We start from the raw sequence: 250,677 nt of genomic DNA, 5'->3' as shown, positions 1-250,677 counted from the left end.
CCAACTTCTGGGCCTGCTAGCAACCTGTCATCCTATTTCCAACTACGTCACATACAGCAGGGATGGAGACAAATCACCCCCCATTGCTGAGAGATGCAGGGCATTCCCTTGAAAAGTCGGCCACTCCTCGGTTGTCAGTAGCTCCTGCTGCAGGCATCAGCCTCAGGGTGCACGCACCCTGCCTGCACTGCTGCCTGCAAATGCCAAAAGACAGAAAAACACCAGGGCAGGTGTTTTTCCATACCAAACTGTATATGTGTAATTGCAGGTGGAGTTCATGTCCTTTAGCACATAAAGACCATGACTGTTGTAGAAATGTTCATAAAAATGTAATTGCTACAATGCACATAATAGTTTTTACCTCCTACTTCTCCTGCTCAGTATCCTCTTGTAATAAATTTCTTAATGGTTTGTTGAGTTAGTGGAAAGAATCCAAAATAATGATATTAGCCATTTCCTCACAGTAAAGTTTTGCTGGAGTGGCCTCCAGCAAACTGATGTCCAGGAAACGTTTCCTCTCAGTATCTGAACAATATTTTTCAGAGGTCAGCTTTGCCAGCTTTTGCTAACCTTGCTGCTTACACTCCTCAAATGCCAAGAATGTCACAGCTACAAACATTTCAATCTTTTGTGGCTCTTCAGCTCTCAGGCTTTGGTAGGAGCTTGACTTTTTTTTTTTTTTAAATTGCTTACCTTTTGGGTTTTGCACCCAGCTTTCCAGCTTCTCCCTGGTAGCATAAAGCCAGGAAGAGAAAGGGGGACTCCAGAAGTGATACTGCTGGGCTCATGCAGCACTCCTACCAGAACTCCTCTTCCAAGTAATTCATGTGGCTCAGCCATACTCGTGCCACCCATTTGCCAAGGTAGAACTGGAAAGGGTTGATGTAAATCACTGAGACGATGCTGCTCTTTCCCTTGCTGAATAAGTTGACGTTTCAAGCATCCAGCCCAACTTTGGCTGTTGCTTTTTACTATGCAGCAGACCTGCTCCAGCAGCTGCCCCCCAGGTGGCCCTGCTGACATCCAGGTCCTGTATTCAGTCCGGCCACGTCTCACCTGGTGGTTTCCTCCTGTGGCATCGCCTCAGCTGGGCGCACGAACCTAAGAGTAGGTCAGGTGTCTTGTGCCCATCACAGTGCCTTTCCCAGTGCCTGGAAAACTTTATCCCTCTCCTGTGTATTCCTCTTCATTCTCCTTGGCCTTGGTTAGTCATGCTCCCCTTTTCACATCCACGCTCTTTCCATGCAGACATTACAATTACGCAGGCTGTAACGCACTGGAAGATTTCTTTTCCCTCCTCCACAAATATCTAAACTTATCCCTAACTACCTAGCTCATCTGTCTATCAGATCCAAATGTCCCCAACATTTGGGGGTGTTTGGGTTTGGGATTCTGATTCAGGCTTATCTAAAGAAAACATTGAAAGGTCACCATATTTTACTGCTTCCAGCAAGTGAAGCTGAAAGCCGTTCAGCGCTACTGTATGAATGTACTGCCTGAAACCAGTATCTACCTGCAAATACAGTGTGACTAATTTGGGTCTGAAAGAGCTTTTTGTAAGTATTGTTTTACTTTTAATGTTCTCTTTACTTTTCATCGCTGCTTTAAATCCCACCGAAGGCAAGCATTCTCACAAGATGATGTCTTGGCATTTTCACTCAATGATATTGACTTCCTAATGGCAGTGGGGGAATAAACCAGTGGATTAAACTGTCCAATCAATTGCCCTCCTACCTGTATTATGTGTATTATTTCCCACTGTACATATTCGACGTTACACTCTGTGATCATTAACACAGCAGGTGCTGTTAGACAATGAAAGCCAGCAGCATGCTAATAAAAGGTTTAATGAATCACATGATACCCTTACCAATAGCCACAGAAAAGGGGGTTTTTGGGAAACAGGAACTGTATGTTGGGGCACATTGTACATGAAATAGGGTTGTCTGCGCTAAAAAGCAAATACTTCTTTATTGCAGGGCTGGTGCTGAAATGCCGGCTCAGAGAGAAAACTGAGTTTGAGGGAAATAGCCCCTTGGATCAGAGGGGTGGACAGAGCAGACATTACCTTCCAGCAACTTGATTTCTGTGCTATACAGCTTAACTACTCAGCAGGATATTAATGCCAAGAAATTTAACAAGCATTTTTCCAGTTTCAGCACTGCCAGGTTGCTGAGCCATAGTGTCATTCTTTGCTCTCTAAATTTGCCATTTAAATCCTACCTGCTGCTCTCCTCTGCTTTGTGAAACCGGGCACCAAGCTGCATTTCTTGCCAAAGAGAGGGTCAGCCTTGAAGCTGCCCAGTTAGGGCTTCTCATTCCCACTGACACCCTTTCCCACTGATGTTGTTGTACTTGCCAAGCTGAGGAATCCTTTTCACATCTGCCGGAAGGTCTGGCTTTGGCACAGCTGGATTTGCAAAACAAACAGTGCCTTTCTTCCAGCACAGATTCATTGCATGACCAAGAAAAACTTGAACCAAAGAGGACGAAGACTGACTTCTTGTGGGATGGATGTTAATTCATGCCTGAAAGAGTCTCACAGAGAGCAAGAAGCAGTTAACCAGCCATGAGCAGGGCAGGGGCATAGGGGTGGCACCAACCAGGATCTCCACATCCAACTGACTTGGTACTGCTTTGTGACATCCCTCTGGCGAGAAACGAAGGGCCAAGGCAGGGCAGGGGAACATCAATCACTTCTAGCTGGGCAGCTGAATCTGCCCACTCTTGGCTGTCATATCTTGCACACTTTTTCTCAGGTTTTGAATGGGCCAAGTAAAGTTTCTTTCATTATGAGTCCTGCAAGATCACTGTGCAAGCTAACAAGGTGTGCTATTAGGAAAGGGACTGTTGACATCCAGTCTGAACTCCTCCTTTCTTAGTTTCACCTATTTATTTACGTTTGCTTTGAATTTGCTAGTTAAGTCCATTTATCTATATTATTTATAGGTTTTACATATTTCAAGATTGTTCCTTTGTTCCCAGGCTGTATTTATTTCTTAATCTAACTAATCTAATATATTTTGAAGTCTTTTTATTCTTCCTTATAAATCAAACTTTGGACCTTGATGAATCCGTTCACTGCGCTGATCTGAATTCTCCCCCATTTATCAGATCTTCTTCATCTGATAACGAAATGAACAGGGTACTCCAGGTGTGACTGTGAAAAGATTATATCTATATATTCTAGCCTCATTATATGTTGCTCTGGCTATTTTACCTTGCTATCCTGCATTGCAATTACAGTCCCCTAAGATCCTTTCCATGTCATTTCTTTGCAGGTTTATCTGATTGTGCATGCCTTAGATTGTTCTTTCCCCCTGTGAATTAGAATAGCTTTTCATTTTGATTGGGTTTTATTCCATAAATGTTATCTCATTTTCTCACTTTCTCCCTGTATTTTTTATCTGGGTGAGTTCTTTCCTATTTTTTTTCATGTCTTTTTTGTATTCGTAATTTCTCTCAACTTAGTGTATCTGGGACTTATATTAAAATGTTCTTTATCCTCTACTTTAGATAATTAGTAAAAGCATAAAAGACCATTTGCATGTTATTTAACAAATGTCTCTGCTAGTGTCCCTGCTGACCTATAAGTTGTTTCTTCAACCATTTGTTTATAATGTTTAATTTTATTTTTAAAAGACGTGACCATCTCTTAATCCTAGTAAAGGATGCTGAGATGAAGATTTAATGGACACTCCCATAAAATAGCCTACAAATAACTCCAAATATAAGAGTAGGAGGAGGTCATATGAGATGACCGTTGCAGTCTTTTTTGTCTGCAGAGTCTGTACTACGTTTTTTGTACTCCCAGAGCTGTTTGTTTTGTAATTTTGCTGTTATCTATTAACCTTGACAAAAAAGGGTGCTCAGAAAGACATGACATTTCTGTGCTTTGTATTCACGCTTTTCTTTTTTTTAAGTTCTGCGGCTCCAAAAGGACATTAGATTGTCTACCTTCTTCTACAAAATAGATTGTCTACCTTCTGTGACAAAACTACACCAGACTACCGGAAACTAGAAATTTCTTTTCCTAGCTTCAGAAGCTCAGCAAAGCCTTTTCATTATTATTTGTGCTTCCAGTGAAATTAGTCAAAAATCTGGCCCAATGCTGACTGCATATGGAAATTACCCTCATGAAAGGTAAAATCCTAGTTTTTACAGCATAAATCAGGGTCCTGTTTTTTGAAGCATAATTCAGTTTTTCCAGTAACTTCTTGGAAAAGGATTTGTTCCCTCTATATTTTTCCCTGTTTCAAATCTTATGTACAAGAATAAAAAAAAAAAAAATTGCAATGCACTGTGAGCATACAGTCTCACAACTGCAAAAAAGGGTCATTAAATCCAAGTGCTTCAAGAGGAATGAATTATCTCTGTTTCCCCATTTGCCTTTGTATTTTCCTAACTGATGAATAAGCAATTACTCTTACATCGCTCTAATTTCTCTCCTTGTGTTTTTTTGTGGCACTCCCTGTTTACAACATCCCAGCCTTCACATTATCAGAAATGCTCTCCAAGGGTTTCAAGACCTGCGTGCTTGCATGGAGAGTGGCTGTTCCTCTCTTGGTGTTCATACCATAACCTGTCCAGAGCAGGAAGTCAGACCTCATCTGAAAATCCTGTATGGCTTTTACTGATCTTTAACCTTCTAGAAAGCTTTGGGCTATGCCAAATTCGTAATGTTTACATCAGTGATATAGAGAGTTTATTGGCCAATACTACCAGAGCCCAGTTGGGTTTCATCGACTCTCACTGGTTAGTGGGAGAAGGAGGACACTCACATTACCATAGTTTGCTTATTTAGAGATCACACCTGCATTTTGTGTAAGCACTGTACATATACAACACCTTTCCTTTGTCTGCTTTTCTTTGTGATCGAAGATTTTTCTATGCAGCTATTCAGCATCTCAGCCATTCTCTATTCATTATTAATTTCAGGTCTTTCATCATTTGTAAATGGCATTGCAGATTTGCCCACAAAAACACTGTAAAAAAGATGATTTAAAGTACGTAAAGGTCTCAATTAAGTAATCCCTGCCTGTACAGACAGTTATACTGATGGTAGCTTTGTAGGCCCTAAACAGTATCAAATATTTCCAAAGCAGACCTAATTTGTTTCTGCAAAATCAAATTCACAGCAAAAATACGGTGCCCTGAATTAATCTAAAATAAACAATGACACTGAAAAAATGTTATAGTGGCGCATGACTGCGAGTATACAAGTAAAGTGATCCACAGGCAGCGAGTGGATTCATTTTAGCATGTAATTACATAGACTAAATGGATTGGTCTGACAAAAAAAAAAAAAAACAAAAACAAAAACAAAACTTTACCCTGTTCTCACCCAATTCAGTGAATATTTCCTGCTGAAAAGAGATTACTAAGTGATAGTGCATAATTTTGCTAGTGGAACTTGAACTTTTTGCTCATTTCCCCCTGGTAATAAGCAAAGCCAATTAATTCCAAATGTTGAGCCGATGATTAACGTTTCCTTTTAGGAAAAATGATGTCATATGCCAGTACATATGCCAGCACTTTCTTAGTCTTTATTTATCATGCAGAGACCAATGACAGTTTACTGAATTTTGTTGTTCAATAAGCTGCACATCCAGTAATTTCAGATAGTTTAAAGCAGACCTTATACAGGAAGGTATACAAACAAAACAAAACTGAAGACTACCTTATCAATTAAATCTAGAATTAAATATAATGATTTTACAGTACCTGTGCAAAAATGTAAAAGAAAGCTTCATCTTAGCCTTGAAATTTGGTTTTAAATTATGTAAGTTCTATTGTATAACACAGAACCCTTAGAATTATTTCCACATTGTAACTGGAAAAAATATGTACTATAAAATCACAAGCACCTATACCTATAACACATTTTCCTGAGAAGACTTTCTGAGGTTTATTGACACTTTCTTCTATTTCCCTTACCATAAAACTGAAACAAAATTTTAATTGCACTGAAGAAGGAACATCAGAGAAGAGTGTTGTTCCCACTAGACTGAAAAAGCAACTCCCTGTACGTCACTTTGACCAAAGCTCATCAGCATGCAGTACAGATGGGATTTCAAATAGTTTGGTCTGTGCTCTGCTTCTTCACAGCCTTGGAGGTCTGAGTCCATCCCAAGGGCTATGGTGATGCCCCTCAGGAGGCTAACACACCCTTTGGGGTACCCAAAGCTGACCACAACCTTGCCACACCTCTGCTCTGGCTGGACCAACTCTTGTTTAAGAGCTGCCTGGGCTTCTGGCTGCAAATCTAGCCTTGTCCTGATGCGTCAATGCTTTCCTCAGTCTGTTTCTACTCCAGTGCTACTGCTGCTCTGACTCCTGGCCGAGCCCTCCCCTGCTCTGGCTGACTGACGAGCATCGCCCTCAGCTCCCAGCTCCCGCTTGCCTTCCTGCAGGGCCACTGTGGGTCACCAGTCCTGTTTCCCTGCTCTGGTGGCAGCACCCTCTTGGAAGCCCGAGAGCAGCAGGCACAGGGCAGTCCTGCATGCCAAGACCTTTGCCTGGGCTGGGCCCTGCCTGTGGCTCAATGTACAGGCCAAGACTGCTCAGCCCAGAGCACACCATACCCCTAGATTGCTAAAACATTTCTCTGGGGGGAAAAAAAAAAAAAATGACACTCTAAGTTGAAGCACTAGCCGGAAAACCAGGCACACTGCACACAGACCTGCCTAAACTTGTGCTGAGATTCACTCCCAGCTCCACACAGCCTAGTGACTGATTTGATTGGAAATCTGTATCCACCTGCCTCTGAGGTGCCATCTCACTCATCTAGAGGCTACCTTGAGAACGCGAGTCCTCTACTTCACACACATTTTTTTTTATTGCTCACATGCTCTCCTTTTTGAAAATAATAAAGTATTTAAGGTAGAAGAAAGAAAAGAAATGGAAACACATTCACTAAAACTCCAAGGGCTGGCATGCTTCATCTTGTGCTTTGACGGATGACATTTGTCTGCTTACCTCTACTGCGGTAGCTCTCTGGTAGCATGCAGCAGCCTCGTCTTTTCTCTTTCATATGTGAAATCCTCTTCCAGATACAGGGTGCAACTACTGGCTAATATTCACTTGGATGGCATTTTCTGACAGAGCTGGCTGCCAGGGTCTACAAACACCAAGTCAGAAACACACATAGGACCTTGGCATTTGCTTTAAAATACAGTTCACATGCAAGTGCTCTGCTGATCTGGACACAGGGAAAGGAGAGTAGCCATCACAGAAATCGAGACTTTTTAAATGCAGTCGGTAACTTTGCATTGCACTGTGTCCCTCTGCAAACAGAAATTGCTGGTAGGTCTGTCATTCCCCCAAACGATGTTGTGAGCTGCTCAGAGGCATGCTGCCGGCAGCTACTGCCTCCCAGAGCTCCTCTGTTAACTCCTGAAGACCAGCAGCGAGCAGCTTTGGAAGTTAACAGTCAATTTGCTGTATCAGTTGCCCTGGCAGTCTCATAATTACGATGGTGAAAACTGAACCAGGGAATCCAGGAGGGTTTCTGAAACAGGCAGGCAAATTGCCTTTCAGCAGGTTTCTGACTCCTATTGTAGAACACCTTCACCATCCACAAAAGAGCTCTGCGACTAAGCAGTGACCTAATTATTAAATGCTGCTCTCGAAGGCCCTGTCGACTGTTTGCTGTTTAATGTCTCTTTGGTGAATTCTGCTTTAAAGGCATTTTCTTTTCATTTTCTTGAATCACTACTCTGGCTTTGTGCTTATGCCAACAGCCCAGGGCTCTGTCTATACTGAGTCTGGAAATCTTTCTTTCCCCTCTCCCCGAGCCAACCATGTTCAAACACAGTGCTTATGGAGAGGTCCTAATGTGTTTCCCCTAGCCTCTTCAGACACAATTTAAGAGCTGGTAGTTAAAAGCATAATGTAGAAAAATGCATTTGCAAAAGGATACTTTTTTCTCCCACTTACTTTTTCTTAAGCAGAACTATCTAATTTTCTCTGAGAAACTGAGTCAGAATTCATTTTACTTTGTGCATACTTAGTTATAGCTGAGTTACAATTTAATTGCAGATTTGTTTTATCTTTTTTTAATTTTTTTTTTTTTTTCAGTTCACCACTGTTTAAAGGTCTGTGATGGATCTTCTTCATACTTTACCTGGGTCACCTAATGTCCTCTCCACCATGGATCAGTAATGTAAGTAAGTAATGTGTGATGAATAATAAAATCACAAGTGGTTTAGGTTCCATTTGGAAGATGGTGCCTTCCATTTTAGAAATAAGATATTTTCCTGATTCTTCACTGGTAGTTGAAGATTTTCTGTAATATCCAGCTCTTCGGACATTTTGATCTTTCTTTTGATTAACTCTTTCAGACCATACATTTTTCTGTTTGTCACTACAGTTTCCTGTTTAACTAACATCTTGGTATTCAGTCTTCCGCAGAAGAATGCTATTTTATGGTCGAGTTTGCAATTTTCAGAGATGAAATAACCCATTCTCTCTTACTCCACTGAAAGCTTGGCACGCACTTGGCTCCTTTCTTTCGTTCTGCACCCCTGAATGTGCCAACAGTATTTTTCCTCAGAATGAAGATCCTCTTCTCTTGCACTCTTCCAGCAACTGTCACCCCTACCTCTCCAGCTTCCTGATGCATTGTGCTGAGGGGTCAAGCCAAATGGTCACTTAATGGCATTTATTTTGTGATTCTTATTATTTTCTTACCTGCCTTTAGCCTCTGGACATAGACAACCAATTCCTTTCATATCCAGCCATTGGAGTCAATGTGTTGGTGACTCACTACTGTCTTATTATGGTTAATCCAATGAACTGAATATGTCTTAGGCTACGCTGGAGCTTCACTCAGTGCCTATTAGAGCACAAGCACCTTGTGTTGCCACAAGCAAATCACTTACAATGAAGAAAAGACACTTATAAGTTAGGTGTCTAAATCCCAGCGTGAAATCCATCAGGTTTAATCCTTAACACTCACTGAAACTCTTCCTGCAAGGAGCAGGTTTGAAGATAAATTCCAGGGTCTGTGGTGAAAAGTTTAGCTGCAAATGTTGTTCTAACACTTTCCCTGAGACTAGTTTGATCCACGTTCTTGAATATGTTCAGCCTGGAATAGAATAGGTTGAACTTGCATATTAAACACTTTCTAACGTAAAGTGGAACAGTTTGGAGTAAGTGCCATCTGTACAGCCTAGCCTGAGAAGTGACGAAGTATCTTCTTGCAGTCCCTGTTTCTGTAAACTTGTTAATCAGACTTGCCTGACTCTATGTGAATTTCCCAGGGCGACCTCATTAGGCACGCACTCCCACTGTGCCCTTTAAGGTGGCTACATGCTACATATGTGAGTAGATATTTCTTATTTGGTAGATAATGTCCCATAATTCATATGCAAGAAAGAGCTACTACAAAGTATTTGCAGATAAAAATAATTTTCTTGTATGCTGTAATAAACTGCATGGGTTTGTATCATGAATAGTGCAGTGCCAGGAAGGGAGCCTTAAGTATAAGCTTTTCACATAGGTGTCTTTTGTTTGATAATGGTTGAAAGGATGTTATTCTGGGGAAAAAACATTTGGTTTGTTTCTTTTTGTCGATGCACATGAACGTGTTCATGCTCCTGGCCAATTGCTGTATTATTATAAACTGAATTAAGTAGTAGGATGAAAAAAGCATTTGGATGGACGTTACTTATAAGTGCAGAACATATAACAATCTTGACCTTTATTAGGGTGCATTTTTTTAACTGATATCCAAGATGAGTGGTTTCTTTTTCCCACTGACAAGCTAGTTGCTAGATGCTGTAGTAATGCAAGAGTTAAGCCTGTCCGGTGATGGGGCTCTGGTACATGATGTTCCTTCGATTCACCACGCTGGTTTCTCTCTAGAGCTTCGAGTCAGGGAGCAGTTTAACAGCTGGCAGACTGACAGTGGCACGAATTCCCAGTCAGACAACTGGGACCCTCAGCCCCAGCTGCGGGAGGTCTTCTTTTCCCCCACAATAGTGTCCCAGGCAGAATGACCTGTAAATTAACTGGGCAGGGGGGAGGGGGGACGGACAGATGAAGGCGGATGGGAATAGTACTGCTGTGAGAAAATAACAGAATTATTGTTCAGGTTTTTTTGAAATGTTAATGTCTTCCAGAAAGTATTAGATTAATACTTTTTGCAAAAATGCTAATGAGGAATGCACCCAGGGAGTGGCTACAGAAATTACAAATATTTGAAGGATGGGTGAAGAAAGAAAAACACTGTCCTTGCCCCACTGTAGTGACTTCCCTAGCAACACAGAAAAAGTTTTCAGTACTTTAGACGGCTTTCTATTTGGTCAAAATCAGCAGGGGCAGAACTCCTGCCCCAATGGAGCCTACAGCCCACCAGCTGGGCATTGATTCTCTCTAGGGCTTTGACCTGAGTGATCTAACCATCCAGTTTCATGTGTAGCGTGGGAGTGAAGCCTGCTTACACTTCCTAGTCAGCGTCTTTGTAAATAAGGACATCCTTCTCTGGACTCTCCTAGGGGTAGAGAACCTGTCGTTAGAAGAAAATGTTTTAGAATAACGTTTCCAGCTTCTGAAGCTACTCGTGCTCAATTTTCAGGTAGCTTTTAGCAATGTACTGGATGTTTAATCAATTTTAGTTTCTGCTTGCGCTTTGAAAGGGTGTTCTGCAATGTGTGCTGTAAGGAAGCAATTGCACCATTGAACTAAAACAGTGGGATAGGATTTAATAGCAAATTACTCATAATAAAGATGAGTCTTACGTGTCTGCTGATTCACTCAAAGAGACGTTAATTGAAAGAAAAAGTGCAAAGGTTGTTGGTGACATTTCGTCTGTCACCTTGGTTTTACTGAAGACAGCTAGGAGAAGAAGAGATGTCCTGCTATAGGATGACCTTCTTCAGCCAAGCAAACTGCCTGTTTTCACACTGTACCCAGACCTGTCTCAGCTGGAACTAATTTGAATGTTTCAGGCATGCTCTTGAGCTCTAAATGAGCTCCAACTTTCCCATTTAAAAAATATAAATAAAAATAACCTGGCAGGATCTTTGTGAACAGTTCAATGTGCACCATCAAACAAAAAGGCTTATGGGAGACATCTTTCTGAAAAAAAAAAAAAAGGCTCAAAAAACAATCTGAAAATCATTGTTGGGTTCTGTTTGAATTAATAAAACCTCATCTCCAAATTTCCTGAAAGAGGCCAATGGAAAATGAATGAAATCTTTTGCCTGCAGTGATTCAGCTCAAAAATGCCCCAGCACAAAGTCCGGTTTGATCCGGTTGCTGTGAATGCTGTCAGTCAGGTTAGAACTTGTGTAAGTGAGTCAATTTTGCACTCCCCAGCAGTTTCATCTCTGTCACGTCCATTATATGACAATAAGCGTTTCCCAAAGGAGCAGCCTCATCTTCTAGCTCAGGTTAATTAGCGGTTGAGGAGGGGCAGCCTGCCAGCTCCCAAGCAGCCTAGCACCTACTTTTTCCAAAACTACCTTCCTCTGAAACTGTCTGCACCTCAGCAAATGAGCCAAGGGCAGCCAAGATGGCTGCTGCTCCTTGACAAACTGCCTCCCTCCCTCCCTCTTCTTGCCTGTCTGTCCTGCTGCTCTGTGACTGCGGGAGTAGAGAAGTTTCCTTCATCACGAGGGAGAAGGACCTGAAGGCAAACAGCTCTTTTGTGATACCTCCCGCTGACACAGCCCCCACCAGTGCTTCTGAGTGATCACCTCCATCCTGCAGATTCTGAAAATCCTTTTTTTTTTTTTTCCAAAAATACCATCGGTGACTCTGGACATTCATTATGTGGTAATGCAATTACTCTACTTTCCTCACTATTGTTTGTTTGTTTTTAGCAGCTTCGTTGCTATTAAACACTAAACATGATAAGTGGGGTAGATAAGACATCAGTCCTCATCAAGACTAAACAGTGTCAGAAAAGCCCCAGCTATCACACAAATCTGCATAAATAATTCTGCAGGTACCATCGCTGAAATTACTCATGTTCTTCACTGCAGTGGCTTTGTTCTGCTTTGTGCTATAGCTCAGCCACTGGCATTTGCAAAAAGAAATAATTTAAACATCATTCAACTTAACAACTGATGTAACATACATCAGACTTTCCTTTACAAGTTTTAGCAGCATCCCATTTTGTTTTTAAAGATACACTGCTAGTGTGAGCCATGCCAGAATTAACGGGGTAACCACATTCTCTCCCTCTCCTCCAAACCACCCTCCTCTGGATGTTGGCATCCGCACCGTCATCTGCAAATTCTAACTCTCCTTTTTTAAAAAAAATCCATAACTAACAGTGTTCACAGCTGACACAACATGCATCTTGCTGTCCTAACCTTCCCTTTCCGGCAGTCATTCCCATCTCTGTCTCATGGGCTACTGTCATGTGTAGGAATAGGCTAGTATCCACATGAATAATTTGCAAACAGCCCACTGGTTATTCAAAAGCCACCTGAATCCCAAAAGGTGACTGTGCCTTAGGTGGATATTTGAGGTTTGTGCACAGCTACTTTGGACCCACCTGTGGCCATCTGTTTTCTTCTCAATCTTAATTGCTGTGTAAAGAGCAAAAGCACTCTTGCCAAACCTCACAGTTTTCTCTAATTTACATTGCAAGCTACTGGAACAGTAGGTATGCTGTTTTCCTATAAAAAAGATGCCACACATACCAGCAATATGACATTAATTGCAAATCATTTACCTGATTCTTTTCTGTTTGGTGGTAAGTGGATTCAAGGTCAGAAGATGATACTCACAGCAATGTACATAGCTAACAAATGCAACACTGAAATCAACAATAGCACATCCCTTCCTGAACACTGAAATTTGTTTCAAAAGCTCTGCAGTAACTTCAGCTTGCACAAAGAAGCTGAAAATGTTATTAGTAATACAAAGTCTTTAAAAAGACCCAGTCAAATTCATTAAGCCCACTGATCTCTTGCTTAGTGAATTCTGTGGGCTGCGTGCTCGTTACATACAGGAGTCCAGCGTTTCCGATGTTATTTAGTTTATTGTTTCTCATGGCAAACAGGCTGGGGGAAAAATAGCTTCAGGGCCAGTTCTCGATGCAGTCTTTATAATGTGGTTTTCATAACAGAGTGCATTGCAGTTCAGATTAGGACTGTACTGTTGAAAATAGTTTCTTGATTCTCCCCATTTACTGTGCTTGGGTACATACTGCCCAACTCAGGGTCCTTCTGCAGGAGCAAAACTGAAAGATGCGCTTCAGCTACTAATGGACATGGAGTCCCTGGGAGCACACTACAGCTACTCGGAAGGAAAATCTCCCGAAACACACAAAGCACAGATGTTGAGCCCTCAGCACCATTTTGCTCGTAATGTAGGCATAGCCATCATTCCCTGTTTGCACTCTGATCCATTTTGTAGCCGAAGTGCTGCAATGTGTGCAAAGCAAGCTGAATAATCCATAAATTCTACCTACCTGGGTGCATGTCGACAGAGGACGTTACTGTGAAGTTAGTGAGTGGGACTGTAAACTTACCGTACACTAACTTTTTCTGTAGACCACTCCTAGTGGTGGTTTACTCTTCCCTGAAAACGGCGTATTCTCCTTCAATGAAAATTTAAAAGGTACTTTACAGCGCATTAAGTTTCCCATGCTCATAAGCCTCCAGACAACAGGAATGCTGGATGATTAAATATTAATCTGAATCAACTTTCAGAGTGGTTTTGTTAAACTGTTTAAAATTTCTGTGTATTGACATTCCGAATTAAAGGGGATGTACTTCTTTTCCATTGTTTTTTTCCAACGAACAACAATTTACTGTGGAAACCTTAGCTCTGAATAAGACAGTCAACATAGGTGCTTGGCTTGGTTTAATGATCCATTTTAAAAATCTAAAACTGGTCAATTTGGATTAATTTTTTTTCTGAGAACCACAGTGTAGATAAGCCCCACAGAGATCATCCTGATATTATTCTTCTCTCATTGTCCTTGATTTTCAGCCAAATGACTTAGGAAAACCCTTCAGACCATGAATAAATACTTTTAGGTGCAATGTTGAATTTACACAATGAATTCTATTTAAGAAGCATTAACCCTCGAGGTTGAAATTTTGCCCGAAGCAGGATGGGATCAAGCTTAACACTGTTGGATTCTTTTTCAATTTGTTTGGCTGCTTGACCATGTCTTTGTTCAGTAAGCATGGTTTCATCTTGGAGCCTTGGGTGCTTATGTTTCGTTTGAGAGATCAAACCTAATTTCCAAATTGCTTGCAGTTTATGCTCTGTATGTCTTCCCTTTTATAGAATGTTTTCCGCCTTGGTAATTTGAGTGGGCAACTCCCAACACTAGCAAAATATCTTTTCAGCCTGAGCATGGCTGCTGGGACTTGTTATACCAACACGGAGGCGGACATATGTTGACTTTTACATGGAAACCCTCCGTAGACAAGCAACTTCTGAACATGTGGTGTGGTCTACAATCAGGACAGTATCGCTGCCTTGGGTGGGAGGTACGGCTGCCAGCCACCTGGGTTTGGCAGCTTGGTCAGATCTCTACACGGGGACAGTTTAAAGTGTAAGTTTGCATCTGGTCTGGAAAAAGTAGTTGAAATCTAACTACACACTTTGTTCTCATAAGGTTCCTGTTTTGATAAATGCTGTTAATATGTATACCTGGGTCTCATTTTCAAATCGAAGAGCCAAGTAGCTAATAGCTTCTTTCTTGGCAGAGTTGCTCTCCCCTCCACCACCCCCGTGACTCTGGAGACAAACACAACGAGAAGAAAATAAACACCTTTGTACACAACAAGCTTAATGAGGTTTCTGTTTCAGAGTGGATTTGCATATACTACCTTAAAACTGAGTTTAGCTATAATTAGAAGGTGGCTTGTATGCTGTTTGTTACAACTGTGCTCTTGCAACTGGATACAAGAGATTACAGAGACCCGAATTCATTGCTGTGACTCTCAGCAAAGCTGCAGTAACATAACCTGATGTCTAATAAAAGAGGAAATACCAGAGCTGTAACTCACAGCAATATTATTTCCACACAAAAAGGATATGGAGTGCTTATAAGCCATCACCGCAGTTGTTCTATGATGTCTTCTGTGCCTTTCTTAATTTCCTTTGTTTATTTAACTCTTGTGATTTTCCAACCTGGGTAATTTTCCCTGAAATAATTTGAAAAATTTGCTTTAATATAAAAAGTACATCCTGCTTGCAGGAGGTTATATAATTTCTATATATAGATTGCAGAAAACACTAAACTCTCCATCTTATAGAAAAGAATATAAACACACAGAAAATGTTAGACTGATGTAATATATACACATAGCCACTCTTATAATAAATCATTAATATTTTGCACATGCACATGACCACTTTTCTCACAAATAACTTGAGGGGAAAACTACTGAATTTTCTCCACTGCTGTCGCTGATACAATTATATTATCCTTCCCTACTGCATCGCTATCTGCAGTATAATTTCTTAGCTCTGAGAACTTTGTTCGCATCAGCTGCCCTGAATGGAATCGGTTGCAGTCACGTAAATAGGAGTTCAGCTTAATTATTTTCCTGTTTGAAAAATCACTGTGACCTGAAGCAAGCGATGCTTCATTTCCCTTTCTTGTTTTTCCCCCATCCTTTTCCCTCCCTACAGCTACAAAAATAATTATCTCCATGACAGGTACCAAAATTTTTCTATCTGCCTCTCTCTCCCCCTTCAAAAGCACACTCAGCAATACTCTGTGACAATCGATCAAAAATATAACAATTATAGTTTTCAACACAGTCTTCACAGACACATTCACTTACCCATCTCTGGGATTTCTGTATGCTACGAGAGCTGAGGAGTGGGAGTCAGGCTTCCAGGGGCTTCCTTTTATCCCTGCCACTGATTTCGAGGAGCGATTTTCTATAGTTGTCTCCACAGGCTAGACACACCCCAGGTGCCCAAAAATCATGGTCACCCTCACCTTCCCTCCCTTTTTGTGATTCCTCTTTTTACATGGGAATAATACATAAACCTCAGCTTCTGCCTGATGCCACTGTTTCTAGGCTCATCCTCTGCAAAGGCTTCCAATTCACCGCCACTCAGTCCCTTCCAGACAGATGGAGACAACTTTTTACACCAGCTTGCAGCTAAAAGAATTTGGCTGACTGGGACACCAGGGTGAAACTACAAAATTGCAGCTTTAGTACAGGTTCTTACTGCCTACAGCCATGTCCTTTTTCTTTGGTCACCGGTGACGTAATTTAACCATGGTGGCTCAGTTTCTCCATCTGTAAAACACATGTACTAAGACATACACAAACCCTGATCCCTAATACTACTTATCCCCAAAAAGTCCCAAGAAGCTGAATATGTTTGAAGAGTGCTTTTTGACACTCAGCTAAAACATCTTATTGACCCGTGAAATCCTTCCTGGATTAGATGATACAAATCCTAAACCAAATTCATCGTGGCAATAATAACAACTGAGATGATAAATTAATCCAAAGAAAAAGCAATGCTAAGAGTCATCCTATTATGAGTCTAGAAGAAAAGGTAACCTTTTCCTCTTCACAGATCTGGGATAACAGATCTGGGATAACAGTCCAGCTTTTCTCAGCTTTCAGTTAAAAAACCTTTAAAGCTTAAAGCTGCTTCTTTTTTTGCTTTACAAAAGCACCTCTCAGTGAGCACTGCAAACATATAAAGTGTAACTCCTTTTAAGTTTATCACTTCTGAAAGAAAACGTAAACATATTTAAGAAGTTTTAAACCAATTGAACAAGTTAAAGTGAGACATGCCCTGGCTTCTGTGTTTGCTCTGTCACTTCCATTGTAACTGCCATCTGTGGAACAGAAGCAATGGCAACACCAGTGGGATGGATCAGGAAGAAATGGGTAAACACACCTGCAAAGCATTTAATCATACTCCCTTTGACATAACTGGGACTTCAGGTGGTGATTTCCTTTGAAGCAGGACCAGGTCCAACTGGAAACTGGAATTTTTAATCTAGAAGACTGATGAGGCTGCACCCACACTCCTGTGTAAAGAGAGCTCCTCGCAGAAAACCATAGAAATGTCTTTTTAATTGCAGTAGGAAGGCTTGATTGTAAACCAAACTCAATAGCATTTACTCCAGGCAAGCCCAGGAACAAGAATAAGAAGGAATGATAGCTATCCCACTCTTCTACAGTCAAGGGCATGAAACAAAGCTGCCATTTTACCTTTCGTGGCCCAGTTTTGCTGCCATGGTCTTCAGAAGGATTGGAAAGGAGCCTATAGCCTCAGTGCTGCAGCTGTGAGTGCTGCATGAGGTGGGGAATGGCACACATGAGGTGGCCTACAAGGAACATGAGCACAAAGCAGCACAAAAGCAACATCCCGGTGTGAAGAAGGCTGGAGCCAGAGACCTGGCTTTCAACATCAGTTCTGCCAAGAACGTACAAATATGATCATGTCTAAACCAGTTAACTGCTCCATGCAACCTTTCCTCCATCTGTTCAAAAAAGTAGAATTGTATCATTTTTGACGGTAAGTGACATGGGCCCCTAAATGGCATTCTGCTATTGATCTTCACTATCACTCTTCACTATCAGAATTTTTGCAACCTGGTAAAGCATTTGCAACTCAGTGGAATTTTGGGAGAAAAAATATTGTTTAATACTTTGGACATATTCAGAAGTGGAATTACACCAGTTCTGGGGACATGCAACTAACCACACACAGCAGGGCTTGATCCAGCATAAGCCGAAAGGTAACCTCTGAAAATAACAGTACCGCATCAGTTTGTGGACAGAATTGGGGTCCTAATGTCTATAGCCTTGTGAAATTACTGGTTAGGACTTAGAGGGTAAAAAAAAGAAATAATAAAGGTATACCTTGGTGTATTTTAACACAGAGCATTTTGAGGAAATGCAAGCCGTACACAGGTGAAGCTAAATGGATAAATAAGCAGAACGGGCACAGAAAAGTAAACGCATGAAAAGCTCACGGCAGTGGAAATATGTCCCAGGCTATGTGTGCTGTCAAGCAGTAAACAAATTAAAATGAAAAGATCTTGCTCTATGAGAAAGCCAAGTGGTTTCAAATAGTTCTTTAGTATTGGTAAAAACAAGGTCAGATATTGCGATGCCTGTCTCACTTCCACAGACTTTAGCGGTGGAGCTGAGGGGAGTGATTCATGAAGAGCATGCAAGAAACAGTGCCAAACCGGAGCTGAGAAGGACATAAGCAAGGTTGAATGGGTGGTCCTGTTTGTTTGTCTTTTCATAATGCAAGAACAACAGAATATGAAATGAAATTAGAAGGCAATATATTTAAATTGACAATTACTTCTCCAATGTTACCTTGAAAATCAAATAGTTCAAGAGCAATGAAGTGCTCCCTTGAAACCTGATAGATTTTGTAGGGAATGTAAGCAATAATCAGTAAAAGCATGAAATGCGTATGTATGTACAAAGAGATCCTCCCTAATATCTACAGATAGTATCAACAAACCTACATGCTGCTCTCTCTGAGACATGCAGAGTTGGGTCCTTGCTGAGACAAGGGGATCGGCAGTTTTCATCAAGTTTGACCCGATATAATCTTGCAGCTGATCCACTAACTGAGAAGACACTAATGAATAGATACATCATCTTTGCTTCAGTCTTAAGAGGCAAAAATCATGACAGATGCCAGAACTAGCCAGAAGTTTCCCCAAGGAGGAGAAAGGAAATGTTAAAAAAAAAAAAAGGAATGAGGATTGAATACCAGAGTATACAGTTAATAAATTAAAAGATGCAAAGACTGACAAAAATCTGTAGCCAGATGCTAGCCACAGAGACATTTTGAAGAAACTGGCAAGAAATAAAGGAGGCACCTCAGGAAAGGTATTTCAATCCTTGCAATTAAATTGCAACTTGATGTAGTACCGGGGGACGGGCAGAAAAAAAAAAAAATACAGCAAGACATCCCCGTTATTAAAACCGTAAAAGTTACAAGTGTGATGTTTTCTGTTTGCATGGTGTAGCGGCATCCTGCGGTGGTGTACGTGCGGGCGGACCCTGACCGCATCAAAAGGCTTTACATCTTCCCAAGTGCCCGCTCGCAGATCGGAGACATCAGGCAGGAAAAAGGCTGCGCCTCATCGTCGGGGAAGGTCGCTCCTCACTTTGCCCACCGAGGCGTCCCGGCAGGTCCTGGGACAAGCAGACCCCACTAGCGCTTGGAACAGGCTCCCTGCAAAATCCCCATCTCCCGCAAAGGCAAAAGTCCCGGGGCGGCGGGGCACTGCTTCCCAATGCGCTTCCCGGTCGGGCTCCCGGGACGCGGTCAGGCAGCAGCTGCACCGGAGTTAGGCAGAAACTCGGCAAAGCAGCTCTCCCCAGCCGTGGGAAGCGTTTCCCACGCAGGGTGGGCTCGCTGACAGCGCCCACCTCCCGGGGTCGTGGAGGCTGTGTCGGCTGCACAGAGCCTGGCAGGGCATTTCCAACGGGTGAACTTACCCGAGACCAACAGCGCGACGAGGACAAGTGCATCGACCGGCAGAGCGCGTTCACTTTCTGGAAGTGCGTTAAATTAAGGCTCGGGCTCACTTTTTGTGCAACTCGCGCCAGCGGCGGGCGGGCGGGCGGGAGGTACGAGCCCCGGGACGCCGGGGTGGGCGCTGCCCCGCGGAGGGGGGAAAGGTGTGTTGAAACACTTTAACAACGACATTAACGCCGTCAACCTCCTCGCCGCTCCGCAGCCGGGGGCACCCCGACGAGGTCGACGCTCGCCCCGCGAGGCGGGTTGGGCCCAGCGCTGCCCCCCGCCGCGCTGCCAGCCCGGCGGCCGACGGCGGGGTCGCAGCCTGCCCCGGGGGAGGCGGCGGCCGCCTCCCGGCGCACCGGCACCGCCGCGGGCAGAGCCGCCCCCAGCCCGTGCCCCCGGCGGCAGGCGGCGCTCCACGGCCAGCGCTGGCTCTTGCGGCGGCGGGGCTGTGCCGAGCCGGAGCCGGCGCCGGCCGGGTCGAGTTGGGGAGCCGGCAGCGGGGCGCGGCGCCGCGATGGAGCGGGGAGCAGCCGGCGCCTTCCCCGGTCCCGGCGGGGAGGAGGCAGTGCCTGAGGTGAGAGGGGGCTGCGTGGCGGGCGGGCCGGGGCCACCCGGTGGGCGAGGAGCTGGGGGCGGGCGCTGTGCCCGAGCCGCCCGGCCGCCTCCGGCGGGCGGCAACTTCGCCGCTCGCAGGCGGCATCGGCCGCTAACTTGCCGGGTCCCCTCCTGGCCCCGGGCTGTGCGCGGAGCGAGGGGCGCAGCGAGAGACGGGGCGAAGCGCGGCCGCCCCGCCCCGTCCCTCCCGGTCCCCCCTCGCCGGGGCGCGGCGCGGTGGGACCCCACTGCCCGCCTTCCCCCCGGCGCCGGCGGCGCTGCCCCCGGGAGGGCGTCAGCCCCGGGTTGCGCGGTGGCCGCTGCCGAGCCGCCGGGTCGCCCGTCCCTGCGCCCCGCCCGGGCACCCGCCGGCGGCCCGTCCTGCCGCAGCCCGGGAGCGGCGGCCGAAGGTAACGGGTCTGGCGCTGGTGGCCGGGGGTCGGTGGCGCTCGGAGCTGCAGAGGGGGCGCAGCGTCTGCTCCTGCCCGGACTGCCCGGGAATACTTTTTTGTTTGCTTGCTTTCTCGGTTTTGGTTTTTTTTTTGGGTGGCGTTTCGTTTTGGTTACAGGGTGTATTGAGGTGTCACTGAAATGACGACGGTGTACCCTGGAGCGTAACTGCACGGGAGTCCCAAATCCTACAGTTTTTGCTTAGGCAGAGCTCCCGCTGGGTTCCCGGGTCTTTCTCAGGGTTTACATAAAATTAAGCCTTTAGTCAGGTTGCAACATCTGCTAACTAATATCTATAGCTAACGTGATTACGAATTTCAGTTTGAATCCTAAGCAAAATGTGCTCTGAATATGCATGTCAGTCATAGTTAATATTTACTAAACGTGTTACTAAAAATTTGAGTGCATATTCTCAGTAAGATCAGACCATAAATTGTGAAGGAATATCAAGGGTCTGTCTTGATTCAGAACCACACCATACGGTTTTAGTATATTGGCCTCAGCGCTGGCCCTGAAAACAGGGGTTAAGATTTGTCCCGAGAAAGATTCTTGTCTGTAACACCCTTGACGACCCTGATGACTTCTAGTGGAGTCTTTCTGAAGAGATGAGCTCTCCTTTCTGTGCAGTGCTTGTGCCGGAGTTACTTTTGCAAGAAGAACTTCTGATCGCGTCTTTCTTCCCGGGCAAAGATTGTCTGTGTCCATAAAAAGTGGCAAACCCCCACTTGAGGGCATGTTTTTAGTTCAGCCTGCAGCACCAGAGTTATTTCAGAAGGAAAGGTGTCTTTTGAGTCTGCTTCCCCCCCCCCCCCCCGGCTATTCCGTGATTCTGAAATAACTTGAGGATGACCTTCTGAGAAGTCAGCTTTACTCAGAGGATCTCAGACCTCTTTTATTTGCTCTTCCTAAGGTTTCCCTAAAACAAACAAGCAGAACATTGGGAAGGAAACCTATGATTGAATATTCAGCACTTCCCTTCCCTTGGGTAAAAGCTGATAGATGTTCCCACTTGTTTTGGAAAGGTTTCTAGCCAAGCACGAAAGATGAGATTTGACACTGCTAAAGTAAAACATCAGATAAAGCAAAGGAGGGTAGTCCTTTTTATATACATCACTCCTAGCGTGGGGAAAGGGGGTTAAAAACTAGGGAAATTGTCTCAGTTTTTTTTTTCCATGACACTTTTATTTTGGTCGATTAATCAGTGTATCAGTTTCTGTGAAAACTCAAGACTCCTGCCTTTTAAAAAATATTAGCAATATCACCAGATATTTTCAGGCAGTACGTATCTGAGACATTACTGCACTCTCTAGGAGATTAACAGCACTTGGCCTTGTGCCTCTGGTCTTGTGCCTAATAATACATTGTGGGAGCACTGCATTAACTGTCAATAAATGTCTGTCATCTCTTTGGGCTTAATTATGGAATGGTTTTAAAACAGCACACAAAGGAAAGTTTCAGCTCAGCTTTTAAATGTGTATGAATAACTCTTCATCGTGTCCCCATTAATAAAGCCCTGCTTTGTTTATGTGGCTTCAGTCTTGAAGTGCAAAAGTGTATGAGTTCATTTTTTTTTCCCTTTAGCAGCTCCATGTTGATAAAACAGACAAGAGAAGAGTTGCATTTCTTTGCTGAACAGGATGCTTAGGCAGGATTGTGAGGGTCTTCGGGTGCTTCTTGTCTTTCCCTTTTCTTTGTCATCTTTGTGTTTGATTCTGGGAGAAGTCCTCTTAAATGCCTGATTACGATTTCAGGACAGTCTAAGAAATTGCTCCCATGTAATAGGATTGTGCCTTGCACTGAACCCAATACTGTGTGCAATCAGACAGGATCAATAATCAAGCTGACGTTGGATGGATTTTTTGCACTGTGGAAACCCTCGTACTTCTGTAGCACAAGACCTGCCTAATTGGAGAAGCTAGAGCCCGAAAAGCTGTTGGGAACTGACAGTGCTGTAGCTAACCTGTGCTAACATCATGCATGGGTACTGTTGGTACAGGGTAAGAGTACCCAGATGGTGAATTATTCCAGGGTATCATCTTCTGAATGCTCAGCATAGCTTTTAGCTGTGAACTTGCATGTAGACAGCTATTTGATTGCTTGTTTTGAACAATCAAGGGAAAGACTGAACTGGATTTGATCACCGTGTCCTCAGATTGTTTGCAAGGCAGAAAGAGAGACAGCATTTTAAGACTGAACAGATGATAAAAATAAATGTTCAGTTTGAATTTTATTAAGGGAAGAAACAGAAAACGGGAGGTAGTGAAAACCTTAAATGTTTTCTAAAGGTCTAAGTGATAGAGAAGCATTTCTCCTGTTTTAAAAATTACAGAGGCAGTCAAGGACCAGAGTGCTGAATCTGTGATACAGGAGGGTCTCAGTAGGGGATTCAGAATCTTTGTCAGATGTACATAAGTGATAAGGATTAAGATTGTTTCTTTTCAAATTTTTTTGTAGCTCTACTAAAAAAATGAAGAAGCCCTGTCAGCTCTGGCCAGGTACCTCTTTAAATATTCAGTGTGCCTTGCATTGCATCAAGTAGCTTATTGCTTAATTAAGACATCAGTTTTGAGTTATGTGACTTGCATGTTTCCCTACTCAGATTAATGTCTCTGTCAGATTGATTATGACACCTTTTGTAATCAGTGGACCTTAATGCTTTGTTTGCATCAGTCAGGCATTTTTAAGTACCTATTAATTAAACCTGACAACTTCAAGTTACTTTGTACTTCTTTCCTGGTGTACTATGCTGCATCTCAGCTGAACCTACGTCCTATTTCAGGAGACAGTTTAGCCATACGGAAAGTCAGACTCTGTTGCTTCTTTTCCTCTTGTGTGGTGTCTTGCCTCCAGAAAATCTTTGCTTTGCTCCTCGCTTTTTTCTTTTTTCAATGGGACTAAGATACCAAGGCAAATTAAGATTCTGTGCAGTGAGGTTAAACGATGAGCAGAATAAAAAAAATAAAATTTTTGAAGACTCTAGTGCTAGTCATATTGGCTGATGCAAGTTGAGTGGCTTTCCCTTGACTCCCCAGCAGAATGGGCAGATGTTCCCCGTGTTACTAAAGATGAGAGAGGGCCAGAGTCCCTCTGCTTTCTTAATATTGTCCTTCTGCCCTTACCAACTCAAAAATCATCTGTGATGTCTTACTAAAAGCTGATGTGCTTTAGGATGAGTGCTTTACATTTTAAAACTTTCAGTGCTTCCACTAACCTTAGGTGCATGTATTCTACTGAAGAGCAATTTCTGGAGCATTATTCTTCTTATTAAATATTAAAAATCTCTTTATGTTTTTTTCACCCTGGAAAAAAATAAGAAGTATACAGTCTCCCAGCTTCTTAACATGAACTGACATCTCTGATAGTCGTTCAGGTTATACCAACAAATTTGCTGTTTCACAACCATGTGGTGATAAAATCTAAAACTTTAAAGCAAGTCAGAGGCTTTTGGTATTTTTTCCAAATGACAGAAAACTAAAGCCAAAGTTTAAATTACTGTAATTGAATCAAGACACTTTAACGTGTTCCTACTCCCAAGTAGAAAAGGTCCCAAATGATCTGTTTCTCGTTGTCTTCTCAGGATTCTAAATAACTACATTAAAAATAAGGATAATTAAGACTGTTAACTGTACTCCCAGCTATTGGTAAAAATAAATGTAAAGCCACTATGTTTACAGGGTATCTACACAAATAAAGGTTCTCCATGCTCTGTGCTACTTGGTTAACTAGTGTCTTTTGTTTCCTGAGCTCTCTTGGTAGCATTTGTGAAGTTTGTTGAAAACAAGGGCTCCAACTAAAGCATGTTAAATTAGAGTTCTGCACAACTGGCAGGAGGTAAATCAATATTAGACAAATAGGAAAGAACATGAGCATTTAAAAGAAAAAATGTTGTACCCAAGATTCTAGGAATAATAAAGCAACCAAGAGGAAACAAAAAAAAATAACCATTAAAAATGTATCCTTTCAGTGTTGTTTCAAAAGGTGAAGAACTACACGTGCTGGTGGTTATGGGGATTACTCTCGTCTTCTTTTTCAGAGTTTTGCATTTCTTGAAGAAACAAATAGTGTTTAGACTGAGATGGTACCCACAAGAAGCACTTTGTAAATATTAATGTTGTGTGTTTTTTTGACAATTGAGTTAGAACCATTTGTCTCAGCCTTCTATAAATAGCTGCATTAGCAGAATAAATAGGCTGGTATCAATTGGGCAGGGAATAATGGGTAAGATCCAGCACTGTCTATATGCGGGGTTGTCTTGTGCCAGGATGCCCACTGCTCACTCTTCAAGTGAATGGGAGCTTCATGGGAACAGCTTGGGCGTGCTGGTGATACCTTTCTCTGTCTGAACTCCATCATTCCCCAGGTGGAAAGGGGCACATAAAAGAATCATTGGATCATTTAGGTTGGAAAAGACCCCTAAGATCATTGAGTCCAACTGTTATCCTAACACTACCAAGTCCACCACTATGTTGGTTTCACTTGGTACACCTGAGATTTGAGCATGGTCCCCTGAGAACTTTGGAGAGGAATGCTAAACATGTGTATCTTCTGAGAAGAGCCATTCTGAATACGTACTTTCTTGCCATCCTGTGATATTATTTTTTTTAAATGTTTCTAGTCAGACACGTTATTGGAATGAGCTGAAAATTAGGTGTCTCAGGTGTACTGTAAAGCAGGCATTGTGTGTTGGCTGTGAAGCAAATTTCTCACACGTATTGTCACTTTATGCATATTTACCCCACTGTCTGAATTACAAGACATCTGTAATTTTAAAATGTTTAAGGAGGGACTGGACAGATGAAGGAAAAAGGGGGAGAAGTAAAGCAGTCAGATTTAGGATAAACCATCCTCCAGGGATTTGCCACAGCTGTGAGAATAAGTTTTTGTGCCAAGCCTTGTACCCCTGAAAAATATACGTAACTTCATCAATGAGCTAGACGCTCATTTCTGAGACTTTGGGATTTTATCTGTCCAGGGTGTTGAAGGGAACTGGATCCTGAGTGGAAGCTCATTTCCACCCGCTTTTTAATTTCTCCAGTTAGAACTGGATTTAAGCGGTTGCTTTTAAATCTTTGTCAAATCAAACGAGCTTTGAATCAAGGAAAGTACTGCCTGGCTACTCATTCGACTGAAAGCAGGTAACCCTTAGGGCAGATCTGCTTACTATGGTGACTTAGAAGGTGTGAAAATTTGCATCATCTCACAGTCTCTTCCTTTCGCTGCCTCCTCCACCTCAGTCCCTCCCTTGCCATGGGGCTCAGCAGCGTATGAATCATGAGCCCTGGTTTCTGTGCCTTATACCGCTGCTGGTTCAGGCGAGTTTGTGATTACTGAGCTGTAACTGGCCTGAGCTGGAATGATTGCATTCACAGCTAAACTCAAAATTTGCTTACAACTGAAGCAACGCTGAATTGGGTGAGCAATAATATAAGAACACTGTATTCAGCACCAACAACAGGAATGTGCTGGTTTAACCACACAAGTGATGTAGATTAGTGAAGGAAATGATATTTGATTCCCATTAATGAGTTGAGGTCATGTTGCTCGCATGGGGGGTGTGAAGCAATGTAAGCCAGGAGCCCTGCCCACTGCCTGACGTTGGTTATCACACTGATGGATGGATTTTTCAGTGTGTAGGAAAATGTTCTGATTTTTCTTTTTTTTTTTTTTTTATATTTTTAAAAAGAGGAACATCCTGCTTTGGAAATGAGGTAGAAACAATTGCTAGAGAAAGTCCATTGTCAATACTGTAAATCACTGAATGATCAAAGTAATAGGGTAAAGGATAGACTGAGCTTGAAGGAAGATGAGGGGTTTTTGAACTTCTCAGAGTGAAGTGCAAGAATCCTAGGTACTCCATGCTGAACAGATTGTGATGGACAGCAGGAGAAACAGTTGTTTTCCTTCAGATTATCAGTGTGTTTTTTTCAACTGGTAAAGCCAAGAAGTCGGAGCCTCCATGGAGACTCTGCAATCACAATATAAATTCATTCAACAAAACTCGGAGTGAAACCCAAGTGTCTTTAGTTTAGAGCTTTTCAAATATTATTCCAAGGCTAAAGTCTGTATGGGTTAGGATTCTACTTTATTCTGATCTGCCAGGATGAAATTTTTACTTGGCTCACAAAAACAAGTTCTCTTTTCTCACAAAATGCCTTTGATAATGTTACTTAGTTAAGGAGGAAATACTTTAAAAAGCAGATATTTCCCAAGAAATGGAGCACATCCTCAGAAATTTTAGTATCTAATTCTGACATCAGAAATTACTGCTTTTGGAGATCACTCTAACATGCTTCTAGTTAAAGAAGGTTACGGATAGACCATCAAGATTGATACCATCTTTCCTTATTTCGTGCTTCCTTTCTTTTTTCTTTTTATTTTTCTTCTTGTAGTGAATTTGCGCTTATATTTTGGTGGCAGAGACTCGCTATGTGCCTCTACGAACAGGCTAGTACCACTTTGTTACCATTACTGGACCTTTTGCCATCTTTCCAGGCTGCAAGACGTTGTTTGTCTGAGCTGTTAAATTTGTTTACAGTAAAGCATGTTGACCTAGTTCTGAGCTTACCCCCATGCTCAAAATAATGACCAGTCTTACCTGCCAGACCCAAGCAATCAGTGAAGCCGCAAGAGGCTTGTTTGTGGTTTCTATTGATGTCTATGGGTATGCTTACTTTGAATTATATCATTTATATGATGTCTTTCAATATCCAGAAGCATACAATAAAGTCTTGAGCCTGTTATGTTTAATGATGGAGATAGTTCCTGTGGCAATAATCACGTTAATATATTCAGTCTTAGGTCCCAGCTAAGTTTTATGTGTCTTTTCCAGCTTGTCATTCAGTTGAACTTGTGTTCATTGATTAAGGGAAAGTCATGGTACCATATCAGTGCATTAGGGACATCTCCACTCTTCAGCCTACAAGAAGGCAGGAACAACTCCAGTCACACCAGTTCTAGTTCAGATACAGTGGATTTGCTGTAAATTCTGTACCTAGAATAATTTTCTTGCTGTGTTCTTGTCTGTCATGTTTTTCAAGGCCATTTATTTAGGTTTGCCTTTGAGCTGTAGTTCTTAATTTCATTAGATGTCTGTAAAGTCAGCAAAGGTGTTTCAGGAAGGACTTTTCTGAGTATGACTCTAAAACCTGTGAAAACCTTTGAAAATACATATGGACAAGGGAAGATGATCAGGGTTACATATGAAAGAGAGAAATAAGAGAAATTTAAAAAGTCTTTTCATGACAAGTTGAAGTAGTCTTGCATCAGGTATAAGGCTCCATTTTATACCTACTGATTTAGAAACAAAAGGTTGGGTCCTTTGGGGCTTGGAAATGCACAGTATGCACAACCTTTTCTTTATCCGCCAGGAGTAGAAGCAGCATATCCTCCACGCTTTTGAGAGTCCCAGCATTTGATAATTGCAGACTGCAAATCTCCCCTTTTGTGTGTATATTCTTCAATGTAAATGTCACTAAAATATTTCTCAGTTTAGTATTAAATTTAGTGTTTCCTTAAAACCCTTATTCTGAGTTCAGCCTCTCCTTGGTGGTTTTATGAGGCTTCATGCTGGGAAGGTTTCCTCTGGCTGCAGAAGGACTTGGAATTTGTTCTGTGGACTGCTGTTAGGGGCTCTGCAACGGGAGCAATTCCTGGCTAGATGGTAGGGAAATGTTCTTCTTGGTTATGCTGAGGTAAATGAAAGGACCTGCCCAGATCTACCCTCATGTAAATGAGAGCACATCTCAGTCCTAGATGTTTGTTGTTGTATTTCTTTGTACTTGTTCTGTGGTCTGGAGTTAAAACCCTCAGAGTTATGGATTAATAATATATTGCCCTTGGGCTAAGCATGAGTGAAACTTCTCATTTTATTTCTTTTCTAGCTTTAAAATACAAATTTGTGAAAAGAGCTTACATTCAGCGCCTAATCCTGCCAGACTTTACCCTTTATGAGTAATTCTTATTCACACAAACAATCCTACTGAATACGTCAGTGTCCTGAAGCTAATGGACTCATGTAAGTAAGGGGTTTCAAGAGTGGGCCCTTACAGAACATTTAAAAACCTTTTATTTATCAAATCTTATACATTGTAATTGCTAGTTCACAGTTCATATGCTTTGTCATGTTAATAAGTGTGGTGAATCATTTTTAATAGCCATTGTGTTTCTCTGTAAGCTCTGATATCGTCTGCAGTAGACTGTGACAAATAACACCTGTTCAAATGCTGTACATGTGTATGTGCATGCTTCTCAGAAATACACTTTTTTGTTTCATATCAAACATGGACCCTTATGCAACAACCTACTATTCTAAATGCTGGAATTTTTTCCCTATTTTTCTTTTTTTTTTTTTTTAAGATCGCCTAGAATTGATTTATTCCCCAAATGAAGGGATCCACCTTTAGCTTAAGTGAGAGAAGACCAGTGTATGATCCAAGGCTCATACTTCAATATGTTTTAATGAACTGGGCTAGTTGAGCTGCTTATAAAAAAAGTGTTATAAGGGGGGCACGTTGCTATATACATGTATCAGTGTGAAAAAACAGAGTCAGTTGAGGATTCATCATGTATAATGGCAGCAGCCTGATTCTTTTCTGAAGCCTCTGGAGTCAGCATTTCCCTGGGCTTTTCTTGCCTCCTTCTTGGTTGAGAAGATTTTTCAAGCATGATCTAAAGATCAGAGACAGTTAGTGACATGATTTTCTTCCCCCCACTGTTTGCTTCCTTGGCATCCTTTGTTCTGATTATTCATGCTTGAGTATCCCTGCAAAAGGGACAGTGTCTATTTGTTCTTCTTTTATCCCTGGATAAATAATGGGTAAAATAACCAATTATAACTATAAACTAAGGGTTCTGTTTATCATAGAAGGCTAACAAGCACAAGGAGTGAGATAAAACAATAGGCTCAATGGGGGCGTGTGCAGTTGGTGAGCTGTTTAAATTCAGATGCATCTCCCTTGAAGAAAGAAAGAAACCAGTTACCCCTGTCCTGGCCTTCATGGTGTTAGCAGTAGCATAGATGGGATACATTTCATCTTTCTTTCCAGTACTCTTTGCCACCATCACTTCAGAGATCTCTGCAGGATCCTGGCATCGTACGCTGCAGTCCTTGCCTTGAACTTTGTCACAAGAGCTATATGAGGCCCTTAATGACCTACTTAACAGAATTTTCATAGCGCTTTCCTTCTCAATAGCCTAGTTATTGCCTGCGTACCTTCCTTAGCTCAACCAACCTCAACTGCAGGGAGAACTGTTGAGGAGACAGAGTACAGATCTCAGAGGAATTCACAGAAATAATTTGCAATCCTGACAGAGAGCAATATTTTCTTAATTATCTTTTTCCACGAATCTCAAGAATCCACTGGAGTATGTCAGTTTATACCACTCTTGGCATCCTCAAAAGTGGACCATTATTAAGAAGAAAAAAGAAAAAGTAATTGTACCACAGAAAGATCCTACTCTACAATTTTTAAGTTATTCTATGCATCACTGGAGATTTCAGTGCAAAATAATGAAGGAAGAGACACAGCTGCAGTTATATTAAATAGCATAGAAAGGTATAAAAGAAATGAGACCCTCTATTTTCAGGATGTAAATGAAAATGCAGTGTTTGGGTTTAGGAGCAAACTGTTTCTAAGAGCAGGATATGGCATGATTGTGCATTATGAGGTTCCTTGAGCCTTCCAGTGAATTGTGTTGTATTAGCCACTGATTTTTCCATCCTGTTTCCATTTATGAAGGCTAGTAGAGGTGGTCTGATTTTGAGCCATTCATTTTTGGAATTTCAGCTGGCCATTAAATGTATTCAAATAGTCATAATATGAGCATAATGATCCACTTTCACTTAAAATAACTTAGTGTAAAATTGCACAGACTAGTATTTTGTCTTAAAATGGTACCAGGTCAAAGTAGAACAGCAATGTTCAGGCTGTTTATCTATATATCTGGCATTATTTTCTGTCCTCTGTTTTCACGAGCACATTTTGTCTCCATTCATTTTGTGCATTCAATTGCCCGTTCACTTACCCATTCACAGAGAGAGCAGATGTCTCAAAGAGCCGCCTAAGGTGGCTTCGCAGTCATCAGCTGCATATTCATAGGGCTATCTCTGAAAAAAGGGGTAGGTCCTTACAAGCTAGGCTCAGCAATGCCTGACTTCAGGTTTCTGAATGAACTTCTAAGCCCCAGGTTTGGTTTCTGTGCTGTGCGTGCGCTACAGGTGACTCCCTGAATGGATCCGTTCTGTAACACCCTCCCAATCCTGCTCCCTGGTTATTCAACTTAAGAGTTGTGTAGTGGGACCCAAAGCTTTTCTGCAGCCTGCACAGCTGAGTTTCCGTTCTCTGGAAACTGGAGTACTAGAAGGTGTAGGAACAGGCAGGCAAATAGGCATCTGGATATCTTTAGCATAGATTCAGGATATGGCCAGGTTTTATATCCGTTTGCAGAAGGCAGAAAGCGTTCCAGTCTAGACATCATCATTATTATTTGGGTTATTTTTTTCTCCGCAGGACTATTTCTGAACCCCTGCCACATAGCCAAGGCTGAGTCAAAGCTGTGAGCAAGTACCTCCCCGAGTCCTATTAATATGGGGTAGTTGCTTTCAATCCTTTGAAAGGACAGAGCTGAGCCTGCCATTCTTTGGAAGGGCAGTGAGGTGGGACAACAGTGCCCTTGAGCTGGACACTTGAGACTGGGAATTAATTTGCCCCCTGGAGTGAAAACCTCCGATTCTGAACATCTGGGGCAGTGCTCCGACTTCTTGGCTGGACGTTCCCTTTAACTCCCATGCTGAAGCTGTGCCACCCATGCCAGAAAATCGTGGGGCTGGATTGAGAAGGCAAAGGCCAGAGGGAGCATGATACTGCGCCCTGTACTGGTGGTGGTATATAGCTTGCTTCTCATACAGTGAAAGTGAGGATGAAAGATAGTGAATGAATGTGATAATGGAATGGGTATCCCTCTGCCACTTCCATAATTTTATCCAAGCCAACTAGTAAGTGTTGGAATGCCAAGAAACAACATGTGGGTTTCCAGGGATCCAAGGATGGACTTTAAAACATTTTTATGTTGCTTACTCACCCATATTACATTTCTGCTACACCAGTGGGTTCTCAACAGCACAGCAATAAGTATGATATTAGTACAGTTATGGTTAGGTTTTTGTAATTATGTTAAAGCAGTTTCATTTATCAGTTTTTATTTCCCACCCGCATTTTTTACTGTGTGTTCTGAGATGCCTTAAAGTGTCTCTGAAGCAAACAACATGGTAGCAGTAGACTTTGTGAAATCCATAGCCCTAAAGGAAACTAGTGAGCTTTGTCTCATTTTCTGTTAAAAATGTTTAATGAAATGTGTGGTTTTGTGTCAGACTGTCTTCCTTGCAGTTGCACTTACTGACTCTGATACAGTTCTGGCTGCTGCCAGTGCCTGCCTGTTTCTGGAGGGACAGCCTCTCTGCTTCTTGGGAGAAAAATATGAGACCCTGAGACCTGACTCCTGACTTCCATCTTTTTTTTTAATTTTCTTGAGTGGAGTGGCAGGCATGGGTGTGTGAGAGAGAGAGGCAAGTCCCTTGGAGCTTTGGGGAGGCAAGATGTGCAGAAAGTGACGTCAAAGTCCCTTTGGAGGGGACAAGGCAGGCAGCCAAGACGGTGGTGTTAGGAGTGCCTTCTGGGACCTGGCATGCCGGACTTGGCAGGAGAGAAGACTTAGGTGAGGTTGCAAGAGAGAGGTCTTGGCTGGAGCTTCCATTTCAAAGCTTTTTGAGGGCAATAGGTTTATTGCACGCAGGAAGGTCTGGGAAGCCAGTGGTTGGGTGCATGCGTGGCTGTAGAGAAGATAGGGACCAAGCTATAAGAGCTTTGAGTATTATTGCACTAGAGTCCTGACTCCTTATGGACCTACGTTGTAGAGCACTTTGAAGAGTCTGTCTTTACACAGAAGGTGCTGCTCAGCCTTCGTGACACATAGTGAAGCTGTTGTTTTATTACAACACGTGTTACAGGGATAGATTTGGGCTTGGCCTAGCAGCGCTTTAGCTTTTTTCCCACTGCCTCTCTCTCCTACTCCCTTCATGCACTGCAAGGGAATCGGAGCAACACTGTGGCTTCCCTCCACCTCCTCAGCCCCACATGCTACTCGCAAGGAATGAGAGACAAAAAGACAGTGTCACATTCAGAGCAAGAGACTGTCACTTCTCCCTTCTCTCCACAACCACTTTGTGTCTGTGACTCAGCCTGCCACGGACCTTCGGAGGAGCCTGTGTCCCTGTTGCATCGCCGGGTGCAACATGTGTGGAAAAGATGCATCTGCTCCTTTCAAGGGTTCCTAAAGCCCTGAAAACATATTTCAGCACCTGGGGTGGGGTGAGAAGACATTAGCCTGGAACTAGATACCCGTCATAAAGTACACACAATTTTGGGGAAGACTGAGCTAGTGAACTGAAGTACACAGAGCAGATTTCTTCCAGAGAGGATGCGAGTGAAAGAGGGGTAGACAGCAGCGTATGGCAGTTCGGCTCTGAAAAGGCTCTGTGCAAAATGGCACCTCCTTATTTAGCAGATCAGCTTCCTCTGTGGGTTCCCTAACTTGATTTTGTAGGAGACCTAATTCTTTCCTTGATAACTGAATGGATTTGTTCTGGAAATAGAGAATCTCATGGTTCCTCTGACTGAAGTTTTTTCCAAAGTGGAAAGACACTATCAACTTCAAGGCAAATAACATATGTTGGAGGAGAATTTTAGGAGGCAGCAGACCAAGATTTTAGGCCAAACCCTGAGAAAACATTTGGAAAGCATTTCAGAAGTAACTAAATGCAGAAGAAAGAGTCATGGGAAAAAAAATTCCATTTACTTTCATCTGCTCCTGAGCTGGACAAAATCAAAGGAAAATCTTCCCTTAACCATAGACACATCTTGGAAACATCTGCAGGCTGATGCTTCAAATAACCTCTTTCCTCCTGCTGTGAAAGATCTGCAGGTTGGAAGGGGAAGCAGAGGTAGTAGGAGACTGGATCTGGCAAGTTGCAAATTTTATTGTCATTTGAAGCTACCTTAAGCTCGGTCTCGTGCTCTGTGAATCACCTTGAAGAAGTGATGGAGCACTGCCATGAGTTGGTGAGCAAATGGTGGCAAGTTGCTGATGTAACTGGAGTGATGCAGTTGGAGTAAAGCCACAAGGACAGATATGACAGAAATAGCTCAGCGTAACTGACAGTTTTTGTTTTCCAATATATATGGCCCTTTTATGGCCGCCAATGATTATTTCTCATGTTGCAAATCAACATAAGAAATAACTTGCTTCCAGAGCAAAAATTAGAGCACGAGGCAGAGTATTTGTTTAAATATTCTGTTTAATTAAACTTTCCAGCATGTTGATAGTCTGGTATAAAATTTGCTGGCCTCACCCTCCCGAAGAAAAAAAGAAAATAAAGAGGTGTTAAAATAATCTTTATCCATCTACCTTAGGGAAAGCAGTCAGATGGTGTGATTTCACTCAAAGTAGTTGGAGTATTGAAAAAGTGATGAGGAGAAGGAAAACTTTTTGTTTGTTTATTCATTGACTAGGAAAGGAAATATATATTTTTCTATGAAAAGAATGCGCTTTTGGTTTTATGGTTTGTATAGTATGCCCCAGTTATACTTCTAGACATTGAATGGCAGATGAAATAAAACTAGTCAGAGCTAACTAGAGATGTGTGCTCAAAATTTGTCATTATCTCTTGCCAAGGTTATAGACTCTCCTTATATCCTCTTGCACCAGTACTGAATTTCAGCAGACCAAATTTTGAAAGTTCTTAGAACTGCCAAGGGTAATCAATTGAGATAAATCTGTGGAGGGAAGAGAAGCTGAGGAAAGATAAAAAGTGCTGACAGTTAACTTAGCAAACTGTAAGCCTAAGGGTTACACATGCCATCTAGCAGTACGAAAGAAACCTAATAAAAAGAAAGGAAATTCGATACCAGTCTTTGTCCTAGAAGGTAAACGATTATAAGACACAGAGCGTTAAATGTAACTGTTGCAGATACTTACTGGAAGTTTCAAGCAATAAAATTTTCAGAATTAAACAAAAAGAAATGAGAGGATTTAAAGTGACATTTATTAGAGCATAAAATAACTCATAGGAAAAGGTTTTAAGAACAATAGGAATATAAGTCAATAAACCAGAATGACTCTGGAATAAATTGTGAATGCACCAAATATACAGATTTGCTTGTTCTGTTTGTGGGAGCTTTTGCACGTTCTGAATTTTGTAATAGTCTCTGACCAGATTTATCTTCAGTGAATCAGCTGTGATTCTTTCCATGCCGAAACTGCAAATGCATAAAGGTATATCATAACAATAACTTACAATATTAAAACTTAGAATGTGTTACTTAAAATGCAATATCCTCTGGAAGGCAAATCTTTATCAGGCTTCTGGTTTGTGTGTTTACAGTCATTGAGATGAAAAATCTACATTTGAGGATATACAGCTGCACTTGAAAAGGCATTTGAATAGCTGCATTGCTAATTCGCTGATACAATTATGTGGGCGTATTTTGTACATACAAATAAGTAGGCGGGGACAATGTAACCTTAAATATCATTTATTTTTGTCACTGTTTTGATAATTAAAAAAGCTATTAGTCATTGCTTATTGAAAGTGTCAGGAAAATTTCATTTGTTGCCCACGTATTCCCTGTGTGGTAATAGTAGCTTAGCAGCCCTGTTGCGTTAGAGCATACAGCAGTAAGCAGGGATGGAGAGCAGATGACATCAATACACAAAGCAGTACGTGAAAAGGCAGGGTGAACCTCAACTTCTGAACCACGTACCAAAGAAAAGTTTGCCAGATGAAAACGTGATCTAAACATTCCTTCAAAAATCAATTTCAAGGCCTGTGAGGATGAGATCACAATAGCTTTGAAAGTAGGACGTAGGTAAATAAATGACAAATTACTATTTCCAAAACCTGGCTTCAGTAATCCATATTCAGTCAACTTTTGACTTTGCGGCTTAGATTTCATTACTGGAAATAATTGGGATGAAGTTCTGTGGTGGATAACAATTGCAGGTCAATTTTTTAGAATGTATGACCACATGATATGTGATTTATATATGCTGTACCCTATAAATGTAATTATGCGTATCTCTGTGGAAGAGAAAATGGACCTGGTAATGAGGAGTTGGAGCTGATGCATGGTGACTTGAGACAGTGAGACATTTATTTGGGGTGAAAGGGTCCATAAAAAGAGGAAAAGTATGTTGCTGTAGTGGAGAACAACTTGGAGAGAGAGTAAAGAAATTACTTATAAGGAGAAGACATTTGCCAGACTATGAGAAGTAAGAAAAGATACCACAAGCGACTCCTTTGCCTTTTCATTATTAGCAAAATAGTAGAAAGGAGGTTAATAAATGAAGGTGTTTTATTCATGCTTTAATAAAAGTAGAGCTCAAGATTTGGTTGAGGGGAGCGAGCATTAAACACTGGCAGGGGTATAAGAGCCAAAGTCCATAAGCAGGGGGGAGAGGGTGGGCAGCAACAACTATGACACATCCAGAAGAATTTGGAATGAAAATGTCTGTAACATCTGTAGAATGTTGTCTGTCTGGGATGGTTTGGCTGGGGGTAGTGGAGCTTTCACTGCTCCTGTCTTTATGGGTGGAAATGAAGGTGTTTAAGAGTGTGAGATGGGGTGGAAATGGGGATACACATTGTCTGTTCTCTCACCTTGTCCCCATCTTGTCCCTACAATTTTGGACTTGGTGTTCAGGAAGGCTCTCTTGTACTGGTTTCTGATTCTTTGCTTTCTCTTCTTCCTCTCGTTCAGCGGAACCACACAGTATCCAGTAGGTCTGCTGGAAGCACTGGTTCTCTGTGTGTAAAATAACCATCAGTCTGAAAATCTTAACAGGTTTACATGCAAAAAGAGTGAGGACGTTCTACACCGTTCTGCATCCAGAATTAAAACGAGCCTTCTTAATTTAGATGGAAGTAGGCTGTCCATATTGCAAGACTGCAGCTACAGTTTGGGCATCTTCATTAGCTGTGTATTTATAGCATTTTATGACAGTGTCACAAACACACAATATCCAGGCATTCTGAAATAGCTACCAATTAATGCTTATATGATGCCTGTATATACATTATGAAAAGTAGCTTGCTTTACTATCATGGACTGGTGAATTCAATGACCCTGATTTTTCCTTTCACTGTAACAAATTCCCAGTTGTCTTAAGTCAGTGGGAATGCAGAGTATACAGAGGCAAGAAGCCAAAAGCATGAGATCCTAGCATATGTATTACAAAAAGGGATATCTAGGTGATTGGCTTTACTTATTTTTTATAGCTGGGCTTTGGTTTTGTATAAATATAATGAATAGTTGGATTTCTATGGTTTTGGAGGAAACTGGGACTTTTGTGTTGTGATTCCTGGAGAATGCAGTTTTGTTTAAAATCCTTCTGTCTCACTTTACCAGTCCAGGATTAGGAAGGCTATTTACTATTTTTAGACAATAACGTTTATCCAACAGCAGAAGAGGTAACACCGACTGACATTGTTTGACTCTTTCACTGGCTTCTCTTTTGCCATTTGGTATTTGCCTTAGGAGGGACACACGAGTACTCTGAAAGGAAAATCACAGCCCTTTTGGTATGGACATCAGAAATTTGCATGCGCAGGCTGGGTACATGCAAAACCAGTATCTGCAGTGATCACATTTAACTTGAGAATTAAGGAGTTATGCTCCATAATACAAATTATTGAACATGTTCAGCTTGGATGAAACAGGAAGCATTTAGTAATAAATATAGCTGCCTAATGTGAATCTTATGGAAACCTTCTTTCAGAATAGCGCTTAACTTTAATTACAGAACGTTACTGGTTTACATGCACCACAACATGGTAGAAATCCATTGATTTGTTTTTTTAACAGCACTTTTGCTGTTTCAGTGAGTATTTTATCTCCATGGAGAGATCAGTTGATATGCAGTACTGACTTTTGATGTAAGAGTGCCATACTTTAAAAAGTTATGAATATGGAGGATCTTTTGTTGCTGCCAAGAAATTAAAAATAAATCCCCAACGGCTCTGTGTGCAGAGATTTTCAAGGGACCTAAAGGACCCTGCTTAATTAGGACAGTTTTCATTGCCCAAAGATGGACATCCAGCACTCTTTTAGATGTACATCTTGCTTGGCATCCAGCTGTTGTCAATGTGTCACATATGCCATCCTCAGATATCCCAGGGTGTCTCAGATTGCGCTAGGTGCCTCTGTGCAGACACCAGATTTGAGCTCCTTGTTTCCACTGGAAGCCAGTGAGAGCTGATGGCTAATTTGACCCTTGGTGCTTTCCTGGCCCTGCACTCTTGATGGCTGTGCTTGGACACCCACAAGCATTTCATGTCTCAACTCTCATGTCTGTCATTTCCCTGCCTCTTCAGGGGAATATATATATGTATCTATATACATACATATATGTGTATATACGTGTATATATATATATGTGGGATATTTATAGGGGAAAAGACAAAATTTTATAGGAGAGTGTTTACGTATATTTACATATATTTAAGCATGGGCTTAGTACCACTTATGTATTTACTTGGTAATGGTTTTCTCAGGTGATATAGCAGACTAGGGTCCTGATTCTGAGATGCAGGAAGCTTCTTACAAGCTGCTTGGCACTTGCTAACTTACATGAAAAGTGCAGGGATTCAGCATATGCTTGGATTAGACTATAAAATAGTGCAGTATCTGCTTTATACCATATTTGTCTCTATTCAAAGCTCTTTATCCTTCGCTCCTCTTCCTTCACAGTCTTTCAGGAAATATTTTTCTTTATTTATTAGTTGTTGTAAGCATAAAACCACCAAGTGATCTTAGTTCATTATCATATTGTATCTGAAAACAGTACAATTTACATTTCTTAGTTGACCACAAGAGGTTTAGCTAAGTGCTTTTTTTCTCCCACTCTATTTCTATAAACCCATCTGTGTTTGCTCATCTCCTTTTTTTCACACTTCGTTTCCCTTCTAGATCATGAAGCTATCCTTTACAGCCACAAAAACATCCCTATAATGGCTACAGAGGCACAGAAATTTATATGGTCAACTGGACTCACTGTATAGCATTGGTAGGATCTTTCCCGCTCACCAGTTTTGTCCAGCAAGCCTTCCCAGGGGGTCTCTTCTGCATCAGCCCCTCAAAAGCCTAAGGATTGACCTCTCTAGGAGCCAGCTTCCATAGCACCTTCAGTTCCTGTTGACCCAGTTGAAGCTTCTGTCAGGCTATAGAAGTATTCAGCAGCCAAATACTTATTTCATGTAGTCGTATGGGATTGAGTTTGGAGAGCAAATTTTCTTTTTGGGAAGGGGACTGAACGAACTGGAGAGCAGCTGCTTGATCAGAGCTTAAGCTAAATGGTTCTGTGTCAGTGAGCTACTGAGACTGCTGAATGCACTAAATAAAATGAGGTCATTTAAAGTGTAAAATGAATAATACAAAAAGAATTACGCAGTACAAATCAGACTACATGCTTTCATTTCAAGCATCCTCATTATGTAGCTGTTAGCTACTTATTTACTGATCTTTATTCAGATTTTAGATGCTGATATCCATGTTTACTTTTTACTTGATGAGCAAGCAAATGGGATATGAATTCATATTTTATGAGATGCTATTTACTGAAAATTTTCACGAGGAAAGAGAATGAAAGTTATTTTGGGGCACGTTTCTTCAATGGCTTTTTTGTGTTAACAGTAGAGGTTGGTTGTTAGCAAGAAAACAAAAATAAGATAATGATGTTTTGTTTGGAAGTAATGCCCTAGGATAAGTAAAATGGAGGTGTCTGAATCTGGGGTGCTCTGTTGTATTGCATGATACAACTATCACAGAGCTGTTGAGCACATAAGCTTTGTGCTTTAGAAACACTTCTACTCAGTGCTGTCGCTATAGAGGGAGATGAAAAGGTCTTTCTAGAGACTAGGCTATAGAATCTTTAGTGGACAAAACATACCAAATATTTACCAAAGTACAGACTTGAAACTGAGAGGGAGCATAGGTTTTTGTCCGTACCTCCACTGTCTTTCTCATTTAGCCAAACATGAAGCTTTTCTTCCCTCACTATGCCAGTAATGCAGTGCTCCAGCAACCATGACCTGATGAGTTAGACTAGATTATTCAGCTGCAGAGCACCTTTTAGGGAGCTTCCTTTGGCAGTCAGGAAGCGTAGTCTGAAAGAAAGAGAGGTGCAAAATCGTTCCTATACTTGGCAGGCTCCAGCTTCTTTGAGAGCCTGTTGGAGCTTCTGGCAACGCAAGAAAATTAGAGCAACTTTCCATTGCTGAAAGTTAAGTCGTCATGCATATCCTTTTAGCTGCATCATGAACTGGCTAAAGGTGGAATGAAGAAGAAGCAGGCGTCCTGGAGTTGCAGAGTGGGAGGGGGGCGACTTGGAGAAGCAACTTTCTCAAATCTGCTGGCTCAGATCGCCATCTTGGTCACCTTCCTCTTTTCCGTTGGCACGGGCCTGTTGCCCTTTGTACATCTAGTTGTGAGCACAGTCATCAGGGCAGGCACTGTCACTCGGAGTGACAGTTCCGCACAGATATCTAGCGCAATCCAGGTGCAGGGTAAATTGGTTTGTGTGGTTATACTGCTTTTGCTGATGTAAAGCCTGTTTGTGCGTCTACGTAGCACCACATAATTAGCCTGTCTCTACAGACCTATGTGGTATGAACGTTGCAGTGTTAGAATCAAGAACGTTGAATCAAGAACGTTGCAGAAGTTAGAATCAAGTGAAAAAGCTGCTCCACTGGCAACCTTGAACGAGCCCTGGATGCTGTAGTGAAGTCTTACACACCTCCCGAACAAAGCCCTTTGGTTAATTACCTCCTAATTTTCCATTTTTAACTTGTGAGTACCACAGACAGTGCAGCTCATGGAACCTTCCTCATGGAAGGGGAAGGCTGGGTGGCAGTGAACTGAAGTGGATTGAAATTCCTGAGCATCTATCTGGTGGTAATAAGATTTAAAGCATGACAACATAGGGGAAGAAACCAGCAGGCTCGGAGCGTGCCAGAGATACCGGAATCTGGCAGAGCGATTTATTGTTTGTAGCACTTGCAGAATAATGTATGCTTTATGAGTAACAACATGTCTTTTTGCAGCATGAAAATAACTGCTCAGAAACAAAACCCTGTCAGTAGTAGTGAGGCAGTAAAATGAACTCCATAGCTGTATTTTTATCCTGATGGTTCTGTGTATCTGCTGGTATTGCAAGTAGAACGATGGTGAGCAATCTGGCAAAAGCTCAAGGAGCTCTGAACGGAGGAGAGCTTTCTTATGGAGAGCATGAACTGTTCATTTGCTAGGCCAATTGCAAAAACAATTAGTAAATAAATAACTGCCCTGAGCATCAGTCAAAAGCCTGGATTGTTTTCTTAATGTTGATGTCATTTTCTTACATGCTTTCATTGCCTCAAGAGCTCACCTCATTCAGTGGTTCATATGAACTTACTGGGTCAAAAACCTCTGGATAGGAAGGACTGTTGTTAGAACTGAGCTTCTCACGTTTCTGTCACTTTAATTTCATGTCACATTCCAGCAGTTTTTCCAGTCATTTTCCACCAGTCCTCTGGAAATATTCTATCGGGGTGTGTGTTCATGACCTCTGGTCTACCAATGTTCTCCAGCAAGATGTCAGTGAAATTTTGTCATCTATTGCCCACATGATTAATAGGCTTGTCAGCCCACCTCTTGTATCTGTTCCAGTGTTTTTGAAAGGGGAAGTTATTTTTGAAGGATTCAGCATGATTGCACATAACTGGATCAGTCATATTTTACTTGATTTTAAAGCCATCATCTTCACAGTGGAATCCATTCATTCCCACTGCATTACATAGATAAGTCCATTGAAAGTACAAATTTATAGAGAATGAGGTCTTAAAAATGCTAACATCCTTGCTCTGTGAGATGACTGAAATAATTGCATTAGAGAAAGTGCAAAGTTTTCTAATCCTTTCAATTCATTATTAAACATTAAAACTGAATCCTGATAACATTATCAGATGATCCTTTCAGTGAGCAAGCGTGCTTAGTGAATTTAAGTGTTTCTCTACTGAACACAGCAATGGCAGTTCAGTGTAGGAGGAAGTGGGTTGCTGGTGAGAGAAATTACAGAGATTTCTTAGACTATTTTAGGTCATTTTCATCTTCTTTGATAGCAGGGCAAGAATGGGGAAACACATCTGTAACACCAAACTGCAAAAAGCCTCTGCTGTCACCTGTTTGAGTGAAAAAATCCGAACCATATCCTGCCATTCCAGGAGCCAAAAGGATCAGTGCTCCCAACCAGAAGCTCTGGCTTTTGCCTATCAGCTTTTGTTGGGAAGGCTGATGTTGCCACCACAGGCATCTGTATAGGAGGAATTCAGAGTAGAAGATGTCATGAGATTGACATTTCAAAACAGAACTTTGTGTTAAAATTAATATGAATACATGATGGGTACCTTGCTAGTTATACTATTAATTTTCATATTTAATTCAGAAAAAAAAATGGTTTTTAATTTACTTCAAGCTGTTGCGGTATTTCCAGTTCACCACACCTGAAAGCTGCAAAATGCAGAGATGTTCCTGGGTAAAGACTGCGCAGAATAGAAGTGAAAGGCTCTGGGCTCTTCCCGCTCCCGGCAGGGAAGCTTGTTCATTGTGGAAATGCAACTTGTGTACAGGGTGCGATCCGGAGCACCTCCTAATTTAAAAACATGTGTGGAGGACCTGATTTTTAAATTCTGACCACAGAGGGTAGGACAGGCAATGCTGACTGCATCGAGCAGCAATTTGTCATTATTCCCAGTGCTCTGTGTGTGGCATCATGCCATAGAGTTAAGAACCCCCCTCTATTAAAAGGTCACTTCATGCAAGGCCTCTGAAACTGCAGCCTTATTTAGCTCATGCTAAAATATGTTTGTGTCCCTGCAAGTATGGGTAGGATTATTGGGACAAACAAGTCGGAACTAGTAATGAGCTCATGAGACAGAGGAGTCTAATCCCAGATTTTTTTGACATTGACAAGATTCAGCTAGCGCACGTGTGCAGCGTATAAGCATGCAGTTTCAAGGTTACAGTAATGATTTGGTCATAGTTTCGACTGCTTGAAATTTTACTTGCCTGGTACATGGGGTCCATTACCTCAAAGGGCGGTGCTGACCTTTAAAAACAAGTTTGCTCCCGTTACAGGTATGCATCTAACGTAGGTGGTTTAACTGGTGTATGTACAGTCTGCCAAGCTGCAAGGGCTTCCAGCTAGCCTTTTTCTTCTGAGCTGGCTTCCTTAAAGGGGTGTTTAGTAGAACTTGGACCTGTTCCATGGATGCTGGTTTTGACTTTGTCAGATTTTGAGTGGTTGGACAGCAACTAACTCCAGTCTTCATTTGTTGATGCTTTTTCGTGGAGGGGGAAGAGGTATAATCTACACACAGCAGAAAATGTAGAAAATACTCATATTTTCCCAAGTTACTTGAGAATGATTGATGGGAAAGAAGTGTGAGAAGGAGGGAAAGGGGAAAGGGATTGGTACAGTGAAAAGGATAAACAGAGATGGGATGAAGGGGAAGACAGAGTAGGAAAGCTGGGAAAGTTTCATTCAGGTCAAGGCTATGGCTCTAACACAGGGTCAACATGTGGATGAGTTAGAGCAAGTGGCAGAGCTCACTTGTCAGCTCCAGCTTCTCCTTTTCCTTGCGGACTGGGATCCGGCAGGTCCTGTCCACCTGAAGCTGTTTGAATTCCCTTCCAGCTCCCCAAACAGCATAGGATTTCAAGCTTATGTACTTTCTGGAGAGTTTATCTGCTCCTTTTTTCCTTCTTCCCTTTTTTACAAATGCATTCTAGGGTTTCCTGCTCTTTCAGCCAGAATTTGGAGGAGGGAAGCGCTTACCATTTCACAACATTTCATCATACCTAAGCACATTTGGGTCTGGGAACCTTCTTCCAGTCCTGAATTCTTCCCAATGAATCAATGCAAACCTAGCACTTCTGGATAGGGAATCAAGACCCAGCATTTTGGAAGCATGAATCCAAACATGCAATGCAGAGACTGGAGCAAGTGCTGAGACCAAGCATGGTTGATGTCTATGTCGGAGGTGCTGGAGTGCTGGCACAGAAGAGTGGGTGGAAAGTCCCTGGGGTCTGTGTCTGTCAGACAGATGTGATCATTTCCATAGTGAGCTGTCATTCAGCAAAACAGAGCACTGAGATGAATGGGCTGCTTCAGTAGGACCCCAGTGACAGATATGTCGAATGTCAGGTGTCTTCCCAAGGCTTAGGGTTATCTTTTTTCCTACCACGTTTCTGCTTTTTCTTCCTTTCTGACAGAGCCTACCCCTTCTCTTGAACCTACCAACTATAGCTTGAAGAATGGAAACTATTTTGGTGGTAGCTTTTGTCCCCCTGAGGCTGAATGATTTCTGCTGCAGGACTAGATCTCTTGATTTACCATGATCCTTTTTGTGGTGTCTTTAATATAAGTTGTCTGTACCCGGGCTTGAATGAAAAGCTGAGGCTAATAGGACAAGTTCTCAGTGGGATCCTTATGCTGTAGGCATTTAATTTAGGAGTCAGAATTAAGAATGCAGGCCAAGCCATAGAGGCAATGGTCAGACAGTGACTTCCCCAAAATCAAGTTTCTGAACAGGTAAGATGAAAGTTTGCTTCTCACTAACTACATACAAACTGATCACTCTAATATTAGGCTACTGAAGTAACGTGTCTGAAATCAGAAGGTGTATATACCTCCCTATGACAATAGAAGCCGTTTGTCTATTGAAATGTTTTGACATCAAAATCAAGACTTAAAATAATCAGCTTGGGTTTTGTTTTACTTTCTCTGTTTCTTTTTCATCTCACCTATGTTTGAATCATACGTGGCATTTCTCTTCCATTCCACCCTTTTCACTGTCTTTTCTCTAGCCTCTGTTCTGTTTTGTCTGTGCTCCTCTGCAGTTGTAGTGGTCAGAGAAATGAGAGCAGTAGGACTGCAGTCCCTTTGCCTCATGAATCTCCACTTCTCTTCTCTCTTCTCTTAATTGGAGGGGGGCTTGATAACATGAAAAAGTAGACTGTGAGGTGGATTATCATGTGGTGGGTTCAGTTTGAAACAGCTGCCCATTTTGTCCCTGCACTGATTTGACATGCTGCTCAAAAGGCTGAATTTGAAGAGTTCACAATGTCTTCAAATTTTGAGTGCTTTTACAGTGTAGAGAACTTGACTGTATCCTAAGCAATAAAAAACTAGCAGAGCCTGCAAAGATCAGGCAGAAAAGTTTTTCCCCACAGAATTATTATTACTTACAATAAGAAACAGAACACCATGTTCTAAACCATGTTTGGTTTAGCTGTATTAACCTTCATATGTGTGTAAAATATGCTTTCATATTTGCTGCATATCTGAACGGGGACACCAGATGTTCACAAAGTGAGTGATGGGCTAAAGTGAACAGACTTTAGACCAGCAGCTATATTTTAACTAGAGTCTGAGGAGATTTGATTGCACGCAGAGATTTGTTTGATCAAGTTGCTGTTAACTGCAACCATGGATTAAGTATACAGTCTTAAGAGTATAAAATTAAAAGGTATTCTGTGCAGTGATGTTAATAATTAACAAAAATAATGTTGAATTCAAAGGTAGACTTGTGTTTAAACAGAGATGGGAATATTTTTTAGGTCAATGCCCAATTGACTTACGAAACACACACGAGAGCAAGAACGTCATCTGAAAAAAAAATGCATAAAATCCAGTATTACCTAATTAAAGCTAAAATAAGGAGCGAGATGTGTCTGTATACAATTTATCTTCTCTGCAAAGGATTTCATGTAGAAGTTAGAAAGCCTAGATCTACATCTAAAAACTATCAGCGCTTGATAAAAGCATTTATTCACAGAATCGTAGAATCACTTAGGTTGGAAAAGACCTTTAACATCATTGAGTCCAATCATAAACCTAACACTGCCAAGTCCACCACTAAACCATGTCCCTAAGAGCCACATCTACAAGACCTCCATGGATGGTGACTCCACCACTTCCCTGGGCAGCCTGTTCTAATGCTTGATGACCTTTTCAGTGAAGAAAGTTTTCCTAATACCCAATCTAAACCTCCCCTGGTGCAACTTGAGACCATTTCCTCTTGTCCTATCATATTTGAACATGTATATCTAAAAACCATTCATACAAATCTGTGAATGGCCCTGGAAGAGACATAAGGACAGGTACACCCATCCATTTATTAGGAAAAGTGCCCCAGCAAATCATCATGAACATCTGAATGCGAAACTGCGCCGAGTGGCATCACACAGTCAAACCTTCTTATTTCCAGTCAGAAGTCTAGTTGCTACATTTTGTACTAAATCAAGCATATTAATCATCTGGGTGGGATGCTGCTAAGAATAGAATTGTAAAAATCAGTAGGATACATCAGAAATAAAAGATACTGGTATCAGTGTAACAGAGGGAGCAGCTCTCATGCTAAAAACTGCTTTCCCCCCCTGCAGTGATCTGCAGATCCACTGGAACACCTGAATGATAATTCTGTGGTTTGCAAAGACACCATAACTTGTTTGGTTTTTCATGCTTCCAGAATTTTGGCAACAGAAACGAGACAATCTGTTTAATTTCCTGGGTGAGAGGAATAAACAATGCTGTTTTAACATACTACACAGTCTGTCACTTCTGCATTTGATAGTGCCATTCGCATTGTGCCTTAGGCCAGCTATGGGTGTATGATCATGACTGGAGCAGATATTCTAAAAACTGGATTCTGATGATTGGTTGTTCTGAAATACAGCAATCTAAGGGCAGGGAAAGAAATATTTCAAATTGGCAGCTAACACCATCATGAGTAGCGAAGTTTAGTACCTTATCTGAGTCTCTTAGACTGGTTGACTAAACAGGATACTAAAAGGATTAATTAAGGCTCCTAAAATAAACTTGTGTATGATTCATGGGAGAATAGAAAATTCACCAATTAGTGACTGCCAGTTGGGGTCAAAGGTACCCTGTTAGCAGGGTTCAATCACTGACCAAGCAAGTGCAGAACAGAACACGTTTTAATTTTAGGCTTTTGAGACTGTGTATTTAATCTGTGGTTGCAGTTAACAGGAACTGGATCAAGCAAATCTCTGTGTGCGATCTAATCTCCTCAGACTCTGGGAAGTATAGCTCCTGATCTGAAGTCTGTTTGCTATAGCCCATCACTCACTTTGTGAGTCATCTGGTGTCCCTGTTCAGATATTCAGGAAATATGAACTGAGGATGAAAGCACATTTTAGAAACGTATGTTTTTCTTGTAACCAAATGAGGGTTAATACACCTAAACAAATAAAGCGCGGTTTGAACATGGTGCTCTGGTTTTATTGTACGTAATAATAATTCTGCAGGGAAAAAACTTTTCTGCCTAATTGTTGTAGGATCAGCCTAAACCTTGCAGGCTCTGCTAGTTTTTTATTGCTCAGGATACAGATAGTTCTGTTTAGTGAAATACAAAGTGAAAGCACTCTGTATTTTAGGACATTTGTGGAATCTTGAAGCTCACTAGCCTGAACAGAATTCTCTAATTCTGGGGAGAATGCAAAAGCAGGCTGGGCTTCCTCTGTCTGTCCTTTATCTAGCACCGCTGCATTCATCTGCTGTGCAACTCGGGTGTGCAAATAGCTTCCTAGACACAATAGTTACATTCTGTTTAGGGTACAAAGATAAACGGGAACTGGAAGCTTGTGGAAGTGCGGAAATAAGGTTGTTTTGTGCTATGAAGATACAAGTAAGGATCTCATACCTTCAGGTAGCTAGTTGGACCAAATCACTGATTTCTTATAGGTGTCACAGTGTTAATACTTTCACTGTACAGCTCTGGCAAGTGCAGTAGCACTAGATAACTCATAATCTGTCTAACGGAGACAAATAGCTATGGGCGCATGTCAGAATAATTAGTGTTGAGTCAAGTTAATTTGATTTGTTCATTTAACAAATTGAATTGTTTCAGCTAATTACATAACGTGGCATAAAGCAATGAGGGATGTTCAGAAAAGAAAACTATTCCTTTTTTCCTCCACTAAATTAATGCAACTATTAAGGAAAACGTACACTCAGAGTATACAAACAATGTCCAGCTTCACATGGTGAATTTTGCAGCCTCCATTATGGTGTGACTCTTCCTGGGCTTCTTGTTGGACTCACTGATGCAGCATCCTCCTTGTAGCACTGAACTACTCTCTGGAGAAGCCTATCTTAGTTATTCTGCTCCACTATTACACGAGAAGCCTGCCTTTCTGTGTTAGATAGGGACAACTCAGCTAGGTGTGTAAGATCGCGTCCCCACCTCCTGTAACTCTGATGAAGAAATAGACAAAATGAAGGACTGTTCAGAATTCTAGTACCTTTTCAACATCTTGGAATATTGCCTTTTCTAAGCAGGAATGATGGTGGCTTAAGAGGTTAGGGATATCAAAGTTTAGTGACAATAAATACAGAAATATGTAAAATTCAATTTTGGGGGGTTACATAGAAAATACTCTGTGTGAAATCAACCTGATGCCCATTTGTCCGTTGCAGATTAGATTGTAGTAGTTTTACCCTTATCTAATGTTCTTTTTTTTTTTTTGAACATTTTGGGCGTGGAGCTGGCAACACATATAGCAAACAAGTTGTATTTACATGTCATCATGATTTTTAAAAACTAGACTCTTTTCGAAATTTCTTTCAGCGCTGATTCCTTCAGAAATTTGCAGAAGAATGCTTTGGTGCTTCTGGTTTAACTGATGTTACTTAGTCTCACTTTCATACCCTATGAAACAACACTTTCATGACATAAAAGTGGCGAAACAATAGGCAGAGTTCAGACTCCTCTTGTGCTTGGTGAGGTACAAATATGCTTAGAAAACTTGGAACAAAAATTTGAAGCAAAGTGTGAGAGAAACGCTGTCCATATCTTTGTATAATGACATTTTAACATAGATTGGAGCACTGAGGTAGAAAATCTTGGATCTGTATAGCTGTGGTTAATGTCTTCCCAATTTTGTGTCCCAGTTGTAGTCCCCTGTCAACCTCACTGCGTACATCTTGGTGTGTCCTTTATTTCTACTTCGACGCATGTTGAATGGTTCCCGTAGAAAGAGAGTTTGAATATAGACATGACATGGTTGCCAGAGGTAGCATAATGCAGCCTTTAAAGTTATGAGTGCTCTGGCTGCATGGAAAAGCATCAGGCTGTGCAAAGGTGCCCATGTCAGGTCTAAATGTGTTAACTTGAGGGCTAGAAGCAGTTGATGCTCTAACTGGACTAGCACAGCCTGCTTTTTTATGTGGCCAGCAGGAGTAGGGAAGTGATTGTCCCCCCGTACTTGGCACTGGTGAAGCCACACCTTGAATACTGTCTTCAGTTTTGGGCCCCTCACTACAAGAAAGACACAGAGGTGCTGGAGCATGTCCAAAGAAGGGCAACGAAGCTGGTGAAGGGTTGAAAGCACAAGTCTTATGAGGAGCAGCTGAGGGAACTGAGGTTCTGGAGAAAAGGAGGCTCAGGGGAAACCTTATCGCTCTCTACAACTACCTGAAAGGAGGTTGTAGAGAGGTGGGGGTCCATCTCTTCTCCCAAGTAACAAGCGATAGGACAAGAGGAAACAGCCTCAAGTTGTGCCAGGGGAGGTTTAGATTGGATATTAGGAAAAATTTATTCACTGCAAGGGTTGTCAAGCATTGGAACAGGCTGCCCAGGGAAGTGGTTGAGTCACCATCCCTGGAGGGATTTCAAAAACCTGTAGTTGTGGTGCTTAGGGCCATGGTTTTGTGGTGGACTTGGCAGTGCTAGGGTAACGGTTGGACTTGATGGTGTTAAAGGTCTTTTCCAATCTAAATGATTCTATGATTCTATGATAATGAGTATGTAGGGAGCTGTATTCATGTTCAGTGTGGACAAACTCAGAAGCTAATTCCTCTGAGTCAGGTAAAGACTCTGCCTTCTTGCTAAGCTGTGTCTGTTTTATTGTCTCCATATCCTCCCAGTCTCGTTTTCCTTTTATCTTTTGGTTTTGTTTTGTTTTTTAAAAATCTGTGTATTGGTTGTATCCCATCTGTTCTGTATTTTGTACACCTCATGGGCAGATGCTGTCCTCTCTTCATGTTTCCAGAGTGGCTGGCAGGGACTCATAACTGGGAACCCAGGTTCTACCGAATGTAGTAAGTACAAGAGTAACCCGGATGTCCTGAACCTCTTCATCCAAAGCATTAGCTGTAATACCACCAAATGTGTGGTCAATTGCATGTGTAAGCTTTACTATTAAAATAAATGTGTGCATTGTAAATTATAGATCATGTCACAGTAAGAAGTGGGAATTGCTTGGTCCGAGGCAGCAATGTCAAGTTCCAGCACGTCTCTGACTGGAAAAGGCTGAGCACTGCAGAATGGATTCACTGACTCAACTCTTGTTGGACTTGAGAGAAAACATCTTGTGGTCACCCTAATCTATGTTTCATGTCTGTGGCTTTAAATTATGACACAATAACCTGTTCTCTGTCAAAATGTGTTTCATTTCACAGGGAAAATCTTAAAACATTAATTACTAAAAAGCCTCATGGCTTCCTTTTGCTACCATAGTACAAATGTAAACCTTCAGTACTTTGTAACTTACAGCAGCAGTTAAAAAGAGACTGCTCACAAAATCATGGAGTAGTTGAGGTAGGAAAGGACGTTGGAAGTTCGTCTGGTTTAACCCTCACTGCTCAAAGCGGCATCAGCTAGGGCAAGTTACTCAGGGCTGTGTCCAAATGGGTTTTGAATGTCCCCGAGAATGGAGATTCCACGACCTCTCTTGGCATCCTGTTCCAGTGTTTGACCACCCCCATAGTACCGGTTTCTTCTATGGAACTGCACACAGACCTCTGAATTCTTCCTGTTTGCTTCCCTGGCTGCATGCATGAGTGTGCAGGCACTTCAGAGGCACCTAGTCATGATTTCCCAGAAAATGTATGAGCGCTCTGCCCATGACACTTTCTGTAGGCATACCCTCGTTTATGTGCATACGCTTGATGTGGTCACCTTTCAGCCCTCTACTGATCACGAGGTCTCTCCTGGCCATGTCACCTAGCACCCTTTGCTCCACCGCTTCCTCCCTGTTGTCACTATTTTAAAGTTCTCCTCACCAGGCTGGCCAGCCTGTTGGCAGGGATGCTTTTGCCCAATTTTTCATTTTTCATTTTTCATTCAAGGCAACTTGAGACCAGTGGAGCCACATGCAAAACATGAATTAGATGCAACAGTACTGATAAAACAGGATGATGAAGAATGCTGTGAGATGGGAGCAGGTGACGGGAACAGGCAAGGTGAAAAGGCAGTAAGTAGGGAAATAGCTCCCTCGCCATTGAGAAAATAATTCAACAAAAAGGATAATATGAAGCAATTGTATGTTTCTGATATTTATTTAAAGTCTTTGATGAGGAATCACAGAATGGTAGGGGTTGGAAGGGACCTTTGGAGATCATCTAGTCCAACCCCCCTGCCAGAGCAGGGTCACCTAGAGCAAGTTGGACAGGACGGCATCCAGGTGGGTTTTGAATGTCTCCAGAGTGGGAGACTCCACAACATCTCTGGGCAGCCTGTTCCAGTGCTCTGTCACCCTCAAAATAAAGAAGTTTTTCCTCATGTTCAGTGTAGCTGTATTTTAAAGGTCTCAACTGTCTGCTGTTGATGGAATTTGGCTGAACGTGTGCCTGTGTGTGTAGACGCACACACATGCATACATAGATGGCCAAAGAAATTACTTCTTAGTGAATAAAAATTGTTTGACTCTACTTAAAAAAGAAAAGAATCCACAATATGTATGACCCACCCTGTGTATGATCATCAAACTGAAACATTTATGCAGCATTTCTCCCACAGCGTTTTCAAATGATGAACAACAAATATAGAGTCAAATTCTGTCCTGTGTCCCTGCAATGGGCAGCTTATTACAGACTGTGTTTTAATAGTCTTTCTTGCACCCATGTGTCAGATTAAATGGTAGAAATGCCAACTGGATGATAAAGTAGTATCGTTTCTGGAAATATTGGCTTTTAAAGTTAATCTTCAATGGGATGCTTTACTGTAGGCATGTGCATACATTAGATAACCTTGGCACGCAGCGAGTATTTTAAGACCCACATAATTTTGAAACATCCTTTAATATTCAGTGAAGGTCATGATACATTCCATACACATAAGATCAGAAACAGACCTTACAGGCTTATTTTACTTCTCAGGATAGATGCCAAATTGGGAGCCTGCAGTGATGTATTCTGTTTTTCTGTAGGACAGTGGCCCAACAAGCTTTTCCATGCAGTTCCATTGACATCTGAGCCCTGGTCTAGGGCAACCTGACAGGGGTGCCAAAGAGAATAATTCTCTTGTGTAATTCTCTTCACAGGCTTATCTTTTTAGCTGAGATTTCTAAAACAAATGCTACCAACTAATAATATGTACTATTGTGAATTCTGGGATCCTGAAGTGTGAGGTCAGAAATTTCACTTTGGTGACTAAACTCCAGCACCTGATGCTACACTACTGTCCAGAATCAACCTGTTAAAACACAGGCAATACTATCTGTAACTACTTCTGTTATCACTTTCTATTTATCCACTGATGATACAAAAAAAAAAAGAATAGTTGTTTCCTTAAGCTTTACATTTAATCAACATAATTTTATATCCACAAAGTAAAAGACTAACCCTCTGTAATTCAGAGATTTTGTAATAAACGACATGCTTACCGATTTTCACATTGAGTTAGTTGCTTCTTGGAAGAAGTGCATGTAAGATTAGATTCAAAATAATTCTGTGAAACGTATCTGACCCTTTTATGCAGCAACCTGCCACACAGGGGAGAGGAGAAAAGCAAATCCTGGCCTTGATGTCAAAACAACGTAGACTACTTTTTGTATGTTGACTTGTGTAACAAGTGAGGCATGAAAACAAAAGCACAGTGCCCTGAGTAGTGGCAGTGAATATTTTATCTTACCAACAAAATGCAACAAGAAACTAAATCCTTAAAGCATATGCCGTGCTGACAGTGCGCTCTTGTTGTGACAGTAATGGTATTTGCAATCCCAGCTGCACTCAGGCCTGTGCTGTAAAAGCACCCATTTCTCAGAACGCATGTTGCTGCCTCTTACCCTTCACTGGGCCTTAGCCAGATGAAGGAGCTTTTCTCCGTTGTTCGTGTGTCCCCATATACACGTATGCTTAAACAATTTTTTTGCCCAAAGTGAAATTAGAAAGATTTAGGCATCGTTAGTTCTTCTGAAATGTTCACAGTGGTGAAAAATATCTTTAGGTAACTTTAGGTTTTTTTGAATGTAAACCAGCCTTTCTCTGACTTTTTACAAATATCCAATATTAATGCCTTTCTAAAATTCAGTGGCTGGATCCTCACAGAAATGTTGAAGCAGGAGTACCACTGCTATTGCTGTGATTCTGTTGTTTGAGTGTGGTTGGTAAGAATACCTAGAGGGTGATTCAGGTCTGTGAGTAGCAAGCGCTTGCCACTGGCTGTTGGAGATTGCTTGGACTAAGTCTAATGAGTTAAGAGTTAGTGAGTTGATTATGGATAAAGGAAGATGTTGATCTGGGAATTTGTTTGAATGTGCGTGCTATCCAGTTTTTCCTGGCGCAGACTTGTTCAGTGTTCTCTCCAGGCTGAGGCCTGAGATTCAAAGGGAATTGGAGAATGTTGATTATAAATTATGGAGTTACTGCCTCGTGGTTTCCGACCTGTCATCAATAATGTCAGACTATCCTTCACGACTCAGCTTTTTCTCCTTTTGTCAACTTGTAAGGTTTCTACATCCCCTACTTCCCCATCACTGCATCCGTTCTCAGTCCAGGTCTTCTGTGTGGAGTCCCAGCAGTCCTACGCTGATTTCCTGTTTCCTACTTCATATTTGAGTGATTCAGGAAGTTTTGGGTGGTACACTAGTGCAATTATACAGTAGTATTTCAAGACATCCTAGTACTGCTTTCAAGAGACGGTTTTGGAGAACCTGGGCGGAGAGCTCTAGAGAAAGTGAGAAAGTGATGCGGCAGGTAAAAAACGTGTTCAGGAGATCTGTGGATTGTGGTGTGGTAAAGGAGGGGTAAGCAGCAGGCACAAATTAAATCCTGGAATTATGCACAATGTGAATTATGTGACTGGTTGGGTTCTGCATTGCCCAGAAGAGCAGCAAGTGGGTCACTTCCAGCTCTGCTTTGTTCTTAGGTTCAGTCTCCCATTTCAGAGCTGCTGCCAGGCTGCTGGGCACCCTGTCTGCTTCCCGCAGCCAAAACCACAGCAGAGCCTCCAGCAGCTCCGGGGTCCTGGACAAGCTCTGGGCTCTGCTCAGACCCGAGATGCGCACCTCCCTGCAGGAGATGTCACTAGCCTGGACAGCAGGCACCCCAGCATGAGAACAAAAGCTTTTCTACCATTTAGCAGTGGGGCTGTTCAGGTAGATATGCCCAATATAGCCTTAATCCAGTTAGCTGGGGTATCAGTGGCAAGTGAATCTTGGTAGCACACACTTTGTGCTCAGGCGCCTAAACCTGCTGGGATGCTGGCTGCAGGCTGGATTGTCTGTTCATTGCTATTGGTACCTAAGCGTGGTGAATTTAAATTGGGAATTACCAGCATTTCTGAAATCACATTTCTGACTGTACTGTCTTTATCCATTTTATCCTCACACTATAGGCATTTGGTAATAGAAACATTATGTAGATGGGCCAAAATAATCAAAACCCCACTTACAACTAAGTATCTATATTAAGTTGATAAAATGTAAATTGCCATTTATCCAAAAGCCCCATTTTCCCTTCCAGTATCCATTGATTTCCAGTATCCATTGATTTCCAGTATCCATTGATTTCCAGTATCCATTGATGTTTCTAGCTCGAACCTCTAGAAGAGAAATTTCTGAAAATGATAATACACTGGTTTTGTTTCCATTCATGCACAGACTAAACCCTCTAGAAGTATCAACATGGCTTCTGACTATACTAGTTTAATTTCTTTCCCCAAGTGGCTATTGAGCAAAGATAGTCCTAAAATAATAGGGGAAAAAATAATGACATGGAGAAAGTTTCTTGGTATTGAGAGGGTAGGATTGTTTTTCATCTAGCAATGCCCTCATGTTATTATAATTTAAAAATTCTCCTTTACAGATTGACTCTCCAGTCAAGCTCCAGATGCGTTTGTCTGAATAGCCTCAACTTCCCTATGGACTCAACAAATGTATCACGAAATGGCATTGCTCACTGGGAATGCAGATCCTGAGTTCAGCTCCTACTCCTTCAATAACTTGGAAAACCTGTGTGAGGTGCAAACCAAGAAAGGATTCTACTACAAAAAGGCCAAACTTCTGCACCCTGGGGAAGACTTGTGCTGCTTAGCCCGCCTGGATGACCGGACCAGGTTTGTGATCATCAACGTGGGTGGTATTAAATACAAAGTTCCATGGACCACCTTGGAGAACTGCCCCTTGACCAGGCTTGGGAAGCTAAAATCTTGCAACAATTACGATGAGATCATGAACATCTGCGATGATTATGATGTTAGCTGCAATGAATTTTTTTTTGACCGTAATCCTAGTGCCTTCAGGACGATCATGACTTTTCTGACAGCTGGGAAGCTGAGGCTTCTCAGGGAGATGTGCGCTCTTTCTTTTCAGGAGGAGCTTGTGTACTGGGGGATAGAAGAGGACCACCTGGAGTGGTGCTGTAAAAAGAGATTGCGACAGAAAGAGGAGGAGGCAGCTGAGGCCAGGCTGTATGAAGGGGAGATGGTATTTAGTGAAACTACGCAATGTGCCTTCCAGGACGATAGCCGATTGGGTTTGTGCATGCGAAAGCTCAGGGATATGGTGGAGAACCCCCACTCAGGGATCCCAGGAAAGATCTTTGCTTGTATTTCAATCTCTTTTGTTGCCATCACTGCAGTCAGCCTCTGCATCAGCACCATGCCAGATGTCAGAGAAGAAGAAGATCGGGTGAGTGCAGCTTTTCTCAGAGTAAAGCATGTTTTGCATTGTTGTCTCCTTAGGGAAGGTGACGGGCAAAGTCACTCCAGCAATCATGCAGGTATTGCGTTCAGTATTTATGATGTGGAGCACTGGCCGGGGTAGAGCACAGAAAGCATTATGTCGCTCAATATTGAGGGAAGATTGAGCCAAACTCTGCCTTGCCAGCGCAGCTTTGCCAGTTCACACCAGCAGACAGCTTTACCCAACAGATTTGTTTTCTGACATCTCTAACCAGATGACAAACTAGCTATTGTGGGTATAAAAATCAGCCTTGCTTGGGGCTTAGTGTTTTGAAGTTAGGTTAAGAGCTAGCAGATCTTTTTTCCTTGAAGGTACTTTAACATACCACTTTCGGTGAACTCCCAGTACCCCACTGCAAAAAACATATCTGAAATATTTTGATGCTATAGGTGAGGTCAAGGGCAGGGAAGCTGAGGCAGCAATTTAACAGCAGAAACAAAGCAAATGTCCCAATTTTTTGAGACGTGCTTAGTATTCTCAAGTGTAAGCTGTGGATGCCTCATGCCCTTGAAAATCGAGTCTTGTGGATATTTTGTTTATTCTTTAGTTCAACAAATTTCCTAAGGGTTTAGTCCCTTATTTGTGCAAGCAGTTCAGTTTCCTAGGATTAGCTGTATGTAGGCCAATGAGAACTCATCTAAAGATCCATAGCGGAGGACGTTCACGTTTTCATCAAATACGTGCTGAAATGCAATTGAAGGGATTTGGGGGGGGGGTGGGGACTTTTCGAGGAGTTCATGGCCTCTTTAGTTTTACTCAAATCCAAGCTTGACACTAAATGTTTGGGCTTATTTTCCAGCCCCATGGTCATTAAATGTGATAGTGAACTTCAGCTACTAAGAGAGTACTTCACCCTGTCAAGTTCTGCCTCTCAGCTGAAGTCTAAGCTCTCCTGGAAGCAGAACCCTTCTTGTGTGCCGTCACCTGTGTTCGGAATGGCTCATCGCTCACTGCCAGTAGCAGAAAAGAGAGTGGTCATTACCTGACAGGAGGCATTTACTGTTTTGTAGCATTGAAAGTAAAAACCGTACTGATGGAAAATGGGTCCAGCAACTCCAGAGAGACCCCTGCATTTGACTGAGTGCCTCATGTGCAGTTAAACCCACCCTTTGCTTGCGAGGTATGCTCAGGTTAGATGTCAACTGAGTTGTTTGATTTGGAATCAGACTCATTCGGTAGCAGCCAGGAAAAAAGACAAATCATTTGGTGCGTTGTTTGATACTTGATTGTTTAGAAGATCTTTGTTTTAAAGGCTTTTTATGATATAAAATTTGAGGATAGTAGTACTGGCTACTAGTTAAAACTATATTGTCCTAATAATTTTTTAAAAAGATCATTTCCAAAACACATGCCTTTTACTGTAATTAACCAACAGTGCTCCAGTATGCTGGAATTTTAAGTACAAGGGATATTTTACTCTTGAAAACTGAGATTTATTTAGTGTTTATACGTTCCTGACTTTAAGTGAGAGCTGAACAATTGCTTTCAGAATTACCAGAGTTTAGGCACCTTATATTTTTACTAATGATCTGAAGATAAATAGGGACTCATAACAATAGGCTAATAATATTTGTTGGGTGGAGCAGGGTAATAATGAGGATAGAGCACGCATATGAGAGAAGCCTGGTTTTCTTGGTAAGCTGGGGCCATTAAAAGGAGCGCATTTTCACAGTCAAATGCAAAATTATACAAAAAGAAGATGAATGCAGACTTGCTCTTGCAAAAGCAGAGAGTCTGATTCCCAAAATGAGACTCTAAATAGGACTTAGGGTACAAGCAACTGAATGTAAGTTCCTATCGCAGCATCAAGTCAGAAGGGTTAATGTGATCCTTGAATATCTAAGCTGGGGAGTAGTGATTAGAAGCTGGAACATGATTTTTTGCCTGTATGCGGCATTGCTGAGACTGGCACCAGAATACTGCAGTCAGTTCTCACGTTCATATTTTTAAATGGTGTTTTGAAAAATTGAAGAGGGTGAAAAAACCTATAAATATTAGACGCCTGGAGAAAATGCCATACAATAAGAAACTTGAACATTTCTGTTTATTTAGATTACCAAAAAGAAGGTGAGTGGATTAAGCAAATAAGTGGGTTTTATGGGGGGAGGAGAACTGTATCATCTAAAAGACCTTTAAATTAAGCAGGGAGAGGATGCATGGTTAAAAGCGGAATCCTGATAAATTCATATGGGAAACTAGGTGCCAATATTTAATACCACGGCGATTAATTACTAGGGCAGACTAGGAAAAGAATTAGTGGATTTTGTATTTTTTTGATGTTTTGAGTTCAAAGCTCAGTGCTCTCCTGGAAGGTAGCCTTCAGCTAAACACACTCAACTTCAATCAAAACTAAATTACAGATTTCAGTTCAAGTTACAAAGGTGAAACGCTTGCAATACAGAGAAGATCAGAATAAACGATCTAATGTTTTTCTGTGCCCTTAAATTTAAAAGCACAGGGCTCCTACAAATAGGCTTTGTTCTGCCCTTTGCACAGAAAAGGTCTGTGGGCAGAGTGGAAGTGGTTATTTTGTTTGAGATGAAGGTGGTTCTTTAGCACAGGGGACAGGTGAGGAATTACTTCTTACATAGCTTAGTTCATCCCCGACGTTCCTCACCTGCTACTGAACCAATGCAGGTCATCGCTCTATTTGAGTTGTAATTAGTCGTGCCAGGAGCCATACACAGTGACCGATTTTGGTCCTGCACAAATGGATGCAAATACCCATGTAGATCTTTTCAGCCTCAGTAAGGCTGGGCACGGAGTCAGGCATCTGCCCACATGGAATTTCTTGTAGGATCAGAGACCAAGGCTGCAAACGCCTTGCGTGTCATCTTGTACATGGCTTAGTAAGCTGATGCAGCTCATCAAGTAACAGGTGTGGAGAGAAGAGAGCTTATGTGAATTCAAAGTCATGTTAACCATCCTGAGCTGTATCCCTAGTACCTAGTTTAAAATTCATGCCCAGGGATAGTTTTTTGGTCTGGTTCTGCAGTCTGCTAACAAGCAGAAAATGTATGTTCATCCCTCCTGGCTAAGGAACAAATAAACAGTAAATACTATTTCAAGGACACACAGTACTCGGTGTGTACGTTTTCCAGGCTGTCTGCCTGGCGTTACTGTTGTTAGGGTTCCGTGTCAGACCTGTCATACATACTCTGGCTAACAAGCAGTGGTCTTTTCCTTGAGCTGGAGTTTTCCAGAAAACAAAAGCTTTATGTGCCACCTATCTGTCCTGTTATTACTTCAGGGAAAGAGAGAGGAACCAGTCATGAAAAAAAACACGCCGGAGAGCAATTTTTCAGACCACGATCCTTTAGTGTCACCTGAATAGACCAGCTGTTACACCCAGTGAGGTCCTGCAGAGGTGTGAGTGACCTCACACAGATGTAAGCGTGGAACCTTAACAGTTAGAAGTAATTACCAAGCGGGTGAGGAAATTATTTTAGGTGCGTGCCTATCTCTTTGAAAATACAGAAGAAGAATCAATCATACATTTTGTTAACTTTATTAACTGCTCCAGATGTTCTAGATGAAAGTGACAATCCCTAGTGGTTTAGCAAGAGTGGGAAGGATCGTGTTCCCATGTACTGTAGCTGACTTGTTCACACTAATGGTCAACAATTAATCTCAGCATTACTCTTTTTTGGAAGTAGTATCACGTATTTCAGATGCTGTAGAGTTATCAATAAAGGTAACAGAATCATATCCTAAACTACTTTTTACTTACCAAACTAGGACATATATTTTATCTTGGGTTTGTTTTTTTTTTCCTCATTTAGCTTTTATTTACTGATTAAATTAAATAAAACCCACCAATCCAGTAATGTGCATAATAGCTGCTTCTGGAAATTTCAGGAAAGGGAGACTTCAAATGTATAAAGAAAATAAACCTGTGAAGAGAGTCGGGTTCTTCCATGTAAAGTAACAAAGCAATAATTAATTTTCAATTTCAAAATCTTCAGAATTGGAGATTTCTATGCAAGATCTAGATTTAATGGTGAAAAGTCCCCTCTTTAGGCAGAATACTGCTGAGACAAAATCATAGCAGAAGCCCTCAGGCACTGAGTTCTTTCAAGACCACCACAAAATTGATCTCCAAGACATAAAAATAGCCAGAGGCATAGAGTATCCTTAAGGCATTTTAGGCATATGATACCTTTAAGTGGGCTTCTTAACTCTTGAAACAAATGGCAGGCATTGAGTGACTCACATAAAGCAGCTAATACATCACAGGAGTCTTAAACTAGTTGGGAATACATTACAGCAAAAGCTTTAACAACACAGTAAGAGCTGAACAACCAAAAGACATTGAGAGATTCAACTGAAAGCCAGATGGTCATCATACTAGACTCTTCATTTTTTTCTTGGTGAAAACACAAATGTCGACCATTTCTATCTGATGAAGAAAGATTCTTTCTTTTGTTAGATACTCTTCCTCATGACAGAAAAAAGGTGGTGAACTCAGAGATGAACAGCAATCATTTTGTCCTGATTCACAAAAGCCTGAGTCCCACTGAGCTCAATCATTTGTAGTACCCGTAGTGTAAAACAGGAGATCAGAGAGTACTTCCTTCTTCACCGTGCTTTCTAATGTATTGGGAAAAGCTAGTCTAATTAAAGATGCTGTGATAGGAAGTTACAGTTCAATAACCTTCAGCTGAAGAACGTTACAACAAAGAGAGAGACTCATAAATAATGAAGTTAATAATAGCTCATAAAGAAGCCTGAAACTATTTACCCTTCTAAGCTTAATTTACACACTGTCCTTCATCTTTCATATTGGTGAGGATGGGGAATAGATAAATTGTGAATGTGCGTTTTAAACAATCTTGTGACTAAAGATGTCATTTTGCAAAGGTACACACAAAAGTAATTTCAGAAAAGGTTAAGAGAGTCTTGTATAATGACTCTCAACAGCTTTTCATAGACAAGCTGTTGATGTGAGGGCTGGATGAGCAGTAAGGTAGGTTGAAAATTGGCAGAATGGCCAGGCCCAGAGGGCAATGATCAGTGACACAAAGTCTGGTTGGAGGCCTGTATCTTGTGGTGTACCCCAGGGGTTCCTACTGGGTCCAGTCCTGTTCAACATCATCATTAGTGATCTGGAGGATGGAGTAGAGTGTACCCTCAGCAAGTCTGCAGTTGACACAAACTTTGGACAAGTGGCTGCCATCCTGAACGCTCTTGATAGGCTGGAGAAATGGGCTGACAGGAACCTTGGGAAGATTGGGAAGGGGAAATGCAGAGCACTGCAGCTGGCAGGGAACAACCTCAGGCACCAGTATATGCTGGGGTCCATCCAGCTGGAAAGCAGCTTGTCAGAAAAGGACCTGGGGGGTCCTGGTAGATACCAAGTTGAACATGAGCCAGCAATGTGCACTTGCAGCAAGGAAGGCTACTGCTGTCCTGGGCTGTGTTAGGCAATGTATTGCCAGCAGATTGAGGGAGGTGCTCCTTCCCCTCTGCTCAGCACTGGTGACACCACACCTGGAGTCCTGTGTCCAGTTCTGGGCTCCCCAGTACAAGGGAGGTATGGGCATACTGGAGAAAGTCCAGCAGAGGGCCACAAAGATGACAAAGGGACTGGACCATCTCACATATGAGGAAAGTGTGAGAGAGCTGGGACTGGTTAGCCTGGAGAAGAGAAGGCTCTGAGGGGATCTCGCCAGTGTGTATAAATACCCGAAGGGAGGGTGCAAAGAGGACAGAACCAGGCTCTTTTCATTGGTGGCCAGTGACAGGGCAAGAGGCAGTGGGCACAAACACAGGATGTTCCCTCTGAATATCAGGAAACACTTTTTCACTGTAAGGGTGACTGAGCACTGGCACAGGTTTCCAAGGGTGGTCGTGGCATCTCCATCATTGAGGATATTCAAAAGCTGTCTGGACACAGTCCTGGGAAACTAGGTGGCCCTGTTTGAGCAGGTGGAGGGGGCTAGACCAGATGACCTCCAGAGGTCCCATCCAACCTCAATCATTCTTGATTCTGTGGTTATAACTATCGATTTGTTTAGGTTTGTAAACTAAATAGGTGGCTAGATGGGAAGGAATATAAGTATTCAGGGCCTCAGTGTGTCAGAAATGTTAAACATTTTGTTGAATGATGTCTCAAAACTGTTGCAGTTTCAGCTCCTTCTGGGTGGGGAAAACTAATTTTTACATTAAACCATTTTCTTATTTCAGTGAAAAGTAATGTAAAGGAGTAAAACACTTGTTATTGTCGGTGCTTTCTATCCTAAGATGGCACTCTGCTTGAGACTCTGCAATGAAGCTTTACGTTACTGGAGAGCTCTTTTTTAGTAATTTCTCTCCATTTGTGACTGTTCAGCAGGTTTTTTTGCATGTGATACTGAGACCTTCTTGATTTTAACTTAGAGCCACATGTTTACGTGATGCATAGATGGTTTGTTTTCATGAATGAAAGTCTTAATAAAATTGCAGCTTGTGTTTTTCCTTTCTTTGTAGAATAAACTGTTCTAGAAATTACAACACAGTCAACATAAAACGTGTTTAAAAAAATCTCCCTGCTGGTATTACAGATAACTATTTATAGTATATAGGCACCGAAGGTAACTTTTTATAAAAAGAATCTTGAGGAATTGGACTAACTAATTTCCCTAGGGATCATCTGAGAATTCATTATACCATTCTCTGAGCTCTGCTGTTTAAATGCAAAACCCATGAGCTGTAACAGTATCACCAGTTATGGCATCTGAACTGATCTACCGATGTACTCATCCCATACATTGCTAGTTTGCATTTTGTGTTTGCTCTGGGTGGTTCAGGCCACAGCTGGCTGGAGGCCAGGGAAAGACCAAATGACTCAGTAACAATTGTTACCTGCCTTTTCTACAACATCGTCCACAATGAAGTTCCTGTAGACACATGAGATTCATGTTCACTTTCACATTCACGTGCCCTTGCTGAAGGTGTTGTCCCAAAGTGAGGTTATTTACCCGGTGTGCAAGATGTACACTGTGAGTGTGTAGGACCCGCAGCACTACAGAGCTGTGCTGTAAAACTAAAAGGTGTTTCTTATTTTTTTCTTTCATAAGCTTAAAATAAGTTTTTTGCTCGGATGGTACTTAAAATGGTAACACACGGTCCGAATTGCAAGCTTTGAGAGCATCCTTTACCCATAGCTTTAGTCATCAGCAATAAGCAAGTTTGCTTTGTTGTTTGTTCATGTGCTCAGTCTGCCTCATGTAGTTTCATCACCTGTTCTGTGTAGTCCTGCACTTACATTGTGAATGTTTTGGGACAGAACGTCTTAAACACAACAATTATGACCATCGCCATAACAGAAATAAAAATTACATCTATGCTGCTGTTCAGGTACATGGGCACATTCTTCATTCCTGAGCTGCAAGCTAGGTTCCTAAGCAAGGGAATTTTTTCCTTTTGATAAGTGAGACCAACTTAGTTCTTGCAAGATGGAATTACTGTGTGATATCCTTAGAGTCCAAAACTGAGGAGTAACTGCAGACTTCTGCAGTGCAAGTCTGAGTCATCGTACTGTGGTCTCCCAGCTCCTGTCTGATGGTCAGAGAAATTTGCTGTGCAAAGCTCAGACTTGTCTGAAAGTAGTTGAAAGTGATGAGGTTTGAAAGATGTGATGTTGCTTCTGTGGGTCACACAGAGAGCTTTAAAATCAAGGAGTGGGGAACCTCAGCACTGCTCAACCTAAAACTTAGATGTTGAGTTGTGTGGTTTCTTTGAGTGGTGTGCATCTTTTATCTGACTCCCATGGAATTTGCAAATATACGACTAACAGCAAAATGTTCTTTGCAAATACCAAGAAGTGGTGATCATGTCCTTTGATCATTTTACTCAGAACTGTGCTTGTCTGTGAACCATCTGAATTATACAGTCCTTAATGTAAAAGAAATGCATATATTAATCTTTCCTTTGTGGATCTGAATCTGAATCTTTCCTTTACTGGTTGTCTAAATCCAGCTGTTAGCATATCTCGGTATCAGGGTTTTTTTTATTGAGTTCAGGATTGCGGTATTCACATGCTAGGGAAACACATTTGGTGCTGTGAGTCCTTGGCATCACTGCTGCACAACACATTGCCCACTGCACCATCTCTGACCCCAATGCCCAGGAAGCTGCCTGGAAACCCCCTGGCCAAATAGCAGACTACGCGCCAGCTTTGCCAACTCTTTTCAGAGATAGTCCTTCCCCTTTGCAAGGCTACCTTAAGCTGCTAATAAATAGAAACTGTTTGAAGGAATGATTGGTTATTCTTGATATTGGCTGTGTGGACAGAGTGCTGGATAACAACTAGTTGTATTTGGTCATGACTGCTTTTGGAGAGCTCTCACCATTTCTTCTCCTTTTCTTGTTTGCTGCTCTTGGGAAAAAAAAAAAATTACTTTCTGCAGACCTCCCTCCCCTGAAAAGAAAAAAAAATCCAGCCTTCCTGCTTGATTGAAGCTATTAAAAATTTAGCAGACATATCTAGTTGTTCTGTCATGGCAGCTCCTTCAAGAGAAGATAAAAGAAACATAGAATCATAGAATGGTTTAGGTTGGAAGGGACCTGAAAGATCATCTAGTTCCAACGCCCCTGCCATGGGAAGGGACACCTCCTACTAGACCAGGTTACTCAAAGCCACATCCAACCAGGTCTTGAACACTTCCAGGGATGGGGCATCCACAGTTTCTCTGGGCAACCTCTTCCAGTGTCTCACCACCCCCATAGTGAAAAATTTCTTCCTAATATCTAATCTAAATCTAGCCTCTTCCAGTTTGAAGCCATTCCCCCTTGTCGTATCACTACATGCCCTTGTAAAAAGTCCCTCTCCAGCTGTCTTGTAGGCCCCCTTCAGATACTGGAAAGCTTCTATAAGTTCCCCCCGGAGTCTTCTCTTCTCCAGGCTGAACAACCCCAACTCTCTCAGCCTGTCTTCATAGGAGAGGTGCTCCAGCCCTCTGATCATCTCCATGGCCCTCCTGTGGACCCACTCCAACAGGTCCGTGTCCTCCTTATGTTGGGGGCCCCAGAGCTGGACGCATTATTCCAGGTGGGGTCTCACAAGAGCAGAGTAGAGGGGGAGAATCACCTCCCTTGACCTGCTGGCCACGCTTCTTTTGATCCAGCCCAGGATGTGGTTGGCTTTCTGGGCTGCAAATGCACATTGCCGGCTCATGTTGAACTTGTCATCAACCAACACCCCCAAGTCATTCTCAGGGCTGCTCTCAATCCATTCTCTGCCCAGCCTGTATTTGTGCTTAGGACTGCCCCGGCCCACGTGCAGGACCTTGCACTTGGTGTTGTTCATGAGGTCTGCACAGGCCTTCCTCTCAAGCCTGTGCAGGTCCCTCTGGATGGCATCCCTTCCTGCCCTTCACATCCCTGGCCAGATTCAACTCTATCTGGGCTTTAGCTTTCCTAACTTGATTGCTGGCTGCTTGGACAAATTCTCTGTGTTCCTCTCAGGCTATCTGTCCTTGCTTCCACCCTCTGTAGGCTTCCTTTTTCTGTTTGAGATTGTCCAGGAGCTCCTTGTTCATCCATGCGGGCCTCCTGGTGTTTTTCCTGACTTCTTCTTTGTGGGGATGCATCACTCCTGAGCTTGGAGGAGGTGGTCCTTGAATGTTAGTCAGCTTTCTTGGGCCCCTCTTCCTTCCAGGGCTTTATCCCATGGTACTCCACCAAGCAGATCCCTGAAGAGGTCAAAGTCTGCTCTCCTGAAGTTCAGGGTAGCAAGCTTACTGGGCGCCCTCCTCACTGCGCTAAGGATCTCCAACTCTGCCATCTCATGGCCACTGGAGCCAAGGCTGCCCTTGAGCTTGACATTCCCCTCCTTGTTGATGGGAACAAGGTCCAGCATGGCACCTCTCCTTGTTGGCTCCTCCATCACTTGGAGAAAGAAGTTATCATCAATGCATTGCAGGAACTTCCTGGATTGCTTATGCCCTATTGTGTTGTCCCTCCAACAGATATCAGGGTGGCTGAAGTCCCCCATGAGGACCAGGGCCTGTGAATGTGAGGCTGCTCCTATCTGTCTATAGAGGGCCTCATCCACTTGGTCTTCCTGGTCAGGTGGCATGTAGCAGACCCTCTCTGTAACGTCACCTGTCCCTGCCCTTCCTGTAATCTTGACCCATAAGCTCTCAGTCGGCTCCTCATCCATCCCCAGGCAGAGCTTCATGCACTCTAGCTAACCATTGACATAGAGGACAACACCCCCTACTCGTCTCCCCTGCCTCTCCTTCCTGAAGAGTCTGTATCTTTCTATTGCAACACTCCAGTCACAGGAGCCATCCCACCATGTCTCCGTGATGCCAATTAGATCATAGCCTTGCAGGCATGTGCACATCTCTAACTCCTCTTGTTTGTTCCCCATGCTACACGCATTTGTATAGAGGCATTTAAGTTGGGCCCCCGATGAAGCTACCTTCCTGGCTGGAGTGGCTGGAAATCCTTTGTGCTCTCCTGCTGACATGCAACCCTTCTCCAGGTTTTGGGCCTCTATTACTGGTAGGAGCAGGATGGGTTGTGGTTCTTTCCCCGGCAACTCTAGTTTAAAGCCCTCTTCGCAAGGTCGGCAAGCCTCTGACCAAAGATGTTCTTCCCCTTTTCTGACAGGTGGACCCCATCCAGCCCCAGTAGACCCGCTTTCTCAAAGTGAGTCCCATGATCCAAGAAGCCAAACCCCTGGCTGTGGCACCAGCCCTGTAGCCAGTTATTGATTTGCCAGATTCTCCTGGCCCTGTCAACCTCCTTGCCTTTGGCCAAGAGGATTGATGAAAAAACTACCCGTGCTCCAGAGTCCCTGACCACTGCTCCCAGGGCTTTGTAATCTTAATTGATAGTCCTCAGGCTGTGCCCAGCTGCATCACTGGTGCCCACATGGAACAGCAGCAGTGGATAATAGTCTGAGGACTACACGAGGTTTGGTAGTCTCTCCGTGACATTCCTGACATGAGCGCCCAGCAAGCAGCTAACCTCCCTAGAGAGTGCATCCGTCTAGCAAATGGAAAACTCCATGCCTTTCAGAAGAGAGTTCCCTACGGCTGTCACCCATCATCTTTCCTTAGTTGCACTGGTTGTTTTATGTGGAGCAAATCGGGTAGTCCGACTCAGCTCTGGCACCTCTCTTGATACAGTAGGTTTTCCCTCTTCACTCTGCAGAGCAGTGAAGCGGTTCTGCAGGGGCATCTCAGGTTTTGAGGGAAGTCTCTTCCTCTTGCTGGTCTTTGCAGTTACCATTCTGTGTTACTGGCCTCCCTTCCTCCTGTGTGTGCAAGCATGGGAGTGCTCGACTGGCTGTGGGTTGTGGGTCCATTGCAGGCTGCAATGGGAACCAGCTGTCTATTTCCTTCTCAGCATCCCTGATGCTACCCAGCCTCCTCACCGCCTCCTACAGCTCAGCCACCTGCTGCAGGAGGTCCTCCACCTGGGCACACCTTTTGCAGGCAGGTGTGCCACCTATCCCTGTCCCAGGAGAAAGGTCCAGGCACCGCCTGCAGCCTCTGCCTTCAGCAGCTCTGTCTGGGTGGAGGCACTGGCTACTGCTGGGATGGGTGGTGGAGAGCCCCCAGCCCGAGCTGCAGCCTTTGCTCTCAGATGAGTGCCCACCATTCTGCCTTGAGGGTCAGGTAGGATGAGTGCCCTTGACCTGTGCAGATGGTCACAGGATGGTGCCCGGTGCTCGACCAGTGGAATGGACCCAGTAAGAAGATCTTTCTCTGTCATATCAGGAGGGTTAGGAGGAATGTATTTTCTTTTACTAAGAGTTGCCTTTAGATTGGGGAGCGGGGACACAGCACTGTGGGACAGGTTTGCACAGAGTCCCACAGTGAGCCTGCAGACGCTCTGCTTAAAATTCCCCATGGCAGCAAAGTTACTGCCTGAGCTGTTTATGCCGGGCTCTTACCAACTTTGGGCCTCACTGCAGGGTCTTTTCCTGAGCTGCTTCTCCCAAGTAAGGAGAGAAATCCTTATGCGACAAGGAGCTGCCCTGGAAGATTTTGAGAACAGTAGGTTACAATATAGACTTTGGGAACCACCTGAGACTCTGTGGTGTTTTAGGCTTAGAAGTCAGAAAATGGAGAGTATTTCTCTGCACTGTTAGCTTGGGGAAGAGGCAAGAGCTGAATAAGATACAATTCCTGCTGACTTGTTAGTAACTTTATGCTGTGCTAATGAACCCTTTTAGTCTACAGGATATCTTCTCATGAATAAATAGCAGGCTCAGGTCTTCTTTTAAATATTGTATAAATATGCTGCAATATAACATTAGTGATCAATAATTAAACAGCTAAGACTCTTCCATAAAAGCATTGGTAACTTTGTCAGCGTTGTTAACTGGTTTATCTTTGGTGCAACGTGGCTCACCCAGCAAAATACGCTCCTTATTTAATTTCTTTTAATATTTCTCTGTTTCCACCACCATAACTATCTATACCTACCAGTGGGTTTATTCTCCTGACTTCCAGGGAAATCATCCAGGGAGTCTATGAAGCAATCTCGCGATAAGAGTTGCTTGGCCCTCAGTCGTGTTTGTAAAATTACTACAGCTGCTCAGCATAGCCTACTCTGTAATATCCTGAGGGTACAGCGTAGCTTCTTTACTCCATAGATTGCTCCACTGGCTTTTGCAAGAGAGCTAGTGCTCTATGGGCTTACTGAGTGGTGTCCTAGTGTTCTGAAAGAGAGAAATCTTTCATTTATTTGTAATAAAAATATCATCTGGAAGTCTCATCTCAGAGCTCCAGGATATGTTGCTATCAATTCTGGAGGTTTGGTTTGCGTTTGGCTAGACCTCATACAGCTAGGCTGAGGTAATGAGCTGATTCATGTGTACAGCACTTAGAAAAATTGCATTATATCATCTAACATTATAAATGCTTACATTTTCATTGCTTAAAATGTGGCAATTGAGAGACAATATAGAAGTTTTTGAAATTGGGGACTTTTTGCAGCGTCCACGGAGACATTTAGATTCAAGACAACTTAAGTTAGAAGAGTGGTATACAAATGGGAAAAAAAAAAAAAAGGTTAAAACATTTTTTGCAATAGATTTTTAACAAAGGCTTGAGAAAGGACCAGGAGAAAACTATAAGGTTATTGGATTTTCTAAAGGTAAGCATGGTATTAGTTCCAAGTAAAACCACGAAAAAGATGGTACTGAGTACAATCGGCAACATTTTTGAGGACAAGAGCATAATTCACTCTAGTCTATGTAGAACATCATTCATTAGTCAAACTTAGTATAATTTTTATGAGGTTATAAAGTTTTCTGGAAAAAAAATCCCTCTGATGCAGGTACTTGTACTTTTGTAAGATATTTGTATTAGTGCCACACAACATCACTCCTTAATAAAAATGGCATTTTTCAAAAACTTACGTCCCTTATTAAATGTTTTAAAAATTTCTCTTGGGTTTCAAAGTAGCAGAAAACTAACATGAGAAATCATCATCCAGTAGCAGTGCACGCAGAAAGGCATGCAAGTGTCTCTGGTGTTGGTCCAGAGCTGCTTAGGTGTTTTTCTGGTGATTTGGGAGAATATATAAAACAATTGCAAATGAAATTTACAGGTAGCACAGAAATGACACACTAGTCAGGGACTGGAAGTATGTGACACAGTTAGCCGGACTGATTTGAACATCGGGAGGTAACTGTGTGTTCATCTGCAGAGAGTGCAAGCTGTAAGTTTAGAGAGCATAGGCAGCCCAGGACAAAAGACTCTTTTGGTAAACTGGGGACTCGGAAGGAATTTACAGACCCTGGTGAACTACTGGCTGGACACGATTTCCCATCTGACATGCTAGTTAAGAAGCAAAGCATGAGGCTTGAGGTACTGTCTCCAGATTGATATCCATTAAGCATGTAAGTTGGAAAAAATGTTAAAATAATTATTTAAAATATGAAAATTCTGCTTTATAGTGAGACACTAGAAGAGTTTTTAATGCAGTAGACAGCAGAATAAGAGAATGTCTGTGGACAACACTGAACAATAACTGGAACCTGCAGCTAGACAAACTCATGCTCTAAATAAAGTGCATTGCATTGTGGGTAATTAACAATGGAAACGGTTTATCTAGAGATGCTGGAGTACATCTCAGATAGTTTTTAAATACATTCTGTCAGTCCTTCTAACAATTACATCTCAGTGTAGCTGAGAGCTTGTCTGTGATTCAAGAGCCACTTGGTGAGATCCTCTGCTCTGCAAGGGATCAGCTCAAAAGCCCCTTCTGGCCTTACAGGTCAGTGAGCAATTGCCATCCTGTCCCTGACTTGCTTGTGTAGGAGCACTGTCCCCCTGTGCCGGGGGTGCCAACAAGGACGCTATATGTCTGGGCCTTCCTTGGGCTTCATGTATATTCAGACCTGTAGTCATCAGCAAGATGAAACAAGCAGTGGCAGTTCATAATTGTGATTAAAGGCGAGGACAGCCAGGGAACCTCAGAAGCCTGGAAGCTTTCTGAAGAGGAGTGACATGCCATGAGTCTGGCCCCATGAAGGTAGTAGCATCCTGACCAAGGTCTCTTGTCCAGCGCAGACTGCATTTGGCGGGGGTGCTACAGGGGCTGGGACATGTTACCGGCGGGGCTTCATCCCAGTATTAGCTGCTCTTCAGACTTGAGCTTGTGAGTCACTCAGGAGCAGGATGGCTCAGCCACGACGGGCTATTAATGAGGAAGGGTCCCAGACCAGCCCTCTGGCTGTTCACTGGCAGGGCCCTCGTACCCTCACCTTCCCATGCAGGCACACACAGACATTCCCTTTCTCTCTGCTTCAGCTCGTTTTTCTGAGCCTGGATACAAATAGAAAATACAGAGAATAGCGTGAAGGTCCCAGACATCCAATACATCCCGAGCTGTGTTGGAAACTTGGTACACACTGCACTGGATAGAGACGACAACAGAACAGAAATTGCAGCTCCCTCCTGAACGGTCCACGCACTGAGTGTCTGTGGGCAGAAGCTGTGGATATTTCCCCCCGGCCCACAGCTAAGTTGCCTTCGTATACAGTAGAAATGTTGGCTAATTTAAGGTAAGTCATGCAGTTCTTATATTCTGCACTGCTGTCATGGAAAACAGTTCCTGTTGCCTTAAGCTGAAAGAGAGAATATGAGAGAGTGCAGGATTTCACAGTGGTCAGAGCCACCCTGCAAAAACTCATCCACTTCGCCAGTGCAGGAGTACAGCTCGCAGCATTCCAGTGCAAGGGCAATGCGGCAGCAGACTGCCAGCTGTGACTGAGCCACCACCAGCAGGAGAGCAAATCTTCCCACAGGCAACACAGGCAAATCCTTCACTTGCTTTCAGATAATGGGATAAAGGGAAAGAGGGGGGGGGGGGGGGGGGGAAGACAGGTTTGGAAAAAAAAAAGTAAGAGGAAAAGAGTAAGCTTGACTCTGTTCTTTCCTCCAAGAGAAAAACAGACAACCCCAACTTTTATAGCAGGTTACAGGGTTGCAGGAACCGGTAAAACTAATGTGGGTCAGTAAAATAGAACCAGCAAGGAGTGGGAGGCAGCAGGAGGAGAAGAGCTTCCAAAACAGGGATTGAAAGAAGGGGAAAATGGGGAAAGAAGAGGGAAAATGTGTTTTTAAATGCTGTTAAAAATCAGTGGTTCTTTTTAATACAATTAGTAAGAGAGAGAAAGAGAGAGAACAAGTCTGAGAACAAGTGAGGAGAAGAAGAAAAGAGGATGCTGGGTTTAGGAAGACCACAGTTCTAGACACTGCATCTATCTGTGAGCACAGCCAGGTGCCACCACAGCATCATCTTTTCCCAGGTGTTGGGTAGATGTGAAAGTGCTGAGAATGCCACTGGTTTGTAACACAGCCCTGTCTCTCTTGGGCTGGTCCTTTCAGAGGGATGTGTTGAGCCTAAGTGTTGTCATTCCCTGGAGAAACTGTTCAAACTGCACCTAAGTGCCCTTGGTGAGGACTCAGCCCCACTCTGGTTCTGCAAGTGTTTTGATTTATGCTGCCACTTACGGGAGATAACCCTCATCTTTATTTTTGCAGTCCTGCCATGTTTATGAGAAGCAGGTGTGCTGTAAGTGCCAAGTACCATTGCTCAAGTTTTTCAAGCAAGAACTGAGTCTGTCTTGTTTTCAGAGCACTAGGATAGAAAACAAAGCTAGGATTATTCTCCAGAAATCAGGAGATTTGCTAATTTTCAAGCTAACTGGGCTGCTTCATGTAAAAGCTCAGAATCAGGCATTTGCTTAGGTTTACAGAGAACGGATTTTTTTTTAAAAAAGCATTGTCGTTTCTAAGCCTCGGGGGATATGATACCTCTATCAGAGCTAGAAGAGAGAGTGGGCTGAGGAGGAAGATTTCTAGTTCATGTGAAATCAGGGAGAGAGGGACACTTGTCAGCAAAGAGGCTTCTGGTGCTTAATTAATCTCTTGGGGTTTTTTTTACTTTCAATTTCAGTGAAAAAGTGGGCCAAAACCAAGATAAACATTCTGGAAATCTGGAAATAGAAAATTCCAAGGTAATTTTTACTAGAAACTCTAAGAACATCAGTGTTTCTAAAGTGAAGCTGTTCTTTAGAGAACACCATTGCTTGGTGAAATCTTCATTCTTCTTTCTGTGTTACTGCCTCTGTCTGTGGCAGTGACTCTGATAAACAAATCCTCTGTGCTGAGCAGCGCCCTGGGGTCAGGCTGTGCAGGTCGTGCCTGGTCCAAGCACAACAGGCTGTGTGGGAGCTGTGGACACATCTGGATGGCCATGTCACCCGTGGGTGTTTCCCGCAGAGGAGCTCTGCTGCAGGGCAAAGCTGCCAGAAGGCAAGCCATATGGGCAGTGGTCTGTGAAATCCAGCCTCAAATGCCATGGGAGATGATGAGTTTAAAATATAATACCTTGTGCTTATGAACCCATGTCTTCTTGTGTAGCTGTTTGTCTTCAGACAGTTTCCAAATGGCACTAAGAGGTTGTAAAATTGCCAAAGCAGACCCCAGGTGCAAACCCAATGTTTTGACTCAGAATATTTGTTTAGACAAATGGCAGTAACCCTGTTGTCCTACATATAGGTTGTAATTCTCTAAATATTATTAATAGCCTACTTATGTCTCACACACATGCGCATATGAAAGCTGTGGACAAGCCAGGTATGGATCTCAGATCCCCCGAGGCCCAGCTCCAGCAGCATCAAGCACATCATTTCCTTTGCTAGTTGAACATTATGGGTAGGTAGGACTTGGAGGGGTCCTCTGAGGTGAGCGCAGTCCTCTGTTGTCATGGGTACCACATCATACCACCGTTTCCAGAAACTGAGAAGCTTCCTCTTAAACTGTCTCTGGCCTTCCCTGTTCTTGCAGGAGGGCTTTTTTGGAACCTCATGTGTCTTCTGGAGTCCAGATTCTGAAAACTGGTGTAGCTATTTCTTCTACTGCCAACACTGTCCTTTTAAATAGTGATAGGTTCTCTTTGAAAATAGCTAGTGTAAACACTGAGCGTGTTAGGTCCCTCTTCTTCCCACTCCTACCTCCCCTGCTGATTGCCATTACTTAGCTGATGGTGTTGCCCTTCCCAACCTCTCCCCAACAAAGCCAGTGGTTGTAGCATAACCAACCAGTTTGTTATCCAATTTGACTTTGCACTGAAGAGAATTAAGGAATGATCATATGTCCCATTCTGTGGGCTAAGCTGTGGGTTGTAAACAGGCAGGTAGTAGATGGAGATAGCGGTACTTTCAGCAGGTCCAGATAGACCTGAATGAGAACATTTGACCATACCATTAAAAAGTGCTTCTTTTCATCCCTTTGGTATATTTATAGACAGCAAACATGTCTCTTCTCTGCCTTCATTTGATGATAGTAAATAAGTCAAATGCATTTAATTGTCTGTTTTTAAGATAGATAGGTTTTCCATTCCACTAGACATCCAAGTAGCCTTGGGTTACTCTCCCAACTCATTCTGGTTGGAATCATCCTTCTCGAACATGGGTGGTTCTTGAACAAATAGAATCCTTCACTTATATATTGGGACCTATCAGTAAGCTCGAAATACAAGTGTTGGGTTTTTTGCACGTGTATTTGGTAAGCAAGAAGGAATTGGTGTCAAGGCTTGTTTCAAGGGTGAAAACCACAGGTTGTGAGAAGCTGTGTGTCCTCATTTTGTAGTGAAGCAGAGTACAAACATGAGAAAACCAAAGAAAGACAAAGTGAAGGGAATACTAGCCCATGAGGAGGTCACAAGGCAGTAAGAATGGAGCAGAGACTTAAGAAGTATCCTCAGAGAAAATGTTACCCAGCGTACATCTCTCCTCCTTACGTTACACTATAGCCACTCTCTCCTGGTGTGTGGTATGATCAGACTGGGAGATAGTAGCCTCTGGAGCACATACTCTTCCCTCAAGCTGCTCCCAGCTGCAGTCTGAGGAGTTTTAAGATGTTAGCTGTCTTTACATCCCCCCAGTCCCCCCAGCCTCTCTGGGTGAGGTACTGTGCTATTCCTGACAGGCATCTGAAAAAAAGGCAAGTTGATGGTGTTCTGTTTCACTTTTTATATGTTTCTTGCTTCTTGCAGATTTTAGGTTTTGGTTGCTTTCCATAAAGTAGAGCCAGATAACGTTCGTTTCCCTCTAACAAATACTGTTGCTTTTGGAGAAGTGTGTTCTAAAAGTGGATGCAGGTGTGAGAAAAGCTGGTTGAGAGGACATTTTGTAATTTAAAGAGGACATTTTGTAATGTAAGAGGACATTTTGTAATGTAAAGAGGACATATTAATAAGAGGACATTTTGTGCAACTGTAGTGCTACTTACCTGCACTCTTCCCAGCAACTCTACTGGGGCAAAATGATGCAGGACAGTGGGCTGAAGAATATCTCTGCATGTGGCAGGGACAGTAAGTGAAGGAGGCAGGGAAACAGAGGACAGCCTTAGGATCACAACAACAGTCTTGCCTGGTAGGTGGGTGATCAAATGCCCCGTGTCTGTGTCTTTCTCCACAATTCAGATGTACATGCCAAATCCATGCAGTCAGACTACAGCTGCTGAGACATCTACAGCATTTGCAGGGAAAAAAGGTGACAGTTAAACAGATCTCAAGGCTTAATATTTATGGCTTAGAAACCCAAGTCCTACCTACAGTATCTAATTTTGGTCATGCAGTCTGGGGCTGAGATGGCCCAACGCCGCAGGCTGCTTCTGGATTGGGCAGAGTAATTCAAGGACACTTGAATTCAAGGCTGCTGGTTCCCTCTGCAGCCTCCAGGATCATGCGTGACATCTGTGTCTCCCACCTATTTGGCCTACAAGGGTGGTCATAGGCTACCGTGGTGCACGGGTAAACTCCTCACACACGTGGTCTTCTCTTCCCTCCCATTGACCCCAGACCCTTTACTGAGCTTTCCATGAACATAGCCATTTCATGTCAGAAATGTCATAGCTGCATGTCAGAAGAGCAATTCCAGACAGAAATGCAAGGCACACGCAGGTAGCTGTATCTCAGTAACCCCTTGGCTACGTGACTGCAACTGAATAGCACAGCATGTTATTTTACAAGCTAGTTAGACTCTGGCTGTGGATTTTAGCACACCCTGAAGTTTCCTTCTAGCAGTTGCCACAGTCTTTTGGCATCTCCCTCGTTCCTGTTGGTGTTCCATGTTTATTTGCAGCTTCACTGGCAGAATAAAAATGACAGGTTTTGAAAAGCGGTGATCTGGGGCTGTGCTGTCTCAGGATCAAAGGAAATCCAGAGAGATAAAGTAGGTATAGCTCCTGCCCACCTCCTTGCCCTTTCTCTTCAAGAAAGACAAGTTGTACAGGAACAAGCGTACAAGAGCTATCTTGTGTCCATAATATGACAGCAAACCATTAGCGACAACCCTCCCCACTGAAGGCAAGGCTCTGGTTACCTTTTCTAGCAGCTGGGCTGAAGACGAAGCACGAACTAAGCTCTAGTTACAGATCAAAGTGCGTACAGCAGGAAGCAGAGGGCCCTTTCATGGCCCCTTGGCGACTTTAAAAACAGAAACCATTACTTTGAATTCACAGCCAGCCAGCTTTGAGAACAGACTGTGCAGTAGCTGAATCATTTTTGCTCAGGAGCACAAGAAATACTCAGCGCAGGCTGGCTGCAAGTTCATCCTGACCCCTAGCTTTAATGGCAGATGTACTGAATTACAATCACCGAGTCCGTAGGTGGTCAGTGGCGAAGGGAAGGGTGCCTGCGCCTGAGGGCAGAGTGTGATGCTGCCTTTCCTACAGTGGGTCACATTGCAAGAGTCGCGCACTCATCCTTACTGTGAAAATTAGCTGGATGCTTTCATCAGAAAATCACTTTTGATCAGAAAATTGCTTTTCGTCAGAAAGTGCCAGCGTGAGCAAAATTGCTGGGTTTTGTCGGGGACACACGTTTCTGGGAACGTTGCTGTTTTGCTGGAATTTTTCTCAGGGAAGGTTTCTTCATTTAAGAGCAATAGTTGGGATGAGAGAGGGCGGTGACCCAGCATCCGGTGCTCCAGGTATTCCTGCAGGCTGGGACAGAGCCAGGTGGAGGCTTCTACCCTGCCCGCTTAGGAGCGGGAGCTGGGTCTCTCCCGAGCCTGCCAAGTGCTCCAGGTGTTGGGCTGCTGAATAATTGCAAGTTGGGGGGGGTGTGGGGAGGTCTGTCTCCGAATCTCCCTGTGGATGCGCAGCTCAGCCTCGCGCCAGCTCCAAGGGGGACACCCTGAGCCGCTGGGCTCTCTGCAGCGCTGCGTCCAGGCTGCGGGCAGACCTCGTGTAGCAGCCGCAGGAACTTTGTCTGCAGGTCCCTTAACGCTGATCTCTGGTGCTGAGACCGTGGTTATGTCAGAATTTCAAGTCCCACATTGTTGTTAAAAAAGAGTTTGATCCGATGTGCACAGAGAAACGCTTGAAATACATGACCCTTTGGGGGTCATGTAACAAGGGGCAGAAGAGAACAAAAATATCATTTTAGAAATGTCATGATTTTAAAGCTTATGTAAGTATTTTTGTATGCAATGCCTCTCATGTTTGGGTGGGGTTTTTTTTCTTAACATATACATTTGAGAGGGAGGGAAATCTTCACTGTAGGGGGTAACTTCTTCCCTAAAAGTACCGTGGAGCTGCTGATCATACAAAAATGTGTGTTTTCAAAGCAACGCAAGAACTGAGGCGGTTAGAGGTGATCTGGCTTTTGACATCTTCTAATGCCAGAGGGGGGAGATGGCAACAAAGCCTGCAAGAATCTAGAGGAGAGTCAGAATTTCTTCTCAGGAGACCAGAGGACAAAGGCAAGGTCACGAAGTCACACAACACACAGTGGGGAATTTTTCTGAGGTGCAGTACAGGGAAGTGCCAGTGAAAGGGACCCTGCAAGCCAAAGTTTCTGAAAGATGTCTGCAATTTTTAGACAGACCATACTGAGCAATGAGTACAGCTGGATATGAACTCAGTGACACCAGCTTTTCTTTTCGTGATTTTCTTTTTGCAAAAGGAACCTTTGGCAAAGAAAATGTTTCTCTAGAAGAAAGATACTGTGGTTGGCTTTTTGACAGCAAATTTCTATAAATCTTAGTGAAGGAGACTCACTTTAATTTGACTGCATAGAATTACTCAGAGACCTTCCTTCTTTTCTTTTCTTGTGTCCTGAGCTGACATTAGTATACGGCCCCAAAATCCCGTGCAACTGCAGATACTTTCCCATACTCAATTTCTGCACAGGAAAAAAGAATCTGTTTGCTGTTTGAAAGAAATGCACGTACACACAAAGAGGGGTGTCCTTTGTGATTGTCATTCATGCTGGTTTTTGTTTAGACCTCTAAAAGACAAAAAGAAATAAGATTATTATGAAAACTGAAAAATGTTTTCCTGTGGCCCAGTTTCATAAAGCTAGATATGAAAAAGTAATTATAAATATCTATCCATTAGATTACAAGATGAAAAAATCTGGTTAGTTAGTATGACAGCTAGCTATTTTGCTTACAGAAAGTAAAAAGCAGTATTTTGTTGTTAATGTACATGTTTATGGCCATGAGTTGTTATAGCTTGATCTTTTTTGAGAACATACAGATTTGATACAGACCTATTTTGGGCAGGATGCTATCCTGTTCTTTTAGGACTTGTTTTTCTCTTATTCCAATGGCTGATTAATTCTTGATTGCTTTTTTCCATCTCTATGTCTGTCTTTCTGCGCATTTTTGTTTTGTTTTCTTGAATGGAAAAAACCTCAAAACCCTAAGCAGAGTTACAGCATCCATTTGGACTCAAATGCATAGTTAAATGTTTTAGAAAGAGAAAAATTGCTTTTTTTTTTTACAATGCTGTAATCAAGGGGAAAAAAAACTGCAGTGAAAAGCAGCTGCAGCACAAGGAAGCAAAGCACAAAGAGCATGAGACGTTTTTGCTGTTACTGTTTTTTATTTTATGTGAGGATAATAATAGGTCATACCTAGATGATATTGAAACACGGTCCAGGGAACAGGAAGACATTTAATTAGTGAAAAAAAGGCCTCTGGCAAGTTAATTGACACACAGGTCTGTTTTCTAAAAGCCTGTTCAGACCCTCTTATTCTCAGAAAAACCTTCGGACAGAGCCTGGTGTGTTCAGATTGCAATAGGTTAATAACGATCCTGAGAAGGAATAGCACTTTGCTGAAGATAATTATGCATTAGCTAAAAGAGGGGATTGTTTCATCCCATTAAAACGAACTCTGTGTAGCAGAGCATTATTGCTCCACTCTTCTGAAAGTAAACATTTTGGCATTCACAATGTTAACTGTCAGCTGTGGATAGTGGGAAGAGCAGAGAAAAGCCAGAGCCCAACATCAACTCTGGATGGACTACATCTCAGCTCTTCATTACAGTGGTGGGCAAAGATGACAGCTTGGTTCTTCTGTGTCGGATGACCTGAGCTTCAGATACCACCAAGCCTCTTGTGCCCAGCAAAGGTTGCTGGGCTGCTCCTGCACTTCTGTTCTTGATGTAATTCTGCAGGGCGACATAAATACCAAAGCCGTAGGTTTGTGAACCTACACAGGCTAAACATGTCAAAGTCTGGGAGGGCAGATAGTCTTCCGAAAGTCACCTTCACTGGTAGTCCATTAATGAGGAACAGCTTTCACTTCTGTTTGCTCCCACACCAAAACTCATACACAGAAGAACTTAGGAGAGTTTCCTTTCCTTATGCACCAAAATAGAGACCACTGGGGGAATTAGGTGCCAAATTAACTATTAAACGCCTTAATGTCTTTGTAGGTCTATTCCAAGGTTAAATTATCCATAGACTTCACAGACTTTCCTAAAACTTTTAGTGGCAATAAAATTACATACATGCACATCAGAATCCAGAACGCTGGCTGCCAGATAGGCTTCTAAGGCAAGCTACATCTTAGTTTCACTACCTGGTGGTCCAAGTAGCGATGAACCTTTCAGAGAAAGCAAGTGTGCACATTGGGGTTTTTTTCTTCTTGCCATTGCTGCTGCTTTGCTCAAGCCGTAGCTATTCTTCTATGGGTTGTCTTCCTGCTGTCTCAGCCTGATCCTTTTGTGCACGTGCAAGGATAGTATCAGGAGCTGCAAATCACCTGCAGCCATTGCCCTTAGGTGTGAGATCAAGCACATCCTGACGAGAGATTCCCAGGCAGCAGGCCTCGGGGACAACATTGGTCTGATGGCTGGTTTTTTGGTAATAAAGTGAGAAGTTCCAGTGGCACAGGCAGAGTCCTTCCATTGACTTTGTGAGCTTTGGCTCTGGCCCACAGAGCCAGATTTATGCGGTGGTGTGAAAGCATCTTGGTTCTGTATCTGATGGGAGAGCCTGACAGCTTAATTATGCTGTGATAGGAGTGAAACCCCTAAAAACAAAATGTTTTGTCCTGTGTGTTATGATTGTGACAAAAATACTTACTTATGACCAAATTAGTTTGGTGAGGCAGATATAAATTAAGCTCCATCTAGTCTTCACACCTATCAAAATTAGGACGTTAAAGACGGGTTGACCTACTATACTAGTAAAACAAGATTATCCTCTCTCCCTGCAATATACTTAAAATCTTGACAGCAATTTTAACAGGGCAAGTAATTTTTTCTCTCCATATCAGCATGACCCCCTGGGAAACAGTGGAAGGTACCTCATATGCCAATTGAAAGTGGAATAAAAAAAATAATCTATAAATACAAGGCACTACAACCTTTAATAGTGTTTAATATATGGACAGTTAAACACCGGCTCTGAGGATACCTTTTCACATTTTTTTTTCCTGTTGATCTCTCTTCAGTCATTGTCTCAATCTCTTTGTGAAATGGGGAGGGTGCCTTGGCATTTTGGTTATCAATTGAGGTAAGACAAGGATTTATACTCAATGTGATGACTCTGCTGTTACTGCCAGCAGTGCAGCAGCCCTTGAAACCTGTATTCAGTCGCTCCCCCACATTTTGGGGAACACTGTAGTTAGTGAAGAGGGCAAAAGTCTCATCGCTCTTTTGCTGGTTTGTTTTTTTTTTCACAACAGGGAAAAAACTGTGCATAAACACTTAGAGAAGGATGAAGTCAGGATGTGGTGCTGTGCAGTAAAAATTTCCTTGGCTCTGCCTAGCAAAAGACACCTGTGGTGACCATGTGGGCAGAAGTGTTTATAGATATACCGGGTTCTCAGCTTCTCCAGTGGTGAAATGGCCACCAGCTTGACACAGCCTCACCACTCTTGAGTGATACTTTATTGCTATAATTTAGCATAGGTGAGGAAAATGAGGTTTTACATTACCTGTTGCATCCAGTGGGAGTCATACGCCCCGCTACTGTGGATGGACTCCTACATGCTTACAAGAGTTTTCATGAGCTGTTCAGAGTCAAAGTGGCTCACCGAATAAATATACACTTTCCTTAAATAAATGTACCCTTGCCTTTCATTCAAAGCCCCCAGAGCATTTACACTTTTCTATGAGCATTTACAGAGGAAACAGCACTAGCCCTATAATTGTCCACATCGAGATCTGTTTATTTAGAGAAGCTGATTATTGTTCAGCTGGAGTTACTAACAGTGATGTAGCAGAGAATTGCCATAGTATTTGTGCTGTTGAATTAACAATCAAAGAACAGCCATCACCAGCATTATTGTTTATTGCTGTTCCAATGCACTGGGGCTGGCTTGTTTACAGGCACTGTAACTAAAGAACCAGAATTCTCTTTTATTTTCTACTAAGTGAGCCTGCGGGGAAAAGCACTCTTCCAGTGCCTCAGAAAGCTTGGGGAGGGCATCGTGGTCATTAGTTGTTACAGGTGAGGTAATTGAAAGCGCTTATTTCTCCAGACTCTCCCTCTGTTCTTGTACTTTTTCTTTTAGAAATACCTACATTTATCAGTACTTTATATAAGCTTTTGATTGTAGGACTAGTGTCCTATAGTTCACTGGAATATAAAAAATAGTCTATATTCTGTGAATAATAGATGACTCCAAGCACATAACGTAAAATGGTGTGGGTGTTTATGAGCCATTTATAAGCAATTTATTATTGATCAGGAAGGGAGGGTGTGATCACCCATTTATTAAAATCCGTGAATCCTGTTCTAATCTTTTCTAAAGGCTGTTAAAGGTTCGGTTAGAAATCAGGTGTGAGCCCCCGGCCTTTCAGCAGTGGGCTGCCTGGCCGACAGCTGATATCATCACACCAAATTCTTGGCAGCCTCGGGATACTCCTGAGCATTGTTGACCTGTCCTGCAGCCAAACATGTAGCTAGTAGCTCTGGTTTTAGTTATCGGTTCCAGCTGCTCTTAGCAGCAATGATTTTACTTTGGCACCTCACAATTCGTATCAATTTCACGTGGTGCTTTCCTTTGAGAACTGCCACTCTCTGTTTCTTTGGTTCACTCCCTGGCTAAATCTTTTTCTTCCTCCTTTTCTGTGTCTCCCGCTCCTCTTCCCCCCAGGGTGAATGCTCACAGAAGTGTTATGACATCTTTGTGCTGGAGACGGTGTGCGTGGCATGGTTTTCATTTGAGTTCCTGCTGCGATCCATCCAGGCAGAGAACAAGTGCGCTTTCCTGAAAACCCCGCTCAACATCATCGACATCCTGGCCATCTTGCCTTTCTATATCTCTCTCATAGTGGATATGGTCTCCACGAAAAACAGCAGCAAGCCCAGTGGGGGAGCTGGGAACAAGTACCTGGAACGAGTGGGCCTGGTGCTGCGCTTCCTGCGGGCTCTGCGCATCCTATACGTGATGAGGTTGGCACGGCACTCGCTGGGGCTGCAGACGCTCGGGCTCACTGTGCGCCGGTGCACCAGGGAGTTCGGGCTCCTCCTGCTCTTCCTTTGTGTTGCCATGGCCCTCTTCTCACCGCTGGTGTACTTGGCTGAGAGCGAACTGGGAGCCAAGCAAGAATTCACAAGTGTCCCCACCAGTTACTGGTGGGCTGTGATCTCCATGACAACTGTTGGCTATGGCGACATGGTGCCTCGTAGCATCCCCGGACAGGTGGTAGCCCTGAGCAGTATCTTGAGTGGGATTTTGCTGATGGCTTTCCCAGTCACGTCCATCTTTCATACCTTTTCCCGTTCCTACAGTGAGCTGAAGGAGCAGCAGCAACGAGCAGCAAGCAGGCAGATGCGCCAGCTAGAAGAGAGCACCAAACTCCCAAGTGATGACAGAACACAGGGGTTTGGTGTCACCTTCCCACCAGATGCTGCTGGGCAGGAAGGTCAGCCCGTGGTTGACCAGGAAGCCAAGAGAAGCTGTTGACTCTCAACAGCTGAAGACGTATGTTGGCAGCACAAGCAGCAGTGGACAAGGGGGCTCAGTTCTGCAAGAACTTCATGAACTGCATAAATGAGGGACAGACACACACAAGGTTGTCGCTAAAGACCAACTTTTGATCTTAAGGGCCCTCTGAAAAGTGCCCCTAGAAACTCTGCCAAATACAGCTCCGCTCCATCGCTTTTCATAGGGCTTTTCTTTTCTATTGAACAAGTATTTTTGGCAACCCCCAAGGAGCAGCCCTTGAACGTAGCCAGTCAGGAGAACATAACGTGAAGCACAGCCTGTGCTGGGGTGCCATTCGGCGGAGCAGCCAGCGTGCCACCTCCTCCCTGCTCAGTGATACTCCGGGTGAGAGGGGCTGCACGAGGGGGCTCCCTGTGCTGCAGCGCCCCACGCACGGGGAGTTTGTTTCAGCGGCTCTGCCAAGGAACACAAACCTCAGACAAGCCAAGGTGTGAAGGCAAGAGAAGGGCAGAAACGTCACTCCCGCTTTCCCAGGGGCTTGGTTTTGTCTGTTTTACAGATCAGGCAGCACAGCCTGGGCTGCCAGCTGCCAGCTTTGACTTGTGCGCTAGCGCAGTATGCATTATTTAGTAAATATGTGTATTTACCACCCTAAGCTTTGTATCTTAGCCCCATGACAGACATATACATAGACAATCTTCCTGACTATGGTACTGAATGTTAACTTGGTTTTTTTCCTTTGCTAACAGTTGAATATAACAAATATCTTTACAAATCACGCCATTTCTCCACTTTCTGTTAACTATTTCCATCTCTCATGTATCAAAAATATGTGTTTAACAGACAGCTAAACCTGAACGACATGCAGCCCAAGAAGGGGAGCATGATGTTTAACCAGCAGTGACTCCCAGCTCTGCATACTCTTCCTCAGCGGTGGTGGCTGCATTGACTGCAGTCACGTGCAAAGAGGAGTAGTCCGAACCTGGTGAAGTCAATGAGATGCCTTCAGTGGGCTCTGGCCTGAGCTGCAGCAGCATAGGCAGCTGTGCTCTACATTAAGAGCAGTCTCTTTTTTTTTTTTTTCTTTTCCTACTAAGAAAAAGGCAATCCTGTCATCTAAAAATTAGAATTATCGTTCTGGCTCTTCTTCCTAATTCTCAAGAGATTTAAGTCAATTTAAAGGGAAAACGAATCATATGGTGGTGTCAGCGTGTTTGTTTATGATGCCATCCCCGTGAGCTCTCCAGCCCCCTCCCTGCAGGACCTGTGTAGCTGGTCGAAGTCAGAGCGTTGTGTGGGTCTTTCAGTGCTCCTACAGGTAGGATACGCTCGGGGGATGGAGGGAAATGGAGTACAACTGCCACTTCTACCTATGACCCCATTTGTATTAAAGCCATGCAGTGTCACCCTCCATGTTCTCCTCCTGCCGGAAAGGGAACAAAAGATGATGCATCGAAGATGGGATTTGTCTGGTTTGGGGTTGTTGTTGTAACACCAATCCTATATTAGCAAACCCCCATATTAAGCCATTCCTTATGGAAATGGAGCAAGGGAAAAGAAAAAGTTACACTTTATTTTAATAAAAACTAGAAGCTTTGTTGCTGAATGCTTGCCTCTGATGATTTGGGTGCAGGGGGGAAGGCAGTGTTTCGCCATGCTGATGGTGAAGCTGTGCATGTGGGTGCTCCAGCCAGGGTCCCATGCCACTGGCCCTCTCTGGCCCACAGCAGCCCTGATCCTGCTCCTTTGCAGCCATAGCCAGGCCAGACAGTGCCAAGGAGTGCAGCGAGGGCACTGGGGCAGGATACACAGCTCGGAGCAGCAGGTGTGTTACACACACAGCTCGCTGGTGAGTGCTGCAAGAGATGGAGGCAGCAAAACCGAGCACCCCTACCCTGCAAGCTGCATCTGGGTCTCCAAAGCCCCAGCTGTATTGAACTACAAGCGAACCGAATGCAGCTGCGTGTGCCACCGCTCTGCCCGTCATTCACAGCCCACCACCACCGGGAGCGCATCCGCTCCTTGTGCCAGGCAAGGAGAGCCAGGGGCTGGTGGATAGTGCCTGGGCTGACTCAGACTCCTGGCAAAGGAATACCAGCACTAGGTTGCTGTGACTCATGAGAGATTTTAATTTTATTATTTTTTTAATCCTGATGCAGACATTTCTTGCATTAAGGCTTATTAAGGTTTGGCATCAGGGATACAGCTTTGCAGCCGGCTAAATGCAAAGCAAGCAGCGTGTGGCGGCAAAGTGTGGCATGGTGCTCAGGGGCAGCAGTGGCATTCAGGTGCTCAGTCTTCAGGTGGGACCCAACAGATTCACCAGGTGAACCCACAAGTTCACCTTTCAGGGTACTTTGGTTCGCGCACACCAGGTGCTGTTTAGCGCTACATCTCTGGTGTGAATGCAGTGACCGTGCATGGAAGGGTGCACAGTATGTGTCCTCAAGGTGGTGAGGCCCACAAATGATCAGCAGCATTGGCTTACTCATAAAAAAGCTGTGTTGGAGTAGACGTCCTTGCAGAATGAAGAGTTTCACGCTTGCAGTGCTAGCAAATAAGCATGAATGAATGCCGCTTTTGGTGCCGTAGCATGAAAAAAACAGCACCGGGACAGCTAGCTGCAGCCCAGCAGCTGTGTAGGAAAACAGACTGATGACACACACCATATTATTGCTGTGCTCCATCAAGTTCCTATTGTCCTATAATAGTGAGTTCTTTATATTTTTCAAAAAGGCACATAATTAATTCTAGCACGCACAGAGTTTTAATAAAGTGACAAAACCCACTCATTATGTCTGTTAGTCAAGGCCTGCCTTTTAATAAAGTTTCATTTTATCTATTGAGATGACAGATGAGGAAACAAATATAAACCAGGAACCTTTTAAACAAATTATTTTTGGAAGCTGTATAAAGTTGCAATGCACGCATTGCCAGACATAAAAGATACCCAGAGGAGAGTGAGTTTCACCCAGAGTAGCTGTTGTTACGGGTGATGCTTATTACTTTTGATCAGTCACTGGAGAAGTGTTGGTTTTGTTGTGTATGGTTGTTGTTTTTTCTTTGACACAGCACACACATGATTTAAGGCCATTTATCTCTAACTATAATAAATGCTACACTGCTGTCTGCATGCATGTTGGTGCCAGCAGGTAGTTGGTTTTGCCCCAAGGAAAAAAAAATTCTTCTCTCCTATGGGACAGAGACTCACAATGCCATGTGAGCAAAGACACCTCTTCTACACAGCCATCTCAGTGGCAGCACGCGTGGGCCTGGGCATACAAATTCTGGCAGTTGGCAGCAACGATCATCTGAAAACCATAACTATGTCTGAGAGCTAAGGATGCAGTAACCGGTAGTTAAGAGGGAATGGTGCAAAGTCAAACACAACTCCTTCCGCTCATACGGTACATGTGCACAGCCATCTCCTACCTCATAGCAACCTCAATTAAGAAAAAGCACTAATCATAAGAAAAACATGACAGTGGTTGCTGTCTCACACGGATGAGGCCAGAACAGGCACAGTCTATGGCAGCCTCACAGCAGATGCTTCATGGGGCCAAAGTATCCTTGGCTCTCACAGGGCTTGGCGCCTACAAGCTACAGCCTTAGAAGAGTATGGAGCCCTGGGGCCCCATTCCTTGGGGTGGAAGAGGAAAGAGGCAGATGGAGGGGCTGATGGGTAGAGCAATCCAGCATGGTTCTTCTGGCCCATTTGAGGCTGAGCAAAGCACCTTAGTCTCCCAGCACAGCTAAGCCAGCACCTGCAAGAGCGAAATCCCTGTAAACTGGGACGCATAAGGGGCAGGATCGGGGTCTGAAGTCCTGTGTCTGCCTGTGTGTGCTGTCCGGGCATTTCCAGATTCTGATGTCCGCTTGGGACCTGGCTGCTTTACAAGGCTGTTTACAGGGAGATCCGCCCCTGCTCCAGGGTGCACCTCACATTTTGTTCTAGTCCATGCCTCTCATTTACTGCTGTTGGCACAGGTATCCAGGCAGCATGTTTATTTATTGGCATATTGTTGACTTACACATTAATGTCTTCTTTCTGTTACAGAAAGCCACCAACAAAGCTACAGCTGTCAGTCAGGTCCTTGAAGCCTTCTTGGCACGCAAGCCTAAGCTAAGGATCACAAATAAATTTTACAAACAGCATCTGTGGGCCAACTTTTGCTTTACTACCCAGTGCCGAATTTGAGCTTTGCCTCTTGTCTTAAAATGTTTTAATTGCATCTAACTACTAACACATGTACCCAAACATCGAACCGTGACATTTGTCTCTATGGCACTGCCTGCCCTGCACAGCTGAGGGACAGCTTTGCCCTGAGGCCAGGACCAGCACTGCACCAGGACAAGGGCCCTGCTGCTGTCCTGGCTGCTGCAGCCTCCAGAGGTGGCTGTGAGACCTCCCGTTTACTGAAAGGGCTCCCTGTTGTTTCATTTAGGGCCAGTCCCACCACAGAATCACAGAATAGTCAGGGTTGGAAGGGACCTCTGGAGATCATCTAGACCAATGCTCCTGCCAGAGCAGGGTCACCTAGAACAGGTTGCACAGGACAGCGTCCAGGCATGTTTTGAATGTCTCCAGAGTGGGAGACTCCACAACCTCTCTGGGCAGCCCATTCCAGTGCTCTGCCAACCTCAAAGTAAAGAAGTTCCTCCTCATGCTCCGATGGAACTTCCTGTATTCAAGTTTGTTCCCGTTACCTCTTGTTCTATCACTGGGCACCACTGAAAAAAGACTGTTCCCATCCCCCAGCATCCTCCCTTTAAGTATTTATAAGTATTGATAAGATCCCCCCTCAGTCTTCTTTTCTCTAGACTAAAGAGACCCAAGTCCCTCAGCCTTTCCTCGTAAGAAAGATGCTCCGACCCCCTAATAATATTTGTAGCCCTTTGCTGGACCCTCTCCAGCAGTTTCCTGTCCTTGAACTGGGGAGCCCAGAACATAATACTCCAGATGTGGTCTCACCAGGGCAGAGTAGAGGGGAAGGATGACCTCCCTTGACCTGCTGGCCACACTCTACTTGATGCACCCCCGGATGCCATTGGCGTTCTTGGCCACAAGGGCACATTGCTGACTCACAATCATCATAGGGCAACTAAGATGATTAAGGGACTGGAGCATCTGCCTTATGAGGAAAGGCTGAGAGAGCTGGGACTCTTTAGCCTGGAGAAGAGAAGGCTGAGGGGAGACCTTATTATGGCGTACAAGTATCTAAAGGGTGGGTTGAAGGAGGATGGAGCCAGGCTCTTTTCAATGGTTCCAAGTAACAGGACAAGGGGCAATGGGCACAAGTTAGAACACAGGAAGTTCCGTTCAAATACACGGAAACAGTTCTTTACGGTGAGGGTGACAGAGCACTGGCACAGGCTGCCCAGGGATGTTGTGGAGTCCCCTTCTCTGGAGATTTTCAAGACCCGCCTGGATGCAGTCCTGAGTAATGTGCTCTAGACAATCCTGCTATAGCAGGGGAGTTGGACTAGATGATCTCTAGAGGTCCCTTCCAACTCTGATAATTCTGTGATTCTGTGATCCTGTTGTCCACCAGGACTCCCAGGTCCCTTTCCACAGAGCTGCTCTCCAGCAGGTCAGCCCCCAACCTGTACAGATGCATGGGGTTATTCCTCCCCAGGTGCAGTACCCTACACCTGCCCTTGTTGAATTTCATAAGGTTACTCTCCGCCCAACTCTCCAGCCTGTCCAGGTCACGCTGTATGGCAGCACAGCCTTCTGGCATGTCAGCCACTCCTCCCGGTTTTGTGTCATCAGCAAACTTGCTGATGGTACAGTCTATCCCTTCATCCAGGGGTAGCTTCCCCATTAGCTTCCCCTCAGTGTGTGCCAGAGCAGCAGCCAGTAACACTGGTCCTGTTTGGGACAGATGGTGCAACCATTATGGGTAACAAGCAGGCTCAGCTGTTGTGGGAACTGCTTAGGCCATTGCCCTCTACTGCCTGCAGACTGTAACAGAGCAGGCAGGTTTTACTCCCCACCCGTGTTTTCCTCTTCCTTTACCCCCATTTCACTCTTACCTGCCATTCCCCGTCCAGGTCTTGGTTTTCTTTCATTCTCTCCACTCCAGGAGAGAGAATGGTTTTCTTGGTTTTCTTCCATTTCTCCCCTCCCTTCAGCCCCTTATTTGAGTAAGCTCAGTCTCTCCCACCTCTCTCCTTCTGCCCTTCCCAACTCTCTCCTGTGCCCCTATCCCTCTCTCCTCACTGACTCCCCTTCTCCAGCTTCCACAGCCACTGCACGCAGCAACAGCAAACCATCTCCCCACGCTGGAGCAGCCGAATGGCCTGCAACAGCAGCCCAGCAGGGCCCAGGAACCACACATCGGCCACAAGGCTGGTCCTGACTGTCTTGGCTTGTTTTCAGGTCCTGAATCAACAGGGAGGGAGGTCAAAATTCCTCTTGGCACAGCAGTTGCCCATGAGATGACACACTCAGTTTCCTCATCTTCCATGCAGAGGCTGCGAAGACCATGGTCTCTCAGCTGTGTCCTGTCTTTGACCTCATTATGCAGGTTGCACAGTACAGGGTTTTTTTAAAGCTACATAATAATCTGCTAGTAATTTGGTTTTACTGCGAGCATCACAAGGATAAAAGAGTTGAGCAGTCATGAGTGTAAGTTTATCCCAGGACATACAGAAGAGCAGGGGACAGAAATCCAGAATTCCTGTCATGCATCGTGACCTCAGGACTATTTATGCCTTGTGCTTACCCACCCATCAGGAGGAAAAAGCATGCTAATTATTCCTGCAGACAACACTCTGAGTTATATAAGAGTCAAGAAGCACACATCTTACACCTGAACAAAACAAAGCAACACTACAATTTATATATAATAGGCAATTTTATTTAAAAAAAAAATTGCAACTGACAGAGTAAAACTCCATGAAATGTGCTATACATTCAAAGAGATGTATTTAAAGTAATTGATTTCTAATTCTCTGAGGTGATCACTGATACAGATAACTCCTGACAATTAAAGAACAAAAACAAAATTCTGTAACATTTTGTCCCTAAAGTATCTTGCAAGATGAAGTTCAAGAGTTCCTGGCCAAGAGTCCTACCTTGCTAAATGCCGCATACAGACTCAAGACATGGTTTCACTGGCTTCTCTCCCAGCATTTGAAGCTCTGGTGTGAATGAGACTGGTCTGCAGAGCTTGCTGCTTTGGGTACTGATGGCAGACTCAAGAATCTGACCAGGAAAGAGTCCCAAAAGGAAAAAACAACAGTTGTTTTATCATCAGTAATACCTGTAGTCCAAAGCCAAAGAGGTGGCCAAAAGTGTGCCCTCCCAGATGAAGCTATAACATACAGAAGTATATTTCTTAAGAGCCATTTATTTCTTATATCCCCGTTTCATAGAATATTAGAAAAAGACCCACCATATACAAAAATCTTATCATTACAAGTTATTTAAAAAAAAACAAACTTCAGACCATTAAAACACACAAGAAAGTGTTTGTTTGCATACAGTAGAAATACAATCCTCATTAAAGCAGCATACCGGAGAAGCCAATTGTTAAGTAAGTTTTCAATTAAAAAAGACAAAAGCCCAGATGTTCCTGTAAAACAACCAGAACATTGGTGAAAAGAGGGGAACAAAACATTCATAGTCTGCCGTGCCAGGTACATCATCTTTGTAAGGTCACTTCAGGCCTAAAAGAGTATGGTATCGAACAAAGAGCATGGAGTCAGTGCCCGGGCAGAGCATTCTGTGCCCAGCCCTCGGAAACAGCAGCTCTCCTCAGCTCTGCTTTACTCACATAGATCCAACTGGATCTACTGGGGCCAGAGAGACTTCCTGAGGATGCCCTTCCTACCACCTCCAGCAGTGCCGCACCAAAGGGCAGGACAGCTTGGACCCAAGGCAGGACTTCTACCCACAAGTTTGGGCCTCAGCCCTCTGCCACCAACATGTCAGCTTCAAAACCAAACGGCATGTGCAGTGGGAGCCCTGATGTCAGCCTGGGACTACCTGGGGAGTGAGAGGGGCACAAGTCTATAAAGCAGCACAGGGACCGCCCACTCTTCCCTGTCTTACGACAGACATTTCCAACTGAGCATCACGCAATCACTGCTGCAGCCTGCTGACGGTTCCCCTCCAGAAGACAGTTTGCCACCAGTGAAGACAGTCCAGACTTAAATCCCAAATAGAACAGGGTAGTGGAAGTATCTGATTTACACACTGAAGTTATTAAACCTCAGACTTGCTGCCACCAGTAAGAAAACATAAGCTCTTGGGCTGATCTTGGAGAAAAAATGATTCTCAAAAATCTGTCCCAGCTCTTAACACCTTGCCTGTGGTCAGATAGGATTCACCCAGCAGCAGGGAGGAAGCCTCATGAAGAAGAAATCAGCTGTTCCTGGGACTAAGTGTCTTGCTATGGTTGCCTCATACCAACCAGGGTGGTTTCATGACAGCAACTGGCAGAAGCCCAGGGGCTTGGTCACAGCCTGCTGTGGGTCCACACCACCTGCAGCTGCTAGACACGGTGCAGTTGTCAGAAAGGGCATGGTGACCTATGTTGGCAAACAGCCATTATAGACAACATCTACATTTATAAATAAACTCTCCACTCTTTCAGCCTTCTCAGTCCCTCTCTGTAAGTACAGGCTGCTGATTCTTCTAAGAGCCTACAAGATCTTAAGCAACAGAAAAAGGGAAACATAGACTCCTTCCTTGTTGGATCAATGCAAGAAACACCCCAAAACATAAACCGGTTCTTGTTTGGCATTAAACAACATGAACATGAATCTCAGCCTCAACAAATCAAGCTGTCAGATGCTAGTCCTACTCCATAGGATATGGCTTTTTCTCTGTCTCAAACTTTTTCACTTCCCCTTCTGAGGCAATGGAAGTGGAGTTGCTTCTACCTTTGTGGCTCTATTGCCATCTAGAAATACTTGCCTGGCAATACTGACAACACGTATCTGCTGGCCCTTTGGTCTGTAAAAGATGTCCTACAGCCCAGCCTTGTCCTGTGCACAGGTGCAGAAGAAGTGCTGCCCCCTCACTGTTTCAAAGCAGGACTACCTAAGTTAGGTGCAGTCTCCTGTTAGCTCCTCCTTTTGGCTGACCACCTGACTGGCTGTGCCTGCTCTAAACATGGCTCCAGCATTGTCCATACTCAGACCCCCTTCATCATCTTCTTGATGTGTCTGCCTGCCACATTAATCCCCCAGCAGGGGTGAACACCTGCCATTCACTCTTTAGCACATTGATGCTTTACACCATGTATGACTGGTTCATTTCTGGCTGCTCACCTCTTTGCAGGGCCTCCTGCCCTCACCTTCTCTGCTCACCAGACACCCTTCTTAAAGAAAAGAGAAAGCTCCTGCGTTTGCTCCTCAATACTTCTTCCTACACCGTGGAGATACTGAATGCTAGCATATGCCACCAACTTCCTGCCAATATACCGACTTTATATTATATAAATAGGTAAAAGCTTCAGACAAAATATCCTATAATTTCTGTGGTGTAACATTTTTAAATAGCATTAAAAACACAAACCATCCAGCCCTTGTGATTAAATATACAAACATTTGTGAATTTATAAGGCTCATAGGTACATATGCAAAAATAAAGTGCCCCTCCCCCCACCAAGAAACAGTTCTGTACAGCCAAGTCTGAAAACAGAGAGAGCAAGTTATTTAAAATAAAACCTCCCAAGCTGGAAGTGCAGCCAGATTTTCAATCCTTGTTCTCATTTCTCCTTTCAACTCAGCAACACAGGAGTATTTACAAGCGGAAGACGAGCTGCCATGGCTGACTCCGCAGCGCCATTGACCTGCAACCTGTCCAGCTCAGTGCCTCACAGGGCCTTGGTGCTGGCTGGGTGTGCAGTGTGGGACACGGGCTTCTGAGGGTAGTAGCTGTACAAGTAAACCTGCAACAGGATAGCGATGTCCACAAAAACTTGCAGGAGTCCACAGATGGAGAACTGGAAAGGGGCCTGATTCAAGATGAAGTAAACAGTCTTGAATGTGTCTCCGCTGGTCCACATCAGCACCATCTTGACACTAAAAGACAGAAAAGAAGGGAAGAGTATTTATTGAGAAGAACTTGGCTTGTGATTAGACCTGCCATGCCAGAGGATCCCACCTGCTTCAGTGAGGGTTTACACTCAACAGTGGGTTGGGACTCCCCTTAACGAGGGCAGACAGCGTGCCTAGCCAAGACATGCAGCACTGTACTTGGGAGGATCAAATTCTCTAACCCACACAAACTGCAGCACTCTTATCTCAGTAATGACAGCTCCAAATGCTTGTGGCTATGAAGGTATCCAAGATTTTAAAATACCCATCTAGGATATTTGACTCAGCAATGCTCTGTATACATGACTGCCACGTGCTGACAGCATAAACCAAAGTAACACAGTGCATAGAAAACAAAGGCAATTCATCCCAGCAATTACTTGTGTGAGCCATTTCGTGCTCATGCAAGGTGAAAGAACACATAGACTGCTCTCTCATGCATGCACACTTTTTTAGCATCTGCTGAAACAAACACTTCTGATAGATACAAGAAACCATTTCTTATTGCAGAAAATGCAAAACCAAAAAAAAAACCCAGAAAGATTGTCCAGTAATACAGAAAGATGGGAAATGACATGCCTGCAGCTGTTACTGGAAGGATGAACATCACTAGGGATTTTTATCAAGGACACAGATCAAGAGCAATGCTCAGACTTCCTTTTAATAGCCATCCTTGCTTTCATCTTGCTGTGCTGCTGAGCCATCCCCTGTCTTGCAGTCCAGCTCCTGCTCCCCCATATCAAGAGAAACTCTAGGGAATATAAGCAAGTTCTTCAAACAGACCAAATTTTTTTTTCAGTGCCCTCAACAAAACATGAACAACCAGATCCTGAAGGCTGCTTCTGAGCTTCATGCACTTTAACAGGAGAGCTTTTTAAGCAGATGGATAAGCGATAATGGACAAAAGCTTTGTAGTTCACAGTATGAGCATTGCGCATGATTTGTCATAATTATGAGCAATTACGTTTTTGCCAGCACTGACTCCAGCTCATCAAATGCAGTCAGGCCCATGCAGCAGGGTAGGACTTAATGTTCATTTCTCAAACATTCAGGCAGGGAGCTAGCACAATTTGTATTTTGGACACAAGCACACAATGATATTGCAAGCCAAATGCTGCAGCCCACTCTCTCCCCATATGGAAAGGGTGGCCAAGAGCATCAGTTGATACTGCCCTATCGCACTACAGAAACACAAGCCTTTTTGTAACTCATGTCACGTGGCTGAGAGCATAAAATAGGTCTACAATCCTATAGACCTTCCAAAGAGAGTCCCTATGTGTGAGTGCGAGCATGGAAATGGGGTTGAGTAAGCAGTCATTCCCCACCCAAGGTCATTCTAAAAATGTAAATAAATAATCGGAGAAAAAAAACCAACTGCTGAACAGACAATGCCATTTGTACTTGGTGCAAACAGCCTGCACCACCTGCCTTGTGCCTGTTCCCAGTCACACCAAGTCACTTTGCATCACACTTACAGGAGGTCTACAGATATAGGCAGTGGTAGGATTGTTTGGGATTTTAATTAGGAAGGGCAGTAAACTTAGGGTAATAAAACTGGCACCTTGCTTGCAGGCGGCCAACATTGTTCCTCCTCTGATTTTAAGCTTATCAGTGTTTGCTGGGCAACTGATCACAATCTAATTGTGAATCTGTCCCAGCATGGTTGGGGACCCTCACTAAAAGCACATGCTAAACCTGGCAGGTCAAACTAACTGCTCGCTGTTGACAGAAAGGCAATTCAGGGATGCCACAAAATATCTGAATAGGAATTTAACATGCAAAGGTTATTTGTCACGTATTCCCCATAGAAAAAGCTACCTTGGTCTTAAGAGTGACCCCATAGCGCAATGCAGACGTGGAAGAGAAAATACACAGTCAGAGGAGGTACAGCCTACAAGAGTTTACTCCCCCAAAGAATAATCACTGAGGGAAACCTTATGGACAAATACAGTTCAGCAGTGCTATAGGAGCCAAGCTCGAGAAGCACACCTTTCACCATGTCACATGCTGTGCTGAGTTTGCCAAAGTAATTCTGGGTTTTGCTAGGAAGCCACATGTGAACTCAATAGCCTGCAATACCAGCTGGGTAACTTGGTGCCTGCTCCAATAGCCTTTGCATGTTCCAGAGCCCTGCTCTTCAAAAAATCAGAAAATATACATCCTCCTCTGTCAAGTAGCTTGGACAAAACAGTAAAGAACACCTGCAAATCACCAAGGTAATAAAAATGCAAAGTAAAAATATATAAAACACTTGATGTTCCACAAAACCTTAGTACTGTGGCTGCACCAAGGTTCTCAGAGCCCAGGGTTAATGCAAAGCAGTAGCAGCCTTTGGGCTGCTCTTCAGAGGAGAGACTGGGACTGGAAAAAAGGAGCATGGCCAGCACAGACCTAAATGTGCATGGGGTAACCAAAAAAAGCTTGGCTTTGGAAATGGGGACAGTATAACGCAAGAAGTGAGAAGAGGCAAAGAGTCGTCCCACAAGAAAGCTGAGGAGACATCAGAGGAGCAATGATATTGGTCAGATGAGAAAGGGGTAGGAAGAAGAGGCTGGAGCAAGACACGGAATGACAGGAACAGAAGAGAACTGGAAACTTGGGACACAAGTCCTTGGAAAGGGCCTGAATTTGGGGTGGGCAGACAGAGGAGTACAGCCTGGGACAAGGGCATTCAGGGTTGTATTGGGTTTGCATGGCAAGTTTTTGGTAGCGGGGAGGGCTACAGGAGTGGCTACTGTAAGAAGTTACTAGAAGCTTCCCCTATGTCCAACAGAGCCAATGCCAGCCGGCTCCAAGACGGACATGGCACTGGCCAAGGCTGAGCTCATCAGCAATGGTGGCAGCACCTCTGTGAAAACATATTTAAGAAGGGGAAAAAAACTGCTGCGCAACAACAGCAGCCAGGAGAGGAGTGACAATATGTGAGAAACAACCATACAGACACCAAGGTCAGTGAAGAAGGAGGGGAAGGAGGTGCTCCAGGCGCTGGAGCAGAGATTCCCCTGAAGCCCGTGGTGAAGACCATGGTGAGGCAGGCTGTTCCCCTGCAGCCCATGGAGGTTAACAGTGGAGCAGATAACCACCTGCAGCCCATGGAGGACCACACACCAGAGCAGGTGGATGCCTGAAGGAGTCTGTGACCTCCTTCCCCTCCTCCATTGGGGAAGCCTGCGCTGGATCAGGCTCATGGCAGGACCTGTGGACCCGTGGAGAGAGGAGCCCACACTGGAGCAGGTTTGCTAACGGGACTTGTGACCCCACAGGGGACCCACACTGGAACAGTCGGTTCCTGAAGAACTGCACCTCGTGGAAAGGACACATGGAAAGGACGCACACTGGAGCAGTTCTTGAAGAACTGCAGCCCACGGAAGGAACCATGTTGGAGAACTACGTGGAAGACCATCTCTCATGGGAGGGACCCCACGCTGGAGCAGTGGAAGAACATGAGGAGGAAGGAATGGCCAAGACAACATGTGATGAACTGACTGCAACCCCCATTCCTCCTGCCCCTGTGACGCTCAGGGGAAGGAGGTTGAGAAATTTGGAGTAAAGTTGAGCCTGGGAAGAAGGGAGGGGTGGGGGGAAGGAATTTTAAGATTTGTTCTTATTTCTCATTATCCTACTCTCATTTTGATTGGCAATAAATTAAATTAATTTCCCCAAGTCAAGTCTGTTTTGCCTGTGATGTAATTGGTGAGTGATCTCCTGTTCTTATCTTGACCCATGAGCCTCTTGTTATATTTTTCTCTTCCCCATCCAGTTGAGGAGGGGGAGTGATAGAGTGGCTTAGTGGGTACCTGGCATCTAGCCAAGGTCAACCCACCACAAGGGTGAAGCTAGGGAATGAGCAGAAGAGGTGTGTGGTGGCTTAGGACACACACCTCATCATTGTAATGTCTGCAAGCACCCCTGAATGCCCCCAGTGCCCTCTCTAATTAAGTAGGTCTCACTCCTCCAGTGCCTGCCCTAGGGAGGGAAAAAAGCTACAACCGCTGTCAGCTCTCCTCCATCTCAACCAGCACCCGTTTCCACGCACAGCCTGAAAGTTTCAGCTTGCCAAGAAACCCCTTGAGTGTCTGTGTGGCATCTCAGGGGGAAACAGAGCTGCCCCTGCTTCCACATCACATGCCCATGCTTCAGGAGGCTGGGAAAGGGGGTGAATGAAGTTGACACCATCAACATGGCTTCTGTCACATCCTAATTTCCAGACACTCGGGTACAATAATAGTAATGGTCCTCCCCCTTTATTTGGGCTGTGCAATTGCCTTGTCCTTGCTGCATACACAGATGCCATTCACAATAATGCAACGGTGTGTGCATGACTATGCATGACTGATCACATGGGTACACCATCACTGCTCTCCTACTTCCAGCTATTGTGTCACTTCAGGATGCCACACAGGATAGAAAAGCCAGTTTTTGTCTGCAGCTTCTCAACTTCACCCACTCACTTGGGGAAGAGAGGTAGTTCTTGTATGTATTCTTACTTTTGGGGTAGAAAAGAAAGAAACCAACCTATCTTAGGCAAATAGCTGCCTCTTACCTGCCCCAGAAGAGAAAAGAGCACTGTCTGTGCAGAAAGGGAATGTTTTATTGCCCAAAAGAAATGGAATTTTCAGTTGGTTGTGGGGAAGGAAGAGGAAAAAGTGGAAGAGCCCTTCTTCCACTGCTCTGCTGTAATCTCCATTTGCTGAATGAAGCTTCAGTCCCTTACTGTAAGATGTGTGAGGCTCATTTTTAATAAGCTACCAATACACAAAAGGGTGCAACCCTCTAGTCTCAGCTTTCTTCCCCTTGCAGGAGTCCACATGCCACATGACGGAAAATCTGTGGGACCACAGCAACAGCGTAAGTCTCCCAAAGAGCCACATGATGCAGCACCGGCTCCAATGCAGGCTGCCAATGGTGGCGAACAAGCCCTCTGTGTGGCTCTGCTCCTTTGCAATGCCAGGTGCTGCCGGCTGGCAGATCGCAGCCTGCTGGTGTACATCTGGCCCTTGGCTTCACGGTGCAAGAGAAAATGCTGCTCTGTTAACCTAGATGAAGCTTTGCTGCAAGAGGCACAGGGTGCACCACCGACACTGCCTGAGACTGGACAGCACAGCACAAGGAGGCTGCATGCAGCAAAAATTTCCCAACCTACGTCACAAAGACCAACTTCACACTATATCTTCCTGACATCTGCAAAGCCACATGAGCAAAGCCATTCTGTGCAGCACTGGCTACACAGCAAAGCAGGAGTAAATAAACTGGTATCTTTCCTGCAATAGCCCAAAGCTAAGCTGGGGAGACATGGAAGGCAGGAAATGTTCACCTTGTTGATATGGAGGATACGGTCTAGTAGGACAGCACAACTGCTCTTAGCACAAGTCAGTGAGCGGGTTAGGGGTGAGCAGTGCCACAGAGCAATTTGGGGAGGCAGAAATAAACAAATGGCAGCATTTGGTTGTGCGACAACAGAGGTGCCAAGTGGAGGGGCAGGAGGCAGGAACTGCGCTGAAATAGCTGGTATTGCCAGAGGCTGAAGCAGACTTGCAGTAAAAATAGCACTTCCCAGTAATGTAAATCAGTACTGCAGTATCCAATGACAACACACCTCCTAAAAGCAAGTGCCTTCCTTACAGTTGAGCTCATTACAAGGAGTTGCTAATGTAGTAACAGTCAGTGTCAAGTCTGTGTAAATTGCAATTGACCACAAAGAGGAAAAACCGGTATTTTTCAACCGCTTTTAAAATCTGAAAGAGCACTTATTTATTCTGCTGTTGGAATTAATTCTCAGAAAGACACCATCACTTCTGATCAGACACTAGGCTAGGGGTGGGTTGTTAAATGCTATTTTTTAATATCGTAATATAAAAATGCCCTACAGTGCTGTTGTTCTCTACCAATTTAGATGACAATAGATTTCATAAAGACAGTATACCGATCTTAATTTTCTAAATAAATAAATGGCATACTGGAAAACAGCATTCACTTTTCTCAAGGAAAAACTTGCTTCATTCAGGTTCCTTGTATACCGTGCATTAATTCTGAAGTGACAGCAACTAGAGGCAAAAAACACCTATTAGTACACAGTATCTGAAGTCAGACAATGAACCATAATTTTTACAGAATACTCCTGAAATTATTCAGATGTAGAAAGAGCATTCAAAAGAAAAAAAAAAAAAACAACTTTCTGTTGCTTCTCTTTGAGGAACTACACTAGAGGCTGAGTTATTTACAGAACAATGAGATAAGCCAGATATTTAGGTTCAATCCCCTTTATTCAGGACTAATGCTACTCAAATAAAAGCTTTTCAACATCTTCATTCCTTGTGCTCAAAACCTGGCTGCGACAGTCTCAAGTTGCTGATTTTCCATTGGAGTCTTTGCACACTCTGCTCAACATTAGTCACTTCTTGGTCATTACACCTTTCTTCTTCCTTCAACTGAAAGAGCAAAAACTACCAAAAAAAGAATCTTATAAAAAAATTTGGGATGTGAAGCCCCCTCTTCCTCCTCCCTGGTAAACAAGTCTGTCCTAAGACTAGTTGTAACCATTCATCAAAACAACATACAAACAGTAGCACATTAGCAGCACTGCAGAGCAGCAGGCTGCAGAACATAGGCTGGTACTTAACACAAAACCTACACAAGAAGGCAATACTCGCTTCCTATTTGCACTGTAGATTTTCTCACATCAATGTTATGACTCTGCATGTTTGTAGCTTAACACACAAACCCAAAAATACCCTGCAAGCTGGAAGACACAAAGAGAATCAGACATTAGACAGTGACTTCCGTTGAGAAATTCTGTAGTGGTTTGACCAGACGTTTCAGCACAAATAGCAACAGGAGGTACGTGTTGCCCTGATGTAATTACATCCTGCTACAGTTGCAAACTTAGTGCTAATTGTGCTCAGACAGTCAATGAACTCAAAAATCCTAAGTTATTTTCAATAACAGAAAATGAGTATAATTTATTGACCTTTATCTACTTTGAAAGTTGCTCCCCCACCCACCCCCCATCCCAGGCAACTGGAACTAAAAAGAGAATTAGCCTTGATTGTTTTTGTTCAAGAATCAGTGGAAGTTGACCACAACTTCCCCACATCATGGCCAAGTGGTAGACCGAGACACAGGTAATGCCAGATTAAAAAAACTGACTTTTTAGGTTGCCACAGTTTCATACATTTCTTCATATATTAGCATTTGATGTTAATATATGTTAAGAAATTGTGACAGTTCTTTAAATGACTGTAGATATAAAAGCAGAATAAAATCATTTAAGAGCTGACAAGTTAGTATTTCCTTCAGGAATAAGGTCCACATCGAAACAGCCTGTCAATGAGTATTCTGAACACTGCATTTGGTTTTGGGAAGCGAGGAAGAGGGTACAGAAGGTATCTCTCCTGCAACCTTTTAAGCTGTTACCTCCCACAAGCCATTTGCATGGGAATGTCTGGAAGAGAAAGCAGATTCAGTTACAACATCCTGACTTTGGAAAACTTTCAGCTCCCATTTGCAGCTCCAAAATAGTCTACTTAGAGAAGACAGCAAGCATCCGTAACACTGCACTTCAATGAGAGGCTGGCCTGCCTTCAACAATGAAACACAGACCAGAAAACATGAAACCCGAATGCCATGGTATTTTTAACACAAAATAAACATTTTTAGCACAAAACAAACAAAAATGAATAAATAGGCATTTGTTCCTAACAAAAAGCCATATGGCTTAAGAAAAAAGGAATTCTCCTGATGGTAACCAACTTGTTTAGTCTGCCAAAAATTATTAAAAGGAAGATAAGAAGATAAGAAGAAAACACTGGGATCAGATATCCAAAGTGTCTGAAGTTTGAAAATCTGGTAACTAAACGCGCATACCCTAAGACAGGTCCTATTGTGTGAGCAAGCATAGCTCTTGTTTTTAAATACTGCACAGCCAGCTGGGAATCCAAGCATTAAACTGTTCACCAGCCCTACATGCTCTGCCTCAGTGAGAGTGCCTTACCTCACTTCTCAACAATTGCTCCAAGGCTGGAGCAGCACTGACCATCTCCAGAAGGAGCCATCTGTCCAGCCCCACAAGGCTAGCAGGACCTAAGAGGAACAAGCAGCAAGAGAGATCCAGCATTTATTTTGGATCTCTGGAACCACGCTAAAGCAATTGATTTAAAGCCACATCCATAAGCAATGGATACCACAGAGGGCTGCAGAAGAGCAAACTATTTGAAAGCTCCTGTGATTTTCAAGGACTGTACACATCACTGAGGAAAGAGGAAATGAAGGACTTCACTCTGGAACACAGTCAGGCAAACAAACCCAGAAAGATGTAGTCTAAAGTGACTGTTTGTTGGTGGCTTCTTTTTTAATGTATGCATTTTATGCAGACTCACAAATAAACAACACAGTTTTATGGAAAAATAGTGTAAACAAGTATTTGTCAATTATTTTTCCTCATGAACATCTGTTTTCTAAAACCCCAAAAGTGGCAGGGTGTTGGGCATTTTGACCCTGCTTAGCACACCCACCCAAAAGCCACTATTTGTTAGAACATGTCTGTCAAAGGTGAGTCATGGGAGAACTAGAAGACACGCAACATGGGGCTGGGGCTGGTGGACAGTCCAGGATCACTGGTATGGCCTCTGACTATTTCAAGCAGCTATGCCTCAAGTTTAGTCTGTACGGGTCCAAAAACGGGTAACCCTTAACAGCTACAAATTATTTTTAGTACTCTACAACTTGTGCTGCAGAAAGAAGGACAGCAAGTCTTCACAGCCTCAAACACCCTAAGTCTGTGCAGCAGGTGTGAAAATAAATCTCTTCTGTGGATCAGAGAAAAGATTTGAACCACAATTCACACACACCAGTGCCCTTCCAGCCAGGAGACACAAATGGATGCTGGCCAGACTGCAAAGCTCAGGTATCTGCTCAGACATGTGGTACAAATATGTATGAGACGGGCTCTGCTTCTGATGCTGGTGGATTTGGAAGCTTCAAGACCTGCTGCAGTAAGAGGGAGCAGCTTTCCTCAGGTGCCAGGGCACCAAATCATGCCCTGCGCTGCTCGCAGTAATACAGTCAGCTGCCAATGCACAGGGTAGTGTCAGCTTAATGTAAATGATGCAGAGCACACCTAAATTACACCACCCTTCAGCATCTCACTTGAGGAGTTGTTCTTGAGTATCTGCCTCCCTTTCCCTGTCTCTCACCTACCAGTTAAGGGATGACAATCAATGGAGCTGTACACATAGCTGCTGGCTAATGCTGCTCTAGATGCTCTCCTGTTGTTTGGCACAGCTAGCTGAACCAGTCATCTTGCCACCCCTGGGGCCCCACGCCACCCACTGACAGGTGGGTAGTGAAAGGGCTGTCCCCACACCCCTTCTGCCACCAGACAGCAGCAAATCCCGGGAACCAGCACTCCTTCCCATGGCTTGCCTCCCTGCAAGGCAAACTGGCCCCCCACATCCTGGCTGCTGCAGCCTCCCCGCTGCCAGGAGGGACACCTCTGCTACGCCCCACAGGGCCAGTGCCAAGAGATGGCAAAATAATGTCCCGTGTAACAACATTCAGTGCACTTCCTTCTCTAGTTCTAAATAACTTGGGACAAATTCAATTTGAAAGGTAATAAAAAAGATGGGAGGGAATAAAGCTTTGCTTCAGCACAGCTGTGTATCCCAAAGCTCAAATCATAACGCTTTTAAATCTTCCTTTCTTCCTGCCCTAGACAACAAAGAAATCACCAAACTCTTCATCCAATTTAACTTGAGGTAATTTGAGCACAATTTTCCCTTCATCTTCATATGGTAACCAGTAGATAGCCTGAGCATGCCTTTAGTATTCCAATTCAATAACTGTAATTATCACTTCAATCAACATATGCAAGATAACATACACAAGATAACAGTGCTAGCTCTAGTGCTTACCTTTTCTAGATGACTAGTGTTCAGTGGTTTTCTCCAAAGCCAGCGTACCAGGGACAAAATCTAATGGTATTAGTCATTACTTTTCATGACTTAATCACATCCTTCAGCTAGTAAAATGCTTCTCACATTCTAAGAAAACACTGGAGAAATGAGTGTGTAAAATACGAGTGATCACTCAGGGACAAAGTCCTGCCTTCCAGTCAGCTTATTGCCTGGAAATAAGGTAAGATTTTTCCAAGTAACGTAGCTCACATTCTTCTCAAAACCACTTTACTGTTATAAGGAAATAACCCCTTGCAAGCTCTATATGAGGGTATGTCAGCGCCTAAGTCTTCATATGAAATGCCAGGTTTTCTCCTTTCCTTCCACATGTATGTGCGCGCACAGAGGTAGAGAAGTGAAGTTAATGACGACAGTGATGTACCATACACCTGTTCTGTTTCTCAAAGCAAAGCCCAGCGGGAAGGCTGTGCTTTGTCAGAAGGTGCCACCACAAACCAATGCTTCTGAGCCACTTCCCATGTGCAACATTAGCACTGACCTACAGTGGTTGCAGAGCGGTGCTTTAAAGCCCTGGTGTGGACAAATGAATGCTGTGAGGAGGAAATAAGTGTCACAATCACATCCCACACACAGTAGCATGACACAAATCTTGAAACTTCAGTCCAAGTAGGGTCTATGCAGTTCAAAAAGGACAGACATTCCCTAGCCTGTCTTCATTCCCAAAGTCTTGACATCTGCCCCTTTGTACATTATGAATCCTGTTTTAGGAAATTCTCTAATACAAGATTTAGTATCTGAAGGGTCAGGGTTTCCACCACTACCCTGAAAGCTTACCTGACAATGCCAGGACATCTTGCTTGGCATATAATTCCATTCCATTATGTGGATTTATATCATTCCCAGCCATCCTCCCCGGAATAAATTAAAACCCTACCTTTGAGCCTTGTTAAAACAGCTTTTTTTGACATCAAGTTTTGTTTCTTTCTACATCCCACTCAAGAATGCTACAAGCACTTCCCCTGTCTCAGTTTCTGGGCAGACCACCCAACATCCCACTGCCCACTCTTCTTCTGTTTTCTTGCCCCTCTTTGTCTGAGGAGCAGAGGATCAAATGCACCACTCCAGGTCAACGTGTAACAGACAATCTCTCATCTTTCGAGACCACCCTGCAAAGTCACTTCCCAGCCTAAGTTCCACCAACCTCTTTTTCCTGCTGTTCTAGCTCATCTGTTAACCACTTCAATTACTCAACACTCTGCTCCCTTTACAGATCTTCATCACAGTCAATATTACCATTATGGATATTTGCCTCCTTGCATCTCAATCTACATTTCTCCAAACCAAAATCTCTTTTCACTTCCATTCCCTATTTCTAATCCCACTCAGTCCTACTGCACTGAGGGAGACAATTCTGCAGCCACACAAACAGATAACCTATCCCACTTACACAAGTGGCTGCAGTGAACTCTGGCAAAACAATACAAGTGCTGAACTTCAAGAATCGAGGCATTTCTACTCCTAAATTTGATAGGTAACAGAGAAAAAAACATTTTTAGAAAACTTTCATCTCTCAGGTGCTTCATGATAAGCTCAGCTCTGACTTTCTGTGACTTGGCAGGACCTGACCTTAACTATGCAAAATACCTTGCATGACATTTCCTTGCCAACAGAAAATGGAGTGCCTAAACTTAATAGAACATTTTTTCTAACAGAAGTACAATGAATTTTCCCTTGTATTTCAAATTTTCAGGGCACAGAGAAAAGCGCCAACTGAAGAGAGCACTGATTAGACATGCTAGCAATGCTTTGTTCCTATTACTGTAAAGAAGCCTTGAACTATTTATAAAAGATTAATGCTTTTGGTTTGAAGTTATTTGCTTTGAATTTACTTTTTAAACTGATGGGATGAGGTGCCAGGGGAAGAGAAATAAGAAAGAGGTTCAACATGTGCAAGAGCTTTAGCAGTCTGCACTGTGCTACAAACTGGACTACACTTAAGGGAAGTGGATAGTGCTGCTCACACCGTCAGAAGTGCTGGGAGGGCGAGGGAAGGAAGGTCTCCCATTCCCTCCTGGGTTTTTCCACCTGCCTCTTCCTTCAGTTCCTGAAATTCTCAAATGTGTTGAATGCACGGCGCACAAAGAACTGTCTTTGGAGCCTCGTATTGTGCTGCTGCAGGCCTTGAGAGAACAGCTCTGGGAAGACACAGCAGGCAAGCACAGAGTTGAATGCGGTGCTGACCCCAGCACAGCAACCCGCAGGCCGCATGTCTGCGGAGAGTCAAGCAGAAAGTGCAGGTCCTTGGACCTGGAGCACCGATCATAGGTCTGCTGTAACTGAAAAGAGGGTGTGGAGAAGAGGAGGCAATCTGTTTGCTTCCTGGTATCAGAACAAAATGGTTTCAATCTAGCTGCTCACAGGCTGACAGGACTCTGCCCTCATCCTGAGTGCACTAAAGTGAGACGATGCCTGTTTACTTTCCTGATGTAGTAACACTTCAAAAGGAGAAGCAGCTAGAAATCTGGTGAGGACTAGAGACCACATTCTTCAACCTCTGAACTTTAAAACAGCCAGAATCAGGAAGGGAATCTGATGTCCCTGGTATCTATTAGAACCACAAATGAAAAGGGGAAGAGAGAAGAGAAGCTTACAGTTGCATCAAAACTTGGTCCATCCAGTCATGAATGTTGTTTACTGACTACTCCTCAAACTCCTGCAAACCTGGATGTGTATGCAAAGTCCAAAAAAAGAGAAACCCCAGACTGTTTTATATAAAGGCCACCATAAAGAACAACAGTAACCAGCAGTAATCAGCGACCACAGTAGTGAAAGAAGAAATGTCACCAAAGCAAAACACTGAAACAAGTAAAACTTCCCCAGAAAATTGTATGAATGCTGGCTGGAGCCACAGAAGCAACGACCCACGGAGTCTGATTTTTGCAGACTCATGGAAAAAACTAAAGATCTGAGTGGAAAGAAAGATCATTTAGGAAAACAAGTGAATACAATCACAGAACTACAGAAAATTGTAAGATTAGTTTAAAATAGGCGATTTGTAAGCACACTGACAGTTTTGATTAACTTAGTCCAACAGGAAAGGCAGTGAAACTAAGAAATGGCCTGTATAACATTAAGTACAAACCACTTTTAAGTAGTGCTACTAATTTTGCATTTACCCAATGTATTTTTGGCTCACACTTTAAGACCTTGATTTCCTCATTTGCCATTTACCATTTCTCCCTTTACCTTTTAGTTCCTAATTATTCTCTTGAAAACCACTTTCTTTTATAACTTAGTCCCTTACGATTGTCTATACAATGCTTTCTGTAATGAAAAACTGCTCCTCGGTTGGGTCAGATGATTTGAACCCACAAAGCTATTCTCCCTTTTTTTTAAAAAAAAAGTAAATGCCCCCCACTCCCAATACCCCTCTTCCACCTTCTCTGTTTAGCCTGTTTAATATATAAAGCAGATACTATTTTAAGAATGAGTAGACATGGTTATATCAGCATCTGGAGGCTACAATTCCAAAGCCTGACAGAAACAGTTCTTTCTCTTCAGCAGCTTCCTTGGGGTTAGTCTCGGACTGGACACAATGCACTACTAACTCAGGTCACCACTGTACTGGCCAATGTCTGCTTTATGTATATGGCATACTCAGAAAAGGAAATCTCTCATGTAGGCATCCAGTATCCCTACTCCTATTTCTTTGATTTTGCTCCCATACATGCAATTTCTGTCAGTGAGAAACAGGAGCTGAGGAAAAACCCACAAAATCAATATTGCTATTGCCTGCATCATCCTGTTTTAACATTTCTTCTTTTTAGCACTTTTTAAGTCCTTTTCCAGTTATTTTCTCTTTCTCCTTTACTGAACCTTCCCAAAGAAGCACAGTCATGTAACAAAGTTACTGTAACAGATGTCAATTGATCTAACATCTCTTCTCAATGGAACTAAATTCATTCTTTTGTTAAGTACCTAATGCACAGTTAGTACAGAAACATCCACAACTCTCGCTACTTCTCTCTAGCTTAGGGTTTTGTTTTCTTTTAAATAGCAGAACTCCAATGGAAGTAACTCACCGGAGCTGTTTTACCTACTCACTACTCAAAAATTCCCTCAGGGTAAAAAATCCCAAGAAACAAGTGGCATTTTTAGAGCACTTCCCCAATCTCCTTAAATCTGAAATCTTGCTAGAGGAGGTGGCCAGACATTGGTTAGCTAGTCCTGAATAAAGCCTTCCACATCTGTTCATCACAGCACCTGGCTAATCCAATATAGGCAGAAAAATCTAGCAGCTCATATTAATCTTCACAGAGTGTGAATAAAGCCAGGATTTGTCTCTGGGACAAACACTATCCTCAGAAGTCAAAAGCTGCTCTTAAAAAAATGATATAAAGAGCTGCATGCGTCATAAAGGAAAAAGCTATAAAGCAGTACTAAATAAAAGCACCACACAACAAAATTTTGTCTCCTTAAGAAATACTGTTTTCTAGTATTTTTAGTATTATCTATAGGGGAAAAGAGGAAATAATATTTCAGGATATACATTTAATATAATTTCTTTCTTTCATACCTCTTTACACTGCACTTAGTTCACTGGATACATTTCACATAAATGCCTGCTCGTAACTAGCTCACAGCTGCAGCGCACCTCATAAAACACTTCTGAATGGAAAAGCACTCTTGGTTCCAGCCCTTCTGAGACAATAAATGCCAACTGATTCTCCTTCAGTGACTTGTGGTTTTTAAAACAGGATAATCACAGTGACCGACTCAGTGCTGCCACAGGAGGGACTAAATTAATATTTTCTTTATTTCGTCACAAAATAATCTGATTGAATGCAATATTGAGATCTTCCTCATTCAGCCTTTTCAGACCAGATTTCTCAAGACTGGCTCATATCAACACATAAGCTGAGTAAACTGATTGTGCTGGCTGTCTCTGGGTGGGGTAGTTTTGAGCCTTTGACCCAATGTCAGCCAAACGCAATAGTCAAAGATGTACAGAAAGGAGGTTCCCTTCTAGCAGACTGCAAACTGGCCGTGGGCTAGAAAAGAGACCTGGGAAACAGCTCGCAGAGGAACGACACAGCCCTTCCCTGGTTCTGTCCCTCTGATACTGCAGCTGCACATGCAGCCCTGAGTCAGGTACAGCATGTGCTGCCTTGCGCCCAGCATGTAGTCGGGGAAGAGAGAACAGTGTACACCAGGAGCTCAACAACCACTGCAAGAGGACCTTGCTTATTGGACCAACATGCTTCCAAGCTAACCATTGATGGGCACATTTGGGTATCACCTGGACTATGGCTTCTGAGACAACAAGATATGCAGCCCAGCTTTGTCCTACTGCCAGACCTCTTTCTTGGACCTGGGGAGATTCTGCCATCCGGAAGCTTTGAACTCCAAGCACTGACTGAAAAGAAACTGTTGCTCCATGGGGTTGGAGCAGCAGCTGACAGTCAAAAAGGGTCACTGCTACATGATTTTGGTGAGCTTTTGTGAAAATCTTAAAGGAAGGGCAGTTATTTTTGCCGGGCAAGGGCAGAGCAGCAGACAGGAGCCCTGGAGCAAATCCACCTTTGCGCAGTCCCAGCGTTAACACATCTTTATGTAGGACAGCACACCTACAGCTTTGTCACAGACATACAGAGGAACACCTTTCACCCTCCTGCTTTGGTGGAGGGACGTCTGATGGGATTATGAGTGTGAAATAAAACCTGTGCCTGCATGAGCCTGTGCCTCCACAGAGTTGAAGTTCTCCTCACCCCTGCACAAAAGCACACACTTACCCCCTGCAGGAGCTCCACAAAAGCTGTTGTCCCCACATGGATGCAGTTGTCACCACAAGTATGCTATTCTCCCAATGAACTGACCAGCAGGTCCCTGCCTCTGTGTGCAGCAGCACTGCTGCCAGATCCACAGCCAACCTTCCCTCCACCTCCACTGCCGTACATTGAACGCTACCTTTTCTCATGACTGCAGTTTATTAGATGGGGAAAGCAACTGGGAGGCAAGTATCTTAGAAGGAGTGGGGACACAAAGGTAAAAGACAGAGGAAGTTCTTGTCTGTATGGTTTCTGTCACAAAGCAAAATCAGTTAGTAATATGAGGAGCATCATTTCCAAACTGTAGCAAAATCAGCATCTCTGTGTCCTGGAAGATGGGGGATGTTTTTATTGTCAAAACCTTGAAATATTTTACCACATAACATAAAATAAATTTACAAGTGATAAGCAACCTTTTAACCTCATAATGCCTTTTTTTCCCCATATAACAGGATGCCTCCTATATCCCACAGCTCTTAAGTTTTGAGGTTGTTTTCCTCCTTTTTCTAACTGATGCAAACATAATCACACTCATGATTCTAATCCATCCCAATAACAATTAATGTCATTCAATTACTCTTTTACTAGGTGACTGTACAAAACTAGTTTAGTTCTTAAACTGAATGGACATTAAATTAAGTGATTACTTTCTTGATACACAATTCATTTTAAAAGCATTTCTGTCAAGATTAGTACAATAATTAATAGAACTGCTATTTAGGTTTGCAACTATTCAGAAGTACTTAAATGCTTGAACAGAGCTCTAAGTTTCTATAAGGTACTAATTCTAAAAGTAATCAGGTGAATTGTCAAAGAGAACATCATGAAAATTTCTGTTCCTTTGAGTGACTTAGTTCTGTTTGCTTAATCATGGGCAAATTTCCACCCTTCAATCATCAGCCCACCAGGACATACTACACTATCTTCCCTCCACAAAAGCTGTTACTCAGCATGCATCTCCTTTCTGCTTTTCTTGTTCCCAGCTCTTTTCAACGTCTCCTTTAGTCTGTGCTCTCTGAGAACAGAGGAGGAAACAACAGGACCTAGCAGTGATATTGCAACAAAACGAAGGAAAATGAGAAGTAGGGAGAAATGAAGACATAAATAAAAGTAAGAAATGTGGAGCTCTATCCAGCAGGATAGAGATATCAAAGAACTGGAAGAATCATTCTCAGGAGCACTACAATGCACATAACTGCCATACCTTCACTGCAGCCATGTCCTGTTACAATTAACATAACTGACTCTGCTGCAGATGTCCTCTGGACGTTTACCTCAGACACTGAGTGCATTTTCAGTAGGGGACTTTTCAGGCAGTAGCAGATTGAAATACAGAGGCAAGATGATGCAACCCTTTTCATAACAGACTCCCAAAGGGTACCCTGCCTGCCACCATAGCCACCTGTCCCATTTACCTCTCTCATGGCCTCTGGTCTCCAAGTTTGTTTATTGGGAAATGACTGCTCCCTCAAGCATGAGATGTCTTCAACTTCTCATTTAAGAAAAAAGGGGTGATGCCAGGGGGGGCGGGGAGGGAGGTAGCACAGAGGGAGCTATCAGGTTATTTGTTTCCTGCCTTTTTTCAGTGTTTGCGGAGTCTGGCAGGATACCCTGATCAGATGCGGCCACATACTGCAACCTTATTCTCAATGTCCAAGTGGAGAGCAGTGACAAGTGGCGTTCCTCAGGGGTCGGTTCTGGGGCCTGTACTGTTCAACGTCTTTGTCAGCAACATGGACAGTGGGGTCGAGTGCACCCTCAGCAAGTTTGCCAATGACAGTAAGCTCTTTGGCGAGGTAGACATGCTGGAGGGGAGGGATGCCATCCAGAGGGACCTGGACAGGCTGGAGAGCTGGGCCCAAGCCAACCTCATGCAGTTCAACAAGGCCAAGTGCAAGGTCTTACATCTGGGTCGGGACAATCCCAAGCACAAATACAGGCTCGGCGGGGAATGGCTGGAGAGCAGCCCTGAGGAGAAGGACCTGGGGGTGCTGATTGACGAGAAGCTCAACATGAGCCAGCAGTGTGCGATCACAGCCCAGAAGGCCAACCATATCCTGGGCTGCATCAGAAGAAGTGTGGCCAGCAGGTCAAAGGAGGTGATTCTGCCCGTCTACTCCACTCTCGTGAGACCCCACCTGGAATACTGCATCCAGCTCTGGAGTCCCCAACTTAAGGAGGACATGGACCTGCTGGAGTGTGTCCAGAGGAGAGCCACAAGGATGATCCGAGGGCTAGAGCACCTCTCCTATAAGGAGAGGCTGAAAGAGTTGGGACTGTTCAGCCTGGAGAAGAGAAGGCTCCAGGGAGATCTTATTGCGGCCTTCCAGTACCTAAAGGGGGCCTACAGGAGAGCTGGGGAAGGACTTTTCACTAGGGCATGTAGCGATAGGACAAGGGGGAATGGCTTTAAACTAGAAAAGGGCAGGTTCAAATTGAACATTAGGAAGAAGTTTTTCACTTTGAGGGTGGTAAGGCACTGGAAGAGGTTGCCCAGAGAGGTTGTTGAGGCCCCATGCCAGGAGGTGTTCAAGGCCAGGCTGGACATGGCCTTGGGCAACCTGGTCTAGTGGGAGGTGTCCCTGCCTATGGCAGGGGGGTTGGAACTCGATGATCTTCAAGGTCCTTTCCAACCTAAACCACTCTATGATTCTGTGATTTCTATTTTGTCAGTTTACATTTAAGAAAGGAATTCTTTGCTCAAGTAGAAATAGACTTAACATATCAGCTGCTGTGTCCCATTCTGCCCCAATTCAGAGACAGATGCGTATTGCTGCTTTTCTCAGCCAAGCCATGATGACCTCCAAACAACCCCTTCTCCGGGCTGTTTATCAGGGACATGGGCTTCACTCATGCACCACAGGTGCCAGAACTGCTGTGGTTTAAGAAGATACTGCCTCCAAGCAGGATGTGATAATTTTCTAAAAGGTCACAAGTAGAATAGCTTCATTTTCGTTGCTCTCTCCATTAAGCTTAAAGCCACAAAGACACTTGAAACTCATCTATTTAACTTTGCCACTGAGGCTTGCTAAGAGCACGTCTGACAGGCAGCCGTTATGGCCCAGCTGATGGGCAGAGAATCACTGGTTCAATTACTTCTGACAGTGTAACCATCCACACGCATGTTTTTTTCTGCACTGAGCAGTAAATAACTGCACAGGGCAGTTGGTATCAACTAGCCCCCATCTGATAAATACCTATACAAGTTCATAAACTTAGTCCTATGAGTAGCCTGGCTGGACTGTGATTTAAATTAAAATAAAATAAAAATAAAAATTAAATTTAAATTTAAAGTAAAATCTCTGATGTGATTTTAAATAGAGAAGCAGGCACAGGAAGGGAAGTTCAGTTGAAATATTTCCAACAGCTCCATCAACAGAAGGTAATACACCCATGGAAGTCACTCTCACAGCAGGAACACCCCAATAGAGACCATCAAGTCAACTCAGGATTGTGTGCTGCTAGAAACTACAGGTGGTACCTGCAATATATATAAAACTACAATATAACCTGAGAAAAGGAGTACTAACATGCATTTGCATGAACATACTACAACTGCAGTAAAGCAGCATAAGCTGTGTATTGTTTCATCAGTCCCCAGACCCATCAATGTGCAATGCCGTACAAAGTACTGCTTCAAGAGTAGAACCAGAGAAGGGAATCCATTCTGGAAAACCTGTGGGCACAGTCTATAAGCAAGGTGGCTATCGTTGGACCTGGTTGTGTTTGATGGCAAGGGAACAAGAGCTTTTATGGTATTTTCTCTTGACTAAACACAGCACTCTCTTGCCAAGCACTTTCAGATGAGAAGTCTGCAAGTCTATACTTAATACTTTACAAAGAAAGTGTTGTTGTGAAGCAGAAAGGGTTTTCTTTTTCCTTTTGCTAAATAGCATATACAGGAAATTGGAAAACTGAAACTCAGGTCCCCAGAGAGGAGCTAAGGAAAAGCAAAACTCTATTTGGCAGAGGCTATCATAATGTGGCATTATGGCATTATGATTCACAGATAAAAAACATAAAGGGAAAAGTCAAACGAGAGCATTAGGAAGGTCTAGTAGCTAAACTGCCTTCTGAATATCACAGGTACAGAATTTTCCAAGGCAGTGTGTGCATGAAAAATACCTCAATATTTTGGAAGTAAATCTGGACTCACTCTCTACCAAAGGGGCTCCCAAACAGGAAATGCCTTAAGCATCAAAGCAAATTTCTGAACATTCCCTCAACAACATTTCAAGCTAGAAAAGAACTTAAAGTAGCTAGTGTAAGTGTCTTCAAGCCAAACAAGTAGACAGATTAGTGTAAACAAACAAAGGACAGAATTGCTTTGGTTTGGGGGCAGTGGGGAGTGGTTATTTGTTAAAATTATGCCAGCAAGTTTAAAAGCAAAGAAGAGAAGTAATTTCAAAACAATGAAAGAGAAGACAGTTAGTCACAAATGATCACACCATTCTGTGAACTGAATTTGCTGCTGTACTGTTTCTATAGACCCATGCAATGATGCACAACAGTAAATGTTTTCTCTCTTAAAAAGCTTTACAAGTTGCCTTTGCAATTTGGAAATCTTAGTGTTATCATTGAGATATCCAGTAAACAGTATGAAAATATAATCTAGTTTAACACCCCAACAGTGGGGACAAGATTATTTCTGTCCATCCCTTGTTTAGAAAGGGTTTCCCAGTCTTCACGGTAAATGTCTCGTTTGAGCTTTTCTGAATTTGAGTCACAAACTTCCACACAAAAACAAATACTGATATCATTTGCTACATACATAACAATGTATTACAAAAAAGTGATGAGTGGTGACTAGATACATGAGAAAAAGTGATAAGCTAATACGTGAGTTACACTGACAGTTATTCACTGCAGGCTCAAAGTATTTTCTTCCTCTTTATTACTTTTGATACGTAAGATCTCTTTTGTCCATTTCTAATTACTGGTGTAGCACAGCTTGAATTGAACTACAGTATGTTGCTAATGGCAACAGCTGTAGTTTTTCGTGTTTATTTTACTAAAACATGTTTCACCTTGGAATTGTCCAGCTGGACTTGCACAATGGGTCAGACCTCAGAGGTGTAACAGAGCTCCCACTGCTTTCAGCAGTGCTGCTCCAGCTGACAGATAATCAACTCTGACAGCTGCTGTATTTTCAGGTAAAATTTAGAAAGATGACACTGCCCTGCCTAGAAAAGTATTCCCACACTACACAAAGATTTACCTACACACACACACACGCACTTACTTGTTTTATGTAAGATAAACACCATACCTCATTCCTTCTGTAGACCTATTCTGGTAGTTACGGTAGAGCTGGGGAACGCCTAACATAGCCTCCGTGAACACTGCAAGGAAGCCCAGCGTTTCCACAAAGAGAGATGACTCAAGCCAGAGGTAAGTGATGTAACCGGTCACACAAGTGAAGGTCAGGACACACTGCACGTAGTCTGTAAACTTGCTCCAATGCCAAAAATAGTTCAAGTCAAAATCTGCAACAGAATAGGAATGGAAGAAGAATGAAATATGTTTTCCCAACCGGACTCAAAGTAAATTAAGGTGGAATTGAGAACTGGGAGGCATGAGGGAACCACTGCAAAGTCTTTGGAGACAGGGGAAGGTAGAAAATGGGGGAAAGGATTAAAAAAAAAAACAAAACCAAAAACAAACAAAACACAAAACATAAAACCAACACGAAAAATTAAAAATAAAAAATAGGAGTCTTGATTTGGAAAATATTTTTTGGTGGGGGTGTTCCATAAAGAAACAATAAAACAAAGACTTGCAAACTATCAAAATATTTACAAAGATGACTTTTGAAGAGAAAGCATTGACCTTCAGGTATCAAACATGAAGAACTGTGGATATGACTCTAGCAGAGTTGGCATAGGAAGTGTTTCACAAAAAAACTTCACAATACTAAGTACAGCCCCCAAGCACATCAATGCAAGTGCTCTCTCTCTTAGGTCATTATTCTCTACTGCCTCAACTGCCTCAATCCAAGCTGCTTAGAAGGTCACCTAAAGCCCACAGCTCTGTTCCCTGATGCAGCACAGCTGCCTGCGGTGAAGGGCAAGGTGCCTTGTGCAGCTGGTACAGCTTTACTGAGATAGGTGCAAGACTGTGACAAGAACCCGCCCTGGAACACCACCTCCCACAGACTTTTCACTCCAAGGGCACAATGCGCTTTGCTCTTGCCTTTGCCAGTGCCAATGAATGCAGGGTGCATGCCCATTTCTACATCCATCAGAACAAAACACTATACCACAAAACACAATATCCTCTCTTGAGAGAATGAGAGAAAGAACAAACCAACCATGCCATTCGTTTGCCACATTAACAGCATACCACTGGAAAATATGCAGCTGACTGATGAATAATAAAATATTCAACCCCATTACGATTTACTGTATAGCAAAATAACAACCTAATTTTGAATAATAAGAACTCTGAAATAACTGTTCATTAGCAGGTGCTGCTCATGGCTTCCTTTCTTAAAAGCACTTAAAATTAAAAATACTTACATCAGACCAAGTGGATTCTGTTAATTACCAAGATGACAAACCATTGTTCTAACAGGGTTACTACAACCAGCCCAAATATTTGCAACACACCGGCACGTAACTACAAGATTTCTCTGTACAACTCCTCAGCAGTAGTACAGAATGCTACAAAAAAGTCCTACTGTTAACTCAGGCAAGGAAGACATTGACCTCCACTGACTAACACTAAGTTCAGTGAAATGGGAATAAATCTCTACAGGCACTTAGCTGCCTAAGGATACATATACATGCCAAATAATAGTTTTATTTTCTGCATCTTTTCACACTTTCATATCATTATCAGTCTGGCCCGCAAACACTATTAATTAGCCTCTCCTTTCTAATACTTGGCAAACCCATGCCTCAAGACAACTACTGACTGCATCCAGCTGAATCATTTTACTTTGTCACATGAAGAGGAAGGCAAAACTGGCCAGGAGCCATACCCAACCTGCAGCATTGTCAGCCATCACTCAGAACTGAATTAAATAATCTGTGGCAAAGCCACTGTCACTATAACATTGACGTTCAGTATTTTATGGCAGTGGTTCCTCAGCCTCAGAATTCAGGGACACAAAACTAAGTAAAAGGTAGACCCAGCGCTGGCACAGCCCACACAGCATGTGACCATCACACATTTCTCGAGCTTTGTGAAGGCTTTCCTTTGTGGAGATGAAGGAAGAACAAAACAGAATGAAGTAGGAAAAAAAAAAAAAAAGAAGGAACAAGACAACCACAAAAACATGAAAAATATAATCCATTTTAATTTATCTCTGTTGCATTATCTGGAGAGCAGCAGAGTCAACAAGAACCTCTAACAAGGTAGAAGGAATAAGAGACACCCAAAACTCCCATTCCTTTCAATTTGCCTGATCTACATCTGCATAAAATAAAATAGCAAGAGGCATAACAGAGTAAATTCACACTAATTTTGCCAGCTTCTTGAGAAATACCAAGCAAATGACCTGATCCAACACAATAAATCTGACACTATGCAACTGTTACATGAGCAAGAGATGCTCTCTGGGACAGAGGCATTTGGGCTTACAAAGGGGTCAGAATAATGAAGAACAGAAGAAAAGGGGATGAAGAGAAAGAAAAAGTCGTTGAGTTTACAGGCCATTTAAAAAAAGCAACCTCCATTCTAGAAAACGAGAGCTTTTGCTACATTTACCAGATTATTTCTTTAAACCTTGATTCTGAGATGTTCTCACACAGCCTTTAGTTTCTTCACAGACCCCTAAAGCACTGGCTTTCAACCCTTAAAAAAGCAAATTTTTCATTTATTTCAGAGCTCTTGCATTTAAACATGCTGGGTGAAAAACTTGCATTTACTTTCCAGCAAGGGTCATTCAACTTTGACGGAGCGTTCAACAGATACTGCCTCAGACCGATACCTGAAAACTAGCAACTGGTGGCAGCCAGAGTCAAGAACACATGAAGCACACTCTTCCTGGCAGTTCCAGCCCTAGAAGAGACCCTCTTGGCTCTCAAGATAGCTATATAGCCATTACATTTTGAATCCTGGACTCAACAGTGTTAGTTTGGATCTGGTTGCTGTGCTGCCTTGGACATGCAGGACCCTTGGTCCCTCACTCATTAAACCATCCCGCCAGCTGTCAGAGCTGCCCTCCATTCACTGTGTTTCTTCTCCTATTTTCTCCACATGATCAAGGATCCTTTTTAACATACCCATCCCTGTAAACCAAATCCTTATTTCCCCAAGTTAATTTTCATAATAGAAATGAAAGAACTGAATCTACATGAGTGTGCTCAAGTTTCAGAATTTCATGGAACAAATAAAGTCAACATTCACACAGCTACTGTGAGACCAGCTACAAAATTCATGGACCCATACAAACACTTAAACATGCAATTACCTCCTGCTATGCCAGCTGTTCATGTGCGTATTCAGTACTGCTGCACTGAAGTCCATTTCCATTCATATATGTACTAATGTCCCTGAACCTAGTATTAGGCAGCCAAGAAATCTGGTAATGATGATAATTTACTCATCATCTTTTGTGTGAAAATCTTAAGTATTATTTCTATTATAATAACATACACAGATGAGAAAACAATCGCGTGAAACAGGACATCAGCAGGAGAGTTAATTACTAGCACAGGAAAAAGACTGAGATTCATGATGCTATATAGTCTCCATTTCACTATACTAGGTTACAAGTGAGTTCTATTTTCTGCTATAAATTTTGCTTGGTAATGTTTTACTGAAAGAAGGGAACCAACCCAGATTGGATGGGGATTTGAGCAAACTGGTCTAGTGGGAGGTTTCCCTGCCCATAGCAGGGGGATTGGAACTACATGATCTTTAAGGTCCCTTCCAATTCTAACCAGTCGATGATCCTATAATTCTAAAATGAGGTAAGAACAATTATAACATCGGTAATAGCTTTATAGAAAAACACCTGAATTATCTTAAAAACAACCCAATACCTAATCACTAATTGCTTTACTTAATAGATGTATTTTCCAAATGCAGAAGTCTATTTTAGGACACTACACATCACCAAACTCTGTATTACCAACTACTTCCAGGAAGAAGTAAAAGTATGACTGAATTAAAAAAAAAAAAAATTATAGAGAATGGCATACGTGACCTTTCATATGGGTCATAGTTTCTCTGGCCCTTACTTGAACTCCTAAACTGTTTTGCCATGATTGCTGCTTTTTAACCAAGGCTGAGGCTTATCTTCTCTGACAAATGGTTTCAAAAATTCAGAGGGGAAAAAAAAAAAAAAAAAAAAATCACATACCCACCACTTCAAGGTTTGGAAATAAACTGTAACTCATTTTTCCAAGTGGCTTCCTTCTCAAGGGGATCCAAACACATTAGTTCTGTAATAGGAGCTATATACTTTTAAAGACAAAAATGTCGGTTGTGCTGAGTGCTGTGACAGGTATATGCAAAAAAAAAAGGTTTTTAAATGCTTAAAAACAAAAGGGAACTGTCCCTTAAAAAAAAAAAAAAAAAAAAAGATTTTTAGAAACAGAACAAAATCCACATGTGTGTGCAGACCAGTCCTGTCCCCCTCCATACAGAGCATTCTGCATCAGAGGGGAGCAACAGATGTAGATACAACTGTCCCAAGAAGATAGCCAGAGGACGCCAATCAGTGCCCTGGGCCATGCCACCTGAGCTGCAGAACTGAACAAAGTTATACATATTATTGCAAACATTATCCACATTTGAAGAAAATTATGAATAATAATGACAATATTGCTATTTTTGCCCCTCCTCCCCCAGCAAACATCATCCCTTTTCTTTAAAAGGACAAAACAAGGAATCCCACTGCACCACAATTTATTTCTATCAAACGTCTTAAAATCTGTCCAAGTTAAATCTGGATGCATATCTTTCTATTCCCTGAAATGGGAAGGCACTGCTTGCACAGCTCACTCCATGCACTAGCTCCCCATCCTGCCGAGAGAGAAATTCATGACAAGAGTTTGTAACCATACTCAGTTGATGCAGTTCAAATGGTAACTCCCAGTCACTGACATCCTGGATTGATCTGAACTGGCATTACTACAGTGAAAGGTGCTATATCTTATTACCGCTGCCTGAGCTCTTTAATCCACTCAGCTGCATTTTAAACATGTTAATCCATTGATAGATGAGTGATTTATGTTGGCAGATCCTATTGATGCTGGGGGAAGGTGCAGCTCAGTAGGTTCTCTGTAAACTAACTGGAGAAAAGTCTACACAGCTTAAGGGTGAGGAAAGATGAGATTAAAAGACCTCCTCTGGAGGGCACATTGCATGTCAGATATGAAAAATGTAAAGCAGGCAGAGACAGCATTGCATATAACCATGGTTAGCACTAGCCAAGCCAAAATACAAGTAGAAAATTCAATATTCTGGTGTGGGATAGATGCCAAGTGACACAAAGAAGAGTCCACAGTATCAACTTTCACTTAAGGATGACACAGTTACATTATTTTTAGTCAAGAAGCATTTTATACTAAGTCAGCTACCATGTTAGTTCCTTTTGGGAAAGTGAAGCAAAGACTTTGACATCCTAAAAATTATTTACTGTAGCTCTCAATTTCTCTTGCTAGTTGCATCTCATTTTGTGCCTTGACCTTTCTAATTCTGGACCTACATCCTTGCACTACATTCACTTATACTTGTCTTTAGTCATTTGACCCAGTTCCTACTTTTTGTTTGGCTCCTTCTTGCATTTGAGGTCAATGAAGAGCTTGCAATTTACATTCCCTGTCTTTGTGAGGTGGGAGAGTTTGCATTTGAGCCCTTCGTAGAGCTTCATCAAGGAAATGAACTCTTTCCTTTTTATGAAGGTTACTGGTTTTATTTTACTGTGCTCCCTCTTGCTCCTTATAAACACCATCAGTTCATAGCCATTCACCCAAACTGCCTCCCACAACCAAACCCTTCACCTCCTCTGTGAAAAACAGTGCTCACTAACTCATTCTAGGAGCATGCTGGACACTCTCTACTCCTGAGTGCCTTTCTAAGCAGATGCTTGGGTAGTTAATCCTCCACTCCCCCTGTTTTACAGCTAAGTCTTATGCTTTGGGAAACTGCTGTTCAAAGAACCTCCAACTTCCATTATCTAACTCTGGACCACAGTGCCTGCCCACCTGACCTGACTGTTCCTGTCACAGTCTACTTCTGCACACGATCAAAGGACTCCAGCCTGAGCAGTCAATGTCCAATGCCTCCCTTAACGACACTGGAATCCAAAACCTGAGGGCTTAGGTGCTGTGAAAGAGCCTGATAATAGTTATTCAGCTAACCTGGAACAGTTACAAAATGCAGTCATGGTTGGTTATTATCCATGGTCTGTCTACTGTAAAATGTTCAGACAGTTCGAGGATACAGGAGCTGGAACCTACAACTCTCTGCCCTGCCTGTAGACTACAGTGCAGCAGGCACCCCCTCACTTGCTCTTCTATTTGTCTCAAGAAGCTTGTGGTATCTGCTGTAAAAGGAGTTAATCTCTGAGCTGCAGGCAAATACGATGCCCCCTCCTCATGCCTGGCAACAAGGGCAACTCTTTGGACAGTTGGAAGATGCAGACTTGTATCCCCAGGCTGACAAGAGAAAGGAACTCAGACCTCTCACACCTTGAGCGCTCTAAGCTATACACAGGCACTGCACTCAGCAGTATCATCTTAAAATAAATAAATTTTGCCATGTCCTCTGAAGAGGACTTGGGAGGCACCTGCCAGGCAGTGGATTCTGAAAAGGAAACTTTTACACCTGCAGTCCTCACACACTTGCCTCAGGCGTTATCTGTCTCCCTGGCAATCCTGATTTCAGATCCCTCATCTCAAGACAGCAGCAGGATTACAGAGAAGCACGCTGGCTAGCACTCCCCACCTCGCTCATTCTGCATAGCTCCCAGCCACCAGGTTGGTTTCTCCAATCCTCTCTTCTGAAATTCCTGTGCACCCCACAGGTTGCCCAGAAAATAACTGGGGTGACAAGAGCAGGAAGGCTCCACATGACTGTTACTGTATGATCCATAACTACTTCTCTCACTCTCATTTACTACATACCCAGATAGGCACTTTCTTCTTTCCGTCCAGAAAGAAGGAAGGAAGCAGCACTAGAGACAGACAGTGAGAACTGATACATTTAAATTTTCTTTCTTCCTTTTTTAAGAAGTGAGAGAAACCTGCAAAATGCTGTTTGAAGCCAGCATTTCTTTTACACTCACGGGGACTGAAAAGGGACTTGTTATGTTTCACTCATGGTACAAAAGAGAAGAAATGAGAGTTTATCCCCAAAAAGTTCTGGTTCTGATCCAAATCACTCTACTTTTGAGGGAAAAAAAAAAAAAGGAATTGACTATCTTGCATAGTCTCTATAAAGATTCTAATGTCACCATTCTGTTTCCATTCCTTCAAGCCTGTGATCTAGAAATTTCTGCATCTGTGTACTTTGAAGTATCTGCACAGCCCTGTCACCACAGTACCTGAGTATCTCTTCATGTGCCTTTACCTTACAAAATTCCTGTCTCCAGGCTATTGTCATCTGACCTTCACACTGGGTAGTACCAAAACACTGTCACTTCTTCATCTCTAGCACTTCTAGGATGGGAGCAAAATATTCCAGAGGGTCTTGAACCTTCTGAAAATATCACCCCAGCCTATACTAAACAAATTACTGTCATGTAACGAAATCCTTTTTTGACATCCTTTGGCCCATACAGTGCCTTTCCTTGGCTGTATCTAGACTGAAATCAGTTTCAATAGAGCCAACAGAGTTCTTTAGTTAATGAAAGTAACCAGTAAATTTTCACACGCAAGGGGAAAAATATCAAATCCTTATGGAGAGAAAAAGGCTGAAAGCCTGATCCAAATAAACCTTGAAGATTCATCAAAGAACCTTTGTTTTTAAAAACTCACTGGAGGTTTTGGTACTTGGTGGAGGACTGTTGAACACCTGAGATTAGAAGCTGAAGTCTGATGAAATCTCCTCTACATCAACACTATCCCTGTCTCCTTCAGTCACCTCCTCTAGTTGGAAGGCAAGTACTTGCCTTGGTTTTCTTTGCCTCATTTTATGTGGTGTCACCAGTTTCTAAAATCTCTTATGCTAGGTCTCTGTTTTGTCACATCAAGTTCATGTTTTTTCCCCACCATCAGGGTTATTACCAACCCTTCTTCCTCCTTCTTAAAAAAAATTACATATAAGTGGGCTAAAATTTTTCCAGCAATGTCCCCCCCTCAGGGATTCTCACTCATCTTCCATACTGTCCCCCAGCACAACATACATCCCAAGCATCAGCAACTGCTCTGCCCTCCCCCTCCAGTTCCTATGAGGTCCACTCTACCTCCTCACCAAAGGTAATTAAAAATTGCAAGGTTGAGAGAGGCATGTTAGTTACAACTACTTTAAAAAAAAATCACACACAAATTCATTAGTATACATAAAAAGTCAAACAATCCACAATCGTAACACCCTGCCTTTCCCATTAATTTGTGACTTTCCTGATTTTACGGCCTTTAGTTTAAGGGAAACCTTTGAATACTGCTTAGCACAGTCATCTTAACCAGAGATAATTAGCAATAACAGCTACACTGACTATTTTGTGACCCTTAAAGAACAGCAATTAAAAAGTTACACTTAGTCTGAAAGATTTACTCCTGCTGCTACAACACACAGGACAAGTAAGAATGAAAACTGAAACCAAAGTATTTATACTCTGGGCACCTCCTGTGCAGCTGACAGCCTTTGCTGTGCTATCTGCAGTGTAGTTTGCTTTGCATACAGCTTCAGTTTATGGAAGTCTCACAGTAGAGAGAAAAAAACATTTTAGAGAAAAATGCAGTTATATAAACCCACAAAATTATGTTTAACTCATCTTTGACATTTTACATTGTCTTACAAGAGGATGCAGAATTGTTTATATCACTTGTGCTTCATTGTTACCAGACCCTGTCAAAATTATGTGTGTTTATATATACACGTAAATATGCTTGCATACACATATATACCTCTCTCTTCCTCACAGTACAACTGCTAATGTTGTATGCATCAAAAAGAAAGCAAAATTATACAAGCAAGCAGGGGAGACCAAAGATTTTTTTGTTCTAATACAGAGGAAGTTTTAGCAAGTATGGTATCTGTGAACATGGCTACAACTGTTGGGCCCTGAGACTGCTGGCGAATGCCAACTGAGCTGGGAAATCCACATGGAGCAGTACAGCCCAGCACAGCCATCTCACCACATTGCTGCAGAACAAGTGTAACCAATTTTGGATGAGCCAGAAGCAAACTCCTTCCCTGCTCTCCCCCTGCAGAAAAGCCTGCAGAAGCGTACTCTGGGCTAGTCTCTTCCAAAGCGAGGACATTTCTTGGAGTTCTCCAGACAGCAGATGCTTTTAAGGCAATCTTGCAGGTGGTACACTTGCAACCTGTACCAATTTACCTCGTGCAACATATGCCATACAAACTCTTGTTTTCTTCCCAAGTCCAGCTGAGAGAAAACACCAGGTCTGTACTCCTAGCGAAGGCCAGTAATCTTAGGAGAAGAAAAAAGACAGACAACCACCACCACAGATACACACCAATATTGCTACTAGGGCAAGGCACTTAAGTCTAGATATATCTAAATCAGTGTAGTTATAGGACTGTATTTCCTCTGTGAAGATTGGCTTCCCCAATAGCATCACTTCTGAAATTAATCTACCATGTTACTGCTACTTTTGCGTGTTCAGTACAGAAGTCCCCCCTCATTCTACTCCAATATATTTACCGTTCTTCTTAGTCACTGTCTCCATGAGATTGTCTCAAAAGCTGGCTGAGTTACAAGATGACTAATGAAGGATAACAGCCTAATAACTAGGCAGATGACGGGGCTAGGAAAGCCACTGGAATGAGGCAGCTGTGGCCCAAAGGAATTAGTGCTACAGAAAATAAGTGATGTATTTGAATGGTGGAGTGAAAGCAGCAGAAACAGCTTTAGAAACCACATGAGAGAGACAGCATGGACTTTAGGAAGAAGTTCTCCTCTCATGGAGCAGCACAGAAGTGAAATGGGAAGCCCAGGGAGCACCACAGCAGTGTTGATTACTCTGGGTGGCCAATGCTTACACTACAAACACTCCTGATTCTGCTCACCTCCTATGCCAAGAGCATCAAAAATCCCGAAGCAAGTCAAACTAAAGAAATAAATCCCCCAACCCTTCATCTGTAAGCACAGCTCTGAAGTAAGGCCTTTGGTCCCAACTGCGCTAATGATGGAGGTGGCAAATTAGAGCGAAGATGACTCTTCTTTTGGCTAGGTAACGCCTTCCTGTGCTAACTATAGAGACTTCTTTTTCTGACAGCAAGTTAAGCAGGGATGATGAGAATGTCACAGCAAGAAGAACGTGTAGTACCAAGTTACTATTTTTACAATCGTTTTAACAATATTTTACACTATCCTCAGCATGGTTTATCTAAGCTATCACCCACAGCCTGACAAGGCAGTACACAAAGGCCTCCAGACAAAAGACTAAAATGGAATAAGTTAAGCACTGTAGAGCAGGCAGCCTTGGCTCCAAATTCTCGCAGTTGGAATTATAAACTCACTATGAAAACAGTTTAGTTTATTTTGAATAGTACTGAAACTTATTCTTTGAAGTTTAAGTCTCAGAATATATCAAGACTACTGTAACATTAGAAACATTATGCACTTATAATACTCCTCATTCAAAGACTGCAATTAAAGAGTTCTCCTAAATATTACACAACCAAGTTGTGCATTAGCCCAGATGCAGGCTGCCTCAGATACCACCATGCCAGGGATTATAATGCCAGGTTGCATGTATAACATAGCAAGTTACTCCCAGAAACTCTGGAAGTAACTGTCAGGTAGTAAATACTTGACCCCCCTTTTGATCTGCAGATCTCTGGGGAAAATGCTGAATAGCCATCTTCCCTAAAGATAAATGATCTCTCCCTTTTTCAGCCTTCTCTGAGCTTGTTGTACCTGAGACCTTATTTCTTCTATTGTGAAAGCACCCCAATAAGAAAGCATTTATGTGACGTTTTTTGAGATACCGAAGTCAGGCACGCATACATGCGTGTGTAAGTATGTGTACAACACAAAGATAAACACTATTTCTAAAAATATAAACTAATCTGCTCATTTAGGATTTTGGGGGGGAAAGTTTAATCTTTGTTTCCTAGGTAACCCACCACCAGCCAAGACAATTTCTAGCCCCCAAACTGGCCCTACTACTTTAGCATCCTAACAGAATAACACCTTGTGCAGCTCCCTCCTTTTGCAAAAACGATGTCATACGGCCTGCTAAACAACTCCTGGCAATTGCCTCAATTAACCTCAGAAGGACCCATTTTAGCATTGATAGTTTTAATGCTTCAAAATCATCACAAACATGTAGGAAACTGTAGGAAGCTTTCTGCTTTTTTTTTTTTTTTTCACTTCCCTCTCTCCTCTGCCCAGTCCCTGCTACACAAGTGAAACCATCAGACATTTTCTTTAATTATCTGAACTGCACTACAAAGATGATATCTCAAAATGACTGCACAATCTACTCCATTTCATAGGGATTCCTTTCAAATACCTATTGTAATTAAGAATAATAGGGTAAGCTGATGAACAAGAATCCCGTTTTGAAAAAAAGAAATTGGTATTTCTGAATTTTTGCTCTATGCTGGAACAAAAGCAAGACTTTGGAAAATCTGAAGGAGGATGAAAAGAGAGGCAAACATACAGCTGGGATTTGGGAAGTAGGTTCAAATTTTTAACGCCTTGGATTTGAATTAAGGACCTTCCACCTAGGTACTAAGCCATGTACTAAGGGAGCACCCAGTCATGAGGCTATTGCCCAGTCAGGTCAGGAAGCATCTCCACCCAGCATAAATTCTGCCCTTTCCAGACAAACGATTTTGATCAAACAAATTCATTGAAATAATTTATGTGTGTTTGTGAAGATGTGACCATTCACCATTGACAACCCTTATCCCCAACAATCAATTCACAAATTTGTGGCCAGCAGTAGCAGAAAAATCTCAACCTACAATTTCTCATTTGCTACCATAAACATCATTTAAGCATACTGACAGTTGTAAAGTTGACCATGGAAATTCAACCCCTTTTTTAGAAAAATGTAGGTAGATGAAGCTGGGAATAATTTCAATTTCCAAATGACTTTCTAGAGAAAGGGGAAAAAAAAGACTTCTGTAGCAGAAGGTTTTCCAGAATCTACATGCCTGCAGTGTTCTCTCACAACCTTTAAATTAAAACACTCTATTTGCAACAACCAGTCTGCACAGATCTAAATTACTGTATACAGTGACCAAACACTAGGAATTTCCACACAAATGACTTCATTGCATTCACAGGAAGAATTTATACGGAGGGAGACCAGTACAGAGTTTCACTTGAGTGCTTGCAGACTGCTTTACTGATTACAGCACTTGTAACTGGAGGAGCCATGCGAGACAGAGCTACCCTGAAACAGAATTTCCCCTTCAACTACCCAGCTGTTTAGTTTGACCGCAGATAAATCCCTGCTTTGACATAAGCAGTGGTTGTTATGCAAGATGCACTTCTGAATATCACAGTTTCTGAACATCACAGTTTCTGAACACCTTGTGTCTGCAGTTTAGTGCTCCATAGTCAACATATCTTCAAGACCTGGAAAGAAAGGTAATGGTAGTAGAGTTAAGTAAGTTGCTCTGTCAGGAGGAGTTTGGTGGTGACATAGGTGTGTATTCATAAATTGTTCACATTTCCCAGCAGAAATTTAAGCCCCTCTCATTCCCCTCGAGCTACAGCAAGACATCTGTTTATCTCCCTGAAGTGTTTCTCATTGAAGCCATAAAACGTGGCGCTTTTTTTTCTTTTTTTAAGATTTTACACCAAAAAAAAAAAAGAGCAAGCCTGCATTTTAAGCCAGATCTGTTCCCTTATTTGGTTCAAAACATAATCCCACAAACCACTCTGTCAGTACAGCTGAGGGGGCAAGAACAGGGGGATGGGGGGGGGGGGAGAAAAAAGAGGATCAGGAATTTCTTAGGCTGGCATTGCCACCAAACATCCTCGCATCCAGCTGCTGCTGGAGGCAAAAGATTTTAGCTGTTATGCCCCTTTGTAACTATAATTAGTTTTAAAGAGAACAAAAAAACTTCACACCAAAACAGGCAGAAGACAGTGCACTGGCAGTGTTCACCAGTGAGATGACTTTGTCACCACAAGGTACAGTCTTTTTTTTCCTGTCTGAGTGACACAGGGATTTGCCCTCCATTGCTGCGTCCCTTACACATCCCATACTCAGGAGTGCAGGGCACGCAGAGAATGATGACAGGTGAATGATAAACAATGAGCTCCCAAACAATAGTCCCATCCACGAATTCCTCATTAAATTTCTGTGTTCTTCTGTGAAGAAACAGTAAATTTCTTCAAAGACTGAGCAGTTCTTTGACATCTACTGCACACAGAAATTTAATGAGGAACTTGTGGATAAGACTACTTTAAGTCATTTCGATATTAAGTTTGCTCTATTCCCTCAGTGCTCAGTTACTTTTCTTCTACTACAATCTACTCCCAACAGTAGGTGAAGAAAGGCTTGAGGGAGTAAATAGTGTCTCTGAAGACACAACAACAAAATTTAAGGCTAAATAAATTAATTTTCTGAAATAACTGCTCCTGATTCTTACATGCCAAGGGGTGCAAAGACAAGAAAGGGCAGAAGTGTAAAACCTTAATGTAGGCAAGGAATCATTCCAAGTTTTTGGTGGTTTGTATAAATGAACGAAAAAATGGGGGCAAGAGGAAGCAGAGACTTTCAAGACCAGCAACTGCTTCTTTTCAAAGGCTATATAAACTGGACCTAAGGAGGGGAAAAAAATTTACCTAGCAACAACTCCACAGTTTGTGACATTTACAAAGCAACCTATTAAAAAGTCAATTAAGTAAGGAGAGGATGGCAAAATTTTTATTATCACAGATATAAAGACAGACTTCAAATTTTAAAGATTAACTATGCACATTCGCACACACAAAAAATGCAGCAAGCTTGCAAAGGCTACTGAAGCAAGTATAAAAACCAAAGCAGTCTATGTATTTTAGAAACAGCAGTACTGGTTCTGATTTTGATGGGAAAAAATCCTGAAACTCATATACCTTAAGTGAAGAAACAGCAATATTCTGAATATTTAAAACGTTGCGTCTCCCAGGTTCTCATCAGGCTTTTGAGTTGCAATGAGTAATAGTAAAAAAGACAGCTTTAAGCAGCTATTAAAAATAAAAAAATGTTTCCTTGAAATACTCAGGATCTGCCTTCCTTTCACTAGTTTCTATGTCTCCATGGAATTATCCAGGATGAACAAGACCCACTTTTTCAAATGTACAATGCAAGTAAAAATAAATCTGCCAGAACTGAATTCTGGGGTTTGGATTTTTTCCCCTACCCATGGGAGGGAACATAGGATCCCGAGCAGTAGATGTAATGCATACTGATCACAGAGCAGAGCAAAGAGAAAGTAAGGCACATAATAAATGCATATGAAAGGAGACGTTCATAACTTGAGGAATATGGGTGGTATAGTTCCCTCCACAAGGAGGGACACATGCTCATTACTAGCAATCTGAGCCTATGGAGGAAGACTGCATACACCCTGACCCTCACCATAAATCCATGATTCACTGAAAAATTATGCCTTTCTGCTGTTGATTCAAGAGGATACAGAAAGCACCTTCTCATGAACAGCTAAGTTACATCCTTTCTTCCCCAACCTCGCTGAGTATTATGTCATCTCCTCATGTAGACAGAGGAGGTATATAATTATTTTAGTAACAATAAAAACAACAACAACAAAAAAACCAAATTAAATAAAACAAATTAAAATTCTATAATGTGATTATGCAAACTTCTAATGAGGTCTATGTTTGTCAATCTATTAATTTAATTTAAATCACTGCGCATCTACTGCATAGCTTTAACGAGTCAAATACTAGATCTAAAGAATTACTGGCTGATGCACTGGAACCACAGCTTTGAAAGCTTTGTCTGCTTATGCAAGAATAATTTTTTACTGAGTAGCTGAGTAACACTTGCTTTGTTCTGTGTCTTTGTCTTTGAATAATGACTGAGAATATAAAAGAATGAGATGACCAGCAAAAATATGAGTAAACACATTTTACCAAAAATCTATCTAAAAATAATACCTGCCTTATTTGGTTTGTTTAAAAAGCATGTTTCCACAAAATGGACATTAAGTACAAACACTGCAGTATATTTACTCTTTTTTAATTTAAATACATTATTCCACATTTCTATTTGAAATAAATTCTCAACCAAAACCAGCTTGATATAAGTTACAAGTAACAGTAATCTAACACATGACCACTTAATGTAGTTTTAATATGATAAAAAATGTAATTTGAACGGAACACATATTATGCTACATCAGTCCTAAAATGTATAGGTATTACATTTCTTTCATCAGTAACAAAACCTACTTCAGCATAATGACTATATTGCTACACACATCACCATGTGCACCAAGTTTTCTTTCGTGAAGTAAACAGAAGACAGAAAATAATTTATTTTATTCCCATATTTATTGCTTGATAATTTAAATCATGATTTGCAAAGGCAGCTCCAAACCCAACCACCCTCACAAAGAAAAAGGAAAAAATATTTTACAATGTAAGACTTCCTCATCGCAGTTTCAATGAACTAGCACCTTTGGAAGTCAAAGGGACATGGCTTGAAGCAGGAACAACTGTTTGTGGGACAGACTCTGAACTGAATTCAGGAACTGATGCAGCTTGCAAAAAAATCCTTCCTCCTTAATCCTGTCTCTCCCTTGACACAATGTACTCTACAACCCTCCAGCAGTCCAGGCTGCAATCTGGAATGTGGCTGTAATCCAGTGCTGCTTAACACTGCACTGTCACACCACTAAACGTCTAAATAATTTGTCCCAATATCTAACGTAATCACCTCTTCCGAAATAATCTATTTAGGGTGCATGCAATAGTAAAAAGTACTAAGCTGGGAGGGAGGTAAAAGGGGGGAGATGATGTACTGCCTATCTTTGAAAGCTGACTATCATGTCTCCGTGAAGTTGAGGCAGAGTATGGGCACAGGAAAAAGGAACTGTGAACTTACTGTAGCAAAAGAAAACTAGTAAGTAAAACTTAGTAAAGCAGAGGTACGTTTTCCATAAGGCTGTGTTGATCTCAACAACACAGAGGGCAGTATTCATCTCACCAGACTTGAGAGATCTGAGTGCTATCCACTAGCCTGAGCTAGGGATTCAGGCCCCTTACAATCAAGGGATTGCCTTCAGCTTCTGTTGATGACTCAGAAAACCAAGGGTAGAACTAGACAGGAGGCCTTTTTCTTTCACAGGAAACACTGAGATTTTAGATGTTTCTCCACTCTGAGTCAGGAGGAAATCACACTCTTTCAGGTATGCACATTCAAAGAATCATAGAATGGTTTAGGTTGGAAGGGACCTTTAAAGGTCATCTAGTTCCAACCCCCCTGTCATAGGCAGGGAAACCTTGCACTAGACCAGGTTACTCAAAGCCCCATCCAGACTGAAAAATTTCTTCCTAATATCTAATCTAAATCTAGCCTCTTCCAGTTTGAAACCATTCACCCTCATCCTATCACTACATGCCCTTGTAAAAAGTCCCTCTCCGGCTTTCTTGTAGGCTCCCTTCAGGTACTGGAAGGCTGCTATAAGGTCCTCCCGGAGTCTTCTCTTCTCCAGGCTCAACAACCCCAACTCTCTCAGCCCGTCCTCATATGAGAGGTGCTCCAGCCCTCTGATCATCTCCGTGGCCCTCCTCTGGGCCCGCTCCAACAGGTCCATGTCTTTGCCGTGCTGAGAGCTCCAGAGCTGGACGCAATACCCCAGGTGTGGCCTCAGAAGAGCAGAGTAGAGGGGGAGAATCACCTCCCTTGACCTGCTGGCCATGCTTCACAGAATCACAGAATCATCAGAGTTGGAAGGGACCTCTAGAGATCATCTAGTCCAACTCCCCTGCGAAAGCAGGATTGCCTAGAGCACATTACTCAGGACTGCATCCAGGCAGGTCTTGAAAATCTCCATAGAAGGGGACTCCACAACCTCCCTGGGCAGCCTGTTCCAGTGCTCTGTCACCCTCACCGTAAAGAAGTGTTTCCGTGTATTCGAACGGAACTTCCTGTGTTCTAACTTGTGCCCATTGCCCCTCGTCCTGTCACTTGGAACCATTGAAAAGAGCCTGGCTCCATCCTCCTTCAACCCACCCTTTAGATACTTGTATGCCATAATAAGGTCTCCCCTCAGCCTTCTCTTCTCCAGGCTAAAGAGTCCCAGCTCTCTCAGCCTTTCCTCATAAGGGAGATGCTCCAAGCCCTTAATCATCTTAGTTGCTCTTCGCTGGACTCGCCCCAGCAGTTCCCTGTCCCTCTTGAACTGGGGAGCCCAAAACTGGACACAGTATTCCAGTTGTGGCCTCACCAGTGCAGAGTAGAGGGGGAGAATGACCTCCCTCGACCTACTGGCCACACTCTTCCCTATGCAGCCCAGGATTCCATTGGCCTTTTTGGCGACAAGGGCACATTGCTGGGCCATGGATAATTTACTGTCTACCACAACCCCCAGATCCTTCTCCTCAGAGCTGCTTCCCAGCAGGTCCGCCCCTAACCTGTACTGGTGCCTAGCATTCCTCCTCCCCAGGTGCAGGACCTTGCACTTGGTTTTGTTGAAGCTCATTAGGTTCTTCTCTGCCCAGCTCTCCAGTCTGTCCAGGTCACGCTGGATGGCAGCACGGCCCTCTGGGGTGTCAGCCACCCCACCCAGTTTGGTATCATCAGCAAACTTGCTGAGGATACAGTCTGTCCCCTCATCCAGGTCATTAATGAATATATTGAACAAAATTGGACCAAGTATTGACCCCTGGGGGACACCACTGGTTACAGGCCTCCAACTAGACTCTGTGCCGCTGATCACAACCCTCTGAGTTCTGTCACACAGCCAACTCTCAATCCACCTCACTGTCACCTCATCTAGCCCATACTTCCTCAGCTTCCTAATGAGGATGTCATGGGAGACAGTGTCAAAAGCCTTGCTAAAGTCAAGGTAGATGACATCCACAACTTTCCCCTCATCCAGCCAACCAGTTATAACATCATAGAAAGCTATCAGATTGGTCAAGCATGATTTACCCTTGGTAAATCCATGTTGACCACTTCCAATAACTTCCTGTTCCTCGACGTGTTTGGAGATGACATCCAGAATGAGTCGCTCCAATACCTTCCCAGGGACAGAGGTTAGACTAACCGGTCTGTAGTTCCCTGGGTCCTCCTTCTTGCCTTTTTTGAAGATTGGAGTGATGTCGGCCTTCCTCCAGTCCTCAGGCACCTCTCCTGTTCTCCATGACCGTTCAAAGACGATGGACAGTGGTCTAGCAATAACATCCACCAGCTCTCTCAGCACTCGCGGATGCATGCCATCAGGGCCCATGGACTTGTGAATGTCCAGCTTGGCCAAGTGGTCTCTGACACGGTCCTCCTCAACTGAGGGAAAATCTTCCTCTCTCCAGACCTTCCCCTTTGCCTTCAGAGTGTGGGATTCATGAGGGACAGCTTTAGCAGTGAAGACCGAAGGAAAGAAGGCATTCAGTAACTCTGCCTTCTCTGCGTCCTCCACCACTAGGGCACCCATCTCATTCACCAGTGGGCCTACATTTTCCCTAGTCTTCCTTTTTCTATTGATATATTCAAAGAACCTTTTCTTATTGTCTTTAACTGCAGTGGCCAAGCTGAGTTCTGATTGAGCTTTGGCCCTTCTCATTTTCCCCCTACATAGCTTTGTTATATCTTGATAGTCCTCGTAAGTTGCCTTGTAAGTTGCCTTCTTTTGATCTGGCCCAGGATGCAGTTGGCCTTATGGGCTGCAAGCATAAATTGCTAGCTCATATTGAGTTTCTCATCAACCAACACCCCCAGGTCCTTCTCCTTTCCGCTGCTCTCAATCCATTCTCTGCCCAGCCTGTATTTGTGCACAGCATTGCCCCGGCCCACATGCAGGACCTTGCACTTGGCCTTGTTGAACTTCATGGAGTTTGCACAGGCCGACCTCTCAAGCCTGTCCAGGTTCCTCTAGATGGCATCCCTCCCCTCCAGCATGTCTGCCTCACCACACAGCTTGATGTCATCGGCAAACCTGCTGAGGGTGCATTCGATCCCACGGTCCATGTCATCAACAAAGATGTTAAACAGCAGCGGTCCCAGCACTGACCCCTGAGGAACACCACTTGTCACTGCTCGCCACTTGGACATGGAGCCGTTGACTGCAACTCCTCGAGCGTGACCGTCCAGGCAGTTCTTTATCCACTGAGTGGTCCATTTGTCAAATCCATGCCTCTCCAATTTAGAGACCAGAATGTCATGCAGAACAGCGTGAAATGCTTTGCACAAGTGCAGGTAGATGACATCTGTTGCTCTCCCCTTATCCACCAATGCTGTAACGCTGTCTTAGGACACCAAATTTATCAGGCACAATTTGCCCTTAGTGAAGCCATTTTGGCTGTCACCAATCACGTCCTTATTTTCCATATGCCTTAGACAGGGAACCTAAACAGCATAAGGGCTAGCGTGCTTGCATCAGGCTCCTGCTGGGGCCCCTATCTCCCACCTGCAGCCTGGCTTCCTGGGGGGGCCATCAGAGCTGCTTTGCTCAGACCAATAAGCTCTTGAGTTATCTGTGCAAGCAGGAACGTTCACCTCAGTCTCTCATATCCCATGCGAATGCCATGATACTGGCTTAGAGCCTGTATAACTGCACTGTTTCAGCTCTAGTCTTTACAGGGCTAAAAGGAGACACAAAGGCAGGGGCAGACACAAACTAAATAGGAGGTGAGCACAAAACAGAGTCAACTGCATGCATCCTTTCTGTGATGGCAACAGGGAATCAAGAACATACAGGAAACAGGAGCACCTAAGCCCCCTGCCCTGATTCATCCTTGCTTAGCACTCCCATGGAATACAGATATGGAGCACCTAGGTTTCACTGCTTAGTTTTCCTGCTTCAGAGCTGGGCCATAAAATGGAACTTCCTGTGTCATGTCCCAAAAGCAAACAGCCCAGGGAGACCAACTAACTGGAGTGTAGCAAAGATCTTTCTTCTTAAAACACTTGAAACATCCATTTAGGGCTTGAAAACCCTTTTCCAATAAACGTATCTTTGGTGCATCACTGCTTGCAAAGTGGGAGTGTGAAGTGGGGGGAAGGTGGGAATCTTTCCATAAAATAAAGCTGTCCCTCACTGTTATTGGTCAAGGATGGTCAGTGTACTGCATTACAGGTTAAAAGCATGACATTTGCATCTAAATAGAAAAGGCTTTATTTTGTTTTCCCTTGATACAGCAATGAAAATAGCAAAGCACTGATGCTTCAGTGATAAGTGCCTTTCAATATCCAGCATAAGAAAATGTCTTGTTAACATGTCATTATAAATAAGAGCTTCAGAAACGTAGACTTATTAAATATTAGTAGAAACTAGTAACTTCATATTTCCGGTGCACCTTAAAGAAAAGAAGGCTAATAAAACATATAGGACATAAAATGTAGTGAAAAAAATACATCGGGCTGAGTGCAACAATCAGGTTGTACCTTGAGCATCACCTCAACATACAGTTCATAGAGCATATTACATCAGACATCCTACTGTCACACCAGCCCCTTGTAACACCGTTTAATTGGGACCAAGTGAGAGCTGCCACCCAACTTAGCACTTTTAAGTGACTTTGGGTCACCTCACTGTCCATTCCTCCCACTCCGTATACTGCAGTGGGTATGGTTATCTCAGTAGGCTAATTTTCAACAGACTAAGACAAACTGTAAACAGAAGGAAAAGTCCTGAGCAAATGATGCCTGCAGGGCCTCAACATATGAAACAAGCAGCTTTCCAGAGCGACAGATTGTCTGTCTTTCATATGGAGTCCATATACAAAGAGTCAGCAGCAGAAACTGAATCCAAGCCACACCCCTCTCTCCTGTACAGGACATAACTCTTGATATGTTGACTCTGACATGTCTCTGAACAGTTCACGTGTTGAACTGTTGATTCTACCCCACTTACCTAAATGCAAAGATAACTTTCTTTAAAAACACATGAAATCTACAAAATGTGGATGTGCCAAGATCTATAACAAGACCTTAAAAATGTGCTGCAGCCAGAATTTTTTCCCCTAGCAAGCTGTCTAGACAATCCATTATGTCTGAGTAGGCAGTGCTGGGCAACAGTGCTTCTTTAAGCACACACCATGTCATGTTACAAACCACTTTTTTTGAAGTGAGCTATTAACACATCTGTACTAACAACTAAAACCACCTCAGCTTGAAAGTTTATTCTGAAGTCTGTGAAGAGTTAAGTTACCCTTTAAATATTTCATTACTTATACCTTTTGCACTGAACTGGCAACTTGGCCATCATCTAGAAAATCATCGTTTCTTTTCTCACCTGTTTTGCTCACAGAAACTGAATGACATCAGACAAGCAGCAAAGCAGAATATCACAATGAAAGCCAGACAACTAACTCTCACCATGGCTTTAAACTTATCTATTGCCTTCTTGTATTAATAACACTTTAATGTGCTTTCACTGGTAAGGTCTGCTCCCTACAGTTCCTAAGCCCTACTAGCAAAGTTAAGGGAGTGAAGCAATGCCCACAGAATAGTTGGGAGCACCTACATTGATAGATTTATGCAAGTTATGGGACACTGCTGGGAAGCATCTGAGGGTGTTGAGGGTGCAAGCTGATGCCTTTGCAAGGCTGCTCTATCATCTCTGAAAGGTTATGGTGCTTGGGAGAGGTTCCCTATGACTTGGGGGCCTGGGGGTGTGATCCTCCTCTTCCAGGAGGAGGATCCAGGGAACTACAGGCCAGTCAGCCTAACCTCATCCCTGGGATGGTTACAGAAGAAGTCCCTGTGGGTGTCATTTCAAGGACACATGAAGGACAAGAAGATGACTAGGAACAGCCAGCGTGGATTTACCAAGGGCAAACTACACCTCATCAACCTGATTGCCTTCTATTATGAGATGACTGGCTTTAAGAACAAGAGGACAGCAGTGGATACTGCTTATAGTGCCTTTAGCAAAGCTGTTGACAGTGTTCTACAGTACCTTTATCAGCAAAATATCAATTGGTAAGCGGATAATAAAAAGGGTGGAAAATTGGCTGTATCATCAGGCTCAAAGAATTCTTCCTCTCAAAGGAAAACCATACAATTTATGGCCAGTTAAAAGGCAGCCCGCAGTGATCAGCACGAGGGCCAACACTTTAACATATTTTACTAACAATCTGGATGATGAGTTCAGAAATGATACCAAATTAGGGTGAGTGCATGACAAACCGAGGGACAGCACTGCTATTCAAAGGATCTTAGTCTGGAGATATGGGCTGACAAGAATACCATGAAGTTCAGTGTTATCACACAGCTGTGAAGGAGTAACCCCACACCACAGTACAGGTGCAGGGGGCTGACTCCCTAGAGAGCAGCTTTGTAGACTAGTGGAGTGTAGCCTGGCAGATAACTTGAGCACAATTCAGCATTGTTTCCTCATGGCAAAGGCAGCCAATCACTTACTGGGCTGTACAGTTGAACAAGTGTGTGGCCAGCAGATAGAGGGAAGTGTTTATTCCTCTCTATTCAATGCCTGCAAGATTGTACCTGGATTAATTTGTTCAGTTTTGGGCTCCTAAGTACAAGAAATACATTGACCTACTGGAACGAGCCCAGTGGTGAGCCACCAAATTGATTAAAGGGGTGAGGTACACGGTATACATGAAGAGGCTAAGTCTGTTCAGCTTTAAGAAGCAAAGGCTTCTTGTTGCCTACAGCTATCTAAGGAGAGAGTATAGAGAAGATGGAGGCAGGGTCTTCTTGAACACACATTGTGACAGGACAGAAGGAAACATACGTGGAAGAAAAACTTTATCACCATGAGGATGGTCAGACACTGGGACAGGTGCCAGAAAGGTTGTGGAATCTCCATCTTTGGAGATACTCACAACTCACTTGACCATGGCCCTAAGCAGCCTCATTTAATTGGATCTGCTTCACACAGCGAAATGGACCAAATAATCTCAGAGGTCCCTTCCAAGCCAAATTATACTGTGACCTTGTTTAAAGAACAAATCTCACCACTTGGATCTAGATATGACCAAGTATACAATGGCACACTGCACGCTCAAGAAGTAGGCAATTGCAAAAACGTCTCACATCTACCAAACTGAAGCAGCAGCTTTGCTGTATATGTGTTTCCTGATCGGCAGGACTGGCAGACAAATCTATTGTATTTGAACGTTTATATATTTCATCACTGATTTTATCAAAGCAACTAATAGTTCTGTCTCCCACCACGAAGGAAAACATTTTTTCAAAATCTCTGTTTATTCATTATTTCTACAGTTACCACCGCAGCCCTAAAAGCAAGATCAGACTCCTCTCACAGGTTCCAGTTGAGTGGCTCAGCAGGCAAGATTTGGAAACCTAAGAGCACCCTCATGTGGCTAGCTGCTGCTATGAGCTGTCCTTCCTCCAGTTAAAATACATGCAGCACAATCAAAATTCACGTTTTATTTACAGGTTTATTTCCCCACCACACCACTGACTAGAAGTGGTACTTGTGCCAGAAGTAGTATTTCTGCCACTGCACAGTCCATCCAACAGAACCTGTTTATGTCATCTTCTTTCCACAAGACTACCACTGGGTGACGGGCCTCACAGGGACTGCCAAAGGGCTGGGCAGGGGCACCAGCAGTCAGAGCCAGCGAGAACCGTGAGCAGCACACTCCAGAAACACAGCACTGAGTATTGCCTCCTGTGATACCTCTTGATATTACTGCTCACACCAAGCTGGACAGCCACCTTTACCACCTCTCTCTTTTCTACCAGTGTTAAAGGACAGTTTTCCCTCAATTTAAAATAAAACTAGAATTTCTTGGTAGCAGATAAGGATTTTTTCTTTTCCCTGCCCACCTCTATTTTTTTTTTTTTTTAAATAAAGGGAGTCTGAGAGAACAACAGCTGCACTCTGTCCCCACTCCCCCAACCACTGTAGCGTGCAATTCACGCTGCATGGCAAAGGAAAGGCCTCCCCACTGCAAGCCTTGCTCACTCCACCCTTCCTGTCCATCCCCATCCAGCCACCTTTCCCCCAACTCTTTATCATTGTAGCGGGTAGGCTTTCAGAATAGGTATGGGCCCTTCACCTGCTATGCTCAACCTGGCAGATCATTTTAAACTATAAACACAAGCACTGTAACTGCATTAGAAGTAAATAAAAAGAATGGTTTGGTTCCATTTTCATGTTGAAGCCATTTGGAAGCAGTAGCAAGGCTGGTGCAAAAGGAGGGGTTAGAAGTCCCCTAACTCAGGTCTGAACATATTGCTCTACCACCAGCATCTTACTGGAACCATTCTGACCCAGTAGAGATTTTACAAGTCTCTGGCTGGCTGTTTTCCCTTACTGCCTGAAAGCTGAAAACTTAAAAGGAGCAAAATAATAATTTTAAAATGTGGTAGCCCCAAAATCATAACACCATCTTCCAAGTTCCGTGCCCTGTTCACTAGTAAACACAAGTATCATCTTCTCAACTCCCTGTTTTAGGAATAGAGAAGATGTATATTGTTTGATTACCACCAATGACAGGAGCCGAATGAATTGACATGTGATGCAAAACAAAGCTAATAGAGCTGACAAAATTAAGAACATAGTGTATTTCTGATTATTGTAGAAGTATTCTTCATTAGCTAATATATCCTACTCTGAAATGGAGAAGTGAGTAAAAGGAACAAAGGGACTGTAATTTCAAATTGCATGTAGTGGTCTCACAGTAAACCACCAGCAGAATACTTAATTTACAATCCCACAGTACCTTGGATTGGAAAAGCCCTCTGTAGGACATCTAGTCCAGTCTCCTGTTCAAAGCTAACCTGTTAAAATTTAAAAACAGAGGACATTTCACTTTACTAAGTGGTACTTCGGACCTTTCAGATCAAGAATGGGTGGACTTTTGAACTATGATGATGAACCAGTTTGACTACAAGTTACTGTGTGCACCACAATAATATATACCCAGCCCCCTGAACTGGCGGAAGTGCTCACCAAGCCATTTTTCATCATTTATCAGCAGTCCAGGCTAATCAGGGAGGTCCCAGTTGACTGGAGGTTAGCAAATGTGACACCCACCTCAAGAAGGGCCAGAAGGAGGATATGGGGAACTACACGCCTGTCAGTCTGATCTCAGTGACAGGGAAGGTTATGGAGCAGATCATCCTGAGTGCCATCACGCAGCACATACAGGACAACCGGGTGATCAGGCACAGTCAGCACAGGTTTATGAAAGGCAGATCCTGCTTGACTAACCTGATCTCCTTCTACAATAAGGTGACCCACTTCATGGATGAAGGAAAGGCTATGGATGTTGTTTACTCAGACTTTAGTAAAGCCTTAGACATGGTTTCCTACAGCATTCTCCTGGAGAAACTAGCTGCTCATGGCTTGCATGTGCGAACTCTGCTGGGTAAAGAACTGCCTGGATGACCAGGCCCAAAGAGTTGTGGTGAATGGAGTTAACTCCAGTTGGCAGCCAGTCACAAATGATGTTTCTCAGGGCTGAGTATTGGGGCCGGTTCTCTTTAATATCTTTATCAATGATCTGGACCAGGGCATCGAGTGCACCCTTATTAAGTTTGCAGACAACATTAAGTTAGGCGGGAGTGTTGATCTGCTTGAGGATAGAAAGGCTCTACAGAGGGATCTGGACAGGCTGGATTGGTGGGCCAAGGACAATGGTATGAAGTTCAACAAGGCCAAGTGCCAAGTCCTGCACTTGGGTCACAACAACCCCATGCGGCGCTACAGACTTGGGGAGGAGTGTCTGGAAAGCTGCCTGGCAGAGAAGGACCTGGGGGTATTGGTTGACACCCAGCTGAATATGAGCCAGCAGTGTGCCCAGGTGGCCAAGAAGACCAACAGCATCCTGGCCTGTATCAGAAATGGTGTGGCCAGCAGGACTAGGGAAGTGATCTTTCCCCTGTACTTGGCACTGGTAAGGCCCCACCTCGAGTACTGCGGTCAGTTTTGGGCCCCTCACTACAAGAAAGACATTGAGGTGTTGAAGCATGTCCAAAGAAGGGCAATGAAGATGGCGAAGGGTTGAAAGCACAAGTCTTATAAGGAGTGGCTGAGGGAACCGGGGCTGTTTAGCCATGAGAAAAGGAGGCTCAGGGGAGACCTTATTGCTCTCTACAACTACCTGAAAGGAGGCTGTAGAGAGGTGGGGGTCCATCTCTTCTCCCAAATAACAAGCAATAGGATGAAACAAAATGGCCTCAAGTTACACCAGGGGAGGTTTAGATTGGATATTAGAAAAATTTTCTTCGCTGCAAAGGTTGTCAAGCATTGGAACAGGCTGCCCAGGGAACTGGCTGAATCACCATACCTGGAGGCATTTCAAAGACGTGTAGATGTGGTGCTTAGGCACATGGTTTTGTGGTGGACTAGGCAGTGTTAGGTTTACAGTCAGACTTGATGATCTTAAAGGTCTTTTCCAACCTAAACGATTCTATGATTCTATATAAGTAAAATGTATGCATGAGATAAGAATAATCCATTCAGCCCTTAAAGATTTGGACATTTCAGTTTAAGAACCAGAAGAATTGTGGGTAGCAGCTCGTTTCTCAAGCCTTTTGAAAAGAAGAAAAAAAAAAAAACACACAAACCCACAATAAACCTTTTTACAATGACCCCTCCAATACAGTCCAGAGATGTCACTTACACTTTTCCTGAATGTAAAATATTTCACTCAGTGTATTGAATGGTCTGGTGGAAAACGTGTACCTAATATGAAACAACCACTAGACACAACTCCCTCATACAAACTCAAAGGAGAGAAACATTACTGGCCAGGTAAGGTTTTCACTGTCAAAGACGCCATCTCTGATCTCTGAGTGGAAGCCTCAAAGAAGTTTTTTCTGTCAAGTTGCCCAATGAAAAGCCTAGAAACTAGAATTTATCAACGGTTATCAAAAATTATAGACACTCTAGAATTGTTGGCTTTGTTGCATGCTAAAAATATTTTCTGAAATGCAACTCACCCATCCACATTCCACGGTGGATGTTTATCCCATTCTCTGTCCCACAGCGGGCAATGACCTGACAAGGTGGCAACTATTCTGCTCACTTAACCTATAAAACAAACAAGTTAAACTTGGAGAAAAGTAGCTTCCAAACTGAATGAAGACTGAAGCTCACTGCTTCTGTTTCAGACCTGCACAAGAGCTTGCACACCTGAAAACATTTTCTTCCCCAGTAGTCTGTTAAAGGACGTTAACCTCTCTGCCCTACCAATCTTAGTCTCATCTAAAAAGAAGATAAAATATGCACTTTCCAATCCAAAGCCTAAAATCAGCAGGAACCTGTTCAACCATCATTGTGCTAATCAAAATTCTGGAAATAGGATTAAGTGCTACTACCCAAACAAGACCCCTCTCCTTCCTGAATTCTACTACCTACACAAAGAGAACGCAGGTTAGCAGCCAAAAGAGCTGTTTACCTGGCAGATAGATGTCATTCCACTTTCGGATGACAGTCAGTCCCAGTAACAAGTCAGCATGAACTGCGCTGACTAACAATGTAAGACTGCAACTTGAAAAGAAGGACCCATGCGCTAGCATGAAGTAACAAGCTCTCCATAGATCACATGTACTAATAAACCAGAAAGCAGGATTAAAACACGAGTCCTTCACATTTTTTGGTCTCTGGAAAGAACCAGACTTTTTTTTTTTTTTTTTAATATAAACCACGTTCCATTACCTTACTTTTCTTCAAGAGGAAACTCAAGACAAACCATTTGAGGCAAGAAATCCTGGATGTCTAAAGACTACTCACTGCAATATTGGTATGTAATCAGTATAGACAAATGGCCTTTATGCAGATGTTCATGAAGCATCAAGTGATCACAAAAAGTGTAAACAGTATGCTGAGGAGGAGGAAGGGGGATGTTTGGAGGTATGGAGTTTGTCTTCCCAAGTAACTGTTACAATGAAGCCCTGCTTTCCTGGAAATGGCTAAACGTTTGTCTGCCGATGGGAAGTAGCAAATTAATTCCTTGTTTTTCTTTGCCTGTACGCACAGCTTTTGCTTTACCTATTAAACTGTGTTTATCTCAACCCATGAGTTTTGCCCCTTTGACCCTTCTGATTCTCCTCTCCATCCCACTGCAGGGGAGCAGCTGTGTGGAGCTGCCTACCAGGGTAAGCCCACAACACAGGGACAGGTGTGTTATTCCCTGGGGCTTTACTACAACTGCTGATGTATGTCTGTAGTTCATGAATGGAGCAATACACTTGAAATCAGCTTAAGACTTGGAAGCTATTGCCTCATACTTTACTTATCATTCACGCAGGTAACATCAGTCTCTTCCCCTTCTATTGCCCAGTTCATCTGTACCTCCCATGAAAAGAAACAGGTGGTGACCACCTTTAGTATCACGCATCTCGCCACTTGTGTCTCAGACATAAGCCTGCTACATGCTGTACATTCCCAGAGAGACCTGCTCACTTGGATCCCTCACCACAGAACCTGTAAGTCTGTGGACAGATATATCACAAGTCTCCCTCTTCCTTCCGGCTCCCCAACACAGTCCTGTGGCCCAGTTGCCTCCAGCATGGGGAAATCGGGGAATGAGAGAAAAGCCAATATTGCACATGTGGCCAGGAATCTGCTTTCACGTAGAGCAGTATGTTCCGCCCTGTAACAAGCACAAAGGCATGCAGCAAGTACACTGGTCTCATCCCACCACCTCACTGCGTGGGGGTGCCTGTGTGTGTTTCTGGGTCTCTCATGTTAGGGAAACAGCAGACTACCAGAGGTGGCAGGGGGTGGGGTGTCAGTTGCACAGAGACCTCAAAAATCATAAACTATTATCTGGGTTCCTCTCTTCCTAGCTGTCTTCTCTAAAACGAAAATGTCTCTCTGGAATATAGAATTTAAGTAGATAAACTTACTCTTTCTTTTTATAGCTTCCAAAGAATACTAGATATGCCTGCAAAAAGGTATGCACTCCTGCTGATTAACTTCCAATTCTTTTTAACAGGATAGAAAAAGCCACAGTACAACTTTTCATTCAAGGCCCGTTAGCCTAAGGAGCTGAAGAAAGATTTACACTAAATGGAACTTTGAAGCTTGAAAGAGAGTATCTACTGAGAAACATAACATCGGCCCCAGAAAACAGACTGACCCAAACCCACTTTTCTCAAGTTTTCTGAAAGAAAAGTATTTTAGTATTGGTTCAGGAAACATAAATTCCCCATGAAAATAAAAGAACAACCTTTTTTTAAACTATTCCCTCTCTCTGTCTGCTTCTGCAGTTAAAAAAAAAAAAAAAATCTGTTCAGTATGCAAAGGATTTGTAAGTTCCTTTAAAAAAAAAATTAATAGTGTGCTATTTGGACTGAATTATTCTGAAGCGCCCGAATAGTAACTTATACCTCCAGCACAGACCCGTACCTGGATAGACAAATTATTTTCCAAACTTCTGTTTGTTTCATCTGCACCATCAACTAAGAAGAAACCAAAATTATGTATTAAAAAAACCCCTAAGATTCTACAGTTTTCAACTTAAGTATTTACTTATGACATTGAAAATTGCCACTTCATCCTTAGAATCTCCATTTCTTATTTTGTTGTCTCCTGAAAAGGTCTAAATATTGATGCAGAGAAAGACAAAAGAAGCGTGGCCAGCAGGCAGAAGTGTGGTCAAGGGAGGTGATTCTGTCCCTCTACTCCGCTCTGGTGAGACCCCACCTGCAGTACTGCATCCAGCTCTGGAGCTCTCAGCACGGGAAAGACGTGGACCTGTTGGAGCGGGTCCAGAGGAGGGCCACGAAAATGATCAGAGGGCTGGAGCACCTCTCCTGTGAGGACAGACTGAGAGAGTTAGGGTTATTCAGCCTGGAGAAGGCTCTGGGGAGACCTTATTGCGACCTTCCAGTACTTAAAGGGGGCTTATAAGAAAGATGGGGACAGACTTTTTAGTGGGATGTGCTGTGATAGGACAAGGGGTAATGGTTTTAAACTAAAAGAGGATAGATCAGACTAGATACAAGGAAGAATATTTTTTTTTTTTTTTACAACAAGGGTGATAAAATACCGGCACAGGTTGCCCAGAGAGGTGGTAGATGCACCAGCCTTGGAAACATTCAAGGTCAGGTTGGACGGGGCTCTTAGCAACCTGATCTAGTTGAAGATGTCCCTGCTCATTGCAGGGAGATGTGACTAGATGACCTTTAATTCTATGATTCTAAATAACTGTTCCCACCATACACAGAACTACAACCAAAGTGCGGATGCAGCAGGTGCTATTTCCTCAGGCAAAGTAGACCTGAATTCCTCAACAACTAGAATTATATTAATAAACAATTTAAAAAAAAAAAATCCTTTTTGGCATCCTAGTTTCACACAGGGACACTGTTATAACTCCCTCTCCTGGACACCCTCCCCAAAAGATCAATAAAAGCACTTTGAAATTAGTCTAACAAGGATATGTACAATCCTGGAGAGAAGGGATATAAACCTCTTCACATCCATGTGCAATTATGCACAGAGGTGGTGGCAGCTGCATCCCAGCAACAATTGTGCTTTTGTTATGTATTTAACTGCAGAGCAGCTGTACAGGAAATTCAACTACTAGAGGGCATGGTGTAAAAGTCACATACTTCAATGAATTCAACAGTGCTGCCCACAACTGGCCAAGGAAACGGTGTCTCTACTCTGTCCAGCTCTGCTCAGGACAGAGAAGCACATTGTGCACGTCATTTACAGAGCACCTGCAGAAAACCACAGCGCATGCTTGCACGTTGGCAAGCCAGATGCCCCTGCTGAACCCAAATAGACCAAATACTCTAAACAGAGGGAGCTAGAGGGCTGATTAAATAAAGTTTAAATCCTTCATGGCACATGCAATGTATTAGTGCTATTCTAGAGTATGCCAACATTTAATTTATCACAAGCCAACTGATGACCTGAGTTAAGTCAAGAATGCAGACAAAAGAAGAGGTGAAAGTGTGACTTATTTACTAGGCTGTCTCACTGCAAGTGGAAACCATGTAACAGATGACTGCATCTGCTTAATTCACATTATTATTTTATCTTCATTACTACGCAGATACTAACTCTGTGATGTTAACTACACAAACATTTTAAATTTTTTCCCCTAAAACAAAAGTAGTTTTAAGTATTTTTGCAACGGGTATTCAGTGAATCTACTGTTTTAAAACTTAATGTTACTTGGATAACGTTTTGTTTGAGCTAAAAGCAAGGTTCAGGGTTCAGTAATATGGGAAGTTTTAAAACCAGCTTCAGCGAAGGAGGGAAAACCCTTGTGATCCACCAGAAGTGTCCTTCAAAATGTTTAAACATCTACTTGGAAAAAATTGAACAAGTCACGTTCGCTTTGAGACTTGCCTGCCACACCAAGGACACCACTCTAAACAACTTCAAAAGATACAGCCTCTTTGGAGCAATGCCTTGTTTAGTGTTTTGTTACTTCTTACCCCCACAAACTCCAACACACGCAGGGCTCAGACTTGTATTTTAGTGTAACAGATTAAGAAGTTCATCCACATTTGTTCTAAAACATCTCATCAAGAAAAAAAAAAAAAAACAAAACAAAACAACACAAACATTACTCAACTGCAGCTTTGCTCAGCCTCAGTGGTAGCCATCAAATACTAGCAGGCACTAGGTAGAATTAGATACTTGCATCAGAAAACAAAGGGAATAAAAGTATTATTCCCATTCATAACTGGAGCTACTTGATCCTTTTTAATCATTCCTTTGCCTAGAAAAAGAGGGGAATAATTTTATTTCTGTATGAGATCAGGAAACGCTACACTCTGGGGCCCACCATGCTGTAAGTTGTATTTATTTTACTTAGGTCAGTGAAAACACAGCAACCTTCCCCCACCCCCTCAACTCCCCTCAGCACCAACCGCTAGTAAATTTGTTTTCAGAGTTATGTACCAGATAAAGGCTTTTTCAGATAAGGTGTGGAAAAACAGTGGCATTAAGAGGTTTGTTGGATTACTGACAATGAAACATACCTAAAAGCAATCCCAGGGAGCACAGCAGGAGCTCAGTTCCTATTCAAAGAGAGGCATCAAACAAATGCCTTGGTGTTTACCTAACAAGTTCACCTGAAAATCTACTGATTGGTAGATCAGTACATTTTCAGATTAACAGTTCTACAACAGAACAGCGTTCATAGATAGTCAATCTTCAATTACAAACACAATACACAGGAGCATTTACTACGTAACCAGAAAAAAAGAAAGTAATATAATGGTTTCTGAAGCCTGAAAACATACTGAAGAACATTTTTTACGTCACTGAAATAAACGGGAAATGAAAAAGCCGATTCTTCTTCAACAAAAGTTTAATCAAAACTCATTAAAAGACATTGTGAGAATACACTGCCACATGAAAGTATGGTAAATACTCCCTTCACCTAACCTCTAAGTGAACTTCCCCCCAGAGCTGTAGCAAAACACAGCACTGCAGGACATAGCTCAGTTAATCCTTCTGTGAATTGAAGTATGACTTATGCTGTGACATGCATCCCACCCTTTAAACCACCAGAACGCTCTTCTGCTTGTACACTATACACAAACACCCCAAAACATTTCTAATTTTTTTACACCAGCAAGAATTATCACATTTAAATACACTTGCCCACCCCTTAGTGATCATTTAATTCATCCCACTTTGCTAAACAATTCCAAGACAAACTTCAAATAACATTTATCGACCAAATGTTTCAGACCTAAATCAGTTGGATGAAGAGGTACAGTGCTTTTTTCTACAAACCTCAACTTTTTAAGCTATCAAACTACCAAGCAAATTACTTTTTAATCAAAAAAAAAAAAACCCTGAAATGAGGTAAGAGGTCACATTACTTCTGTTTAATTTTAACCACTTGAAGCATTTTTAAATAATCCACTCAACAATAACAGACAGCTGTTTCTAGCTCCGACGCTGTAAATAAAGCATTGCTGAATACTAGTAAAAGACAACAGGAATATAGGCACAAGGAAGACAGGACTGCTTAAAGTTTACATTCCATTGGTTAGTGTCGCAAGCCAGTGAGAATCACTACAGACTAGAATGCAAGACAAACATAGTTTGATACCATGTCCAGGAAAAATGTTTTGAAAACACAAAAGGAAAAGGTGCTTTGCAAAATACTGGTACCAGACCAAGAAAGGTAAATTACCCAAAGCGCGCATTTTGCCCCTAAATCTGAAAGGGGAGATGCAGAAGATGAATCATTAAAAGTCTATTTAACCTTAGCAGGAATGGTCTTATGGCTTCAAGAAAGCACTCAGATTAATATTACTCTTTGGTAGTGTTTCTCAGAGCTAACTCCAGTTTAATTAACTCTGTGTGTTGACAAATATAGAAGTAGACTCTCCTTTTGCACCATTAATTTTTTTCAGTTGACCCCTAACTAACTTGAGAATTGCAACACAGCATAACTAGTATCAATGTGAAATTCTGAATCAGTTCAACTAAAATCACTCTAAAAGTATACTTTGGGGAACTTCTGTGTCTCTAGTCAGTATAACTTCCCTAATGCAATACCCCATCTAACTTAAAACAAAATTACCATGACTTGACAAAAACTGTCCTTACAAACCAGTAGTTAGAAAATACTACAAAGCTGGTTTGCACCTAGCATTTCCTCTTCCTTAGGCAAATTAAAGAACATAGATTCCAACTCTGAAAATGAAGATTGGAAGCTCTCACCTTAAGTGTTACTGATTCCCAAATAACAATTTTGAGGCTGCTTTAATGAAAGTGAGGAACAAGCCAGAAAATTTCAAAGATGCAAGCATTTTGCTTGAACGTCAAGTGTTGTGGGAAAATTCTTATCTAGCATGCTGAACAATGCTGAAAGATACTCCTGTATTTTTCATAGTTTTCTCCAGAGTCAGAACTGGAATAGGAAAAATATGAGTCTGAAGAGATGGATCCCTCTGTCATGCAATATTTTCCTTGTCTAGCTTGGGGAAGGAAAAAAGCAGATATCATTGAGACACACAATGCAGTGAATTCAACTGTCTTCAAAAAACTGGTTTCTGAAAGAGAGCTGAAAGCATCTTTTCCTCTATGAAAGTTAAAAGTGGGAAGGGGAAAATTAAAAAAAAAAATCATGCACCAGGTTTTAGTACGTCAAGAAAAGGTAATACAAACACTCTCTATAGAAATGATGATGCAATCATTTCTAAAAATGGTTACAAAAAGTAGCAAAGCATGAAATATGCAGTTGAGAGGACAACTTCATGCAGAATGGGTTTGTACAGTACATACCCAGATAGGATCTCTTGGGAGGTGCTTTGATTTCTTCATCCTTACTATCTGCAGCTACATAAAAAAAAGTTCAGGAAAAAAAAAAAAAGGAAGGAAAGACAAAGAGACTTGTATGATTAAATGCAACAGTGGGTCTTTTAGTTACAGTTTAGTCAGTTAGTACATTTTGCTTATAAAAAAAAAAAAAATAGTAGCCAAAACCAAACATGCCAGAAATTTTAGTCTCCATGCTTTCTGTAAGGCTCCCACCCCATGATGTTAATACAGAGTTGAACAGTAAGAAGTCCCAGAACAGTCTCAGTGCACACAACACAACAGCAATGTACCTAGGGGGAGAAAATGAAGACTTAAAAACAGTGAAACAGACAGCTTAGCTCTTACTTCATGTACTTTTCATGATCAGAGGAAACAAGTTGCTGCCCCAGCAACACTGATTGTGTAGATATATATGTATAATCACCTAAGACAATACAGTTGCCTTGCCTCCTGTGGAAAACGTTGCTCTAAAATAGTTTCAAAAAGCCTGAGCTTAAGCCAGTCGTTGTATCAAGAAAGACAGAGTAGACCCCCATCTGCAACCATTCTGCATGCTAATTTTTTTCTCTCTAGCCTTCCTCTGCCAGTTGAAAACCACGTATTACGCAAGAGTGCTTTCCAGTGCCAAAAGCAGAGATCTACAAGGGATCAGAGTGCTATAATAAGATACAAGTTATAAAACAGGTTAAGACAAACAGCAGTCGGAAGAAAGACAAAACTGGATGAATGACCAGAGGAAATCATCTTCATGTAGCTACACAAGAGCCCATGCTCTACTTAAGGAGCCTGGGCTGTACTATAAGAAAAAGCACCTGAAGGTCCATTTCTAACAAATGCTGTCTCCTGGTTTTCAGTATAGTTCACACATGCAGGGTGCTCAAAATCTGTCACAAAAATCTGTCACAATATCTTGGGCATAACTGAAATGGAATCTTTGTTGTAGAGAGGTAGAAGGCTTATTTGGGGAAAGAAAAATAGAGTTCTTCATATTCTTTGAGAGATGCTCTCTGAAGAGTCTGGTCTGACCTGCCAACGTTTTCAAGAGTGACCAGATGTTTTTAGCTGTTCATGCCTGTGAGCACCTTGCTTCAGCTTCCTGAAAAGGCCCCGATTTTTGAGTCAAGACACAGCACGTGCACAGTTTGCTTTTGAATATTTAGCTCTCTAGCATGGTAGCACCATCATGCCCCAGAAATACTACAGAGCTTTGAACAAAAACAACTATAACAAAAGAAACTACCACTGAACCTTGAACCTTTCTATACTGAGCTAACAACAAAGCATACATACAGTTTCACAGTCCAATTTAAAAGTGGGCAATGAATAAGGGGAGCCATTGTTACCACAACAATGGTACCAGGAGATCTGCAAATAAAGCAGTCAAGATGCAATTAAAGTGGTGCTAAATAAAGGATAAAAGACGAGGAGGTATTGTTCCTGCCTGCTGATTTCATCTGAAGACTCCTTCGCGAAGCTTTCAAAGCATTCACATGCAGGAGAGAGAACTGTCCTATAATCAGAGGTTTTAAAATAAAGTTGGGGGTTTTTTTTGGTTTTTTTTTTTCTTCTTTTGGTTGGTTGGTTGGGTGTTTTTTTTCTTCCCCAATTCAGAGCAGTCAAAAACAGACTATACAGTCCAAGTTTAAAAAATAATAAAACAGCTGGATATATAAAGAGGACTTAGTCTGCCTTCAATCAGTACATGTAATTGAAAGATAAAGTTTATGTATCCAGAACAAAAAGTCAGAGAAGGCAGCAGCAGCACAAGACGGGCACCACCAGTTTCAACTTACTTTCACTTTGCAAGGCTAAAAGGGAGAGGGGGAAATCCCATAACTGAGGAAAAAAAATAAAAATTACAAGAGTTTTCCTAATAAGTTCTCCATACAGAGCCTACAAGAAATAATCAAACATTACTAACAAGAGTCCAGGAAGACTATTTTTCATGCTATGATAGTTACCCAATAAATGAAAGTACAAGCATTTTGACCGAATGGCTTTACGTCTATGTTCTGAATTGCTATTGATATGTATGTTAACGCAGTAACACCATAAAACAGGCTAGAGAATACATAAATTTGTCAGGATTAGGAGAGACCGCTCCTTAATGCTTCAAGAAACTTTAAGTAGAAAACTTCTGAACTAGTTTCTACTTAAGGGACCTTATCTGTGAGAATAATAAAAACAAGAGAGAAAAAAGGCAACTCCCACGCAATTCAAAACACACTGGTAAACATACACTAATGTGACGGGTGGAGGAAATACTGCATTTAATAGTAATACAAGAAAACAGCAAACTCCCTTCCACTGAAATATTCCATCCTATTCACTTTCTAAATATTTTGGATTATTATGCAGAAACATTCAGAGGGAAGATAGAAATTAAAGAAGAAAAATGTTTAAATTGAAGACCAGCCATGTGAGAAATAATAAATTATATTATCATACAGAAATTGTGCGCCTTCCCCTCAGGATTCTGCAAGGTTAATCAAAAACACTGACTTCAAAACTAGCTTCTCACTGCCCCAGTAAGCTATGCATAAAGAAAGTAAGTACACAGATTTATCAGCTTGCCGAGATCATGATAAAACTTAAAGAGATAAGATTAGGAGTAGGATTAGAAACACAGATCTCACTCCTACTCCAATTGTGCATGAAATACAAACCTATCTTTCTGCACTTGAAAGGAGCTTTGTATGCATTTATATGTATGTGTATTCTGAGGCACTGCATTAGGGTTGGCCTTACTAAAAATCAATCAATCACAGGTAAGAAAAAGATTTTACCGGTTTTTAAAGTTTGTGGGAGGATGCAAGCCTACTGATGAAAACAAATAATTAAGTAGGCAAAGTCATTCTCTCTAGCTAATTAAACACGTGACAAGTTGAGTTTCAGGAAAAAGGATCAAATGACACAATGCAACCTTGAGGAGTTTCCATCACCTGTTAAGGGTGATTATCCTTTAGGAGACCATACATCTTCCAGGGAGAGTTGTTCAAAGAGGGCTATATGCTAAACTGAATAGCCTCTCTTTTTCTGCAAAGGTTATCAAAGGAGCCTGCAAGAGCGTGTGCACAAATGTGCACGAGGATAATTTCCCCTCAGAAAGGGCAAACAGAGAAGCCTTTCTGCCAGTTCACAAAATGCTAGCACACAGAGCAAAAGAGGGAGAAAGCATACATGCCCCTCCCAAGCACTTCCTGGATTTTAACTGCTGCTAAATCTGGCTGAAATTAGTTTTTAAGTCATTCAACCTGCCAGACTAACCACCCTTGTGAACACAGCAGCTTCTCTTTGGGAGCTGGACTGCTCCTATTCTACATGAATTCACTTACTGAATAGTTTTATGCTACAGTCCACAGTAAGTGGAAATGGAAGTAGCTTCCTTATAAATTACCCTACTGCACAGCCAGTAGATGTTGCCTTCTAATGACGCCTGTGGATATCTGGAACTGAATCAGACCCTCAATTATTAGGGGGTGAGGGAAGAGAACAGATGGAGAGAATAAATTAAACATCCATATTGGCAAAACAACTGACAAAAAGCCGACAGCATTAATTTTGTTCTTGTTGATAATAAGCTGTAACATAAAATGTTGTAAAGTCAAAGTCAACACAGAGAAACACAAAAACTATCCCCTCTCACATTTCTTATCTGGGGAAAAAAGCAGGGATTTTCCACAGGGCTTGAACATTTCATTAAATAAAGAATAATACTCTGGCACAACTGAAACTATCAATGCCTAAAAATTAACAAATAACCAAAATTTAAAAATGTGGCAATTCCCATAAATCCCAATTAATCCCACACTAAAGCCCAAAGAAATGGTGTACAAAAAGACAGTTTCACAACTGTGATACGACAGCATCTTTTATTTTGACAGCTAATAGTTCAGTAAGTAGAAAATACATGATGTACAAAAGCAAATGTTTGCAATTGCAAAATGCAATTTCAGATAATAGTGTATGATCACACCTAAGAACCTGGTAGAAAGTACAGCTGAAGAAAATAACTTCTTATTCTGGCAAAGATCTTAAAAAAAAAAAAAAAAAAAAAAAAAGAAAACAGGCTAGCACAACAGTATGACAGCCAGCTCTACACTCAGGGCGTGGTGTGAAATACTAAGGAGAACTCTGATTTCTAGACTGAACCAAGACCCATCTGAAATAAAATTACAACTTTAAATATTTATCTGGAAAAAAGCAGTTTCAAAAAAGAAGCTCAGGAAGTGCTACACTGAATTATCAAGAAAGGAGACTGAACTGCAATTCAGACAGAACTTTTGTCCAAAATACAGTGAACCATGCTTTCAAAAAGATTTATTCTGCAAAAGCCAGTTCCTGCCACTAACCTGCAAAAGAGCGACGTTTTATGTTTAGCTCGTTGGACACACGTACTTCAGTGCACAGTTTCAGCATCAGTAACATAGTAATGATCATGATAATGCTTTGCCACAAAAGAGGGGATTCAAAACGCCTTCCAAACCTAAAAAAAAAAAAAGGAAAAGAAAAAATATAAAACATCTCAAAAATGACAAGTATTGTACTCAATTACTTTCATTCTTTGCTCCTATCTAAGCACCTGAAAAAAAACAGTAACAGATATGAAAGGCTGAGGACGAGAAAGTCGCCAGCCAAATCCAGATGCACAAACCACAGCTCAGAGTCACAATCCCCTTGCAGGAGTATCTAAGAACCTTACTACAACATCCCTGTGGACCGATCCTGGAAATTCTGAAACCAGAAGATTAAGTCTTCGTTTCCAAAGCCAGCAGAAAGCCTATTATTTTGAAAGGAGTAGCAGATTCATTGAGCAGTCAAGGCAGTACACAGAGACCAGAGTTATGCCACGTTAATACTAGTGATGTGTCCTCTCCATATACACACTCTGTAGATTTCACAAGGACTTCTGTGCAAAACTTACCTCTATCAATTTTTCATTTTGAAAGTGAAGTCATAAAAACAATAGCACTTGCCCTATAAAAAAATAAATACCCACAGCTATTAGCTTGCGAGGTTAATATAGCAACTTCCTATAGGGAGGGGAAAAAAAAAAAATATTGTGCTTTGTCTACCTTGTCTACCTCTAGACATCTGAGTGGAAAGACCAGATCTGCAGAATACACCAATCAAATCATCAATTTGTGTCTAATTTCGATCAAGGCTGGGGGAAGTAAGGAAGCCAAAGAGATGTAGGAACCAAACATATGTAATTTGTCCTCTCCTGCCCTCCCCTCTCCTCCCAATTTTATTTCTGCTTGCTCACAGACGATGCTTGGGGGGGACTACTCAGCCCTTCCCGCACATAACACAGAAAGGTGAACAAGAGGCCCACCTTGAATGAAGATCTTACTCTTATGTGATCGCACAAGGTTCTGCCACAGGAAAATTATAGAATGGTTTAGGTTGGAAGGGACCTGAAAGATCATCTAGTTCCAATCCCCCTGCCATGGGCAGGGACACCTCCCACTAGACCAGGTTGCTCAAAGCTCCATCCAGCCTGGCCTTGAACACTTCCAGGGATGGGGCATCCACAACTTCCCTGGGCAACCTCTTCCAATGTCTCACCATCCTCATAGAGAAAAAATTCTTCCTAGTATCTAATCTAGATACACCCTCTTCCAGGTTGAAGCCATTACCCCCTGTCCTACATGCCCTTGTAAAAAGTTCCCCTCCAGCTTTCTTGTAGGCCCCCTTCAGATACTGGAAGCCCACTGTAAGGTCTATCTGGAATAAGACCCTTCAGTGAAGACCAGTGATGCTCCAAGCTCCTCTTCCTTCCAGACCTGAAAGCTCAGCAACCCTCACCAGACACACTTAGTAAATGCATTTGGGGTAAAACAGTGGAAGCTTTTCATATGCGGCCCTCAAAGTACATTAGATTTACAATAGGAAGGCTGCATGCATATCACTGTGAGCTGCTTCTCTGTGCTCTGTTCTGCCAGATTTTATGCCTTGAAGACAGAGATGCTGAGGAAGGGATTTGGTGAAAACACACTGCTATGCTCCCCAACTCCTTTAGACTGGACCATGAGGCACACAAGCTTTTCAGATTCTCTCACATCACAGTTACTAAGGCCTTTCTCTGAGCACATCATGCTGCTGGAGACCTTACCCTCACAGGCATGGCAATCACTGCCCTCTTCTTGATAGCTCCTGTTCTAGAGCACCCTGGTAAAATATAGTTTCTTATGTTTGGGCTACTTTCATAGCAGAGCTCTATGTTAGTAAAAACCAACTAGGTTCAGCATCACACTCTCAAACAATACTGCATTTCCACTATAGCCATTTCACCACAGAGATATTTTTTTGTTACAAGTCCACTAGTAAGGCCCAGGAGAGAGACTGGAAAGTGCTTGACTCGCTTCCTTGGAAATCTTTGCGTGCAGAACAGCCAAGCAGCCCACACCAATTAAAATGAGCCAGTATTTCCTTAGCTGTACGCCATTAGGCAGGAAAAGTACGACAATGCCTTGAGCCTCCACACCACTGCCAAAGACACCACCAGTAGCTACTGGAAGAACAGAAGTTGCATGCACCTTAGTCCCCCACTTCTTTCTACCATTGATGGATTTGTGGTGGGCCACATGAGAGCCATTATCATAAAAAATTTGGAAGACACGATGAGGAAAGAAATAAAGAACACAACTGATGCATGTAATCACAGGCAGAGTGCTCTCTGGATAAGGCTTTCAATTCACTAGGAAAAAATGCAGGGGAGAAGAACAAAAGTTTGGCCCAGCCTCTGCCCCATGCCTGTGATACCAAAGCTCATTCAGCCTGTGTTGCTAACTGTGGCCAAGTTCCCTTGAACTACTGGAATTCACTACTGTTATACTTGTCTCTCATTCAGGGAATGAGGAAAAACATGGGAAAGACTTACTTAGAATTACAGAGCAGTTAAAACTGCTTACATCAGGCTTATAAAAAACATCTCTAATTACAAATGTACTTTTATGTAAAAATATAGTAATGCATTTAAGAGGGGCTGAGCTAGCAGCACAATAAGCTAGAAGCTATTACGATGGTAAATCCAGCATAGGTCGATGCAAGGTTAGTTTCTCCCTGCTGATGAGATTATTGGCCATTCAGTAATGGGTGTCTCACAAAAGCATTGCCTGCAGTGTAAACATCCACCCACTACAAACACACATAAGCATGGCCACCTGCTGTCTGATCATAACAGTCTGCCATCACCACAGCCTTAACTGGAAATGAGACTGGAAGTATTGCTGCAGATCCTCTACCCCTTAAAAACTGGGGGGAAAAAAAAAAAGTAAAATAAAACTCACAACACACAAGAGAGGTAATCTGGAAATTTAAAAATTCTTATAGGGACTTCAAACAATGCACAACACCTGTAAATTTTTTTTATTTTTTTTTAACAACCCTCCACCCAACGACAAAGGTTACACAACAGAACATACTCATGTGAAGTACATATCCCCAAACACCAATCCCCAAACTAAGTCTCAGAGTCAACACAACCCTCTAAGCTAAATTACATCTACAGGAAATGAAACAACTGCCATGGAGACCAACAGGCAGAGCAAACAGGACATGGCCTACAGCACACTACTACACCACCACAACAACACGACTGAAGGGGATACCAGTGTCAAGGACCACTGTCAGGTCCCCAATGACTTAAAAGTAAAGCCAGAACACTCATTTTGATCAGGATCATGGAAACAAACACCTCTCCAAGCTGCTTACTCTACTTTGCATTGATACTAGGGCCTTCCGAAGCTACATTAGTCCAGTTTAAGACTCCTCAAGACAGCTTGAGCTAGGAGCACTGCAAGATGCAAGCCCTGCAGGGAGAGCGTGCTGTTCCACGTTCTGTTTACTTTCTGCCTCACAGAGGTGATTCCTGTCTTTGCCAAAGCAGGAGCTAGGAGGGGAGGAATATAAAGTAGATTATGACAGAAAGATGAAGAGCTTTAGGATACTAGAACAGGCTCGCAGGAAAGAACAACTTTGAAGTCCTTGGGATGAGGGGGCCACCCTCATTATTGTGCATTTTCACCCCACAACTACGATGTTATGTGACAAAGTGAACCACCGTGACATTTGCAGTATTCAGGGAACACAGACTTCATATGTCAGACTACAAAAATACAAAGACTTTTTCCAGTGTTTATTTAATAATGTAAAAACAAGAAGAACTCTGTTTTCCTGTACTAGTCAAATGTGCAAATAAACGGGGGGGGGGGGGGGGGGGGCTTACATTTTATTAGTATCTCTACAAAACAAATAATGCATGTTCAGGGTGATGAAGACAAGAGAAGTGAACATTCATGCCAGGGCAGAGACTAACTAGCCATAGAGAAAACTAGGCAATCAGTACAACTCAATCCTGTTGCAATAATCCCACTGCTCTAGTCCCAGGCCTACTCAAACCAGCAAACGCCGACTGTGCCAAAGAAGCCCAAACTAGACAAAACACAAAAGATTTCTTATCTCCTTTCCTAGGAGGTCTCTGAAAAGAAAGTGCCTGCTGTTGGTGCACCCAGATGACCGTCACCCCAACCACACCGTTTCCTCCTACACCCGCCAGATGCTGTCCCAGGCACTGCGCCCCGTCTGGGGCAGGGTCGCTCGCCCATCCTCTGCCCCAACACCCGCAGGCCTAACACTGCACCGCCTCATCTCACAGAGGCGCTTCCACTCACCGCAAGGGTGGAAACCACTAAAGTTACTCCAGGCCTCACCGCGCTGGGTCGACTTCAGCAGCTCTTTGGTAAGCTACAGACTCCAGGCAACATGGAAAGCATGAGAGATACTGCACACACCACCAGGGCCATGACATAGTCCAGTGTAGCAGCATGGCAGCTGTCCTGAAGGACAGCCCATAAATTACAGAATTTCATCAGTAGAAAGAACAAGAAACAAACTAGTTTTACAGCAGTATCTCTTGGTATGAGTTTCTCCTTGACAAGTAAACTTCCAGGACTTTATGGAACACCCAAAACAATCTTCTCACTTGGGCATACAAAATCCTACTTTACCTTTACTGTTTGTACAAAAGAGCAGTGCATTTTATCCTTGCTCTCTGGCACGTATAAAAAGGAGGAGGAATTGCGTAACACTTTTGCTCTCAATAGCTGAGCAAGATTCCACTAGCAGGCCATACGTAATGCAATCTTTCAAAGTTGTCGTCACTTTGTCAGCTTGGTTTATACCATGATCCCACTTTCCCCCCATGGTAAAAGCTGGCAAGATTCCTTTTTGTAGCAGAAGTCTTAAAAGCAAAAGTTTCTCCTTCCCATGGGAAGTCATACAGACAGACACCACTGGCCCACTACCTGAAGCCAAAGCAGCACCTGACAGCAGGGACCTGATCCACAAGTAGCACTGTAGGTGTTACAGCAAAATAAACAAACATGTAGGAATCTACCCCAGCCAGCAGCAAGTCCAACATTTTCCTCCAGCTGCATACTTGTCTCGGTAAACCTCTGCTCATAACAAGGAGCTTATTCCACTGACTCTGGCACAGAGAGCTCCCAGTTCTACTGACATTACGGTTTTCAGAAGGTGAACTGATGTGGAATGGGTAGAGGATTACCTTTGCTCAAAAATAACACACTTTATAGTTTTCATCTTTTCCCTGACTGTCAGAACTTGTTTCCACAGTTTGTCTTAAGGCAACTATTTTGTGAGAACAACTCCAAAATGGGACAGTTTTATTTTCCGTTGTTTGGATTTCTGTGGTGTTGCCGTATGAGGTTTAGGCCAGTGGCCCACAGAATTACATCTCACCACTTTTGGAAATAATATTGTCTTCCTGGAAAATACATAAACCATATTATACTACAACATAAAACACTTTATGAACTGCAAAACCAAGAAAGTCCAAAAACCTCTGGAAATAGCAGGGAGGGTAAGTACATTTAGCTGAACTTACTCAAGAAACAAATAAAAATGCGTACAGCTGACTTCTAAGAAATCTGCAGTTCCCTCTCCTCTATCTATTTATTCTGATTTTAATATTAAAAGAAACCATAATTTATCTCATCATAAGCTCTTTTTTGAAAAAAAGAAAGGGGGAAGAGAGAGAGGCAGAAGAGAGGGAGAACTTACTTGTAAGTTTTTCTGCATCCTCCACCCCCAACTGATTACACAACTCTCACCCGCCTTCTTGTTCCTGTTCTTGATCATGACAATGCAAAGCTAGTCAGCTGGCAGACTGCAGGCCACATGAACCAAGACCAACCAAGTTGCTGACAACTAAGATCAAGTGCCATGGTGCACTCTGAAGCCAGCCCACAACTTCAGAACAGCCTAGGACAGCTTGACCAGATGATTAACCACGTCTACACTCAAGCATCAGTAAGACTCAGGGTATCCCTTGGATATTTTAATAACCAGTCTTGAACAAGAAATCAGAGTTAACTCTAGCAAGTACAATAAGACATTTGCTAACAGAAACGGTAATGAAGTGTTTTATTAAAAATGCTGAGGGGGAAAAAAATTGCGATCAGATTTTTTTGGAGCATGCCATACATCTTCATATGTACCAGAATTACAAAGGCATTGAGTTTTGCACTGCCTCTTCCACTTCACCCAGAGCACAGACCTTCTCCAGGCTGACCAGTCCAGAAGTTGAACTGAGTGAAGAGTGAGAAACGATGCCCTATGGGGTCTGGAGAAGACAAGACAGAAAAAGCAGCACTGACAATAGCAGAGGACAAGAACAAAGGAACAGTTGATACCAATCATAAATCATGACCTGAAGCTGCAACGGCACCCCAAAATAAGCACTGCTTTCAAGCATTACATAAAATTGTAACAACAGAATATTGCTAAAAATAAAGCTAACTTGATATCAAGTCTAGTCACAGCACAGAATCTATTTTTCACACTGGTAAATGAAGACCCCATTGTATGATGCTGTGAGCACAGACTATCTACTTTTAAATATTTTTTTTTCAGAATCCTCTTCAAAAGGGCCAAAGACTTCATATACAGTCAACACACTGAACCACAAGTTTGCACAGTCAAACTTCTACTTTCTTTTTCCTAAGCAAAAGCCATGTGTGCACAAACAAAGCAAAGTGGAACCATGCCCTTTGCTATCCATATGCAGTTTTCATTCTTGCAGACGAGTCCTCTCCCACTGCTGTTCCACAAAGTTCTGGCATGTAACTCATTGTTGGAACAGAGCAAGGCCGGCCAAACACAGAAATGAAAGCAGAAACGTCTCTTTGAAGATGACATTTTGAGACATTGTGAAACAGAGAAGAATGAAAAATGACTTAATGGATAAAGTGTTACTGTCTTCACTAGCAGACAGAAGTTCTTTGAGCACACGCTGAAACGAAGGGATTAGGTGTGAGGAAGACAAGGAGGAGAAACATTGCACTGAGTCCTCCTGACTTTAAAAGATGGCTTACCATTGGGGACAGTCTAATTGGAGGAAGACAAATTGTAAAAACAGATAACTGGAAACAAGGTTGTTATCCTTGATCTCAGCAGTACTTTGTTCATTGGCTACTGTCACAGGGTAATACACCAGCTGCAATTCTATTGACACACAAAATGTGCCAAGATTAGGAATTAAATACTCTATCTGGATGGGAGACGAAAGGTCAAACTTCACCCACTGCAAAACCAGACATTAAAAAAAAAAAAAAACCACAACAACAAAAAACCTCTTTGATAATGAAGTACAGCTCTAGGAACACATGGAATCTGCCAATTCACAAATATGAAATGAGGGAACTGCCCCCATAGCTGATGTGAACAAAGTATAGTAGAGCCATAGAGGAAAGATGGGACTGGGTCTGTAACGAGTGACAGAGACACAGAAAGACCAGCACTACTCATGAGTGAAAATACAGAGGAAACACGGCGTAAAAGGCAGGAACTGTCACTTCCTGTTGCCTATGCATCTGAAATACATAACATTCCACTCTGTGAGCCTCAAATTCAGGAATATATGAAATTCAAGGAAAATCTGGAAGTAACAGAAGAAATGAATTACAGAGATGTCTTTGAAGTTAAAAAAAAAAAAAGAAAAAAAAAAACAAACAAAAATAAATGAGTCATCCTAAGAAATAATTAAGGCCTGGAAAGCAACACTATTAGAACTTCAAACTTTTTAAGGCCTACCACTTTAAGCACTTATTTTTGGATTAGGGTGGAGAGGAAGTCAGGAGAGATGAATCTGGCACAAATCATATGCTTAATAACCAGGGGTAATGAAGAGAAACTGAAAACAATTGAACACAGCAGCTTACATCAGTAAAGCTCTCAGAAGAGAGACTTAGATTAGGGTCTGGACTGGTTTGCTAAAGGGAAGGAGGAGTCATCAAATGGTCCTTTGAAAGTCAGATTGGGGAAAAATTATACACAAAACAAAACTACTTGTAGGAACAGTTCTGTTCCAGCACAAGAACGGATCAAATTATTTAATAAATATAAAACAAAAACCTTCTAATTCCCTCCAATGAATATTAGATACACAATTAAAATAATTGTGCTGTTTATGTCAAATTAGCTAGAGTGCTGTGTTCCAGATAGCACATCAGCCATAGGTGAAATTAAACAACGAATGCAAAAACCGAATTGCCAAGCTGCTCTATGGGTGGATTTTAAACACGTTCACAGAAACCGGAGGCTCTTGCTCTGCTATCTTCCTCTAATCATCCATATACACAAGGATAATATCCACCCTCATCTGCAGCTTTCATGACTTACTGGAGTTTATAATGAACTACCGGGGATGCCTAATCTTTGTAAGTAGAGAAGCAAAATATTCTGTCAGTAAACACTGAATTATCATTATGCAAATCTTCTTTTCTGTCTGTTCAATAGAACTAGAAAGAGATTATTCATGTTAAGTACAGACAGAAAGGTTTCTGCAGGCCCACACCTGCAATATTTCCCCATAGAAGTGGCTGCACCACAATCCAGCAGCATGCCTTACGCTGCCCCTGTTGCCAGACACACCTATGCACGTACTGCGTGAAGTCACTCTACGCCAGCACCAAGCCCCAAGGTGACCAGAGCCTACATAGAGCTAGTATACGTCAGGGAGTGATACTATGATGTATCTTAAATACTCACAGTTAAAAAATTACATAATCTTATCAATATAACTGAATTCTCTTTCTTTCTAAGTGTTGACAAATCTTCTAACGTTGACATAAATTATAACTTTTCATTACTCGTAGTATTTATTCTTTTGCACATCTCTTAATTAGATATACTTAAAATCAACTCAAATTAAAGATCATTCGGTTCTATAGCACAAGTCTTATTTAACAGATGCACTGGCCTGAGTTACCTAGAAACTGCCCGCATCTCCACTCAGGTGCAAATCATCGGTATATTTCAAGTACCTCCAGTGAAACAAAAAAATTAGACAATTTCTATTTCTCAAACTGCCAGCTCAGACTTTTCACTCCTCCTCCCCCTGTCAGTTCATCTATTTGCCTTCTGCTTTCTGCTTTCTCCAACAGCTGCTCCATACACTTCTCCCCAGGAAAACACAGGTCCAATGCAACAAGTAGCTCTGATCTGGTGACAGGTCCTCAATTTGATTCCCAGCTGTGGTCCCAAGAGAAGGTCCCCTCTTCTCTCCACTCCAGCACAGCGCCTACATGTTGCATTCTGCTGTAGAAGAATCCAGGAAGCTCCTTATACTTAAAAGGGTCAGAGGAACTTTAAAAAGAAATTTGGAACCAACAAAAGGCATAGCCTGTCACCTATCAGTTCTTTGTGGATTACAAAGCAGTATTTTGTAGTCAAAATATTCTTAGAATAACCATTGTTAGCTGCAGTAATTTCCCAGACTATTTCTTCTTTGGTTTCTCAAGTACAGCCCCAGTGTTGTAGCATCCATATTACAAGAAGTAATGAGGAACATAGGCTAATAAAATTCATTCACGGAAATCACGCCCTAACAACATTTTCTTTGTGCAGCAGCATAAGATCTAAACACGGAAACAAGCTTGCTTTTAAATATTGAAAATGGTGTTGAAAACAAAAAAGAATTTGCTTTGAAAGATAGCCCACCTTTTGCCTACTTATCAAAGAACGAATATTTTCATCTGTAGTTCTGCATGGAGCTCTAGAAGTGGACCCCCTCTGAAGACAGCTGGCATCCCGGGAAAATGCAAGAACATATGGCAAGTATCCCAATGACGTTAATACCAACTAGACGCTAGAATAAGCATGCAGGACCAGGGCCTTCACTATGAGAACAGAACTGGAGGGGTGAGGGAAATGTAAAATACAGTCAGCAAGAAAAAAGATCTGACTTTCAATAAACCTTTTTTCTTCACCACCAAGTTAAAAAGTTGCATCACGGAACACCAGAGCACTGATAAGCAGATCTGGCAAGGGTAACTGACATCCCTCCTGAGCCCAGTTCATTTCACTCAATGAAGATTCACCAGCTCACGGAAAGACAGTATTTTGATCTTCAAGAGAGGTGGGAAAGTACATAAAACACAGTATTTCCTCAAGCATTCCAAATGAAAGCAAGTAAGAACCTTCAGAACCGGGCAGACACAAACACACAAAACCAACTTACCAAAAAAGTATCCGCAAAATGTTCGCGACCAGTAACACCAGGCAAACGTAGGTGGAGAAGCCCTCTGCGTTCTGTGTCCGCCGGATGTCTCTGTACTGGGGAATGTAGGGCACCACGCCGCCGAACACCATGGCCCCCGCAGCACCCCACGACACCAGCTGGTGCATGGGCACCAGCAGCCACTCCAGGCCACCCGCCTCCATGACGGGGGGGAGCGGGGAGGCTGCCCCGGGGGCAGTCACGCTGAAGGATCGCCTTCCGCTGCCGTTCTCCGGCGAAGGTCGGCTTCAGCCACGCACGGGCTCCTGGATGGGTTGCGGCACCATGACTGCGCCCCCTCTCGCAGGGCCAGGACCTGGTGAGAGGGACGGGACGTGAGCCTGCCTCTGCCGGGGGCTGCTGCCAGCCGGCCGCCGGGCACCACCGAACCTCGACCGCCGCCCTGCCGCAGGCGGGCCGAGGGCCGCCCCCGCTCCGCCGCCCCAACCCGCCGCGACGCTCCCGCCCTCAAACGGGTTCCCTCGGAGGGGGACCCCTGGCTCTGGCACGGCCCGGGGGCGGGCAGCCACCTCCGCTCCGCCGCTGAGGGGACCTCCCGCCAGCGGCCGGGGGCGCCAGGCTGAGGTGCGGGGGACAGGGAGGACACCCCCGCCCGCCGGGTCGTTTCTGTGAGGGGGGCCTCCTTCGCCCGCCCGCGCCGGGCCCCCCGCCGGTTCCCCGCCGCGCCCCGCGAACACGCGCGTCTGCCCGCCCGCCTCCCCACCTGCTCCCCCAGCACCGGCCGCCGCCATCACCCTCAGCCCGCCGCCGCTCCGCAACTGGGGGCACGCGCCGGCGGCAGCGGCGGAGCCCCGGGAGGCCCGTGACGCCACGATGACCAGCGGCGCCTCCGCCAATGAGCGACGGGGCCGCCCCACCGATTCCGCGCGCGCGGCGCGGCCGGCTCCCCATGCGTGCGCGCGCCTCCGCCGCGGCAGCGGCAGCAGCGGCAGCGAGCGGCCAGCTCGGGCGGGGGAGGTGGCCAGTGCGGCCGCGGGGCTCACGGAGCCGGCCCGTTGCTTTGCCAGGCCCCGAGGACCAGGCGCTGCCTGGCCCCGCCGCCGCTCCCCGGGGCATTACTGGCTGGCCGCCGCAGGGGTGAGGCTCCCCGGGCCCGCCCTGGGAGGGTGGCGGGTGCTCGGCGCCCCCGGAGAAGAGGCGGCGCCGGGAGTACCTGCGGCCCCTTCCCTCTCCGCTGGCTGCTTTTAGACTGTCGCAGCTCTTGGCGACCCTCTCGCGGACTCCGGCCTTTGTCCGCAGGGTTACGGGAAACTCCGTCACGCTCCGTGAAAATGACATGTCAGCGGCTCTAAAAATTGCGGTCCCTCCTTAGCTACATGCAACGCAACTGTAATCGGCACATCTTCCCTACGAGGGGGGGTGGGGGGTTCCCCCCAACGGTATTGACAAAAGGTGGCGGGGGGTGGAGAACGCGCATCTTCTACCCAAAGTGATCAGCAGGTCTTTACCGCGGTTTGCCCGGGGGCAGCAGAGAGGTACCAGTGCTGCACGCGGGTGCTACGAAGAGCTTGATAGCGTGGAGGCTGCATCCTCAAACGGCTGTTTGAGGTGGCAGCAAACTTCCGTTACACTAAAAAGGATGGTTCATCCATTTAATCATGTAAGTGGCTGCACAACCGTCCTCGAAGCTTGTTCCTTGGGCTCCCCATAGTACGTGCATAGCTAGGTTGCCTCCTTCCTTGTACGCGCTCCCGCTGCTCATCCAAGAGGTGAGAAATGAGATGGGTTTTCTTGCAACTGAATGATACGCTATTTTGTGTTGTATATCAGCAACTGTAAATGTTTGCTGCGAGTCTTGAATGGAAAGGAGCTGAATTAAAAATACCAAGAAATGTTTGTTTCAGGGCTTCTGAAGCCTTTTGTTTACTTCCTGCATAGCAGCACCTTACTCAACTGCAACCATTTCTGCCGCCTGGCAAGTTTCTGCAGCACGCAAACACACACGGGTGTGTTTTGTGGCACATAAACCGGCGCGTTACTGCAGTGTATTTTTCAAAGACCATTTTTGGGGTACCACCAGGCAAACATCCAAAACACTCTCCTATGCAGATGAGGTGACCAGTGCTAACATTAGGACTCACCTTTCCTACAGGGAAGTAGTAGGTCTGCTGCTTGAACAAAGCCTTACTTCATTCCACAGACCTGAAAGTTTGGTTGTCAAAGTTAAAAAAACACAGTGGAAGTCTTTAGTTCTGATTTTTGGATGAGGAGCCTGAAGTTCTTGATTTCAGAGCATCTGACTGATTCAGAGAGAGTATAACAATCACATTATGTATAAACTGCATAATTTAAAACATATTTTATTATCTAATGGCTCATATTCCATATATCACTTGCACATTGTTATAATCATGCAGTTACCCCAACTTCTTTCTAAACTTTTCTTGGGAGTCCTTGCCACGTTATTTTTCCTTAAGCACAAAGGTCTAAACAAGCCTCAGGCTGAAAATAAGAGCAGCCCAGATTAGGAAGCCAACTTTTGTTCATGTAAATAAAATGTTTTGAGAAAACATTGAGAAATTATCTTGAGAAAATAAATATTTTAAAGTAACGATTACCTACATGGAAGAAACTGCTCAGGCTATCAGTTCTCCAGGTTAGCTTCCAGAATAATTCCAGGACACTTTTAAGTCTATGCAATAACAAATTTCGTACAATATGAAGATTCTAAAGTACTCAACTGGAAACAGACAACTGCCTCAACTCAGGTTGTTTACCCTTACTTGAAATTGTAAGGTAAAAATGCTGAATTACAGGATGTTGCTGTGTGAATGTAGTTCAGTTTTGGTCACTGAAAAATCTCCTAGTTGCTTAGGAGTTAATCCACTGGTGTAAACTAAACTGACTAGTGATGCCAGGCACTGGGTGGGGGTAGGAATGACAGGTTGGCTAGAACTCCTGGGGCTGAGCAGCTGCACAACAGCTTGTTCCAACACCAGGGAGGGACCATTCAGGTCTCAGAATATTCTAAGCAGGGAAGAGCAACTTTCTTTGGCAGAGGTGCCATCCTAAGGTGGCTGCTCACCCCAGCATAACACACAGCCCAGCACACAGAATATCCAACCGCAACAGACCCAGCGAGATTCCAGGAGAGTCCCAAGGAGAAAATTTATCTAAAGCTTGGGAGATAGCAGGTGATTGAAGAGAGTCTTGCCTCATCAAGGAAAAGTTCTGCAACATCCAGGTTTGAGTACAGCTCGGGGAGTATGCTCACTCAGCCTTGTGAGGCTTTACAGCAAACTAGTTTTCTCTGTCTGGTAGTTAGTAACTGAGAGGGAGCTGAAAGGACCACTTTCTTGGTGTAAAAGCAGAGCCTACCATAGAAACAGTACTGCTCCACTGCCAGAAAGCAATCCTCTATTTCTGAGTGAGGAGAAAAAGAACAGGTGCATTTATTTTTCCACAAGGACTGGCAAAATTCCCCCTTTTAAAAAAAGATGTCCATTTCCTAGAACTGCATTACGCATTCAGAAAACAGAAGCAGGCAGTATGTTTCACACCATGTCTTTGAAAACTAATATTAATCTTTTTATGACAGCTGCTGTAAGGGAATTGAAGTTGAGTATGCGAACAGCTCTAGCCACCTAGTTACAAACTAGCTCCTAGCAGTTAGCATTTTGGTAACAGCATAGTCCCTAACCCTCCAATCATATCAAGAACACTGATTGAGCCCACATTATGAAACCTGATAGAGATTATACCTGTTAAACATTTCTATAGTATCTTTGGATACAGTTTAAGCAAGCTGAAAGTGGTGAACAGACATGGGATGTTTTCAAAGGGATTTTAACATTGGTAGAGGTGGTAAAAATTATTATATAAGGTTCTGTTTTGCAAATAGGTCCACTCAGAACTACTTCCCAGCAGATCCACCCCATAAAAAAAAAAAAAAAAGTAGTTCTGAGGAGAAGGATCTGGGGGTCCTAGTAGACAGTAGATTATCCATGAGCCAGCAGTGTGCCCTTGTCGCCAAAAAGGCCAATGGAATCCTGGGCTGCATAGGGAAGAGTGTGGCCAGTAAGTCGAGGGAGGTCATTCTCCCCCTCTACTCTGCACTGGTGAGGCCACAACTGGAATACTGTGTACAGTTTTGGGCTCCCCAGTTCAAGAGGGACAGGGGACTGCCAGAGCGAGTCCAGCAAAGGGCAACTAAGATGATTAAGGGCTTGGAGCATCTCCCTTATGAGGAAAGGCTGAGAGAGCTGGGACTCTTTAGCCTGGAGAAGAGAAGGCTGAGGGGAGACCTTATTATGGCGTACAGGTATCTAAAGGGTGGGTTGAAGGAGGATGGAGCCAGGCTCTTTTCAATGGTTCCCAGTGACAGGACGAGGGGCAATGGGCACAAGTTAGAACATAGGAAGTTGCGTTCAAATACACAGATAAACTTATTTACGGTGAGGGTGACAGAGCACTGGAACAGGCTGCCCAGGGAGGTTGTGGAGTCCCCTTCTCTGGAGATTTTCAAGACCCGCCTGGATGCAGTAATGTGCTCTAGGCAATCCTGCTTTAGCAGGGGAGTTGGACTAGATGATCTCTAGAGGTCCCTTCCAACTCTGAAAACGCCGTGATTCCATGAATTAGAAGAGTAAGCAGAGGCTCATTTCTACTGTTGGCTCCATCTATCTATATTTCTATCAGAAGGACACTAGGGCCGATAGTACACAGGAATAAACCCCTCAAGTTGGACCAGTTTCAAGAGTAAAGCTCTAGATACTTCTTTGCAGCTTTTTACAGGAGGAGGGGGGCTGTTGGTGCTTCACTTGTACTTACTTCAGTAGCAAAAATAGCAGATTGCTGCAAGTCTTCTAATCAGTCTATTGTTCTGTCAATTGATGTTGAAAGATGAGTATTAAAATTATTTTATATTCTACATTAGAGAAATGCTGTTGCACTGAAGCAAGCATAGGAAGTCCCTGCAAGAGGTAGGCTAAACACACAGTGCAGATAAGCTCTAAGTCACTCCTTGAACACATTGCACAATAAATGTTGTCATAAGGATTATGTGAATTCCTACAGTAGCCAAATTCCCTTCAATTATCACATTATATCTCATTCTACAACTATAGTCACAGTGAGATTAAAAAGAAATATTCACTGTACTGTTCATAAAGCAAGTAAATGGCTCCTAAGTATCTTGAAATTGGCCATTCCTAGCAAGATGTATTATCACTAAATCACCTGTCCTCTTCTCTCCACTTTCAATTTTCTAAAGCAACCTCACTGCAGCTGGTGGCAGAAGCTGTCTCCTGGCCGCTTCAAACACCAATGAGCCCTTGTTTTTGCAACTCATGGACAGAATAAAGCTAGCGTTAAGAGGAGATACTGTTTTATTGCACATCTTCACTACTTTTCCTCCTTCTGTACTGGTCTTTGTAAACAGAGCACTGAGTATAAGCATGGGTGGAGCACCCAGCAGCACGCAAAGGAACTCCCTCTCCACTTTCAAAGAGCACCTCTGACAAACGTGCCCAGCCTACAAGCCCATCTCTGGGCAGCAGTGGCATGCTCTGCACCAGGTAGCAGCCACCAGGACCATGTAGGCTGAACTGACTAGATTCCTCTCTGTGCTTGGACTGCTACCATCTCCACAGACAAATGAAGTAAAAGGCCCAAACCAAACATGCCAGAGAAGCAGGAATCAACCTGACAGCTGGCAGAGATACATGAACCCTTCTTCAAACCACTACAGCTTTGAAACAACAGGCAAAGTTCAGGCGAGTGGAGAGATAAACAAACATACCACGCAGGCAAGAACAGGGACTGCTTAAACAACAGCCTGTTCTTCTGTCAAACAGGTCCAGCTGACTACAACCGTTTCTCCTCTACCTGCTCTTCATATGCTCTTGTCCGTGTCCCGTGGCTGCCAGGTCACCTCAGCCGGCTTGTTGCAGCAAAGGAGTCTGCAGGCAGCTCCCGCTCTGCACCAGCCTCTGCACCACCTGCGCATCCTTGCCTGTGTCTAACAGTGCAGCAAGAAGTTCTCATGTCAACAGCCTTTAGGAGTAGAGTTGTTTTCTATATAATGGCTCAAAGGACCAGAAACAAGGAACCTCTCCACAGATGGGATCTGCACAGCATGCAGTGGGAAAATCTATCTAGGCTCCGTCCAGTGCTGAACCAATGCATAGTGCCCAGCATCAGAAGGTACATAAGGTTTACTCACTATCTATATTCCTCTTTTTATTCTGTCTTATTAAAATTACTATTTTATTAAGCCATTTTTTGTTGGAGCTTTCATGCTGAGATGCCCTGCACCACCTCCCTCTCTCTGGCACTTCATCCTTCCCTGGGGCAGAATACTTACTAATTACAGGATCATTGCATTCAGTGAGAAACTGCTGATACTGGAGAGTGTGATGGGAAAGAGGAATTTTGGTGGGTTGACCCTAGCCAGCAGCAAAGCTCCCACCCACTTGTTTGCTCGCTCCCCCCCAGCAGGATGGGGGAGAGAATCAGAGGGGTGAAACAGAAAAAAAAAAAAAAAAACCAGAAAAAAAAACAACCTCATGGGTTGAGATAAAGTCAGTTTAATTAAAGTGAAGAAAAAGAACAAAAATAAGTGATGCAAAGGCAATCACTCACCACCTCCCACGAGCAGATCAATGCCCAGCCAGTCTCCAAGCAACAGCTGCTTCGGAAGAAACCTCCGCCCCCAGCCCCAGCCTGCTTTTAGTGCTGTGTGTGATGCTACACCATCCAGCATGTCCCTTTGGTCAGCTGGGGTCAGCTGCCCTGGCTGTTTCCCCTCTCATCCTCTTGCCCACCCCCAGTCTATTTGCTGGCAGGGCAGACTGAGAAACAGAGAAGGCCTTGATGCTGTGCAAGCACTGTTCAGCAATAGCTAAAACACTGGTGCGCTATCACCACTGTTTAGGTCACTAATCAAACACAGCACCATACGGGCTGCTCTGGAGAAAGTTAACTCCCTCCCAGCCAGATCCAGCGCAGGAAGTGAAATGCCATTTGGGAAATCCTTAAACTGGCTTTATCTCTGAAGAACAAATGAGGGTGCAAGTGCAGTTTCTTAAGTCTCCCCAGAACTATCCCTAGCTTTCTCCAACTCATTTTCTCTCCCTCTCTTGGTGAAACTTTGGAGTGGCTTGGAAGCAGAGAGGGAAAAAAAAAAGATACAGAAAGTCTAGCTTCATGATGATTCAAAGTACCACCATGTGATCTGGAGTCAATAGCATTACAGCACCCAAACTGTTTTTTCTTTCTCTGTTCCAGGACAAGGACAAAGTTATTCTGGTGGCATTTATGCACTGTAGCATGCTCCTGGTTTGCTTTTGTTGAGGTAAGCTCAGCATCTGTGGTACACATAAGAGCATCTTCTGCACATAAGAACAGAACAAAACAAATGTACACTGCCCTTACCAGGAGCAAAGAATACAGCGGGGGGGGGGGGGGGGGGAAACACAAACCAAACATTAATGCATGAGTAACAATCGAGTCCAAGACAATAATCTAGATGAGACAGGCACAAACGTGGCAGTCTGATTTTCCTGAAACCCCAAGGAGCTGCAGTTATAGGTCCTCTTTGAATAATACAACATTAATCCCAGACAGAAGCTCAACATCCTCTTGCATCCTCTGAGCCATCCAGCCAGCGCCAAAAGTGAGAGCAGACTTAGGGTGGCCCCCCCTGACCCCAGTGTGATTTGAACACAACCTTCTGATCAGGAGTCAGACACGCTGCCATTGCGCCATGAGGCCATGCCACTGCCCATTGTCCCCCAGCTGTGGACACCCAAGCTTCCAGCACTCTTCTGTCCAGGTGACATTTGTATCAGCCTATGCTGGCAGTGTCCCTCAGCACTCTCTTGTCCCTCTACGTCCTTGTCATTTCAGACGCCTTTTGCCAGGCGTGCTTGGAATACGCACCCACAAGACTCCTGCTGGCAAAAGCCACATGGAGCAGTAAAGAGAGTAGGGGTGGGAGGGCCTCCTGCAGCAGCCAAGCTGCATAAGATGCCTGTCATACTCTTAGCACCCCCCTCTGCCTCAAATGCCTCACAGAAGAAAGCAAGTGAAGCAGACGGGCCGCTGTCAGTACAGGTTTTAGTCTTAAAAGCACATTTGCAAAGGATCTTTGTTTCAGACAAGGAAGTGCGAGCTTTTTTCTCTCAACAAAAATAGCCAAAGAATCAGATTTCCACACCCCTGAGTTTTTATATTACTGCCATTGCTCACTGATTCAAACCTTGCACTGTTAGAACACATATTGTTTATCCTACACCTGGTGTTCCCCAGTGTTATTCCCCATGTTTGCCCAAATCCACCCCATGTTTTCTGCGACCGTAGTAAGTGCTTTCCACTAATTCAAGGTAAATTTAAACTGCCTGTACCAGGAAAACACTCCAGTTGTCTTCTCTGGGATAAACTATCCTTGAAGCTACAAGGAAGGTGTCTAAGCATGAACATAGCTGCAGTTTGCTCACAGGAAACTTTAGCTACAGTTCTTTACAGCTTCTGGAAAAGCAAATAGCATGTCTTCAAATGAACCATTCCCTCCTTCACCCAACTTCTAGCCTCTCCAGCACAGGCTTTTTTATCAAATTGTGTAGAAAAATACACTTTCCAGCACACTCCCCCCCCCCCAGGGCTCGTTTAATCTCTGTGTACAAAACACACATTCTGCTTTGGACCATGAGGTACCTTGAAGAGAGCCACAGAAGGCTGTGGGATCTGAACACGCAGGGTCGGATCACCATCCTTGTGCCACAGAAGCTGCCTCCTCTCACCCTCACAGTGGAGGCTGGCAGAGCCTTATCTGTTACACACTGCATTTTCTTCAAGAAAGCTCCACTGTGTACATTTGACACCCAGACTAAGGAGTAAGACTGCAGGGTGATTTGAACGCAGCCTCCAGATCCGGTGTCAGGCATGCCACCAGTGGGCCACGAGACTGGAGAAACAGACCCTGCGCCCTTTTCCACTCAGGAGAAACACCTCCAACTCTCTCCTGCAGCCTTTCAGGAATGCAACTGCTCAATGAATGCTCCTCCACCCTCATTGTCCAAAGAGAGTAGGAACAAGGCTGGAGCAGAAAGCAGCGTGTGGAGTAGCATCTCTTACCAGCCATGCCTGGGAAACATAGATAGAGATTTCTGGATCGCCACATAATAATTCAGTCAACGGCAGCTAGATGGGTCATTTCACAGAGCGACAAATTGCACACAGCTTTTCAGACAGCCAAAGGGTGCCACCATGCCAGCCTCTGTAGTCGAAGCATCTGCAGTGGGCTTTCTGCTGCTCCGACATTTATCCCCAGTGAAGAACACTTACAGGGAAAACTGTACCCTTTTTTCTGTTACAGCTATGTCGCGATACATGATGCCCATAGTACACACAAGGAACTGTGTGTATAAGGATATAAAGAATATCCTTAACCCTGTTGGTTTTCTTTCTGGAGAAACTTGCGGAAAGGGACTGACTGAACAAGTTTCACAATAAAGGGATTTGTGAGCAGCAGTCCCAAAAAGCAACACTTTCACTGAAGGCAGAGCACCTCCATCAGGGATCAAGTTTCCCCACCACTGGAATAACACTTTTCTCTTCAAAGATACAGAGCCTGAAATTTGAACCACAAACAAACACTGAAGCTTTTAATATTCACCTCAAAGACACTTCTTTCAAAGAAGCACTACAGTTGTCAGACACCACTGACCCGAATGCCTTTTCCCCATGCCTGAAGCATTTGCATTTCACTCATCACATCTTTCCATGCTTTTAAATAACGGCAACTTGTTACTTCTATTGATGTTACCAGATGAAAGAAAAGTGATGTCTTCACCGGTAAGTATTCCAGTGGAACAAGCTTTCTGTCAACTACACTATGCTGAGTCAAAAGAAACAGGTAAATGTTAATAGTTTGCTTGCAAGAAACATCAGCACCATTTAGGATTTCAGCATATAAAAGCTGATGACCTAGCAAAGCCAGAAGCTTTTTCTGCACATTGTATCCCTCTAAACAATTGCAAAGTGAAGCTGCAAAGTGAAGCAAGAGAAGCTTCCTAAGATAGAGGGAAACGCCAAGTACAGCATGACTCAAAAACCCAACCCCACAATTTGGTAGCAAATCACCACTGTGACTGTAGTGCAAGAACTAGCTTGTATCTAGCTCTTTTCTCTTCAGAGAAAACTTTTACAATTGACCATGCCTCTGCCAGGAAGGAAAAAAAAAAAAAACAAACCCAAAAATTTGCAGCGTGATTTGCATTTTGCATTCTGATCTACAGCCAGAGAAGCTGCCATGGTGGCACAAGAATATTCACCTGCTTGTCTCCTTCCAGGAGTAAATCTCCTGTTTTCTTTATTACCACACATGTAATATTAGGCTTTTTTTCGAGATGCCCTCTCTCTGTCCTCACCTCCATTCCAAAGCGGCCCTGAGCCAGACATGCTTGGAGTATGTGACCGGAGGATTCCTGACCCCTGGTATATAAAATCTCATTTGTCAGCAAAGAGGAGAGGGAAGGGACTTTGTGTAACATCCAAACAACGAAAGTACAGCATGGCATCGTGTGGTAGTGGCATTGAACTTGAAGCTTAGGATGATAATTATTTCCTATCCTGCTACCCTGACTTCTCTTTCCAGCATTGGAGGGATTGGAATTTCCCTAGGAAAGAGCAAGAGAAACACACCATTTGAGCATAAAAGTACAATGTTAAGGGTTCACAGCACAGGCTTGCAATTCTGAAATAGGATGGAAGCAGATGGCTCCCCAGTGTCTAGGTCACCCTATTTTTTATTTTTACTTCATATGCTTCATACCAAGAGGACATAGTTAAACTGAAAGTGACTAAAGTCTAAGCTTCTTACCAAAAGAAAGTAGCACAGAGCATATTTTGGCATGGAAAATGAATTTCTACTGTAAAATCTTCTCTTTTGTTCCTCTCTCTAGCCCCTTCAAGACCTGGTTTTGTATTCACTGCCACCATGAACTTCTTGGTACCCTTTTAGTAAATGAAGTATTCTTTACTTATTGCAGTAAATACTCTTATGAGCACCAGTAGCCAGACACCAGTTGTTTACTGGTTCTCAGCTAAATCTCTGCTTTTGAAACCAGCAACACAAGAAAACAAAACCAAAAAATATTTTTGCTCAGCTTCCCTTAGCCCATGGATACACGCCGATCATGGATGTTGTGGTTTAGGCCAAATTAGCTACTGGGGACCTGGGGGACCCCAGATGGGACCGACAGATGCTCCCCTCTACCCCTCTTCAAAGAGAGAGGCAGAAGAGGAAAAAGAGACTTATAAGTTTAGAAGGAACTAAACTACTTTAATGAAATATTAATAATAAAATAAAAAAGAAATAATGAGATATATACAAAACCGTATCAAGCTCCCAGGATGACAGTCACAACACCGGCTGGCACTGGGGCAGTCCCAGGCTGGACTCAGTGACGGACAGGAACTGGATTCCAGATCTGGATTCAGGATCGGGATCACAGGCAGACGAACAGAGTCCTCCTCAGACGTCGGCCATTGAAGGAAGAGAGCTGACCCTTTGATCTCTCAGCTTTTATACTGAGCGTGATGCAGATGGGATGGAATCCCCTGTTGGTCAGTTTTGGGTCACCTGTCCTGCCCGCTCCTCCCCGCAGGTGGGACCCCTCTACGCTTTTCCGCTTCCGACCCTCCAACAGGGCAAATAACAAAGTTGGTTGGCCTTGGCTGTTATAGCAATAAGTATAAGCAAGCGCCCCTCTGCATACCATGCCTGGGCATCAGCTATAAACATTGGTCTTATCGCTCTGAGAGAGTGAACATTGTCTGCGCAATATGCTGTTAATTGCAGTAGTTAGAAGAGGCCCAGCTAAGAAGCAAAGTTACTAAACAAAATTGGTCCTGTTTTACCCCAAACCAGGAAGACGGATTACTGCTTTTAAAATATGGCTCATCTTACATTCCCAGATTTCAGACCCTGGAAATGAATATAACAGCTCAACTATGAAAAACTGAGCCCTCTGAGGAGGGAGAGAATAGAAGACAGCAGGGCAAAGCGAAAGTGCCAGTTCTAGTTTAAATAAATTTATTGTTTATCAAAGTTTTTTTTTTTGGTTTTGTGGTTTTTCTCTTCTATTCTTAGGTTTTCCAAACTTTGGAACTTTTCCACGACCATTTTTGGCTTTACAGACACTTCTATTTTTACTCCATAAACTCAGCTGTGGACTATTGGCCTAATTCAGCTCAAGATTTGAACTAGGAGGGCCATTCACATTAGCTGTGGAGGCCACAAAGTAAAAGAACCAAACTTTTGGAGGGGGAAATGCATGGTGAAATATTTCCTTCCTTCTCCACACTTTTAATTGCCCTTCCTCCATTGCTGTGCTGGCTGGATACCATGGGGTTTTTTTGCCCTGACCCCAGTGACCTGCCTCGCAAACAAGGGGAGCTATTTACAAAAGCCTTTACCAAGTCATGCTTGCTTTCAGTTGAACTCTAACCTAGCCATTGCTAAAATGCGGCACTACAAAGATTTAGTCCAATTCTTGCAAACTCGTTGGCTGTATAATGCTTGCTCCTCCACATTTCCAGCTATTTATTTACCACTGCAAATAGGACGCTATGACTTTGTTCAAGATATCGGGACACAAGTAGACAGAGCCACTTTGACTGCCTCCAGGGGAAAATACTGCTGCCTAAGAGGGAAGCTTATGTAGCTGTTCTGGCAGGAGGGAAAACCAGGATGACTATGGCTGTTATCAGGAGCACAAATGCAAAAATATTACAGCTCTACTATCTAGCCCTAAGGGAAAGGAGATTGATTAGCCACAAATAAATAGGTAAAAAGTAACAATTGTTTCTTATTATTTATGCAACAGAACAAAAAAGCTATGTGGTTGCAGCTAGTGGCTACGTACAAATGCAAAGCATATCTATAGGCATATTGTTCAAATTGTTTTATCTAGAAGATTTCTACAGCATTAACTGCAAAACTTGCTTGATTTTTCTCCCTACAATGAGAAAGACGAAGAGGAGAATCTGCAAGAGTTGGAAGGTAAGGATGTGCAGAGGAGAAGCCACAACTATGGGAAGCAGGCAGCAACGTGGAGGTTTGCTTTGATGCCAGAATCTCACCACAGAGATTAACACACCTTCCCAAATGAGTCGGGGAAGGTCAAAAAGGAAAACAATTAAGTTTATTAAGAAAGATTCTAAGTGGTAGGTTTACAAGAGATAATCTTTCCAGCATTTAAGGTCACTAGTAACTCAGGAGAGAAACTTGTGGGTGAAGGCACTGTTAGGTGTTTGGCATATCTATAAAGTAATAGACTGAGGAAAGCTATTGCCCAACAGTGATATACTCCTAACCATATAGGCACAGTAAATTGAAAACCTCTTCATTTATATCAGGCAACAGTTACAGCACCCAGGACATCTGCACACAAAATACACCTCCTCTGTACCAGGAGCTTTTTATGCTACAAAGCTGAAAACCGCAGGGATGACCTACACGCTACAGTGACTGTAAGAGGCACCACCCAATTCTTGCTGATTCCTTTGGTCTTGTCTCTTTAGACATTCTGATGAAAGAACTTCAACAAGCATGGTATTTTTGCCACTCCATATTACAAAACTACTTACGTGGCAAAAGGAAACAAACCTTAAAAAAAAAAAAAAAAAAAGAAAAAGAAACCAAACCAAACCCCAAACTTGGGCCTTGTTGGTAGACAAGCATTTTTCTTCATTTAACGTGTCACTTCTGTCCTGTGAAACCGTAAGGCCTCTCTGAAGATCAAACCTCAGCATCCTTACGCGGTTATTGCCCCGCAGAATTACGATTTCTTTGGAAAATAAAGGAATACCGCCGCCGGATGGTATTTAACAATTCACCCACTGCCTTCAGAGCGCGGTGCCTCCCCGCCTGCCCCGCCGCTTCGCCCGGCGGCGGCGCGGACCGGAGCAGCCGGCCCCCGCCCCAGCCCCAGCCCCAGCCCCGGCACCGGCCCAGCGGGCGGACGGGCGGGGCGGGGCGGGGCGGGGCGGGGCGGGGCGCGGCGCTCACCTGCCCGCCCCACCGCGGCCGGGGAGGCGGGCGGCGGTCCGCGGCTGGCAGGCGGAGGCGATGGCGGCCGCCGACCCGCCGGGCACCGGGGACCTCTCGCAACTGGTGAGCGCGGGGCGGGCTCCGGCGGGGAAACCGGCGGCGGGGAGCGGGGTCCGGGTGTGGGGGCCACCCTTGCTGCGGGGCTCCGCCGGGGCGAGCGCCTTGACCGGTACCGGGTGGTGCCGCGGTACTGCCGGCCGGAGAAGGGCCGAAAGGCGGCGGAGAGGGGCGGGAGGAGGCGCGGCGGCGGGCCGGTTCCTGCGCCCCGGTCTGGCCCGGCTGCCGCGGCTCGCCGGGTTGTAGCTGCCCTCCGCGCGCCGCCGCCGCCCGGGGCTCCTGCTTTCTCTCTGTTTTGTTTTTTTTTTTTCCCCCAGGCCGAAAATCTGCTGCATGACCTGCAGGAAAATTTTCAGGCTCTGACCGAAAAGATAACGCTGAGAAATATCCTCTTTTGAAGCCGGGTTGCTACCTCCGCGGCAGAGGTTTCGTGCTGCCGCGGCTGGGGTTCCCCTGTCGCACCGGGCTTGGTGTGCTCCCCCCCCCCCCCGCTGTGCTTTTTAAGACCATGCGCTTTTTTCCTAAACATCACGTTACGATATTACGATTGACGTCACTAAACACCTCTGCTGTAGAGACAGCTGAATTGTCCCCTAAGCCGCTTCTTTTTCTCTTTACGAAGACGAAAATCCTAAAAAAGGCTTTACTAAAAGTAGTATCAACTCCCTGTGAGCTAGTCTCTGTGTGACAATTCTTGCTTTCAAGTAAAATAAGCAAAAAATTACGCGTAAAGATTCAGAAGGTACATTAAAAAAAGCAACCATCTTAAAAAATGCCACCTAAATCAGCATATTGCTGTGTGGTGGTGTTTTTATAACTGTTTGGACCCCTAAGCGTGGGAAGGTGAGCCCTCAAAAAGAGAAATTAAAGCCTGAAAGGGCTCTAAGCTTTCTCATTACATGCACTTACAGAAACCACCTCTGCTTTCTGAAATTGTGAATTCATGACATTTTCCATTTTTTCTGAAACTCGACCCTTCAGGAAGTGGCTGCTCTAGTGTAAGAGAAGAATGTTTTGGCAGCACTCATTCTGATTGTGTAGGTGACTCCATGGTATCACCTAAAATAGCTCCTCAGAAATAAAACAATCTCTTACACAGAAAATACTCCAGTTCACTCATGGGCATGCAGGAAGGTATTTGAAAATACTTAGAATCTGAGTGCTTCTCTGTTGCAAAAGAAAGTAGGCTTGTCTCGTAATAATACAGCCTTGTGCATGCTTTGTCTTGCATTAGTGTTGAACGTAAGAGGTTGAGACATCTGGAAGAAAGCTGCTCATTTCTTCTCACAGAAGAAAAAAGCCATATGAAATTATACAGTTCTTATGTATAAAGTTATCTTTAACTTTTTACTGGAAGAAATGGGTGAGCGCATTGATGACCTCGAGAAGCATGTTGCTGACCTGATGAAAGAGGCTGGGATAGAAAACACCGATGAAGAGTTGAGAGTAAAGAAAATTAATTGAGTTTTACTCTATTTTATATATTTCCACTTAGTTTTGAACTATGGGCAGCACCTAGCATGAAAATACTGTTTACATATTTATCACACCTGCATTTACCTGGATTTTAAAATACACTGGTATTTTTAAAAAAAAATACTTAAAATTACCTTGGACAACTTTTTGCCAAGAGCTAAAGAACACTACCACTTTTTTGAAAGAAAAACTGTAGTTTGATGCATCTGTTCCAAGTGCCACTAGTTTGGTAGTACAAACTAGTCCCAAATACGTAAAGTGAGGCTGTACATTTAATAAAATGTGTGTGCCTTAAAGCACCCCTCCCCACCATTCCTGTATCTCAAGTATGCTAACCTAACTGACTGAGGATTCTCGCTGCTATACATTTACATACATCTGCTTTTAAACCTGCTTCAACATCCCAACACGGCTCAGAGCATACCTCTTAAATACCTTCACCCGGAACACAGCAGTTGTTTGTTCTTGCAGTAGTAAGATGGGGGATGGAAGGAGCAAAGATAACTTCAGTATTATTGTCAAACACTCTGCAATATAAAATCATGCTACAGTTCAAGATCGCATGCTAGTTTTTATATTGCTATCTGTTGAAAATGCCACCCTGCTGCCCCGATAGATGCCTTAGTCAGTATTCTTAATATTTACAAGACAGCATTGCTTCCGTGTTCGTTGGTGCCTTCTTCCTGTTGTTACATGCTTTCCTGATTCAAAGTGAGACACACCAATTATTTTTGACATTTAGAGACTACTTACCCAGTGAAAGAGAGGAACGTCTGTAAATATATTGAAGTAATTTAGTCATTTATTCATTCTGATGCCAGTTGCATGATAAGCTATGCAATAATTTTCAAAAATATAGAAAGACAATCCATGAAGATGTATTTAACTGTACAGAGATATTCCTATTTTTATGCTGAATCACATTAATGAATAATTAAACCACTAACCTACTTATTCACTGTTTCTTTTCAGCACTGAAATGAGGATGTGAGCAAGAAAGATAAAGGGAGAACAGCACCACGCTGAATCAGGGAGTTTACAGTCAGCGTCACTACTCACAAAAAAGCATCAGTGAAAACAAACACACTTGCATCGTGTCACAATAGAATCTCTAATTTATTTTTCTTTTAAACTATTGCCCCAGGAAAAAAGAAAAAACTCGAAAGCTGGGTTTATTCATCTAAATGGGAGACCGTATTTCCTGTAATTGGGAAAGAACTATTAGTTTCAGGGAAGGCAAAACCACTATTTTGGACAGAAAATGTATCTTACATCATAAACTTATCCAGTCACAAACTTTTTCAATGTATGAAAATGTACTTAATTTAAATATTAAAATTTTCATATTTCTTCATTGCCTTTTTATAACAAGATCCTTCTACGTCAAAACTTTTCCATTTGCATGTGCCCTTTTGATGCTCCTTTAAATGTTTTACATTACAAAACGCACCTTATCTTATTTGATGTTATTACAAAGGGGCCTTTGCAAAACTTCATAGGTACAATGAACAGACTGTTTTGCACTAGAAGAAATGGCAGTATTTGCAGAGATCACAGCTGTTCAGTCGTTATTCTTGCCACAAGCCCCTGCAAACCTGTGCACACCTGGACAGATAACACCATCCTGGTATGCATACTGTGCCAATTTCAGTTCTTTAACATTAGCCACTTTGATGGAAGAGCCTACAGATTTTGAGGTAGACAGGAATTCTAGTTACCAAACACGTCCTGAACACCACATGGCAGAGTCAAAAAAAACAGGTCACCTGCACTAACTTTAAGGTTTTTGTACACCAAAACATTGGCATTTTTGGCAGGAAAGATTTTGTTTAAAACTCAATGGGAACCTCTTTACAACTAATTCACAAATGGAAGCATTATCAGGTAAATAGAATACCTTAGCTAATGAAAGATAAATATGCTTTTTTAAAGCCTTGGCAGGTGTTAATACTTATCTCTTGTAGATTCTCCATTAGGGTCAAGAAATCATTCTAGATGATTTGCAAGCAATGTCAAACTGGGGGGAGAGGTTGCTATGCTAAAGGGCATGCTGGAGAAATGGGCCATAATGAACCTCATGAAGTTCCAAGACAAGTGCCAAGCCTGGCCTCTAGGACAGGGCAAGCTTATGCTGCAGTGCAGCTGTGAGGGCCTGGCTGGCATGCAGCTTTGCAGGAAAGGAGTCGAGTCTGGTGGACAAGTTGAAAGTGAGTCAGCAGGGTGGCCTGCAGGCAACAAAGGCTGCAGCCACATACTGGTCAGTATCAGCACAAGAAGAGCCACCAGGACATTCCCTTCTATTCAACTCCTGTGAGACCACACCTAGAATACTGTGTGAATTTTGGGGCTCCCCAGTTCAAGAAATACATTGTTACGAGGCAGCGAAACAGCCACCAAGGTATGGTGGAGTACAAAACATGTACCGATTTGAGAGAATGTTAGTTCATTCCGCCTTAAGAAAAGGCTATGGTTTGCTTTCTGGCCACAACTATCCCATGGTTGAGCATGGGGAATAGTTAGTTGTTGGATGCGTTTTACACGAGAGCATTAGTAGACACAAGCTGGAACACAAGAAATTCCAGCTAGATGCAGGGAACACTTTTTTCAACTACCAAGGTGCTCAAGGAGCAGAACAGGCTTTCCAGAAAGTCAGAGGAATCACCATCCTTAGAGATGCTCAACACTGGACAGTCCTGGGAAACCTGATCAAGTGGAACCTATTTTGGGAGGTTGGTAGTCCCTTCCAACATCAATGATTCCATAATTAATAGCCACTGTAAACCAGATTAATTTTACTTCCTTGACTCATTATAAATCCTCTAAACACACAGATGGTGAAAAAGCATATTCCACTTTGTCTTGTGAAAAACTGGACCAAAAGTACAGGTATCTCCTTTCTGCATAGTCTGGCTTGTTTTTGATTTATCCTGTAAATATGCATATTTTTAAATCATTTAAAACAAACAAACAACAGCAACAAAAAAAACCCAAAACCAAAGCCCCCTCCTCAACACTGGCTCCATTACTGCAGAACTAAAGTTGTCAGAAATGCAAATGGGAACTTCAAAAGCCATGCCACAGTGGAATCCAATCCAAGTCTCATGAGGATAGAGACATGTTAGTATACCATTAGACAAATTGGAGGTCAAATGAAAGAAAGCCCAGCTCATCTTTTCTTCAACTGTGGACTATGCAGCCAGCTCCAGAACTGCAATTACCCTTTGGCACTGCATAATCTACTAAGTACCTCAAACTGACTACTGTATGCATAATCAACATGAAAAAGAAGTCCATCACCACAAGTCAGTTAAGCTGGGGGGAGAGAGGGGAAGTCATAGAAGTTATTTTCTCTGAGTTCTGCTAAATATTACTAAATGCACATTAGTGTTTTTCTTCCCTTTTTTAGCAGATGCAGAAGCCCAAGATACTATGCAAGGAAATCCCAACAGAAGTGATAGCCTTCATCTTCAACATTATGACTTTGCATCCACTTACATTGGTTTTCATTCTCAAATTTAATTAGCTAAAGAAAATTAAGGTAAATAAGTGAAACTCATTTTATTATTTTAAAAAAGCTACAGCATAATTTTCCCACATATTTGTGTAACAAAAGCAAACAAAACCAGTTGAAATGTTTTTCTGCAAACAGGCTTTTTGCATACAAAAATACATCATACCAGAAGGACAACAAAGTCTTTAAAAAATAAAAAAACAACCCAAAATTCATCTACAGTATTACTGCAGTCAGACAGTTCCAGGCTTCATGTCTTTTACTTTTCCAAATGGAATTCAAACCTTTTAAATAATTCAATACATGCTCAAAGTTGAAGGATTTGTAGTTTTTTTCTTTTAATATATATATGTACACACAAACACAAGAATAAATTTAAGTGGATGTAGGGTTAAGAAAAAGGCAGCCCCAAAGAAATGTCAGTATCTGTATTTAGTGGAATAATCTTTTGGTGATACCACCAAACCTCGACCTTTGCGGGCTCCTCTATAAACAGTTTCTATAATGTCAATCATCTCTTGCTTATCTTCCATTGCCCAGTTGATCTTGTTGTTATTACCTGTACCTAAATCAATCATGATGTGTTTGTTCCTTTAAAGGGAGAGAAAAAAACAGACAGGTTAATATGGTATTATAATTCAGAAAGAAACTTTATATCCCCCGTAAGAACGCTTTGTAAGATTCAAAAGAAGCCCTCATAACATGAACGGGCTTGCAAAATAAGCCTCAAAGAAAGAGTATCCACTCCTGTCACTCAAGTTGACATTTTACTGCCTTTTTGTAAAGCTAGAACAAAGACTGCAAACATGCCCCCAAGATTGCTACTCAGTGCAATTATCCTTCAGCATATTCCTCATTGTTTATATTTCTTTCCCACTACTGTCTAACACCAGAGAATTCCATGCTTGTCACTAGTACATTTTATCTCATCAATGTAGACACCTTAGCTCTAAAAAAACTTAATACTTTGGGTATATCTTTAAAGCAAGTTTGACAAGCTTGACTGCCATATCACTGCTGTATTCTATACAGGGAGTTTCAGATTTAAAACTATAAACAATGGACAATATAAACAGTTTTCACTATCACTAACTTGTATTCTATTATCAAAATACTGTTACTAGGCTAACTGGAAACCAAGCCTTTTTCCTATTTAATCAGTTTAGTTTTTTGTAGAGCAATGAAAATATAAGCATCGTATGCTGATATGCATTTAGAAATTATCTACTGAGACACTGTATTTGACACACAAAAAATTTAACGGAGTTACGTTCTAGAACCATCATGTACCTGAAGAAAAACATGACAGTACAGGGATCGTACAACTCGTACATCTTGTTGAAGTCTGGTACTTCAGTGATATCCACAAGATAAATAACAGCAAAGTTTTTTACCTAAACAGAAGAAAACAGGAAATATAAAAGCAATATATACTACCAAACCTTTGATTATTTGTATCACTGATTAAGAGACATAAGCTTTCATTACTGCAACATTTATTTTCCAAAATACTAAATCATAAAATCACAGTAAGCACTCTTGCCATTATTTTTAACTACAATGACCAATTAACATAGAAAAGATTTTTAAATATAGCCAAGATGCTAATTTCACACCCAGTATCAACTGGAAAGATACTATGCTAAATCAACATCCAGGGAAACAAATGCCCTTTATATACAACTGAGACCTAACAGTGACATGCACAGCTCTTCACAAGTAGAGTAACTGCTTTGTGCAAGCCAAGATGACACATTTTGCCTCTGTTGTCAGCTGCTTATAGACTTCAGAAAATTAATGACCTAAAACACCCTGATGCCTGCCTCCAAGCATCTTTTCACCTCCAAAACATCTAATTTGTTTAACAAAGCTAGCCAAAGGAAAATAAAGCTGATAATTTAATAATCAAAACTGGTAGCTTTTTTTGAGAGTTGTAAAGGTAAAACATGAGCTTAAAAATTTAAGAGAGACCTTGATGAGAAGCTATTTTCTGGGCAATTCCGGTAAAATAGGCTTTGATTTTGCAGAGTTAATAAGTTAAACGCGCGATAATCCCTTCCCTTTAATGTCTTCATTCCTGAAAGAAAATCTTGTCACATTTTTGTTTCCTAGATGTAGCATATTTACCCCTAAGTGGAATTAGGGGAAGGTTTAGTTTCTAAACTTAGCTCATACATGTACAGTAGAAATTAATACATGCATTAAAATGTAAGTCAGTAGGCATCTAAATTACACAAACCTTTAACGTATATAATCTAATACTCATGCATTATACCATGAACACACAACCTTTGACGCCACCCCCCCATCCCTTACATACAAATACAATTTCAGTCCTTCCCATCTGACTATGCAAAATTACCTGCCTGAGGTAACACATGTGGTCTAAGATTTATAACAAACTTACTGTTTGTCACAGTATTTCCCACATTAATTTTGCTAACAAACATCTAGAAATGCTACAATGAGTATGATTTCTGCTTGATGTAAAGATGTTTTATTTTAGTCCACAAAACAGGATTAGACTGTACCAGAAAAATATTATATACAGTATACCCTATACTTAAAACATCCTAGCAGGCACTTTAATTGAGAAGTATGGAGATGTTTGTCTACAAAATACAGAAGCACACAGTAAATAAATTTTGATGGACTTCTGCTTCAAGACAATTTCTAAATTATAAAAAAATAATCACACATCAAATATGTAAATAGGTATTAGTAGCAAAGAAACTAAAACCTCTTCTGGAGTAAAACAGCATTTAAATAGTTTTTACTGTGCTTTTTCTGAAGCCAGTTATAATCCTAGATTCTGTCAATCTGATAAAAAATCCCAAATTAATCATAATATCAAATTCTAATACCCTCTGAAGTGATCATTCATGGAGAGACATGGATTCAACAGATGAACCACTCAGTGGATAAAAAACTGGCTGGATGGTTGCACTCAAAGAGTTGTGGTCAACAGCTCGATGTCCAAGTAGAGACCAGTGACAAGTGGTGTTCCTCAGGGGTCAGTACTGGGATAAGTGGGGTTCAACGTCTTTGTTGACAACATGTACAGTGGGATCGAGTGCACGGTCAGCAAATTTGCCGATGACATCAAGCTGTGTGGTGAGGCAGGCATAATGGAGGGGAGGGATGCCATCCAGAGTGACCTGGACAGGCTGGAGAGGTGGACCCACAGCAACCTCATGAAGTTCAACAAGGCCAAGTGCAAGGTCTTACATCTGGGTCAGGGCGATCCTGTGCAAAAATACAGCCTTAGCAGAGAATGGATTGAGAGGAGCCCTGAGGAGAAGGACCTGGGGGTGCTAATTGACGAGAAGCTCAACATGAGCCAGCAATGTGCAATCACAGCCCACAACGCAAACCGTATCCTGGGCTGCATCAAAAGAAGTGTGGCCAGCAGGTCAAGGGACGTGATTCTGCCCCTCTACTCTGCTCTTGTAAGACCCCACCTGGAGTACTGCATCCAGCTATGGAGCCTGCAACATAAGAAGGACATGGACCTGCTGGAGCAGGTCCAGAAGAGGGCCACGGAGATGATCAGAGGGCTGGAGCACCTCTCGTATGGGGACAGGCTGAATATTGGGTTTGTTCGGCCTGGAGAAGAGAAAGCTCCAGGGATACCTTATAGCAGCCTACCAGTATCAGAAGGGCGCCTACCAGAAAGCCAGAGAGGGACTTTTTACAAGGGCATGTAGTGATAGGACAAGGGGGAATGGCTTCAAATTGAAAGTAGTCAGATTTAGATCAGATAGCAGGAAGAAATTTTTCACTTTGAGGGTGGTGAGGCACTGGAAGAGGTTGCCCAGAAAAGCTGTGGAAGCTCCATCCCTGGAGGTGTTCAAGGCCAGTCTGGATGGGGCTTTGAGCAACCTGGTCTAGTGGGAGGTGTCCCTGCCTATGGCAGAGGGGTTGGAACTTGATGATCTTTCAGGTCCCTTCCAACCTAAACCATTCTATGATTCTATGATTCATGTCCATTTCAATTTTATATAAAAGATTTCTAAGAAACTTAATGTGATGTTCAGAGTCAGCAATTTAGCTGAGAATTGACTGAAGTTTCTCCCTGGTTAGCCTTAGGTGGTAAGAGATAGTTGTTTGTGGGTATTTTTTGGTTTGTTTTTAAAAAAACAAAACTAAACAAAAAAAACACCACACAAAAACAAAACATGAATAGCCATTTTAATTTTCTCCCATTGTTTCTTCTTCCATCCTACTGAGATTTTTAGCAGCAGCAGCACAGCTTCACTGTGTGGGGAAGTTTCTACAACACATTTGGCAATTCCAACAAAGTAAAAATAATCTTTGAACAATTATATAATTTGGATATTAGAAAATTATTTTATGTTAAACCAAGCATTAATACAACATTCTTAGGACTTGCTTTGTTCACCGAAAGATTAATCTGAGATTATACGTCGCACCAGAAGACCACTACAAAAGCACTGCTAAACCAAAACTCTACTTCCATGAACTGTGTACTCCACATAGTACTGGAACAACAGAACTTTTAGTTTTACATTATATACATTTAATTCAGTTGAGCTGTTGGAGAACCAGAAATGCTTGTCACTAGCAATGAACATCAACAGCCTAAGATTTTAGAAAGGAGAACCAGAGTTAATGAATGTATTATCTTTTGAAACTCAATATACTATTCAAGTCTTAAATAAGTTATTACATATATGTTACTCAAAAGAACTGTATCATTCAAATCACCTTTGCACAGCATATATGCAAGTTATCACTGTAATCCAAGTATCTCAGACATTAACTGAATCTTCCTCTCTCCTACATGGGAATAAAAGCACAGCTATCTACTTTTACGGAAGTGAAACTAATGACAGTCACCTGCTAAAAAACTTTTATGTAGTCTAAACCCTACCTCAAAACTAGATACTGACTCTCAAATTTGATTTCAGAACTTTAGAAGTTGTTCTATTCTTTCCCCCTTGCTTTCCTAATTTCAAATCTGACAAGATTACCACTCCAAAACCACTTAGCTTGCAAGTGCATTGAATAAGGATGTGTTTGGACACTGGCTGCCAAGGTTGCCTGTGACATGGGCCTTGTCATGTAACACTCCAACATATGTAGCAGCAGGAGGTTGGGATTCAGGCGTAAGAGTGAACTAGATAAAAACATGGGTAAGAGGCTAAATATGGAAAGGGTGATGCAGAAGCACCACAGTGGCCATAATACCTACCATTTAGTGGTCACGCCAGACTGGACAGGGTTGTCACCAAGAGGCATTTTATTTCAACACAAGACAAGCCCTGCAGAACTACCCAACCGTCTCTGCACGGTATCGACCAGTTTTGTAAAACTGAAGTGGCCTGAAGAACCACTTACTGTCACAGACAAATATCAGAGCCAAGACACAGCAGCACAGAGCCAGCTTCACAGCAGCACAGAGCAGCATCTGAGCTGGCTTCACACGCAGCCAGCTATAATTCACAAGGCTTTTGCTTAGGCTTCATTTTAAAAGCAATTGAAGTATTTCTTGATTCAGGCTGGTATGCATGCAGGAGGTGATCTATACTTGAGCGAGTAAGTCTGTGGGGACAAACCAAAACTTAACCTCTCCCCATCCATTGGTACATGACTCCATCCCCCAGACAGAGTTGTCAGTTCAAAAGCCACATTCCTATATAGAACAAGCTCCACTATCTTTTGAAGGCAGTGGTCGCTAGGTTTGCTTTCTGACTTCTAAGTGGGATACAGTAGGGAGACCTCAGAACAAGAATTAAATACAACTCATAGCAAGCAAACCACACTAAATAGTTGCAGTTGTAACAATTGAGACTGTACTGAAGTTGTTCATGTAACCAAAATTTTACTGTCCAGACAATACACAAAAAGTTGTCATATTTTAGAAGTTGAAGACATAATAACACAAGTTTATTCTGAAAGTACTTAACCTCATAACATACAGTAAAATTTAGTAAATTTGTGGCAGTAAGTCAGCTGCTTTCTGAAAAACAACCCCAAAACCAAAACAATCCTCTAGCAATAGACCTCCTTTGGACAGCTCCATGTTTATTCAACACCTGAAGATAACAACCTTTTCAGCAGAAAAACAAGACAGATATTAACTTTTGAATGTATTTATTTCTGGCCCTCTGACTTTCTTCATCCATCTTTCAATTCAAAACTTTGTGTTACCAAGCTATCATAGCTGCTGTCCATGGGGACAGGATGGAGTAGGGGACTAAAAGCCAAAAAGTAGCACAGATTCAAAATTTTACCAGACTTCCTTTCATTGGTTGGGCTTCAATTTTTGGTTGGGTTTGGTTTTTTTCTTAATTACTGTCACTTCACAGATTAGCCTACATTACTCAACGCACATATACAAAAAACAAAGTACATTATTGCCTAGCCTCAGTTACAGGCTATTTTAATACTTCACAGAACTGTATCTCCTTGGCTGGATGACTACTACTAAATCTTTAAACAAAATGGCTCAAGACAAGATTGCAGAGGAATCTATAGGACCCTTAACATCCGATACACATCCTGTATCTTATCTTGATCAAGACCACACACTTTGCTGGTAAACAGGAAACACAGGTATAAGTAAATCTGGCATATGATTTTTCCTAATCTCATTTGTTCTCCAAAATTCTCCCTCCTGATTTACTTTCTTAACAATGTCATTCTGAAAGAAAAATCAATGCATTCCTACAACATGAGATTGCCATAGCAAGATGATCAATGACTAGGAAGAATGGCAGCAATTGCAAAGTTTCTTTAAATTTCTGTTAGGGCTAAGTAACACTCTTCCTTTTTTTTTTTTTTTCCTTGTTAAGATTCCAGCTCCCTTAAAGAAGCAAACCTCATAGCCACACATTATACCTTATGGCTGAAAGTGCATACAGCAAATACGGAAGGAAATCTAAGACAAGATCTAAGATTCCAATTTCTCTTCTTCCTAACCAGTTTCTAGACAATGCTTTTTTATGTTTAAATGTCTTTATGGACACGGAAATCACAGAAAAAAAAATACAGGAACTGAGACTAGCTTTTGCAACAATTCATTTCAGGTGAAGGCAGCTAGCAGACTTGCATTACTGAACTGAAAGGGGCTGCAAACACGGTAAGTACAAACTTGAAAGTCTGTAGTACTGTCAATATTTGACTTTTTTTTTTTTTTGCTAATTATGCTGTAAGTTTAGGTGATAAATTTTGAGGGGAAAAGAGAAAGACATACTGCTGAGAGTTATACTTACAGGTAACAATTTTGAAAACTACAGACATGAGCAAATGGATTAGCTTTGCTCAACTTTAACTACAAACACCAGTAACTATAATACCAGTATGTTTTTTTTATGGCTCCCTCTTTCCCTACCCTCCACTATCTTTTCCTTTCTCACTTTTCAGGGGCACAACTAATGTTTGAGCAAAAGCCACAGCTATTTACACTTCTAATTACAATTAAATAAATGTGAAACATTTTGACAATCCTCCCTAAACCTACATTAACCCAATACAACCTACTGGTTAAAGTAACTTAGTTTCACAAGAGGTTATCTTATTTACAGTATTCAGTCCTAGATAAGTCATGGCTTTAAAATATTTCTTGAAAAGGGGGTATTACAGTAATTCAGCAGCCAAAGCCCTGTAATTCAGGGGATGGGTTTTTATAACTGTGAGCCTCCTTTAAAAAAAAAAAAAAAGGGGGTATATTTTTAAAAAACGTTTTCTAGAGGAATTTTATGAAACTCAGTTCTTAGATGTTTGGTTGAAACCCTGACAAAGCAAGAAGTCTAACATCTTACAACTACCATTTGTTTTGAAACTCAGTGAAACCTTGATTCTTTTTCATGTAACACTAGGAGAAAAAAAGAAAGGTTCACTGCAAGTGGAGTACATTTCAGTGAAGATAATCCACTTTGTACTTTCATACAGTGTTCCAGTTTCTTTTCCCCCTAAAGAATTCAAACTGAAAAAAACCTCTTTTCTTATTATAAAGTACAGATAAATATTATTGTTACCCCAAAATACGTTGCAGACTGAAAGAATATGGCACCATGGTAAAAAGTGAAATACAGCTACATTTTCTTCAAATGTAGCATGCAATTACAGCATGTTAACATTGTGTATTATTCTGTATTATAAACACCTGTACAATTGGAACTTTTACTCACTCTTTAAAACAGCAGAGATCCAAACATGGCTTGTAAGCAAGAGGATGAGGAAGGATCTCCCCCTTTAATTTGCCATTTCTGCAGAGGGAGATTTTTAAATAAGAAGTTACATTGTTCTTTCTTCCCCCAGTCACCCCTAACTGCCAATATGTCTGCCAAATTGCCAAGCATCTTGCCAAAAGTTGATACTAACAGTATCTGAGCATAAGACACTCCCACCATGTTAAACACAAAACAACTAAATTAAACCATGTCACAACTCTATTAAGACATAATTCTATTATGTCTTAACGTTTGGCTTTAGGTATAGATCTTTCATTGTAGGAATTTTGAGACTGAAGTTCATTTATTTAAAAATAACATTAAAATAGAAAGGAGTACACCACAAGAAGAACTCGATACCAAGTCATGCATTATGCATACAATTTTACATGAAGATAGCTGACTCCTTTTCCTACCCAAGTTACCACTTCTGGTTCAGATTTTTGTGTTTCATTTTTTATGTGGTTCAGTTAAGGAAGAGATGTCAGTTTTCTACATCTATCACTATGCAAAACCTTTACCAAATACATGAAAAGGGAAATTATAGCTGACCACATATGTTAACAGTCTAATTTTTCTTCAATATTTATGTTTAAGTGAGTCACCAGATGTCAGCAGGCATTCAGTTTCCACCTGAAAACAGCTTCAGAGTTTGGCTCCTAAAATTTAATTCAGCCCATGCAACTCAATGGAATGCCATCTGCCTCCATGAATTAGTAAAATTGATAGATTAATCAACACTATCCTGTACATTTTAGGATCTCACCATTTTTAAGAGTCAAAATGAAAGTAACTTTTCAAGTTATTCAAATAGAAATCTGAAGCTACTATACATTCTCATTATAAAGTGACAGTGCTGCACTACCTAGAGCCACAGCAATCCTACTACCAAGCACTTGTTTCTGCTTGAATGCCGAGGTTCATTAAATGATGAATTATTAACAGGCAGCGACTTTGATTTCAAAACTTGGAATACTTTTTTCACCCCATTAAATACTATGAAGATCAGGGTAGTCGATGACTTCAGGAGACAGTCATGAAAGCAAACCAAACAGCTTTCTTGCTGCCTCCTAAAGCTAGAATACCTCTCCAGAAACCAAGTTATAACCTGCCTCAGGCTTCGTATAAGGCATTTGAAAAACTGAGTAGAGAAAGCGACCACCTCACGTTACGGCTCCAACTTACCTTCTCAGCAATACTGTATAAGACTTCATCCATCTTCATACAAGTCGGGTCCCAGTCGTGCCCAAAGCGGATGACCACGACTCGGTCCTCTTCCGAGAGGATGGCCTGGTCCACCTGCCAGCCATTGTGCAAGTGCGGCAACATGTACGACATCCTGACGGGCGGGTGACGGGCCTGCGGGACGACACCAACCACCCGGGAGCTGACAGCCCAGCCTGCCTCCGCACGGCGCCGCCAGCCCTCCGCGGTGGCAGTCCTCCCACCCCCAGCAGGCCTAGGCCAGCCTTTCACGGCCGCGGTCTGCCGTGGCGCGGCGCTGCCGCCACCCCGCCAGGCCCTTCCGGGGCGCTGGCGGCCACCGGGCGTCAGGGCCGAGCCCCCTCCTGCCCTGCCCTGCCCTGCCCTGCCCTGCCCTGCCCTGCCCTGCCCTGCCCGGTCCAGTCCCGTCCCGTCCCGTCCCGTCCCGTTCCCGCCGCACCCCGTGGGCGTCCTTCTCTCGGCGAAACGGGGCGACGCAACCACGGCGTGAGAGGAAGCGGAAGTGAAGTAATAACGTTCGTACGGACGGGCACGCCGCTGGGAAACGCGCTTCCGCCCTGGGGAGGGGGCGGGGTTTCCCCTCAGTGGGCGGGGCAGGGCGCTCCGAAGAGGCGGTGGAGTCCGCTAGACCATACCAAGTGTGCAATCAGGCGGGGTGGGGCGGAAGAACAGCTTGGACCATACCAAGTGGGGGAGGGAAGCAGCTGTAGCCGAGACGGCGTGGGGCATTGCTGTTCGTCGTCGCAGGAGTGACACGGCGGGGCCTGGGAGAGCCCCCTGCGGCAGGGCTGGGGCCAGGCAGCCGTTCCCGGGGCCGGGAGGGGACATTGTACTCTCAGGGGTCTGTGTGCCCCCATCGCACCCACTGTAGAGCCAGCCCCAAGCGAGGGGGCCTGGGCTGGGGCCTAGCTCCTGGGCGATGGCCAAGAGGGCAACCAAAACGGTGGGTGGCCCTGTGGTGGTGTCCCTGCTGCCCGAGCAGCCAGGTGCACCCAAATGGGTGGGCAGGTTGTGCTGCCTGTCTGCTGGCCCAGGGCCACGGGCATCTCCCCCTGCGAGTGGGGCATGGAGCCGTGCTGGGGTGGTTGGTGCGGGTGGCAGTGGGAGGATGAAACAGAGGTTACCACAGCCCGAACCTCCAAATCTCCGCTACCACCCACTCTATGGATATTAAGCAACTCCCTGTGCCTCCACTGGATTTGGTCAAGGAGATACTGAACAGAGAGCACAGCTCCACGCATCTCCTGGTTATGGAAGATTTTATAAATATATTAACCCACAGCAACATCTTCATGCTTGAGCTTGTGCTAGTTGTGGCTTGAGAGCTGTGCAAAAATACAGGTATGTTTGACCCAGCTGTATCACAACTGCATATCCATCTTCTGTGTTTCGTTCTGATCCACCCTACACCCAGGACTAACCCTGCCAGTGGGAGTTGCACTGCCCAGCCCATGGCAGGAGTCGCACTTCAGTACAGTTATGGTTTGAAGAACCCACAACAATTTATTGTGATTTAGACAATTATTCTATCACCCAATGACCCCTCCCCACCTGGGAAGGGGAATCGGAACAAACAAGGAAACACAAGAGTTGAAATGTAAACAGATTTAATAGAACAACACTAAATAATTAACATTAATAATACTAAAGTACCAGTATCAATCCTTATACTAATATAAAATATACAAGGATTATACTCAGCCAATTCTATTGGTAGGAAGCTGTGCACTCCCTGCAGTGGACACCAAATGTTGGACACTGCAAGTGCTACACCTTCAGGAGGAAGGGAAGGCCTCAGGGGTCCAGCACTGGGGCAAGAAGTTCTCGGGATGGCAGCCATCAAGGGAGAGAGAGAACTCCTCAGCAAACTTCATACTGAATGTGACATTCATGGTATGAAATAATCCTGTTGGCCAGCTTGGGTCAAGTGCCCAGGTCTTGCTCTTCCTCATCCCTGCACCTGGCAAGCTTGAAAACATTGAGACCTTGAAACCCACATACCATAGCTGGCTATAAAGTAAGTATTTTCACAAATTCAGACACTAGAGTCTTCTAAAAATGCAGTTTTCCCAAGCATTAGATGAGGCCTTACTGAAAAGTAAAATTACGGAAGGAGAAACTAGTCTTGTGTTGCTCAAACTAGGACAGGTACCCTTGAGCTCTCTCATCTCTCGCAATCAACGTGCCGGTACTGGAACACACCGGGTGAGTATTTCTGCATTAACGGGGTTAAACGGGCTCCGGCAGCAGCGAGGCAGCGGCCCCCCCTCCGCCGGCGGAGGCGGGTCGCAGGGGGCGGGAGCTGCCAGCTTTTCCGGCCGCGGTAGCATCGAGCTGGGAAAGAAACATCGTCAGAAAGACATCAGCCCTGGTTAAGGCTGTGGTTGTTGTTCAGGTAATTCGTTTGCTTCTATAGAAAAATTAGTGGGAGGAACTTACTCTGCATAACGCATGCTGTTTACTTTAAAACAGAGATAGGAAAAATTATATAGGTTTATTTTGCTATGATTTGGCTAAATCCAAGATGATACAGCAGAGCCAGCGAATAAATCTGCAAGTAGCGAGTCAAGCTCTACAGAAGAAATAAGGCCAGCTTAGGAAAACAGTAACACTGAAGTTAATACTTAACAGGTGGTTCTTTTTATTTGCCCGCTTGTCTCAGTCTGATTCATATTTTCAAAGTTCTCTGCAATGCAAAGAACAGAATTTATTATCAGTACACATACATTATTATCAGTGTCATGGAATCAGATAATCTTATGTAATCAGAACATGTGAGGACAGTTGTTTGTTGTTTTTTGTTTTTTGTTTTTTTTTTTTTAAAAAAGCAGTGATACTGCAGATGATATTAGTCCAAAACCAAAGTTGTCATATCCTTAACAGGTGTTACACTGAGCACACTGGACAAGACATCTGGTATCTGAATAATTATGTTCAGGAGCAAAGCATTCGGTTTCTTAAAACCGACTCCCTTGATGTCTGGCCAGCCAAATTTGGCTTATAAATTTATTCATCCAGCTATTGCTTCTCATGGACATCGCTGTCACAGGAGAAGTGTGGATTACAGAGAGAGGTACAAGATGTGCCCAGTTAGTGCTGGAGGACGAACACTAAGTGCTCCTCAGACCAAGGTTGGTATCTGGAGAGCCCCCTTCCCTCTGCAAGGTTCCTTTAAGTGGTTTTAGTTTACTAATCTCAATGTAATTTTTTAAGATTGTACCTGGTACTAGCAGAACCCCAGTTCTTGAACTAAAACTGCAGTCTATTAATGGTTCACGTGTGCATCAAACATGGCTGAAACTGTGGCGGACTCAGCGTGTCCACACTAATGAGAAGATTAATTACATGCAACTAGCCTGTTTCTGGTGCACCAGCCAGTTTGTTTAAAGCTGAATCAGCTCTTGCTGTGCTGAACCGTGGCTTCCTCGTGGATCATGTTTCTGCTTCTGAAATTTAGGAGGTGCTTCTAATATGAACTCTGACCTTTGTGAGGGGCTGTGTACTGTAATGGAGGAGGAAGTGGTGATGAAAACAAATGGTGTAATACAGTGCTGCCTTACTGGCATCTGTCAGTTAGTTGATCATATCTGGCACCCAGTTTTCCATCACTTAACAGCATAAGGTTTAGTTGCCATCCAGTCTGAGTAAGTTGCTGCAAGAGCATCAGGTTCTGCTCATCAAGAAGCTGGACAACACTGTCTCAATATGACATCAGATCTTGTCCTTTATTCTACGTGTCATTCATTCTGGAAGACAAATCCAGTTTATTCTTCTAAGGTCATGTTGTGTGATACTCTAAGAAATATACAGACTACAGCTGGGGAGTTAGCACAATTTTCACAACCCTGTGGGGCTGGCAGGGTTTAAAATACTTCAGTTGGCAAGAAATAGATTGCATATATTTAAGAATGTGGTATTCCTTTGCAACATGGTTGCAATATTAATCTCATTGCTTTGTTTGCTGCTGTTCAGAACCGGTTAGTGTTATCAGAGACACTGTTCATGGTGAACTGCAGACCTCTCCTAACATGGAGGCCCCTTCTAGCCCTTGTACAGCAGCAGACTGGAGCTGAAGCAGAAATGCAAGTCAAGGCCAGGATAAAGCAGTATTACTGGTGTCAAGATTGTAACCATTTAATAGATGCAGTTGGCGTAAGCCTGAGTTTGCTCAGGACAAGGGTAAATATGGTTTGACGGAAACTTCTAATCTGCAATGATGCCTTCTCGTCACAGGTTTGAATTCTGGTTACTTGCTGAAGGCTTGTGTGAGAGGAAATTCCTGCCCAGCACTGTGTGCCCAGAATAAATCAGCATACTGCTGTGGCAAGTTGTTCTGATTTAGTTAGCACAATGTCAGGTTTCCTGGACCCAAGTCTAGGACACAGTATGGGATAGAGACCTAAGGTGAGTGGAGCACAGTGAACAGAATTGTAGGAAGTTAGACATGAATGTTGTTAACACATGCAGCAAATCTTCAGCTACCATTCTTGTTAATAAGGGCTGCAGTTGTCCCCTCTAATTAGGCATGTGGCTATCTGTCGAGCCCCTGTCTTCTTGCAGGGTACAATACATTTGCATGGGTGTTGCAGAGAGGACTGGGCTCAAAACTGTCCAGGCAGGGGAAAGGTTCTAGTATGAAGGACTGTGTAGTCAGTTGGACTTGGTATCACCTCTAGTGCTTTTCCCCACAGGTTCAGCATATAGGCGTGGGTGTACCAAATTTTGCAGGAGGTAAGTTCAGGTACAGATCTGGATGTTTAAAACACTGAAGGCAGTGTAGCAGTTGTCCAAGGATGGCCCTTCACAGTGCAAATTTGTTAGGCCTAAATGATTCCTGACAGATGTTTGTCAGACCCATCTGAGCCTCAGTGCATCCCTATGCTACCTGTGGCTTCAACAACCATAATCAATAGGCAAGAAAGCTTGAGTAACTTTCTAGCAGCCTCTGTTTCATACCACTGGTTTATATAAACAAATTTGTGAATAAGGTAACCTACCGGATTTGTATTAAATCAATATTGATTCAGGACTAAAATGAAACTATCTGAGAAGAACTCCTTGTAGGACTGGATTTAGATCGAAGGGGTGGATATTCCTTGGTGTTATAGCCTAAATTAGCACTTAGTGAAAATACTGGAAAGTTGTCTAGTGTACCACGCTAGTATCAAATGTGGATTTATTCTGTATCATTAAAAGCAATATTGAGTTCCATCAGTTTCCTGTTTTACAGATGTGATTTTAAATGATCACTCCTTTACGGGTGTTCTCCTAAACAAAGGAGTATTTCTTCTGTTCCCCTGTTGCAGGTCATGGCAGAAGAAGAGTTGCCAGGCGTTTTGATTCTGGATATAGGAGGAACTCATGGTGTGCTAGAAAACCTTGCAGCACTTTTGAAAAAACACTTTTGCCTTATCACCATGAAGGAATTTCTTGAAAACAAAAAAGAAATGAGCAAAAAAATCCAATCTATTTTCGTGTTTGAGTGCAGGCCAACTATTGACCGGGAGCTTCTAGAAAGCCTGCCTAATTTAAAGGTAATTGGAAACTCTGGGGTTGGAGTCGATCACTTAGACTTGAAAATGATTTCTAACTTTGGCGTAAAAGTGACCAACACCCCACATGCCGTGGCAGACCCAACAGCAGACATAGGAATGGCCTTGATGCTGGCCTCTGCCAGAAGACTAGTAGAAGGTAATGTTTTAAATTTTCCTGGATCTTAGCTACTTCTTTGGCATGTCTCACTTTTACTAAGATACAGATGATCTTTCCGAATCAATATTTGGGGTGCTTTTACAGGGAAAAAAAATTCTGAGGACTCCATTTTCAGAGGCCTCTGGTTTTCCTATTTCCCTCTTCTTTTAAAGACAACGGTGACAAGAGTAAGGCCTATATCTACATTATGCACTTTGAAATCACTTGTGATATCCTGTTTACAATAATGTCTGGGGCTTAATTCTCCTCTGGCTGTTCACTGGGTGGGTTGTTTATAGCTGTAAAAACTGAATACAAAATTCATCCAAATCAAATGTCACCACTTCTCCATTTCCCTTTGGAGCAAGTGTTAGGAGCTACAGGAAGGTACAAATCATCAATGACCATATCCCCATCTCTAGAGCAGTAATTAGTATAACTCTTCCTTTTTTTCCTGCTTCTGCGAAGAGTTGGTCTAAACTAATGGGTTGTATTTCCAGAAGAACATCAGCATTATTATTGAAATAGCTGATAATCCTTTCGACAAAGTTATTCCAAACTGTACCAACAACATTAGTTTGTGTCCTTTCCCCACATGCCCCTGCTACGCAGTGACTTTCAGGGGAAGGAAGGTGTCAGTAGAGGCTATCACAAGAAGTTGCCTCTGTCTTCAGGGACTCACAGTGTTTCTGTCACTGCTGCTCCACCCCTAAACATGAAATAACATCTTTCCCCGTGACATTTTCTCACTATTGCATCTTGCTGGACCTCAAGCTCTTTCTATAAAAACTCATAGAGACCCCTGGCTGAGCTGGAATTTGCAGCCTTCACCCCCACTCAAGCAGTGGAGCTGCTTTGGCTTGTGATCCAGGGGAGAAATGGTGAAATTTACCACAGGTAAAAAAAAAGTTAAGTCAATGCTTGCAGGGTGGTAAGTGTCAAAGAAGCTATTTTTGAACTTCCGTGAAAATACTCCAGCCACAGAAGAGTTAATTCCCTGAGGAGCCATTCCTCTCAGCAGAGTACCCACCTGGGAGCCACCCTGTGTTACTGGCTCCAGCCCTGGCTGTTACAGGGAATGGCACCATCCAGGACCTTCTATAAACTGGTCAAAATTAGCAAGGATATTTTGTACGGGATGCTCCAGAGCCTCACTGCTTTGATGGTGAGAAACTTTTTCTTTCCCCCAAACCTACATTTATGGTGGATTTGTACCCATTTAGCATGTATTCACATTCAGGCTGCCAGATTGCGGTTTCTCCAGACACAAAGTATTTTGCTGTTGACTGGCTGGGAGCGGAAGTAACCAGAGCGACGCTTGGGATCATCGGGATGGGCAGCATTGGGTACAAAGTGGCTCAGAGAGCCAGAGCCTTCAACATGAGGATTCTGTACCATAACAGGAACCGGAGGTAAAAATGTCTGGTTTCTGCTTGTAATTTGTCAGGGGCAGTAACAGAAACCACAGCTCTGCTCTGTCTCCCTGATCTTCCTAGGCACTTTGGACAGTTGCAAGCAGCGTGAGTAGCACCAGCATGCTGCCGCTTCCTCGCTTTGGCTCCCTACTGCTCCCCTTGGGAAGCAACTCCCCCTTGCCTGCTGCACTTGCTCTGCCCTGGTTAGCTACTAGCAGCTTGGAACAAGGGCTTCTTTGTAACCTTTCTGAAAATGATGTTCAAGCAAACGAGGCCTTGTACGCTCCCTTGTTTTTTCCCCTGTCCTCCAGACTCTTCTTCAGGCTTCTGGCAGCCTCCCTGCCCACCCAGCCACTCACCTCTCTCCTCAGCCCTGCCAGATCGTTCATCACACCAGCACCAATGACAAGTGTCTTAACTTCTTAGTTTTATAGTTCCCTTTCTTTCAGACTTCACTTCCCCTTCATTCCTTTTCCACCTCAAGTCCTAACTCACATGTCAGGGAAGGAGAGACTCTACAGGGATTGGCATAGATCATAGAATCATAGAATCAGTGAGGTTGGAAGGGACCTTTAAGATCATCAAGTCCAACCATTAACCTACCCTGATAAAAACACCACCACTCCTAAACCATGTCCCTAAGCACCTCATCTACCCTTTTCTTAAACACCTCCGTGGATGGTGAATCCACCACCTCTCTGGGCAGCTTATTCCAATGTTTAATAACCCTTTCAGTGAAAAAATGCTTCCTAATATCCAATCTAAACCTGCCCTGACATAACTTGAACCCATTTGCTCTTGTCCTATCACTTGTCACCAGGGAGAAGAGGTCAGCTCCCATCTCTCTAAAACCTCCTTTCAGGTAGTTGTAGAGGGTGATAAGGTCTCCCCTCAGCCTCCTCTTCTCCAGGCTAAACAACCCCAGATCCCTCAGTCGTTCCTCATAAGGTTTGTCCTCCAGACCCTTCACGAGCTTTGTAGCCCTTCTCTGGACACGCTCCAACACCTCACTGTCCTTCTTGTAGTGAGGGGCCCAAAACTGAACACAGTACTCGAGGTGAGGCCTCACCAGTGCCGAGTACAGGGGGATGATTACTTCCCTAGTCCGGCTCACCACACTATTCCTGATGCAGGCCAGGATGCTGTTGGCCTTCTTGGCTGCCTGGGCACACTGCTGGCTCATGCTCAGCCGGCTGTCCACCAACACCCCCAGGTCCTTTTCTGCCAGGCAGCTTTCGAGCCACTCCACCCCCAGTCTGTAGCGCTGCATGGGGTTGTTGTGACCCAAGTGCAGGACCCGACACTTGGCCTTGTTGAACCTCATACCATTGGCCTCAGCCCATCTGTCCAGCCTGTCCAGATCCCTCTGCAGAGCCAATCTACCCTCAAGCAGATCAACATGCCCCCCTAGTTTAGTGTCGTCTGCGAACTTACTGAGGGTGCATTCGATCCCCTCATCCAGATCGTTGATAAAGATATTAAAGAGAAATGGAAGGGAGAAGAGTGGGGTTTGACTGCACCCCCAACTTCCTATATCTAATAAATCTAAATCTAATATTCCTAAATCTAAATCTAATATTCCTATATCTAATATTGTCTATGTGCTTTGCTTTCAAACATACATCACTCCTTCAGTGTCCTGCCACTCCTCTAGCCTCTCGCTCCCTCTAGGCCACATCTTTCTCTCCTCCCTTCTACCATCTATGCCTATCAATGCCTTTTCCTTTACCTTGGCCTCAAACCTCTCAGTCTCTATGCTGTTCCAGATCTCTCCTAGGGTCGACTGATCGTTAAAGGCAGTTAAAAATAATTGTGTCAATTTGGGGGTGTGTGCATTTTTCCTTCAGAAGAAAGGAGGAGGAAGAGGCAGTTGGTGCCCACTACTGTGAGAAGATGGAAGACTTGCTGCAGGAATCTGACTTTGTTATGTTGGTTGTGAACCTGACTCCTGAGACTCACAAACTGATTGGGAAAAAGGAGCTCGGGCTGATGAAACCCACAGCTACTCTTATAAACATCAGCCGAGGTAGGATGATCTAAAAGCACTTTGTGGCTCCACTGTTAATGTTGTGCTTTGTCTGATTATGTTGACATTCCCCCCTCCAACCTCAATCTGTGATATCCCTGTATTGTTTGAGTCATGAAGTAGCTGGCAGTCTAAAAATGAATGACTTATCATAGATAAGATGCTATGTGTTCAAAGGTCCTATGGAATTTAGGGATGCTCAGCAGATATTCTGTTCTCTTTAGCCTTATCCTAAAGACAGCTTTTTTAGTGGAAATAACTGAAAAGTTTATCATCATCAATGATGAATGAGGTACAAGAGGGTGCAAACATAAGTTTCATTTGGAACAGCCATGTAGAAAAGAAATCTCACATGCGATTACAGATCTTTCGGCACTGAACAAGCATGTAAGAGATTATAGTTTCACTAAGCAAAGCAGAGATAAAAGTGGAAAGCTTGAAGAGATTAAATGATTTGTCTATAATAATACAGGAAGTCAGGATCAAAAGGAGGAAAAGACTGAAACCAGTCACATTCCAGGAAAAACCTTATGCAGTGGACCATAATCCTCTTCTAATTAAAGATTAATAAATAAAATCTCTGGTTTGTTTGGTTAATGGTTATTAAAAAGACATTCTACTTTCTAACAAGATGAAGATCCTGTAATTTTTCTGACTAGACCCTTGAGACCTTTTGTCACTTCCAGGTAAAAACGTGCTCATTAACTCATCACGATAGCAAGATTTCATTTCAATGCAGGTGGAGTTATTGATCAAGACGCACTGGTAGAAGCTCTTCAGAATAAGGTTATTAGGGCTGCTGCTCTGGACGTGACATACCCTGAGCCTCTGCCAAGGTAGAGAGACATGTTTACCATTCTGTTAATCTGAAATGTTTTAAACTGTGTGCAAAAGTGGGCTGATAATCTTGATCTCCATAGGGAGTCTCTCTCGCTGTTTAAGGGCAAAACCTCAGCCTGTCTCACACAATCATAAATAAATGGCAAACTATTCACCTCTCCCACATCCGTCAGTTCTTTGCCAGCCTGACAGGCAAGGCAACGAGACCAATAGAGAGGAAGAAGAGATGGGTAAGAAAGCTTCCCAAAGCTTTCTGCTGGTTCTGTGCTTGTGGCCCTTTTATCGCAGCATGCCGTTGCTGTTACTGAGGTTCAGTTCTTAACAACTAGATTGGGATAGCTGCAGAGTAAATTCCCCATGTAATATATTCTATTCTTTCTGTTTTTTACAGAGACCATCCTTTATTAAAATTAAATAACATCATCATAACCCCTCACATTGGAACCGCAACAGTCCAAGCTATTCGTATGATGGCAGAAGAAGCAATAACAAACATGCTGGCTGTTCTCAATGGCCAACCCGTTCCAAGTGAAGTGTTTCCCAAATGATGCATACCAGATGATATCACTAAATCTCGTATGTATGGGAAGGCACTATTTCTTACAGTACCACTTTAAATAAAGCGCAACCTGTTCCTGCACTGCTCTTGTCATGATACTGCAAAACTGTTATCTCAGTAAACTTGATCTGTACTGTTATTTACAATTCTGAAAAATAAAGTGGAACTAATAAAATGGATTTGTTTGAAGATTTTAAACTGAGCAGTTATGCATGTTATCTTCAGCCCATTATTTCAATGAATACCTTTGCTCTGTTCCCAGTACTTGCTGCTACATAATGATAAGCAAGTACACCACACAGTTTGTGTAACACTCTGAAATATATTAAAGGTGAACTGAGCATTAATTCCCTGCAGAAATTTGACTGTATCCTGAAACACTTTTCAGTCAATATTGAAATATTCTATTTTTATGTCAAAATACTGAGGAAAGCAGATTCCTTTGAAATTATTATAGGCTTAAGGTTTTCTAGCGTAAGAAGAGCTCTACTTCATCTACACATAAAATCAAAGCAAAGCCAATTATTGAAAAAGTATCTTTGATTTTCCTAAGGGGAAACCAAAGTAAATCCCAAGAGATTTAATTCCTCCATGCAGACAAAAATGGTGCTTTTATCTCAACTGGCCATGAAACAATGGTCGGTCTAGCACTGAAATCACATGGGTGAGGGCACCGACTAAAGCAAAATTAGTGATCACTCCTAACTTCCAGCCCAGAGCCAAGCTTTTTCTTACATCCTCTTTCCCATGAGCAAGCAACAAAGTCAGAAAATTCAGTAAAATATTTCTCACCTCCATAAAATCAAGAAGCCTTTCCATTAATTTGCAATATTGTCAGGCTTCTTGAAGGGATGGTAAAATGAAGTTTTAGCACACGAAGTGTAGACAGTGTAGAAATATTCCTAACAAGACAACAGCAAGTATGCTATAGGGGATTCCAAGATCTTCAGCCCTTCAACAGCTTTCCCTGTAGCTCTCCCCAAAATGCCTGTGGAAAATCAACGGTAACTCTAAATAATCTATTTTTAAAAAAAAAAAAAAAGCTGTGCATTCACAAATGCTCTGGGAACCACAAACACGGTCAGTGATTCCTGAAAAAAAAAAAAAAAACCCACGTTTTAATTTAAGTGCATATGTCCTTCTTGGAAAACAATTCCTAAGCATCTATTATTTTGTTAACTTAGGGTAGCCTCAGGAGAAGGCACTGCAATTAAGAAGTCACCAGTGTCTCTTCGGAACAGGTGGCTGCAAAAATCTCTGCAATGATGCATTTAAAAATTAACCTGGTAACTCAAAGTTCATGATGAAGCTGTGCAATTTATTTTCACAAACTAGATTTGGTCCAACATTTTTCTAAACTACTTAGACACGATAATTTGTGATTTCAGGGTAGGGAAGGAGATTTATTGCACCAAACTATCGATAGTCTGAAACTAAGTAATGAATGAGAAATAATTGACTCTGGTGGCAGTGATATGAAACCTTACAGACTGTGAGGGACAGAACTTATTCGGACCTGACTATGTGAACACCTCTGTGTGTGTTTGTGTGTGTGTGTGTAGTATACTTAAAAGAGCTGCTTTCTTGTCTTGGTTTGTCTAAATATGTGGTTTATAAGATTGCTTGTCCTAGATGTCATGAAACAGGACATGAAAGTGATTATTCTTTAAAATGTCTGGAAATAATTATATATCTGTCTTCTGACATTTTGTGTCTTTCTTCTTTGTGCAGATCATGGGAGGAGGAGAGCTACCTGGGCTTTTGGTAAATGAAATTGGTGGCATACATGGGATACTGCATGGCCATGTGGCATTCCTGAAGAAACATTTCTACCTCATCACCATGAAGGAATTTCTTGAAAACAGAGAGCATATGAGTAAAAAGGTCCAAGCGATCTATTTGTGGTGGCACAAACCAGTCATTGACCAAGAGCTCCTCCAGAGCCTGCCAAACTTGAAAGTGATTGCGAATTCAGGAGTAGGGATGGATCACCTGGATCTGAAACTTGTAGCTAGCTTTGGTGTGAAGATGGCTAATGCTCCACATGCTGTTTCCAGCAGCACAGCAGATACTGGGATGGCTTTGCTGCTGGCGTCTGCTAGAAGATTAGTGGAAGGTAACATCTCAATTCTTTTGTTCCTTCTAAAAATCGTACAAGATTTACCTGCCATCAACTTGACTTTTCCTTGTTATCTGTAGTGCATATAGTTTCACACAAAATGTGAAAATCTAAATATGTTGGTTTGACAAATAGAATAATCAGTATTTTCATATATTTTAGGTATCATAAATATACCTAAATTATTATATTATACACAAACATACATAACATGTTTCAACCAGGCATAAATAAAATCATATGAGTTTATTTTTCACAGGTCACCAGCCTGGGTTGAAAATACTTGAGCAGAATCTAATCACATTTGATTAAAATACAACTTTTTGCTTTATGAACAGGGCTTGGTCTTAGAAGCTGGAATTCAGTTTTTAGAATGGTTGTAGACTTAGTTTAACAGTTTCAGATGAACAACACACTGAAGTGTGCTTCCTACATATGAAAAGTTTAAATTTCATTACCTTCTTCAGCAGCAAATTTTCAGTGACTATGACATTTGGCCGACATGCTTCTTGATGTGATAGTGTTACAGTGCTATTGAGCAAAAATGGGAGATGCTAAAGAAATCAGAGTGTGGGAGGCCACAATGGAGCAGAATATGGGTGTATGCTGAAAGCTGGCACTGATGGAGGCATGGGCATGTTCTCAGTGACTGAAATGAATTCGTGATGAATTGGGGAACTTAAGGAGCATTCGGGAGCAACAAGGCAGCCTGCTCCAGTTTCTGCAAGTAGCATCCTTTCTAGATTCTTCCACAATTTTTTCTTGCCATTTTCCCAAATAGACCTACCCTTGGCTTGGTTAGAATGCCTCCTGCTTCAGGCAAAGATCCTCCAGATTTATCCTATTAAATTTACCAACCTTTGATTTGCCAGCTGTATTCACAGAAACTCAAAGGAGACTTGTCTCTCCCTAAATCTGTTTCTACCTCACAAAGAGAAAACAGATTAAACAGGAGCTTAATTTCTTGTGTCCGTCTCAATAAACTATCCTTGGTGGCATTTCTGATAACTCTGCCCTGGCATGACTGGAGTTTTATCCTCAAGCATTTTCTGATACTTTCACAATATTCTGCTTATGGTTTAGAAGAACTAGCAATATTGTTGTCTTGTAGTTAGAATTTTAGCCATTTTCATTAACATTAGGGTTGTTAGCTTTAAGGTTGTTAACATTAAAGTTAGTTAGGCCTGTTAACTATCGACATTAGGTGAACTTCTGATATAGGGTCTTGTGTATGACCATTTTGTTATGTACTTGGCTTTGGGAATGTTTCTTCACAAGTATCTGGGCTAATTAATAGAGGAACTTTTTGAGATATTCTCATGGATAATGAGGATTCTATCATTGAGTTGTATGAAAAAGAACACCTAACCAAGGAAAGCAGGTCGTGGTGTCTTTCATTGAAGTAAAACATCCTGGAGCAGACGAGCATACGAACCTTGAGGATGCACCTAATTTAGAATTATAGAATCACAGAATTGCTGAGATTGGAAGGGACCTTTAAGATCATCAAGTCCAATCATTAACCTAACCTGACAAAATCACTTCTAAGCCATGTCCCCAAGTACCACATCTACCCTTTTTTTAAACACCTCCAGGGATGGTGAATCCACCACCTCCCTGGGCAGCCTATTCCAATGTTTAATAACCCTTTCAGTGAAAAAAGTTTTCCTAATATCCAATCTAAACCTCGTCTGACATAACTTGAACCCATTTGCTCTTGTCCTATCACTTGTCACCAGGGAGAAGAGGTCATCCCCCACCTCTCTACAACCTCCTTTCAGGTAGTTGCAGAGAGTGATAAGGTCTCCCCTCAGCCTCCTCTTCTCCAGGCTAAACAAGCCCAGTTCCCTCAGTCGTTCCTCATAAGACTTGTGCATTTACCATGCTTTGAACGGGCTAGCCAACTTAGCAGAAAAGTGAAAATTCTGCGTGTCCTAAACTGAACTATCTTCCTTATAATACTAAAAATCATGCCTATAGGCCAAGAAAACCCGTGCCCATGTAGATCCTTCCCTTGCACAAGTGCGGTAGCTGAGGAGAATGATATAACTAATATTATAAATATATGCAAATTACTAACCAGTCATTGTAAGTGGGAGTGTGTTACCTTGTAACTTTCATGTATAAATATGACAAGAAAGCTGGCATGGGATGTGCATGGTTTGTGGAAATATTCCACTGTGCACCCTGGCCAGAATAAAGCAATGTCTCCTCTCTAAACATAGTCTTTGTGTTTCGGAAGAATCAGGACTTAGACCTCTTTTGCAGGGAACAATATCAGAAGACTGAAATATCAAAAGCCTGACACCTTGCTAGGAGACTAATAAATGCTGTCTCTGTGAATATAAGTTTATTTTCTGTGTTATAGAACTATCCAAAATTTTGCAGGTTTAACAGATAATTATGGAAATTACCGAGTAGTGATTTTTAAAGTGATGCTTTTCTTTCCAAGGAGAGTGGCAGAGGTGAACAGGAAACCTGTTTTTATTCTAAGTAGCAAAATCAACATCTGGTGTTATTCTCCCCGTGACATTTCCAAATTCTGCAGTGTTACTGCCAATAATTATTTTGCTTGTTGATGCAGAACAGGGCAACATTTTTATGAGTCTGAAGCAGCAAAAGGATTTTTGGGGGACATTACTTTAAAAGGCTTTTTGTAGTTTCATGAGAATAAATGGGAATGTCACATAGATATGGCAGGCAAAGATGATATATTAGGAAGTCACCTAGGACGTTACAAAAACCATTGCTCTTTAAATTTATGTGTTTGTAACCTTTAAAAGTGTACTATAGTAGCACAACAAGCCCAGACTATTTTGCCTTGTTCCTCTGTGTTGGAACACAATGCTCATATTGGAGTGTTTTTCTTGCAGGTTATCACATTGCAATTTCTGCAGGTATGGAGTACTGTGAAGCTGATTTTCTGGGAGTTGAAGTTACTGGAGCTACTCTGGGGATCATTGGCATGGGCAGCATTGGGTATAAGATTGCTCTGAGAGCCAAAGCGTTTGAAATGAACATTTTATACCACAACAGGAGACGGAGGTAAAGATATGTCTTGACCCTAATTACAGCAGAAACTCCTCTTTAGATCGTCAGTATTTCCTTTTCAAGGAATTATGTCAGGAATATAGCAAGAAATGAGGGAATAGGGCCAAGATTAAAACAAAAGAGAAAAAAAGAATGGTTGCCTCAAATCAGTCTTTTAAGGAATTAGTTGGTGACTAAACACTTGGAAACTTAATTTAGGTTTTATATTAGAAATTGCAAGGTTTCCTGGTGATGTGAACAGAAAAAGGAAAATCAAGCTTATGCCTTTTTTATTCTTATTATATATTACTATAGTGTCACATAACTCTACCTTTTGTTTATTTTTTCCCCATATTTTGAAGTTCAGGCGTGATCTTGTTGAAACTCTGAATGACTGGAGTACTAGGAAACGTATACTTGGCACAACAAGAAAAACGATTAACTTTAGAGCTGTTCTTGAGAAAACCTTGTTTCTCTTCAAACCAGTAGGAATTTTGCCAAGTATTTAACTGGATTTCACTTGTTATTACTAGCCCCTCCTAACTTGCATATCTGGGCACCTGATCCTGTTAGAGGGTCAGCACAGGGGCTCTTCAGTGTAAAGGTGTGCAAGGTCCCATGTACAACTCAAGGCCGTTGCAATCAGGCAAGGTGCAGCCAACAAGCAGAACAAATGTTTACTGCTATAAACCATGATCTGCCTTGAGACAACTTTACTTCTCCCTGACTGAAGGGAGAAGCTGCAGTGCTAGCACATGTGGCTTTCAGTGATTTTCAGTGATTTTCTCCATATGCAGACTGCAGCAGGAGCGTTACTGCTCTAGCTAGCCTGAACCAAATCACAAGGGTGGATGAGGCTAGAAATGTCTAGCCTGGCTTGGCATTTCTGTTACTTCAGTAATTATAAAAACAGCTGAGCAAACTCACATTAAAAAATTACCAGTGAACACCCTCCTTAAGATCTTTCAGAATTTCTTCATAAGTCACAAAAAAGAGAAAATAAGGCACAGATCTTTTTTTTTTTTCCTGCGGATCACTACTAACTCCCTCTGTTTAATATTTTTCAGCCTTTAATATTTATGTAAGAGTGCTGTGATGAAAAATCAATGCACAGTGCAACAGAAATGAAAAACCTGCTTATTTTAAAGTACATTAACACTTCAAGCTTATGTGCTGAAGCAAGATGCACTCTGCATGCTGCAAAACCGGCTGTAGTTCCAGTCTTTTCTTTACCCACTTAATCACTGTTTGTTGAGCTGGACACTGAAAGAAAATAATGAAAGGCATGCATTAGGATATATATGGTTCAAAGTTACACTGAAGTTATTTTCTTAGCATGACTTCTTTCTTTATTTCTAGATTAGGGAGGAGATAATCCAAAGCCATTGTCTTGCAATTGGGAGCAGAAGATTGTACACACAATCTCCTATCATTGCTTCTTTAGTTCCAAAAGTTCAGGCAGCTAAATTTACAAAGAACTGGAGAAATGGCAAGTATTCATTTTTATTGAGAAAAGTTCAAACGAAAATTCTCTCTCTACTTTTGTAACTTTTTGTGTTGAATACTTTATTTTGTTAAAGTCCTGGAGCAGCCAGGAGCCTGCAAAAGAGCTGCCTTGCTGATTCCAGTCATCAGAAAGTGACAGGCTCACTGGAGGATGCCAACAGGATAAGGACCGCTGGCATGCTCAGAGCTCACATGGATGAGTTCTGGTGAATTGCACTACTCTGGTTTGAGTGATTACTGTGTCCTGTGAGGTTCACCTACCCCCCAGGGGATCCTGGAGAATGCTGCCATCTCTTCCAGTGCTTAGCCTTAGTCCACTTGCAGACTTTAAAAGAAGCCCCTGGACCCTGCACTGCAGCGGCTGAGAGGCAGGCATGCAATCTAAGCCCTGCTGTAGGTCTTGAAGCCTTCCAGAATGGTCTAAAAAGCCAGATGAGACTGAATTCACCTTTTTTTTGCCACCTGTTTGCTACAAGAATGTGATAATCAGATCCTGTAATTTGTATACAAGTGACGTTGTTATAAGTTGATCCCACAAATTGATGCAAGACAGAGTCAGTTAAAAAATTTGAAGTATTTATTTAGCAAGCGGCAGCAAGCAAAACAGCGCTGGACGGCTGGGGAGATCCACTCCACCAACGGCGCACACTTTACCCCCTCCAGAGTCCTCTTCTTATAGTCCATCTCTTCCGGGTTGACGTGACTTTTCGCTGGTTCCTTCTGCGGCCTCCGGCTTTCTTGCTAGGGGGTCTTTTCTGGTTTTCTGGTAGGTTGGGATCTTATCACTTAGAGCATGCATACTACATACACACCATACACACTTTTACAAATCTAAAGTATTCCCTTATCAGAAATCAAAGCTAGCATATCTTGTTTACTTCTTCCTGCTATACTGATTTACAGCGATTAGCATATTGTGAAATGTTGCATAGCTTACATACTGGTTTGATTAACAAATTTACAATACAAGTCTATCACAACATCATGAAGAAAATAATTTCATGACTGATGCACTGAAATACAGTGTGATTTTTTTTTTCCCCACCAGGAAAGAGCAAGAGGAGCAAGCTGTCGGTGCCACTTACTGTGAAAAGATAGACAATTTGCTCCAGCAGGCAGATTTTGTGATGGTGGTGGTGAGCCTGACACCTCAGACACACAAGCTGATTGGGAAAAGAGAGATGGAGCTGATGAAACCCACAGCTACTCTCATTAACATCAGCCGAGGTACCATCCAGAACCGTTAACTGGCCTGAGGAGAAAGTATGAGCCAGGTCCTGTTGCACCACGCAGCACCACGCTGCATCCACCACACAGCTGGTGCACGCACTGAGGCCAGATCAGGCATGGCAAAAATTCCTCTCTCTCCCCCCTTTTAGTCTCTCTTCACTCTCACATCATTACCTGCAAATGGCACTCAGAGGCACTCTTATTCCAAACCAGGTGCAGTAATTGACCAAGAGGCGCTGGTGACAGCTCTGCAGACTGGCGTTATCAGAGCGGCAGCTTTGGATGTCACTTACCCGGAACCACTGCCCAGGTTCCCATCTCTGCTTATTTTTCAGCAACGATGTGTGAGCCCTACCGGAGGCAGGAGGCACCCCTGCAGCAGGCAGGGGTCTGACATCCCCTGGGGCGGAGGGCTGTCTAAAAGTGCCATGAATACAAACGGGATGCAGCCCCGATGTTGGGTCTGATAACACGCCAAAGGGAAGCCTGGGCACCAGGAAACAGCGGGAAGGGGCTTGTGTGCCGAAGGGGGCATTGAACCTCCTCCACAGAACCACCATATGAAGCTGCAGTAGTGCTTCACTTACAAATTGCTTTATCTGAAGGTGCAGCTTGCCGTGAATGGGTGGAAGCTGCTTGAGTCACCTTAGACCTGCTGCGTTGCCCTGAGGTTTCCCTCCCCACAGGCTTGTTTCCCCAATACAAGGCTGAAGTACTCGAGGTCTCTTGGTCCCAGAGGCTACTTAGCTTCTGTAAAAAGACACCTCTACCACAGCGGTGCCTCATAGAGTTAACTGCGCTGGCTGCATTTTGGGCTGGGGGGAGTTTGGTCTTGTTATGTTTATGTGCCAGGACATCACTGTCCGTTATCTGAGTCGAATAACTACAGCTCAGACCATTGTGTAAAGTTAATGTGTCAGGAGGACTTAATCCTCTCTTCTGATATAGTTCAAATTGCTGCCTAATGGCAAAAGTCTGTTTCTGGACAAAAGAGCACAATATAACCTCTTAACACGTCCTTTTAAAGTCCAAAATTACTTGAACACATGTGATCAGGTTCTGTGTAAGTGGGACCTGTAAAGTTATATTAAATTAGCTTTATATTTAAATACAGTACAAAAGCCAAAGTAGGACTCCTCTTTATTTGGATGAACTCCTCTTTATTTGGATGAACAAAAGTAGGTAATTTAACTATGTCTTTTTTCCTTTCTTCCAGAGATCATACATTGTTAAAATTAAAGAATGTCATTATAACTCCTCACCTCGGCATTAAAACAGACAAGACTACCTACATGATAACAGAGGAAGCAGTTGAAAACATACTAGCAGCTCTTAATGGTCTCCCTATACCCAGTGAAGTACTCCCTAGCTGATGTGCAGAAGGATACCACAGCTCTCTTTTTATTCGTCTTTTTTCCCCCATCAGCTCTAAAGGTTTTTATTCTTATGTCTTCCCCATTAAGAGAAAGCTTTTCCAAGTGGGCATGGAAAGCTCTGGCTTGGTCTCACATGTCACTAAAAACCAGCTTTTACATTTTAATTTCCCTGCAAATTGGAGGAATACATCACTTTTCACTTCCAACCATAGATAGATGCGTGCAGGCTTTAAAGTGGCTCTGGGAATAACAACTTCTGATTGCCTATGCACAGAATATGTGATTTTTAGATTACATAATTCAGTTTGTTCCCGTTCTTTTAGCTGTTTAAAACAACAAAGTAAGCTACCTGGCTAGAAATATTAATGATTTTCCATATAGAGGTCTCCATTTAAACTAGCTCCCGAGACACAAAATGCTGAGGCAAAAGTCAGAAATGTACTCAGAATCACTTATTCGAAGCAGACTTGATTTTAGAAGACAATTTAAAGTACTAGCACTAAGGAAAATTAGTCTTCAAGAGGAACATGCTGCTATGTTTTTAATACCAAAATTATGTGCAGTCTACCTCCAGATTTTCAACTTGGAGCAAATATTTGGAAGAACACTTGGGGCCCTTTAGCCTCCAGCCCCATCCTGTAAATTAGTGGGAACACAAAAGTCTATAAACACACATGCAGCATTAAAATCTAAATTGACATATTTTCCTTTGTATTACTGCTTGTGGACATTTGCAAGAATAATTATATTTGAAACAAGATAAAACAGGGAGCTTCACTAATGTGAAAAGAGAAAATATTTTGACATTGGTTTTGTTACTGAAATTATTATTATAGAAAAAATAAAAATCCCGTGGCTTTCCTCCACTAGAAATAGCACCTATATTACAATTAATAATTCAAATTCCAGAGGAAAAGGGTAAGAAGATAAATAGAAGAATGCTTATCCACCTCACTAAAGCTTTGTAGGAAACAGTTTGCTGTCCTCTCAGTTGTCTTTATGTACTCTTGATGTGTTGTCTTAATACAAGTCCAAAAGACAAATAAACCAATACACCACTCAAAGTGGCAGTGCTATGCATTTTATTATGTAGTATGACTTTATGAATAGTATGATTATTTAATCTATCAGTAAAATTTATATCAAAGTTAGCTGCCATTAAGGGCAGCTAGGATTTTGCCTGTAGTCTCATGCATCTTTTCAGCGCCATTTCCAATTCTGTTCTTGCAGAGGGTTGTAATGGGTGTTTGCCAAAAGACACTTCCTTCCACCGGTTTATCATGATGATGTTACCAATACTTGCAGCTCAGGGAAACAAGAGACCTTAGCTTTTCAGGAGCAGCAAGTTGGCTGGCAAGAATTTCAAGCCTGTCCCAGGTACCTCCCTGTTCTCTGTGGTGCAGGTGCTCAGTATGCCTTTCATTGTTGCCTGTATGACCTTCACAAAAATAAGTTTATGCTTTCAAAATAAAAGGCTAAGCAACAAATTACAGAGCTGAAAACAAAGCTACAAGAAGCTAAAATAGCAGAGAGAGAAAAATACCTTTTATTAGATCAATATCCTAAAACTGGAAAAAACACTCAAGGTTTTCCACATGCAAACTTTTCTCCAGATGTGAAGCAGCTGATTAGTTACAGAAGTGCTCCCTGCCACTGAGGTGCTTTAGACAGGAAGACACAGCACTAGAGAACAGGATACCTGTCAGTCATTGGAGTGATGGGTTGAGTCACACACAATGCCCAGCGACTTGGCATTCCACAGACTGGAAAACGTCACTTGAGAGACAGCTTCCCAAAATGTCTTCAGGAAGCAACTACCTTTCTTTTCAAATTACATTGCAAAAAGTGGCCCTTTGTTCCCTGCCTTTCCTTAATCTATAAATGTTTATTGAATAGTATCAAATTAACTGACATACAGTTAAGGAAACATTCTTGTGCTCACTAGCTGCTGTTTCCCATCTCTGCTATTCTACTTAGATTGTGCCTGGAAAACACGATACATCCAATCTTATGATCGCTAAAAATGGATCAAAAAATGCAGTGGCCACATGAGCAAAGAAATGACCATTACAGTTCACTCCATTCATTCAGATTTGTTTGAAACATTTTGACAGCCAAACAGTACATGGCATAATGTGCTGCTACAGTAGTCTACTGGGAAAGCTGGCCTTACCTATGGCTAGCAAATGGGCTAGTGAAAACACTTTATGGTGGTTTAGAGTCAGTGAGAACAAATGCATCGCTTGCATTGGCCTTGCCTGAAACAACAAACTCGTGAATAGAGATTTCCTGCCTCTGTTTTTTTGGTTTTTTTTTTTTTTTTGTCCTATGAATCCTGGTCACATATAATATTGCTTTCAAACACATAACGTAGACATGGGAAATGTACATCCTTATTCAGTTTCATGCTTAAGCTAGTCTATAACTCCCACCTGGGAAATGTATTACATTACATTAAACAAAAATCTTTTAGGCTAATGAAATATTTCAAAAGTCTAAACCTAAGAAACAATTATTATGCAGGCACCTTATTAACACTGCAGACATCAGCTTGCCCTCCAGTATTACATGGACACCGACGGCAATATTTAATAATGGGAATGAAGTTCACAGACTGAGACTGTGCAATACTTCTCTCCCCATACCCACAGACATCATTAATTTCAGAGAACTTTGTCACAATGCTGGTATAATAGATCCCTTTCTATAACAGAAACTAACAGCACATTGCAACACTAAGTAACTCAGCTTAACAACACTACTTGGAGGTCTATAAGGTACTCTACAAATTACATCTACTTAGAACATGATAGCGCACTGGTGCAACACTCTCATCTTGTTTTACTTTAATCAGACTTCGCTTATGTTAATCATTTTTCGATTGCTGCCCATAGTCTTGTCTGTGACGTTTTGTGTCCCAGTAATTCAAACAGCTCTTCAGTCACTCAAAATATAAATGGCTTCCTGACCTTTTCTGTCACATATGTTTCTGTACAGATATATCTCCTCCTGAACCATAACTTGAAAATTAGATGTTCAAGTTACACAAAAAAACTTTGAAGCCATCTGATTCTCTCCACATCTAACCATGTAACACATTCATTTTCTTGACATTTGACATGCATGTCCTGGATTTTTGCTTAAAAAAGAGTAACATTCCTCTGACTATTATTTTTTGGGCTCCTCTGACTAATTGCTCCTTCATTTTGTTCATTGAAATTTGTTGATTTGATATACAAAGGAAAAAACTACCATGCTGTCTTTCCAAAGTTTGTTTTTTACCTTCATGACTAAAATGTGCTAGACCTCCTTCCTCAATTCATAGCAAGAATTACTTGAGTCTTTGAGAGGAGCTTTACAATGGTCCTTTGATCTCAGGTATTGTAACATAAGCAGTAAGTTAAAAGATCAACCATTATGTCTTATCAGCAAACTTGGAAGCAGTTGATGTGGAACAGGGAATGTGTAAGCATTTTAGCGTTTATTGCTTTTTTTTTAAAGAAGAAAATTCAAGTAGACTTAACTAAGAATCCAGTTGATATGCTGTAACTCCTTCTTGCTAGTTAATGAATTTTTGCTTTAAAGTTTAACTGTCTGAACTTGAAATCCATGTAAGCAAATGATACTCAAAAATAATCACCAGGATAGCAAGAACAACTTACAGTTGTGTATAATTATTACAACACTTTATTATACATTATCTTTTTGTTAGTCATTTTATAGAGGATTTGTTGTTAATCTTGACTGCCTTAATGTTCAGCATATTAAAATGTGTTTGGTAGAATTCAAGAAGACACAATTTTGTAATCTATTTTTTTGCAAAGCACTACAGTAGTCAGGACAAGCACAGCAGTGCACAATTGCTGGTTGTTTCATAGCGTGGAAGGAGAGAGGTCCCTAGTGTCCACAGCACTGGTGTTTCCTGGCTCTCGAGGTATTCCCACCACAGGAGCCAGGCACACTCTTGAGTGCCTGCTGACCATCTGCACGGCATGGGGGACCACTCCAGCACAGGTTTTGTGAACAGAGTACTGAAGCAGTACTTGGCAGCCTCCATCATCAGGGATTTACAATCCAAGTAACCTTGTCAGCAATTTTTTCATGCGTTTCTCATCTGGGATAGGCACAGGACTGCCTGTAGCCGGGATAAGCATCTGCACTGACTGAGCACCTGTGCCTGCCCCAGTTGCTTAGCTCTCGAAGAACGGTTTTGAGGGTATTCTTCATAAAATCATAGCATGGTTAGAGTTGGAAGGGACCTGAGAGAACATCTAGTTCCAACTCACCTGCCATGGGCAGGGACACCTCCCAGTAGACCAGGTTGCTCAAAGTGTCATCCAACTTGGCCTTGAACATTTCCAGGGATGGGCCTTCCACAATTCCCTGGGGAACCTCTTCCAGTGTCTCATCACCCTCACAGTGAAGAATTTCTTCCTAATATTTAATCTAAATACCTCTTTCAATTTGAAGCCATTCCCCCTCGTCCTATCACTACATGCCCTTGTAAAAAGTCCCTCTCCGGCTTTCTTGTAGGCCCCCTTCAGATACTAGAAGGCTGCTATAAGGTCTCCCCAGAGCCTCTCTTCTCCAGGCCGAACAACCTCTACTCTATCAGCCTGTCCTCACAGGAGAGGTGCTCCAGCCCTCCGATTATCTTCATGGCCCTCCTCTGGATTCACTCCAACAGGTCCATGCCCTTTGTATGTTGGGGGGCTCCATAGCTGGACACAGTACTCCAGGTGGGGTCTCATGAGAGCGGAGTAGAGGGGCAGAATCACCTCCCTTGACCTGCTGGCCATGCTTCTTTTGATGCAATGATTCTTAGAATCATTAAGGTTGGAAAAGAACTTCATGTGTGCAATGAGGTCTATCACTGGTGTCTGCTGGTCAGAGACAACTGATCGCATGCAAATAGTGTAATGACCAACAGAGAAACCAAACCACAGCTGATATTTAAAGACAATATGGAAAAAACTATGTGCTTGACGTTAATGCAAAATCCCGAGCAACAGCACAGAAACACGACACATTTTTAAAAACATACAATTATTTGTGAGCACCTGTTGGTCTCTCTCGTGGCTCCCCCCGAGGGGTTTGGGGTACACCGCCCGCTGCCCCGGCACCTCCTCTCCTCACCATCCACTGGCCCGCGAAAGGACTTTTTTGGGCGGCGCGAAAGGACTTTTTTGGGCGGCGGCGGCGGCGGCAGGCACCGGGCCGGCCCCGCGGCGGGGGAGCGGGCGGTCGGGCAGCTCAGTTTGGGCGGCCGGCGCGGTGCCAGCGGGGCAGCCCCGCTCCGCCCTCGCCCTCCCACGGCTCGGCGGCAGCGGGGCTGGGGCGCGGCGGCGGCGGCGGCGGCGGCGGCGGCGGCGAGCGGGTGAGTGCTCTGTGCGGCGCCGCGGGACCCCCCGGTCCGGGGCACCGGGAGTGCCTCTGCCGGGCAAGATCCCCCGGGTGTCCTCTGCCCCTCGGCCTCCGCCGCAGCCCGGGCCGCGTGTGGCCGCGGCTCAGCGGGAGGTGGGCGGTACCGACGGTAGGACCGGGCGTGCGGGGCACGGGGGTCTCACGGGGGTCTCCGCGCCATGCCCGGCGGCCCGCCCTGGCTGGAAGCGGAAACCGGGAGGGCATCTCGCCCCTTTCCCGCCGTCCTTCAGGACCGGACCGAGCCCCGCGGCCGCCGGTCCAGCTCCTTCCTATCTCTAGTCCCGCCTGCAGGCTCGCCGGGACAGCTGCAAACGCCTTCAGAAAGGGCTCAGCCCGCCCTAAGCCTGGGAAAGTAGCCATTACACCGCGCTCCGGCGGCTGGAAATTTGGGGTAGGACAGAGGGGCGCTGGTCCTGTCAAGCAGGCGGTGCGAGAGCCGTGTTTCATCAGCCCTGGAGCTGGGGATCCTTCTGTGCTTAGCCGGGAAGAAAATACTGGCAGCTGGTGTCGGGCCCAACACACATGTGTCTCTTCTGCACCTCTGGCGCTACGGCTGTGTTTCCTGAGCAGCTGAGAGGCAGTGTACTGGTCTCTTACCTTTAACCCGAGAAAAACAGCCTTGATTCTTTCCAGAGTCGGCAAAGTGAAGAGTTGTCCAGACACTGAGGGAGACCGAGGGAAAAAAGTGTAAACTTACGTTCAGAAAGCAAATTGATAACTCCAAAGCCCATAGGTGACAAATTATAGTTCTGTTATATTAAACAAGACTTTTCCTGAGATAATCTCATTCATGATCATCGCTTAATATGGTGGCAACCAAAGGCAGTAACTGGGGGGCTAAAATATACCCTTCCACTCACATGGCCACATTCTTAAATTATAAAGACTTTGGCCTTTAAATATCAAACAGGAGTAATGTCTGGTAGCTCTTTTGTTTGAGTGTTAGCATAGCTGGTATGCCAGAAACAATGTTTTCTTGTCTTCTTAACAAGATTATCTAAAAATTGAACATCCTGAATAACACAGGAAGAACAGAAGAAAAGTTCTGCATGTGAAAGGGAATATCTTTAGCCAACTCTGTCATCAAGTGGGAAAACAGCGTGTAATGGAGCCAATCAGTTCCTGTTTTTTAAAAAAGATATAACGGATCACTTGATGTCCTTTTCGTTTCTCATTGCTTTTGTAGGGCATGGAGGGTCAGGAACTGCCTTATGTGCTAATTGACTGTGTAGGAGGGAAGCATGGAGTATACGAAGACCACATTGAATTTCTGAAGAAATATTTTCATCTCATCACCATGAAAGAATATCTTGAAAACAAGAAATTTCTCAGTGAAAAGATCAGAGCTATTTATATGTGGTATCACAAACCAGTTATTAATGAAGAGCTGCTCCAGAGCTTGCCTAACTTGAAGATAGTTGCAAGCTCTGGAGTGGGAATAGATCACTTAGACCTGAATCTCCTCTCCAGCTATGGTGTGAAACTGTCCAACACTCCATTTGTTGTTTCCACTGACACTGCAGACCTGGGGATGGCTTTGATGCTGGCTTCTTCCAGGAGACTTGTGGAAGGTAATAACCAAAATGGTTTTAGTCTTTTTATAGGAAAGGTGACTCTTCAAAACATGCAGTTAGAAACTGTCTGCTGATGCAAAGGTAAACTTAAAACTAGTAATAGAGGAAAATACAGGGATGAGGAAAAAGTTCAGGCAAACCTGTCATGTTGACAATAACTTGCACGCAGTGCATACCATTTCCAAACAGGCATATCAGCAGGGTAGATGTGTTCCTTCTTCAGACAGCTCTAAATTCAGGCCTCTTCTCCCTCAGCCCATAGCCACTTACATGTTCTACTTGTTCACTGCAGTCTTGCTTTTCAAGTTTTAATAAAAGGGGATTAAAAGGAGATATTTTCAAGGAGGCTTGAAACCTGTCTTTGCCAAGCTGACATGTATCTGAGTCATTACGAACAAGCTGTCCAGAAATCTGTCCGCCATCCTTTATGTTTCTTTTTCCTGCCAGCGTTGGTGTATCTGCAAGATGGCTGGGAATCATATTTTGGCCTTACTGAAAGTCTTGATGATGCTGCAACTCATTCATCAGTTGCACCATTCAGTATTTACAGTGTATGTGACATCCATGGCACTGCCAGTTTCATTAGCCCTGCTGATGAACCACCATGAGTAAGAAGCTGAGTTGCTGAGGTGCATTTCAATGGCACAATAATCTGTACTGCAGGCAGAGATGATGGGCAGGTGTGTGATGTACATCGAAGGGAGGTTGCTGCTTTGGCCTCACCTTGCCAAAGAGGGGCTGGGTATATTTCTATCCTAAGCAAGAAAGCAATGTCAGATGTCATGTTTACAGTACAGCATTATTCACTTCTTGTCCAGAAACACAGTAACATTATGTTACACCTCCTCTTCTTCTGCCTTGTCGTATAATAAAAAGTAAGCGGGGAAAAAGCAACCATATGACAGGAATCAGGCAATCCTTTACATGGCATTTTTCCTTCTTTTCCCTCCGCCAAGGCTATCAGATGGCAGTCTCCCCCGACACAGAATATTTCCCCGCTGACTGGCTGGGGGCTGAAGTTTCTGGGGCAACCCTGGGGATCGTGGGAATGGGCACCATTGGCTACAAAGTGGCGGAGAGAGCCAAAGCCTTTGAAATGAAGATTTTGTACCACAACAGGAATCAGAGGTAAAGTTGGTTGCAGCTCCATGGAAAGCCTATTTTGTCTCTGTTATGACCAGAAGCTGTGACACGAATGCATCTATTTTATTATTTTTTCAGTGCATTTACATGATACGCATTTCTTACTTTGCATCCTCACAGGTATATTACTGCACATTTGTGTATAGTTCACTTGGTATTGTGGGAAACAGCTTAATATTTTTCTTTACTGAGTTTCAGTCAGATAACTGGCTAGCTGCTTTGCATTACAGAGTGAAGAAAACAATTATGAAACCTTTTCTCTAATGGTGATATGAACTTTTTCTTGTTGCTTACTATTGAAGTTTAATTTTGGGTTTTTCCCCCAGAAACAAGGAAGAAGAAAGTGCTGTTGGAGCTATTTACTGTAAGAAGATAGATGATTTGCTCCATCAGTCTGATTTTGTGTTGCTGTCTGTGAACCTGACTGCAGAGACACACAAACTGATTGGGAAGAGAGAGCTGGAGCTGATGAAACCCACAGCTACTCTCATTAATATCAGCCGAGGTAGGGTGCAGAATAATCAGAGCTGCATTATGGTTTGCTGGCATAAAAAGTCCTGGGAGAACCCAACCCTAATATAGAGTCTGTCACTCTGAAATTTTCAGTAAATTCTCTGTTTAATAGATTATTTAGGTGCCCGTGGTTATATCTCAGCACAACATTTAAGCATTTTCACAATTATGAGCAAGTAGGTCTCTAAAATGCTAGTGAGCTTGGAGCATTAGGACACCATGTATATTTGTATAATCTCCTATTTACACTTTTCATTTATTTAGTGCAGTGTTGTTGCTAACATACATCAAGGTGGCACCGCCCACCCTGAAGTCTGGCATTGTACTTTGTTTTATGGTGTACGGACTGCTTTCAAAAATTCCTGACTGTCCAACTCTGCTGCATGTACCCAAGCTTTCTCCTCCCACTTCACCACCCTGTCTGCTGCTACTTCTGCTTTGTGAACATTGCTAGCCCTGCCATTTGCCTGACCATCATGCCCAAAAGGATGGTGACAGAACAGTATGGAATATGACAATAAGTGTATCCTTCTTACTGTAACCCAGGTCTGGTTGTGGATCAGGATGCTTTGGTGGAAGCCCTTCAGAACAAAGTTATTAAGGCAGCTGCTCTGGATGTGACATATCCTGAACCTTTGCCAAGGTAGGACATGTATTTAAGTTAAATATAAATGAGTGTATGTGTGGTTCACACTAAGTACAAGTTTGTGAGTGTGTGAGAAGTTACATAATTTTGTTAGTAGGAGTACATGATGTATGTGCACTAGTCCTCCTGAAACAATGTCCCCAGTCATTCCATCCTAGCCAAACAAAATTCACACTGACTCATTTGGAGGATTTGTTGCATAAAAAACCTGCAAGCTAGGCAGCAGTTTCAACTCTGCTGAGTATGCCTGGATCACGCATGTTTTTATTTTTATTTTAAATATTTCCCTGGCTCTGTTTCGGGTAACAAAACAACAGATTCTCTCTCAGTGACTAGCTCAGTATTTCTTCTCCTTTCCCAGGGATCACCCTTTGTTAAAGCTGAAGAATGTTATAATAACTCCTCACATTGGAAGTGCCACCAAGAAGACACGCCGCCTTATGATGGAAAACATGACAGAAAGCATACAAGCGGGTCTTACTGGTCTTCCTATCCCTAATGAAGTATTACCATAAAATGGCTAGCATTTAATTTTAATGCCGTTAGTGTTTACCCTGGTGTAAGGAAACGGCAATTTGATCACTCTTCATGTAACTAACCCATATGTGCCATACAGATAAAATATGTAAGTATAACGTGTGGGTTTAGTTTATTTAAAGAGCCAAAGGTGATTCTGTGTGGAAAACTGCAGTATTTTGCCACCAACTTCAACGGAAAACTCGAGAGTCCAGAGTCTTGCATGGGTGTAATTCATTTCGCTCGCCTCCTCTTCAAATTGCCCATCGATGTAACACCAAACTGCGGGACGTTTCAGTCGTACCCCAGTGCCACCGCCACGCTGCCCGTTGCAGCATGCCACGGCCGGTACCTCGGACCAGCTGTTCCCGTCGCTCCAGCGGCAAAATGCTCATCTCGGGGGAACCGTTTGCATGGCCTGTGCTGGGGGACCCCTTTTATGGAAACACAGCAACCGGGTTCATTTTCACAGGGGGGTTGGAACTCGATGATCTTCAAGGTCCCTTCCAACCTAAACCGTTCTATGATTCTATGATCCAGACAAAAGCGCCTGTGCGCAGGTATGCCCGCACGGGGCTCGCCTGTCCGTGTCTATGAGTCTCCTCCCAGCTCGGGCCCCGAGGCTCCCCGGCCTCGCCTCACACCCGTGCCCGAGTGCAGCCCTGCCTCCTCCCTTCCCTCCTTCCCTCCCGGCGCCGGCAGGGCCGTCCGTCGACGCGGCCTTCAGCGCCGCCTCAGCCGAGACCGCCGCGCCGCGAGGGGGAGCCGGCACCGCCGGCGCCGCCGCCGCCGGGAACTCCAGGCCGCCGGGCCGGGCCGGGCCGGGCCGCTGCGGCAGCATGTGGGGCGCCCGGGCGGCGGTGGTGCCGCGGTGGTGCCGGGCCCTGCGCAGCTCCGCTGCCCTGGGCGGCACCAGGAACCTGCTGAAGAAAATGCTCCGCAAAAACAAGTAGGTGCGGGGCCTCGCTGCGGGGGTGAGGGGGCCGGGGCCGGGCGGGCTGCCGGGCCTGCCCTTGCCTGGGCTGGTGCGGGGGGGGGCTCTGCTGCCGCGGGCCGCTTCGCCGGGGCTGCCCGCGGTCTGGCGAGCGCGCCCCACGCCGGCGCTGTCGTGCCCCGCCTGCGCCCGCACCGCCGTGCCGGGTCGGGCCGGGTCGGGCCTTGTCGGGCCCCGGCGGGGTGGGCTGCGGGCGCTGGGCGCCGTTGTGTGAGAGTGGGACTCGGGGCGCTGCCGTGTTGCCGGTAGCGCGGGGGAGAGCCACCCACCCCGAGCCGCCCTACGAGCAGCGCCCGCGGGGCTCTGGTAAGGGTGCTTCGGTGTTGTGCCCTGTCACACCGGTCGCTAAAGACACCGTAGGGTTGTTCTTCCCCCGCCCCCGCGCCGCTCCCCGCCCCGCCGCCGCTGCGGGGAGAGCATTGCGGGCCGGGAAACCTGGGTGGTGTCGTCGTGTGCCTTCAGGCGGGTGGCGTTGTAGTTTACACAGGGAACCTGTTGTTTCTCTGAGCTGCTAGAAAGACAAAAGCTGACTTCCTTTCCTTTTTCCAAAAGAAAGAAGTTTTGGTATGACAGTCCTACCCTGGGATCTAAAATGGTAAGTGTGGGCTTTTGAAGTGCTGTGTTTATCTGTGCCGGGAGGAACAAGCTGCTGCCATTGTGTCTAACCTCGGGAAAAGCATTTTCTGGTGGAGAAATAGTAGAATTTTGTGAATGAACACGAGAGCTCCAGTTTCACTATGAGATGCCCGAATTGCTGTCAAGAGAAGCCGTTCTGCTCCCCATGGCCGTTTCCTCTTCTGTGCTGATTTTTCATCCACACCGGCACCAACGCTCTCTTGCACCCTCTTGAACCCATAGCAGAGAACTGATCCAGATTAAGACTTCTGTATACTAGCTTAGTTTTACTTTTATGGAAAACAAGTTTTTGTGTTTCTTTTTCAAACAAGCAATGCTTTTCAGTTAATAGATGCTGTATTTTAGAAAATGGACTTATTGAGCTGTATAACTTTCTACAAAATAATAAAGAAACTAAGAATCCTTGACTGTAATACAGGAAGGTCAAACATTTTGTGAACGGAATTATTCTTTATTGAAATACGTGATACCTATGTAAAACCATCACAGCTGCAATAATGGCATTCTAAGAGCACACTGCACAAAATTTGCCTAAAACAAGTTTGTAACTACTGATTAATGTGTTTGTTTTGTTTTTTTTTTTAAGATGTATAAACCAAACAAGTTGGCTTCTTTAATGACTGATGACCAGACAAAAACTAGGAAAGAAGATAACATACGCTGCAGAGTCTTGAATGGTCTTATTCATAAAGCTGTGGCAGAGATGATGACTACCTGTGAAGTTAATCAAGAACTTTATGATCTCAAGCTGGAAATCTGCAAGGCAAGTGCCGAAGCTACAGCTTGTGTTGACCCGCTCTGACTATGCTTTGAGGTCGGCATGGCACGCCAAAGGAGCTTCCCTGGGTGTTGTAATGTGTACAGGAGTTTTACTGCATTGCTGCTTGATGTGGCAGAACACATCAAGATTATGCTCTGGATTCCCCTTGTACACTAGGAGAACTTTTGCCACTATTGTAACCGGCTTAGCAGACCTTTGCCACTATAATACAAATGCAACTTAGGCTGACTAAATGGTAATTCTCCTGGTTTGATTTTTTTTTTTCTGTTACTCAGACATATACTGTTTGCCTTGCCCCTTCAGAAGGAGGAGCCTGGTCTTACCAACATAAGTGTATCTTTCCAAGAGTCTTTTCTTTTTGCAGGTGTGGGAGAGTTGATACCTCATGGTGTCCTTCAATAGCATCCTAACACAGGCAGAAGACTTAAGCGGGACATGAGCTTTGTTTAAAAAAAAAAGGCAAGCCTAAGAAAATGGCATTGGCAAGCAAGGTTCCAGAAAGAATTGGAATTTGTACCTAATTGTAGCTAGTGTTGTCATAATTGGTGGGATTGAAAGAGATGTTGAAGCTCTGATCCAGGAACTAAGTAATTCTCCACGTTCTTGTTTGTTATCTGTAGGTTTTTTTCTTCTACTTTTGCTGTTTTGTTAAGATTAAATTATACCAATATTTGGCATAAAAGCTTGATGGACTTAGCTTTGTTAGTTAGAAGCATGGAAAAAAATTGCACCTCATAGATGCATCTATGACAAGGGGTTTGTTATTTATAATTGAAACAGATGTTTTTGCCAGCTGAATTAATTCTGTCTTCAGGCAGGTGATTAAAATTACACAGGCAAGATTAACCTTTTGTCTCTATATGTGCAGTATCCTTCATATAGTATTTTTCTCTCTCTAGGACTTTGAGGATTGCTTGTCTAACTTGGATGGCATGTCTGCACATAAAAATGCTGGCTGGTGCAGGCAAGCCACAGCACTTTGGGAAGGCATTGATGTAAATGAAACAACTTACAACATGGGAGAGAAAGAAACGGCCTTCTTCCAAATATAGTACAGATTTTATTATAACTGCGTAGTGCTTAGTTGTTGTGCTGCACTGGGATGTGACTGAGACTCAGTCCTGATTTACTCTTGAGCTGGTTCTGGTCTGATATTGTTAATTCTGTTATCAAAAGAAATCTTCTAGTAGGCTTTCTACAACCCATCAGAATTTGGGTTTTTTTTAGTATCGGAAGTTAAAATCACATAATAGTAATACAGATAGGAATCATGCTTCAGGCCTGATACATCAAACTTCTGTCCACTCAGTAACATTACTCATGTGATGATGAAGAAATGGCTTGTGTTAGATAGGGTTGTTTATGTGCTTACATTAGACTCAGTGTGGGAATTGGGGAGGGTTGATCCTGCAGTAGAAGCAGCTGGTTAATGATCACGGTGGGTTTTTTTAACGAGTGGTGGATTTCCTGAAGGAGTAGTTATTTGGTGGTGGAAAAAAATCAGTATCTACTTTGATTTTTTGGGGGCAGTCCATTCTGCCTTAGGAAGGAGTAGCACTGTCAACAGCAGACTGTGATGCAATTTTCACTCGTGGGAATATTCTGGTGGAGTTGTCTTTTTCTGCTGATGTATGTAGACACCTGTTTGTTTGAAGAGTTGTTTTCTGGACTAGATAACCCCTGAACTGTGCCTTCCGATGGGTAGTTTATGCTTTCTCCTCCCTCTTCCTTGTCTCCTTCCTTTGATTGAGCCAGATAGGTTATCAGAAGTTTGCTGAGTGTACTCTCATAGTGAGAACCTGTTCTGTAAGATGCTGATAGATGCAATGAATGACAGTTTCATCAGTCTTTCAGAATCCAGTTTGTGTTTCAGAAGTTTATTCTTCAGGAAGATTGTCAGTCTATCTCACATGTGCTTTGGCCCCTGCACACCATGCATTTTCAATTGCATGAATGACAGCTATGAATGTTATCTGTTAGTGGGCTAGAGGTTCAGGCGCTGCAGGTCCCTAGCAGGCTTTAGAACTGGAGAGACTCTTACTTTACAGTGGCATGCTGGGCATCCTCTTTTCTGTCAATATAAAAACCAAACTCTGGGTGACCACAAACCAGGCAGTGTCACAGATCCTTCTTTAGTGGAAACTTACACTTTCAACTGTGTTCTGAAACAGCATGCCATAAATTGTCATTCTGGACTATTTGTGATGGTAGCACTGTTGCATTGACTAAATGTAGCACTGTCAGTAACAGACAGGTGTTGACAGACTTCTCAGTTTAATTTCAGTTGAAAGGGAGATTAGGCAGTGACTTGCCTAAATAAAAAAAAAGTCCTTTCAGGTACTGAATGTAAATTTTATTTGGTGTTAAACTCTACCTCTATAATGGCACTGTGTAATTTATGGTTTTTAAGAGGGATGGGAGAAGAGATTCTCCTAAGGATGTACATATCCAGTTTGGGTCACTGTATGCTTATTCATGAATTAGAGACTTTGTTGTAGTCTGTGAAGTCATGAAGTGTGTGTGCATATATAATTTTAAAGAAACATTTGTCTTTTTGCAGGTGTCCCTGGCATCAAACTTTTCCGCATGTCGTGTGTACTGGAATCCTGCTGCTACTACGGAGAAAGAAAGTTATGTTGAAAGTGTACTGCAGAAGAGTGCTCCACGTATAAGGTACTGCTAAGGGATAAACAGTTAGACCACTTCATAAATTTCATAGCCATGTACTAGTACCATTTCTTAAGTATTTCTAACAGTCTATATCTGATTTAGGTTTTTAGATATTTGGAGTTAGTGCATCTCCTGTGATGAGCCTCAGGGAAGGATGGCTGTGCCACACCAGCTGTGTATTGTCCTGCTGAAGCATAGCTGGCTTATTTGGCTTCTGTGCTTTCAGACTGGGCTGAGAAGAAAGAAAGAGGAACCTGGGTGCAGTTTCACTGCATTGCACTAGTGATAGTGGGCTGGACATGCTGTGTGCGACAGTAGGCCAGAATATGATGCTGCACAAGAGGACTGGCAATTACAACAAATATCTCCTTACAGATTCACTGGGCAATTCTGATCGCTAGGGACAATTTGGACCTGCAGAAGGGATGACTGGTATTACAGAAAATTCTTCGCAATACTGATACCAAAAAATAAACGTCAGGATGCTACCATGTATTGTGATGCTTTTACCCTTTTTTGACAGAGGGTCCAGTGAGTTTTGAGGATATCATAGAAATTTCTGTCTCTGCCTCTTTCCTTGGCTTACCCTCTGCTACCCAGCCAGTCTGTTGCAGGATCAGGACTTCACCCTGTGTGAAAGGTGGCATTGAAGCATACTTGTAAAGCCATTTCCTTTCCCCCTGTTTCCCTAGGCTGTGCTGTAATTCCCGCTCCAGCACAATGCTCTCTTCTACTTCCAACAGCTTCCACTCTTTGAGAAGGAATGTTGCTGGCTGGGAAGAAGACAAGGGGAGCCTTGTCAGTCCTTCCTGCAGCTAGCACATAGGACTAGTAGTCTTGCCCTGCTGTGAAGGCTCTATCCTCAACTGCTCTCACCCCGACAGTGGGGATAAGGAAGCCAAATGAAATGGGGAAAGACCTGCACTGGCCTGTGCATATAGGAGACAATTGAAATATCATCAATACTCAGTGGGATCTGGAGCTAGTATGTTACATTCAGAGTTGGGATTCTTCGGTGATGTATTGCTTAGCACTAACTTGAATGGATACCCATCAGACTGTAAGTTTTGCAAACCGTATCCTTAAATTTGCAGTACTGCTAGAATTAATTTAACATATTTTATCTGTCCTGGAGGTGCTGTACTGTTACTTATACTGGTGAATGCTGTATTTTTTCCAGGTACCTTCTGATGAGTCAGCAGATTCTAGGAAATGTACCCCCAATAGTCTTTCTAAAAGACAAAGAAGCTGCAGCTGTAAAAGAGGTAATTGTAATCTTCGACTCAATGTACAAATATAATGATGTGCAAACATGGTGACTTAGCATACCACAATGCTTAGGGATTTGGAGAGAGCTGATCATTCAGTTGTTCTACCAATCTGCATTAGATATCAGTCCTTGTCTATACACTTTCCTCTTCATGTTCCAAAGTATTTTAGCAAAAAATCTTGAGTAAGACTGATGCTTACATACAATGTAAAAAAATCCTTGTAGCTATTGCCTCATGAATTTTTTTGGATGCTACTATTAAAATTTCCGAAGCTGTGCTTTCAGAGAAGCTTGTAGGCCGGATCATTAGGCCAATAAAGAAATCCTAAAAAATGAAATTACAATTTTAAGGAATAATATAGGGTAGGGAGTTGTCTGTTGCCTGGTATACATGATTATTGAAATGAGGTCTGAGGAGCCGTCTTCCACATTTTAAATGTTATGTGGTTTTAAACTTCCATTTAATCTAATCAGTGATTTTCAATGTTTTTTTTACCCCAACCTTTTTCCATCTGTGAATTGTTAACATGCCCCAACGTGCACCATGAGCAGGGCTCAATAAATATGTCATGGTTTAGGCCGAACCGGCCACTGGCGACGTGGGGCACCCCAGATTGGACCAAGAGATGTGCCCCCTCCCCCCCCCTTGAAAGATAGAGGCAGAGGAGAGAAAAAGAGACTTATGAGTTTAGAAGGAACTAAACTACTTTAATGAAATATTAATAATGAAATATATACAAAACTGTATCAAGCTCCCAGGATGACAATCACATCACTGGCTGGCACTGGGGAAGTCCCAGACTGGACTCAGTGATGGACAGGAACTGGATTCTGGATCAGGATCACAGGCAGACAAACAGGCAGTCTTCCTCAGACGCCGGCCATTGAAGAAAGAGGGCTGGCCCTTTGATCCCTCAGCTTTTATACTGAGCGTGATGCAGATGGGATGGAATCCCCTGTTGGTCAGTTTTGGGTCACCTGTCCTGTCCACTCCTCCCCACGGGTGTGACCCCTTTACGCTTTTCCTCTTCCCACCCTCCAGGGGGGCAAATAACCAAGTTAGCTGCCTTGGGTGTTAGAGCACTAAGTGTGAGCAAGAGCCTCTCTGCATACCATTCCTTGGCATCATCTATAAACATAGGTCTTCTGACTCTGAGAGGGAGGAGTTTCTGCACAATGTGCTGTTAATTGCAGTAGTTAGAAGATGCTTACCTAAGAAGCAAAAATACTGAACAAAATTGGTCCTGTTTTACTTCAAACCAGGACAATCATCTTTTCACACTTTGCAGATCATCAGATTTATGTAATCCATAGATTCGAATAAAAGGGCTTGAAATAACTTAGCTGAAACTGATTTTTAAGTATCAGAGATAGGGAAGGACCATCCACTTCAGCTCCTAGAATAATATGCTGAATTAGAAGGGAAGTAATGTAAAGAAAAGTAGGAATAAAAATTTCAAATGAAATAAAATTTTCACAATTAGGTACACTCTCTAAGCACTGAATATACTAGATTTGTAGCATTTACTGTTTAGGTGCTATGTTAAAAGTGAGTTAGAAACTCAATATTTACATGTAATAGAAATACAAAATTGCAGAAAGGAGGAAAAAGTGAAAAAAATCTCAGTGTAAGAATGTTACAAAAAAGGATTGCAAGACTGAAGTAAGACCAAATAAATTATGTACGTCACACAATCCCCAGCCAACTGTTCAGAATGTACATAAGGCAAAAAAACTTTGTAGGAATCCCTGGATCAGTAATGCTATTTGATACAAGCTTCCCAGGCAAGAAGTATAAACATTTTTATGTAAATAGAGGAAAAGGCTATTTTGAAATGTTTTTGCTAAATATTATAAACATGTAGAAAATAAAATATCTGCTGTTAGATACGTGTCAGTTTCTCGTGTAGGTGAATAAAGTAAACTTAATACAGGACCTTTGTCTTCATGTTTTTACAGATTGAGGAATTACTGTCAATTGCTGATTTTGGACCTCCAGAAGAAGAAGAAACATCTCAAAATGATTCAAGGTGCGTTTTCTGAATCAGAATTGTACAAGTGTGCCTTTTCATCTCTGGTGGCCAACTTAAATTGGGTTTTATTTGGCATGACAGAAAGTATATTTTAATTAGACGCGTACGTTGTTGTTATCTCAGTTGAGAAAATGGTGTTATGAGGAAATAAAAGCAGAAGAGAGACTTTTTAGGAGATGTTACCGAAAGGTCATCTCAGCTTTTAAAGACATCAGTTGGGCCTTTTTATTAACAGAAGAGGCTACAGAATAGGCTAAGACAAAAGTAATATGTAATTGTCCCAGAAATTAAATGTATGGCGTTTTATTTTGTGGCTTAAGCTTTCTTTACCAAATTTACACCCATTTATTAAAATTAAGGGAAAATATGTCTTATTATATATGCTCTGGTTTACTTTCATATTTTAGTGCTGACACATCTTCATAGGCTATTTTGTCATTGGTTCTTGTACACAGGTACCTTGCTGCAGACCACAGGTTTGCAAATACGGAAAGAGAAAGTCTATTTTTTATATATAGGTGGACCTCTGTTAAGCTCTGGAGAATGACTGAATTGTCACTTGTAACAACAGTACAGTGTATACACTTTCAGAGGCCGCTAACCCATAAGGTGATAGCAGAACACAGTCTTAGAAATCGGCTGTGTTTGATGTCTATACTCTGAGTGACATAGTCATCAGATTGGGTATGCAAGTAACCAATACTTGTTCTGGTATTAGTATCGTTACATTTATGAGGGAAGTATTTTTAGAATTTCTAAGAATCCAAGACTCAATGTGTTTTTGATAACTAAATTTTAAAAAATGCTTTGCAGCAGTAATATTTTTTTCTTGCTGGTAATTTTCTCATGAGGAAAAAAGCTCTAAGTTTACTTGGCCATTTTTTTTCTGGTATAAGTTTGGTTTGTTATACGGGAGTTACAAGCTTATTGACAAACATCCCTAAGTTAACAAAAAGTAAAAGTAAGTTAATTTAACATTCTTCTGTGAGGGATTTTTTTGGTATTGAGGGATAGGGCTGAACAATCTATTGGAATAATGATTCTGTAGACTGGATGCTCTCAAAGCCAACAGCCTTGCACTTGTGTGCTGCAGTCTGTTGGTGGAAATTCCTTTTGTGCCTTAACGTCTCACAGGACCGTTCATCAGGTGCAAATAAGAAATAGCTTACTGGGCGAAATCATTGTTGTGACGGAATTTCCCAGAGGGCACCTAACATCTTCCTCTGTTTCTGTCGTGTGGAAATACTTCAGTCCGGGTTAAGATGCCATATGCTGTCTTTCATACGTTTGTCTGATGTGTTCTGGGCACAGGCTGCTTCTTCTCTCTTCTTGGAAGAGCTTGGAGAAATCTAACTTCCTTGGGGCTCCCAGGTCCAGTGCTCACTCTGTTACCTATGCACACCTTTTCCCAGAACAAGCAGTTTTATCTGGAATGTAGTTGCTTTATTGGCTTCCTCCCATTAAGTCTGTTGTCACGCTGACAGGCTTATACACAGCCTGTACTTGGACACATGGTACGGTGGTATCTCTGCTTTCTTACCATAGGGAGCACAATGCTGAACACAGTGCGTTAAAGTCAAACTGAAAACTCCAGTTTATTTGTGTTACTCAAGTTGTCACAATTAGTATTGCCCCTTCAAATATACACAGGGAAAAAACTTACAACATTTGTTTTCCTTTCCACAGTAACCTGTCCTCTTCAGCAACTCAATCTTCAGATTCACCCATGCAGTCTAATCTTTTTGGTATTGATCATGAACTGCTGAATAAGCAGATAATGGACTACAAAAGACTGAAAGTGTCAAGAGATATAGAAAGCATTGCCTGGACAGAAGAGCAGAAGCAGCAGCTTTCTAAGATTCAAAAGAAAATGAAAAAGAAAAAACCAAGGAATCCTCCTGATGATGACATTACACCACAGAAATACTTACTGGACAGATACGAAGCTGATTATTGGGATGATAATACTGAATCATTCTCAGACTATGAGCTGGAGGATGAATTACAGGAAGAAGTAAATGAATTGGAGGCAGATGATGACAAAACTCTAAGTCAGTCTACGGATAAACGGAAATGAAGTGAAAAATCCACTCCCTTTAAAATGGAGGCTGTCAATAGCAAAAAAAAAAACCTGCCATAGATACTGAAAGGTTATTTTTCTACAGCCTGTTTACTACTTACTCTTTCAGACTAGTAGGTTTGCCACACTTGGGGAGGTTTGCTAGCACAAGGTATGTAAGAAAACCAAAAATGCTATTTGTGACATTCTGTTAAGCAGCTTTCAAGCTGCTGCAGTTGTAGGGCTTCCAACCAGAAAGCATTTTGGTAATAACAAAATATACATAGTGCAGCACTGAGTTAAAAATTCTTGCAGTTCTATTGATTATTTCCAATAAAATTATGATTTCTGTGTTGAAATAAAATGTCTTTTTTTTTTTTTTTTTAGCGATCTGGATAAAAATACTCACAAAGTTATGGTATCTGTTTTTCTAAGGTCAGGAAGGAAGAGGAAAGCAAAGTAATGACAGTGGCCTTCAAAGAGTAGCCTTCAGTGCACAAAGACCAGGACAGGGTATTCTCTAGAGGATCTAGTCTAATGAGGGAACTCTTTCCACAAGAAGGTGAAGCTTGTTGAAATTATGGCCAATAAAGTTCAACCCTGAAGGAAAACAAATGTATTTATTTTAATATTCAGAAATTTACAGCTGTGCAAGGGGAACTACAACCAGAAAAGAATGGAGAACTGCTCATCTGTTGGGTAAAATTGGGCAAAGCATTGACCGTGACTGAAAAGATGTATTAAAAACTCAGAGGTGGAGAAAAAGCAGCAGGGATGTGTGAGCCGGTGCAGGCAGGATGCAGGAACAACCACAAAACCATGGATGAAATGCAAAGAGTAAATTTATTTTCGTTACCTCACCAGCCAGGGGATCCCTGAAGCAGCACCTGGGCAGAGGCACACAAGTGGGAACGCAGGCACCACTGAGCTCAGTCCATGCTAGAGGATTGCTGACCCTGCTGTTTTTGCCTGTATATCAGGGGATTCATACAGGCGTAATTTACCACTGTGCTTTGATCTTTCCCGCAGCAGGGCAGGAATCTCAAGCATGTTCAACAAGGTGTCTCCGAGTCTATCACAGGCCTATGTTATCTAAACACAAATGTTCCACTTGTCCAACACGCAAGGCCAAACAATGATTGATATGATACCTGTGTTTTTCAACACCCCAGCTGCAAGTCACTTGAGCATGTTTACAATCCCCCTCCCCAATCTTCTGTTATTTTCCTACAAGGGAAGAATGCTTCAGTAACCGTTTGAGATTTGGAAATGGATGGGGAGTCATGTGAAAAGAAGATAAACCTTTCTGGCTCAAAGCAAGTAAAAATAATACCATGCGTGTATAAAGTTAGAAGGGCTGAAGAAGTTACTATTATCTAACAAGGCAGTAAAAAGGGGAAATAAAGAAAGGCAATGCAGGGGAGATTGCACTACAGTATGTTGCTCTAGTTTTTCAAAAAGATTTAAAAGACAGTGAGTATAAGCCCCAGAATATAAAAAATAGTCAAGGGTTTTTAGATTGAAGAGAGGAGTTCAGGTCAGCAAACACTGAAATTCACTGTAGATTATTTAATAATTCCCTTGAAGCATATTCTGAAGATTGGTTGCCTGTAAGAATATGGAGAGGATATGGGCTATGAATGTCCTTAGGATATTCCTATAAGTCGTTTAGAGCTTGTATTGAATAAGGCTCAGGATCTTATAAATGCATGCATCGCTTTTATTAGGATACATGTTGAAGGTGCAGCTCACATTAGTACTTGCCTAACTTGAAGTAGGTGAACAATCCCACAAATTTCAGTGTGCCTTGCTCGGGCTTTCCAAGAGTTCTTCCTAAATTCCATGGGACAGACACACTTTGAAATAGATGCTTTAGTTTGTTTTCCAGCAAGTAAAGGTATTTATCATATCAGAAACTATTCATGTGCAGTATTGCTGTCAATCGAAGCTAGCCATGAATTTCTTGCAACTTGGCAACAAGGCTTTTAACTTTTTGAATGAATGACAGAGATCTGTTTATTGGTACTTTCTAAACTAATGTCTCCATCTTTAGTTTCTGCTGTACAAAATATGGGACTGTCCTGACTCTACCTAAAGGTTAAAAAAAGGAAAAAAAAACAACACCCAAACAACCTACGTATTAGGCTTTTGAAAGAACAAAGAGAACAAAGTTGATTACCTCTGCTTCTTGTTTAGTTTGGACATCTATAAGCTAGGTTTGTAGTTTATAAATTAGATTTCATCTAAAACCAACCAAAACCATTCTCACTGTCATCCCTAATACTTTTACTCCCTTGTTAAGCAAGCGAGGGCAGTTGACCTCTTTTGCTTGCCACAGCTAATGTCACAGAACCAGGCTTTGTTCAAGAAGAGAGATGGCCTAGCGCTTACTCAGGGTGTCCAGGGATGGAACAGCCATTCTGAACCTGTTGACGAGGAAAATGAAGCAGAAGCAACCAGATTTAGAGGAGAAGGAATTCCTAAAAATGACCAGGCGGGACGGACTGGAAGGAAGAAGCAGCCCAGGGGATATCTGGAGAATGACACCAGAGCAAGTGGGCAGGAACAGCTGCGTCCCTATCCCCATCCCCATCCTCATCCCTGGTCTTCCCCTCATTGGTGCTCTGCCTCAGCCTCTGCTGGCTTCCCAGGGAAGCATGGTGGGAAGTTTTCTCTGCTATGCTACCAGTGTAATGGTAACCTCAAGACTTTTAAAGCTGTAAAAGACAATAAATGGACGTTACAGTCTATCTGTGCAATGTGAACGATCATCAGAATCCCTTGATTTAGTTTTTATGTATTATATATATAACTGTAGATGGGAAAGGAACTTCTGAGGTCTTCAGACCTGGTCCCCTACCTCTAATAGCAGCCACTTGTTGCGGTCCTGCATTCAGCTGTTAATCCTGGTTAGGAATATGCAGCTGGGAGTAATTGTTATTTAACATTGGCAGAATCAGCTGTGCAGCTGAATTTAAGCGATTGCTGACCCTGTGAGCATGTGCTACACCACTCGTGTTTGAATCAATGTGATTAGTCAATGCCAGTTTTAAAAACCACAAGAGCTTTCATTGCTTTCCGTGACTGTCAATTCAAGCCTTCCCAAATGCTCTGGGACCCTATAAGTGTATTGTTCAGATCTAAGTTGCAGACTGAAAGTAAAGAAATGCCTCAGTTATCCCTCCAATCTGGTTATTTTCCTGAAGACATGGTCCTATAAGATGCTAATTTTGAAGGGGAAATGAGGGCACATAGTTCCTCTGCTTCCTTTTTGATTTCTCTGACTCCTCTAAGACCTTGCGTGAAAATGTTTATGTGTTTTGTGGCTTTCCAAAACAGAATTGTTTCTCCAGCAGAATTGCTGCATAACACCGCTGTGCTGCAGACAGGCCAACAAGAAGTTTACTAAACCTCTCCAAAATGTAACTCAAGGAGGGCAGCAGTCTCCTTACTCATGTGAATCAGAAAAGCCACTGACAAAAATGGTATCAAGCCAGGGAAATTAGAAAATCAAGATGCATATCTCACCAAAATCTTACTTTCTGTCCAATGTATTACTTATTTGTTATGAAAGCCAAGAAATGTAGAATAAAAGCTCAGGCGAGAGAAAGAAATTAGTATATTGCCCAACACTTTGCTATTTTGTCCTATATCTAGCTCTGCAAGAGGATAAGTGGAGATGAAAAGGTTTAGTTTTAAAGATTTAAAAGCTCTACAGAATGTGCCCTATCAAACCAGAAGAAAATCAACTAGGAATAATGAGTTGCATGCACGTTTTTCTTGCATTCAATCACTGCTGATAGCGTATTGCTGCACTGCACTCATTTGTACTTTAAAATCTACTATGGTGAAAGACGAGTCATTCTCATAAATACCTGGCCAACAAAGCATCAACTTCAGACTGTAAGAATAAAAATGCAGAAATGTTTGCCTAGTGTGGTAATTACTTCTGACTTTTTTTGGTAGTATGTTCTTCAGGTCCATCTTACCTGGTGGGCTCTGCTCAAACTTACTGGAAAACAAATTCTAATCAACACTTGTAGTTAATTTCAGTTAATTGCTCTCTGGCTCCAAGGAATAGCTAAGGAAAGCAAGTGAGAGAAAACAAAGCCATGGGAATGGGTGTAGTAAAATGTCAGTGCTACAGCAGATATGTTGAGATCTGTGGTGTCTTGTAAAGGAGATGAGTTCTGTGGCTGGGATCCATGGGCTGTCACAGTTTTCAGCAAGTTACCTGGGACAACCTGGCATCATTTCAAGTGATGACTATTTTATTCTTCAGGTTCAAGCAATATTTGTAGCCTTTTGTTGAACCATCTACAGTTGCAAGATTTATAAATTTTTTGTTATTGGTGGTGCATTAGTGGCTTTCCAAATAAAGCAATATTGCATATATATCTGCTCCTGGCTCCCATACTAAAGCCAGAAGTCAGTGTTTACTCTCTTTGACATGAAAGTTTCAAGAGTGCTAGGTGGTTGCTTTGGTGCTAGATTGAGAAGTCTGTGAGTGTCTACACTGGTGTGTGTCTCAGGAGAGAGAGGCTTCTTTATTTCTACTGTTTACTTGTTTGGTAGAAAACTTTGGTTCAGGATTTTGCAGCAGTCCACAGCTGTGGTTCACACGACTTTATTGATGTTGCTAACCTGCAGTTGAAAATCACCACCTGATTCTGAGGAGAGGCCTCAAACAAACAGAGGAAGGAGAAGCTGCTACTGCTGGACTCTAGGCAGCTTAATACATCTTTGGCTGCAATCAGACCAAAAAGATTCTCCTAGGAACACAGCGTCGCTCCTGACAAAAGAAAACCCGGCACAGGGGAGCTTGGGTTCTTCTCCTGTTGGCCTGATGACAAGCCACAATGGCAACCACAAAATCACAGAACAGTTGAGGTGGGAAGGGACCTCCATGGACTGTCAAATTCAACCCTCCTGCTCAAAGCAAGGGCAGCTACAACAAGTTGCCCATGGCTGTGTCCAGTCAGGCTTCAAATACCTCCAATGAAGAAGACCTCTCTCAGTGACTTGCTCCAATGTTCAACCATCCCCACAGTAGAAAAGTGTTTTCTTTTGTTCAGGCAAAATTTGCCATGTTTCAGTTTCTGCCTGTTGTCTTTTCTGTCACTTGGCAGCACTGAGAAGACCCTCTCTGTCTTCTCTGCACCCCCTACCAGATATTTATAAACACTGCTAAAGTTCCTCTGAGCCCTTTCTTCTTGAAGCTGAACAATCCTACCTCTCTCAGTCTCCACTTGTATGAGAGATGTTCTGTGCCTGTGAACAATTAATAACACTGAAATAAGCGATGATTTTAATATTAAGCCTATGTTTAAGTACTTGCTAAACGAGGAGCCAAGACTTGCTAAATACACGCAGCTTTTCTAGAGTATGGTGTTCCCAAAGATGAAGTAGACAATTCAAAGCAAAAATGCTACAATGCAAAAATGCAGAAGCACCTAACCCAGTCCTTGACTAACTCCTTAACTCTGGGTAACACCTGGAGAGATAACAAAAATCCCTACAAACTTATGGCTAGAAAATATCTGGAACTAAAGCAACAAAGTAACTATCCAGCATAAATCCCATGGTATGGAAAGAAAATCGTGTCTCTCATTTGACAGACCAATGGAAAGAAAGGATCAGCTGTGCTAGAGAAATCTTGTACCTTCTTAAACGCTGACCGAAAGGTCAGCCAAAGGGAGTGCCTGACATTTTTGTCCCAGCCTGAGGTCTTTAAACAGGCAAATATCAATGAGAAAAGTATCTTGCAGATGAGGCAGCTTCATTCACAGAGTGAGTGCTGCTCACACAATAGATCCGCCTTGCCTGCGTGCTTGTCTGGAGACCACGTCATTTTTCCTGAGCAACAATCAAGCCAGGCCAGATGGAGGTTGTCGGTTAATGGACTCTGAATAGCTGCATTGATGGCCAGCTTTTCAAAATCAACACTATGTTTCATCATCTAACTTTTCACAGTTCATATATAATGAAAGAGCCACAAAATATTTTCCTTCCCTAGGCAACAAAACAGATTTGAAGAGCTGACATGCAGACTGGTATGCCTGTTGCTGGCAGCGCTAGTTTGGCTTGGCAGATTCCACATGGTTATTACAGCCTATGGAGCGTGTACCTCTCTAAAGAAGTACTGAATAACTTAAATGAATATTCAAAGGCAAAACAGTAAGCAGTGATATGCTCAGATACCACCTCCTCATTAAGAGGCACGAGAGCCAAGTTGTTCGTCACTGCTGCTGACTTGTGTCACGTGGTCTCTGCCACCAGGCAGAGACCTCAAACACAGTGAAAGACACTTGGTAAGAATCCAGGGTGTGAAAGTGGCTGGTGGGGCTCAGAGCAGACAAATACAATTATGCCTGGCTGCAAGGTGCTGCACCAAGCACCTGTGTGCCACCACACACATGGGCAAGCCCTGAACAGGACATCCACGTGGGCATTCTTACCTTTGCAGCCCTGGTCCCCTCCTGGCAGGTGTCGAGCAGGACTCAACAGCTTCACAGCAAGTAGGTATTGGGCCCAAAACATCTGAAACTGAGAGCAAGACCACTGTATACCCCTGTAGTATGTTATGAAGACTTACAGCGCAAATGGGAGCCTTTTTCATCTACCATCAAAAAGCAGTAAGTTTTGCCACAGAACAGAGGAAACACTGCCGAGGGCACAGTTTTGTTACAGAAGATTTTGGGGGACAAGCAAGAAAGGACTGTGTCTTGCAGAAAATGCACAGCAGCGTTCTCCAGGCCAGGTGCCATTATTAATATCTGTACTCAGATTTCACCCCTACCTGAGAACAATAACTATACTGAAGCTCCTCTTTCCTAGGTGGGAATGGGATCCAGTGCCCAGCTTGTGGGAGAACCCACCTCTGCTGGGGGAAGGGAGGCTGCGGGGCTGCTGCAGAGCTATTGCATCCTGCTAACATAGGCCTTGCTGCAAAACTGAAATCTAAATTTGGCGGTTTAGCTAGTTCAAAGAGTCTTTGTTGAAGAACATGATTCCAGCAGCTGATAAGCAGCAAATTTATGCATATTTCGTCAATGGAAAGCCAGTTCAAGTATTTTTCTTCTTGTCACCGCTGAAATGTATTGCAAGAAAAGGGGAAATGACTTTCAGTCTTTCCTCTCCCAAACTCTCCTCTGTTTGCAAAGTTTCCACTGGACATTAGACTTTTTTCTTAAAGAAAAATGATTATTGGCAGTTTGTAATGAAGAATGGCAGAAAAACCTGTGAGGGAGCAGGCTGGGATGAGCTCTATGCACTCACTAGCATTAAAATGCTAACAGAAGACAGCCGGGTACTCTCTGTGTGTCACTCTGATTTGGATGCCTGAACTTTAACTTCCTCACTGGTACCTCTGATTGCTTTCTTTAAGAGCTTGATATTTTATGCATTTCTATTTCTGTCACAGCAGCAGAAGTTAGTAGGAGTCAATACTTCTGTTAGAATAGAAATTAATGCCTATCACTTGGTCAGCCTGAAACACTCAGGCTGCCATTTAGCCTTTGGTGTATGAGTCCTGGCAATTGTTTCCCTCTTATGTTAAGATTTGTGGGATGGAAATCCTTAAAAATCATTATTCTGAGTGCATCCCTTCTCAAATTCTTACTTTTTATTTATGTTGATAAGCTGTTTGCTGGGAGATTCATAAGACACTTGTCATGGTAAATAAACATTGCAATTTGCAAGCACAAACAGTCAAACTTGCTTCTACTTTTCCCCAGAGGTTTTGCCTTTTTGTTTTATGAACTATGCAATCATTTTGGCTTTTTGATCTTTCTGGGGAAATTTCCAGTAGGTTTAAGAGTGGGATGGGATGCTGCAATCCCAGTGAAATGAGACAAGATGAGCAGAGGCAGAACAGAACTGGTCTGTAAAACAACACTGTGTCTGGTGCTGTTGTGTTCATTTCTGATCTCCAGCTCTGAGTGTTTTTGATAGCTGAATGTCTGCCATGTCCTGGATGATTCTTAGCTGTAACAAAGTTTTGTTTGATAGTGCCCAAACAACACTGTTTCACACTTATTTCATGTAACTCTGTTTTTCCCCCTTTTTGTTTTTGAGGCTACATTCCCACCATACCTGATCTTTACATATGACTGGCTTTGGCATTATTTATTTTTCTTTTCTCTCCTCAGACAGGTCAGCAAATTCAAGAGAAGCCAGACATTATGAAAGAGTTGATGATATATGGCTGCATACTAGAAGAGAAAAAGGAGAATGCACTTCAGACCACTGCTTTCATTCACCTGCCACGTAGCCTGTTCAGAAAAATGAAAAAGTTCTCTGAGTAACAGCAGCTCAAAGAGAGTTCACATTGTATTAGTATGGGTTATCTTGTCCACGCTTATTGCTGTGGTATTAGATAACAAGTTCAAGATCTGTTTAATCTACAGATGTTCTGTTTCAGATCAGTGGCACAGACAGAGGCTTCCCTATTCCCCGAGGTTGTGCTTGGTCCCCCCTGGCATCTGTGGGACCTGCTGCTGCTGCAGGAAATGGATCAATGAAGCAGTGTAGGATGTGCTTAGCTGTGACCACTTTGCAGACTGGAGTTAGATATAATAAACATGCTACAGTGCAGCCATACTACCTTTGATGCAGAATGCAAAGGTGAGGATTGGGAAAATGGAGAACCACCCACTGTAGGTGAAGATCAAGTATGAGACCACCTGAGGAATCTGAAGGTGCACAAGTCCATGGGACCTGATGAGATACATCCATGGGTCCTGAGGGAACTGGCAGATGAGGTTGCTAAGCTGCTATCCATCATATTTGAGAAGTCGTGGTGGTCTGGTGAGGTTCATGCCGACTGGAAAAGGGGAAACACAATCCCTGTTTTCAAAAAGGGAAACAAGGAAGATCTAGGGAACTACCAGCCAGTCAGTATCACCTTTGTGCCTGGCAAGATCATGGAGCAGATCCTCCTGGAAACTCTGCTGAGGCATGTAGAAAACAAGGAGGTGATTGGTGACAGCCAGCATGGCTTCACCAAGGGCAAGTCACGACTGACAAATTTGGTGGCCTTCTATGAAGGGGTTACAGCGGCAGTGGACAAGGGAAGACCAACTGATGTCACCTACTTGGATTTGTGCAAAGCGTTTGACACTGTCCCACACGATATCCTGGTCTCTAAATTGAAGAGACATGGATTCGACAAATGGACCACTCGGTGGATAAAGAACTGGCTGGATGGTCGCACTCAAAGAGTTGCGGTCAACAGCTTAATGTCCAAGTGGAGAGCAGTGACGAGTGGCGTTCCTCAGGGGTTGGTACTGGGGCCTGTACTGTTCAACATCTTTGTCAGCAACATGGACAGTGGGGTCGAGTGCACCCTCAGCAAGTTTGCCGATGATACCAAGCTCTTTGGCGAGGTAGACATGCTGGAGGGGAGGGATGTGATCCAGAGGAACCTGGACAGGCTGGAGAGCTGGGCCCAAGCCAGCCTCATGCAGTTCAACAAGGCGAAGTGCAAGGTCTTACATCTGGGTCGGGGCAATCCCAAGCACAAATACAGGCTCAGCGGGGAATGGCTGGAGAGCAACCCTGAGGAGAAGGACCTGGGGGTGCTGATTGACGAGAAGCTCAACATGAGCCAGCAGTGTGTGATCGCAGACAATAATGCAAACCATATCCTGGGCTGCATCAGAAGAATTGTGGCCAGCAGGTCAAAAGAAGTGATTCTGCCCCTCTACTCCATTCTCGTGAGACCCCGCTTGGAGTACTGCATCCAGCTCTGGACTCCCCAACATAAGAAGGACATGGACCTGCTGGAGCATTTCCAGAGGAGGGCCACGAGGATGATCCGAGGGCTGGAGTACCTCTCCTATGAGGAGAGGCTGAAAGAGTTGGGGCTGTTCAGCCTGGAGAAGAGAAGGCTCCGGGGAGATCTTATTGTGGCCTTCCAGTACCTAAAGGGGGCCTACAGGAGAGCTGGGGAAGGACTTTTCACTAGGGCATGTAGCGATAGGACAAGGGGGAATGGCTTTAAACTGGAGGAGGGCAGGTTCAGATTGAACATTAGGAAGAAGTTTTTCACTTTGAGGGTGGTAAGGCACTGGAAGAGGTTGCCCAGAGAGGTTGTTGAGGCCCCACGCCTGGAGGTGTTCAAGGCCAGGCTGGACATGGCCTTGGGCAACCTGATCTAGTGAGACATGTCCCTGCCTATGGCCAGGGGGTTGGAAGTCGATGATCTTCAAGGTCCTTTCCAATCTAAACCATTCTATGATTCTATGATTCTATGAAACATACCATGAAATTTTACAAGTATGATCTGAAAATGTACGAAAGGACTGGGGAGAGAGTGAGAAAAGAGGTGCCATTTCTTCATTAGGTCATTGTATAAGTTTTACAGGGGCATACACCTATCAACTAAAACATTAAATCAAACCGGTAGAACTTTTCCAAGTTTTTCTAATATCTCCCTCTGTATTATACCAGTAGATGGCATATATTTAGAGAACTACATAGTCATGTGGCATGAGACAAAATTTTTTAGGAGTGTTATCTTTAAGCTATCAGTCAGGACTTTTACAGCATTACTTATTGGGTATGAACACAGCTTTTACTACATAGAACCATAGAATGATTTGGGTTGGAAGGGGCCTCAAAGATCACCTAGTCCAACCCCTGCCATGGGCAGGGATGCCTTCCACTAGATCAGGTTGCTCAAAGCCCCATCCAACCTGGCCTTGAACACTTCCAGGGATGGGGCATCCACAACTTCCCTATGCAACCTCTTCCAGTGCCTCACCACCCTCACAGTAAAGAATTTCTTCCTAATATCTAACCTAAATCTACCCTCTTCCAGTTTAAAACCACCACACCTTGTCCTATCACTACATTTAAAGAACAGTGCAATCATCAGGCACCGTCAATGTGGGTTCACAAAGGGAAAGTCCCGTTTAACTAATTTAATATCGTTCTATGATAAGATCACCTGCCTAGTGGATGAAGGAATGGTGGTGGACATAGTTTTTCTGGATTTTAGTAAGGCTTTTGATACTGTCCCTCACAGCATCCTTCTGGACTAGTTGTCCAACTGCTAGATGAGCAGGTAGATGATGTGTTGCCTGAAGAACTGGCTGAACAGCAGGGCTCAAAGGGTTGTAGTGAATGTAGCTACATCTGGCTGGCGACTGGTCACCAGTGGTGTTCCCCAGGGCTCAATCTGAGGGCCAGTTCTGTTCAATATTTTTATCGATGACCTGGATGCAGGGGTTGAACGCACCATTAGCAAGTTTGCTGATGATACTAAATTGGGAGGTGCTGTTGACTCACTTGAGGGACAAGAGGCCTTGCAGAGGGATCTAGATAGACTGGATCACTGGGCAATCACCAGTGACATGAAACTGAACAAGAACAAATGCTGTATTCTGCACGTGGGACAGACTAATGGCTGGAGAGCAGCCCTGCAGAAAGGGGTCTGGAGGTGCTGCTTGCCAGCAGGCTCTGTAGGAGTCAGCAGTGTGCCCTGGCAGCCAAGAGGGCAAACCACATCCTGGCATGCATCAAACACAGTATAACCAGCCATTTCAAAGAGGTGATTATCCTACTGTATTTAGAACTTGTGCAGCCTCGCCCTGAGTACCTTCTGCAGTTCTGGGCTCTACCATTTCAAAAGGATGTTAAAGTGCTTGAATGTGTCCAGAGGATGACACCAAGGCTAGTGAAGGCGCTGGAAGGCACGTGCTCTGAGGAGCAGCTGTGGGCACTGGGTTTGCATAGTTTGGAGAGAAGGAGGCTGAAGGGCAACCTCACTGCTCTCCCCAGCTTCCTGAGGAGGGGAAGTGGAGAGGGAGGTACTGATCTCTTCTCCCTGGGATTCAGTGCCAGAACACGTGGGAATGGCTCAAAGTTGCATCCGTTGGGGAGGTTTGGACTTGGCATGAGGAAGCATTTCTTTACCGAGAGGGTGCTCAAACCCTGCAACAGGCTTCCTAGAGATGTGGTCAATGCCCCATGCTAGTCAGTGTTGAAAAGGCATTTGGACAATGCCCTTAATAACATGCTTTAACTCTTGGTCATCCCTGAAGTGGTCAGGCAGTTGGACTCAATGATCATTGTAAGTCCCTTCCAACTCAAGTATACCATTCCATTCCACTCCATTCCATTCCATTAGCCCTGGTAAAAATTCTCTCTTTGACTTTCTTATAAGCCCTCTTTATATATATTGAAAAGCTGCAATAACATCTCCCAGAGCCTTCTCTTCTCCAGGCTGATTGGCCCCAACCCTCTCAGCCTTACCTCATAGGAGAGGTGCTCCAACCATCTGATCGTCTCCGTGGCCCTCCTCTGGACCCGCTCTAAGAGGTCCATATCTTTCTTGGACTGAGGGCCCCAGAGCTGGATGCAGTACTCCAGGTGGGGTCTCATGAGAGCAGAGTAGAGAGTGAGAATCACCTCCATTCACCTGCTGGCCATGCTTTTGTTGCAGCCCAGGATGCATTGGCTTTCTGGTCTGCGAGTGCACATTGTCGGCTCATGTCCAACTTTTCATCCACTAGTATCCTCAAGTCTGTCTGCACAAAGTTGCTCTCAAACCTCTCATCCTCCAGTCTGTACCGATACTGGTGATTGCCTGGACCCAGGTGCAGGACCTTGCCTTGTTGAACTTTGTGAGGCTCACATGGGCTCACTTCTTCAGCCTGTTAAGGACCCTCTGGATGGCATCACATCCTTCTAGCGTATCAGCTGCACCATTCAGCTTTGTGTCATCTGCAAACTTGCTGAGGGTGCACTCAATCCCACTGTCAATGGCATCAATAAAGATATTGAACAGTATAGGTTCCAGTACAGACCCCTCAGGGACATCACTTCTTGCTGATATCCATTTGGACACTGAGCCACTGACTGCAACTTTTTTGATAACACCATCCAGCTGCTTCCTTATCCACCGAATAGTCCATCCATTGAATCCATATGTCTCTAATTTAGAGATGTTGTGTGGGACCACGTCAAAGGCCCTACAGAAGTCAAGGTAGATGATATCAGTTGTTCTTTCCTGGTCCACTGATGCATTCACTCCATCGCAGAAGGCTACCAGATTAGACAGGCAAAACACCAGATTAGTCAGGCAACTGTGATGTAGTCGTATACTTACCAAATTACAGTCAATACACCGTACTACAGCTAACTGTCATAATTGCAGAAACATTAGGATAAATATTATGCAGAATATGCAGAAGTTGAAGGCCTAACATTCAGGGGGCCAATGTCTGTGTTACAGTCTTTGACTGTTCATCCTGAGTTATGAGACAGCAAAGTTCCTTTAGGTGGAGAATCAGAGTACAATAACAGAAAGAAAGGCTTTGATGCATGGGTTTACTTTATGAAGTATATTGATAATACAACAATTTTCTCTTCAAAACAGAGTCTTCCATTAAAAAAAAAAATTCAACACAGTGTAACTTCCCAAGACCATTAGCCTGCTCCTGATAGTTATATTCTGAGTGTGGTGGCTGGTCAGCTGAAAGTGAGAATTGCAGTAACCTGCAGGATTAGCATGTTAAGTGTCTTACTCTTAAACTTAATTACTTTTATTGTTATATCTGTCCATTGTTATCTTTTATTTTTTTTGCTGGAAGCCTCAGCTCTGTTTGATGAGCTATAGATAACACTGCTAATGCTCTCCATTGGCCTCAGTTCAGTAGTTTAGAAGCAGAGCAATAAACGTGTAAATGAGGCGTGCTGAACTAGCATGCTTGGGTGACTCAGAGGATTGTGGATGCAAGTAACTTAAATTCAGGAGAATGCATGGACTTGCCCTCTCCACTCCTTACTGGTTTTGGTTATTTTTTTAATTTTTTTTTTTTAAATTTTATTTTTAAGGTAGGTAATGATTCAGTAAAGAGATTACACTGGTTGTTTGTTCTCAGGAACACTAATGACAACTAGGTTTGTACCAGTCATGTTTAGAGAGGCTCTACACAACTTTGCTCAAATTATTTCTGCTCTCAAATGGCCATCCCTACAACTCTTCTCAAATCTCTCATGCACAGATAAAAACACAAATAACTTTAAATAACATAAAGCTTTGCCCTGGATTGAATGAAATGAATACACTAACCACATGAATTTTTCCCCCTTACCCCTAGCATATCCCTGAGGTCTGCCATTGCTTGGATAGAGACTGTCTAGGTCAGTGGCTGACAACACAAAAACCTTAGAAAAGTGCTGTGCGGCTTTTTAGTACACCTATGAGTTGTTGCTGACTATCAGAAAATCCTGCATGTTGTGCTCTGTAGAAGTACCTAGAAAGCTCTGTTTGCAGAAGAGCAGACTGGAATTCCATAGCAACAGGATTAGAAAACTGATTCATCCCTTGCTTTTGTTTCTCTTATTCTACTGCTACTTGCATCCTACCCCTTTCAGCCTAACTGTACCTGATGTGGTTGAACTAGGAACTGACCACAAAATTAACAACAACAAAAGAAACCTGGCTCCTTGCTGTTTGACAGGGAATAAAATAAAAGGAGTGAAATCATAGGTGATTATAGGACAGAAGGTGAGCAACAGGAAAAGAATAATGAAAGGAATGGACAAACTTGTCTATGTGAGGCAGAATGAGACCTGAGATAATACTGTCTTTGCTTAGTGGGGAATGGGCAGAGGGGGAAACCTGCAACTGCAATCCTGGCACTGTCCTGCTATAGGGTTAGTTTGGTGCATATTAAATAGACAGTTTAAAATATTAAGCCTAACAGGTCTTAAGATGACTATGTATACAACTAAAATAATAAACGTCATCATGAGACGTTGTTATTTGTACTTTGCTCTGCACATATCAGCCTCTGTACATGTATCTTTAAAAAAGGGAACTCAATTGCATGATTGCATTTTAGATCCTAAGTTGCAAAGTACTTACTGTGAATGTCATGTTAACCATGTGAATTTCCGTAAAAGAAACAAAGTGACACTAGCTGTAAGTGTGAGCTGGCTCACAGCAGGAATGGGAGGTCTTCTACCGAAGTCAGTGGTGGACAGGCTGTGGGAAGCAGTGACAGGTAGCCTGTCTTCCTGGGAAGTATTTCACTGGATGCAGACTACAGCAACACAAGGGGGCCACAAAAACCTCATTGCGCTCTAACTCATTGTGGCATATTGGGTACTTGTGGGTCCCAGAGGGGTAAAAGGAATGAGGCCTGGGGTCCTGTTGTCTTTTGTGTTCTCTGATGGCTTATAAAATTGCAGAGAAATGTAAAGAAGGGAAAGAAACAAGGAAGGTAATGAACACTTTTTCTTTTTCCTAATGGAGACAGTTTTGACTGATTTGGGAAGCTAAATTGTCAATTAAACTCTTGTTTTCCATTTGTTATTAGTGGTAATGTCCAAACTTCCTACAGGTGCAGGAAAACTAACCTTAGGTACACAGCCAGCTCTAATTCTTTCCCCACTTTCTATTTGGAAAAGTTCATCTATGTTCAGTAACATTCAAATTGTGGTAACTGTGTTATACTATTCCCAGGTAGTGTCTGCTGTCCTTTTTCCTTTAAAATAAGAGGAATTACCAAGTATGCAATTGCTTTCCACCCTCCCAAGGCTGATAGAGATTAATTAAAGTAATGCTCCCTGTCCCAAACTCTGATAGCAATGGAGATTGTGATATTTGGAATCATTAACCTAGAAAAATGCCTGGCAAAGTCTTTTGAATTATGTTGGCCTTATATATAAATACTCAGTATCAACAATTAGATTGGGCCGCAAATAAGCATAAACATCAAGTGATTATTAAATCACTTTATGATCAAATCTTGCAAAAAGTGGTAGAGATTTAAAGATAAATTCTTGAAAGTGCCTGTTCCCAACAGCAACACTTTCGCTGTTAATTCTGTTTTTTTCAGGTGAAGTTCTTGAGCTGCTCAAAGTGAGCACAAACTCCAGACACATTCCTCCAAGGGACCTGTTGTTCTGTATCATGTGTTCATTTTTAATTGCAATCAGAGTATAAACATGGACTGCTGACAATTAGGCCAGCCATGGCTCCACGTGTTCAAGCCTTGGAAACTTCTAAGTATTGGGGTGCCACAACTTCCCCAGGTCAGTTCCAGGGTTGGGACACATATATGAAGGTGAGAGAAATATTTCTCAATGATCAGTCCCAACATCCTGACCTGGAACTTGTGTCCATTGTCCTTCATTTTACCATCTGCCAGTATTAAGAAGTGTTTGATCCTGTCATCTTTGTAATTAATCTTGAAGTAGCTCTAAACTGCTACTAGATGGTCCCTCAGGATCCTCTTCACCAGACTGCGCCAACCTAGCCTTCTTGCATCTTGGGCGTACCCTATTCAGCACTACAGATTTGACATCTAGCTTCTCTAAGTAGTTGCTGTTTTGTTGTCCCTCACCTTCCTGAACTGTGCTGGTATGCACATAAGTCTGAGAGGAGACTTCACTTGGGAAGAGTGAGGTTAAAAGACATTGACCACTTCAGCCTTTTCCATGTTGTCTGCCAATAAGTTGTATGGACCATTCATCAATGGATCCATATTTTCTCTTGACCTCCCCGCTGCTAATATACTTGCAGAAATCCTTCCTGTTTAACTATTTACTCCTAGAAAGTTTTAGTTCCAGTTTGGCTTTGGCCTTCTTGATTTCATCCAGAATACCCTTGCACTTACACTTTTCCTTTTCTGCCTGCCATTTTTCCCCCTCTTGTACTCTCTCTTTTTGCCTTTCAGTTCAATTGCAAAGCCGGGAGCCCTACCTACACAGCTGCTTTTCTACCCTAATGTCCTAGTTTGAGGTAATAAGCCAATGTCCGCTCTCCCAGAGTCCAAGCTCCAAGCCTGCTTCTTACCTTCCTAGCTACCTAGATTTACCTAAATCTCTAGATCCTCAATTTGATCACCTGGTGGTCACAGCAATCCAAACTGCTGTCTATAGCCTTATTTGCCATCACTTCTTCCCTGTTAGTGAGAAGCAGGTCAGGTAGCCCATTATGAGGTGAGCTTATCTAGCATTTGCATTCAGAAATTGTCATGAGTGGAGCCTAGGGAACTCATGGACTGCTTACACAGTCCTATTTTACTGTCCTAGAAGAAATCTGGATGATCGAAATTCTACATGAGGGCAAGAGCTTGCAATTGAGGGGCTTCTGATAGCTGTTTATTGCTCATCCACTTCATCTTAGTCAGACAAGCTGTAACAAACTCCATCACAATGTTACTTTGCATTCTGATTTTGAGGCAGAGACTCAGCCAGCAGGTCTCCAGTGTCACACTGTAGCAAGTGCCCTGCTATTCACAGACAGATGTACATATATAGGTGTGTATATATATATATATATATATTTATGCATGTGTTGAGTGTATGCCCTTTGGAACTGATTATTAGTAGCACTCTAAAAATCCAATTCAAGCCAGGATCAAAAATGTTGATCCATTTATTTACACTAAGTTACAAAATATCTGACTAGCGGGGCAAATGTAAAAGCTGAATATGAGTGAGCAGTGTGCCCAGGTGGCCAAGAAGGCTGATGGCATCCTGGCCTGTATTCAGGAATAGTGTGGCCAGCAGGACTAGGGAATTGATTGTACCTCTGTACTTGGCTCTGGTGAGGCCACACCTGAAATACTGTGTTCAGTTTTGGGCCCCTCACTACAAGAAAGACATAGAGGTGCTGGGGCATGTCCAGAGAAGGGCAACGAAGCTGGTGAGGCATCTGGAGAGCAAGTCTTATGGGGAGCAGTTGAGTTAACTGGGCTTGTTTAGTCTGGAGAAAAGGAGGCTGAGGGGAGACCTTATCGCTCTCTACAACTACCTGAAAGGAGGTTATAGTGAGGTCGGTGTTGGTCTCTTCTCCCAAGTAACAGGTCATAGTACAAGAGGAAATGGCCTCAAGTTGTGCCAGGGGAGGTTTAGGATGGATATCAGGAAAAGTTTCTTCACCGAAAGTATTATCAAGCATTGGAACAGGCTGCCCAGGGAAGTGGTTGAATCTTGGTCCCTGGAGGTCTTTAAAAGACAGGTAGACGTGGAGCTTAGCGACATGGTTTAGGTGTACACTTGGCAGTGTTAGGTTAATGGTTGGACTCGATGATCTTAAGGGTCCCTTCCAACCTAGACAATTCTATGATTCTAAAGCTGCTCTCAGCTCAGCAGACAATTAGTGATACTTATAAGTCAGTATCAACAGATACATTCGTGTTACTTAGAAAGCAACTTATTTTTCCGCACCCCTTCCGATGTAGCCATCTGACTGCCATGCCAATACTATTCCACAAGACAGTTATTCCAGCATGGAAAAGTGTGGGCAATCACTGTCTGTCAGGATACACTGGGATCTTTGTTTAGGAAAAGATGTTGGAAAGGGAAACAGGCAAGCTGCAAGAGTGCTTACAAAGCTGAAATGAAAATCTATTCTCTATCGGCAACTTATGAGGACTATCAAGATATAACAAAGCTATGTAGGGGGAAAATGAGAAGGGCCAAAGCTCAATCAGAACTCAGCTTGGCCACTGCAGTTAAAGACAATAAGAAGAGATTCTTTGAGTATATCAATAGAAAAAAAAGGAAGACTAGGGAAAATGTAGGCCCACTGGTGAATGAGACAGGTGCCCTATTGGTGGAAGACACAGAGAAGGCAGAGTTACTGAATGCCTTCTTTTCTTCAGTCTTCACTGCTAAAGCTGTCCCTCATGAATCCCATACTCTGAAGGCAAAGGGGAAGGTCTGGAAAGAGGAAGATTTTCCCTCAGTTGAGGAGGACCGTGTCAGAGACCACTTGGCCAAGCTGGACATTCACAAGTCCATGGGCCCTGATGGCATGCACCCACGAGTGCTGAGAGAGCTGGCGGATGTTATTGCTAGACCACTCTCCATCATCTTTGAACGGTCATGGAGAACAGGAGAGGTGCCTGAGGACTGGAGGAAGGCTGACATCACTCCGATCTTCAAAAAAGGCAAGAAGGAGGACCCAGGGAACTACAGACCAGTTAGTCTCACCTCTGTCCCTGGGAAGGTAATGGAGCGACTCATTCTGGATGTCATCTCCAAACACATTGAGGAACAGGAAGTTATTGGAAGTGGTCAACATGGATTTACCAAGGGTAGATCATGCTTGATCAATCTGATAGCTTTCTATGATGTTATAACTGGTTGGCTGGATGAGGGTAGAGTCGTGGATGTCATCTACCTTGACTTTAGCAAGGCTTTTGACACTGTCTCCCATGACATCCTCATTAGGAAGCTGAGGAAGTATGGGCTAGATGAGGTGACAGTGAGGTGGATTGAGAGTTGGCTGCGGGACAGAACTCAGAGGGTTGTGATCAGCGGCACAGAGTCTAGTTGGAGGCCTGTAACCAGTGGGGTCCCCCAGGGCTCAATACTTGGTCCTATTTTGTTTAATATATTCATTAATGACCTGGATGAGGGGACAGAGTGTATCCTCAGCAAGTTTGCTGATGATACCAAACTGGGTGGGGTGGCTGACACCCCAGAGGGCCATGCTGCCATCCAGCGTGACCTGGACAGGCTGGAGAGCTGGGCAGAGAAGAACCTAATGAGGTTCAACAAGAGCAAGTGCAAAGTCCTGCACCTGGGGAGGAAGAATGCAAAGCACCAGTATAGGTTAGGGGCGGACCTGCTGGGAAGTAGCTCTGAGGAGAAGGATCTGGGGGTCGTGGTAGACAGTAAATTATCCATGGCTCAGCAATGTGCCCTTGTTGCCAAAAAGGCCAATGGAATCCTGGGCTGCATAGGGAAGAGTGTGGCCAGTAGGTTGAGGGAGGTCATTCTCCCCCTCTACTCTGCACTGGTGAGGCCACAACTGGAATACTGTGTACAGTTTTGGGCTCCCCAGTTCAAGAGGGACAGGGGACTGCCAGAGCGAGTCCAGCGAAGAGCAACTAAGATGATTAAGGGCTTGGAGCATCTGCCTTATGAGGAAAGGCTGAGAGAGCTGGGACTCTTTAGCCTGGAGAAGAGAAGGCTGAGGGGAGACCTTATTAATGCTTACAAGTATCTAAAGGGTGGGTTGAAGGAGGATAGAGCCAGGC

At 43.0% G+C, this 250,677-nt stretch overlaps 8 protein-coding genes across 14 annotated transcripts; 6 read left to right on the top strand and 2 right to left on the bottom strand.

Annotated features, from left to right (window-relative positions):
- Positions 1–54,767: 54,767 nt before the first annotated feature.
- Positions 54,768–82,251, top strand: KCNG2 (potassium voltage-gated channel modifier subfamily G member 2; the record flags this gene model as incomplete). The annotated part of the gene is made up of 2 exons (XM_082499444.1): positions 54,768–55,523; positions 81,439–82,251. The coding sequence occupies 2 exons, from the start codon at positions 54,768–54,770 to the stop codon at positions 82,249–82,251; spliced, it is 1,569 nt and encodes a 522-aa protein (XP_082355570.1).
- Positions 82,252–91,629: 9,378 nt separating this feature from the next.
- On the bottom strand, positions 91,630–162,316 carry SLC66A2 (solute carrier family 66 member 2). 4 transcript variants are annotated; one of them, XM_082479565.1, is made up of 6 exons: positions 162,033–162,316; positions 151,843–151,976; positions 147,455–147,508; positions 145,189–145,227; positions 113,295–113,511; positions 91,630–92,271 (listed from the first exon to the last, which is right to left on the bottom strand). In XM_082479565.1, the coding sequence occupies exons 1-6, from the start codon at positions 162,233–162,235 to the stop codon at positions 92,064–92,066; spliced, it is 855 nt and encodes a 284-aa protein (XP_082335691.1). In that variant the 5' UTR covers positions 162,236–162,316; the 3' UTR covers positions 91,630–92,063. The 4 variants fall into 4 exon arrangements, 3 of the variants coding, with proteins under 3 accessions (XP_082335691.1, XP_082335692.1, XP_082335693.1); XM_082479566.1 differs by lacking the exon at positions 145,189–145,227 and having other exon boundaries at positions 147,446–147,508; XM_082479567.1 differs by lacking the exon at positions 145,189–145,227.
- A 13,850-nt stretch (positions 162,317–176,166) lies between these two features.
- Positions 176,167–179,027, top strand: HSBP1L1 (heat shock factor binding protein 1 like 1; the record flags this gene model as incomplete). Its single annotated transcript, XM_082499176.1, has 4 exons — positions 176,167–176,265; positions 176,523–176,589; positions 177,557–177,651; positions 178,654–179,027. 4 exons carry the CDS (start codon positions 176,167–176,169, stop codon positions 178,657–178,659), a joined length of 267 nt encoding a protein of 88 aa, XP_082355302.1. The 3' UTR covers positions 178,660–179,027.
- Positions 179,028–181,224: 2,197 nt separating this feature from the next.
- Positions 181,225–191,100, bottom strand: TXNL4A (thioredoxin like 4A). 2 transcript variants are annotated; one of them, XM_082479150.1, is made up of 4 exons: positions 191,054–191,100; positions 190,576–190,749; positions 182,483–182,586; positions 181,225–181,783 (listed from the first exon to the last, which is right to left on the bottom strand). In XM_082479150.1, the coding sequence occupies exons 2-4, from the start codon at positions 190,726–190,728 to the stop codon at positions 181,612–181,614; spliced, it is 429 nt and encodes a 142-aa protein (XP_082335276.1). In that variant the 5' UTR covers positions 190,729–190,749; positions 191,054–191,100; the 3' UTR covers positions 181,225–181,611. The 2 variants fall into 2 exon arrangements, with proteins under 2 accessions (XP_082335276.1, XP_082335277.1); XM_082479151.1 differs by lacking the exons at positions 190,576–190,749; positions 191,054–191,100 and adding an exon at positions 189,349–189,418.
- A 1,862-nt stretch (positions 191,101–192,962) lies between these two features.
- Positions 192,963–201,318, top strand: LOC309686807 (putative 2-ketogluconate reductase). 2 transcript variants are annotated; one of them, XM_082499581.1, is made up of 7 exons: positions 193,672–193,745; positions 195,306–195,345; positions 195,921–196,305; positions 197,546–197,717; positions 199,568–199,746; positions 200,486–200,582; positions 200,978–201,318. In XM_082499581.1, the coding sequence occupies exons 3-7, from the start codon at positions 195,924–195,926 to the stop codon at positions 201,132–201,134; spliced, it is 987 nt and encodes a 328-aa protein (XP_082355707.1). In that variant the 5' UTR covers positions 193,672–193,745; positions 195,306–195,345; positions 195,921–195,923; the 3' UTR covers positions 201,135–201,318. The 2 variants fall into 2 exon arrangements, with proteins under 2 accessions (XP_082355708.1, XP_082355707.1); XM_082499582.1 differs by lacking the exons at positions 193,672–193,745; positions 195,306–195,345 and adding an exon at positions 192,963–193,009.
- A 1,207-nt stretch (positions 201,319–202,525) lies between these two features.
- On the top strand, positions 202,526–210,403 carry LOC309669189 (putative 2-ketogluconate reductase; the record flags this gene model as incomplete). The annotated part of the gene is made up of 6 exons (XM_082479789.1): positions 202,526–202,534; positions 202,877–203,261; positions 206,138–206,309; positions 208,849–209,027; positions 209,244–209,340; positions 210,247–210,403. The coding sequence occupies exons 2-6, from the start codon at positions 202,880–202,882 to the stop codon at positions 210,401–210,403; spliced, it is 987 nt and encodes a 328-aa protein (XP_082335915.1). The 5' UTR covers positions 202,526–202,534; positions 202,877–202,879.
- Positions 210,404–217,019: 6,616 nt separating this feature from the next.
- Positions 217,020–220,335, top strand: LOC309669188 (glyoxylate/hydroxypyruvate reductase B-like; the record flags this gene model as incomplete). Its single annotated transcript, XM_082479788.1, has 5 exons — positions 217,020–217,401; positions 218,361–218,532; positions 218,874–219,052; positions 219,607–219,703; positions 220,068–220,335. 5 exons carry the CDS (start codon positions 217,020–217,022, stop codon positions 220,219–220,221), a joined length of 984 nt encoding a protein of 327 aa, XP_082335914.1. The 3' UTR covers positions 220,222–220,335.
- Positions 220,336–221,006: 671 nt separating this feature from the next.
- On the top strand, positions 221,007–231,191 carry RBFA (ribosome binding factor A). 2 transcript variants are annotated; one of them, XM_082479452.1, is made up of 7 exons: positions 221,007–221,171; positions 221,769–221,811; positions 222,439–222,615; positions 225,194–225,306; positions 226,484–226,568; positions 228,533–228,603; positions 230,293–231,191. In XM_082479452.1, the coding sequence occupies exons 1-7, from the start codon at positions 221,062–221,064 to the stop codon at positions 230,681–230,683; spliced, it is 990 nt and encodes a 329-aa protein (XP_082335578.1). In that variant the 5' UTR covers positions 221,007–221,061; the 3' UTR covers positions 230,684–231,191. The 2 variants fall into 2 exon arrangements, with proteins under 2 accessions (XP_082335578.1, XP_082335579.1); XM_082479453.1 differs by lacking the exon at positions 221,769–221,811 and having other exon boundaries at positions 221,155–221,175; positions 230,293–231,188.
- Positions 231,192–250,677: the final 19,486 nt, after the last annotated feature.

The sequence above is a fragment of the Vanellus vanellus genome (assembly GCF_965231255.1).
Source record: "Vanellus vanellus genome assembly, chromosome: 2".
In the NCBI taxonomy this organism is placed as follows: Eukaryota; Metazoa; Chordata; class Aves; order Charadriiformes; family Charadriidae; genus Vanellus; species Vanellus vanellus.
The sequence above is the reverse complement of the archived record's forward strand: the minus strand, read 5'-3'. Positions and strand labels throughout refer to the sequence as shown.

What these genes read in the sequence shown, in the direction of transcription:
- TXNL4A (XM_082479150.1), bottom strand. Translation starts at nt 190,728, where the DNA reads ATGTCGTACATGTTGCCGCACTTGCACAATGGCTGGCAGGTGGACCAG. An exon ending in TATACAGTATTGCTGAGAAG is followed by an intron (nt 182,587 to 190,575) that starts GTAAGTTGGAGC and finishes TCTTCTGTTTAG; the next exon opens with GTAAAAAACTTTGCTGTTAT. An exon ending in ACTGTCATGTTTTTCTTCAG is followed by an intron (nt 181,784 to 182,482) that starts GTACATGATGGT and finishes CTCCCTTTAAAG; the next exon opens with GAACAAACACATCATGATTG.
- LOC309686807 (XM_082499582.1), top strand. Translation starts at nt 195,924, where the DNA reads ATGGCAGAAGAAGAGTTGCCAGGCGTTTTGATTCTGGATATAGGAGGA. An exon ending in TGCCAGAAGACTAGTAGAAG is followed by an intron (nt 196,306 to 197,545) that starts GTAATGTTTTAA and finishes ATTCACATTCAG; the next exon opens with GCTGCCAGATTGCGGTTTCT. An exon ending in TCTTATAAACATCAGCCGAG is followed by an intron (nt 199,747 to 200,485) that starts GTAGGATGATCT and finishes ATTTCAATGCAG; the next exon opens with GTGGAGTTATTGATCAAGAC.
- SLC66A2 (XM_082479565.1), bottom strand. Translation starts at nt 162,235, where the DNA reads ATGGAGGCGGGTGGCCTGGAGTGGCTGCTGGTGCCCATGCACCAGCTG. An exon ending in AAAACGTCGCTCTTTTGCAG is followed by an intron (nt 147,509 to 151,842) that starts GTTAGTGGCAGG and finishes TTTTTTATGTAG; the next exon opens with CTGCAGATAGTAAGGATGAA. An exon ending in CTCCCTGGGATTGCTTTTAG is followed by an intron (nt 113,512 to 145,188) that starts GTATGTTTCATT and finishes ATTCTGTTGCAG; the next exon opens with ATTTTGACTTGAACTATTTT.
- RBFA (XM_082479452.1), top strand. Translation starts at nt 221,062, where the DNA reads ATGTGGGGCGCCCGGGCGGCGGTGGTGCCGCGGTGGTGCCGGGCCCTG. An exon ending in AAGCTGCAGCTGTAAAAGAG is followed by an intron (nt 226,569 to 228,532) that starts GTAATTGTAATC and finishes ATGTTTTTACAG; the next exon opens with ATTGAGGAATTACTGTCAAT. An exon ending in ACATCTCAAAATGATTCAAG is followed by an intron (nt 228,604 to 230,292) that starts GTGCGTTTTCTG and finishes TCCTTTCCACAG; the next exon opens with TAACCTGTCCTCTTCAGCAA.